This window comes from Carassius carassius, chromosome 10 (genome assembly GCF_963082965.1).
Source record: "Carassius carassius chromosome 10, fCarCar2.1, whole genome shotgun sequence".
NCBI classification, from domain to species: domain Eukaryota; kingdom Metazoa; phylum Chordata; class Actinopteri; order Cypriniformes; family Cyprinidae; genus Carassius; species Carassius carassius.
Genome location: NC_081764.1, coordinates 27,536,082 through 27,824,439, shown reverse-complemented (window position 1 = coordinate 27,824,439; position 288,358 = coordinate 27,536,082). Strand labels below are relative to the sequence as shown.

At 37.8% G+C, this 288,358-nt stretch overlaps 11 protein-coding genes across 18 annotated transcripts in view; 4 read left to right on the top strand and 7 right to left on the bottom strand.

Moving 5' to 3' along the window:
- The window catches only part of LOC132152059 (plakophilin-4-like), a 35,769-nt gene extending 25,438 nt beyond the window's left edge, over positions 1–10,331 (bottom strand). For both annotated transcript variants that reach the window (XM_059560711.1, XM_059560712.1), the window contains exons 1-3: positions 9,890–10,331; positions 5,600–5,727; positions 3,539–3,651 (exon numbers count right to left, since the gene is read on the bottom strand). In XM_059560711.1, coding sequence (XP_059416694.1) covers positions 3,539–3,651; positions 5,600–5,722 — 236 coding nt within the window. In that variant the 5' untranslated portion in view covers positions 5,723–5,727; positions 9,890–10,331. The remainder of the gene's footprint in view (positions 1–3,538; positions 3,652–5,599; positions 5,728–9,889) is intronic.
- A 1,726-nt stretch (positions 10,332–12,057) lies between these two features.
- On the bottom strand, positions 12,058–17,285 carry LOC132152058 (uncharacterized protein C7orf57-like). 2 transcript variants are annotated; one of them, XM_059560710.1, is made up of 8 exons: positions 17,162–17,285; positions 16,631–16,705; positions 16,303–16,479; positions 15,800–15,893; positions 13,622–13,733; positions 12,447–12,529; positions 12,226–12,326; positions 12,058–12,123 (listed from the first exon to the last, which is right to left on the bottom strand). In XM_059560710.1, the coding sequence occupies exons 2-8, from the start codon at positions 16,665–16,667 to the stop codon at positions 12,071–12,073; spliced, it is 657 nt and encodes a 218-aa protein (XP_059416693.1). In that variant the 5' UTR covers positions 16,668–16,705; positions 17,162–17,285; the 3' UTR covers positions 12,058–12,070. The 2 variants fall into 2 exon arrangements, with proteins under 2 accessions (XP_059416693.1, XP_059416692.1); XM_059560709.1 differs by having other exon boundaries at positions 17,124–17,277.
- A 1,071-nt stretch (positions 17,286–18,356) lies between these two features.
- Positions 18,357–20,974, top strand: LOC132151355 (cytohesin-interacting protein-like). Its single transcript, XM_059559450.1, has 8 exons — positions 18,357–18,511; positions 18,688–18,728; positions 18,830–18,884; positions 19,035–19,137; positions 19,228–19,318; positions 19,799–19,865; positions 20,094–20,160; positions 20,892–20,974. Exons 1-8 carry the CDS (start codon positions 18,374–18,376, stop codon positions 20,972–20,974), a joined length of 645 nt encoding a protein of 214 aa, XP_059415433.1. The 5' UTR covers positions 18,357–18,373.
- A 25,378-nt stretch (positions 20,975–46,352) lies between these two features.
- LOC132152056 (glycerol-3-phosphate dehydrogenase, mitochondrial-like) lies at positions 46,353–72,869 on the bottom strand. 2 transcript variants are annotated; one of them, XM_059560706.1, is made up of 17 exons: positions 72,723–72,869; positions 70,821–70,925; positions 68,113–68,284; positions 67,644–67,768; positions 67,035–67,132; positions 66,070–66,233; positions 63,323–63,487; positions 62,686–62,830; positions 62,378–62,571; positions 58,282–58,416; positions 57,453–57,628; positions 56,346–56,477; positions 50,393–50,551; positions 48,553–48,665; positions 48,394–48,472; positions 47,426–47,524; positions 46,353–46,541 (listed from the first exon to the last, which is right to left on the bottom strand). In XM_059560706.1, exons 2-17 carry the CDS (start codon positions 70,917–70,919, stop codon positions 46,416–46,418), a joined length of 2,181 nt encoding a protein of 726 aa, XP_059416689.1. In that variant the 5' UTR covers positions 70,920–70,925; positions 72,723–72,869; the 3' UTR covers positions 46,353–46,415. The 2 variants fall into 2 exon arrangements, with proteins under 2 accessions (XP_059416689.1, XP_059416690.1); XM_059560707.1 differs by lacking the exons at positions 70,821–70,925; positions 72,723–72,869 and adding an exon at positions 69,590–69,677.
- A 1,021-nt stretch (positions 72,870–73,890) lies between these two features.
- LOC132152057 (nuclear receptor subfamily 4 group A member 2-like) lies at positions 73,891–77,926 on the top strand. The gene is made up of 8 exons (XM_059560708.1): positions 73,891–74,346; positions 74,661–74,756; positions 75,006–75,865; positions 76,490–76,619; positions 76,729–76,892; positions 77,032–77,234; positions 77,325–77,503; positions 77,587–77,926. The coding sequence occupies exons 3-8, from the start codon at positions 75,008–75,010 to the stop codon at positions 77,820–77,822; spliced, it is 1,770 nt and encodes a 589-aa protein (XP_059416691.1). The 5' UTR covers positions 73,891–74,346; positions 74,661–74,756; positions 75,006–75,007; the 3' UTR covers positions 77,823–77,926.
- Positions 77,927–90,551: 12,625 nt separating this feature from the next.
- LOC132152055 (serine/threonine-protein kinase 24-like) lies at positions 90,552–109,729 on the top strand. The gene is made up of 11 exons (XM_059560705.1): positions 90,552–91,229; positions 95,244–95,474; positions 103,650–103,706; positions 103,852–103,960; positions 104,976–105,133; positions 105,344–105,529; positions 105,738–105,883; positions 106,822–106,939; positions 107,027–107,089; positions 108,045–108,190; positions 108,896–109,729. Exons 1-11 carry the CDS (start codon positions 91,188–91,190, stop codon positions 108,933–108,935), a joined length of 1,296 nt encoding a protein of 431 aa, XP_059416688.1. The 5' UTR covers positions 90,552–91,187; the 3' UTR covers positions 108,936–109,729.
- Positions 109,730–110,461: 732 nt separating this feature from the next.
- On the bottom strand, positions 110,462–117,982 carry LOC132152050 (solute carrier family 15 member 1-like). Its single transcript, XM_059560700.1, has 23 exons — positions 117,688–117,982; positions 117,455–117,492; positions 117,114–117,198; positions 116,848–116,989; positions 115,971–116,090; positions 115,727–115,826; positions 115,201–115,291; positions 115,002–115,085; positions 114,822–114,904; positions 114,413–114,499; positions 114,231–114,320; positions 114,071–114,115; positions 113,836–113,868; positions 113,608–113,696; positions 113,438–113,519; positions 113,086–113,205; positions 112,738–112,869; positions 112,539–112,585; positions 112,321–112,428; positions 112,102–112,216; positions 111,258–111,395; positions 111,064–111,171; positions 110,462–110,949 (listed from the first exon to the last, which is right to left on the bottom strand). Exons 1-23 carry the CDS (start codon positions 117,692–117,694, stop codon positions 110,725–110,727), a joined length of 2,169 nt encoding a protein of 722 aa, XP_059416683.1. The 5' UTR covers positions 117,695–117,982; the 3' UTR covers positions 110,462–110,724.
- Positions 117,983–119,879: 1,897 nt separating this feature from the next.
- On the bottom strand, positions 119,880–242,434 carry LOC132152054 (dedicator of cytokinesis protein 9-like). The gene is made up of 53 exons (XM_059560703.1): positions 241,969–242,434; positions 180,043–180,159; positions 177,922–178,011; positions 172,843–172,925; positions 171,145–171,214; positions 169,776–169,871; positions 168,603–168,737; positions 161,775–161,949; positions 160,546–160,601; positions 159,599–159,673; positions 159,368–159,508; positions 159,009–159,215; positions 158,120–158,242; positions 157,701–157,783; positions 157,490–157,612; positions 156,683–156,762; positions 156,336–156,526; positions 156,071–156,136; positions 155,784–155,876; positions 155,028–155,139; positions 154,686–154,804; positions 153,333–153,419; positions 153,154–153,246; positions 152,934–153,049; positions 152,770–152,839; positions 152,532–152,657; positions 152,371–152,442; positions 151,871–152,017; positions 151,614–151,697; positions 148,879–148,990; positions 147,974–148,152; positions 147,092–147,166; positions 146,859–146,970; positions 146,614–146,732; positions 139,862–139,976; positions 139,720–139,786; positions 139,539–139,586; positions 135,060–135,196; positions 134,493–134,599; positions 134,262–134,399; positions 132,576–132,758; positions 132,182–132,295; positions 131,555–131,770; positions 131,260–131,317; positions 130,473–130,579; positions 128,604–128,726; positions 128,377–128,490; positions 126,163–126,309; positions 124,796–125,006; positions 123,343–123,533; positions 121,494–121,594; positions 121,263–121,401; positions 119,880–120,273 (listed from the first exon to the last, which is right to left on the bottom strand). The coding sequence occupies exons 1-53, from the start codon at positions 242,083–242,085 to the stop codon at positions 120,148–120,150; spliced, it is 6,186 nt and encodes a 2,061-aa protein (XP_059416686.1). The 5' UTR covers positions 242,086–242,434; the 3' UTR covers positions 119,880–120,147.
- A 687-nt stretch (positions 242,435–243,121) lies between these two features.
- On the bottom strand, positions 243,122–276,678 carry LOC132152049 (bone morphogenetic protein receptor type-2-like). Of its 2 annotated transcripts, none has more exons than XM_059560699.1 (13): positions 275,866–276,678; positions 257,026–257,181; positions 256,768–256,944; positions 255,024–255,131; positions 254,829–254,920; positions 254,089–254,316; positions 253,189–253,303; positions 251,704–251,864; positions 251,430–251,577; positions 251,200–251,336; positions 250,926–251,095; positions 248,975–250,182; positions 243,122–245,063 (listed from the first exon to the last, which is right to left on the bottom strand). In XM_059560699.1, exons 1-13 carry the CDS (start codon positions 275,939–275,941, stop codon positions 244,807–244,809), a joined length of 3,033 nt encoding a protein of 1,010 aa, XP_059416682.1. In that variant the 5' UTR covers positions 275,942–276,678; the 3' UTR covers positions 243,122–244,806. The 2 variants fall into 2 exon arrangements, with proteins under 2 accessions (XP_059416682.1, XP_059416681.1); XM_059560698.1 differs by having other exon boundaries at positions 243,122–245,066; positions 275,866–276,676.
- An 824-nt stretch (positions 276,679–277,502) lies between these two features.
- On the top strand, positions 277,503–285,479 carry LOC132152053 (protein FAM117B-like). Its single transcript, XM_059560702.1, has 8 exons — positions 277,503–277,941; positions 278,989–279,141; positions 279,606–279,689; positions 279,780–279,890; positions 281,613–281,756; positions 283,315–283,540; positions 283,625–283,745; positions 284,897–285,479. Exons 2-8 carry the CDS (start codon positions 279,121–279,123, stop codon positions 285,183–285,185), a joined length of 996 nt encoding a protein of 331 aa, XP_059416685.1. The 5' UTR covers positions 277,503–277,941; positions 278,989–279,120; the 3' UTR covers positions 285,186–285,479.
- Positions 285,480–287,525: 2,046 nt separating this feature from the next.
- The window catches only part of LOC132152048 (islet cell autoantigen 1-like protein), an 11,978-nt gene continuing 11,145 nt past the window's right edge, over positions 287,526–288,358 (bottom strand). For all 4 annotated transcript variants that reach the window (XR_009436465.1, XR_009436467.1, XR_009436468.1 and 1 more), the window contains one exon: positions 287,526–288,358. This exon is cut by the window's right edge and continues 204 nt beyond it. The gene's annotated coding sequence lies outside the window, so the exon portion shown is untranslated.

Genomic DNA, 288,358 nt, shown 5'->3' with positions numbered 1-288,358 from the left:
GAGACGAGTGGGAACAGTTCTTGCTGGAGCCATGTATTCCACCAGATGAGGATCCCATTCAGTGGTGAAACCAAAACACGAAGCGCTTCACAAAACGTGTTCGCTTAGCACACCGTTATTTGTGAGTCCCGCCAACGTCTGTGTCGTCAGAGCGCGTTTTCTCCACGGCCGGCCTTATTGTTAACAGAATAAGGAGCCGACTTTCCCCCGATCATGTTTACATGCCCGTATTTCTTAACAAGAACATTTGAAACAATAGAAAAAAAGCAAAAAAGATTTGCTGACAGTTTAAAAGTTAAGTGTAAGCTACATTCTGTACAATAGCCTAATTGCTGCAGGCTGCTTTACGTTTTTTCTTTGTTCACTTTTTTTTTTTTTGCTTTTAATCTGTACTTTTGTTTGTTTGCACGCATTGTTAAAAGTTTTCAGCTACAAAACACGATGTGTAATGTTCAAGCTTATTGTAAGCTTGTTCAAAATGACGAAAACAAATGTTGCTGAAAAATAACGTCTGACTCATTAAACTTAATTTAAATAAACGAATATTCGAATATTCGTTTTTTGTGAGCTCAAATATTCGAATGTGATATTTGTGGAAAACGCCCATCCCTACTTTCCCTTACTGTACCGAAAATGAACCGAACCGTGACTTTAAAACCGAGGTACTGTACGTACCGAACCGTGATTTTTGCGTACCGTTACACCCCTAGTAGCTACAGAAGCAAAGCCAATGAGTGTAAGGATTCTTTTGGACGTTTGCTTAAACACCACGGATCACATCATTTCAACATAGCAAAATAAAGCGAGCTGGGTGACCCATGTCATGCATAATTAAAACACTTTGAATAGAAAACTATTATGAGTACTGTCTTCATCTCTTGTGAATCTACACCATGACAAAAACTTATGAATTTATTTCTTAATCTGTAAAACTTTTTTAAATTGGCACCAATTATTGAACTCACCCTTAGGCCATCCAAGATGTAGATGAGTTTGTTTCTTCATCACAACAGATTTGAAGAAATGGATCCTCTGCAGTGAATGGGTGGCGTCAGAATGAGAGTACAAACAGCTGTTTCAGAACTCTCATTCTGATGGCACCCATGTTCTGCAGAGGATCCTTTGGTGAGCAAGTGATGTACTGCTAAATTTCTCCAAATCTGTACCAATCAGTTTGCATTAACAACAGCATTAACAAGATTTGAAAAGATGAAGAACTCATCTATAGTACATCTTGGATGGCATGAGAGTGAATACATTTTCAGCATATTAATACAATTAGTTCTAAACTACATATGTAAAGTATAAAGAAAAAGTAAAAACAATGAACTAACTTTTATTTTCCTGCATACAACATTTGGACAATAAATAAATAGCGAATTAAAATAAATGTACTGTTGTTTTGTTGATGTGTTCGTTTGTGAATCACTGTGTACTGTGCAAGTCTAAAAGTTGGCATTAGCTATTTCTATTTCTAGTTATTTTTCACACATTTAAGAGAAACACAAATGGCATTTGTAGAATGACCCATCTCATCTTCCAATAAGTCAATGAAAAGCAAAAAGATCTGTTCCATTTGTCCAGCATTAGCAAACCATTACCAGTGAACATCAATCATATTGTTACAGTCTACTGACCGTCACGTTCATCTCTCTGACACAGATTTTTTAAATCCTGTTCGGTTAATGACAAGAAATTAAAATACTTGTGCATTTGTAGGAACTGAAGAAGAGAGAAATGGCAGGATATGTGGTATTGAGAGTTCAGGTTGAATAAATGACAGAATGTAGACAGCACTGTCTTAAAACAGCAGACGAGTGTCCGCTAATGCCTGCCTAAAAGCGACACTGACTGCAACAGGAGGGGTCAAAGGACACCGGCCATCAGTGTACAGCGGGGACAGCAAGAATGCCACAAAAAGAAAGGTTAAAGGTAATGGGTTGCAGGGCGCATGGTAGCAAGAATGCACACATAGACCTTCTTCAAACAAAAGAAAAAAAATGTCCTGTATACTGCGGCAAAATAGCACAAGCCATTTTCCCATCCAGCACCACGTCGTTTAATTAGCAGATGTATTTGCGCCCATTTGAGCGCCCATGGGCGTGCTGGTCTAAAAAAGAGGTGTGTTCAGGCGCATTGCTGGCGCAATGGTATTTTAAGGAGCTGAAAATAGACTGTGCCATAGACCAACCTGGTCTAAAGTCTAAAGTCAATGGACGTTTACTTTGCTTATTACACACACAAACATGCCAAATATTAAAAACATAAAGATTACAGTGTAAAAGCCTATTACTACTTATAATGATGAATGAAATTGGTGAATTAATTGAACAATCGTGCCAATACACACACATATATATTTACTGACTCATCGTGCTAAATTTTTGGGGATTCCTGCTTGTCCCGTAGATGATTGGTTTCTTCGCTTGAGAAGCCTTCAGCTTTTCCGCCCAATAAATTCTGCCATGTAAATAGCGATCTGCCATGGCACGAGCTCATCTCGCTCTTAAAGGGAATGGAAGATGAACGTTACGCCCATTATTTATTAAGAGAATAGGGACAACCCATCCCAAAAATGCGCCCCGGTGCAGGGACTGTTTTTCCGTCGTTAAAATAGCAAAAGTGGATTTGGACACGCCCTGAGTGCACCTGCGTCGTGCGCTTTACACTTTGCGTTTAGATTGTTAAAATAGGGCCCACAGACACAGAGAGTTCAATGTGGCAAAGCAAGAGCTGGCGAAAAACTATACTTCAGTTTAACCAGATTGAAAATAAATCTTTCTGAAGTGATGGCTGAAGCAAACATCTCTGATTTATCAAGAGCACTCTTTCCATGACACTCATTAAACGAGAAACTTTCACAATACCCTAAAGCTTGAATGTGTTTATTGTAAATTGACAAACACCCACTTTCCAAAAAGTAATTATTCAGTGAGGAAAGAGAGACAACTGTTTGCACTTCACTGCACACTTGTCCTTCATACTGACACACACCATGAGAAACACAGAACAACGAGTATGTACACAGACTACATCTAGTGTACAGTTAAATGTGTTTCAAATGTAGGCAGGGGCGTGAGAATGATCCATTTAGGGGTTTAAATGCATAGTTGCCATGTATACATTCATATGAGATTCGTTTGAAGGCTTACAATAATATAAAAGTGCAATAATTAAGCCTCCTCCTAAAACTTCATTGTGAAAATCATGTAACAATGTATATTTTTTAGTTTTTCATTTGATTTTGTTATTTTATTAATGCATTATTCAAATATAATATAAAGTGAGTACATGACAAAAAATTTCATTTTGTTTCAAGTACTGCCACTGCCAACTATAAAATCGCTAAAAAAACACATCAGCAACAGTGATCAAATATTTACAATCATGCACATGTTTTTAGAGGAAAAACATACTGAGCAGGCCTCATGGTAATAACTAGAAAGCAGTACAGATGTTCTTCTCATAAATACAATCTGCCATCATTTACTCCAAACTTGTATGACAAAACAAGCAAAAACCCATGTCATGCTCTTACCTGTCACTCACAGCACCTGGAGACTCCGCCCCCAACCTGCATCGCTCCAGCTGATTGGCCACAATCTGTCTCTCTTCTTCAAGTTCTCTGGTGAGTCGTTCAAACTGAAGCTCCTTCAAAAAAGACAGGAGGGACAAAAGTGTCGCCATCACTACCTTCTATCATCAAAAACATATCCATAATCTGAAGGCAGTACACACATCATACCCGTTTCCAGTTACAACATTAATTTAGCTTTAGAATCCATTGTCTTTAAATCCCGTCTCTTCTCAGCTTCCATCATGTCTCACTGCTTTTTGCTTCTGAATTTGTGGCCTCCTCCCCCCCCACTCTTGACTCTCTGTGTGTGTGAAATGCATGTGTGTTTGTTTATATGTGTGTGTGTGTGTGTGTGTGTGGAAGGCGAGAAGGCTGAACTGTTGGCCTGCCTCTCTGTGATAGAGACAGACTCGTTGATGCAGCTGCCCTTAAAGGAGACACACTCTCTCACACACATATAAACAGCTCACATTGCTGTTGTATTGACTATAGTGTTCTGAGGAGAAAAAATACCACTGTTGTGTCACTGCATATTTTCATGATTGCTTGCCATTGTTAGACTGCAACGAAACGATTCTGGAGCATTGTATATGCTCTGAAATAGATATTATATTCTGAAAGTATTGCAGGTTTCAAGCCGACAAGCACTATAAAAGGTTGCAATTAATGTAGCCAATGAAAAGAAAGAGTATTGAGTGTAATTCTCCAGGCGAGATAAGTCAGGCAATGGCTATCTGCCTTGTGCCATGCTGTGAGCTACCAGCTGTACCAGGACTCTTCTATTCAACCTATTGTTCAGAGTGACAATACTTGCCTATGTCCTGATTCTGTCCAAGAGGAGTACAAAAAAAACGATAAGACTTGACCACACAAATCACTGCAATCACACACACACACACCATGCAATGAAATCCATGCTGCATTTTCTGGTGTCCTAGTGAAACATGTTAAGCCTGGTAATGGGATAATCAGTTATATTTTAACAGAGACTCATAGCATTAATGAATGCTATCAGCATTAACCAGATTTGTAATGATTAAGCTAACGGTTCAATTAGTAATTTTCATGACACTGAACTGTGAAACAGATTAGAAGGACGGCGCATCAGACCTTATGTGAGAAACGTTAGAAAACATGTAAACAAGAATTCAGTTCCTAAAAATGTGCCTTGTAAAAAAATAGAAAAATAAATATATATATAGAAATAAAATGTAATTAAATATTCACTAGACTGAAAACTAGACTTTATCAGCTTGCCTGATGTGAGGAAATAGGTAAATAATAATCTTGTTTCTAAACAAAATGGTAATAAAATAAAATACACAATAAAAACACAATAAAAATAACAACATCAGTTTGTAATAAAATAAAATTGGTAACTTTATAAAAAACCAGCATCAAATTCAGTGTAAACCTACACTAAATAAGAGTCTTTGTTTAAACAAATTGTCTGATAAAATAAAATGATATATGAAAATGAATATGATAAAAACACTTAAATTAATGTAAAATATAACAAAATAAGTAACTTGGTCAAATCTAGCTCATAAATTCCATGAAAACTGGTTAATTAGAATCTTGTTCTTAAACAAATTGGCTGGAAAGATAATAATAATAATAATAATAATAACACTACATTTGTAATGAAGATGGATAAATAACTTGGAAAACCTAGACTTTATCAGCTCTTAAATTCAAACCTGATGTGAAGAAACAGGTAAATATGAATCTTGTTTTTAAACAAAAATGTTAATGAAATAATAAAAAATGTAATTAACCCACACTGTACACAAACTGATGAAACGAGGTTATCAGCTCTAAAATTCAATGTAGACCAGATATTTGTGTCCTCAAAGCCAGCTTTCCCCACCCAAGAATTAATAATGCAAATATGACTTTTGACTAATGAGCAGAAGGTTGACTTAATACATCTACAGTCTGTGGCCACTCATATTTGAGTGACTATTCAGATTACAGCTACCCTACAGCCAGACACTGGCAGACGGAAACAGTGCGGCATACCTGCTCTTTAACAGAGGCCAGCAGGTTGGTGGTGGTGGCATCATTCATGTTGTTGTTGTTGGATCTTCCTTCACCCCTCAGCACCTCCCTTTCCTCCACAGGGCTTTGCCTTGGAGTAGGCATTCCCCCTGCACACAGGAACACAAAACACACAGCTATTATCATTTATATGCAGTGGCACTGATACACTCTTGCTTACTAAATACAGTCCAATATAACTCAATGTCCTACTAATTATTTAGATAATAAAAAAACCATAATGTTTCCATTTTTCAAGCCATAGTTGTTGGGTTTACTGGTCAATCATGATGGGTTTTAATGGTCGATGCTGATATTGATGTTACACACTAGTGTCATTCATAAGTTTGGGGTCAGTGAGAATTATTTGTGTTTATTTATTTTTTAATTTTATTTAATTTTACTGTTCAGAAAAGACACATACATTTATTTTAAAATGACAACTAAGACTTTTATAATGCTACAAAATATTTTACAAAAAAAAAAAATCCTTACAAAATGGATCATGATTTCCACAACAAAATCAGACAGAAACAGTTATCAACATTTGCAAACAAGCATGATATTAGAACGATTTTTAATGATTACGTGAAATTGAAGACTGGAGTAATGCCTGCTGAAAATTCAGCTTTTTCACATCACAGGAAAAACCCTAGAACGATTAAACTGACAAGATATTGATTGACTAATTTGCCCAGCTGATATATAAGTGAGTGACTTCCTTAAAGTCAACTTAAAACAGTAATCGGTACCCATTTTACTTGTATAGTGTGACAGGACTTGAAGTTATCAAGTTATCTTTTTATTAACTGTATCTTGAAAAGCAGGCAACCACTTTTAAGGAGGCTTTTTGACTGGAGGTCAAGTTCATCCTCAAGAGCATCCTGACATATCATCATTTACTATTTGATGGAATATTGGACAGGGAAACATTTTTTCTTTGTAATAATGTGAACTGCTGAATCGTGCACAAGGACCAGCAACATGTATAAAGCAAGCAAACAGGGAAACTTTTCATTTCATATTGATGGTGTACAAAAAAACTGCATGGAAATCTCTGTCCTGTTCACTTTTATTAGAATGGCAAAGAAAGCCTGGAGTTCTTGGCAGCATTATGGCAGGGCAACAAGGGATATATTCCAACGTGTGTTCCAGCATCCCAGCATGCAACAGCATGACAAGACAACCTGTTCCAAATACCCTCCCCCAGCTGACAGCAAAAAATAGTATTATTAACAGATGTACTCTTTTCCTCATCCTGGATGGCTATAATGCCTTTAAGATAAAAAGAATAGCATATTCTTCAGCTTTGTCTAGCTGTATTTTTGAAGTGATTTTGATGAGCGGAATTTTGATAGGATGTTCTGCACAGCTTAGACTAGATGGAATGAGATTATATAATGAAAGATTAGAGGAACAAAATTATATATTTCAAAATTGACTAGTCGACTAATCGGTTTTATGGGATCTCTGGTTTCAGTTCACCTGACCCCGATCATATGTGCACATGGTGTAAGATGCTCAAAAAACAATATGCGTGCTTTCGGTCTTAAAGTGAAAGCAGATTAAATAAACCTGCTGCTGTCAAAGAAATAAACAATCTCTCACTGCTCTTGACTGAATAACTTTTGCAACTTTAAAAATTAATCTATATTTAATTCATACAGTGACGACTATGCAGTGTTATTTTACATAAAATTATAACATTTCTGTACCTAAAAACAGTCTGAAATGAACTGTTTATTTCATTTGTGTCTTTGTTCTACTATATTAAATTTTCTGCTATTGCTTGTAATTTTTATACATTAATGTATTATTCTAGTTCTTGTTGTTTCCTGTTGAGGATTTACACTATTTTACACATTGCACATTTAAACACAGAAGTGTGAAAGACGTTCTTGCTGTTGTCATGTCATATCATTACTGATCTCATGTGTTACTTAATTTATTTATTAATTTTTTTTAACTGTAGGCCTATTTTTTTGTTGTGAATGTCCCAATTGAGGTACAGGAAGGTGAAGTTTCAGATGAATGTTCATGTTATATATTCTGGTTGCATTTGTGAGTTATCAAAAATGTATATGGTTGTTTAAAATAGTACATAATATCTGTGACGGAGTAGAGCGTAGTCTTGAGGCTTATTCTTAGCTTGTGTGCCTGCCACCTGAAATTTGCAATGAACAAATTTGACTACACCAGAGTACACTAGGTGGCTCTTACTAGACTGTTGTTGAAAGAACTGGCTCAAAATTCATGAATTAATAAACCTATAGGCTGAGATTTTTGGTTAAGTCTGACTCAATGGTCATGGTCTGCCCACGTGTCCTGCACACAAGTCAGTTCATGTGAGATTTTGTTACCATGTACACGTCATCATGCAACAAAAAAGCCTGAGCTCCTGGACCGTTTGCCTGAGGCTGTGGATTACTGGTAATAATGATATAAATAACATTCAGTTCCTTGCACAGATTGATTGTTTCACTTCATTTATCATCAGGGGTCGTAAGTATTAATTTTGTGTTTCCTATTAAGACTTTTTGACTCTTAAAGTGATGGAACCTGCTGACTTGCATATTATGAATAACCAAGGACCATGATTTCAGCTAAAAATCATCTTTAGCGTTCTGTGAAGAAAGAAAGCTTAAGAGTGAGTAAATGAACAGAAAATGTTCTATGAATTATTAGAATTAACTAGTGAATAAAAAGTAATAAAAAGCTATTTGCTTTAACACATATGCTTTATTTGACTGTTTCAGTATAACAATTACTAAGTTGCTAGAAATACATAAGGGTGACGTACTTGAGTGATGACGTAAAAAAAATAACAAAAAAAAAACCTTGGAACCATTTTGTTTTAACGGGTTCGATGAATGAACCATCCAAGAGAACCGGTTCACGGAAAAGTGAACACACACAAAAACACACACATCCATACATAATCCAATGATTTAAAGCTTATAAACTTCATAAATGGCAGTAGCCCACTGTGCTGGCATTTACAAGAATAAAATCCAAAATCCACTTTAGAAGTCTTTAAAATCCCCACCCACCTTCACACTGGATTTACCAGGAGTCTGCTGTCAGTCAGAGCACCGGGTTTATATACAGAAGAGATGAGAGGAGGGGAACAAGCAAACCATCCTATTAACCATGATGACCAAGAAACAGTAATAATTTGTTACTTATTGGAGTCATCTGACATTGTGTACCACCACGACTTGCATCTGTCAGAGAGATCATTCTTTCACTTCTAATGAATAGCGGAACTCTGTTATTTCAAATGCACATGTACACACAAAAGTCCCTGGGATGCTTTTCAGACCACATAACATGGCAATGCAGTGTAAAGACAGCTCGGTCTCTGGGGAACACGTCTTACTGCATCACGATGCATTGTCCCTGCAATCTTTACATACTGTAATTGTGGACTGCTCATAGCAAATCACCGCACAGCAGCAATTACATGGTGCACAGCAGCAAACCTGCATTCAATCTAAACTCTGGTCAATATGATGAGGCAGCTGAAACTGCAACCACACTGCCATTACAGTCCAAACAGATGCAGACTTCTTCTACATTCTGTCGAGCTTGTATTATAAGAGCAGGAGCTGAGAGCAAGTACATAGAGGGATGCTCAATTATGTATAAAGAAAAGTGTCTAAAAGATGGTCCAGCCAGCCTGAGTCCCAGTGACAGCATCTATCAATCGTAATGGAGACCAGCCTACTTCACAGGCTGTGGGATACTGGACTGTAGGATGGCATAACACATGCCATCCAGGATTCTAATTAATCCAACTAACTAATGCAACATGCAATGTATTGCCCATGTTAGAAGATGATGAACAGATGGATGAAATGCGCCATACAGGGACTGATGATGGACTTGAGATGATGATGGGAGGTGTACGTCGATTAGAGGTGGAAGCGACACTACACCTGCTCAAGTTATTCAGCTTCATGTATTAAACAAGGCCATTAGTTCAATTACGTAAGCATAACTATAGTACAAATGAATATTTTCTGCACAGTTAAGCACTGAAATGAAGAAAGGCAAGATTGAATGAGATTTAAAGCAGGCGTCGAAAAGCAAACCGCTTCTTGTGCACTGACCACAGCGTCTATTGCAGCTCAGTTCTGAAATTATATTAAGGAGAGATGCACGAGATCTTGCCGATAAATGACAAGCAGCGATGAATTCCCGCCGCCAGCGCGCGCCAGATGTTAGCAACGCTTCATTGGAGCTGCGTGAAATCACCAGTAACGTACTTACCGCAAAACCGCCGAAATGCAAATTATTCGCGGAGACCGATAAATCCATTTGTAAGAAAATAACTGGATGACATTCTTTCCGAAGGTGTTTTCACGCGATGAACGGGCGGCTCTGACTGGGTCTCGCGCGCTTCCATGGGCAAGAGGGTCAGAGCGCGTGACGTAGACGCCCCACATAGAGAGAAGCTGTTTCAGGGCATTTAAAAATGTGTTGCCATGTAGTCGAACAGGACTTGATTCAAAAATATGGAGTTCCCATCGAAGTACGTGAAAAATACGGTCACAGAGCGAAAACAACAGCCCTTAAATGGTCACACGAATGACCATCTGCTTGTAGTGCGCATAAACGTCCACAAATTGGTTAATTTAATTTGCTTGAAATATTTGTTTAGTCTTCTTTGGGTCGGATTTAAAAGTATCTGGGTTCACCAAAGTCCACATAACTTTGGGGAAGACTAGCCGGCGCATCATGAATATTTTGTGTGATAATAAAAACACGATTTTCTAAAAACCTTTTTCGAAGCAAACATTAGCTAACAATGCCATCGTGTGGATAAAAGGGCATCTCCCATTGGGAGTGATCTAACTGCTTCTGTCAGATGATAAAACCATTTACTGCCCGATCAAATTATTATATTATATTATATAAAGATTTATCTGTATAAAATATCTTTATCTGGCCTTGCATTTAGTTTATTTTATTAATAGAAATGGCAGTCCAGAAAAAAAAGACATAATTCCCACACATTACGTAATAACAGAGGTGCTGGGTAAGCATAAAACCCGTTCTGCCATATAGAGCACCAAAGCTTTTTTGAGCTTAGTTCAGGACTCCTTCTGCTTTACACATCAGGTGTTTGGACCTCATCTTTTAACTTAAAGGAGAGCCTCTTCTCATGTTCTGCCAACTAGTCACACACACAGAGTCTTGGACCTGTTCGAAGCCAAAAGACCAGTTACAAGTCCAATTTTCAGGGCTGTTATGAGAACCTGTGGGTATTCAAAATAATTACCAAAAATGCCAAAAGGTTATATAGAAACAGTATTGTACTGTATTGCAGTACAACCTTTTCAGCTTCTAAGAATGCAGATGTATTTAGGACGCATTTAGCAGATGTTGATGTGACCTGCAGCAGACTAATTGCAGAGCCTAAAATTGAAATCCCCAAGTCAAGGGAAATATTATGTTTGAGTAGGACTGTCATCAGTAACTCTCCAGTGCTGGGTCGACTCGACCTGGGACTGAACCTGAAGCCTTTATAGTTTGATTATCACCACTTCAGCTTGTTTTAATTTTTAAAATGAAACATCTTGAGGTTAGACCTGTTTCTCATCCGCTCTGGACTCTGGTTTCTTCTTAAGGAGAGTTATACTTCACTTATTATCTTATTTAAAACATACTACTGGGGTCCGTTTCAGGGGTCAGAAAGATTTTTGTATTTTTGATTGACTATTATATCCTCTTATTATCTTTTCATTATTATTTAGCATTAAAATGTTTGCCTCTTTTTGATAATTTTGTACACTTTTTTTTTTTTTTGATTAGCATTTTTGATTGAAGAAACAATTGAAAATCTGTAAAGATAACCATGCATTCAACCTTTGAAACAATGACTAAAACAAAGTATTTTATGCACATGCAAATTTATTCAGTTATCATTAATAGATGTGAACTGACAGCAAGTGTAAACATTGTTTTCAGAAGGAAGAAACATTCAAATTAAACAGCATAGAACACCAAAAACAACTGAATCTATTATTATTTACGATCACATCAATACTAACAACAGACATTCACAATCGCGAACTCCCCGAACCCCCTTCCGGTTCTCAAATCCCTACCAATGGCATCTGCGTCATTCATTTTATGGTAACCTTCTTGTGTGCTCATCATGCACTCAACTAGCTAACTACTGGGCCATAAGAACACCCCCAAAGTGTTCAAACCAGATACTTACAGACATGGAGTGTGTAATAAAGAGTTTGCAGCTTACACATTTTGTCATATCCACTGACAATGTGAGGCGAGAAACAGCTGGTTTTCACTTTACAAATATCCTTTCCTTCTAGGGGTACAGATATCTAAATGTGTTTTTGCATAAAGCAGATAGCGGGTGACTGATGCAGAGGACCTAGTGGATACGAGAGAACAACAATTCATGAAGAAGGGGGGACATCATCTTTATTCCAGTTCATCCTCTGGTGCAATGGTGCTGGTCTGCTCAGAGGTAATGCCTAAAATATCAAACGCAAACAAGTTAGTTTTGCAATTATATAAATGCAATGCAAAAATAAAACCAATCATGATGTTATACTAAAAAAAACAGAAAGTCTCACTTGAAGCATCATCATCGAGAGATTTATTCTCTTCCTCAACATAACCAAAACTTAAAAGTTTGGACATGTTCACTGGAGCTACCGCCTTCTTATCATGGGAACTGTAGAAACAATTATCAAATACTTACATATACTGAAAACATTTCAAGAGTTTAATTATGTTTTTTTATTGTGGATCTGGAAAAAAAATTTAGAGGCTAAAAATTTAAAAAGAAACATACATCTTCTTGAACTTGTTGGCTTCTGCAATTTCGTTTTGGCTTAGGGAGAGTTTCTGCATCTCCGATGTTGCATGGCTGCCATCCTGTATAAGGAAATATGATGTTTGATCATTTTAGGAGTAAACTAAATTATTCACAGTTTCATATAATGGTATGAAATGCTACTAACGAAACCTTCTATGCATGTGATTAATTCAAAATTCACAATCGATAATTCCATTCAGCAATAAAAAAGGAAATTGGCAAACGCATAGGGACAAAACATCATTCATAAAAAGAAAGATGAGAAGCATGAAGGCAGAATAATAAATGACTAATAATGCAATAAGATGATTCAATTTCCTGTTTTAACAATGAACATGATAGGACATGAAGTGAGAACCACAGATCTAATGTTACACAGCCATAGCAACAGTCATTTGAGTCAGCGTTCTAAAAGAACCAGTTCCTTATAGTTCAAATATGACAAACTGGTTTGTACATTTGAAAGTCTTTGTTCACTAACATTAGTACTTTAAGGTATCTGCTTTCATAGTATGCAACCCTAACTTAACTACAACAAATTATTTTAAATTGTAGAGTATTTTGTCTTTACAACTAAACTGTCAAACTAAGCTGTGCATACATCTTTAATAATAATAATTCAACAGCTATACAAGACCTTACAATCAAACACAAAAAAGAACTGAACTTAAGTAGGGGAGATAATGAAACACAAACCTGAACATAAAGATGAAATCAAATCAGTAACCATGACAACAAGGATTGGAAAACAGTGCAAAACAGAGTCCATGCGGTATGACATAAATAGCCATGCAGCAAACAATTTTATCAAATGTGTACACCTAAAAAGTCCCAATGAAAACACAGAAGATGTCTTGCTAAATTATATTTAATACTATATGTTGTCCTATGAGAGAACATGGTTTGACATATCTTTATGTCAACCAGTCAAAAAAAAAGAAAGAAAGAAAAAGCAGAATCACAATGATGGAAAACAAAAGCGACAGCATGCAGCTTGGAGTTTTTTCTCAAATTATTCAAATGAAGAAGATTTCTTCACTATTATGGTTTTGTAGGTACATGGCAAAAAAAGGCAACTTAAAGACTGTTTGTAATATGATGGCAGGAGGAAGTATGGGAGGTTTAAGAATGGTCTGTGCTAATCCAGTCACCTTTTTACCAGAATCCCAGGCTGAACAGTTATCAGTTCCAAATGGGGCCTCCAGGTGTTGTAAGACCCCTTTAGACTTGCTGATTCCATCAGGGGTAGTAGCATTACTTCCGCTGTAAGCATAAGATCACATTATTGAACCCCAGTTTCACACCACCACAGCGGATGGATGGGGCACACCCCTTTGTCTCAACACAACCCTATAATTTTACTGAGAGAAGAATATAAGTCCTCCATGTCACCCTATATGGACCATGTTGAACTGCCTGAATATGCCATGCTAGATTTAGAAAGTCTTAAAAGAATATGAAAAAAATAAATAAATAAAAATCTACTATCCTAAATCATCCAAGCCTTGTAGATGAGTTTGTTTCTTCAGAGATTTGGAGAAATTTAGCGTTATATCACTTGCTCGCCAATGGATCCTTGAAGTGAATGGGTGCCATCAGAATGAGAGTTCAAACACAATAATACACAAGTAATCCACACGACTACAGTTCATCAATTAAACGATTAGCTCACTTCCACAATAAAAAAAAATCCTGATAATTTACTTACCCCATGTCATCCAAGATGTTCATGTCTTTCTGATAAAGAAATTAAGGTTTTTGAGGAAAATATTCCAGGATTTTTCCCCATATAGTGGACCTCAATCGGACCGCATGAGTTGAAGGTCCAAATTGCAGTTTCAATGCAGCTTCAAAGGCCTCTACACGATCCCAGCCTAGGAAACGATCTGTCATTTTCAAAAAAAAAAAAAATACAAATTTCTATACTTTTTACCACAATTGCTTGTCTTGCACTAGCTCCGCGATGCACATCTGCAAATTCAATTTCACACATTACGTAATCAAGTTGGAAAGGTCACACGAGGTTAGATCTTCATCTGTGTATTTCAAAGAAGATAGTGTAGGGTGAAAAACTCCATCTCATTTTCACCTCCAATCATCCGACATCGTTGTTTACCTTTTTTTGTAAAGGGCATTTGACTTTCCCATAGATTCCCCACATAAAAATGCCCAACTTTACAGCAGACAAAAATGTGATTACAGTCTGGTACAAAAAGTGGTATTGGTCTATATCTAATATCTGCCCTTCATGATAACTGTGAGGGGATGAATTTTTTTATAACACATCCGTTTAAATTATATTAAGCTTTAAGGTTCTGCATAATTAAGGGCGTGGACACTTGAGTGACAGGTGGATTGCCGCTGCTGTGCCACTTCTTTGCTCATTTTCCATTATCTGGGTGTGACGCGCTGGCAAGATGGCGACGGTCGACTCCGCCCACTTTAGGCTTCAAAAAAGCACTCTTCAAATACCTACGGGTGACATCACAGACACTACTTTGTGACTGAAGAAAGAAAGACATGAACATCTTAGATGACATGGGGGGTTTTTCTGGAAGTGAACTAATCCTTTAATATCTTGTTAAGAGAAAAGCTGTGTTTTTAATTCATTACAAATCCATCATTAGGAAGTTTTAACTTTAAACCCGTGCTTTTAGCCAAAAAAAGCAAAAAAAAAAAGTCTATAATCCTTATTAACACTTTCTTAAAGGAAAAATTACACACCCTGTTGTCCTCTCACATCAAAATCTGTTTTGAACTGTTTTTGCTTGTAAATGGAGCACGAGCTGTGCATATTTCTCTCCTGATTTAGAAGAGATGACTTTTTTAATTGGATAAAGCAACAGTAATGGACAGAGGACTCCGTTTGAAATGTAAAACATCTGAATGATTAATTTATTTATTAAAAACATACAGCTTTTTGCTTCACGAGATGTTGATGGACTGGTGTTGTGTGGATTACTGTGATGTTTTTATCAGCTGTTTGAACTCTCATTCTGACGGCACCCATTCACTGCAGAGGATCCATTGCTGAACAAGTTATGTAATTCAAAATTTCTGCAAATCTGTTCTGATGAACAAACACTCAAATACAACTTGGATAGCCTGAGGATGAGTAAATTTTCGTTTTTGGGTGAACAATTCCTTAAAATACCTAAACTAATTGACACATTCATAATGCCTCGTAGCCAAACAATTTGTACTGAATTGAGATATCTTCTAATCTATCTATGATCGTTCTTTAAATCAAAATGTTGTATTTCCAAGGCTTTTGGCTCCATTCATTATTTCTGTACAAAACAACTCCATGTCGGCTGACAAATTCTCACCTCTCTTGATCATCAGCTGTGTCAGAGAACCAACTAGCGGGTTTGTAGCAACAGTAAGATTTAGTTTCCACAGGGTCATCATGCCTCAACAAACCTATGTCAGAATTGAAAGATAATCATGGGTGTGTTTAAAAGGAATCAAATCTACTGTGGTTATTTTAACTATTCCTTTAAAATGTTTTATTGTTTATCAGTTAGCTTGCGAGTCAACTTGGTCACCTAGTAACAAAAGCAGCATCAGGATCCCAAGCATCATCTACAAGCTGATTTTATGTTTTGTAATCCAGTTTTGTGTAAAAATGCCCTTGCCCTAACTATTGGTCATTTTATTTAACAATAAGTCATTAAATACTGTGCACAGTTTAGGTAAGGTTTTGAGATAATTTCTCACAATCACTTGCAGTAATAGTAAATATATACTTCACTTTAACATATTGTAAATATTGGCAAAGTTGAAGATAAAAATGAAAATAATACATTCTATGCAAGTGTGACACAATTACCCTTCTGTCCTCCTTGTTTTGCAAGTTTAACATAATCCGAGTCGGAGGCCTGAATTCCTACACGTCTTCCTTTCGTTTTTTCTTCAGGAGTGATGTCGGCAGATGCAGATAAGCCCGGAATCTGTGACGAGGGCCCAGCAGCTCCATTTGAACTAGCAATGTTAGCTGTCCTAACACCTACAATCAAATTATAATACTTGTACTGTCATTTGCCTTAATCAGAAATGCTTTTGGAAAACACCATTCATGTATTATGTGACAGCAATGTAGGCATAAATTGATGTGCAAAAAAGATTCAGCATAATGGTTTTCCCAGAAGGGCCGTTACCAGGTTTTGTTCGTCGATAATTAGGTTCGGCAGCCATGACTGGGTGTCTTAGTGGTCAGTGATGGTTTGATAGCGCTGAAATTGCAGAAAGAGAAAGTTGTACCAAATAGAAGGTCAGTCGAACAGTTTGCCTTTTTAATGCGTCCTTAAAAATCCAGTTAAACCGCGAATTGCTGTTAGTTTCAGCTCGACAGGCGTGTATAGAGCTAACTTAGCAAAGCTAATACATGCTGCCATTACTGATTACGTTTTAAAACACTGTGGTTATATTAGCTATTTCTCTCAAGATGTTTCTTTTTTTTATCATTTAGCTCGCGAGCAAACCCGGTCGCCTAGTAACAAAAGCAGCATCAGGACCACAAGCATCATCTGTACAAGACACGCCGATTATCAGCGCACATTTTAAAAAATAGAATCACAGCCTTTAAGGATAAAAAAAAACCCTGAGTTGGGAGCAAAATTAAGATAATAAATTACATAGTTGGTGACATACCAGAGGCTACAAAAGGATGTGGAAGAGACAAAGCCTACGTCGTGTTAATCAGCGCGCAGAAGGGGCAAGGGGGGACGCCTAGATGCTTCTTCTTCTTCTTCTTCATCAGAGAGAGCTGCGAACTGAACCGGGAGACGCCTTGCCTGCCACCTACTGGATAGAAAACAATCTTCAAGAAGCGGGGAAACACACCTCCTCCACACGGGGCGAGGACACACTTTTTTTTATACAGTCACACATGTTTCAGGGGATGGGCCTAAATAAAGCAGGGCATACATAGCCTTTCTATGGGGCAAAGTGTAGCATATGAAACCTACATGTCAAATTGCCAACAGAAAATAAAGCATGAAGGTTCAATACCCATTCTCCTTAAAGTTAATTTTATATTGTAATAATACTTATTAAAATTAAAAATTTAACTGTTAACATTTGTATCCGAGCCAGCACAAATAACAATGAACAGTTGCATTTTTACTAACTAACCTTAACACTGTATGATGTTTCTCCCCACAGTCTACATCATGTCTTTACTTAAGTCTGATAAACACAAGAATTCTCCTATGTGTAGCATCATATTGTGATATGATGAAAAAAAAAAACATTATTATGACACAAACTTTATATTTGGCTTTTTATTTATTTATTTATTTATTTTGAAGGAAGTTTAAATCTGTGGCTGTGAATTCATTAGTTCAGTTGAATTAATATGTTTATGTTTAAATCTGTTGTTCAGCTTGATCAGTTTTTTTATTACTATTTTAATGCATGAAGACATTTAGACCAATTTTTAGCCTGTTTGAAGGCAGTTTAAAGCAGATTTCATGAATTCATGATTTAAGCTAAATAAAGTTGTAAGTTAGCCTGTTCATGATAGTCGCTATGGATAAAAGCGTCTGCTAAATGCATAAATTTAAATAGGCTATAGGAGGCATTTTCTGCTTGTAAATATATCAATTATAAACTAGGCTAAATAATAAAATGAATAAATTGAAAAGTACATTAACAACTTCATCCTGAGAATAGTGAACACAAAATATATGCGATCCATAGCCTATTAATCTAGATCTAGTTTTTGTTGTTGTTTTAGAGGCGAGTTTAAGCACCTCTGACAGACTTACAGTAAAATCTAAAGTTTGTGAAGCCCAGGGGACTTTACTGTGGTCACATGTCATGACATCCGTTCAGAGGCGTGTGTAAAAGGCGGAGGAGCAACGTTCTCAGCAGCAGAGATGTCAGCATACACTCTGAAGATGACAGCATCTCTTCAATACATAAGAAAACTGCTGGGGAAAAGCAGCTGTGCGACAAGCAACCTGTTGAACACTGGACACAAAACACAGAAGAACACTAATGATCATAAAACAATCAGGAACAAAGTTAAAAGAAATGTAAGTGACTAGTAATTTAGTTTTAAGTTTAAGTTTATTTCTGACATTTCTTTGTTATGCTGGATGTTGGATAAGATTTGATATTTCTAGTATTTGATATCTAATATCTATATAAACAATATAATAACCTAGTGACTTATTTTTATGATTAACAAAATGGACTGTTATTTTTATAGGTTGTGCAATCCCAAGACAAAACGACAGAGCAGTATATAAGGTAAAAAAAAAAAAAAGTTACTGATTTTAATTATAAGTTCGTCGACTCACATATGCAACATTAGAGTTGGTCTGACTCTGTGTATCTTGCTTGGTTAACAGGAAAAGTGTTGTTTTAAGAAGGAAAGAAAATGAAACTTTTGGGTTTGACATCCAGGTAACCACCCTCTCTCTCTTCTCATACTCTCCTTATAATTTTCTCTCTATTCATTCAAGCATTATGCGGCTGTCTAAAGGCTTATTATCTGTCAGGGGGTAATTGAATTTTGGATGATGAATTGATTGGGTCTTTACTCCCTATCCACAGAAAGGCAGTGTTGAGAGAAGCATCAGTGCTGAGCAGGATTTGGGCTCATGTGTGTGTTGGGTGAAGGAGGACAGTCTTGCAGAGAGTAGTGGGTTATTGACAGGTGAGTTATCAAGACACCTGCTCATTTCTGTCAAGCACCAGTGTCATTCACACTTTCTCATTATTCAAATCTCTTCGCCTCTCACCTCAGGTGATGTTATTATAACAGTCAACAGTGTGTGCATTGCTGGATCCACTCTTCAGCAGATCAACGATCTGGTTCAAAAATCCTCCATCTTAATGTAAGTACAAACACAGTTACATTTTTGATATGTTAAAATGTTTATAAACATCAATATACAGTTAAACACTAGTCTAAAGGGAAAATAATGTAAGATGCTGCATTGTTTCACTGAATTATTTTACATTATGCTGTGTAAAAATATTTGTGAATTACCAGTTAAAATCGACATATTTACATTATTACTATTATTATAAATAAATATACTTTAATTCAGTTTTTTATCATTTTCAAACAAGAAAAATGTAATCTGTTTATTTATGGTTAAAAATATGTTTACAGAAGTTGTGTCTTGTGTGTGAAGCATCACATTTCATTATATTGTATTGACACTTTTTTATTGTACTGCACTATTTTTTACAATAGTACACAATACTAGCCTATACAAATATTGTCTTAGCAAAGTAGTTTTATTGTTATTAAGCTCTGTGAATCAGTCAAAACCCTGCCTAACCCTATATTTCTCGTGTGTTGACTGAAGGTTGGAGGTTATCAGAGGTGCTACAGAAAAGCAGAGGCAATTGCTTCGGAAGCTTTATCTCCTGCAGGTGATTTTCTTCAAAATATTGAAAACTTCTTAATAACATCCGTCCTATTTTATACCATAATAATGCATTTTTATACTGTCTTGCTTAACTTGTGCATCAGTAGTTATTTACGGTAATGTTATTGTATTGGGTAACTGTGCGAATTGTGAACAAAACAGATTTCCTCATTGTTAACCGGGTTTTTTTTCTTTCTCTGTGTTTCCCCCTCACCTTTACACCACACTACAGCAACAGTTTACAGAGAAATGCGAAGAGCTTCAGACACTCATCACAGAGGAAATGCGTCTGACAGGAGGTGTGTGTTCATGTGTGAGAGTAAGACAGAGAGATGTGGTTATAAACTACCACAATAGAAACACATAAAACATTTCCCATAAAGCCACACTTTGACCTCATGATGTCAACAAGAGCATATGTGTGTGTGTGTGTGTGTGTGTGTGGGCGTCATGTGTGCTTACATGGAGAAATTCGGCTTTTACGGGAAGATACTTTACTGACAATTCTTGATACTGCTCTGATATGAAACTTTAGCACAAATACCATCTAAAAATGTTTTGTCAGTTCATGTAAAATGTGTCTTGACAGCAATTGGACTGGTTTATTCAAGCAGAATGTATACTCTGTGGTGCCTTAAAAGAACAATCTTTGGTTCCCCATTTTTCGGTAGTGTGAAGAAAATTTTAATAATCTAAAGGATCTTTTATGCCATGGAAAGGTTCCATGGATGTTTAAGGTCCTCCATGGAACCTTATGACAATAAAGAACCTTTATTTTTTTAAGAGTATGCATCAACAGAAATGTTTAAGGGATCTTACAGAACTTACAGGAATTACATATGTTAAAAAGTATTACGTAGAATAGCATAATACTTTATAATGAATAATAATTTGTGATAAATAGTAGAAAAATAGCTCTAATAAATATTTTCAGTTGAACAATTGTTATTCATTTTAGTTATCTACTATTATGTCCCCACAAACACTTTAGTGCAAGTAAATTTAAATCAATCTGTTTCCCTGTTTTCAGGTGCCATTGAAAACATCCAGAAGTCTTATACCCTTCCTACAGGATCTTCTGCTTCCACTTTCAGTACAATCAAACAGACCTAATCAAGGTTGTGGGGGTTTCTAGCTAGTGCATTAGACTAGGGTTGAAACTAAGCTCTGTGATCAAGTAGACTGGGTACTCCTGTGCTCCTGAATCATTTTAAAGTTAAAACATACCCTGGCCATATGGTCAAGGAGACCCAATAAGAGACAGGATCATTTTTCTGTATTTCTAAAATCAGTGTTACATCATGTTTTGAATTAGTGAATGAAAAGCTAAATATTGATGTACAGTATAAGATTTAACTATTTATTTCAATCATACTGCATTTGTGTTATCTGTACTGTATTTGTGTATTTTGCACTATTAAGCAATCATTTTTATTGTCATTTTATTTAATTTTATCTAATATATTTTGTCTACATGTGTTTTGTGTATTTATATACAAAGTGCACTAATATTTATTCATTTTCATATTTATATAATGCTTCTTTAATAAACTTTTATAACAAATGATGTTTTGCTGCTGTTTCTCACAGTACACTTAATCTTGCTGAATGTGGTTTGCATAAGTTGATTTGTCTGCTGTTTACATAGGTTTCCCAGATATCATCTCAGTCAGTGGTAAAACACCAGATGCATTTCTCATTCACCACACCGATCTTAAGCATGGCAGGAAATGACACGTCATTTATTGTACATCCCGTATCAGAAACACACCCAGTCATTCTCATCACTTTTATAAGACTTGATTGACAGTAAATTTGATCCGTCATTCTGCGTACGACCCCTCGGACACCTAATTTTTATTTTTTCTTAAAAGTAGAATATCTTTAAAGTAAGTGTTGAATGGTGAGCATACAAAGATCAACCAAACTGATGTAAACCCAAGTAAGATTTTGCTAATTTCTTAGATAACCCACAGAATTTTTATAGATTTTATAGATTTTTATAGACAGTTTAAATTGACTAAATGCAGTATACTTAAAACTTAACTGTGCCACTTTTCGAAACACTTAAGTATGAACTTATATATTTTATGTCATTTCATAATTACTTCTGATTTATTGAAATATGGTAAAAGTGTATTGCTGAATGTACCAACAAGCATTTATAGTAAAACAAAATACTTACATTTAATGGCATTTCTATTAAAACGTGTTTGTTATGTATTCAAATATTTGTAATTAATGAAAATGTATTACTTTAAATGTCATTATAATTAAGTACTTTACATGTGGATTCATGTCTTATTAGTCAAGACATTAAAGTAAGTGTGCTCTTTAAAGCAAAACCAAAGATCATTTTGCTTTATTAATGTGCACTTTTTAAAAGGGCACTTTACTGTGTTGAGAAACATGAAAATGTTGTTCTCTATTTAAGTACATTAATGTTGCCTTTTATTTCAATAACATAATTTGAACTGCAAGCACAGTTTTTAAAACATATTTTTAGGATTTAATGTGCACTACAAGAGTACATTCAGTACAATTACCTGTAAGCACACTTCTTTTTCATGAGGGAACAGTGAAAAAAAAAGAAAATTGAATTGACTCAAAATAGAGAGTGCCAGTTTTTGAATTGAATATCCATTGAACCCATTAATCCCACAATCCCATGTTCACTCCCAGAATTAGAACCCAAACCACACTGTTCTCCAAACAATGGGGGTAAAATTCTCATCAACTTTGCCACTGGGAATGAGAGTGAGGCTGTGTCACCCAATGCCAGTAGATTCCACCGAGTCGTGAAGGAAGGGACACAGACACAGCTAAGAGACTACTTCTGAGCATCCTTCTCCTTCAAGGTTTGCTATCCTTCCCAAACCACAGGAACCGGAGTCAGACCTTCTGACAGAGTGCCAGAGAGCCGACACGAACAAAGTAAGACACATTACTGAGTCAGTACAATGAGGTTTTAGAGTTTGCGCCCTGGTGGTTGGTTTCTGTGTTTGTACTAACAATGCAAATCTCCTCCATAGACTGGTCACATTAACTTTTCACATTCAGGTGGTTTGGTTTACTTTTCAATGTGCATGAGTCGTTTTATGTTGAGGAAAATCTAATTTTGGTAAGAAAATGTACATAACCATAAAGAGGACAGCAATGATACCTTCAAAAACTAATTTGAAAGATCTCTAGACTGTCAATTTACTTGGACAGATATTCTCACTTTTCTGTATTTATGAAACAGTATGGCTCAATTGGTCATTTCTTACATGTTACATATGGCCTCTCATTGTTGAAACATACAGGAAGAGTTGTGCACTTGCTGTTCTCATTCCAGCAGTTGGTCGCATTGTTTAGTTAACTCAAATTAAAATTCCTCAAAACAACTTTGCATCTTTTGCCAAGTCTCATCCTATCCTTTTGAGGATTTACAAAAAGTAATTTCCTCATTTGGATATGACAAACCATTGTGTTGATCAGAGGCATAGACATTGACTGTCATCTGAATACTATATCATATATTTATTTTTTTTAATTATCATTTAAATACAGAAACCAATTATTAGAGTGATTCTTGTCCACTTGGTTTGAACATCTGTTGGTTTTGGGGTAAATGGACTGGAACTCAAACTGAAGAACTGTATCTCTTTTACTTTATAAATTTACAACAACTGCTGCAATCACAGGACAGGAAGTGACATCAATGGAGCAGAACGTCAAGGGCATATTGGAAACTGAGAAACAGCAAATGAACGGTCAAACAGAAGAAGCACCCCAAAAGACTAGCACACCTGAAGAGCCGGCTAATGTAAGTGAGAAGAATTCAGATAAAGAGGATCAAGAAATGAGTGAGAACAATGCGGAAAAGAATGAAGAAGAAATAAGTATGAATAATGGAGATCAGAATGCAAAGGAAGAAGCGGATGAATTGGCTGATGGTTTCCAGTCTTCGGTCGAGATGTCAATCCGGCAGTTTGAGAAGGATGAAAACAACCGCCCTATTAGCAGGTACAACACTGTCAGCTACAGGAAGATTAAGAGAGGAAACACAAAGCAGAGAATAGATGAGTTTGAGTCCATGCTGGATGTATAACAGTGATGAATGTTATCAGAGACCAGAGACACATACTGTATGTAAGAACTGAGGGCCGTCATCATGTATGTTTTCATGTGGATCCTTCAAAAGTATGTGGTTGTCAAACTTTTTCATAGTTAAAAGGCATGAACAGTATTTTGTCACAGCTTAATTTCAGCTTATATCACATTTTAGTAGAAATCAGTAGTTGTAGAAATCACATTTTGTAGAAAGCATTCAGAAAACAGGTTTTAAATAACCCATCATCTGGCAGCGAGCCGTAAAAACAACATGTATTTGTCTACAAATGAGATTTTTCATTCATGAATGCTCCTTCAAATAACACGCAGTCATGCAGTCTGCAGTCTGATCTCTACTTGCCAAATCAGCATTAATGAATTACTGGAAGACCTCACAGTTACAGTAAGCACACAGTATGAAGGGCATCATTGTATTCCTGTATATTATTGTATAATTTTATTCTAATGTAAAGCTAGCAGCTTTCTAATGTTGATTATGATTATGGTTTCATAGCTTTGTAAGACATGCTCACAAGTTTTAAAATACAACAATAGACATAATAGTTGGCAGTTTATTATTTCCATTTTCAGATTTGTATATGGAATACATGCATATATGCATACTGTGTTTATATTTAAGGTTATATTTAAGGTTTAAAAAACAACAACAATAGACATTTAGTTAAATTTATGTAGGCTACTATTGTAGATTTTAGTAGTCCTATTTTCAGTTAGCTTTTATTTTTCTTCTTATTTTTGGTCTTTGTTTTAAATTTAGCTTAAGTTTTAGTCATTTTATTATGTGCTTTTGTCATTTTTATTACTTTTAGTTGATTTCAAATTTTACTATTTACTTGTTATTATAGCACTTGTATATCATTGCTCTTTTGTTGCTTCCAATTGTCTTCATTTGGATAAAAGCGTCTGCTACATGACAAAATGTTAATGTTAATATCTTTGGACAATTAGTAGTTTTCATTGTTTTCTATAATGACATAATGTTACTTGATATCTACCACACTAGAAACTGTATTCATGTAATCTGTTCAAGTTTTTCTTTTTCTCTGGCTGCACATTTTTTTTTTTTCATTTGTTGAAGATGAATAAAATCTGTGTAATAATTGGTTTAAAACTGTCTGTATATATCTTTGCATTTATAAGCAAAACATCTGAATGTTTTCATAATATAATATAATATAATATAATATAATATAATATAATATAATATAATATAATATAATATAATATAATATAATATAATATAATATAAAATAATATAATATAATATAATATAAAATAATATAATATAATATAATATAATATAATATAATATAATATAATATAATATAATATAATATAATATAATATAATATAATATAATATAATATTTTCCTTACCACTAGATGGCAACATTGTTTTGTCTTGGTATAAAAGATTAGCGTGACCTGACTCTTGTGAACTTTCACAAACGACATTCCTGTTAATGTGTAACAACGTCTTCATTTGAATTTTGAACATTATCCGTGATCACGTGTACTTTTCTAAGCAAGATCCTGACTGTTATGTGTTCTGTTATGTGACAGCCCTTTATAAACCAATCTAATATACAACCATAATATAACGACAACTTGGATAATAAAATCAAACTTCACCCAGCTCAATTAACAAGAAGAAGGAAGACCAACAAATTGTTTACCGTTGTTTTACTAATAATTTTTTATGTGGCATCCTATGTATGTATAATCAATGTAATGAGATATTTACTGCAGTAATTAGTTTAATTTGGGTGTTTATGACCCAGGGGACTCTTTTATTTATGTCTCTGTGTTTTTCTAGCCCGTCTCTAATGGCTCATTGGGAGTCTGTGTGGGTTAGGGGTTGTTTCCTCTGTTAGCTCTATAAATGCCTGAACTTTACATTACAAATCTCACTAATTGCTTTTTATTTGAAGGCAGTTTATGAATATCAGTTCCATTCCTCCAGCCACATTACCTGCTGCTGGCTGATTGTAATGTACCACAGGTTACTTTAATGTTTTCATAATTCTGCTGGAGGTTTTCTTAGGTAAAACGTGACAGGGCTTTTGGCCTGGCTTGTTTAAGTCAGGTCCAGGCCTCATTTGAATGGTGACAAATGTCACGCTGCCATGGCAATGGGAGGTTTGTGACTTTTGTGGTGCACCATCCCTGGGCTGGGGGTCGGAAGGGACTTCCTGTGCAACACACGTCCCCCATGGTTTAGGCTCGTAATTGACCTTTCCTGACTGAGCGGTGCGGCTTTTCATTTTCCCTTTCTCCATCTCTTTTCGGCTGTTTCCTCTTTCTTTCTGGTTTTGTCGCTCTCACTCTTTCTGTCTCCCCAGAAAGCAGGTTGCATCACGATGGGCTGAAATGCCACGACTGGCCCGGGGCTTTTACGCATCTCTTTCTGACTTCCTCTGTCCATCCTTGCCTGTTTTTGGCATGTTTATGGAGCAAGGACCATGTACTTGTCTGGAACATGTCTCTCATGGGTTGCAACTTTTGAAGTATGAAGTCTCTATTACAATCAAATGTTTGAACACTGAACCCACACTGAAGTGTGTACATTTTATTGAATTATATATTAAATTATATATTAATATATATATATTTTTTTTTTTTATGTAACTTTTTATGTAACTTTTTAATTCAGCTGGTTGCCAAGGCCAATTTTTGGTTAGTTTGTCTTGAAGTAAAATATAACTAAAATAACCAAATCTAAATAAAATAAAATTAATAAATAAAAAAAATATTTTTTTTTCATTTAAAACTATTACAAATGATAGAAACTAAATTACTAAAACATTAAAACAGAAAATATTAAAATATTAATTAAAAATATTATCAAAATCAATCATGGTATATCAATGATACTAAAATAACACTGATATAAGGGGTCAATGGAAAAGCCAAGAGAACAAAACATAGCTTCAAAAAGGTAGTAGTAGTAATAATAATAATAATAATAATAATAATAATAATAAATAAATATTGTTAATTATTGTTTCATGCTGCTTTCTAAAGAATAGTCAGAATTCACATTTGTGAAATTAATCCCAAAATCATTTTATTATTTTCAGGTTTATACATATAACAGTATACTCCAATGGTGGGTAAATAAAAAGATGAACTATATTAATAGAAATAATTTATTTATTTATTTTTCCACTGTATGGGCTTTTATAAATTAAAATATCTGGGGGTCTTTGTGTTTTAAGTGTCTAAAAAGCCACTTTATGACTGTTTGTATAACTTGTATAACAATTTTTGTGAAAGTACAGTAAATCCCAGCTCTGTATTTTATTTGCAAATGAATCCACAGATGCTGACATGTTCCTTCTAACAGATCTGTGGACGATGTACAGAATAAATGATGATTTGGGAGCGAGAGGTCGCCTCGGAAATGTGAGTCACCCGTCAGTGTTTGTGTGCTGGGAGAGCGGCCCACTGAGCCCTGACTCCACGGCAGACATTCATGAAGCCCCCTCATGCCCATGATCGCTCCACAATGACAGCTTTGTAAAGGATGGAAGAGAGCTGCTGCGGAAAATATTCAAGACACAGAGAGAAAGAGAGAGACAATGAGAGAAAAAGAGGAGCTATCAAAGTGTTTCGTTCACAAAGCCTGCGAGTGTTCCAGCTCCACTGAAAACTTTCAGTCGTTCAGTTGAGAGACAAATAGAAAGCTTGCGTTTTGTGGTAAACATGGGGTGGGGTCAGGAGGGGTCACTTTTCTTTGTGCATTCAGTGGGTGGGTGTGATGTCTTACTGGAGGCCTGTTCCGCTGTCCATTCTCTCTTCAGGTCAGCTCCAGAGACCAGTGGCGTCACAGTGGCTCACAACGGACATGCCATGACAGAACACACAGGAACTGATGACGTCTCACATCATTTAGGGGGAATTCTGAGTTAAATAGCTTCTGAAAATCTAATTTCTTTGGGGTGGCGTTGTTTCCTGCACAAAAATCCAATAATTACCAATGGTAACAAAACCAACCCAGTTCCAAAAGACTCCAAAATGCCATCTTGAAATTCACATACTTGTCATGGGCTAATAAAATATGATTTTAAAAATAAATTACAATTCTGTTTAATTTAAATTATTAGTAACTGTGGTATTATATTAAAATAGTAATAAAATATTGTTTTTGTTTTATTATTATTATTATTATAAAGAAGCAAAAACAGAATCAGATAGACCGACATAGATAGATAGATAGATAGATAGATAGATAGATAGATAGATAGACTCCATGCAATCATAAACTCTCATGAGCTAAAAAAATCAAATTTAAAAATGATAATAAATAATATTTTAATAATAATTTTTATTATAAATAAGAATATTTTAACATTTGTATAATATATTTTGTGGATAAAAATTTGTAATATGAATTATTATTATTATTAATATTTTACACAAAACATTAAATACAATCATATTAGCTAACAAATACATACATGCATAGTGCCTTTATCATAAAGTGCTTTTAAAGAATGGATTTGTCTATTATATAATTTTGCTAATTATTGCATATGCATGGAATGAAAAAAAGAGAGAGAGACATACGTACATATAAAGAGAGAGAGAGCAGGGGGAAGGGAATTCGAAAGGGTGACCCCAGGATAGTGGAGGTCACAAGAGGTTTTCCTGGTGAGTGGTCCTTTGGGGTCTCTTTAAGCTTTGAGTGACAGGCATCCATTGTGATGGCTGTGAACCACTGCACTTCTTATCACCAAACCGGGGAGGGTCTGAAGAGATGGCCGCCTGCAATGCATAGAATAAGTATGGCTTTCCACCACAGCTGACCACAGAGTCCAGGAGGAAGGGGTTGAGCGGAGAGGAAGTGTGATTGTACTGAACACACAATGCACAGGTGCTTGATAACTGCTCTGAGAAGACACAGACAGTGGACGGCCTGACGTGGGGGTGGGAAAGAGTTTATGCAGGGACCAAGTCGGGTTTCCCAAAGGACGGCATTTTAATTTCTAATTCGTTAATCTCCTCTGTGCAGCCATCCTGCTTTGTGGAAAATTAAGACCAGTATAAGATTCACCTGATTAGCTCAAGTCAAGGTCGCAAGGTATGAAATCAGAGATATACTAAGGTGCCTCATTTTCAGTTTAGAGCGAGAACAGGCTAAATGTTCCACAAAAACATTCAAATCTAAAATCAGCTGCATGAGGGAAGTGGCAGAATAAACATAATACTGTTTTAATGAAACTGTAAAAAAAAAAAAAAAAAAGCAGGAAGGTAACTTTATGATAGGTTTAGAGTTATGCAGTGTTGGGCAAGAAACTCAAAAATGTAGCTAGCTAAGCTACACGCTACTCTTTAGATCTTTTTCATGTTTGATATATAAATCAGTATAACAGTATATTTCAATTTTTTGTAATGCCTATTAATTGAACTGATAAAGATAAACCATTTCCTTTCATCAAGTCAAAGTCAAACACTTTTAACAGGAGTACAGTATAAATCAGTGTGTGTGTGTTTGTTTGTGCACACCCAATTCGGTTGTGTGTTTTTAAAAAGGCTGTATCCAAATATCCATATTTTCCTACTCTAGACACATAACTGTGAAAAGTCATTATTCATAGTACAGTAGGAAAAAGTTCCTGGAGGACCTGCTACTTCCTACTGCATCCCGTGGAGACTTTACCATGAGGCCATGGGTCTGTGAATGGCAGTGAAACACATCTGACACGGGTAGGTCACATGACAAAGACAAGACATTCATACTATTCATTGCTTTCATACTACATTCATACACACATTAATACTATAACAGACATTTTTAATGATTGCAAAGTACTCATAAGAAGTATTTACTCAGAGAGTATGCGATTTTGGACTCAACCAGACTTGATTCATAATAACAGCATGACCAATTCATTGAAAACAGCAGATTCAAAAGAGTTGTTCATTCCCAAATCTGACGCCTTTTTTTTTCATCTTAGCTGACAGAATATTTTACACACATTTTTTTTTGCTGAAATGTTGTCGAACAAAATGCAACATTGTAGTGTTTCACAACACTACCCAGCTACTTAAAATAAAAGCGTATACCAATGCATTAAGAAAGTCCTTTTTCATAATCTGATTTAGAATGATCTAATCTGTCTCTGAATCTGGCTCTGAATGGACACATTAACAGCCATTAATTAAGATCAGTAAATAATTGAATATAAGTAAGTATTTTCACACCAAATATTACAATTGGTGTGAACAGTAAATGGAAAGTTCCTATCGTACTAGAAAAATCAAAGTGTGTTGCTCAATGCTTTTTGTGATGTATTGTTCCCAAGTTCACAGATTCTCTCTCTCTCTCTCTCACACACACACACACACACACACACACAGAATGTGGTGGTTATATACTTACACCTTTGTGGGTGTACAAAAATTCCTATTTGGGATAGAAATCAAGACAATATTTCATATTCCCACTGCTGTCTGAGGGACTGTAGAGTATTATGATCTGTCTGCCTGGAGGCAGAGAAGTAGTCAGGGAAAAAAGTGACAAAAGAGATGCTAAAACACAGAGAGCCTACTGTTTATAGTCACTTTCCCCACACACACACATAATGAGAGAGAAACAAACAAAACAAGAGAGACTAGGGAGACAGACAAAAGAATCAGCTCAAGGAATGGTGGGAAATGTATTCTGCCAAAAAGTTGAAGTATGGGAATAGTGATTTCTTATGTTCTGAAAGAAAGAAGCAGATATTATAATGCTGTGAGATGGGAAAGAGGCCCACTTCACTTCAGTGGTCCTGCTACTGCGGGATTCAGTGTTTCCTTATTCATCCACACTTTCTATGTAACTTCTCTGTTCTCTCTTCCCAGACAATGCAACCTCCCATCACAAAAGCAATCTGATCATCATCAGATCAAGAGTTAATCATTATTTCATAATTTTGGCTGATGGGAGAACCTGACGAGTGATCCGGTTCAGGCTTACAGATGACTCTGAGTTGATTGAACTGTACTTCAATGGTCAATGTTCCGCTCTTAAGATAAATCCCGCCATTCCCTCAGCATCATTCCTCTCACATTCTCTAATTAGTTTTCATTGTGCTAGAAGAAGATGGATTATCACCTAATATCTCCTCTCAAAAATTACAATATAATTTAAACATGTCTCTGGCTTTGACAAAGAGAAAAAGTTAATGTGAGACCAAGATGAAACTGTTTATTGGGCTGTCAGTATTTTGTCAATTGTTCTTACAATAATAATAATCAACTAAATTTACCCAATATATTGGGTGCATTTATTTTATTTTATTTTACTACATTACATTACAACATTAAAACCACATTGAAAGAATTAGGAGTGACTAGAGAGATATTGTGTATGAGCATCTGAAAACAAAATGTAAGGTTCTTTTTAATGGATATAATGAATGGGAACATGCAGAAAAACATGAACATGAAAAAACATAATATACTTTATGTTTAACTGATTTTAAGATTAGTGTACTAATGAAGACTTGCACCCATCAAACACAAGCTCAGGCCCTGACCATGGTTAGTAACACAGTGTCTGCTGCTCTGGGTCAGTGGGGGGCTTCATCTCTTCAGCAGTCTCAGCGGGGTCCTAATGGGATTTGCCACTTTTTGGCACTGCAGACTTTTAGAAAAATAAGACTCCTGAAACACACGCATACACACACACACACACACACACACACACACACACACACACACACACACGTATATATATATATATATATATATATATATATATATAATATATATATATTATTTTCTGTTAATATTATTTGTTTCAGTAAGTTTTTATATATATAAACAAACAGACATGTGTATATATATATATATATAGATATATATATATATATATATATATAATAGATATCAGATAATTAAATAATTAAATACAAAAAAATGTTTAGTTCACAGATTAGTTTTAAGAGTAACAAATCAAATTTTTATAATGAATTTTCATAGTTTAAGATTGAAAATCTGGGACAATGTTAAGACAATAACCTATAAATAAAAGGCATTTAAGAAGTAGATGATAAAAATATATAAATTATAAAAGTATGATTAAATGTTTCCAAGACCCTCAACATTTTATATTTCTTTCTTTTCTTTTTTTTTGCTTTATATGTATATTTATTTAGATATTTTTTTCTATTGAACTTTTTTAAAGGAGCACATCCAACAAATCTTTCACCTCCATATTTATTGCTGCTACCATACAAAGGAATATAATCCTAAGTTTTATTCATAACGTTTTCCTTCTGAAATCTTCTGTGCACTAGACTCCTTCCTCGATTGTCAGTTTTTAGGGGAATGTTTGTTTGCGCTGCCTGTGAGTGTAGAGGATGTGGTATTTACCATATTTACACACAACAGCACTCATCTACTTGGGCCTCTGGGTGGAATTTAAACCCCTCAGTCCTTCAGTATTAAATCGTCCTCTGTCCTTCATGAAGGACCTGAGGGACAGACCCACCCTGGACCTCTCATTTCTCTGTAATTTTCCTCTTAATTACTTCTTATACATGCCTGTTTGTAATATCCACCTTGTTCCTTTTGCAGTTTGTTAAAAAAAGACCCTCGATTCAGCCTGTTACGCTATTAGGATTTCTTGCACCACATAAGACTATATAATACCAAGATGATTATTTAACCAAATGTCTTAACCTAAAAGTCTTCTCTTCACATGATATTTATCCAGATGCCTTCATAATAGCTCATCCCTTTCGTAAAAGATCATTGCATGACTCATTAATCATCCTTAGGAAACAAAAGCCAGTTATTGTCATGAACAGTGTGGTCAGAATTGTTACAGCAGAAGTCTGAACTCTGAGGAAGCTTACATTTTTAATGAGCCATGAACATGTGAAGAGATGTGTGTGGTGTGAGGATTTTGGTTTTAAAGGAGCTGTTTACAAAGGCTTGATAAAAACCCTTCAGCCAGCACGTTTGGAGCTGGCAAGAGAAAACAGGTGGAATAAGTCTGTTAAATGTGTGTATTTGCAGGTTGCTATGGCAGCTCCAGCTCTTTTTTGCTCGTAATTTTATATAAAGGCACAGCCTAACAATTCTGGACTGAGGGGTAATCACTAACCGAATGAATGAACAAACGAATAAATGAACAAATAATGGGTATAGGTTTTTGTTCAGAGGCTGTCATAGGCTGTTTAATTAAAATATTGTATTATTATTGAATGTATTACAGTATTGTAATGCATGCATACTGTATGTGCTGGGAAAATTAATAGAATTGTATTATTATTTATCATTTAGAAATTTGTTATAATTTATTATTTATAAAATAAAAACAATTAAATGCCTCTTGATATCATTTCTTTTGCATTAGTTTTGATATTTATTGATTAGCCGCAATCATTGCAGAATCACAGTCTTCATTTACCAAAGTTGTCAGTCATAATTAATTTATTGCAAGTCTCTAGTGAAAAGAAAATTGTCAGTGCTAATAAATATTATTTTATTCTCCATCATATTTAAATTTTCTTTCAAATCACTTTGACAGTACCACATAGATGATTCAATGTGTGTGTGTGTGTGTGCACTCTTTAATTGGCCTTATGGGGGAGGTGATCTAGGACAGAGATCAGGTTAATGAGGATGTTAATATAAACGTAATGGACATTTCTCACAGAAAACAATGTCCTGCTGTTCTGAACATGAAAATCAAGGCTTTGTGGGATTGCAGACACATCAATTAGTGGATTTTGAAACTGTACTTCGTCACACAATAAAAACGTGTCAATCATTTTCAGCAGTTTGGCAGGACATTTCAGTGATTTAATATATGTTTATTCATAAATGTTGTATAATTTTCTTTTGTAAAATCTAAAAGGCATGCTGCATGTCTTTAAACATATAAAGTAACAAAAAAAGAAAAGAAAGCATAGAGCCATTAACAAGTGTGCTCAAGAGCTATTATCACATGGATGAGAGATCTATTAGCAAGTGCTTGTTTGTGTAGATGCAGCTTTTAATTTGAAAATGAAGACTGCAGCAGTTTTAGATGGAAATGCATCAGACAGGGAAAGAGAGAGAACAAGAGAGAGAGAGAACCTGTTGTTTTTCATGCATGCTATTTATAATCAATTATCAATTATCATTCGAATCAGAATTTTAACAATGAATATTCATGGGATTACGTGGCAGCGTGGCTGTGTAAAATGATTCTTTGTGCTCACAGCACTGCGTTCTTATTGTTGGACGTTTAGCCTTTTGCAGTACACCAAGGAAATGTGCTCTGTAAGTGATAGTGACTTAGCACTCTTTCCTCCTAATCAGCCCCCAGCTCACCTCTTCCTACCAGGATATAATCCTAAAAAGCCCACCCACAAATCCCCTCTATAAAACCTAATTAAATCATGCTAATGCCCATATTCCCTGGATATGACTGGCTTGGCAGATTTGAAACCAGCCAATTATGGGGTTAATCACACCCTTGGTAATAAAGTTTCCCTCTCTCCTATACATTTGAAATGAAGCCAGAATCCTGAATTGGAGAGAAGAAGAGACAGAGAGAGAAAGAGAGAGAGAGAGAGAGAGAGAGAGAGAGAGAGAGAGAGAAGCGATATTACATGGTCTGATTTGTACATTCACATAACCACCATTGCTATTGAGATTGTCACAACACCCCAAGATTTTTCATAGGTTGATAGGTAAATTAATACATTCCACTTCTCATTCCTGAATTTGCAGTTAGACCCATGGTTGAATGTGTCCAAAATATTACATATGCAGCATTTGAAAGAAGAAAAAGAGACAAAACTGTCTTGATTGGAAATCATGGGTTCAGGCCACAAATGATTGCTGCATCAAAGCATTTCTAATACTATGTATTTATTCTTATTGTAACATAGATATTCCGACAGATGCCTATCCAAATTTTGGGAAGGACTTTTTTTCTCCTCATCTTTTCATATCTCTGTCCTTTGAGTGATTGGAGCATGTATGACAAGTACAATGGCTGTTACCCTCCTCATCACACACACACACACACACACACACACACACACACACACACACACACACACACACACACACACACACACACACATGACAGATCCACTCACAGAAAGTGACAGATTGATATCTTCTAAGAGCTTCTGATCTAAAGATGTCACTTACAACCTTAAAAAGAACAAGAAAAGTGACAGATGTTAATATATATGTATATATATATATATATATATATATTTTTTTTTTTCTCTGAAATATAAGATCTGTTTCTCAGAACAGACTCTGAAAGACATGAAAGTCTGGTTCCTGCAGATGTGAGCTGATTGGATGTGATACTCTCAGCTTGAAGTCTTGTTTGTTTGAAGTCTGGCACAACAGTGAGAGAAAGACAAGTAGAATGGTGAGGGGGTTCTCTTCTTTATTGCAGACCCTAATGAGAGCTACCCTATTTAATTAATTCATTCTGACCAAATCAATTAAGTAGTGGGTTAAGTAGGGGTGGTTTTTCTCAAAGCTATTCCCTGTGTAAAGGGAAACAAACACAAACAGGAGAATGAGCCGGATGCTTATTATTGTGCATGCATCATATCACCAGACCCTGCATTCCCTGCTGACTGTGGCTAATTCTAATTAAGACTAATGAAAGTCTCATTTATGAGAAAGCCTGAGACAGGTATGCAAACATTCAGGGTGGCTATGGCTCGCATGATAATGACCTCAGAACCACTTGTTAATTTAAGACCTGCCTCCTTAGCAATTAGGGCTCCCTGACACACCACAACTCTGTGTGTGCGTGTGTCTGGGTGACTAGATTATGCCTGAGATCTTTATTCTGTTCCCCAGTCAAACACCTAAAATCCTAATGATCCAACTGAGAAACACACTATATTTGAAATTTGATCTCTCTCTCTCTCTCTCTCTCTCTCTCTCTCACACACACACACACACACACACTTTGTATAATCTTATAATGCCATATGTAGATAAGAACCACTCTTTGTGCATTAAGAAAAGAAATATATCCGTAATACAATGGAAAAATTTGATATTGTTGCAAGTGTTTTTGCACTGTTTTTTTTACGTCATGTAATTGTGCAGCCCATGTATGACAGGCCGTTTTAACATTTAAAACTTTGTTTTGACTATCCATAAATATAATTTCGGATAGTCACATTTGTAATTCTAGATATCTATATTGCAATTATGACTCGTCGTAATTGGAATTAAGATATCTACACTGTGATTATGACTAGTCATAATATGCATTGAAGATATCTACATTGCTATTACGACTAGTCATAATCTTCCATTGAAAAATATTTTCGGATATCTTCAATTGAGTTTTGATGAGTCGTAATTCCAATTCAAGATATCTTTTAATATGATTTGCCTAGTCAAAATTCTAATTAGAGATATCTGAAATTACAATTCCATCGTGGTACTCTCATTATTTTTGTTTTCTTTGCGTACAAAAAATATTCTTGTAGATTTGTAACATTACTGTTGAACTACTGATTACACATGGACTGGTTTAATGATTTAATGATGAGTTACATTGTTATCTATGCAGGGTCAGAAAGCTCTCGGATTTCATAAAAAATATCTTAATTAGTGTTCCGAAGATGAACTAAGGTCGGGGTTTGGAACAACATGATGGTTAATAGCAGTAATTGATAACATAATTTATTTTTTAGGTGAACTATTTCTTTAAGTCACTTTTGCCAGCCTACCTGATATGCTTGTTGACTCAAAAGAGCACATTTTAATAGAAAATCTGTCTTCAGATGCCTTACCCATGTTCCTGAAATTATAACTAAATAAATAAATAAATAATCAATAAAAAAAACTACAGTAATCAAATAAATAGTTTGTTGTACTGCAGCCATTATATATATTCTTGATTTTTTTTAAATTGCATCCCATAAATGAGGAAATTATGGACTTTATAAGTTATTACTTTTATCACATGCTTGTTTTGTCATCATTTCCTCTTTATTTTGTACACAGGTGGTTTGTCAGTGGCTTTGCACTGGTGTTGTTTTCAGACCCAGGTGAATTGCATTAATATCAGAGGAGCTGGCGATATAAAAGACCTTCTAATTTATAAGTTGTAGTCTGAAATCTGCTCCCTCAAGTCTCTGACTATCTCCAATCTGTTCTTGTAATAAAACACACACACACAGCTATACATCTTCTAGTTTCACAGTCTTATGATTATTATAATCACACATATGATTATGAGTATCTTCTCAGTGTCATCATATTCTTTAGTGAACTCCTCATTACACCTTTTCTTATCCTCTCACAACCTTGCCACAACACAGGGCACCGGGTCGCATGTCAGCCAGATTTATACCAGATTATTTTCCACAATTAATGGCTGTTTGGGCTGGAGGGGTCAGCGAAAGTAGACAACCCCCGCAAAGCTATGGCAAACACTGAAAATTAGGAGCAGAGGATTTTAACGCTGTCATTCATATCTCCAGATGACCTTTAGTGAGGCTTTGTTTCTTCTCCTCTGTTTGCAGGAACTGGAGGAAAAGGTCTAATTGGTTTTCATCCCCTTTTTTAAGATTGGAAAGTGCTGTCAGCAGGGTCAGTTAGTGTCATCGTAGGTAGACAACATGCAGGACTTTTCTCATTGTCACTGAGTGGTGATGATGATGACCAATATACATGTGTCCCGTCCTGGAATTACTAAACTGGGAACAAAGTCTATTTGAGGCTATTATTTGCATATTAACATGATGGGGTTTAAGGGCCTAGACAAAGTTAATCAGGTTCATGTCAATTAGGTTTTTAAAAGGTTACAAAGGTTTGAAAACATATTAAAAAAAGAGATGAAAGATGTTGTTTATATGAATGTGTGTTTAATCTGTATGTATACTACCAGTCAGAAGTTTATATAGTAATAATTAATCACTAATTAATAAATTTTTAATGTTTATTGTTAAAGCATCTTATACTCACCAAGGCTGCATTTAAAAAAAAAAAATTATAAAATACAGTAAAAAAATAGTGTAAATATTTTTAGAATTTAAATGAACTCTTTTATATTGGAATATATTCTAAAATATTTATCCTATTATATCTGATGGCAAAGCAGAATTTTCAGTATAGCCATTAATAATTTAAAAAAAAACTTCAACAAGGATGCATCAAACTGCTCAAAAGCAAAAGTGACAGTAGAGACATTTTCAATGTTACAAAAGATTTCATGTTCAATTAAGTGATCAGATCCTTTGAACTTTCTATTAATCAAAGAATCCTGAAAAAATATACATATTAATAAAAATATTAAGCAGCAAAAACTGTTTTTTTTTAAATTGATGTTATTAAGAACCATTATATATAACTGAGCAAAAAAATAAATGATTATTATGTATAAAATGAACATATTAGAATGATTCTGAAGGATCATGTGACACTAAAGACTGGAGTAATGATGCTGCAAATTGAGCTTTGACATCACATGAATCAACGACATTGATATAAAAAAAAAATCAAGCATTTAAAAAAAATCACAATTATTCCAAACTTTAGACCAGTAGTTTATTAGTAAAGACTGACATTTGTGTTTGTGTTGTATGTGCATATCAGTGCATTGGAGTAAGGTGTGTGTGTGTCAGCAGCACTGTATGCAGTGTGGGGGTGTTGCAGACAGGGAGGTGTGCCTGGCTATTGGGATTGCTGACAATTGACCTTTAGTGCAGTCAGTGTGCTTTCAGCTGCATACAAAGAAATGGCATGACTACACACTGTCTCTGCTCAGGATGCCAAAGCCTCAGTGATCGTGTGAATGTGTATGTGGATGTGTTTGTGTGTGTGCGTGTGTGTGTGTGTGTGTAAGAGAGAGAGAGAGAGAGAGAGAGAGAGAGAGGCTAGGTCAGGAAATGATTGGGTAACCAAAGAATATGTTATTTCAGAAATCAAAAGTGTTTAAACAGTTAAATTAATACTTTAAATTGCATTAAAAAACGTCAAATTATACTCATACAAAATGGAATGTGCATTGAGAATTGGTAGAATTTCCAGAAGCTCTCAAAACGCACCACACCGGGTTTGATGTCAATGATGAGAAACCATTGCTTCTTGCATTTTAACATAAATTGATTTGTTTTTAATATTATTTACTACTTTTAAGCACAAAATTAAATTTAAGAGCGATGGCTGGAGATTACACATGATATACATTTCAGTCTGTTCATATATACAAAGCTATTATATAGCTTCAAAAGACTTTGTTAGTCATATGGACTACATTTATTGTAACATTGTGGTGCTTGACACTACATACTTTTTTTTATGAAAAAGATCAGTTTAAAGCCATCCTGCACAATATCCTCCTTTTGTATTTTAAAAGTTTAAACACAATGTGAGGGTGAATGGATGAATTTAATTTGTTGAATTTAATTAAAGTTTAACAAGTTTTGAAAGACGTCGCTTATTCTTACCAAGGCTGCATTTATTTGAGCAAAAATAGTGATATTGTAAAGGATTATTTTTAAGTTATACATTTCAAGCATATCTTTTAAAATGTAATTCATGGAAAGCTCAGCAGCCATTACTGCAGTTTTTAGTGTCACATGATCCTTCAGAAATCATTCTAATATGCTGATTTGATGCTTAGGAAACACTTCATTATTATCAGTGTTCAACAATGCTGCTTAATAAAACAGGGATACTTTTTTTCAGGATCAAAAGAACAGCATATATTTGAAACATAACTTTTGCAGAATTATAAATGTCTTTACTACTTTCTTTTTAGCAATTTAATGTCCTTGCCATTTCAGTGCGACACCTTAAATATTAAATAATATTTTCCTCACAATTCTAAAAAAAAGTTACAAATTTGTATTTACATATTAATAATATGAATGTTCTATTCTGTTAAATATTTGAAAACATCTTTAATTGACCCCATCAGAAATGTCACTGTTAGTTTGTCAGCATAATATTTTCTCTACGTTTATTGGATATATAATATAAAACTGTATCTACATTGTAAGGGATTAATCTTTTCTCTCTCTCCGTCCAGTGTCACATATACGTGGGTCTGAAGACTGTCTGACTCATCAGCCTCAAACCAATAGAGACACATATCTATTCACACTGCAACAAAAACACAACAGAGATCTTGCATTGATAGCAGAGCAACACAAAGATATCTCTAGCAAAATCTTGGAAAGACTTGCAAATTCCTCCACATCCCACAACACTTTGTTTCATTGCTGTGCATCACCTCGTTGGCATGCCGACACAGGGAATCCTCCAGTCACTGCCAGTAACAGAGCTCCTCCACAGACACACTGTCAGTAAAATAGAGGACACATGGAACCGATAGCTTCTGGGCTTAAAATTAACATGTTGACACTGCAATTCCAGTGTTTGGGACAGCTTTTCTAAATGTCCATGAATCTATCAAGTATCATTATCATATTGTTGGTAAAAAATGTAATTCATTTTTTACTTTAAAAAAAATATATTATATATATATATAATATTTTTTTTATATATATATATACGTATGTATGTATCGAGCGCCAACCTCCCGCTCTCTCTCGTGAGGCCAATAAGGAAGTGACTAAAACTGCAATTCATCGACTGGCCGCTTGAGGCTGGCTGCAAAAGGGGGTCAGTTCCATAGACTCCCCATGTTAAAATGCCCAACTTTACAGCAGGAAAAAACATGTTTACAGCCTGATTCAAAAAATTATTTTGGTCTAAATAGCTAATTTTGCCCTTCATGACAACTGTGAGGGGGGTGAATTTTTTTTATAACTCATCCGTTTAAATTATATTAAGACTTGAAGTTCTGTATAATTAAGGGCGTAGCCACTTGAGTGACAGGTGGATTGCCGCTGCTGACACTGCCGTCGTGCTAGGTGGGTGTGGCTACAGCAACTAGCTGCCGCCTTTTTGCCCATTTTTGATTGGCCGGGAGAGTCGCGCGGTGACGCGCTGCCAAGATGGCGACGGCCCGCTCTACACACAACCGAGCAACTTGCATTTGGACCCAGTCCTCTTGTTCCTTCCTCTTCCTTTTCTGTGCCATCCTTGGACTGGGGGACTGAAGCGATGTCTGGGGGGACTGAAGCGAGCGCTGTCTGGGGGGACTGAAGCGAGCGATGTCTGGGGGGACGGTGGACATGCTAGTTGGTCGTTATTGGCTGAAGGTCTCACAACAGCCGAACCATTGGAGTTTGAGCTTGAATCGCTCCCATCCTGCGATTATGAAAGAAATAGCAAATAGTGTAAGTTAGTCTTTTATATATAAAAGCTGATGCATCCAGTGTTAATTCACAGATAAACAGAGCTATGAATACTGCATATTCCTACATTGCAAATGCTACGTTGTTGCGTTTGTATTATCTGCAAGCCCAATATAATTACAATCTATTACATATAATATAAATACAATATAATTAAAACCCATTACACATGCTTTTTGTTTCCCAGGTATATTATTTTTGCACTAATCAATAACGTTACGGCGTGGTAGCCTTGCTAGTTAAGTTAGCTAACCTAAAACCAACAGAGGTTCATAAAGGACGTGCATTATTTACCTTATCGTCAAAGTTTGACTCCGTAAGCCGGTGTTTCACATGAGGTGCCAGCCAAGACAGGAATAAATAAAACGCTGGGACTTTTTTCCCTCCTGGATCCCCGCTCCTTGTGGCGAGCTTTTTACGGAGGCGAACGTACTTGTCTCGACAGTTCTTCCATCTCTTCATACAATCCGCTACATCCAAACCGACGTTGGAGGAAATCTCTCTCCACGAATTCGCTGCCATCTGGCAGTCTTTGTATCTGCAGAAGACGAGTTATACAGATGGCTGTATTTCCGCACTTCTTCAACTAATCGCTCGGTCACTTGGTCCATTTCCATTTTCTTCACTGAACTTCTGAAGTTAAAAATGGCGGGCGGTGCAGAAGAACACGCCGGAAATGCGATGCTACCAAGCCGACCAATCACAGATCTTGCGGTCCGCGTCGCCGCGACGCGTAGTTACATTTTTGAGGAGGTGCGCGTCAGGGTACGGCGAAGAGTACGACGTATGGTACGCGTCAATGCGTATGCTACGCCGTACCTTCTACGCGCACCCGACGCAGAAGTATAAATTGGCCTTTAGGCTTCAAAAACACACTTCAGGAGTCTACGGGTGACGTCGCGGACACTACGTCCATGTTTTTATACAGTCTATGGTATATATATATATATATATATATATATATATATATATATATATATATATATATATATATATATATATACGTATGTATGTATGTATATATATATACAGTGTTGGGGAGTAACTAGTTACATGTAACGGCGTTACGTAATTTAATTACAAAATAAATGTAACAGTAATCAGTTACAGTTACTAAAAAAAAATGAGTAATTAAATTACAGTTACTTATGAAAATTGTAACGATTACAAAGAGGATTACATTTGAATATTTACACACATCCACATACAGTTTATTTCTTTCCCAAATTGCACTAAGACATATGGCCCATAATCTCCGAGACGCGGAAAACACATTTGTAGAATCGAGTAATAAAAATGGAATTCAGCCTATAACGCGGACGCAATATGCCACATTTTGGACGAATAAATCAAAAGTAGGTCAGTACACTTGAATCAAAACCCGATATGGACAGATGTCTGTGAATATTAAGCCGCAAAAAGACTGAATATGAATCCTGCACGTTCTGCGTGTCTGTGGAAATCAGGCGCTGACTGGACATCGGGAGAACCGGGACTATTCCCGGTGGCCTGGCAGACGATTTGGCCTTCTACTTTAATATTGTTATTGTATAATTGCAGGCCGAATATACTAAAGCTATTATTTCCGAATCCGCCATTCGATAATTAAATTTCTAATAAATCATGAATCGGTTAGTCGTGACTGGCAATGGTTGGGCTCGCGCCTCGCGCGCTCTCCGCGCCTCCGCCGAACGGTTTGGATCAGACTCCGAGTAATCAATGCGAGAGAGAGAGACCCGAGTGAACTGTGTAAGCGCACAGCTGGAGCCGAGAAGCGACACTTCTGTTCAGGGTTTCAGGTGCAGGTCAGTTTCATCTGTAAATATGCTAATGTAGTTTTGTCTTTGTTTACTTAGTCAAGCAGCAGCACATTGCTCGCAATCACTCAAAATACTGTATAAACGACGTCATTATTATCTTTTGTAATGTTACAGTAGTAATTTAGCAGACAAATCATCATATTTTATCATAGGTTTAGGGGCAGCTAGTGGATACAAAAACACAACCCTTAGGAAAATTAATATAGCCTATGGTATGGCACTAACCGTGGTTTAACTATGGAATTTGTAGTAAAAATAAATACAAGTGGTAATTCATTTGCCAAAAAAACAAAATTGCACTTACAAAACATGGTAAAAGTCAAATAAAAATCTTCAGTATTAAAGTCATGAGAGAGATGGATGGATAATGGAAGTGAAGGTGCAGTTCAGGAGAAAACTCTTAATTACGTTGCATGTCCCCAACCTAAGGATTCAAATCTTTTTGATGTCAGGTCCAAAAAAAAATAGGGCTGTCCATGTTTCAGAATGGGTTGTGGGTGTATGAGTGTGAGATTTCCCAGCCTATTTTTTTCCCAGTCCGCCCCTCATGGAAATTAATCTCTAGAACAGTCACTTCATGAGCATTTTTTACTTATTTTGAGAAACTATCATCATATCATATACAAAGAGACAGCAGTGTTTCAAAAAGACACCAATGTTTCAGGAGTTTAGTACACAAAATAGGACACATGCTTATTAGATAACCGTATTTGAGTTGATATATGCTTTTATTTTTTTATTAACTATTTTTCCCCAAACCATTTTTAGATGCAGTTAGATGCCTGTAGTTATGCAAAGATTTGGTTTCAAAAACAGTATCTATAAACTATTTCTTTTGATTTTAAATCTGCTTTGAACTGCAGATCAATCTCTAAGTAAAAGGCAGTACTAAAGTCTGATTGTGTGGTGGATGTGTTCAAATGTGATCATCTTAATTCAAGTGATGAAGGATGGTGAAAGTCTGACAGTATTGAGCACTACTGTAAGGTTAAACCTGCATGGTGTAAAATGGTTGAAGATGATTAACAGTTGCAAATTAACATTCATTAAAAATTTATAAAAGTAATCAAAATGTACTCAAAAGTAATTAGTTACATTACTTTATTAAAGTAATTTAAAAAGTTACACTACTATTACATTTTAAATAGGGTAACTTGTAATCTGTAACCTATTACATTTCCAAAGTAACCTTCCCAACACTGTATATATATATATATATATATATACACACACACACATATATGTATATATATACATATATACACACATATATGTATGCACCCTCAGATTCCAGATTTTCAAACAGTTTTATCTCGGCCAAATATTGCCCTATCCTAATAAACCATACAATGGAAAGCTTATTTTTTCAGCTTTCAGATAATGTTAAAAAAAAATTGACCCTTATGACTTGTTTTGTGGTCCAGGGTCACAAATGTCAATGTATTTTGATGAGAGAGGACAACAGGAGATGGACTTCTTTACTAAAGGAAGTGTTATTGTGGATTATGGACTCTTTCACAGCAGATGATCCATAGGTGAGCAAGTGATGTAATGCAAAATTTCTCAAAATCTTTTGGATGGCCTGAAGTTAAGTCAGTTTTTTAGCAGATTTTAATATTTAAACTATTCCTTTAATGTTATTTTATTATGAAGCTTCAGTCTTTAGTTTAACTCTGGCCCACCTATAACCTTAAAGGGATAGTGCAGCCAAAAATAAAAATTCTGTCATCAATTACTCACCCTCATGCGGTTCCAAACCTGTATGCACAAGAGAAGATATTTTGAAGAATGTCGGGAGGGGACATCACAAGTTTCAACTAGCACAAAAGTTATGTGAGTATAACAATGACAGTCACTCACAAAATAAAGGCACGTCCAAACAATGCAGATTGCAACCAGACATATTTAATTACAGAATTGTGTTTCTCAGGCTTTGATTTATTATACTTTTTTTTCCAATTAGGATCAAGCTGAAATTACATCCTGTCAGGGCAAACATTAAATTAGTTGAACTGCTTCTGTTCTCCATCTTTTTCAAACCTGTCAATCAACACTGATCCTCTAAGATCTATGCCAATCTCTGTGGTCTTTTTTAGCTTAAAAAAACCCCAAATATATCATGATATCCCTAACAAGGTCATTGCATGATAATAACAAACCAAAACAGATTATGAATTCTGAGCAATCTCATTGTACAAAACACATTTCTCTTAAATCATCAAGGTTTAAGTATCCTTAAAGTTAAACCACAAAAATAAGTAGTCAAGTAAAAGATTACACTCTTTTAGTGTGTCTAACTGTGCATTTCGACATGCAAAGTTCATTAAGTGTCTTTTTAAAAAGTTAAAGTTCACCCAAAAATTAAAACTGTAGAACATAAAAGAAGACATTTAAAGACATATTTCAGTGCTTCTTTTCAGTTTTCCATATGATGGAAGTCAATGGTAACTAAAACTAGTTTGATTGCCACCATTCTTTAAAATATCTTCTTTTAAGATCTGCAGAAAATAGTAAGTCATAGAAAGTTTGGAACTAGATGAGGGTGAGTAAATGACAGAATTGTAATTTTGGGGTGAACTATCCCTTTAAGAAGCAAGGCACATTAAGTACATTCCCTGCAAAGCTCTACATAAAAATGTACAGTTATAATATTCCCTTATTATTTCATGACAAATGGATAATCAATTACTTTTACAGGCAAGACTTTATAGGAAACATATTAAAGTGGAGTTCCAATTGTTCATGAATTTGAATAAGGTATAAAATGTTCAACATTCAAACAAGAGCCCTTACATTTCATTATAATATAACTGATCTGTTTACAGTAATACAACTTTATACTTAATCACATCACATTAATTAAAAACAAGACAGTGTGAGGGAAATGATAGGTTTTAAATACATTTGAAATGATTAAGACAAAAACACATTACTGTAGTTCAGAACAGTTACAATTAAGCAGTATGCAGTGCAGTGTAAATCTGTGAAATTCATATATAGTGCATTATTTATCTCAGAAGACACCAGGAGCCCTTAAATCTCAACTCATTGTGTTCAGCAGCAAATAATCTACATTAAAAAAATGGCACAACAGAAAGCTCACTGGATAAAGCTGCTCAGAGAATCAATATATTCATGCTTACCAGGTCACACAACATGGCACTGCATGCATTAGATAAACAATAAAGATTTTTCCTTTAAATTAATGTAAATAAGCATGCTAAAACAAAACAAAAAAAGATTGTAGTCAAAGGCAGCCAGTTGGTTGGGTGAGTTAATGACTTGAGAGGATGTGCTTGTGACTTTTTGCTGTTTATCCAACTTTGTGGTGAGAGCCGTTGTCTGGTGGATGTTTTGGTTAGTTGGGAACTCAAACACCGCCTCCACTGCGGTCAACTGAGACAGGTCCTCTCAGATCCAAGCCCTCCTCGGCCGTCTTCATCAAGATAGCCAGACGACTGTCAGAGATTTGGCCTCTCTGGACCGCACACATGAGCTGAACCAATCAGAGAGCAAAACAAATGCATAATCACTACCTAGCTTAATAGTTACAGCCACATTACTTTGCATGCTTTAGGATTAAGAGGCTTAAATTACTTAACTTAAAATTACCAAGGACAATATTTATTTTCTGATACGAAATACACTACCACTCAAAAGTTTGAGATCGGTAAGATCTTATGCACACCAAGGATGAATTTATTTGTTCAAAAATATAATAAAAAACATTAATATTGTGAAATATTATTGCAATAAAAAGTTTTTGTATTTTAATATATTTTAAAATGCAATTTATTTCTATGGTGGTAAAGCTGAATTTTCATTAGCCATTAGGCCTACTACAGTCTTTAGTGTCACATGGTCCTTCAGAAATCATTCTAAAAGGCTGATTTGATCGTATGCATCGTGCATTCTATGATGAACAGAAAGATCAAAAGAACAGTGTTCTGTCACTTTTGATCAATTTTTTTTTTTCAAAAAACTAAAAATGGACCCAAACTTTTTCATCAAATGTAATCTTGACCCACTACTTTGCTGTACTTACATGACTGGAACTAGCTGTCCAAAGACATTACCAATATGGCCTCGAGTGAGCTGACCTGACTTCAACGGACTTTAGTTAAAGCCTGGGCTAGTTATTTAAAGGTGGTTTTAAATGTATATGGTAATCTAGGTTCAGTCTGACATTTCAGAGCGATTAATCACTGTGAACCAGTCGGCTTGTGACAAAACATGGATGTAGTGACATGAAGATAACAAGCACTTTTAATTTTGAGGTTTTCACACGTACAACTACAAATCCGACATGAAACCAGAGCGACAACCAAGACAGCCTGTAGTCTATAAATAGCTATTTTTACAGGTTCTAAGGGTTCATACCTGTAAGAACTCATCCAGTTCCACCTGTCCGTTTTTGTTGAGGTCCACCTCTTTGAGGATCTCATGGAGGGCATTCTCATCTATATGAATGCTGAGTTTCTGAAAAAACACAAATCAGCGACAGAATCAGTATCTTAGAGACATTAGACTGAGGCTTAACAAAAATGTTAAGGACTGCATATAAACCAAAGATAATGAGAGCTGAGAGAATGACAGTTAATAAGCAATTCACGAGGGGAATTATTAAAATCTTATTCTTTGGTAATAAATACAAACACATACTTCAATCTTGTGAAACTGCTGCTATCTGTTCTGCACATCACTCAAATTGAAAACAAATTGTGGTCAAGACTATTTTCAGCACCCCAGAATGCGCTTACACCTATACATTTGCATTTTTGTTTTTATATTTAAAACCATTTTTGATATTATGATTGTTTGACAAATGACGATTGTTTTGAAGAATGTTGGTAACCAAACAGTTAACAGTAGCCACTGACTTCCTTAGCATTCCCTTTACCATAAACATTCTTCAAAATATCTTCTTTTGGGATCAGCAGAAGAAAGAAACTCATACAGGTTTGGAACAACATGAGGGTGAGTGCACAATGACAGTATTTTCATTTTTGGGTGAACTATTCCTTTTAAGTACAAGGTCATCTTGCAGTTTAATCCCATACCTTGTGACAATCCAAAAGTAATGAAAATGAATTAAAATGAAGTAACATAAAAAAAAAATCCCCTAATCTCTTCAATGCCAACTTCACCTAACCTGATGAACTACATGTAAGACATTTTACATGATGTTAGTGCAAGAAATCTTCACTAACATTATGGACTCCAGGGGAAAAAAAGGGTTGTAATGGCTGCTTAGAACAAATAGTAATAGTATATTTTGGCAATCTCAAATATTAAGAAAGTTCAGTTGTAATTGTAAGAGACTGTAACTGTATGAGATTATAACTCACCTCTAGGACTTGCTGGACATCCACTGTTGTGATAAAGCCTTTACTCTCCTTATCAAATTTGTAAAAGCGCTTCTTATACCTGTCAATCATAATAATGACAATATTAGAAGAGTCAGAGATACAGGATCTTGTATACACTCACACACACTCATCCTGTACCTCGCTATCTCTTGAGCTGTGAGTGAGATCTCTGTTTTCTTGCAGAGCTGCTCAGAGCGAGCTTTATAACCCATCTCCAGGTGCAGGAACTTCTTTGCTGCCTCCAGCTCTTCCTACACACACACGCACACACACACAGCCACACACAGACTGAATAACTTTCCAAAGGTTAGAAACAAGTGAATAAAATGAATCTTTGATAAAATATTTTTTTTTTCTGATCATAACAGCAGCACATTTCAGCAAAGAGGATTTTGTAAACCTATTAAAGTATAATGCATGCTTTGCTAGCTATATTGGACCCAACAGTAAGCACACAGTTTGTGTAAAAGTGTTGTTTCTCATTTCTTTTCTGAAGAAGGCATTTACATAGAAGTCTTCATGGCACAGAAATAAATAAATAAATACTGGTCAAATAAAGAAAAGTTACAGGTATTTTATCCTAAAGAAAAAAAAACCTTTATTCTAAACAGGCTGCCACATATATTCACATTAAACTGTAAAAAGAAAAAGAAAGAAAAAAAATTATGTTTTTCATTTTGTTGAAGGCATTTACATGAAAGTCATTAAGCAATAAATAAATAAATAAAACAATCTAATTGTAAGAGTCAGATAGAAGGTGAAATACGGTCATATAAAAGTAAATTATTTCCTGAAAAGCCGACCCTTTAAAAAAACAAAAATCTATTTTTTTCTATATTCTACTAAAAAAATCTGCCAAATGTCTCATAAGTCTAACAAAAAAAATAAAAAATTGGGTTTGCGTTAAGTTGTTGTATTATTACATGTCTGAAGAAGGTATTTACATAGAAGTATTAAAGGTACAGCAATAAAAAACATTATTTGATTGATTAATTAATTAATTGAAATAAATTACATTTAAGAGGTCAGACAGAATGTGAAATCGAGTCATATAAAAGTAAATTGTTTTTCTTTTCCTCAGGGGGATATTTATGCTAAAAATCTCATTAAAACTCTAAATATAAAAAAATTGTAAATAAAACAAATATTATTTGAGCATGTTTTATTAGAAAATACCAGTAATAGCTACCAGTAGATGCTGATATACATCATGTTTGAAGCAGTAAAAACAATTCAAATTCAGCCAAAGTTCAAAAGGTGTTTCATGCACAGGATGAGAATTCTGTGTTGCCTTGCAGAGAGCTGTGATATACCTGCACTGGATCAAGGTTCCCAGCAGAGCATTGTGTCTGTGTGTGGTGGGTGTGGTGGACCTGCATTGTGAGCAGATCTGAGTTCTGAACTCATGGGAACTGAACAGTTTCAAAGCTGCACAGTAATCTGTGCTATTATTAGTGCCTCTGTTTATCAGACAGGAAACCAACAACCATCGTGCAAAAGCTGGATTAGCTCTATCACCCCTTTACAAATGCACTACACACATACTTTCAAACACTTGTGCATGTAAAGACGTAATAGCCATAGTCATTAAGAGGTGTTGTGCCGGGCGTTCATTGCACAATTGAATTGTGATCTTATCCTGAAGTGGAGACTCCTTGTTAAAAAAAAAAACAATTTAAGGGTCACACTAACAATAGCTGAGGCCTATTATTAGCAGTTAACCTGGCTGAGACCTTTAGCTTTAGATCAGTCAAAAAAAACTACTGTGTTCAGGGCAAGGGGAGCAGGTTTGCACAACTAATAAATTCAATTAATCAAGTATTGCCAACAAAATGTTTGCTTACATTTGAATTCATATGCATGCTAAAATTTGAATTTAAAGTGTATTCTGCTTTCAATTTAATTAAATAAATCACAGACACACACAACACTGTAAGTCTGTATTCTAAAGAAATATATTACGTGATATATGACATACGTTCTTTTTTTGCTCAGTCCACTGAAGTTCTTTGCCCATGATGTCAACGATACGTGGCAGAGCCTCGTCCGCAGCCTGGACGTTCAGAAAGCCCAGCCGAGTTCGGCGAGCAATCACATCGATGGCTGTACACGCATATTCCTTTATAGCATACTGCACCTAAATCCAGACAGAAAATATCACTTTCATTTTAATTTAACATTAAAATTTAATAAAAACTGTTTTGAAACAATCAGACATCCTTGTATTTTTGGGCTGACTAAATGACCTGGAATATTTTCAAACATCAAGATTAGCATTCAACCCAACAGTGAATCTTACTTATTTTAAATGCTGACAGAGTTATAGCATTTGACCCTTAGCTAAGCTCCACCTTTCAAGAAGCAATGTGATTTTCAGTAAAATGTGTTCATGGACTGTAATGAAGTGTAACATTGTAAAGAGTCTGTTCTAAGTACTAGCTTATTTCTAAAAACTTTGTAGACTTATCTTCAGAATCAAAATGGAGTCAACGGTCAAGCTTAATTTGAAAGCGATCGGAACAGATAATATTGGTGTAAATGAACAGAACTGTTTCACAATGCATTCACTATGTGTGCGTGAACTGTGTAGTGTTACTCTTACTTTCATCTCTACAAACAAATTGAATCAAATATTAAATAAAACAACAAAGAATTTACTTCTCAATATAAATTCAAATATTTGGTATAGGGGAAATATACTGTAAACCACGTGTCAGTATAACTGACCTGGGAATGACGTTTTACCATATTTCTGTACAATTTATGCAAAATTACATTGAAACCATCCAAGCACCTCCATAGATCCTCGAGTCATGTTGGATTTAAAGGGGTCATATGATGCTTTTTTACATTTTAAACACATTATTTTGTGTATTTGGTGTAACAGAATATGTTGACATGTTTTAATGTTCAAGAAACACATTTTTAAAATACTGTACATTATTGTAGGTCTTGTATGCCCCGCCTCTCTCAAACGTGTCGTTTTCCATAAAGAAAGTCCCTCTTTCTGACAAGCGCAGTCTGCTCTGATTGGCCAACGGACCCAGTGATTTGTGATTGGCCGAACACTCCAAGAACTCATTGGAAATGTAATCCCCCTTTCCATAATCGCGAGCTTCATCTTTCAAAATAAATGTAAAGACAGTTTATAATGTCCTTAGTTTTACCAAGCCCAAAAGAGGAACAGAGTGGTGTGACAGAAACAGTAATGAAGCTCGTATGTGTTTGCAGTGCACAAGCCACGGACGGTTAAGACAGCTGACTCCACTGTGTGACCCTCTCTCTCTCTTTCTCTCACACACGCGCGCATGCGCACACACACACACACACACACACATAGGGGGGCATGGCAGAGTTTTAACTTTGATAAAGAATATCTCTTTGGATTTGAGACTTTAGTCTTTGCAACTTTACTGATCTTCTTCATGCTCCAAGAGTTTGTAACACTCCAAAGAGAAAGAAAAAATTGAAATTGCATCATATGTCCCCTTTAAGATCATATTTAGGAGTTTAGCGCATATAAACGCCACCACAGTGTCACAATTATGAATGGGAAATTCCTTTGTTTTTGCGTCCTGAGTTTCTGAGTTCACAAAGTGTCAGATAAAACAAATGGCGGGCACAATGTATACTTGCGTCTTTACAGTAGTAGACAGAAATTGTGTTAAAATGTACACATTTTTTTGTTTAAAATAAAATTAGCTTAGTTGCATGTACAAAATCTGACAGTATTATACATTTTTGATCATATATATTTCAATTCCATTTACAGCAATAGATTTACGATATATATTTTTCATAATTTTGTTGAAGCAGTGTAAAAAAAAAGAGCTTTGCTGTATTTTTGTAGAAAAGGTGCATCGCTATCGTTCTCCAACCAAAGTGATTTGAACACGCATAACATCACGGTTAATACTTTCCAACATGTTACTACTGACTTCCCAGGATGACTTGAATGCACCATTACAGAGTAAAAGCTTGTCTAAGAAAATGGCTGACATCAAAAGTTGCTAATGGTCAGTAATTTTTAAAGGGTCATGAAACCCCGGACTACTTTTTCTGAGATTTTAGCAGAGGTGTTTGTGTTGCACATCATAGAAGACAATGTTAGCATTCGATAGTTCTAACTGTTGGAGAAAACTGGTTAATTTAAAGCTTTTTAAGTGGGTTTGAAACAGACATGTGTCGACATCACAATTTGTGACGTGGCAATGGACTATAGTACACTAATGATAATGCGTCTATTAAATTATTCATGAGACTGTGTGTTGTTATCCTATGAGAATATACTTTGCTTAATTATTCACAACAGCATTTGTTAATGTGCTATCTGTGACGATCGCGACCCAGTAAGACACAGGGAGAGAGAGATCCAATTGCAGATATGTTTATTGGGGTAATCCAAATCGTGGTCAAAAACAAGCCAGGGTCAAAACCAGAATGTAGTCCAAAAACAAACAAACAAAGAACAGGAAAGGAAACGGAATGGGAACTCGGAATACGTGGAAACTCGGAGGACGAGAAGACAGGATCACGAAAGGAAAGGACTCCATCCAGACAACAGGAAAGGACTGGTAAATATAGGGAGGCTAATGACAATTAAGTGAAGGCACCTGGTGCAATTAGCAGGGGTGCAATTACTGTGATGAAGGGACAAGTCTAGTGGGAATTGTAGTGCCTACGGTGAAGTGCCTAAGGGGAAGTGAGCCCACTAGTGGACACCCAGGGAAACAGAGACTAGACAGCGTGACATTACCCCCTCCTCCACGGAGCAGCTGCCAGATGGGTTCCAGATAAAATGGGGAAACAGAAACAAGAGGACCAGGTAAAATGGGGGAACAGAGACAAGAGGACCAGGTAAAATGGGGAAACACAGACAAGAGAACCAGGTAAAATGGGGAAACAGAGACAAGAAGTGCAAACACAAAAACAAGAAGCCCAGAAGGGAGGTGGACCGGCGGAGGATCAGGGGGAGGGACGGAGGGCCAGGTCCTTAGAGGGGAACAGAAAGAAAGACAAAGACAAGAAACCCAGGAGGGAGGTTGACCGGCGGAGGATCAGGGGGAGGGACGGAGGGCCAGGTCCATAGGTGGAAAACAGACAGAAGAACAAAAACAAAACAACCACAAAACACAAGTCCAGGAAGGACCTAACGTGAAGCCCACCAGGGCGGAGCAGAAGTTCACCACATCCGTGTGGTCGAGACAGAAGCCCACCAGGGCGGAGCAGAAGACCACCACATCCGTGTGGTCGAGACAGAAGCCCACCAGGGTGGCGCAGAAGACCACCACCTCCGTGTGGTCGAGACAGAAGCCCAACAGGGCAGAGCAGATGACCACCACATCCGTGTGGTTGAGACAGAAGCCCCCCAGGGCGGCGCAGAAGACCACCACATCCGTGCGGTCGAGACAGAAGCCCCCCAGGGCAGAGCAGAAGACCACCACATCCGTGTGGTCGAAACAGAAGCCCCCCAGGGCGGAGCAGAAGACCACCACATCCGTGTGGTCGGATTAACAGGAGAGCAAGTCTGGTTAGGCAAGTCTGAAACAGAGAACATGAACAAGTTAAGGGTAGCCTCCGTGGCCACGACAGGATCAGTCGAGTGCTCAGAGAGTTCGGCTGATACGTGATGAGGCTCTGGAAGTTCCGCAGAGGTGAGGAGAGATTCTGGTAGTTCAGCCGAGACGAGGAGAGGCTCTAGTAGTTCAGCAGAGATGTGGAGAGGCTCTGGTAGTTCAGCAGAGGCGTGGAAAGGCTTTGTTAGTCCAGCAGAGACGTGGGGAGGCTCTGGTAGTTCCACAGAGACGTGGAGAGACTCTGGTAATCCCATGGTGTTTAGACTGGATTCCAGAAGATCAATGCTGACTTGACTCTGCTCATGAAGATCATTGGTGGCCTAACTCTGCTCATTAAGATCATTGGTGACTTGCATTTGTTAATGAAGATCATTGGTGACTTGCATTTGTTCATTAAGATCAATGGTGACTTGCCTTTGCCCATGAAGATAGTCGGTGACTTGACCTTGCCCATGAAGAACACTGGTGACTTGACCTTGCCCATGAAGAACACTGGTGACTTGACCTTGCTCATGAAGAACACTGGTGACTTGACCTTGCCCATGAAGATCATTGGTGACTTGCCTTTGTCCATGAATTTCACCGGTGACTAGTCCTGACTCTGGAAGGTCAACGGTGACTAGTCCTGACTCTGGAAGGTCATCGGTGACTAACCCTGACTCTGGAGGGTCCACGAGCACCTGACTCCACTCTGGAGAGTCCACAGGAACCTGACTCGACTCTGGAGGGTCCACGGGAACCTGACTCGACTCTGGAGGGTCCACGGGAACCTGACTCGACTCTGGAGGGTCCACGGGAACCTGACTCGACTCTGGAGGGTCCACGGGAAACTGACTCGACTCTGGAGGGTCCACGGGAAACTGACTCCACTCTGGAAGGTCAGCGGGAACCTGACTCCACTCTTGGGCAGTGGCGATGGGCTGGTGGCCATCTTGGACAGTAGTGCTGGGCTGGCGGCCATCTTGTGCTGTGGCGCTGGGCTGGCGGCCATCTTGGGCAGTGGCGCTGGTCTGACGACCACCTTGTGCTGTGACGCTGGGCTGGCAGACATCTTGTGCAGTGGCGCTGGGCTGACGGCCATCCCACCGGAAGAGCCAGGAGTGGCTGGGGCATCCCACGGAAGCCGATGCTGCAAGTAGCACACGAATTCCCAGACCCCAAATGTGTCCAACTGAGCCATTTCTCTTTGAGGAACCGGGTCATCCAGCCCGGTATTAAAATAGTCCTTTAGGGCCGCATCATTATATCCCATGCCCTCGGCCAGGGACCAGAACACCTGTGCCATGGCACTCACCTCATTGCCCTCTTGGCGGAGGGTGGTCAACTTTAAATACTTTGCCCTCCGCTCCACCATACTGGCTGGGGAATGGGAAACATCAAAAGACATACCGCTGGATCTAGTCTTGATGGAGTCCTTCTGTGACGATCGTGACCCAGTAAGACACAGGGAGAGAGAGAGATCCAATTGCAGATATGTTTATTGGGGTAATCCAAATCGTGGTCAAAAACAAGCCAGGGTCAAAACCAGGTAGTCCAAAAACAAACAAACAAAGAACAGGAAAGGAAACGGAACGGGAACTCGGAATACGAGGAAACTCGGAGGACAAGAAGACAGGATCACGAAAGGAAAGGACTCCATCCAGACAACAGGAAAGGACTGGTAAATATAGGGAGGCTAATGACAATTAAGTGAAGGCACCTGGTGCAATTAGCAGGAGTGCAATTACTGTGATGAAGGGACAAGTCTAGTGGGAATTGTAGTGCCTACGGTGAAGTGCCTTAGGGGAAGTGAGCCCACTAGTGGACACCCAGGGAAACAGAGACTAGACAGCATGACACTATCACAGAGCTTCAGACTGTGAGACCGCGTACATTATCTGTAAGAAACATTTATGGATCGAAGGAGAGTGTTTGTTTTTGCTATGTAATATAGTTAGGCACAAACGCAATTCATTCACTTAGTTTTTACAGCTCTGTGACACAACCTGTCAAAAGGCTTATATAAACACAGAAGAATAAGTTCTCAGAAGTGCAACAGTGCGTATATATATATATATATATATATATATATATATATATATATATATACGATGCAGAGTGCAAATGGCTGTGCATTAATTTGTTTTTAACTCAATGAGAGCGAAATGAAAATGTCTGAAACCGAAGCTGTCTGTGCTGTCTGTTTCCCTCCTTTGCTCCGCTGCGCACCACGCCCACTTTTTTTAATCATTTTTTTTAAACTGTGGTGAGAACTAACTAGTGCTGAAACAGGGGTTTCGTGACGCTTTAAAGGCGGGGCTTAACAAATAGTCAACTGCAGGTTAATTGTAATTATTATAATTTCAGAGTGCTTACCTCACTCTCTATGTAGGGAAACTCAGACACAAGGCGTTTACCCACTATAGGCCATCTCTTGCCTGTCACCTTGGCCATTTTGGCCACTTCAAATGATCTTCCTCCATAGGTGGCTGCCAGGTGCTGAGCAACCTGTGGGTTCACAAAATTTAAATGTTATTCCTTATGGCTGTAACCATTATTAAAAGGAACACGCCACTATTTTTGAAAATAGGCTCATTTACCTACTACCCTAGAGTTAAACAGTTGAGTTTTACCGTTTTCGAATCCATTCAGCCGATCTCCGGGTCTGGTGGTAGCACTTTTAGCTTAGCTTAGCATAGATCATTGAATCTGATTAGACCATTAGAGTTTTAATATTTTTCCTATTCAAAACTTGATTCTTCTGTAGTTACAGGAGGCAAAGTGTTATTACCCAGTGCCTGAAAACAATAATATCATTACACTTGCTGCAAGTTTTGAATATGAAAAACATTGAAACTCTTTGGTCATTTTTAAGCGAGATGCTAATGGTCTAATCAGATTCAATGATCTATGCTAAGCTAAGCTAAAAGTGCTACCACCAGACCTGGAGATTGGCTGAATGGATTAAAAAACAGTAAAACTCAACTGTTTAACTCTAGGGGAGTTGGAAAATGAGCATATTTTAACAAATAGTGCCATGTTCTTTTAACTAGACTGTGGATTTAACTTTATTTCCCTATACAGCAAACCCAATGTAACCAAAGCTAGATTTTAAACATTCACTTAGGCTGTGAAATGTTTAAAGATGTTTTCTTTACTAGCTTATGAACACCTTTGCTTCATTAAGTGTTCAGGCAAATAAAATGGCCCCTTTTACCACGATTCAAACTCTTCTTTTAGATCTCTCACCAAAGGTCAAGTGCTGTCAAAAATATCTGCATACTGACCTTTTTAACTATGCTGGCAAAACAACATCCATGGTAGCGCTAGGGCTCCATCAAGCTCTCACACTTCCAAACAAGGGTTTGCCAGACTTTCTCTCCCCCACAGAATCATGGGGGACTGAAGCGTTATGGAGCAGCTGAATCTGCTCCAAAGAGCTCTGACCGACAGAATGCTAAGTAGTTGGGCTTCAAAACCCACCTCGTTTTCCAAGCCGTAGTCTTGAACCAAGCGAATGTACAGGGTGGGGGTCCAGTCCTTCCCACCATCCAGCATCAGACCGACCGTCCTGCTGGGACCAGCTGAGAGGTTATGAGACTTTATGGCTGCGTCAAGGGTCTCCTCAGCCATAGAACGATAGGTTGTCCACTTCCCACCTAGAGTAGACAAATGCTGTGAAAACTTTATACATCCTTAGTGGAACAATTATCAGTAACCCAGTTCCTCATAAAAAAAAAAAAGATTTAATTTGTAATATTTTTACTTATTTTGTTTTATTATAATTTATTAATCATTCTTTAATTATCATTTTTAAAAATTATAATTATGTTCACAAGTTAATAATTACCGGTTAGTATGTTTTTTTGTTGTTGCTGTTGTTTTTTAATAAATTAATACTCATATTCAGCAAGGATGCATTAAGAGATGCAAAAAACTACATGGAATAAATACTGTGCTTTTGAAAGTTCATTGTTTGCATAAAAATATTAAGCAGAACAACTGTCTTCAACATTGATAAGAAGCATGGCCGCACCATTTGGCCAAAGAATGCCTTTTATATTTTATAGTGTAAAATTACTTCACTTTTAAAAGTAGATATTCGTATCCTATATGTAGATATTTTCCCCAATATATATATATATTTACAGAAAAAGAGGAATTTATATTTGTATTGTATTTTTTTTTTCTTACAATAGTTACAAACATGTACACACTGTAAAAAAATCACCACTTAATGAAAGAAAGAAAAAAATATATTCATCAGAAAATTATATATATATATATATATATATGGCACAATGGCACTGACCAGCGATGGTGACGAGTCCGCTGTCGCTGATGTTGACGATGTGGTTTCGACAGATGGACTGTGTGTCTTTGGAGTTGGGGTCAGTGACCAGCGGACGAATGCCACTCCAGGCCGCCAGGACATCCCCTCGTCGCACTGAGAACCAAAGAAACCAGAGACGCTGACAATCTCTGACAGCTTATGTGTGTGTGGCGAGTATCTGATTGACAGGACTACAATAGGCTACACTATTGTATTTGTGCAGTCAGTGTCCATAAATCTGGAATTGCTTTGTTACTTAATGTTACAAAGTGTTACTAGAACAGCATGTACGAGTCCAGAGTCAATTTCCCTTTTGTGGTGACATCTCAAACATAAATTATTAAGAGGGAGCTGTGTATCGATCGGCTGTACACCTGCCACTGTAATATGCAGGTTGATATTTCTGAATGGGGGGGTGGGGCAGAGACAGCACTCTCATTATCAAAGGGCATCTCTGAAACATTTATGACAAGGCTAGAGAGCTTAGCCGACAGAAGACTGGGGAGACCAATAACACACACACACACACACACACACACACACACACACACACACACCTTGAGTCTAAATGAACCTCAGCAGTAGACCGCTGGTAAGTAATCAAACTCTCAAGGGAAGAATTCAGTCTATTTCCAAGCTGTGGAATGCACTTGAAGTTCTCAAAGAATCACAATCACCATACCTAGACATTCTCAATATCAGCAACCATATTGGTATAGGCCAATATTTATTATTATTATTATTTTTTTTTTTTTCATTTTTAAAACTACCGTTATTGGTCAGTTAGGCTGAGAATGGAAGATAATAATTTTTATTTTTGCATAAAATTTTTCTTTCTTCATTCAGGTCTTAGCAATATATATGAGGAGAGGTCCCGGTGATTTTTTAATTTTAACGAATCAAAATTAAAGTTATTTAAATTAAGCCAAGTGACTGACTAAATGTAATATAGTTTGTCGCAGCTCCTCAGGACAAAAACTCTGACATGAATGAGATATATGTATATTTGCAGGAAAGATTTTATAGATTTTATAGTTCTGTAATTTTCCTGGGAGAGCTACAGCAGAATTTGAGATAGAAATATATATTTAAAAGTAAAAAATCTAAATAAAAATATAAAAAACAGATATGCAAATCATATCTCTTTCCATGCTATATACTATATACAAAAATTTAGAATAGTCTGTCGGTATCTTTCTAGAGAGCTTTATTCACTGCGTTGCGTTGCGGACCCGCCTATACTAACACGCTCTTTAAATGACAAAGAAAAAACATTGCGCCAGACTTTAGACCAGGTTTGAGTTGGTCTATGGCGCAGTCTATTTTCAGCTCCTTAAAATACCATTGCATTAGCAATGCGTCTGAACACACCTCCTTTTTTAGACCAGCACGTCCATGGGCGCAAAATTGGGCGCAAATGCATTTGCTAATTAAACGATGTAGCGCTGGACGGGAAAATGCGAACAGTGCCGGACTGAAACTAGCAAACACTTATTAATTTGATAAAAACTCACTGACACGGTCAAGATCCATCAGTTGAGCTACAAGACAAGAGTGGATGTGAGTATGCATTATTTATTTTTATAAAACAATATAATGAATTTAGGTCTTTTTTATTTTTTATTCTGGACTGGAGATATAGTGTCAGTGCTTAAATTTTGAAAATTTATAGAGTTATATCAGCCATTATATCAGTAATCAATAACATAAAATGATCAAATCAACTAAAAATTCTATATTGACATTTTCAGAATTATGTTTTGTTTTTAGTACATCCCTCCTTAAAACAGGTGATTGATCAAATTAGGATCAATGTAAAAACATTCTGAATGCGGAAAAACTAAGAAAGTCTCTGTTCATCTCATGCAATTTCTCTCTCACACAATATCTCTTCTTGAGGGACAAACAACAAGATCTTGCCCCTACACTGTCATTGTGACAAATCTCCCACAGCCAAATCCCTTTAGCTGCCTTCACTAGAGCCGAGTCCAGTCCAGCCTCAACTCTCCATCTAGGCAAGGTCTCTTTGTCATTCCTCTGTCGCTCAATCCATCCTTATTCTCCCTGATCTGCGTTATTCACACTCTGTCCTAGGTCAACTGTGTCGTTTTTGTTGCTCATTCATGCCCTGGACAAAGCTGAAGACACCCAGACACACGGCAGCCGTCACATTGTGGTTTATGGTAATAATAGACAGCTGGATGACTTTCTACAGAAAGACACATGCAGTGCTGAATGAAATAACGAGACTCAACAAACTCTTAATGATTTGCCCAACAATCAGAGAAAGAAGGAAGCATTTTGTGTGAGGGAAAATTAGTTATAAAGCTAATCAATCAAGCAATAAAGCCAGCATCCACGGTGCTTTGAACAATTAGAGGGCTGCGCTTAAAATTCAATACCTCGGCTTTCAGAAGAAAAGATGCTTGGAATAGTTATAAGTCCTAACTAGTAGTTACTAGACTCAACACAACAGTGCTGTCTGTTTGTTCATTAACATCCATGCAGTATTTAGAGGCCTCTAGATGCTGTTCTTCAGATTTTTTAGTCTGTGACACTGAAGACTGAAGCAATGGCTGCTGAAAATTCATCTTTGCCATCATGGGAATAATTAATATTTTTAAATATATTAAGATGCTTTAAATACATAAAATTTAATTAAACACATTAAATACATAAGTTATTTTCAATTGTAATAATATTTTTATAATATTTAAATTTTTTTATTATATCAAATAAATGCAGCACTGATAATCATAAGAGCCTTCTTTCAAAAACATTAAAAAAATAAAATAAAATAAAAAAATACGTACAGACCTGAAACTTTTTGAAAAATAAGGCATATATAAATTTGGTCAGTTCAGTTGAGTCACACTTTCTGCAAACTCTTTACTTAAAAAAAAATCACTAGAATCACTAGAATGGGGGACTAGAATCCCTAGTGACACCGGAAAGAACTATACAGTGCAACCAGTGTAATTCAAACAATTCCTGAATAAAGGAATGAGTCGGTTCTTTTTAGTTAATCCAAACAGTACAACAGAACCAGTATAATAGAAACTTAAAGGGAAAGCTCACCCAAAAATGAAAATTCTGTCAATAATTTGGATCTTCATCCATCTTTCAAACACTAATTAAGATATTTCTGATGAAATCCGAGAGCTCTCTGACCCTCCATAGACAGCAAGGTAACTACCACAGTCAAGGCACAGAAACATAGTAAGATTATTGTTAAAATGGTCCATGAAACATCTGTGGTTCAACCGTAATTTTAAAAAGCTACTAGAATACTTTTTGTGCACTAAGAAATCAAATTTAATGACTTTATTATGGTGGTAGATGGTAACTCGGGGGAGAAGAATTGTTGAATATTGTTGAAAGTATTGTTGAAAGTTTTTGTTTGCGCACAAAAAGTATTATCATAGCTTCATAAAATAACGGTTGAACCACTGATGTCACATGGACCATTTTGTCGATGTTCTTAGTACCTTTCTGGGCCTTGCGGTCTATGGAGAGTCAGAAAGCTCTCAGATTTCATCAGAAATATCTTAATTTATGTTCCGAAGATAAACGAATATCTTATGGATTTGGCACAACATGAGGGTGAGTAATTAATGACAGAATTTTCTTTTTTGGGTGAACTATCCTTTTAATGGCAATCATTCCCAACTCTAATGGTAATACAGGTACATAATGTTATAAATAACATTCAGTTTCTTGCACAGACCGATTGTTTTGCTTCATAATATTGCTAGAAGTCACTGGTATTAATTCTGTGTTGCCTGATATGCTTTTTTGACTCTCAAAGTGACGCCAGCATTTTATGATTTACCAAGCCTTGGTAAGCATATGAGACTTCTTTCAAAAACATTTAAAGATTTTTTTAAGTTCTAAAAGAAAATAAAAATGTCTTATTTCGCCTAGGGCACCAACTGACCCAGGACTCTAGGTGTGTAGAATCAATGTGTACTACTGCTTTTTAAAAAAGCTTTCAGTTTTCCCTTTGCTCTAGGTGTAGCAACATATAACTTTAAAAAAACATTCAATAGAAAATGCATAGATGGGGTAATATTACCTTCCATGTCAGGGCTGAGATAATTTCGTACTTCGCTCAGGATAAAGTTTATGTCATCTTCCACAGGGATTGGATGGGCGGTGACTTCAGTGGGCGTATCTGTTGTGCCGGCGATAGTCATCTTCTCCCAGGGCAGGAAGAATATGACACGGCCATCACTGGTGGCAGGGTCCAACAGCCCCATGTTGTCTGGGCTATAATTGGTAGGAAGAGTACACATATGTTATCTCTCTATTCACTGTTAAAACCATAAAATTATACTTGAGATAAAAAAAGGTACAATTTGATTGCAGGATTCAGGTAAGTACCTGTAATATCCAGGGATAACAATGTGCACCCCTGCACTAGGCTGGCAGATGTTGGCAGTTTTCTGGCTGTCCATTTTGCGCAGTGAGTCAGTGAAGGGGCCGGTAGCGTTAATGACACATTTGGCATGAATGTCAAACTCCTGCCCTGTGAACGGCAGTGTGAGGTGTTACACTAACTCAGCTGACGCAGCTGACTGGGGTCATTTGCTGAGGAAGGAAGACCAATCTCTTCATAAAAGGACTCTAAGCTAAAATTTTAAAGGAGTTACTGAAAGGTGATAAGTTGCTGGGTTGTGGGAAAATTAAAATTTAAAAGAAAGCAAAGATTTAAGAAATAGTCTTTACATAGAATTTATATTAAGCAAATCGATTTTTGTATAAAAAAAAATCTGGTTATTTCAATGGAAATCCACGCAATTGGAATTACATACAAGGGCGAAGGATTTGCTTACATTTCACATTTTAAGTTGATCACAGATTCACTGCGTTGACCAACAGAAAGCTGACTTCTGTGTGAGCTGTCATTTCATGAGGGTTCATGGCATTTTTTCTCTCAAAAGTTAATTTGAAATGTCAGTTTTCTGGTACTAAAACATTTCATTTAGTTCATTTAGTTTTCGGTCTGGGCATATCTCACCTGTAATAATGTCATGGCAGTGCGCTCCACAAACTTTCTCTTGGCCTGATTTTGGGTCTGGTTTCTTTAGCAGATGAACCACCTCGGTGTAGTTAGCAATAGCAGCACCATGGCGGGCCGCTGTAAGACTGATGGCCAGGTTCATCCGGGCGTCATTGTGTTGCCCTGAAAAGAGGCAATACACATATATGAAGCAAATAAACACAAATGAGACATACCATAGAAATATTTTTAAATAAAGCTAGAACTAGAATCTACTGTAACTAAAAATACTATAATATAACCCTTACAGAAAACGGTCTTTTTTTTTTATTTTTTACATTATTTACTTCATTTTTATATAGTTTTTAAAAATTTTAACATTTCCAAAAGGAGGTTTTTGGGGATTTCATCAGATTTAGCTCACTTCTGGGTACAATTTCATACCCAAAATATGTTAAGTAGGTACAAAATGTTTTTCTGTACTTGCCAGAGGCCAGTGCACCCAGTTAAGATTCACTTTATGATTGCAGTGTTTTGACGGTGTTCAATATTGTTATAGGGCCTTTTAAGGCATTTAAACTATTTCAGACACATTTGAAACATGAATTACAGGAAACCTTGATGCCAACGCGATATCACTCTATTAGGGCAACTAAAGAGCCACTAGATTTAAAAAAAGCCTCTGTGTTCTAGGTCTGTGTTCTCGATGCTAAAGAACCAGAGGGATAGGTAACCCATGTAAGCATGTCTAATGCTAACACGTGCTCAGGGCAACTCCACCAGACAATAAAATAATAACACAGGCAGGAAGCCTGTTTAAAGGGCACACTTCTCAAAGAATAATGTGCAGTGAAGGCACCAGCATGCTTTGTTAGAGATCCCATGAACCTGGGTTTGCCTCAGTGCTCATGGCTCTGCACTTAAATCACGATACAGGGAAAATATCCACGTAGAGAAGGACAATACACACATATACATGTTGGAATATTGTTAATATCATTTAAGAGGACAAATCACAGCTCACACGGAAAGCTGTGTCCCGCAGCAGTAGACAAGAAACGCTTGGCTGAGCTTGAATGTTTATTAGAGTACAGCTTGCAGGTATGGCCAAAAGAGCAGGGCTTTTGTGCTGCAAGCCAAATTCTAATGAAATAAAGAAACCGCGACATTACAAATGACTGAAAACGCAGATAAGGGAGTTTTAACGTCAGATTAGATTAATAAAAAAGACCTACAGAAAGAATGAATGACATATCATAGCGGAGGAGGGATGTGATGGGCGGCCGTGCATGTGGATGAGATAGTGATAGAAAGAAAGGGAGAGAGGACTCAAGGAGGATGAGGGACAGGAAAAGAAGAAGCGAGAGAATGAGAGTACGAGTAGAGGAAAAAGAGAGAGAGAGGGAGAGAAATAGAGGGAGGCAAATAGCGACAGGCAGGCTGCGATCTCCAGCGGAGAAGGTCAGATTCGGAAATGTCACGGCCGTGATTGTTCCAGATTGAATAATTGGAGAGAAAAGCCGGCTGACAACCCAGGGGAAGGAGGGATGGGGTTTTGGGGGGGCGTACGTGGGGAGAAGAACGGATAAAACCTCAAAACTGTCATTACAATCGCCGGTTTCGATTCTCCACACACATACATACGCAAATGAAGATGCTTTTTAACGCAGTCACTGGCAGCACGTGAACACGGCGAGGCAGGAAACAGAGCATCCAGACCAGTCTCTTTGCCTCTGTTTCTCCCACAGATGGACGCGATGTGACAGATCGCTGCTCAGATAGCCGCCGCGCTCCCCCTGAATATAAGCTGCCCGCACGTCCTGCGAGGGACTGTGTGTATCAACGCAGGCCAAATGTAGTTTGACAGCAAGCACTGGAAGGCAGGATTGGGGGCGGGGCCTGTGCTGCCATGGACAGGACCTTGAATAAAGGGGACATATTCTGCACACCCAGACTAACCAGGAACATATGGAAGTTTTGCCTGGTGGCAGCCTCGGGCGGCACAGGGCACAGACGATCTAAGAGAGACATGGGCATAAATGAAAATAGCTATGATGTTTTAATGATAAAAAAATTTGACACACGATTTTGTTCTTATTTAAAGAAAAATTATATCTCTGCCTCTTTTCTCCCTATAGCACAGGCTTGGCAAAGGCATTACTCGTAAGGATTTTTACTGTTTTAAAGTTCCTCTGAATTAAGGGTGCAAATCTAAGGGTTGACAGCAGTTCGTTTTCTGGATGCGATGACACCAGTTAAATGGCACTGTGGCCACGTAACGACTGTTGTATTTACACACACACAAACACACATACATATATCAAAAGACAACCAAGACATTTATAATCTTATAGTCTTCTTTTGAACTTCGTATTCATCAAAGAATCCTGAAATATAAGTATCACAGTTCCCACAAAAATATTATGCAGCACAACCATTTTCAAAATTGATATCAAGAAATGTTGCATGTCACTCAGCTGCTAAAAATTCAGCTTTGCCATCACAAGAATAAATTACATTTGCAAATACAGTAAAATAATGAAATGGAATGATATTTCAAATATTCAGATAATATTCATCCTGACCCCAAATATTTGAACGTATATATAATATAAAATTACTTTCGTAATTCATTCATTTTAAGCATTTTAAATTGATTACAGGCCAAACGAAATGATAAAAACCAAATGTGCATAGTATCCCCTCAGCTCTGAAGATTTCCAGGTCATACGCAAGACTGAAATTATAGATAGACTACGACTCACCATCATAGTAGACAATGGCTCCCACAAGTTTGTCTTTCTTCAGCATTGGGAAGAGCTCCAGTGCTTTGCTCTTGCTCAGGATGTAGCTGCTCTTCAGACACTGTGATCCGGCAACCAGGTCGTACATTTTAATGCCAGCCCAGTAATACGGCAGCTGCCACCACCTGTGTAAAACATCATTTTTAGTAACAGTAACACACTATCAATGTCTGTGAATTCAGCAAATGTACTGACAGCACAATCTGTATTAAAAGATACAAACAAGGATATTTTGAGTAACCTGCTGGGAATAAAACAAAAACCTTAATGCTGGTTTGCTGGACTTCATTGTCTCCCAGCCTTATCTGTTTGCTGGTTAGCCTATACAGGTGAGCAGGTTAAGTTTAGTTTAGGCTTTTTTTTCCTGCAGGTTATATTACTAATTAAAATAGATATATTCCCCATGAGCAGAATTGGATTTGTCCAAGTACCACTAAGTCATCTAACACCTTGTGATTTATTTGTTTTAAGTTTAAAAAAAAAATCTGACAGGCAGATGATGTAATCTTGAGGTTTCTCATTTCTGTGACCCTTTCACACTTCTCCGGCTGCTTTAAATATCAGAGCAAGGCATAAATGCCACGAGTAATTAATAATGATGATGGTAAAGACAGGAAGATCCTTTTAAAACCCAGAATGACAAGGGGCAGAGACTGAAGAGGCGAGAGGTTCATCCGAACCCCACCTGGTGCAAGTGTCCCTATGAAAGGTTCAATGCCATTTCTGTGGATTTAAATACAAAACTGTCTTTTATGAATCTAGGAAGCCTCCAGTGTTTCTCTTTAACTTTGATCTTTCTAAACCCCATATTTCCATTCTTTTTTATTTATTTTTCCCTTTCAATGAGCAGTGTTTTCATTGTCTGACATGTAAATTAGTGAACAGAGTAGTAGTAAGTAGTAATTAGATAAAACTGGGTTTCTTACTTGTAAACAGGAAGCATTATGGGTAAAGGTGCAGACAGGTGGGGAGCGATGTTCAGCAGATTGGCACGTTCATGAAGGGCCTCTTTCACCATCATGTACTAAGAAAGTAGAAATAAATCTGTTAAGCATGTCATTTACGTTCTAAAACAAAACATGAACATGTCTACTCTACAACTCTACTCATAGAAAATTCTAATCTTTGAATTATCTCCATCTGGGGGCTTTTGCCAGCAAATACTGATATATGCAATTTATAAAAAATTCAATACTTAATCATATTTTAAATATGCATTTTAAAAATAACATTGAGTTGGCCAACAACCAATCTTGAATGCAGTCGCCTGAGTTCAAAATTTTACAGTCCTGCTATTTCCAATTATAATTTACAGTATCATTTGTGTATTTACTTACTGAAACAGTTGATGATCAAGCTATTGTAAGTTTCGGTTATTCAGCCTCCACACTGATTTCTCAGATCTGCACTATCCTCCTAAATGTTTGTGGTTTTCTCTGTCTGTCTGATGTGTTCAAAATGTCACAGCAGTGGCATAAGCGACCGTGCAATCCTTCTAAATATTAGGGGCAAATAGGGAAAAATGAGGCCTTCACCTGCTCATAATCTAGTTTCATGATGGCTTTCTGTAGATAGCGGACTCCGCCGTGAATGAGCTTGGTGCTTCTGCTGCTGGTGCCTGATGAAAAATCGTTTCGTTCTACCAGGGCGGTCTTCAGATCTGGGTGAGGGGGCAGAAAGACAGGTAAGGCACGAATTGAACAATGCACTGGCATTTCAAGACCTTATGGTGCCAAATATTTAGACTGCAGCTGCTGTCATTTACATATGGCTTTCTCCACTATCTGTAATATCACAACATGTTTATTGCATCCAGGCACATTCTGCCATGGCCTTCAGAGATGAATACAACTTCTAATATGAATACAAAGAAAGAAACAAAAGAAAGAAAATTCAAAACAAACTAAATGAACACTAAAATGTGTACAAGGCAAATCAAAACTGACCTGCACAGTAAGCAAATTCTAAAATCAATAAAAATCACAAAACTTAAAAAGTACATACTCCGCGTGACAGCGTCTAAGGCACATCCTGAGCCCGTGGCTCCGCCGCCCACCACCAAAACATCAAACTCCTCTGTGTTTCGTAGTGTGGAAAGTTGCTCCTCTCTTGTTGGGAGAGCATCTTTAAATGGCACATTTAGCTCACCCTGCGCTTCAACATATGCTAGCCGAGCCTAAACAAATCCAGCAGGTGCAAAGCAGAAGAAAATGTGGTTAAAGAAATAACAATACCCTTTATGCTCTTTAAAGATGCAATCCAGAATTTACATTTCAGAAGCATTACTTTACAACTGCATGTTAAATCCCAATTCTAAGATGTCCTATATTGTTATGCCAGTTGTCATTGCTAAATCTACATCCAAACATTAGGCGTTTTCTGGATTGATCTTTAAAATATTAATAGTAATAATGATAATAATTAGATGTAAATTAAAACACATTAATTTAGATAAATTTAGATAAAAAGGCAAGTCAATATGTCTAGAAAACTACCAGAAAAACACAGAACATGCATTTTCATAATAATCACTCCAGACCAAAATGACATGAATATTTTAATGAAACATTATGTTAGTCAGCATGCCAAGACATAGGAATTAAACAGAATGCATAATCTCAAATGTTGGGTTATCAAAATTCTAATTCATTTAGTTCTAGTTTCCAGTTCTAGTTTATTTAAAAAAATTATAATAATAACAAAAATTATCATTCATGACACAGTCACTCCTTATGGCAACTTGCACTGTGACCTTTCATATTATATATATGTGATATTTTATACATAAGCTCGATATAACTTTACGTATTTAAACTCCCCAAATCAACTGTGCTTTTCAATAAATCCTCTTATCATTAACAGTGTATCTAAAGTCTATTATAACGTCAAACAGAGAGACTGACAGTTTGAAATAGTGAATGAACAGCTGCCAATCTATCGGTCACATGGAGGCAAAAAGTTGCAAAATTCTAATTAAGAGAAAACAAGCCTGGGCAAAGCTACGTGTCGAGCGTTTTAGCCATAATGAAACATTTTATTCATTTTTTTCGTTAGCATTTGGCCTAAATGATTACATCAATCTGCCCCCAAAAGCCCATAGGGTCCATTAGACTTGCAAATGACCAAATGAGCCCAGACATTTGCAATTTAGACAGTAATAGCATGTAAAAACAAGATTCAGTAATTAGTGTCAGACATATTTCAAACATCCGCACACTATTAAGAGAGTTTGTCCTGCAATCAGGACAAGTGCATGACGGAAACAGAGAATTTCATGCAAATATGCAATTGGCCACCCCAGAGTGATACTTCAGCCGGTGTGTAACAGTGCCCTTGCCACAGAAAAGACAAAACACACAGACACACACACACACGCTCACCAAATTAACATTACAATCCCAAAGATTAGCATCTGCCACATGCATGACTGCAAGCAATTTTTGAAAGAATATTCATTCTTTCTCTTTTGACTTTTGCTTACCCATTTAGGCTGCATTGAGACGACATGAGGGATAAACAAACAGATAAATGGAGAAACATCAGAACAAAAGTTTGTGTCAGTGAAACACTTAACATGGGAGGCAAATGTGATGTGACGTGGAAGTGATCTGATTTACTGCTGCAGTACATCAAATGAAGTCTTGCCAGAGTGTTCATATTGGTAACAAAATCTCTTTACATTTGAAGACGGTTTGAAAAAATATTCAAACTCAAGATCATCTTTACCTTTTTTTTTTTTTTTTGACAGATTAATCGTGTAGTGACAATCTCCGTGGCAATCATGTCCTTGAAAGTGCCTAATTCTCTCACTCCCTGGAGTTTCAATGGGATTGGAACAGTTGAGATGCAAGATAATGGACAAAATGGGCTTGGGAAGATTTAAATAAATGATGAGAGAGAAAATCAGGACTCCCATTGCTCTTCAAGGGTCTGTCTTTTTTTTCTTCATTTGTTTCAGAAAGCCTTGTTGATTGTCTTAATCTACTTGACCTTCCGTTATTTGGTATAGCATCTAAACAGACGAAACCCCTGGGGATCTTACTAGTTTAAATACGGACAGAACATGATGTGTGACACACTCCCTGATGGCGTGAATGGGGATCAGATTGTTCTTGATTACATATTCACGAGAGATCCTTAAAATAATGTGTGTATCATTGTTCAAGTGTAATCTCCCTTTAGCAAACAAAACCTCATTGTAATGCGGTGGTCTACCCTAGAGAGAGAACGGGGAAAATTTGGAGACTTGAGATAGTACCGAAAGGTACAAATGAGATTTGCTAGGTCTAACCTTGATGAGATTTTGTAGCACTCATTCAAGAAATATGTCCCATATGATGACCACATGAAAACATGAATCAAACTTTAAGAATTATAAACAGGGAATTGTTATAAATAGCTATAAATTGATCGTAGCTTTAAGATACAAAATACAGGACCTGAGTACTATGTGAGATGAATACGGCTGTACCTTTAAGGTTGTATAACACATAGGGGACATTCCTGAGTCAGGAAAAGACATGCTGTACAGATGGGTGTGAACAGCTGCATTCTACCCAAAGTGTATTCTGCACTTTAACCTGTAGGAGTCACTGTATGGATGTGCAACGTGAAAACAAAATTCTCTGTATGTGTCAAAAGAGTTGGCCAAAACTTTATATTTAGACCGAATAAGGTAGAGCAAAAACATTGATGGCATTTTAAATCAATACCTGATTCTTCCTGTAATCAAAGAACTGTGACAGGCCGAAGGCTGTTGCTACAGCTCCGCCCCCTATTAGGGTTCCTTTCACTGCCTTTCTGAAAGCCATTGATTCCTGAAACATTAAAAAGTTAGGGTTAGGGTGCTAAGGATTTAACACAATGATGTCATTGTGTACAGTGCTTATATGAGTGGAAACGACTAGCTCTTTTTTTTTTTTTTGAAGTTCATTCTGTTTCATAATTGCCTGTATTATAAAGTCCTCTTTTCTGATGTCTTGAAATTAAACTTGGTAACACCCTTGCCTTGCCTTTATTTTAAGGTATTCTTGTTACACGATATATGTACTTACTATTAAAATAATTATGTATGCATAATTACATGCAAGTAACCCTAAGACAAACCCTAATCCTAACCCTAAGCATATAGTAAGTACATGTAGTTCATTAATATTACTCAGTACTTACATGTATAATTACAGTGTATAGATACCTTAAAATAAAGTGTACCTTTAAACTCAGTTAACTAAAATGAGCAATTCTCAAAAAAATATTTATCTATACATACACACATATATACCTATATATATATATATATATATATATATATATATATATATATATATATATACATATATATAAATTGTAAAAGAAGAGGGAAATATAGGCTATAAGAATAAAACTTAAGGAACAAATCCAATACATCTCAAGTTGACTTTATGAAAAAAATCTGAATTTAAAAAGCATTTTCTGGTAATTATAAGGAAAAAAATAATAAAAACCCGGTCCTCTGACCTCCATCAGGCATAAACCCTCATGTACCGTGTATGCCATTTGCAAGTATAGACAGTTCATGGGATTTATTATTTTTTATTTTTATTTTTATGTTGGACCTGTTTTCTTGATGTTTATCCTACTCACCTATGGATTACCTACAGGTGTGTAAGGGTAATTGTTGATTGATTGATTGTAATTATAAGGGAAATACGTTTCTATAAATGACAGTCATACAGAGAAAAAAAAACATTACTTCCCTTTCACTCCTATCACATTCCTTGACCTTAGCATGGTTTAATTAAACAAACCTGTAACACTTGTTCACAACTCACCATTGTTTTGTGTTAAAATGAAACAAAACTGTCATATGTCCCGTAGTTGTGTAAACAACTACTTTATGAATCTTAAAACTCACAATCCCTGGTGAAGTTCAAAGTAAAGCTATAATCAATCTCGACCTAATTTTCTGGGTAGGGATGCAAGTCATTTCACTACATGATACTAGAGGAAGTAAATGAGTCATTCTTACTACACTGTTAGAACTCACGCCTGTCCCACGTGGTCCGTTTTTATGGCCAACATGTGTGTGTGTGTGTTTGAGAGAGAGAGAGAGAGAGAGAGAGGGAGAGAATGTCTGAGAGTGATCTTACAGGGTTATTATTTGACCAGTTATTGTACGAAAATGAGACTCCTAAACTGGAGTATGAACATGTATAGTAATTCAGGCTAAAGTCAATTACATATTACATCTTTAAGATTAAAAAAAACAAAAAACAAAAAACAGACCAGAACAGTTCCCTTTATGCTCAGTTCTTAAAAGACCACAGTGATGATAAATACAGACTCATATGGTGTAGGCTACCCGCTGCATCACATGAAAACTATTGATGACAACAAATCAAATCACCGATCGAGCTCGTGACAAAACATCGTGCGATAACATAAAGCAAAGCCCACGGCTGTGAATTTAATTCATGATGAAGTGATTTCTATATCAAGTATTTCAAGAATTCTGCCACTAAGGGCTGGAGCAACAGTGTCTGACTCGCATCCAAGAATAGATCGGACAGCTCGAAGATCGACGTCAAATAATAGCTACAGCAAATAATATGACCAGACCGTCGGTTTTTACTTACTGGTTCTGGCGATGGTGACGATGATATCTAAAAAGGAAAATCATGGAGAGTGAAGGTACCAACTGGGTGATTTTACAATGTTACTTATTCAGGAATCCAGGAAGTACAATGACAGGAAGCATTTGACAGACAGGTGGATGGACAAATCAGTACAGAGGATTCACAGCTCTTATCCAATCATTGTTAGGAAGGCGTGTCCAGGTTTTGTAAGACCATTCTTTATGAGGGACGGAGTACAAACACACATACGACACTGTTTAACTCTCAGTGAAACAGTATAATTGAACAAATGGATTTGGAACACATGTATAGCTAACATTAGTTTAGACGAGGATTTTTATCCGAGAGCAATTTATTACTTAGTTGTTTACAGCTAATTTATTTTATTATGAAATGTCAAAGAGTAGCTTGACTGAGGCACTAGGCTATGCATACTGCATGCACTTTAGAATGTTTAAAAGAAAATAGTGATCCTTTGCAAGGTACTTTATCGTGTCAGTTGCACAGGTGAGACTTCCAGCCTAATAAGTTCAGCGGGACCGCATCAAGTGTCATGGAGCTGAGAGCTGCTGACGTAACGATGACGCAGCTCGCTTCATTCCAAACAAAGTTGCCTCTGTTACAGCGGGATTCCCTTCTCACAATGGAAGCCCTTCACCGCTCAGAGAGCAGTGGAATCAGATGAAACACATCCTAATCTATTGAAATTTTCCCTAAGCATGCATAATGCAGGTAGAAAGAGATATGGCGTCACTATACTGAACAGCCCTGCATCAATGTTATAAAGCGAAATTTTAGTGTAGCCTATTGCTATATTTTTTTCTTTAATATATTTTTTATTTAATTTTTAACCCTTTAATAATAATTATTTTTTCACCTTTTTGTTTGTTTTTATTTAATTCCTAATTTGCGGTATTCCTTTCTTTAAATTTAAATTAAATTTTTGCATTAAGCAGACGCTTTTATCCAAAGCGACAGTGCATCCAGGCTAACAGTTTTTACCCAACATGTGTTCCCTGGGAATCGAACCCACAACCTTGCACTGCAAACGCAACCACTTGAGCATCTGGAAAAAAAATATAATCAGCATTTATCGCTGCATTTATTTATGAATGAATAAAACAGACCATAATGTGTTTGATTTGTTATGCCTATGCTGACTGGCGAGTCCCCAAAATAGTGACAGAAATTCAGTTCATTGCTTCAAATCAGTGAGATCTTATCTCCTGTATGTAGGTGGTTTCTATATTTGGAAATGGTTTTGCGCGACAGATTAGGCTATGTGTAGGAAATTCAACTCATTTGACCCAGTGTACAGTCCCTCATAAGCAAACGCGCCGACGATTGAATTGCGCGCAGGGCGCAATGAGGGCGCTGAAGAACAGTCTCTCTGTCCAGCGAACAGCTCGCGTCAAGGGTTCTGACGTCACGCCCTTTTAGCACGTGGGTTGTGGCATTCAGAGTTCCCATAAACAAAGGCACATTGCACTCGGGCTCCAGTCTTCCCGTGCAGCCGAAGGAGTAAGGTGCGCAAAGACATTGGCTCTACATGCAGACGGAATTTCTATCAACAGGAACAGCTACATGGATACATAATTTGAAACTCTTTTATAAGCGATTTGAGGTATGTAACAGTAACTGTATAAAGGACATTCTATTTAATAATTAAAACTGCTTTTGATAACTGCATTTGTGGGAAGATTGTAAAGCAATACTTCTACTACAAATACACGACCGTTTCTTAACTTTTGCCTTTATTTTTAGTTTTTTAAAAATACAAATTTTATTCTTGTCAACACCTTAACATAGGCTACATTTTTAAAGTAAAGTTGAAGTCATCTAAGTGCCTTGATGTTACAAAAATATATCAAGTAACTCGCACTGACATGCTTGTATATGAAGATCTTTTCACTAATGATAAAAACGTTTCTTTCACAGAAAATCAAACGAACGGAGAGACACGCTCTGACATCTGCCCCTGTTACTGACTTCAGAGATTGTTCCACGAGAGATAAAAGTAGCAGGTGTGCGGAGGTAAACTGAAGCAGGCCAGGGAAATGTATGTCAGAAAGTTAGCATACATTCTTTCCGATGGAAACACAGAACGTTAACTGTGGAAATAAAGGGGGGATTATTTATAAAAAAAATTGTATTAATAAAGAATAAAGCATATTTTATGTTGCATATAAATAGACACTTATTTCCAAAAGTGTAAAAATATAAAACAAATATTAAGCACCCTGTCAGAGAAAGCCATTACAGTTCAGTTCTCTAACACTGCAGCCATGCCCTGCGTCCAGGCTCAGTATGGGACATCACCTCCAGGAGCCAGCCCTGCATCTCAGAGTTACAGCTACAGCACCACTGGAGAGTACAACTGCGACTTCCTAACACCGGAGTTTGTCAAGTTTAGCATGGACCTGACTAATGCAGAAATAGCTGTCACTTCCTCGCTCCCCAGTTTCAGCACCTTTGTGGACACTTACAGTTCCAGCTACGACGTAAAGCCCCCCTGTCTGTACCAAATGTCCCACTCTGGGGATCAGCTGTCCATCAAGGTGGAGGAGATACCCGCACACAGCTACCATCAGCAGCAGCATCATCATCAGCCCCACCAGGCTGAGGAGAGCCAACCCCATACTGGACCCATATACTATAAACCATCCTCCCCAAACATCTCCCAATCACCCAATTTCCCGGCGCCTCCACACCACACGTGGGAAGACAGCGGACCCCTTCACAGTTTTCATCAGAACTACCTGGCTACTTCACACATGATAGACCAGCAGCGTAAAAACGCAATGTCTAGGTTGCTCTCGTTCAAGCAGTCTCCCGTGGACACGCCGATGTCAAGCTGTCAGATGCGCTTTGATGGATCTCTGCACGTGTCCATGGGCCCGGACACCCCGGGTGCGCATCGTGCGCTGGACAATTTTGCTTTACCGGGACCCCCAAGGAGACAGCACGCTGTGGGTTTATCCCATTCGCTTAACATCGGACACCCTTTACTGGAAAGCCCGGTGTGCTCACCCCCGGCTAGAGGATCTCCATCCAGTGAGGGTTTGTGTGCTGTGTGCGGGGACAACGCAGCTTGCCAGCACTATGGGGTGCGCACTTGCGAGGGGTGCAAAGGATTCTTCAAGGTACACTTTTAAATCACTAAATCTTTTGTCCAAAGTAGACATATTAGAGGCGTAATCCCACTGGGGTAAATTATCATAGTTGATGGTAGGTCCGAAACTTTGACCTTTTGGTTACCAGCCCAACTAGAGATTTGAACAAGAAAAAGCAAGGTTTAGAACTGATCTAAAATAGGCTATGCTTAATTAGGCTTATCTCAGTTGTATTGATTTGAACCAATATGCACGGGACACCTCCGTTCATCTCTGCCACCATTACTTTCGTCTAGAATTAAATTGGTTTGTGCTGAGAGTCCTATCGCGCCTAACCGAGCGTACCGGAACTCCCAGTGGTGACATTAAGACAGCTCTTTATGTCACCATCGTGATAGAATAATCTCGCTAATCTGACAAGAGGGGTCGCGGAGAGAGCGCCGGGGGACCCCAAATTATGGCTGCCCACGGATCTGTATTTACCGAATGCCTGCTCTGTTCGGCCCTTGAATGTATTACACAGCTTTGGGCTGGAGTGCAGGATTTGAGTGTCCTATTCCATTGTAACTTCAGACTGTGATTGCAGTTCAAGTTGTCCACGCGAGTGGAGTAGATTTACACGCAATTAATCCGCTATGTGCTGTTTCTTTCTAGCGCACGGTGCAGAAAAACGCCAAATATGTTTGCCTGGCAAACAAAAACTGTCCCGTGGATAAAAGACGGCGAAATCGATGCCAGTATTGCCGATTTCAAAAGTGCCTGGTCGTAGGGATGGTAAAGGAAGGTAATGCCAAGCACTTTTTCGGGTTTATTCACATCTGATGCACGTGTTATCACAGAGATGTGGTCTAATGTTGTAGTGCAATTTATATAACCAAAATATATTTTTACAGTTGTGAGAACAGCCAGTTTAAAAGGACGAAGAGGTCGCCTCCCCTCCAAACCTAAAAGCCCTCAGGACATTCCAGTCTCTATGACACACGTCAGCCTCCTGAACGCCCTGGTGAGAGCGCACATAGACTCCAACCCTTCTATGGCCAGACTGGACTACTCTAAAGTAAGCATCAAACATAGTGTAAAACGTTAAGCTTTAATGAATGAAGTATTTTTTTAACAACTCGTCAACATTCACAGTGAAGTTCAGAAGTGATAAGTTTACTTTACATAAAAATTATAAAAGTTGTGTTGAATTCTAGTTTCAGGCGAGTCCAGAGTATCATCGTGGAGGAGACGAATCTCTGCACATTCAGCAGTTCTACGATCTTCTCACTGCTTCAATGAGCATCATTCGCGGATGGGCCGAAAAAATCCCCGGATTTACTGACCTGCCCAAATGCGACCAAGAACTGCTTTTCGAGTCAGCCTTCCTTGAACTTTTTGTGCTGCGTCTGGCTTACAGGTAAGCAGTCCTCTGAACAGACTGGCTGTTTTTTTTTTTAACGGATCTACATTTCGAAAGGCAAATAATCACTTTAACAATTTCTTTCAGATCTAACGTGACAGAGGACAAACTTATTTTTTGCAATGGAGTGGTTTTACACAAACTGCAGTGCGTGCGAGGCTTTGGGGAGTGGATCGACTCTATCGTCGAGTTTTCTTCCAACCTTCAGAACATGAGTTTAGACGTCTCTGCCTTCTCCTGCATAGCTGCTCTCACCATAGTTACAGGTAAGACATGTCTGACCTTTTCCAAGTGATGCACATAATATACAGCGTGCTTCACCTCTAACGACTGTTCCCCATCTCCATAGAGAGACACGGACTAAGAGAGCTCAAGAAAACAGAGGACCTTCAAAACAAGCTCATAAACTGTCTGAAGGATCAGGTGTCCTGCAGTGGAGAGTTGTCTAAACTGTTGGAGAAGCTGCCGGAGGTGCGCGCGCTGTGCACGCAGGGACTGCAGCGCATCTTTTACTTGAAGCTGGAGGATTTGGTTCCCACGCCTGCGATCATTGACAAACTCTTTCACGATAGCTTACCGTTCTGAAAACAACCGAGCAGACTCTTACAACCGTCACGATTTCTTCATGTGGCGGACTTGAACTGATATTGCCGGATGATATTTTTATTTTATTTTTTAAGCTTGAAGCACGGCTGACGATTTCTTCATGTGGCGGACTTGAACTGATATTGCCGGATGATATTTTTATTTGATTTTTTAAGCTTGAAGCACGGCTGCCTGCAGGGGACAAAAGCGAACAGCCATGTTCGAGACAACCGCGGAGGAAATAATATCAGTAGAATATTCAAAACATTGAGAATGAAAATACTGTGGAGAGAAAAGGACTATCTTGTGCCTGTTTAAACTGTATTCAGTCAAATACTGAGAAAAACTCGGTGTGGTGGAAATGTATTTGTATTGTTACGCGTCATATTGTTTGTTACCTGCAAAACATTTATATACAACTTCTCATGTGTCATGCAAGATATAGCCTAATGATTTAAGGGATCAAAATCATTTTGACAAGTTAATTTAACCACTAGCCAATTAAATCATTCTGCATTAAGTAGGCTATAGCTAGAGATTGTGAACGAGTGAACAGAAGGATTTTTAAAACTCTATCTGCAACATTTTTAGATTTCAAAATGGATAAAAGCATTTAGAGCACGTTTTTGTGTTTATGGTATCATTAGTGAATTTTATTGTTATGACTCGCTTTTTTTACAGTTCAGAAAGTATGCATGTAATTCGATTTGAGCTATTAACATTCTCCAGCACTTTGTATTAATTTCATATTGAAATAATGTCCGAGGTTTACGAGCAACTGGTGTAAAATTCTTAACATTATCCTTATATATTTCAGATCATTGTTTTCTATGATATTATGGTTTTTGCACTGCATTCTATGTTAAGCTTCTCTCATAGTGTATTGCTGAATAAACAAAACTATTATATATTTTCTCTTGTTTTTTTTTTGTTTTTTTGTCAATATGATTTACTTGTGTTCTGTTCATTTTTCGAACTTGCTTACGAAAGCTTTTGAAAGTTTTTTCATTCTAGTAAATTAGTATTTCATAGCCTAAACCATGTCATTAACTCCTGAAAAAAAGCATCTTTTCGATGGCAACATTGGTAGGCGCCTTTCTTCAAAATAGATTTACGATTTATAGAGGACTAAAAGGAGGAATGTATTGCGAAAAAATGCTGTTATAAAAGTACATTTCCGATCGATCTTGTTGAAATTATTTCGAAGTCATCCGTTAAATCTGCTGGAAACCTTTTCCTTAGTTAATTCTCCTATGCTGATGTTTAATACAATCGCCATTCTCCCCAAATTACCACGACGATTTGCAGAGCAAGCAAGCCTCATCTCTGTGAAATGACAGTAACTGTGTTATCGTTTTACAGCAGTTCCGTCTCTCAGTGTAGCCTGAACTTTTCAAAAGGTCATATCTTTTTATTGAACAGATGAAATAACAAAACACAATCAGGATGCAACAGCCTGTGAAACATTTCAAGTGAGAGTGGAGACACACAGGTAGCTACTTCAAGTCGTTACGATTTGTTCTACAACACCAGAACATTCAATGCAGAAAAAATAGAAGGATATGCAAAAATCCAGATTTGAAGAATCAATATTTACACAAATGACGCAAATATGGATTTTAAGATGAAGTACAGCAAAGAAAAATGAAGATATAGGCCTAAAATGGATCAATTTAATGAGTATAACGGTTTGTCTTTTTTGGTAAAGATCATTAAGTGAATAAGTCTCTGCCCTCTTTCTGTGCTCTCTCTTATTATTTGGGTGATAAAAATACAGATGAAATCACTTGAGTCATTAAAGATTGCTCTGTTTTGTCCTGGCATTCAATTTAACCACTGAATGTGTTTTGCAGAATTTTTTATTTAATTCTAAGGCAGCCCATATGTCCCAGATTTCAGTTTGTTAAATGAAGGATTGCCATTCCTTGAACAGTATTTGTTTCAAGATTAGATTTCTTCCCTCTGAAAAAAAAATATGATTTAATTATGGGACAAAAAAAGAAAGAAAAAAAGAATCAATAGTTTTGTCTACTGCTTAATTTATAGATGTATTTGGAGATGGCTGAAAAACAGTTTAATCAGATTTTTGAGTAAAAATGTATCTCTAGCATCAAATGGTTTCATGCTATAGAATGCAATTAACATGGCAGATATAATTCTCTAGCTCTAAATGTAATTTTGAGATGCGATAGCCTTCAAAAGGATTGTAAGAATAATCGCATCTGTGCGTGGATAGATGGTTCAAATGCAATAATGGTTCAAATGTTTAGTTATGAATGCATTAACATTTTCTCAATCTTAGTCATTAAACGTTCCTGCAGTTTAGGTGTTTGTCTCCAGGTGACAGGTCTCTGTCCAACGATATGATCCAGTAACCCCCCCGTCAGCACCTCTCTGAGGCTAGAAATATAAAATATTGATTTATGTTTGGTAGAAAGGCCTTATAAAAATGATCACATACACGAAAGGGATTCATGAGCCCCAGGTCAAAGACATCCTGTTTCTCAATGCTTTGGACCATCACTGACTGTGAAATGTTAAAATAAAGAAATCAATATTATCTGAGAAATGTCAAATTTATTATAATTATGAGGGTGAAGGACTGGCAAAATGTTCCTATGGGAGCTGGCCTGAAAGGAGGGGTTTACAGACCCTCCTCTGAATCCAGCCTGTGTGTGTGTGTGTGTGTGTGTGTGTGTGTGTGTGTGTGTGTGTGTGTGTGTGTTGAGTGGAGCCATGCACTATAGACAATGGATTTGTCATGTTGATACTTTACATGTGTGTGGATGTGCGTCTGAATGAGAAACACATACTCTTTCTTGATTAGCATATAGCCATTAAACCTGCTGAAAATAATTAAGAAAGTAATATTAACTTGGATTAGGAAGCAGGAACCTTCTCAATGTCAAGCCAAACTATCATGTAAGTTTGTGCTGACAATACTGAGATTTGTTCTTGTCGCTTCCTTGATATTTTCCAGATGAACACGACTCCGACTGTAATCTCAATTAACGACAAAATGGTCAAACAACTGTGGCAAAATGTGCACAATCTAGTGCGAGACCACAGTGCCTATATTTCTCAGAGGAGTCTCTGTGGTCTAAACATGCAGATGGCCGGTCTGGAATCAAAGAAGGACCAAGGGACATGCCATTTGCTCTGAGCCTAGACCAACACACTGACACTTTGTTCAGTTATGTGTTTTGTGTGGTCTTTATTAATAATTCATTTATGGTTAATAGCATTACAGAGAATTATATGATTCAAAACTACAGCAGACCACTAAAACGGCAATAAAACCAGATTTTATTGAATATATATATATATATATATATATATATATATATATTTTTTTTTTTTTTTTTTTTCAATTAACCTACCCATAAATGCTAGAAAACTCTTAATCCCACAAATGTAAATAAATTAAACATGAAGAGCAATTACAACCCGAATTCCGGAAAAGTTGGGACGTTTTTTAAATTTTAATAAAATGAAAACTAAAAGACTTTCAAATCACATGAGCCAATATTTTATTCACAATAGAACATAGATAACATAGCAAATGTTTAAACTGAGAAAGTTTACAATTTTATGCACAAAATGAGCTCATTTCAATTTTGATTTCTGCTACAGGTCTCAAAATAGTTGGGACGGGGCATGTTTACCATGGTGTAGCATCTCCTTTTCTTTTCAAAACAGTTTGAAGACATCTGGGCATTGAGGCTATGAGTTGCCGGAGTTTTGCTGTTGGAATTTGGTCCCATTCTTGCCTTATATAGATTTCCAGCTGCTGAAGAGTTCGTGGTCGTCTTTGACGTATTTTTCGTTTAATGATGCGCCAAATGTTCTCTATAGGTGAAAGATCTGGACTGCAGGCAGGCCAGGTTAGCACCCGGACTCTTCTACGACGAAGCCATGCTGTTGTTATAGCTGCAGTATGTGGTTTTGCATTGTCCTGCTGAAATAAACAAGGCCTTCCCTGAAATAGACGTTGTTTGGAGGGAAGCATATGTTGCTCTAAAACCTTTATATACCTTTCAGCATTCACAGAGCCTTCCAAAACATGCAAGCTGCCCATACCGTATGCACTTATGCACCCCCATTCCATCAGAGATGCTGGCTTTTGAACTGAACGCTAATAACATGCTGGAAGGTCTCCCTCCTCTTTAGCCCGGAGGACACGGCGTCCGTGATTTCCAACAAGAATGTCAAATTTGGACTCGTCTGACCATAAAACACTATTCCACTTTGAAATAGTCCATTTTAAATGAGCCTTGGCCCACAGGACACGACGGCGCTTCTGGACCATGTTAACATATGGCTTCCTTTTTGCATGATAGAGCTTTAGTTGGCATCTGCTGATGGCACGGCGGATTGTGTTTACCGACAGTGGTTTCTGAAAGTATTCCTGGGCCCATTTAGTAATGTCATTGACACAATCATGCCGATGAGTGATGCAGTGTCGTCTGAGAGCCCGAAGACCACGGGCATCCAATAAAGGTCTCCGGCCTTGTCCCTTACGCACAGAGATTTCTCCAGTTTCTCTGAATCTTTTGATGATGTTATGCACTGTAGATGATGAGATTTGCAAAGCCTTTGCAATTTGACGTTGAGGAACATTGTTTTTAAAGTTTTCCAAAAAATTTTTACGCAGTCTTTCACAGATTGGAGAGCCTCTGCCCATCTTTACTTCTGAGAGACTCTGCTTCTCTAAGACAAAGCTTTTATAGCTAATCATGTTACAGACCTGATATCAATTAACTTAATTAATCACTAGATGTTCTCCCAGCTGAATCTTTTCAAAACTGCTTGCTTTTTTAGCCATTTGTTGCCCCCGTGCCAACTTTTTTGAGACCTGTAGCAGGCATTAAATTTTAAATGAGCTAATTAAGTGGATAAAAGTGTAAAATTTCTCAGTTTAAACATTTGCTACGTTATCTATGTTCTATTGTGAATAAAATATTGGCTCATGTGATTTGAAATTCCTTTAGTTTTCATTTTATTAAAATTTAAAAAACGTCCCAACTTTTCCGGAATTCGGGTTGTAAGAAGAAACGTCACATTTGCAAACACCTTACACATTGTTTCATTCTCCTAGCTGAATTTTCCTGTTTTCCACAATACTATGCATGCCATGCCTTTACAGATAGTCATTTGCATGTGACCTTTAATTTAAATGTCTGGAAAGATTGAACGGCAGAGGGTTGCTATTATTTGAGGAAAGGGACTCTAGGCCAACATCCTCTATCCCTCCTCCCTTTCAGAAGTCTGATAAAAAAATTCATTGATTAAAGCATCTTTGTCACCATTAGAGATATTTTAGGTTATATTCACTAATTATTTTCATTAAGGACAGAGACATGGTAGATCATATTATAATAAACAAGTAAATGCAAATTATAACAAATGTACAAAACTTTTTGTTTTTATGACCCTTATAACTATACCCCTAATGTACAACAAAATCTAAAAGTTGCATCTTTGTATCTTTTTTCCCTAAATGGTATTGGTCTGTGTATTAGTATCTTAAAGGTACATATATTATACATTTTACTGCCCCAGTAACAGTTTTGTATCTTTTTTCTGATTGTATAAATTACCTACACACATAAATAAAAGCTGAATTTAATGCTAAAATTAACTTCACTGTTGAGAAAAAGAGGATGATAAACCCTGAAGGGCTGAGCTGTCTTCCACAACTATTATGTTATTTATAGATAACTGAGTCTTTGCCATTTACACCCATAAACAGGAGATAAGACACACACACACACACACACACACACATTAGTCCTCCACCCAATATTTCTCATCATCAGAAGCAAATGAAAGATTATTGATTCTGTCATCATTTACTCCTGTCGTTGTAAACCTGTATGCATTTCTTTCTTCTGCAGAGTATATTTTGAAGAACATCAATATTTTTAGAAAAATAAACTGAAGAAACTGAGGAAGAAAAGTCTATAGGGGGTGACATTTTTGGGTGAACTATCCATTTAAAATGAGCAAATAAGCCATCTTTTATATCTATTGTCTCCGTGCCTCTCTGGCAGAATGACCACATCCATTTCTTCATCCATTAATCTGCATTTTGAATGGCACTGTCAATCAAACTGTAGCCCCACCCACGTCCCCATCATCAGACTTACAGAGCCTCCCTCCACCTCAACACCACCTCCTCCATCCATCCTGTGATTTATGTCATGGGGGTTGGCGAGTGTGCGATCACCATGGATACATACAAATGAAATATGACAGAGTGGATGCTGTTAATTACTCTAAAAGAAATTAAATGGAGGGGAATCAAGCTTTGAAATGTGAGTGGAATTTAAGTAGTCACGCTCTGTAATAAGGTCATCTTCCATAATAGATCAGTCTCGCTGCATTAAATAAACAGTTGACCCTTGAGGATGAGAGACAGAAAGAGAGACACCACCATGAACACAGTCATCTAAACAAAGTTGATTTGTCTACATTCCCATGATGCCACTGACAACCTTTTAATAGATGCTGCCACATGAATGGGAAACTTGTCTTAAACACAGTAAATGACGTTTTTTTTTACGATTTAGACTTCTTTTAAAGTAAACTTTAATTTGACATTATTACAAAGTTCACTTTTTTAAAGTGTGTTTAAAGAACTTAATTCTGTCAAGAAACATAATGTAGTCATACAAGTGTATTCTCTTTAAATAAACACTTAAGTGGCCTTTTATTTTGCTATTATATGATCTGCAAGTACAGTATTTTAATAACATAATTTTAAGATATAAAGTACACAACACTTTCAATACAATTAAGCACACTTTTTTTCCCTCAAGGGACACGATAGCCCTGATGTTTTGTGATTTCACCCATCAGCTAGCCTAAGACTAGGATCAAATGTATTCAATCTCATGGGACAATTGAATCCCACCTGGAGTTGAGCAATGAGACCACAAAATTCACTGTGTGAAATCATAGTTTGTTAGAAAGTAACTTTTTTGTCTTTTTGCTTTTTCCTCTAATTCAACTCTGAGGTAGCTCTGCAAACCATACAAATAAGTTTATCCAAATAAGATTCTATTATAAATATTCAAAGATAAGATGGTGCACGATATGCTGCATGTAAATTACTATGAATGTTTTGGAAATCAATAGACCTTAATAACGGAATCATTGAACAACACAGACGGACTTTGTAAGAGGCACAGTGGGATTCTGTTCCCGGCCAAAAGACCATCAGAATACCCCACAGAGACTATACATCCACACCTGCCTGGCCATTAACCCGTTCAATTAGTTTCCACCAGAGGGTTCTGCTAATTATCTTAATTGCATCTTTAATGATGTGAGTCCTTTAAAACAATGAAAGTATCTCTTCTAGAGCAATCAAAATGCAATAGGCTATTAACCTGAGTGAAGCAATAAATGCGACACTGACAAAGATTTAAGAAGCATACTATCATTAGCTAAGTCAATATTGTTAAGCAACAGACATTTGCATTACATTATGATTATTTAAAGTAGGAAGTTGTGTAATGTGCTCAATGTGTTTTTTACTATGGATCTCCAGACCAGTATATATTACATATTTAGTTATTATTTGAGTAAATAGTTATTATTGGGGCAGTTTTAATTAAATTTATAGTTAATACTAATATTATCCAAAAAGTGTTTGCTGTTTCATGACATCACAATAAGCCCCCACTACACATAACTTTCCAAACTATATTTTAAATCAAAGTGACACCCATGTTTTATAGCCTTTTTAATTACAGTCTTTGTGAAGTGCAAGGGTATAGCTGAATGTGAGAAATACTAGGATAAAGGTAGGGTGATAACCTACATCTGACCCTCATATATTCTTTGACCCAATTTGACATATCCCTTCCTTTTACAGCTACTTTTTCTTTCTCTGCCCTGGATGATTTATTATTATTATTATTATTTTTAAGGTTAATTATATATCAGTTTTCCAATGCAGTGTAACAATCTCTTTGCATAATCCCATCTCTCTATAAAAAGACAAGTTATAATCAGAAACAGATATATTCTCCATCAAAAACACAGTTTGGTGTGTGCACCAGCAAGATAACATTGATAAATATTTTCATTTTGTTTGATCACAACCAGAAATTTCAGATTATTACTGGAATATGAACAACTATAAAGAATAGTAATGCATGTATAGAAAGGATTGAAAGAGTAAAGATCCAGACCTAAGAACAACTCATCAATGCTGTGTGCAAGAACAGTATACTGACAAAAAAGGTGATAACAAAGTCAATAATCCTGGCAGATGTGCTCATATGCACTAGCTATCTAAAACAAATTTATTTCATCCACACACCTGTGATGCTTGTATTTATGCTGAACTGTGCTTCATCCTGCTTCATTGTAATGGAAAGTCTCATAGAATTAGAGCAAACACAGTTTCACACTGTCTCTCGAATAAGACATGGACCACTGGGGATCTGAGCCTCTGTTTACCTGTGCTGTGTTAGGTCATTACCCCCCCCCCCCCCCCCCCACATCAGTATTCAGAAAGTGATGCTCAGATTATGGACAATGTGACCTGATTCGATTTAGAGAAACACACATAACATAGCGACACTTGCAAATTATGACCATCTTATAAACATCTTTTGTAGGGAAAGCATTGAACTACAGGCATGATTTTCTTAACTTTGAATGGAGACACCCAGCAATCAAAATTTGCTCAGTTCTGTTTTCAGTGTCAAAAAATAAAAAATAAAATGATAAAGCACTCTACAAATGGTGATTGAGCTCTTGCCAAAAGGTTGTTAAGGATTCATTGAACATGATCGATTGGATTCATTAATGACACATGAAGACACACCAGATCAATCTAAATGGTAAACTGGCATCATTGTAATCATTTTGCAGCTTAGTGCTCATAAAGCCTATTAATTTGTGCTCAGGAATGATCATATATCATTTAATGAAGATAGTATGCAGCTTTCACGTGACATAAACCATCAGTCACTGTTCAACACGATTTGTGGACAGGAACCCATTAACATGGCAAAAAGTTAATTAATCTTATGAAATCAAAATCAGAGATTTGTAGCTTTTAGTCCATGTCTATAAGACTTGCAGCCATATGCTTGTATACCTATAAATTCTTCGTTTTACTATACTTTTTTAGCATGTATGTCTTTCTTTTGTTGATCAGGTGGATGTGAATTTTTCAGTGAAGTTGCCAAAAATGCCATATATCTTATATTCGAAGACTACGAAATGAGTCTTCAGTAGGCAAACTCTTTTGAATTGCGGAATAAATCACTTTCTGGGAAACCACCTTCATCTAAGTATCAAATTTTCTTTATAGCCTGGTCATTCTGAGAGCCTCTCCATGGAGATCGGACTGACACTCATGGCCAATACGGTTCCCGGTGACAATAACTGTTTTTAAAAACTTGGACTTTGAAACCTTGGACTTTTTAAGTATCTTAGTTGTATTAGAGGTTATTATAGGACATCCAACAAAGAAAGTGTATACAAATTTTTCAAAAGTTTGCGGAGTTATAGGGTTTGTCAGTTGTAGTGCCCCCTATTGGCAGAGTTGTACTTATTCTTGGACATTGTGTTCAGTATATATGTGTCAACTTGTAAAAATAGCCATCAAGTGTCCAATTAATTAACATATATCTTCCCAGTTCTTCAACATGCTTTGTAGAAATGGATATGCATAAGATCAACTGATTCTGGGGAGTCCTGAAAGAACACTTGCAAGCTTGGACAATCAAATTCAAGGACCAAAACTAACCATTGTACAACATGAAATATGATATAATTAGATTACATGCCTATGGCGCAATTTGTGTACTATAATTGGCTAAATAGTACACTGCAGTAAAGCAGAACTACATTACCCAGTAGGCATTTTCTGACTATTTGTACTGGTGTAGTCCAGGATGGTGGAAGGCCCAGTGCAGTGTGGTTGGTTATTCAGATTAAACTGTATCACCCATAGGGGGTTGCTGTGAGAGCTTAATTAAGTTGTATGGCACTGGCAATGATGAATGCCTCTTAACATGAGCATGCTAAGACACCGGTACCGCTGCCCTTTAGCTGTGCAGCTTCTGTTGAGCAAAATACCACCATAGCATCCATAATTGTGTCTCCCAATTCCCTTCACCTTGATGCACAACCATAATTTGATGAACAATGCCACATTGTTTTGAGTCAGAGATTCTGGTCTTTTCCAGGGTCTCTTGTCCATTTTCTCCTGTTTAGAGCATTACAGTGCAACACGACTATAATCGGCGGGATCTTTCTGGATCATTGGTGCTTTTGGTGTTTCCTAGCATCGGTCTATTCATCACCATCGCAGGCCTTTTCTGCTCTGTGTCTTCCTTCATCACTGCAGCTAATTAAAGAGCTCGGAGGTCTGCTACTGTTTCCACTGCCTTGTATTACCATTAATTACAATGACATCTCAGATCCTCGGCATAGCAGCACAGTGATTCATGGCGCAGTGCGTCTTAGTAAGAGACTTATCTTGCACACTCACACATACTCCTGTATACATATGCATGGATGCACTCACACATACACACACAAACATAATAAATTAGGCTCTACTGAAGTGTGATGGCTCACAATGCAACACCATAGATCAATTAAGCATGCAAAGAACGGGGAGGCTAATCTCTGAGTATGAGTTGGATTTTCTGCCTCTTATAATGGAAAAACACCATATTTTGAAATTATACAAACAAATAAGGCTGTAATTGAATAGTATTTTTAGTTAATTAAAGTATTAATTTAAAAAAATAGAGTATTTTTAATTAAATTCTGTGGAATTGTGTAACAGCACAACAAATCTCAGTATACAAAATATTATATTGCACCAAAAATATTATTCTATAAAAAATATATTTTCTAATTATATGAATTTTTATTTTGATGTATTTGTCTGATTTTAAAGAGCAACATCCTAGTATGTCTTCATTGTAATTGTTCTAGGGAAGTGTACACCTCAAGTTGCCTTTCTAAAATAGAATTAACTTCTGATACCCATTCTGTTGTCTGTGATGCCTGGGAATGAGTCTGAAATTGAACTGTATAGATGTCCCTAATCGAATAGAGACATGATCAGGCTAAATGCAGGGGGTGAATCCTATGGGTGCGTGGCAGAGAGAGAAATTGAGGAAAAGATAGAGGGCAATAGAAGCATTTTGCTAAGGCCCACGAGTAGATAAGCTGCGCCCAGGGAATTGGTCTGTAAACATTGTCAGTGATTGACACGACACCCCAGTTTGTGGGAAACTTTACATTTTATTATCGGCCTGTAAACTTGCATTTTACAGATCCACATGCTGCTTTAGAGGTGCGTGTGAGAGGTATACAGGTTGAGGGTGGTGCACTTGAAGCCTGTTTTGATCGGTCCTCACTAAATATCCACCCAATTTTCACAGGTCTGGGTGAGCTTTGAAGAAAATTGAGCAGATTTGCGATGAAGAGCCCCTCTGGAGGAATTTGAGAGTGTTTGAGGATTAGGAGGTTTTTATTCTCAGCATAAGGACTGGCTGAAGAAGTATCGGATGCCTCAGGAGGTGAAGCTCAGTCGAGCTCTCCAGTAAATAAAGATTCTGAAGATAGAGAGTTGAACTGATAAGCTTATGGACTTGGACAAAGTGAGCAGGCATACAGTTCAACTTTTATGCAAAAGAAAAATATTATTCTGAAGGGGGGGGGGGGGGTGCTCTCAGGTTTTAATCCAAAATCAATCAAATAATTGAAATGTAAAATATCAAAGGGTGTGTTTACGAGTGTGGCGTAAAAAAAACAAAACAAAACAAAAAAACTTTATGACTTAAATGGTTTTATAGTTCATGTCTGTATGAGCTCAAAATAATCACAGTAATATGTGCAGAGATGGGGAATCGATTTGAAAAATAAACCACCGTCGACATCTGGTGGTAATCAAGATTGTTGCAGTTTAAAGTGCTTGTTCCTCTTTCGTCGAAAGGTGTCGCTGTTTCGCAATGTGAAATAATGCGAAATTGCTTTTTTTATTACAGAAAAATATTCTAACTGTGCGGAATCAGTGGAGATCTTTTTTTAATAATGTTAAATAATGTGAATTTAATTGTAATATACAAACTATTCAAATAATATATTTAAAAATTAGCATACTGAAGGAAAATTAAAGAGTAACGTTAAACGCTTTAGTTTATTACTACTAGTAACTTGTTTATTGACATGCATAGTACTAGCATATTGGATGTTTAGTACTTAAAAAGCATTCTGCATGACCATATTTTAGATGCCTTAAACCTACCCATACCTAACTTAACAACTACCTAACTAACTATTAATAGCAGCAGATTAAAAGTTTACTGAGGTAAACGTCGTATTAATAGAGAGAATGTGTCCCTAAACTACAGTGTGACCAAGGAAAGTAAATTAAATGTCACAATCAAATAGATTTACATTAATAGTAGTAGAGATACGAGAAGTTGACCCACCTGACAAAATATGGTGAAGCAAAAAAGAAGAAAAAGAATAACTTAAATACAGCGCTGAAGGCCGATTGCATGTAGCCTGGGAAAACCCAGACCACTTCCGGCGAATTTCAATTCTCTCTACAGAATAACTCAGTTTCAACTGAAAAGGGTCTGGTTTTAACCAGGCTAGATTGCATGCACTCTTTGCCATATGATTAGAAACTCCTCCCCTTTCCTGCGGGGGCGGGATCTGACGCGTCCGGATCCGCCCTGATGTCCCGATGACAGCACGGACAAGATGGCGGCCAGCTGGGAAGTGAAGTGAGGATGTCAACATAATTTCTTCAGCTCAAACAAGACAGGATTTTCACCACCCACCCCCTCGACCAATTCGCTATATAGTTCATGTTCCGTGCATCTGTTTTAGGATCCAAAACCGGGGCATTTTTACGCAAACGTGCGCATGTTTTTGCGCTATGTTTTGGAAATCCGTTTGCGCAAAGATGACCATCAACTCTTGACGAGCAATCTGGCCTGCTTGAACCTCCAAAACCCACTCCAGGAGTCATCAAAAAGAGCGTCTCAACATCCGATCGCACGATACACCGACTGAAACTCTGCGATCGGTCCGATCGACGCTGTTCTGACGGGGGTTCGCGGTGATTTCCGCGAGGAAGAGCAGCGGTTCTCATTAAAGCTGCGGAAGTGGAGGAGAGGTTTTCACACCAGTCATCTTTCACATGCACTTTCTGTCCTCCCGTGGATGCTCTTCGCTCAATTATCCAGCTGTAAAATACCTGAGACCGCCTTAAAACTCGGGCAAACGGGTCCCGGTGGTGCATCGGCTGTATTTTGTCCGGAAACAGTGTTTTTTTTTTTTGCCAGTTTTAGTGTTTAAAGTGACGCCATGGCTCATTCTCCAGTGCAGGGCAGTCTGCCTGGGATGCAGGTAAAGAAACTCACAGCATCGTTTATAAATTTGTATATGTATTGTGTAATGTTCCTCCCTTTCAGAAGCATAAGAGTTTTTACTCTCTGATAAAGTTGCAGAAGATCTGTTTGACTCCCTCCCTTATAAATAATGGTAAACATAAACGTGTTCTGCAGTATGTGTGTTTTTTTTTAATCAATAAGTTCGTTTTATTGTTCTATACATGCAGGACCCATCATGTATGAAGTAGGACAGTTCCAATGAAGAACCCTTTTCAGGGTCAATCTATTAAAATGTTCGTGTTCTTGCCCTCTAGAGAGCTTTAGTACCACGGTAACCTTTCTGGGACATCCTTTATGAACCATGATCATGTATGAAGGGGGACAGTCGCAGTGAAGAACCATTCTGTTCTTTAAAACACAAAGATCCAAGAAAGAATGGAAAATGTGAAGTTGAAGGGTAGAGGCAAAAGGAAAGAGGGTAATGAGGGATGGAGAGATGTCTCCGGAGAGTGGCCATCATAACTGGGTCACTTGGTTGGGTCTCTGTTCATGCTGGGCCATATGACTGGTTTGTGCTCAATCTGGCAATCTGCCATCCCAAGTAGCTGAAATGGCTTATCGTTCCTTTAGGTTGAATATGCAGGAAGCCATTGTTGGCCGAGAACCTCCATCTTGAAAGGAGGCCATTAAAACCAAAGAGCATCCATGTGATAAGAGGAAAACCGGAATTATGTAGGAGGTCACAGATTTCCACAGGGAGGGCTACTGTTCACCCGTTCTGAGAGCATAGTGATGGAATAAGGGCTCATTCTCTTGTATTTCCTTATGGGTCACAGAGGAATTGTGGTGGGCATCCATTAGGAACATTTCTGAAGCCTGGATGCTCTTTCACCTGGCTGTAACACACCTCATATGGACCGGCCTCAGAGTTTCCAGCTCCCTAAAACACAACCACAGATAGGAGCCAAGGGATGACATGGCCTTTGAAAAGAATTTGTTGGCTGTTACACCTGTCAGTGTGCATCGGGATCAGGATTAGAGATCAGCTGGGAGTGTGGGCGAGCAATCAGCATTAGGACTGAATCAGGGAGCAAAGCCTTCATCATCTCTGTGATGGGATGGGCCGATGACAGCTAATGAATCTCTGAGGGATGCATTATAGGGCTTCTCTGTGGGTGCGTGCGCTTTGAGGAAAGATGTGCGAAAATCATCTGTGTCTGAGAAAATCGATTTGTGTGTGTTCATAGGATAGCATCACTAGTTGACAGAGCGCAGACTGGCAGTTGATCATTTATCGCAGTGAATACTGTTCACTGGCCTCTTTTTTTCCCTCTTTCATAAAGGCTTTTGTCATCTTTTGAGTATATTTGCTTTAGGGCTGCACGATAAATCGCGTGCTTGTCAGTGAACAATGGCTCTGTGTAGTAAACGCTTCTCCATGTGAAAGCGCACAGGTTATAGTGATTTACCGCTGATTACAGAACCGGCATTACTGATAAGATGCGCATTAAATAGCGCATGCGATTTATCGCGCAGCCCTGAATTGCTTGTGCTGCAGTCGGTTGATTTGTGTTGTTTAAAGCAGTGGTCCTCAGCTGAGTTTGTTTAGGGAGGTTCAAACGCTTTAGGAAAAAATGCAACTACCAGCATAGAAAAGAAAGGGTTATAATTGTTTAAGTCAAAGCCCAATCAAAATCTGTGACATTTTGTTGTAAATTTCCTTGGTAGAATCTAGCCAAATTAGACGGATGTAAACATAGACAGGTTGTTTGATACATGAAAATATATATTTAAAAAAAAAATATATATATATATATATATATACTCATCAAGGTTGAATTTATCTAATCAAAATACAGTAAGTAACTTGGTTAAATATTACTACAATTAAGATAACTGTAATTATTAATGTTGGAAACACTTGTGATGTGCACTTAATTTTTTTTTGGAAACAGTGATGTTTTATATTTTTTGAAGAATTCTTTCTAGATTTCAAAAGCACAGCATTTAACTGATATCAGAAGCTTTTGTTACATTATGAATATACTGTCACTTTTGATCAATTTTGATATGCCCTTGCTGAATAAAAATATTAATCTCTTTCCAAAAAAAAAAAAAAAATCTTACTGACCCCAAATTTTGGAACAATACTGTTAATTTATTGAATATGGGTTTAATAATAACCATAGAAATTCAAGAAACTTAATTATCAGTTTTCCTATCCAGCTTAAGTTTTGTTGATAATTTAGCATTTTACTCTGTTAGCGTTCCACTGTACACAGTGTTTTTGAAAAAACTCTTAAAAAACTTAAAAAAAAAAGCTAAACGTCACATATCTTTGTAATGCAGAGATTCTTGATTCGAATGAAGCAAACTATTTTTAGATAAAATCAACACAGCAGGTACAATCAGTGTCTTTGTCAGACCGCCAACAAGGCGTCATGCTGTGATCCCATTGTGTTTTCCAGCTATTGTCATCTGCAGGCATCTTTAAAAAAAAAAAAAAAAAAAATGTATGCGCAGTTTTTTTTTTTTTTTTAGTTATTCAATACCACTAAGAATTCCAGTGATTCTGATGTTTGTTCCGTTTAGAAACAGTGTCACCTTTCAAAAGAGACCAAAACCATGCATATACTCCAAATGGTTCAAGAACAGAATGCTTTAGGTATGCCTTTTTCTTAGGCTGATTTTACAGGAATGCTATTGGGTCAATGAAAATACTTCTGATTTGAATACTACTAAGTGTTTGTTTTAAGGACATGTATGTTAAACAGTATTTGATACTTTTTTGGGTTGAAATACAAAAGTTGAGAAGCACTTGAATAAATGAAACCAGTGCTGTTTGTATAAAATGAAATGGAAAATGCATTTTTAATCACTTTAAACCTTTGCTAGAGCTGATCAGCTCTTTCAGCCTTATATCAAAGCCAAGGTATTCCTAAACAGATTTCCATTTATTCACGGTACCCTGAGGTATGAGGCGTCAGAATAATGTCCTTTAGGCTGCTGTCTTTCATCTTGTATCTTTGGTGCACTAATGCTGTGGATGATCAGCTCTGTTGTCATCCATTTAACTGGATTTTACACTTTCATTAGGTCCCGTGAAATCCTGCCTGCATGTACCTCCCGCAGCGCCTCTGAAATTGCACTGGACAAGCTGTTCTGTTGTTGTGTTCGGCATCAGTATGACTCTGCGTTCAGTAGGTTTAGCGTTTATGCTACCAAAAGAGATTTGGAGGATTTTAAGGTCGTGAATTTTTGCGTGCTCAGAGGATGTACACGGCAGCAGTTCCAGATTGTCTTCAATTCTGGACACACTGACGGTTAGTCTAGCATGGTTTGTTTTGCTTTGTTTGAATGATGGTTATGAAGTGGCTGGGATGTTTTGGACTTGTTTTGGAGGCTTGTGTTAAAGTTAGAGCAGTCTGAGGTTTACAGGTTTCCTCGGTTAGTTCTCTTTTTCTCTTTTTATTATTTGAGTGTATTGCAGTTTAACCACCATGGACTCTGCAACAAACTACCACATGCTAATAATGTTGACGCTGTTTGTATCGCTCTCTGGGTTTCCTTTTAGAAGGCCTAAGGGGTCTGCAATATTCAGGGTCATTGCTGAGAACTCTGGGAACTTTGGTCCCAACCAGATGTGCTTCAGTTCTCAAATATACTCAGGACTTGCTTCAGTAGCACTTCAGAGAACTTCTAGTCAAACCAAATGCTGGATTATAAAAGCCTGTTTTAAGATTGTTCAGAATTATCATTGCAGTATGTTTAACCCAAATCCATTTCAGTGATACATTGAGGTCATTTTAAGTATTGATCAACTTGTTACTTTAGCTTAGAAAACTCTTCCCGCCTTTAAAATATAGAAACTTTTATGCAGTGTTGAGCACAAGGCTCTTTTCTGTATGGAATTCTTACCTTAAAATGTCACATCATGCAATTTAACAGTACTACATGAATTCATAAATTGTTTAATCTGCTTAAATCTGAATAGGGACCTATACTGACTTGTCTTTGTTCTTCATTGCAGAATTTAAAAGCAGATCCTGAGGAGTTGTTCACCAAGCTGGAGAGAATTGGTAAGGGCTCTTTCGGAGAAGTGTTTAAGGGCATCGACAATCGCACGCAGAAAGTTGTGGCCATCAAGATCATCGATCTGGAAGAGGCTGAAGATGAGATCGAAGACATTCAGCAGGAAATCACAGTGTTAAGCCAGTGCGACAGTCCATTTGTCACCAAATACTACGGTTCCTACCTAAAGGTGAGTGGCTGGCATATGCAAAAAAAGTCATGCTTTATAACCTCAGGGATGTGAGTCTTGACAGCTGCTTTTCCACTGTTGAGCCAGGGCTAACAATTAACCGTTAGGGTTGTGACTGTAAGGAAATTTTCCCACCGGTTAATCGACATGTGACAACACCAGTAACAATGGTATCACCATGGAGGCGGGGCGTTCCATCTTTTTCTAGCTTTCCTTCGCTTTTAAATAACTTGTAAGAACAGCGTGCACATTTTACTTTCACTTTCACATATAGCAGCAATTCAGCATAAAACAATTGTTCATTCGACTTTTCACGCTTTCCTTTGCTTTTAAATAGCTTAAAGGTGCCCTGCGCATTTTACTTTCCCAATACTCTACCTAACTGCAGTTCAGCGTCAATTGCTCGAATGCAACAACAAAATACAACGTCAAACTCACTTTAGCCTATATATAAAACATATAACTTTTATTAACAAAACAAGTAAAAATACACCATGCTATAGGGCAGGCTATGCCTGTTTTAAAATAACAAATAACTTACATAGTTTAAATAGGTATTCAAAACTTGGAAATAAATGAACATGTATAATATATAACCAAATAAATAAGAAACGTAGAGCATTTGTTAGCAAACAGAGTAAGATAGCTTGGAGGCACGTCATACACCTTGATGTCAAAAAAAAATCAATAAATGACACAAGTTTTAAATAAAGTAAAAATCAGCAAACAATGTGGAAGCAATTAAATAAGAATCAAAGTTTTAAAGGTCCCATGATATGGATTATTTCCTTTTCTTTAAATGCTTTTTAATGTTTCCTTAGGTGTACTTATATTGTTAGTATGATTTTTACATTTAAAATTTAGAAATAAAAAGCATTTTTTATATCCCTCTGGCTTGAATGCTCTGTTTGAAGGGGCGTGTCTGCTGTGAGACTCCGAGTAAACGACAACTGTTGTGATTGGCTGACATCTTTGCATTTGAAATGCGTATTACATGTGGACCCCTCTCAAATATATATATATATACTACAGCTGTCGAGATTAACGAATCGTGGATTTGTTGATTTATATAATTATTTTTTCGATCTTTTCCCATCACATGAAAGGCTGCAGTGATGAGTATTGAATAGACAGAGTCTGTTTATCGCGTGAATGCAGTGATCTCGTCATTATTGCAACACGTTTTCTCTCACAAAATGCTTTCACCACAACTAACAGCAAACACATGAATACAGTAAGAGCTCCGTTGTGCAGCATAACAGCGTCATTCATTGTAACGGCAGTTTAGGCAAGTGTGCAGATATACTCGCGATGTGTGAGAGCTCCAAAAAAAAAGAGAGCGTTCTTTGATCGCTCTCTGTAGTTAAATCACAATTTAAATAACAGATTTGTTTCATGCTACTAAGAGAAACAACGTGAAGTTGATCGTTTAGTCACTGGCTTGATTCACTGATGCATAAACAGTATTAAACGATTTAGAAAGAAAGTCTGTGTGAACTTGAATGGTTAGCTGCACATCAGAAATCACTGATCACAGATCAGGCATTAATGAACACTGTTACTCACTGTTTGTGCCGGTGCTGTCGAATCCATATCATAAAAGTCTGTTTGTAATGCTTTTGCTGACATTGCGACTGAATTATATGTAAATATTTGGGCGGGCAAAGTAGAGAAAGGGGAGGTAACATTTCTCTTTACAACGTCACAAAGAGGAGATTCCAGATCAGCCCGTTTGAGCTTCCATTTTCTCAAAGGCAGAGAAAGATAGCAAAATCTCGATTTACACCGATTAAAATTTTTAGAAACTTGGGGACCACATACATGCTAGGGGAAGTCATATTAATGTTAAAAAACCTCAGAAAGTGAAATTTTCATGTCATAGGACCTTTAAAAAAAACTTTCAAAATCACCTTAGATAAACGGCAAAAGTCAACAGGCTTTTCAGAATCCAAAATGTTGCCAAACAGGTGCTTTTGCATTTAGTTTCGAAACTAAATCATCTGCCATCGTCTTGTCTGCGGTGCTGCGGTGGGGCAAGTGTTGTAACTGGTGTTGAAGCTGAACACCGGTATCACCATCAACACTGTGTATCGCGGCAAGCCTATTAGCCGCGCTGGGCCAATAGCCTTGCACCTCAAGCCGTGAGGCCAAAAACCCTAAGCTGCGTTTCCTCTGTTGGACCAGCGTTACTCTAAAACCCGTCCTCCCTGAAGCAAACATCACACAAGCCCACCATTTCACCAGTGACTACCAGAACTAACTATATCGACTAATTATTAAGACATTTTAGCTCACAGACAGAACATCGTAGTTATATGAGTTACACGGAATATGTGAAATTTATGACACATGCTGATCCAGATCCAGGATCAATCAAAGACACATGAAGGAGACCGAACTAATATGAAACCAAATAAATGCATGATTACAATCCTATATGATTTGTACTTCAAGTGGTGTCTGGTATTTTCATAAGCATAACATATATTTATAAGGGCAATATATAGTACTCCGGACCCCAAAGAGTATCAGTTTACTCAAAAAAGAACGTTCTTTATTATTTTACACATCCGCTCTTTCCAAAATGTTTGTTCAACTTTGAAACATGCTGATATTTTTTATGAAATCTGAGAGATTTTGGCCCCTCTGCTGAGAGTCCATTACACCGAAAAAATTGATGCATCAAAAGATTCATAAAAAGATTGTAAAAGAAGTCCATATGAATCAAGTGGTTTAATCTAAGTCTTACAAAGAGACACAATCATATTATGTGATAAACAAATGTAATTTAGGCTTTTATTCACATATAAACATTGATCAGTGGATATGTGTAGAGTACATCAAATATGGTAAACAGAATCTCAAAAGTGCTTGTCTGACATATAATAACCACTGAGGTTTTTTCTCGCATTTCACGCAAGCACTTTGGAGCTTCCACAAGAACCATTGAGGTTTGTTTTTGTGCATCAAGCAAGTACGGTAAAGCTGCTGTTTAGCATTTATGATGTGGGTTTGATATTGGTTTGAAATGACAGGAAGGTGAGTAATTGATTTCATTTTTGGGGGAACTCTTCAGCTTTTACCTCTGATTTCAAAGCCTCAATACTCCAGCTTATAAGAAAACACTGTTCCCTCATCCTCAAGTAGTCATTTTAATCTTCCAATTTGGTACTGAAGAAAGCTTGTTTGTTAACTCACCACAGTTGAAAACAGTTGTGCTACTTAATGAAGTATGGAGTTGGCAACACAAAGGCTTTTTTTCTTTTGCTGAAGTGATGCCAGTACATTGACATTTCTATAGTCCAATTTTGGCTTCAAAGAAATAGCTTCCTCTAGAAGCTCATCAGTCTGTTGTTCTTTTGAGAGATGAAGGCTATTCCATCTGTGAGTGAGTGTACAATACCATCTTGAATCAAGACAGCATACTGGATTTAAACAGGACAGAGAGAAGGGGACGTCCCAGATGCATGCCAGAAAGAAGACATCAGAGTTTGAGAAACAGACACCCCTCAGGTCCTCAACTAGCAGCTTTGTTCAATAGTGTATGCCAAACAGCGGATTCATCAGAAACTTGAAGAGAAGACTGGGTTGTGGGCCCTTTAAGTTGAAAGAAAAAGAAAAAAATTCATCTGTAGTTGGCAAATATGAAAAAATGGTAGAATGGCCAACTTACGACTGGACAGTAAATTATTAGACGGGTGTTATTGATGACTGAAACTAGGTTTGATGTAATGAGAACAATTTGATAGTAATATTTACAAGGAGTGCCAATCAAAGCCATGCGAAGTGCTACAGAAGGTCAGTTTATTAAGAAACTAGTTCTGCCCATCTGTCATTGTTCACTCAAGTATCCTCCATTTGCAGTTTGAAGAATAGAGAATTTATTTAAAATAGAAATAGTTTTTTGTGACATTATTTTTACTGAAAATTCCTGACTTTAAGTGATCCTGGAGACCTTGATTAGTTGGTTCAGGTGTGTTTGATAGGGCTGTGCAAAAAAATCTAATGCGATTTTCATGCGCATCTCATCAGTAAAGACGCTCCTGTAATTAGAAGTATATCTCCAGCAAGTTTTATCGGGGAACCTCCTGAAAACGCGACTGGGACCATGTACTACTACTAGTTAACAAATTAAAGCTATATTTGGAGATTGATGTGCAGTGTTTTGTGGTTCATGTTTTGTTCCATGCTAGTTGGCTAAATCAGGGAGATATGGTTCCTGTATTGCATAGGCCTACATTAATGTGTGATAGCACCTTTTGGCAAGATTTGTAAAGTAAAGCTGTTTGAGAGTAAAAATAATCACACCTCATTTCGCTTTGTTTTTCAGTTGAAGTAGAATTCAGACAGATCAATATGACTTGAGCTCACACTAATGACCTTAGTTATTACTATTTGGCACGCCGTCAGGCAGCATGTTCAGTCCACTTCCCACTGTGAAAAAAGTGTAAAACTAGCATGTGTGGGTGTTCTTTATATCAGCCTTGAAACCATTTCAGCCTTTCTGTCTCACGCTCTTTCCTCCTCGACCATAGTATGCGCCAAATGTTCATAATCTTTGATGCCCCATTTAGAGCTGTGATTCTCAACATTAAACTTAAGCTAAAATATCCTGTGTCATAAATGAAAGCTGAAAATGTGGGTGTTCACTTAATGCTCAAGTTAAAAGGGACCATAGTGAAGTGTTGTAATGTCACTTTTCTTTTTATTGTGCGTTTAAAGCTTCTAGCCAGAAAGAGAAGCACAGACAGCAGCTGTAATTTCAGCCTGGGGGAATATTCAATATGTATTTTTGGAAGAGAAACACATCCCGTAGCATCACTTATTGCTTTGAAGATCTGTAATAATGAACAGGAAGTGAAATAACTGGTTTGAGTAGAGAGCATGTTATGTTTTTTTTTTTTTTTAGATTTTAAACTAGGTTTATTTTCCTGCCTGTGCAAAGCTCAATGTTAATTAACTCTTGCAGTGTTTGCTAATCCATTGCTAAGTTGTTCCAGGTGATTTAGGATCTTGCCAAGGTATCCTGGATGGTTGTTTAGATGTTTTGTGTAGTTTCTAGGTGGATATTTACTCTCCCATGTCAAAAGAGCTCCCCTTCAAGTTCCTGTAGCTTACACTGCTGGAGGAATACGATTATTTTTATTACAGATTCTTTCCCCCTCAGTTTTTCCTTCCATACCTTATTAAATTCGTCAACAAACAAAATCGATTAATTGTTTGTTTTCAGTATTGTAGCAATGTATGGGGCACAGCTCACACAGGAGTCACTTTCAAATCAAGCAGCTTTCTGTTGCTCAATGTAGCAGATTTGTGTCACCAACTTGAACCTGTTGTAAAATCTGCTGTTACTGGATTTTAATTACGGGGCAGTTGTAGCCTTATGGTTAGAGAGTCAGACTTTTAACCAGAAGGTTGCGGGTTTGAGTCTCAGGTCTGGCAGGAGTTGTCGGTGGGCAGAGTGAATGACCAGTACTCTCTTCCACTCTCAATACCACAATTAAGGTAAGACCCTTGAGCAAGGCACCGAACCCACAACTGCTCCTTTGGCGCTGCAGCAATATGGCTGGCCACTGTAGCTTGTGTGTGTGTGTGTGTTCACTGCTGTGTGTGTGCACTTGGATGGGTTAAAGGCAGAGTGCAAATTCCGAGTATGGGTCACCATACTTGGCCACACGTCACTTCACTTTCACTTTCACTCAAATTTGCAGCACTTTATGATTGCCTTCCTTAACAACTGATTCTGTAGATTCAGATAGATTGCATAGATTCCAATCGAAGTGACTGGATTTTGATAACTGAAATTTACAGCAAATTAAATTAACTGCTTGTTTAAACGGCAATATAGTTGTTGGCAGATTATGAGTTGCTTCCATTATCAGCTCGCATACCGCTCGCCTACATTGGAAATAACAAACTTGAGCGTGGAAAAGACGCAATATGTGAACGGCCCATAAGAACTGCGGTCTTCTAAAGTACTTCAAATATGCCGTGGAGAATCACAGAAAGTGACCGAATTCAAGAACATTGTTGTGGCATCTCCAAGCAACGAATAAACACAGCTAACTTGGAGAATGCAGTGGGTTTTCAGCTACAAAACACGATGTGTAATGTTCAAGCTTATTGTGTGTAAGCTTGTTCAAAATGACGGAAACAATAAATATTACTGAAAAATAATTTAATATAATGAATTGAATTGAATATGAATAATTTAAATAAATGAATATTCGAATATTCGTTTTTTTGTGAGCTCAAATATTCGAATGTGCTATTTGCGGGAAACGCCCATCCCTAGTTTGGATCAGAAGGAAGGCAATGCAAAGACTGTTTTTCCACATCTTGGCAGTGTCATCTTGACAGTGTCTTGTTTTCTTTGGAGCCATCTTTATCGTTTGGTTTCTGCATAGACCTGCGTTTGTTTCTCTTGTTATTTACACTGCATGCAGGAATCAGTGTGCAGGGCTAAACAGGCAGTGATGTAGAAGCAGGAGTTGATGATCTTCTGCGGAGGCGGGGTTTAGCCACACTATTACATCATAAAGTGGCACATTCCACAACCTGCTGTTTTGGCAGATTGGCTTCAGTAGAAGCTGTTTTTAGGCCCAGTTTATACTAGTGCGTTTTTTTGTTTTTAAACTGCATTTTAAAATGAAAGTGATCATCGTTTACACTGGCATTTTCACTGTGTTTCAGAAACGTTCTCAATCCACACTACAGAACTGAAAATGAATGTCACATGACAATTCATGCAGGTACAACCATAGATATGTAGATGCCCCATTCGACTGTGTCAAGCACGTAGACGCGTCCACCATATTTTAACGGTCAATTTGACATAATCCACAATAATAATCAATGAATATTCGAAGTTGCCACAATCCTGCACAGCCGATGGTTGTAAAAACCTCCAGGATTTAAATTTCCGAAGAAATGGGACAAACTTTCACAGGTGAGAATGTGTTGGTTTGTGTTTTTGAATGTATTAACTCAATATTACCAGCTTTCAAACATTGGTAACTTATGTTACTGTTATAGTGAATGACATCAAGTTGACCTTTTGAATACAGCGGAAGGCTTGCATTTAGCGGCCCATAGTAACAGTCGCTTATGAGGCATCTATATATATACATATCTATGAGTACAACAATGTGCAGGATTTTATTGTTTACACTGTCGTCAAGGATACCCAGAGCAAATATGGGCAGCCACGCCGCCAGAGTTTGGGGTCTGTACCATTTTTTTAAGTCTCTGGTTCAAAAACGCCAGGGAAGTGTAAACGACAGGCATAACCGTTGAGCAAAAGTTAAGAATTTTAAAATGAAAACGCAGTAGTGTAAACGTAACCTTAGACTAACGAGAAAGTTTTGAAGTTCTGAAACTCACAGGATGTTTTTATTTTACAATGACTGCTCTTATCCGTCAAAATATCAAGGGAATTTTGATTTCTCAGTTCAGGACCCCTTTAATGCAATATCTGTGTTTCAGATTGTGCAAATAGACAGTCTACAGGCTTGTTCCAGTCTGGATATTCTCAATAGTAAATCTTTTGTTATAAGATTGTGATATTATATTTTGGGAAGATCGCCCACACCTAGTGTGAGATATTCACCAAAGTTTAAAAATTAGGTTTAGGGGTCGGAGCATAAACCAAAAAGAAAAATATCAAATGGAAATTTGTGCATCTTAGTTTTGGCATGACTTGCCAGTACTGCTGTGTGCAGTAGACCATAAATGAATTATTTCAGGTACAAAAGTGAGAGAGAGAGAGAGAGAGAGAGAGAGAGAGAGAGACAAAGCATTCCGCACAGAAAGATGAAAGAGCACACAGAACTTTGTAGCTGCGCTGCGGTGAACCATTAGGTGCAATAAATAAATCGTTCAGCTGTAAGAGGCTCTCAGCGTGCTTCTTCATTTTCAATTTCTTCACACACACAGATGCTCACTTTCTCTCACTCTTAGTGGGAGGTATGTAACCCAGTTTTCACTCTTCCCTCTCTCTCAGATTAGCTAATCCCAAATTAAAGGCGATTTTAGGATTACTCTTTTGGTCATTTGCCCTCTCACTAGAAAATGCCCCGACTCATCTGGAAAAGTAGTTGTTGTTTATTTGTGAGTCGATGGATTTTTCTTACCCTTTGACACCCAGTTCTTCTACATCTCTTCCTCTTGCTGTAGGACACAAAGTTATGGATCATCATGGAGTATTTAGGTGGTGGATCTGCCCTGGATTTGGTATGATGCAAGACGATTTTAGAAATATTTACGTTTGTGTGTGTGTGTGTGTAAACACAAACTTTAATTTTGGATGCAATTAATTGATTTGTTTTTTGTTGTTGTGATGGGCTTGGGCTTGTGTTTGATCATTGTTCTCTTTCAGCTGGAGCCTGGTGCTTTAGATGAAACACAGATCGCCACCATCCTGAGAGAGATCTTGAAAGGCCTGGAGTATCTACACTCTGAGAAGAAGATCCACAGAGACATCAAAGGTATGGATGGTAGATTCAAGGTCATCTTGTCCACCATCTTATGCATATTGAACACAAAAATGTTCAGATCTCCTTTGCAGCTTTCTGGAGTCAGGGTGTGCACTGTTTTCATCTGTCCACCGAGATGCAAAGTTTCATTTACAAAGTACCAGGCTTCTACATTGAACACTTCTGAGAAGGTTCTGTTTGGGTTTACAACATATATAAAATAACTATTAGCAGTTAGAATTATTAGCAAGTATGCATTATCAATTGTACAGCTGCATTTTCATGGAAACAGTCTGTTATTACTATTTTGTTTATGTACAAAAATTGCTGAGCAACTTTCTGTTTTTTGTCACTGTGAAGAAAGTAAAAATGTATGTAAATGTCTTTTTTTTTTTTTTGCGCAATAGTGTTTATCAAATAACACTAAATACAAGAGTACAGAGACAGGAGACCCAGTTCTGGATTCTTCCTCTGCTATTCACTTTTGTTTAACAAAATACAAAATACTCACAGTGTGATGGAAAAGATTAGAACACACACGGTCGGTCAGAACAGCAGTTCATTCAAATTAAAATTTAACTCACCAAATAAACAGGTCTTTGTTTTTTTCAGTCAGTTAAATGGGTGAAGTACATGTATAGATCTGAGATTGTCAAACCTTTTGATGGCCATTCATATACTTATCATAAATTATTAAGATGACAAAGTTAAATAAATGTTTCATTGTACTAAAGCAGGTTGGTAAAAAAAATGGATTTATTTGCACATATAGTAAGATACTAGCTATTAAGTTGACAACATAATTCATATTTTAGACATTATTGGTATAAAATGTTTAAACTTATAAAGGCACTAAAAATGCATTATGTGAAATATTATTATTATCATTTATTATTTGATCTTTTTTCATGGACCACCAGTGCACCTTTGGGCCCTCCAGGGTTTCCAGATCCCAGATTGAACCATAATGTATATTCATACACTCTTAACTAAACTTTCCGTCCATCACCTTTTTTGTTCCTTTCAGCTGCAAATGTATTATTGTCAGAGCAAGGGGAGGTGAAGCTGGCAGATTTCGGTGTGGCCGGTCAGCTCACAGACACGCAGATCAAGCGGAACACATTTGTGGGCACACCCTTCTGGATGGCCCCAGAGGTCATCAAACAATCTGCCTATGACTCAAAGGTGAGGGTCACTGTAGACACGCCAATGAAAGTCCATCATTGCACCAGATGTCTGGCTCTGGATTTGGTGTTGATTGGAATTACTTGTCAGTTTTTCCATATGATTCATTTAGATGAGTGATGACTGTTCCACTTCCACATGACCTGGCATGAAGACATTGTCCGTTCACATCGGTTAATTTATTTAATTTTTTTTTGCTTTTCTTGCCAGGCTGATATTTGGTCTTTGGGCATCACGGCGATTGAGCTGGCTAAAGGAGAGCCACCCCACTCTGATCTGCACCCCATGAAGGTCCTGTTCCTCATTCCAAAGAACAACCCCCCTACACTGGAGGGCAGCTACTGCAAACCTCTGAAAGAGTTTGTCGAGGCCTGTCTAAACAAAGAGCCCAGTTTTGTGAGTATGCTCATAGGGGATTCCCAGAGGTCATTTCCTCTGATCCTTCTGGCAGAACAGTTTATTCTATTGCTGCTAGTCAGGTCATGATCTTTATATGGTTATTAAGGAATGTTCTATAATTGCACCTGCATCAAATAACAACACTGAGGTTTTGTATCAAAGGACCCATCTCACACTTTCTTACATCTTTCTGTCTTTCTCTCAGAGACCGACAGCAAAAGAGTTGTTGAAACACAAGCTCATCGTGCGCTATGCGAAGAAAACCTCCTATCTGACAGAGCTCATCGACAAATACAAGCGCTGGAAGGCCGAAAAGTCCCGGAAGGAGTCCAGCTCCGATGAATCTGACTCGTACGCAACTCAAAACACAAAGCTTTTCATATATATATTAAAGGAATAGTCCACCAAAAAAAATTATAATTTTGTCATCATGCATTTCTTTCTTATGTGAAACATGCAATGATATTTTGGAGAACCCTGGATCACATTTACCTCTACTGTATGGATGAAAAACACTGAGACATTTCTTTTATGTTCCTCAAGATAAAGTCACGCAGTTTTGGAATGACATGAGAATGAGTAAATAATGACAGAATGTTTATTTTCAACTGGTTTCAACCCTGGGTTAAAGGGTTAGTTCACCCAAAAATTAAAATTAGGCCATAAATTACTTACCCTCAAGTCATCCTCGGTGTATGTGACTTTCTTCTTTCAGGTGAATCCAGTCGGAGTTATATAAAAAACATTATTTGATCTTTCAAGCTGTTTAATACCATTCAGTGGGCGTTGCAGTGCATAAGTCCAAAAGAAGCTAAATAAAAAGCACCCATCCATAATAAAAAGTGTCTCACAGTTCCGGGGGGTGAACAAAATCCTCCTGTAGTGAGGATAAGCCAACATACAGTGCAAAATTTTGAAGCTTTACTACCTAGTAAAGTTTAGCAGTTACAAGTATGAACTGTGTGAAATGTGGAAGATCTAAGAACATAATCAAGGATGACTTTACTCCAGGGTTAAAGAGTTAACAACAAGAGTTGACAGCTTTCATAATACAGCCATTTGATCGAAAGTGGTTACTCACAAGCTGCTCCGTTAACTAGTCAAGCGACTTAAATAACTATCTCTAACATCATCTAGATTGCACAATCAGTAGTTTTCTGCCCTGCTGGTTTTTGGCCCTCTCCTAAAATCTTCTGCATTTCTCATGCATGCCATTTCATTTTTCCTTTTTCTTTTATCTGTTTAAAATTAATCCCTTCTTTTTTGTCTTGCGTCTTTGTTCCACTCAGAGAACCGGATGGCCAGGCGTCTGGTGGGAATGACTTTGGCAGTGACGACTGGATCTTCACCATTCGAGAGAAAGACCCCAAAAAGCTGCAGAACGGAGCCAGTCCAACAGAAGAGAAAGTAGGTGACTGAGCTCAAGGCCACAGCTGACTGTTGTGGTGCATAACAGTCTCTTTCATCACTGTGTGATGTTTTCTGCTTCCACAGGAGCCTATCAAGAGGCCTCTGTCCCAGAGTCTGTCCACTGTCATCACTCCAGTCTTAACTGAGGTAAGACATACTAGTCACCGGCAGAGTTGATTCAATGCCAAAATCAGAAATGCATTTATGTTTAAATGCTGGTTTGTATTTGTATTTGCCAGCAGTGAGGGTGCATATTGTCTGTGGTTGCACTGGTCCAACCCTAATTGGGTTTTAAAATGTTTTTGGACCCCTAAATTGTTTTTTTTCCCTTAAGGTCCCGTTTCCGTGTTTCACCAAGGTCTGCTCACTGTAGGATTTCTGGCTTCGACACTGGTATAGAAACGATATCAGTATGAAGATTAAAAGTAGCCCTTGAATGCTTTATTATATCTTAAAAGCATCTTTTAAAGGCAACCGTCACTCCCTCAGGCCTCTTACTAATCAGTATGGAACAATGCGGTATTTGAGGCGGAGAGCGGAAAATTGAGGGATGCTGGGAAAAAAAGCCCAAGGACAAGTGACTTTGCACTAATTTGCTCCACCCTCTTCTTCATTCAAGGACAAATCCTCTCATGCTCTTCATGAAAGTGCAGTGCTCTGTAGTCTAGATTCTTGACTCCACAAGAAGATTGTTTTTAGAGTTCCTGATATATATATATATATATATATATATATATATATATATATATTATTGGATTAATAGTCTTGTAATATTTTAAAGACACACAAGTAAACCATGTCTTTGCACAAACACACGATTTATCAAATCATATTATCCGTCAAATGATTGTAAATTCCAAAATAAAAAAGAAATGTTTTTGGTTTAGTTTGACCTTCCTGCCTTGTGATATATACTGTTATTGTGAAATAAAATTACTTTAGGCAACACAACTGGGCAAGTGCCCCAAGTTGTTAAAAGTAAGGCTGCAGGTTATTGACTTCTATCTGTGTCACTACCAGATTACTCCAAGGAGACTGTCTCTTTAATAAGTGTGCTTTGGATAGAGGCATCAGCTGCATGTTAAATTCTGTGTGTCTGCAGCTGAAGGAAGGGGCAGGAGATGCTGCAGCAACGACAGTAAAGCCTGAAGTTCTGGAGCAGCTCGGGGAGGCCATTTTTCTCGCTGAAGAGGCATATCCAGGGATCTCAGATGTCATGGTCACCCAACTTATTCAAAGGCTACAACAGTAAGGACTGCATGATTCAGTTCCCCTTCACTGGCACAGTTCTCCCTTGAATCATCACTGAACTATGCTCAACCTGGTTGAAATAGAAAGTGACTTTCCAGTTGGAGTAATTTTGGTGTAATTACATATCACAATGATGTGTGCCTACTCTAGTGACCAATTTAAACCTAAATTTCTTTAACAAATAGAAGTTTAAGTGAAGGTGAATACGAAATGAGAGAAAGTACACTACCATTCATAATATTTTTTACTTTTTTCTTTTGAAGTTTCTGACTATTTAAAACTTATATTTTATTATATATTCCTTTATAGGCAAAGCTACATTTTAAGCTGCCATTACTCCAGTCTCATAATTATTGTTATCAGTGATGAAAACTTTATGCTGCTTTAATAGTTTTATAGAAACCATGATACATTTTCAGGATCCCTTGATGATTTGAACATTTATAAGAAAACAGCATTTCTTTGAAATATCAATCTTTTGTTAAAAATAAAAAGACTGTCACTTTTGATCAGTTTAGTGCATCCTTGCTGAATAAAATGATTTATAAAAAAAATAAAATAAATTGGGTTGTTTTCAGCAACATACAAGCCAGTACTTGCTTTAATGTAACGGTCAGAAATGATTTCTCTAGAAGAAATAAAACATCTACTGGTAGCTTCTTTCATGCACAGATTCCTTAGCTTTCATTTTCTTCCATGCAGGTTCTCTAGAGGAAGAAAATCATCATCATCGCACCAGTGATTATTCCATTAGCCTGTCTGTCTCCCATCGGTCCCGCCCCCCGGCATCAGCGAATCCTGACACCAGCAGACTCTGTGACGTCTACCCTGGAGGACCAACTGTCCTTCACTAGCTTATCAAGAGAACTTCTCAAACTCCTCAAGCTTCCCCTAGTTTCACTTTTCTTTTCTAATCTCCTGGAACACTCTTTGGAGTGTGAGTGGATGTGCTTGTGTGTATGCGTAATAGCGTGTTTGTAATGAAGACTGCTTAAGCAATGGACAAAATGTAGATGTAACTCATTTGGCTAAGCACAGAGTAAGATGGAGGCAGGTCGTTTTGAATTATCGCAACCGAGCTTTTGGAAGAATGCATTAAGTGAATGCCATCACAGGGCGAGGAGACCGGCCCATCGCCGTCTCCTCAACCCTTAACGAAATACAAGATAGTGTGCATGACTCTGAACAAAATGCATGTGTGAAGACGGATGTCTGTCGGAGTGTGCGCGCATCCAAGCCCTGGTGAAGGAGATTGCAGTTCTCGCGCTGAAATCTCAGGTAATCTGCGACAAGCAGACCAGTCATCCAGGAAGACAGAGGGCGCTATGTTTGGATTTGTGTACAGATCTGTGTAGATAGTCTCAATTTTACAGACCTTTAAAAGAGATGATGGATTTTTGCTAATGAATCACTGTGTACAGATGGCCAAGAGCTTCTGTAGATATTGTTAGAAACAAAGGTAAATATTTAAAAATCGAGCCTCTGAAATGCCTTGCCTTTTTATGAAATGTAAAAAAAAAAAAACATTGTGGGGTGGGGGGGATGGGTGCTCTGTTAATTTTAATAAAAAATGTAAGGGTTTTACTCAAGGTTTGAGATCCTACCATCTTCTCCATTATTAATTTCAAAATAATCATTATTAATGACAAAATATTTTCATTCTGAGGCATAAATATATATATTTTATTGAAGCACTTCATCAAAAGTTGATTTATTCATAGCTTATTGGACCCAATGTTGTTTAAAATCCACATACAATGTTATGTTGGGAATTTTTTTTTTTAAATACATTGAAGAAAATACTGCATTCTAATGCTCATAGTTGTATGCCAGTTATCTGGTTCACATAGTAACCCCTTCAAATAATGCATTTATAGTTGCTAAAACTATGGTCAAAATTAATTACTTCAAAGAAAACTTTACAATACTTTGTCTTACCCATTACTTGGTGTAGATGAATGGCTATTAATACAAATTATTTAGAGGCACTTTAGAAAGTTTTCTGAAAGATCCACTTCACAATTACACAAACAGGACTGTGCTGCTTGAAGTACAAGAGGGAAATAGCATTCAAAATCGATTTAATAGCAGTGTGATGATGTACTTCCACTCTTTAGTTTCCATTTAAACTGGTTTTTCATTATAATGGTAAATTGCATTTTCCATAAAAGAGCGTCACTTGCTCTTTTTTTTTATTCACTTATCTATTTATTGATATTAACACTTATAAATAACCCCCCCCCCCCCACACACACACACACAAAAAGCACCAACGCACAGCCACTTTAATGCTGATCTTAACCATATATGCTCTTTGAAACTACCAAACCTTCTGCCCATGATTGTCAGCCCAAAACACACCATTCGATCTCAAGTAGAATTGGCTTTTCTTGGGCTGATCTTTGCTACTGCATAATAAATCCCAAGCCCAGCTTTGATAAAAAAGAATGGTGAATCAGTTCTTCAGTCAATAGGAAAGGGAACACCAGCACTTTCAAACCACAGATCAAGAGAAAAAAGAAGCAATGTATCTAGATCTTCGTTTGCTTGACGTCCATGCTATTTATCTCGTTGTTTACGTATGCCAAATTGTCTTTCGTCATCATTTCAAGCCCTTTCTTCTTATCTTCTGGCTTGAGCTCCATAAATTTAGCCTCAATTTCCGCCGGGTCAATGTAGGTGTAGAAGTAAGCCATGACCGCAAAGACGATACTGACGGCCACCAGGAGACACGCGAACAGCACGTATTCTGCCCACTACAGTGATACATACACACAGATGAGCTCGTACCAATGTGGATACCAACTGTAAGTGACATTTGAATAGGATTTGGTAAAAAAAAAAAAAAAAGAGCAGTTCCAGTGGTATACCTGATCTGGAAGTGAGCCTGCCTCAGCCACAATGAGCACGATGATATTTCCCACTGCAACAGTCAACAGCCAACCAGCTTGGAGGACTGACTTCATATTGCTTGGTGCCTAAAAGATAAGACATTATGAGACAATTTAAATAAAGGGTTAATTCGAATTTTTCTGAATGTCACGTTCCAGAGAGCACACCATACCTGTGAATAGGAGAAGTCCAGGCCGGTGACAGAGAAGACCACTTCTCCGCAGGTCATCATAAAGTACTGTATAATCTGCCAGGCCATGTGGATGCCGTTCGGTTCAATATCCTGTATTGCTTTGATGTGCTCTGTACACTGCACACACATTCAGACAGAATTCAACTTTTGAGAAGGGTAACAAACCAAACCATTGCTAGATTGACTAGAAATGATTTAAACACAACTCATTTCGTGGTCTCAAAAGATCCAAGACTCCAGGATACATTTATCCAAAAATGTAAAAAAATAAAAATATATATATATATAAATATATATATATATATATATATATTTGACTTTAGTTTACCTCTTGCCTGTTTAAATTAAGTCTAATTAAGTCATCCTGCAGCCATCTCATACATTTGCTGAGGCCCCCTAGTGGGCCCCTGCATGACAACTAATGGTTTAAATGGATAGTTCAACCGAAATGAAAATTATTTTCATATACTTAACCTCATATCAAATCAAACCTATATAACATACTTTCTTCTTAGGAACACAAGTGATGATATAAAAAAAAAAAAAATAATTTTAAAAAATAATCTATTTTTAGCTCCATACAATGAGAGTCAGTGGTATCCAGTGTTGTTCTGGACACAGATGACTTCCATTCTATGGCTCAAAATAGTTGAAACATTTAAATATATTCTTTTGAGTTCTGCAGATGGAATTAAGTGCATACAGGTTTGGAAAAAAATCATGGGGCAAGTAAAAGATGAGCATATAGGATGATCTATTTCTAGTTCTAACTATTCCTAATAGTGTTGTTACTATTATCTGTGACTGTAAGAACAAGACTTACAGATTCTCCAAAAGTAAAGGTGCTTGGGATCAGGACTGTGTAGGAGCTTCCGAAGCCCAGCTGCAGGATGTAGTGGCACGTCTGTCCTTCTTCGTTCACAATAGAAAAATTAGCTCTGGGAAGGGAGATATCAGATCAGTGTAGAAAAGCATGTATTTTCATCATTTATCATGTAGATGTATAGCTATATCTATATGTAATACAAAACAAAACACATACTTGCCGTGGGTCACAATGAGGTAGTCTGATGCTTGTAAGTGAGCGATGGAACCCAGATGATCAGACTTTATGGAGAAGTTCAGATGAGAACTAAAGCCATTCACAAACCTACAACATATATTTTATATTAATGAATTTGAATATGCATTTTATTTTCAAAACATATCTTTCAATAGAATTTGAAAGGAATATTAAAAAAAGTTCAGAAATGCACTAACCTGATCGCATTCATGCCTTGATTGGGCTTCTCAGTTATGTCGTTGAGCTGTAAATGAAACAAATCATCAGAAAATTCACACTCAATGTTACAGTTATGTATTCTCATGACATTAATGTTACCAAAATAATTGGCACATTTATTTAAGATATTGAATTAAATACCAAGATTGTAAAAAATAATAATAATGTAGCACTCACAATATTTTGCATTCCGTTAGCATTTATCAAAACTGTTTGCCTTGTTTCCTTCCGGAACAAATCTGTAAAGTTTCTTCCTCCAACAGAGACCATCACATTCATAGTGTCCAGTGTCATATAATTATTAGAGGACTGGGGGAGCAAAACAACATCAAAGAATTAGTGAGATAATTACGAAAAGTTTACATACAGCACATGTGGATAATGTTTCCTCAACTACAAGTATGTTGATGTCCCAGGGATCGATTCCTATTCTTAAATTAATATATTTCAAGTTATTTTCCATTAATTCTGTTTGTCCAACAAAAACAGTTTGATTAAGTTTGATGTGCCATTGTGCAAACTTACATCAAAACTAGGAACAACAAACGGTTCTTGCCCCTCCACTATAACAGGCACTGATGTGTTCTCCAAGTTCAGGAACTTAACCTGGGTTTGAGAGCTTGATGGGAAGTTGGGGACTGTTTGCTGTTGGATTAAAAGACATGTCAGAAACTTACTATTGATTTTCTTTGCTGAAAATGTACAGTAGTATATCAAATGCATTGTGATGATTATTATACCAGAAAGCTAAGGGCATAAATTAAGCCAATAAGCATGCTGTACCAATAACAACCTTCAATCTAAATAAAGCATCAGGTTTTGTTTCTTAGACATCATTGCAATGAATCTGCTAGACTGGAAGGTATCTGTTACTCACGTCAATTTGAATCTGCAAAAGAGCAGCAGCCACAAATGCTAACGCGGCCAGCACCATACCAACAGTCATCCTCCGCAGGGGCCTGGAAATCACCACACACACAAAATCACAGTCAAATAAAGTGTCTCATAATAACAAAGACAATTTAATAAAAGTTATCCAGTGCTTACGTGAAGTTTAGACCACACTTCTTGATAAGTGGATACACTGCAGAGTCCATTATCGGCACCATTATCACAATCAGTATAGGGTTCACAATCTGCACCAGAACACAAATAATGAGCACACATTCACTATATGTACACTTCAATGTACAATCAAAGATTGTCCTGATCATTTCATATCCTGGTAAACATAGTAAACCACAAAACAAACTGTTTAGCATAAATCAGTCTCACCTGCATCTGATCTGGCTGAATTATAAACGCTCCCTATGATGAGAGAAAGAAAGAAGGAATATAGCATATAAAATATGACAACATAATTGTACTGATATATATATATATATATATATATATATATATATATATATATATATATATATATATATATATATATATATATATATATATATATGCATTTTGTAGTTTTCTGTAAAAAAGCTGAAAATGCATGTTTTGTTTTTTTACTTACAAAGTTACCATCCATAGTAGTGGCCTGAAGAGTCCAACGGGAGCCCTGGAAAGACAACAAAACTCTAATTTAACATCAAGCCAAAAAACAGACGAGTGTTTGTGCAAGATTGTATATTTGATTATGGCCTCGTGTAGCATCATTGAGTTTTTACACTGACCTGCTGGTCAAACAAGGCCCAGAACATTGGCAGAGGGATATAGAGGAACAGAACCTTCAACACCATCTTCACCTGAGCAATCAGGAGTTTCTGTAAAAAGACAGAGTCTGTGTGAACTTCTTACAGCACTGAAGACTTAATTGGTGCATGCTGTGTAGATTTTTTTACTTTATGTAACATACATCATATTTCTCTTCTGCCCAGTCCATCCAGTGCTCTCTCTTGGGGTATTGCTTACTGCGGTGATTGAAACGGTTACTAACTGCAAACTGTAGTAGAGAAAAGACAGGGATCATGCATTTAGACTTTCCCACATGACTTGATGTTATCCTAGCAGGCACCTTGATCTCAATTCAATGTCAAACATTAGTCAAGACTTGATCAAGATGCTGTGACATCATTTTAAATTTAGTTTTGATGTCTTTTCAACATCAGTGGCATATTAGAATTACATATGATTACTGATTATTTATCAAATATGCAAGTTACACTATCTTTTAATGGAAAGTGAACTGTAAATGAAGAGTCTCATTTTATGTCTCCATTTTTCCACAAACGTAATATGATTTATTTAGTTTTTGGTGCTCTTACTCCAATGCAATTTATGACTTGCAGCAGGATGTTGCCTTTAGGGGATTCCATAATGTACATGCTGTGGCCTGCAATGAACACAACTGCAGAGAGAAGTATAACCTCAGTCGATCAAGTGGTCATAAAAGGTATTGCACATGTCAAAATAAATACAAGTAGACCAAAGCTGCCTTAACTTACTGAGGGCAACCACCATGAGAGCTGCAGGGACCCCAAAAGCCAGCGGGAAACAACTTTGTTTTGAATAGATACCACACTCTTGAGCTGAACAAACGTAACAAATACACACAAAGACAAGACCATAAGTGTACTTACCAATCTACCATGCATTTAACAACAAATGTGAAAAATGCTATTCGTATGGTAACAAAATACACACCTCTCAGGATGGGTGTGATGAGAGTGGAGAGAAGACTGCCAGCGTTAATGGACAGATAAAATATGGAAAAGAAAGTACTTCTTTGTTTTTCCTAAAAAAAAAACAATTCTTACTTTAATTTATATACACTACCATTCAAACGTTTGCTGCTTAATATTTTAGCAGTTTGCACTAGCTGAAAGCTTGAAAATTTGTATACAAAAAACAAATACTAATGTTACAATGCTGACATATAATAGATACATTAACATTCCTCACATTGTGACATTCAGCCTAGAACATGCACATTTCACACTTTGACCACTGGCCTTTAGACTTCATATCCAGGTGGCAGTGGTGGAGGAGGTGACAAATCACTTTGTGTTAATCTCAAACACTCAATATCAGAGACTTAACCTTGAGCTGATAACAGCTGATTTACACACACTAAAATGTGCTGACGTGTTTGGATTAAGTTCATCTTCTTTAATAGGATGTGTGTTTAAATGAGTGTGTGTGTGTGTGTGTGTGTGTATAAGGGTCTTGCCTGATGTTCTTCAAACTGATCTCCTCCAAACGCTGCCACACAGGGTTTAATACCTCCAGTTCCCAAAGCAATGAGGATGAGTCCCAGCATGGACATAGCACTGAAATAAAAGAGAGGGAATTTAAATTCACACCAAATAATAAATGATAATGAGCATGCTTCTTTTAATTCAGAAGGTTATTTGGGTAATGTTTACGATAATATAAAAATGTAATGATATAGCAGATCCTAAGCGATCACTCACGTATGGAATGTCATGTTGTCAGGTGTACCATCTTTGTTGGTATCTGTGATGTCGTGTATGGCACTGATTGCCATGATCACCTGGCCAATGGTGTACACTATAGACAGATACACGATAGTCCTGGGGAAAGTGGAGAATGGAGGTAATGTTTATACCCACATCAATTCTAGTAGAAATAAATTAATAATCTAATGTTAATCTAATAAAGTATTTTGACGGTGTACTGGGGTCCGGTGACCACCATGAGGCCACAAGGGGGTGTTAGGGGTCCAAGTAAATTTTCAGGGACCAATATTTATTGTGAAGAGAGAAAATTTAGTTATTATTAATCATCTTCCATTTATGATGCTTTATCTAGATATTTTAATAATTGTTTTAAAAAAACTGTGAATAACTGAATTTAAAAAAAAAATAATAATTATTGATTTACCTCAAAATGGGTTTTAAAATATGCATACTACCCTATAAAATTTTGGAGTCTGAAAATGTTTTAATGTTTTGAAATAAAGTTGCCTATGCTAATTTATGTGATAAAAAATACAGTAAATAATATTGTAAAGATGGTTGCAATTTAAAATAACTGCTTTAAATAAATGTAATTTATTCCGGTTATGTCAAAGCGGAATTTTCAGCAGCCATTACTCCCTCCAATCTTCAGTTTTACATATTCTATTCTAATATGCTGATTTGCTGCTCAAGAAACATTATTATCAAAGCACTATGGTTCCTTTTTTTGAAAGGTTTTGATATTGTAGGAAAGGGTACCATCATAGTTAGGGATCCTTAGAATCAAAAAATGTGAAATTCACTGACTTTACAGTATTCCTAGTATGGTTAGTATGGTAGAATGTTATATTTTCCAAGTCCTAAAACTCACTTGAACTTGCCCAGCCATGAGTCTGCAATGATGGCCCCCAGGATAGGTGTTAGGTAGCACAGAGCCACGAACGTGTGGTAGATGGTTGTGGACAAATCATTGTCCCAACCGATAAAATACTTGAAGTACAGCACAAGCACCGCTGCAAAACAGAGATAGGAGATACACAGCATAAGATGAGTGGAAAGAGAAAAGAGACTACGCTGTGTGAAATTATATAAAAGTTCACATTATTTCATTTGTGTACAGTATGTGTTTGGTCTCACCTTTCATGCCATAGTAGGAGAATCGCTCACAGAACTCATTCACCACAATGAAAAATATACTGATAGGATATCCCAAGCAACTTGGCTACAACAAAAAAACAAAAACAAATCACAGCTCAATTAAAATATTTTAATTAATATATATTTAAAGTTATTTAATAATAACATGTACTTTTATTAGAATTCTATATTTTCGTATTTACTATTAAAAAACACTGCTTAAATGTGTTGACATGAATTGTACAATAACTTATTACATTTAATCAAATAAAAATACTGATTCTGTAAAAAAGTAATTCTGTGAGTTACTAGCATTACTGATCAGATTTTAAAAGTCTTACCCTATTCTTGGTCTTCTTTGTATTTCTCTCCTCGTTGTCTGCAAAAATGAAATGCCATTAAAAAATCTCTAATATGGATTCAGTTTGAACTTACTAAATGCTATTTCAAATGTCTTCACACTATATTTATGGACAGAGTGTTCATTGCCATTTAAGCAAAGAATACACACATTCAATCTATAGGTACAAACCAAAAGTTAACATAGATGATTATTATTATAAGGTTTACTCACCTGCCATGATGACTGCTTTGACTGAGGCTGCCTTCTAGTCCTCTTGTTAAGAATATCCTTTAGTTTAGAGATGCAGACTCACACTCACTAACACACACACTGTCTGGGACAGGCAAAGCTGTACTCTGAAGGAGACAGGTAACAGGGTTTTATAGACTCTGAACAATAAAATGTACCCTTGGCCAACCCCACTGGTTTAAAATGAGATTGACGTAGATGTTAATGGCAGTATTTGTGGCTGTGTGTGTGTGTGTTTGAGTGGGAGGAGGCAAATGAGGAGCAGTTTAGTTATTTATGGTTGTCTTATCAATTTATACAGAAAATAAAACGATATGAACATTTGGCCTTTGTAATAAGATAAGGCAAGTTAATAAGTAATTCATATACTATTTATTTCATTCCAAATAATAAATACAATAAAATATATAGAACAGTGCAAACTGTCATTGTTTTCCTATGCACATAAAAAAATCAAAATCAAAAAGCAAATCAATTTATTCTTATATTTGTCCTTGAAAGTTTTTAAAAACTATTTCAAGTCACTTAAGTACAGTTTTCTGGTAGGGTAGATAAAATCCTACAAAATCTTTAAATATGAATTATGTTGAATGGTAGATGGAGGATGAATTAATATAATAAATAATTAACTCATGGAGCTGAAAATGCTGTCTGAAAGAATGTAGATTAGATATGCTAGATAATCCTGGCACTTCAAAACATTGCCAACGCATCATATGACTCTCCTAAATAACCCTAATAATGCAATTTATTTCCCTGGTACAACCCCATGACACAAACAAATGCAGCAAATGAGTGAATAAATATATATATATATATATATATACACACACACACACACACACACATTATAAGATTTACTGACTGTGAAGTCCAAGGTATGTGAACAACACTTTCACAGAGCACATCTTCAACTTTTATACAAGGTTAAAATGGCTTACTTAGGATGAAAAGCTGAAGATAACATGGACTTGAAGTTAGTAGAGGTGTAATTCACTGGACGAGAGAGGTAAACAAACTGCCCTCATCCAAACAGAGATGTTTCTGCAATACAATGGCGACAGTGCAGTGGTGGAGGGGGGCAGGGGCAGAACGCCGAGAGCAAGTGTGTGTGTAGATTGAGAGCAAGTCAGCAGGTTTCATTCAGAACGTACTTTAAAAACAAAATTGAATTTATACTGCTTCAATATGGTATATTTCTTCTAAACCATATATAGCGTATATATAGGGTGCATTAAAAGTGGCAGCAATCAGATAAGAGAGAATAATTGATGGGCGGTATGTTTTTGCAATCGGGCTAAAGGCCTCATAATCTGGTGTAATTTGAAAAAAGTATGGTAGGGCATAGATTATACATTAAAAAGACCATAAATATTATATAGACGAGAAAACTAAATCAGATTTCACAGACATTTATAAGGATCTTGTTTTTATAAATAATAAAGTTCACAATAGTAGAGATAAAGTCTGTTTAAGGGAAGCAACTGATAAGAACGAAAACCACATGAAAACTGATGTAAGATAATACATTTTATTCAGAGGTTTTAGGGACATTAATATATTTCTGGAACAGATTCTATTAAATAAAAATACCCCCCATATCTAACCCCCGATATAAAACAATTTACATTTAAACAAACCTAAATGGTTATAAAAATCCTTGTGTTTATCTCTTTTGTCCATATATATTTATATTTCACATCTAGCCTTCTCACTTTGGCAAGAGATCTTCAGGAACCAAAACAGGACAAAGAAAGAGAATTATTGCACTCCGCTAAAAAGAAACGGCTAATTGTTTCTTGGCTTAGAAACAAAAAACAAAAAAACACAAAACAAAACAAAACAAAAACGAGGGGAAAAAATTTTAGAAATTAAAGTGTGGGCTAAAAAGCTTGAGTGGCTCAGGTGATCATGGGTATTTTGTACAGTAAATCTCAAACTTCCTGCAACACTAAAGCACAGTTATATTCTCTTCAATACAACTCAATGGACAGCAGCTGCCTCAGACACAGGAAGTGATGTCACAGCCTCTCTATCAGAACAGAGCAGCAAAAAACATACAGAATTGGGGAATACAATTGCATTATAATTGAGGAATGTGAAAGTAAAAAGGCAGATTTTTCAAGGTGTTTTGGTTATGAAAGAAATAAAAGCGCTAGTCTCCACAGAAAACACCTGTGAACAGGGAGTTGATGAGAGAAGAACAAGCGTTCCCTCTTTCAATTACACAAGTCACATGGGAATAGTATCTGGACATTCCAAAGACCGGACACACCTTCTCTATCCCAGAGTCCTGGATGCTGATTGATGAATGATTCATTCAGGAGTGTCGGACAATGAAATTCCATTTTTTACTTGTTCTTTCGCTTTTGATGCTTTTCAGGCTGTCTGGCCGTCTCTCTGGCTCGGGCAGGGTCAGAGGTTTAAGGCCAGGGGTGAGAGTCACACAGTGGAGGCAGAGCTAGGCATGCCATGCAGGGTGGTGCTGCTGGGCATGCCACTGATGACACTGAAAATATGCAGCGAATCTGAAAGAGAGCTCTTGGTTCTGCCTTCCACAGTGGAGATCTGATAAAGAGGAAGAGTGCAGAGTGAGAAAGAAAAGATCAAACTGACTCTTAAATTGTACTTTATTGTTTTGAATGTATGATAAATTGTATGCATTATTACCATCCGATCTACAGAGGCCAGCACAACAGAAAGAGAGAATGAGAATCATGAATATTAAACATGAAACAAACTTGAACCAAACACCTACAAGTGTATATACACTGGCGACCAAAAAATTTGAATTACAATTTTTGCATGTTTTTGAAAGAAGTCTCTTATGTTCACGAAGGCTGCATTTATTTGATAAAAAATATTAAAAACAGTAATATTATGAAATATTACAGTTTAAAGTAACAGTGTATTATTATTATGTGAATGTATTTTAAAATGTAATTTATTCTTAAATTCTCATAAACTGATTTGGTGCTCAAGAAGCATTTTTTATTTTAATCAACGATGAAAATTGTTTTTGTTGCTTAATATTTTTATGGAAACCATGACACATTACTATTTTTTTTTCCATTAAAAAACAAATAAATAATAATATAGAATGACAATAAAGACATTTGTAATGTTACCAAAAAAAAAAAATCGATTTAAAAAATGCTGTTGGTGAACTGTCAAAGAATCCTGAAAAACAGTTTCCACAAAAAGATGAAATATTAGGCAGAAAAAACTTTTCAACATTGGTAATAATAAGAACTATTATTAATAATTCGGCACTAAATCAGGATATTAGGACTATTTCTGAAGGATGTAATGGCTGCTGAAAATGTAGCTTTGTCATCACAGGAATAAATTACATTTTAAAATACACTCAAATGAAAAACAGTTATCTGTCACTGTTTTTACTATATTTTTAATTCAGTAAATGCAGCCTGTGTGAGACGACTTTTAAAGGCATTTAAAAATGTTAATTATTCCAATCTTTTGCCAAAATAGACTACTGTTTTTTGTAATGTTTCTACTGGCATAAGGAAACAAGATGTGCCACTGTGTATGGTTACCTGTTCATGCATGATGTGTGAAAGCTCTCTGGCCAGATCTTTGTAACTGGCTTTCATCTCATCATGATATTCCTGTTGGTCCTCCTTAATCAGCCTTTCATTCACAGCTAGAGCCTGTCCACATGCCTCAACAAACTGCCTGCATACAAAAACACCATATACACACACAGAATAAGAAAGCAGGCGCAGATGAATAGATTTTGGAAAGCATTTCAAATGGTGTTTAAATACCTGAAGACCTCTTTAAGCTGTTTGACTTTGTTATCTGGATATTTTTTGGCGAAGGCATCATCAAGGAAAGCTCTGGCATATGCAAGTGGCCCAGCATTGACCTGAAGAGAAAGAAGTATTTTGGGGAAAAAGTCATTTACAATCATTTTGTGTGATATAATGGCAAAAGTGTATTTGGGGGGAAGGTTTGTTGTTCTTCTGAGAGTGAAATGGCTTTAAAAGTCTTTAAAATGTAAAATACAAGGAAGAAAGAAACTAAATTACATCTTAACTGAAATTTAAACATGTCAAACTTGGCGTGAATGTGTGTGTGATTCAATGGAGTTGCTTTGTTTCAATACCTAGTGGGGCACTTTATTGTCTGCTCTCTATTGACAGTGATTTTATTGTTAGATGTCATCAAGTGGTTGTATTATTAATCTATAGAATCACTATTTTTAAATATAGTATATGTAAGTATAGTTTTTTACAATTATATAGTATCGTTTCAAAGTTTGGGGTTTAATAGATTTACAAGAATACAGTAAAAATAGTTATATTGTGAAATATTATTACAATTCAAAATAGATGATTTCTATTTGAATTAGTGCTGTCAAACTATTAATCTTTATTAATCACATCCAAAATAAATATTTTTGTTTACATACTGTAATATATGCATGTGTATGGTGTATTTTTATGTATATATAAATACACATACATGCATGTATATATTTTTAAAAATGTTTTGTTTATGTATAAAATATTTATATTTATAGATCGTAAAAAAATTATATATATATAATTTTTTTTTAAATAAATATACATGTATGTTTGTGTATTTATATATACATAATAAATACACACAGTACACACATATATATGTTAAAGTATGTAAACAACTTTTATTTACAAAAACTTTTATTTTGGATAAGATTAATGGTGATTAAACATTCAACAGAACTAATTTGAATATATTTTAAAATGTAATTTATTGTTGTGATGGCAAAGTTTAATTTTCAGCAGCCATCACTCCAGTCGTCAGTGTCACATGATCCTTAGGAAATCAGTCCAATACACTGATTTGGTGTCCAGAAATAATTTTGTATTATTAACAATCATTTTTTGTTGAAACCATGGTACATTTTATCTCAGGATTCTTTGATTAATTGAAGAATAAAAAAACAACAATAGATTCAAAAGAAACTTTTTAAAATTAAATCACGAGTGTCTTTACTCTTATCCATGCATAATATAAAGCATTCTTTCAAAAAGAAAAGAAAATCTTACTGACCCCAAACATTTGAATGTATTGCAAGTTTTTTTAAGTAGCTCTAGAAAATCTGATAAAAAATAGGATGTTTTCCTGGTAAAAAATAAAATGTCACCATGGATCAGTTTTCATGCCACTTGATTTATTTTATTTTATCCTTTAATTATTTTCAACCTTAAAATATTATATTATATAATGATTTTATAAACATACAAAGCATTTAGAAATATTGAATGAAATATTAATTATAACGGAACATTTTGATTGAAATAAACTTTTCTATTGATAATTTTAAGTACTGAATACAATTTCTTTATAATTAACATTTTTCAGAACTTTCTCACAACAGATCTTGTGTCAATATCAATTAATTTTTTCATTAAGCTCATTGGAGTGCATTCTGGGATTAAATGGGATGTTGCTTTGCCTGAACAAAACCTAAACACAGAATAACTTTTTTATTGTTAACATTGCTTGTTTTTTGTCAAGGGCTCTACATCATGATGCCTAAAATGTTGGCTAGGTTGCTTTTGTAACAGACCAATGAAGAGTTTATATGTGTCTCACACTCACACACACACACACACACACACACACCTGTACACTAATGCTTCCCTGCAGCTTAAGTTGCAGGTGGATCATGTCAACTTCACTGGTTGCACAGAGGGCTCTGAGTTCTGCCACCTTCCCGCTCATCTCATCTATGGCCACCTCGATGGGACTAAGGTCTGTGTGGTGCTGATACATCACTGCTATTCGCTTCTTTACATATGGGAAACAGTGTGTAGCTGAAACAGAGAAATTGGAAAAGAAAGAGCACATAGACATTAAGCGAATGCAGTACTACGTTTCGAGAAGGAGTGGCAATAGAAGAACAAACACATTAGGGTCCCAGCTGAAATCTACTCATGTCTGTAAAGTAATCAGGATTTATATTGCGTGCAGATGGCACACCTCGAAACTGTGAAAAGTGGTTTATTTAGAACACACTCTCTAAGAAGGTCATTCTGCCTCAGTGGCCAGATCTGATCTGAAAGTTTATCAGACGATGAAGATCAGTGTTCAACTTTGAAATTTCCTGGTTTCTTTTATAACACTAAACAACACTTAACTTGAGATAAAGACTTTGATTAATTGTTTTTGAAAAGATCATGGTGTACAGTGTTAATACAGGAAGTACTCACTTAAATGTGATCATTAAAGATTAGTGTTCAGAGAATAGCTGGGTAAATAAATGTATTATACCATATAGAGGCCATATAGAGGCCTTTTTCTTTGAAAAATAAATTGACAAAAAATTATAGTAAAGAATAAAGCTATTCATCACTACTGAGATTTGATTGCTAATATAAGCACCAAAATTAATTTCAACAGGGATATAAAAAGGAATGATTCTGAACACCACTCCAGCATATTAGAATAATTTCTGAAGGATCATGTGACACTGAAGGCTGGATTACTGAGTGTTTCAAAGAAATAAATAATTTTTTTATATAATAAAATAGAAAACAGTTGTTTTACATTTTAAAAATATATATAACATTATATGTGAATCCTGAATATAAATATATATACACACACACACATCTGAAAATAATGAATACATACAGTATCGTGGCTCAAAGAGCTTTCAAATCAAATTTGGAGAAAAAAAATTCCAGTTTCCAACTTTAAATAGTGTGTTTTAAAATTAATTATGAAAATATATTATCAGGCTTGCCTGCCTAATAAAACATTAAACTCTTTGCTAAACCATGTTAATTCTTACTGATCTGGTTGCAGTTTCTTTTTCAGATGTACTGTACTTGCTGTCACTGTACTTTTAGCATGGCTGAGCACGGTTAGCTAACCATGCTAAAATGGAAATGCAGCTGGAACTATTTCTCACCATGATCAGAACCGTTCGGCCAGATGGCAAAAAATGACATGAAGGTTTTATTGTAAACGAGGTTTTGTGGTCTAAAAACAGAAATCTACATGTTCACTTCTTTTGTTATATGTATTCTTTGTATTCACAACAGTAACTGTGATAGTGATAGTGATCACTCACTGGTGAGCACCGTCCTTCGTTTACACTGTTCCTCGACCCCGCCGTGCCTCTTCCCTGACTCTGTGAATGGCGTCTCAAACACAAAACGGCGAATGTTGTGGCTTCTCTCAAAGTCAGTTTTCCTCTCTTCCAGCTCCTTTTCCTCTAGATACGGTGTCACGTGTGTCACCTGGATGTAGGCAAACTTTGCCTCCAGATCTTTAGGGTTCACCTGAGACAGATGAGATGTGATATACAACAGTGGGAGGAGACCAGTAAAATGCTGATAAAACATGAATAAACAGAATTCTTGTCTGTAAGTGCACTGGGGTCAAGGTGTGACTGGAAAATCCACATATCAGGAGGTCTGTTGTCAAAACTGATCGCATCTATGGTGTAATACTCTTCTTGTAAGTGTATGTGTGTGTGTGTTTGTGTATGCACTGTAAAACTTATTCTAGGATCAAGTAGATAATCATGATACATCTTTTCTATAATTCTATTTAAGATATACTCCAACAAGCATAGCAGGTGACCTGGATTCATTTTTAGTGCAAATAAACATACACTTAAATTTAACAGCAAAAAAGTACTTAATATGCTAACATAATTTGATTGGTTGCCAGTTTCATTTACACTGAAATTAAACACTGTTGCCTTGTAATGTCATGATGAGTTTGTTCCATACAAAATTTATGAAGTTGTTTAACTTGTTGTTATTAATATATTCTATATGTTGTATTTCATGCATTTTTGTCTGACGAGTGTTTGCGTGATGAGCATTCGTCACATCACATGGTGCTATTGTCAACAAGCACTTTGCTCTCTATGACATAAGCATTTGTCATAGAAATGTACATTGGATAAGGGGTTTTCAAATATTTAAAGGGAACTGACTCTCAAATATGTCATATTTTGCTTTAGTTTTTAAGAACTTTTCTGCATGAATGGATACAACACAACTGTACTGAACAACTTGTTGCATTTTTTTTTTTTACTTGGGTGATAACAACTTGACAATGTAAGCCATTCAAAAATGTGTCCTTCATTTTTAAAGCGATTCTCTACAAAAAAAATTACATTCATTCTTTGGCATTCAAATGGCAAAGAATTTTGGGATGCAATAAACATTTGGGCCGACTGACTTCAATTGTACGAGATTAGTAATTTGTAATTAGTAATGTATTTCTCAAAAGTAAGCAGTTTTAAAACAACAAGAGGTTGAGTAAATGATGACCACTTTTTTATAACTATCACTTTAAGTTCTATAAACAACTAATTTAAAGTGTACATGTGTGTAAGTGTAATCTGTGCACGTGTGTTCAGATTATACATGATTGTCTGGGCTTTTTACCTAGTCATAGAATACTGATGAAATATTTTCTCACCCTTCCAGAGTCCTGGATCATTTTGACATTCTCTTTGCCAAATTTGTCTGAGTAAAGTTTGAGGAGACGCTGGGAAATCTCTGAGAGAGGAGTGAATTTTGGTTCTTTATAGATATATTCCTTTCCATCCTCATCTTCAAAGAAACCCTGAAACAAACAACATTTCAATCACAATTTGTGTGAAATATTAATACGCTGTTAGTGTTGTTAATGTACAGCCAACAAAATCTGGTTTCAATCCCATATTCAACAAACCTCAACATCATACAGGTGGAAATGAAGAGTTATGGCTGATAAACACACTTTGATATTTAAATTGTCTTAAAAACCTCCAACATATTCAGGATTTCAAAGTAAACTTAACACACCATGGCAGAGCTCAGATTATCAATATCTTGTCTCCTGCAAATCATAGAATTCACGTTTATCTATATTTAATCAGTGATATATTTTATTCTCTGTAGTCCAACATAGACACTTTTGTGACATCAGCACTTGAGCAGCACACAAAGCTTTCACTGTGTTTTTGTTGAAACAGCTCAAACCATAAAATCTCATGGTTTCTGTGAGGTTAATGTGCACAGCGTATAGCAAAAGAGCTTTCTAAGTGTTGGCTAGCTCATTTTTTATGGTCCAACCCCATTTAAAAATGGCTTCCACAGTAAACAAAGAGTCAGAGTGCTGTCTATATCAAATCGGATGAGGAAATGACAGGATGTACAGATGAGAGGATGTATGCATTTAAAGATTCATGTAGGATGCGAGCAGCACACAGAAAAAATGCTCTTTCTAATCCAAAGGCATTATGCAAGCAGACAAACAAGCAGTTGTTTAGTGAGACTATTATGGTAAAAACAAAACTTGCCTGAGAATGAGTAAGAAACCACAAACACACACAGACAGCTCACAACAACACTTACCGCAGCCTTAGGAAAGAAAAGAGAGCAGAAAAGATTGATTAACCGAGACCCACAATGCTTTACACATGCTTTAAACAAGACTTTGGCTATCATGCAGAGTATATTATCATGCATACAGGAACGTCTCCTCTCCAGTATTAAAGAGGTCACATCATATATTTTAATTATACAATTGTAATTTTAATGTGTGTGATTTTAACAAGTTTGTTTTCTGCCTAAAGCATTCAAAATTAGTTCTTTGGTTACCATTTTTCACCTTCTCTATAAAACCTATCTTGTGTGAACACCAAAAGCGAAGCGAATATTTGCACTGCATTACTCGCGGGATGTTTATTGTCACTTGTGCGAATAAAAACATTACGTGTGCTCTCTTATTGACGTGTCAATAATCTCTTTGCTGATTTGCTGTCTGTCACATGGGTCGTTGTATAAACACACACAAAGATGAAGATGAAGGCAAATAGGTAATATTTAATAAATCCAATGATGATGATTCAGCTGTTCGAACGAATCAATTGAATGAATGATTCTGCTGGCGGATTTAGTTTAATTTTGAATACAGAAATATTAAATTATTTAAATAGATGAATTTATATGCTAAAAATTCAACTAAATCCACCAGCAGGTGGCGGCAAGTCACAGATTTTATCACTGAATCATTCATTCGATTGATTCATTCAAACAGCTGAATCATTCAGGAACAGTAACTGTCTTTATGAACTGATGGAAACACAAAGAGTCCAGACAAATGTGATTGCGACAGCATTATGCAAACTTCCCGCTCAAGTTGAAATTTTGCAACTTGCATGAAATACGCGATTGAGAAAAATATTGCGTGTTCACGGCAATCGCATTGCCCATTGTGAATTCTCGTCTATTGGCATCTTTGCATATGTAATCTGCTTAAGCAAATCATATAATTCACTTTTGGTGTGCTTAAAGAAGACTGTTTCGGGGCAAGTTTACTGATAAACAAATAAGCATTCTTCATGTATAAATGTGGACTCTTATATAATTTTGTGGTGTTTTGATTTTTTTTCTACAGACATCCAATAGTTTCAGCTCCATTTCAATAGATGGTCCCATAGGTCATAATTTTTGGACAGAGGAGGAAGTTTTGAAAAAATAAAAGTCAAAGTATGTTTTCATAATACACCAAAACTTTTCTCAGCTTGATACCTCATGATTTTACCTCTTTAAAATAAAATACAGTTATTTTGTTGCTCAATCTTCAGTCAAAACTGTCTGTGTTAGCTAGACTAGTTGAAACCACTGCACCACCTCATTGTCTTACCTGGCCAAAAAATGCCACTCTGAAGAAGGTCCCTAGAAGCCTCTTTCCAGAATGCATCACTTCCATCACTTTAGTGTAAGCCCGATGTAATGTGTCATACAGGTGGGCCAGTTTCTAGACAAAAGCACAAAAAATACATTCATACTGTCCAAATATTGTACATACTGTATTTCTGGCAAATGTAAATGCTGAATTTCCAATGACACATAAAACGTATGTGTGTGCACCTCAAAGTCTCTGCGTTGTTCATAAATTGGAATTATGAGTTTGTAGATATCTGAAATAAGTTCATAACGCTCAGCTTTCCATAAGCCATCAGCACAAGCTTCCAACAACTCCATCAGCACCTCCTGCAGATATACATGCATATGTAATTACATAGATTAATGTGCAATACTGCATTTCAACATTAATGCATTAATCCAGATACAGCAAACTTATCTTCTCTTAACAAGCTTTGCTACAGACAAAACTGCTGTTCTAACTGGACAAAGTCCAACAGCAGAGATGATCTATTATCACAAGTGTAAGCACTGAACAACATGTAAATGTTACACAAAGAGTTCATTAAACATGCAAACTGATTACTGGTATTCATTATCTCATTATCTGGACTTCCTTTACTAACACACCCACTGGAAAGGGGCAATTGATACTGATTAGATAAGAAATCTTAGAACATTTTCTACCATGGATTATTACTGATGTTATAAAAGAGAGTTTTGAATTCATTCCAGTGCTGATGCAGAAAGAGTGGCAGGATTAAGAGGCTGTGCACAATGTTTGTGGCTATATATTAGGGCTGTAAATCTTTGGGTAGACAGCGTTTCGATTCGATTTACGATTTATAGGTGAAATTTAGAATGGTTCAGTTCAATTCGATTCAATTCAATTCAATTTTGGATTCTTTAAGTGCATTCACAGGATTATTTAAATGTTTCCCCTAAATTCTTTAAATGCTTAGTTAGGGGGCAAATTACACAGCAGCCGTTATGGATAGAGAACCATAGGTAAGAGAAAGAAAAGAAATAACACTTTTGTCCATTGTTGGATGATGGTGTAATGGTGCTTTTGTATGACATGGCATATGTAAATATTTATGTAAGCCAAGATTTAAAAAAAATAGCTTTAAAATATTATGTATAGGTTAACATTTTGGGTGTAGCCCAAACAACTAGGGGCGTAGCTATCATTTCAGAAGTGACAGAAATGTCAAATACAATAATTTTATGTATTATTACAATTGTTCAAAGGAATTATTTTCTTATCTATTACATTGAATTTGCTATAAGAAAATTAAATAAACTGCTGGACAATAATAAAATTTTTTTTCATAATGTCAATTTTATGATTGTTTTATATCCTACAAACAATTATTTACATTTTCGGCACAGAATAAGGTAGAAAATAAAATGTATAGTTTCTGAACTGTAATAAATGATATGTTAATTAGCACTGCATCATTTATAAATGTTATTTATTTATTGTGTTTATTGTTTCAGTTCATTCTGATTTTTAATCAGATTAGCTGCAGATATAGCCTGGCATGTCTTAAGTTCTATAAACGCGAGACCACTTCTCTTTCAGGGCGAAAACGTATTCATCTTATTTTCATAAAATAAAATGCTTTAGTATTTAACTTTTCCTCTCTGTCAGCAAGTGATGATTCTGAAAGGAAACGCTCCTCGATGTCTGTTTGCTAAAGCAACGAATGCTACTTTCATGCATCTGATTATCAGATAAATCTTGCGCTCTTATTTTAAGGTTGTCGTAAATGCTGTGGTTATTTTAACAGTTTCCTTTGTACATTTGGTTCAACAACATTGTTTTATTTATCATTCAATGGAACTGTGCATAGGCTATGCTTTAGACACTTACATTTCTGCTCCATCTATGCAATAAGTACGCAGCTTTCGACTGCTCAGGTAATGTCGTCGGTAAGATGCCGAGAGCCATTGAAAAACTACAGAAAAGTAAAACTACTTCACTTTAGCATTACTGGCCACGTCAGGGTTTGTAATCGATGCATCGATAAAACGAGTGAATCGTTACACCTCTCTATATATAAATGTGATCAGGAGCAAGCTGGTCTGAACCTCATTGAAGTGAACGTCCTGCATGCCCACATCCTCCATCATGGCTGCCTCCTCATCAATGTTGGGTGTGATCACACAAAATGCTGAGCAGCCCTGCCGGAACATTCCTGCCAAGGAGAAGGAATAGTAAGCAGAACAGGTGAAAGCAGGTTCAATAAACTCCAAAACCTTTTTTTTATTTTTTTTATCAGGCATTTGGACACTGGTATGAAGGGAAACTGTGAATGTGAATGTGTTTTTGTGCATACAAGATTTTCTTGACCCTGCATTAATAGTGCTCTTATCACAAATAGAGATTACCTCCTATAAAAGAAATACACAAAGAACTCCCGATTGCAAAATACAGATGAACCTTGAACCAGATGGCTTTATAAATCTGTCTCTGTCTCTGTGTGTGCGTGCATTCAAGCATGGAAAGAAAATTTTAAAGTAACTTTCATCTCAATACTAGAAAAATAATCTAAATTATCAAAGCTTTCAATACACATTTGATGAGCCAGCCAAAAAAAAGCTTTTTTTAAAGATTTATTACATTGACCAAACTTCATATTCATATATGATGAACTGTATCTCATGCATTGTTACTTCTGTTTTTAATGCTTGCTTTTACAAGCCATATTTGTTCAAAATGTAAAGTTCTTTAGATAAATAGATCACAAACTGTGTTCAATAATGCACATATCTACTCTAGGGGGCATATTTTGCCTATTGATTTAAAAAAAGTTAATTTCTGACACCAAACTACATTGCAAACTATATTTACTGTGCCTCCTAGTGGACTCCTCACCTTTCCTCTTCAGGTACTCAGCCACAAGAGCTGCCACATGCACGTAACACATCACTGCCTATAGAAAAAAAAAGCCCTTGATGAAGTCATTGATGTAATGTTATCCACCATTGTTTTACTATATCAGACAAACTGATGCTGAATAAATAGTTAAACTCAAATACTGAGTGAAAAAAGTTTAAAATATAAGTAACAGGATGAGTTTAGCCTAATTCAGTTAATTAAGTTTATTTAGTTTTAGTTTTAGTTTTAAGGACCCCTTAATTTATTAGTTAGCATAACATGGCCAGCTTGCCTCAGACAGATCTCCATTCTTCACATGGATTTTGGCCATACTATCCAGCCAGGTTTTGCGCAGCTCAGGGGTGCTGGTGTAGGATTTGGCCAGGCTGTACTGAAGGTCCACCAGCATCTCTGGGTCTTTTTCATGTTCCTTCATCTGCTCAGTGGCCATCAGTACCGTGCGGATCCGCTTGGTCAGGTCCTTCACATCTGAGGGGAAAGCAGTGTGCTAGAAGAACAGGAAGAGAGAGTGCAGGATAGGTCAACAGTCAATTGTGATTTGAATATGAAAAGCTGGTGATCTACTTGAATTTATAATTTTCAATGTTACTCTGACATCCATACTTAACATTTATGTTCTTAATATATGCTTTCTTAAGGCTAGAATAAACTACATGACTTTTGCCCCAGTTTTCTGTGTGGAGCTGATATTGCAGTCATGGCCAGTGTTTTGATTCTGGGCACTCAGGTTTGAACAAATTCATAGAAAATCACCTATGATTTCAGAGGATAAAGTCTGTAAGTGATAATGCTTAATAATTTGTTCAGAAATTAAAAGTTGTGTAGGGTATTCCAGCAGCCTAAAGTATAATAATATGTATTTTGTATATAGTGTATAAATGAAAATTTCTAATTTTACCTTTACAGTTTTATCACTGTTAGCACAATTATTAATGATGGACAGTGACTGCTGGAACCGTGTCCCTCCAATCCCAATGACAGCAGCAATCAGCTGACTCACGGCAATCACCACCTGAGAAAAAAATGTTTCAAACAAATCGCTAGGTATTTCAGCCAGACTGTGTTTTCACAATTTCACAGATTGTGTTTTTTAGGTAAAAAAGGGCCAGTAAGGATTGCAAAAGGGCTCTCTAGATCAGTGGTTCTCAACCAAGAGGCCTGGGACCCACTAGGAGGTCTCATCAAACTTCCACGGGGGCAACAAGATGACTTAAAATTATATTAAAAAAATATGTGATGGACACTTTTGGCGTTTATTTGACCCCCCCATTACCCTCTTATCCCTCTCTTGCCTGCAAGTGTGTGCGGACAAAGGACTTCCTGCCATTGTACTCAAAGTTGCTCTTCATGAGGAAATAGAGCAGGTGGGCGGCATCACTGCGTATGGAGTTCAGCTTGGAATTACAGCACTTCAGGATCTCATAGCACAAGCAAGCACACATATCAGCCCGTCCATCAAAAAATGTACAGGGAAACTGAGAAAGACAGAAAAAGACATGGAGAGTTGGATGAACAACATAATTATGTGTTCATCATGTCTACACTTATTTTGGACATTTAATTACCCAATTATTTGATCTCAAAACTTAATTCAGTGGCGGGAAGCATAAATTCACTGATATTTTGATGAATATAGCCACCTGCTTCCACAGTATTTCAGACATCCCAAGTCTCCGGGAAGTTCCGGGAGTCTCCCGCTTATTGAAAGCGGCTCCCTGAGACCCGCAAATTAGTTAAAATCTCCCGGAATCTAGACCGAGCGAGCAAAAGCGCGCATGCGAAACAGATACCGTATTTCAAACCGTGTAGCGCACGCACGGCAGAGAGGGAGAGGGAGTGAGAGACCTTGCGAGTGTGTGCTAATGTGCGTGCATGCGAAGCGCATGTAAGACAGAGAGCATCCTGATTGGCCTGTTTCTGCAAATCAACCAATCAATTGTCAGTGTGGGCGGGCTTTTATCTCTTCTCCCGAACAAAATTGATCAGTTATGTCTATCTAGAAACAGGAGCACCATGGCAGAGGGAGAGTGCCACAAAACAAAAAAAGTATAAGACACATTTCACGGCAGACTACACGAAAGTGTACCCCTGTCTTATAGGTGTCAAACATAATGACAGTCTTGCTCAAGCATTGCCCATGGCGGGTTATATGATTGCAAAAGGCATGTTGAGGTGAGTTGACAAGTTTCATTTCATCTGCATATTATTCAGGCTACTTGCCAAGGCTACATGAAAACAACCAACTCCTTAGACCTGTTTAAAGTTGCAATGGAAAATAAATAAAAGCAGTTTACATAAATTGTATAGGCAGATTATATAAATAAGTAATCTACATATTTAAACATAATTAACAAATAATTACATAGGCCTATAGCTTATAGAAATGATATTTTATGCTTTTATATCTGTTAGGGACCACAACATGTTAGGGAGGCTAAGCGCAGGGAAGGCTGCTCCAATATATCTCAGTTCTCCCATTCAGCAAAGTGTCACTGAGAAGGTGACTACAGCTGAGATGTATTTCCTTCTTGGGGGGGGTGGGGGGGGGGGTACCTCCCTGAAATGACTTTTTGCAGGTTGGGATGTCTGGTATTTTTTTCCTACTATGGAAGTCAATTGCTACCAGCAACTGTCTGGATACCAAAAATCTTCAATATATATATTTTTTGTGTTCAACAGAAGAAAGAATCTCATAAAGGGTTGGAACAACTTAAGGGTAAGTAAATGATGGCAGAATTTTCATTTTTGGGTGAACTAAGGCGCTGGTTAGAAAATATATCAGAAGATATTGTACTTTGCTAACTATTTTGCTTGTTTGATTCCTAAATAATACAATTTTCTATCTGTAAACTGTCTGATTTCGGTGCATTATTTGTGGTCTCGGTATGTTCCGAATGTCTTTGTATTGAAAAGAGTCTTTTTGAGGATTTTCTCCTTTCATATCCCATGAATCCACAGTGAAGGTGGCTTGAAAATACCTTGAAAATGAAGGTACGCAGGGAGGTGAAGACCTGCTTCAGTGCTGTCTCTGACTGGGGGATCTGAAGGAAACAGAGGTGCACCTGGAAAACCTTCTTCATCAGTGGGTTATGACCCAAATCTGCACACAGCTGAGTCTGTAGATATAAGGTTTAATATGAGAGTGCTCCAAGAAGGAACTGAACTTTGACTTGTACTAATAAAAACACACTTCCACTTGTTGTCTTTACCTTAAAGCCCATAATGAAAACACTGAGTGTGTCCAGCACAGTCAAGCACACCTCCGTTGAGACGTTAGCCTCCAGGAGACACGTGTCAGCATCACCATGGCAATACGCTGGAGGAGAAAGAGGAAAAGAAAGATCATATCATTTAATAACTATAATGAACAGAAGTGTAATAAGCTGCTTTGGCCTCTCAGTATTACTCTCTCTAGTTGGACTACATCAGTGGTTCTCAAGCCTTGTTCTGGAAGACTTAGAGAATTTCAGAACCAGGATTACAAAATCACCGGACTACAACACTTAATTCATTCTGGACTGAAGATGTGCCAAACCAGTGCAAAGGATGACACATAGAATATGCATAACACTATGTTTTTTGGTCCCCTTGAAACCCAAGAAGCTCTTACCAGTTAGTCTACAAAGATCCCAAGAACAAATTCAGACTGAAACATACACACACAGTGAAACTTTCATGATTGTCTAAGCACAACAAATTCTTCTAAATGTTCATCTTAGAGAGGTTGTGAAGGATGAGCACTAATCAAGAAATGAGTGTGTGTTAATGTGTCTTACTGTGGTTGAAAGTGTGTGCGTTCTCCAGGCTGCCCAGCTGGTGTAAGCGTGTGTGCATGATGCTCCCTCTTTTACAAGAAACAGGAAGAGTCAACGACTTCCTGTCTGGAGACATAAACCCCACCCCATCCTGGCTTCTGAGGGAAAACAAACCTTTATTAGAGGTCTGGCGAGCTGTCAATCATATACATACAGTATAAAAATGCAAATATGTAGGTGTCATGTAATAGATCTTATGATGTCTGCTTCTAATGTTATTTTAAACTTCATTCCACCCTCTCTAACGATTGCCTTTTGTTCTTGCTGTATTTTTTCAAAATTTGGGGTTCATAATTTAAAACTGTTTATATTTAAAATATTTTAAAATGTAATTAATTTAAATGATGGCAAAGCTAAACTTTCAGCAGCCATTACTCCAGTCCTCAGTGTCACATAATCAGTGTTGGGCAGTAACGCGTTATTAATAACTTTGACAGTAACTAATACTGTAACGCATTACTTTTTAAATAAATTAACTCCGTTACCATTACCATATGGTGCATTGTCTGTTACTTTTTTTAATTAATTAATTTTGGCTGAAGTGCAGCCTACAGCCTAACCTGTTTACAGCAGCGACGCATAGTAGGATTGGTGGATGCCAACCACTGTAAACACGAAGACACACTGTGGGCGTGTTTCCGTTGATTCAAGTATGTGCGGCAGTCATGGTGAGTCAAGGCGAGAGCAACACGAGTTTCTCAAAGTGCAAATATGCTCATTATTTCACTTTAGTTGAGCATGAAGACAAAAACCTTTTAACCAAATGTAAGCTGTGTCTTTCTGGTTCGAATGTCCTATCCTATCCCACGAATTTCCAATTCGTGCGCTCAGATTTTGTAAACTGTACCCTCGGATTTGTAAACTGTACTCACAGATTCATGCAGCCAGCTCCTACGTGTTAACATACAGTTTTAATGAATATTATTATGTGGAATGGGTCTACAGCAATGTGTCTTAAGTGATTCTCTATCATACAGAGAAACGTGAACTGTGGGAGAAAAAAAATAAATCCGTGGCAACGGTTTTGCAACCCATTCCCTCAGTTTATAAAACGTAGCCTACTCACGAATTCATAAACTGTTCCCTCGGTTTAACAAATAGTGCCCACGGATTAACAAACCGTGATCACGAATTTCCCATCCGTGCACTCAGATATTGTAAACCGTACCCACAAATTCATAATCCGTGCGCACGCTTTCACAATCCGTTCCCTCGGATTTGTAAACCATACTCACGTATTCATGCAGCTAAGCTGCTACGTGTTAACATACAGTTTTATTGAATATTATTATGTGGAACAGGCCTAAAGTAAAGTGATTCTCTATCAAGTGTAGTACGAGGTGGAATACAACGATTTAGAAAGATGTGCATCAAAATCTTGTTCAATTTGTGATAATCTTAACACTTGATTATTATTGTAAAATAAACCGGGCATTGTGACTGACTCTGGAGTAATTTGTTCCTCTTTTGTAAGTCGTTTTGGATAAAAGCTTTGTATGCATAACCTGTATAATAATATATAATAATGATAAAAATAAAGTAATTTTTATAATTTTAATTTATAGGCTAAATAAACAAGACAGTAAAAATGTGTGTCATAAAATAATTCATGAATTAATCTATTTTTAAATAACCTTTGATAGTTTTGGAGATGCTTGTGTACTATTCTTTGTTAACATGAAGACTTATTTTTGTGATTTTAAGCTCCAACGTCCCATCACATTCAGGCAGCTCATTAGCATGATAACATAGATAAAAATTTTAAACAGCATATATATATATATATATATATATATATATATATATAAATGCCACCCAATATATATATATATATATATATATATATATATATATATATATATATATATATATATATATATATATATATATATATATATATATATATATAGTGGATTCGAACCCGGGTCTCTCACACCAAGTGCATTTGTCTTATCCACTGCGCCATATGGGGTGGTGATGACGCAGTGGATAAGACAAATGCACTTGGTGTGAGAGACCCGGGTTCGAATCGAATCCATTTTTGGATAAAAGTGTCAGATAAATGTATATATATATATATATTTTTTTTTTTTTATGCATATAATTTATGGTTGTCAATAATAGCAGTTTTTTGCTGCTGAGTTTTTGCGAAATTGATTTTGAATAATTCAGATTGCTTTCATTTATTTATTTGTTATTTATTGTTGATATTCATACTTAAGCTGTGAAAGGAACATTTTTATGGGCTCAACAGCTTTTATAATGCAGAAGCCACTTTAGTTTTTGATTCTGAATATATTATTCAGCTTGTTTTGTTATTTATTTCAGAAATCATTGTGATATACAGTTTTCAATTTGTGCTGGTCTGACTTAAATAAAATAATGTTTAAAAATTATTTTCTGTTTAAGTCAGTTTTCTGTTTGTATAGACCATAAACGCATAAAAGGGCAATAATGAGAACATTAAAGAACATTCTTTAAAAAAAGTAACTAAAAAGTTACTTTTAACAGTAATGCATTACTTTTTGGTGTAAGTAATCAACAAAGTAACTGAGTTACTTTTTGAATTAAGTAACTAGTAACTGTAACTAGTTACTATTTCTTAGTAACTAGCACAACACTGCACATAATACTGTACTTAATAAATCTTCAGAAATCTGATTTGGAGCTTAAGTAACATTTCTTTTTATTATCAAAATAGTTAAAAACAGTTGTGCTGCTTAATATTTTTGAATGGTAGTGTACCCTTAGAACTTCTTTGAACATGAAATGAGTAACTTGATTTATCACAATATGACCTCATTTAAACACCTGCATTCACTATGGATGACTTCTGCTCTATTTCTGACACTGTATTTGTCCTTACATCATATTATATAAATGATAAGCCACAAATTTGCAGCTGTATTATAGCTCATAAACCAATAAGATGTTGCAGATGGTTTATAGAAGGTGTTAATACAGTGCATTAGATGTTGGCATCCATTAGTCATGTGACTGGATATCCACTGGACAAAGAGCAGGATATGTGCACACTGGGGTGAGCATACTATTGTACTTCATATGTTGAATGGACACTTGCAGGTGATAAATATCTAACTGGGATACCACAACACCTTCTGCTCTTAGACTATTGAGAAAGCATGAATGTGGAAATGTCTCAGCACACATACACACAGAGCAGTGAGTTAGTTGAATGAATTAGCATGCTGTTAGTGAAGGCCACTCAAAATCACACAGCAGCTCTTACCCTGCTCAGAGGTGCCAGGATGCTACAGTATCACTGACTAACTGAACCCTCGCCAGCATTTCAGCCAATAAAACATATACACAAATAAAGGAGTAGCATCATTCAACACAGTGTAGGATTTGATGCTGTGTATGCATGTATGTGTGAGTGCATGTTAAGGCAAAAGAGAGACAGTAGATATGAGATAGCAGTGGTGATCTTGAGCTTGTGTGTGTATGTCTGGTTTTACAGATAAGAACTGGTAAAATCATTTGTAATAAAATTAGAACAAGTGCTATCAACTGATTAAAACCATGCAAGTGAATTCATCCCTCATGACGTCCAGATAATTTATTTTTTAAATAAATGAACTTATAATTAATAAAATGGAATCACATTTATCAATACATTTTACTGATCATTACTAATTATTACCACCAAATGAGTATAATTCAAATATATTTGGCTAAACTGTAGTGGCAGACAAATACATTTTTAAATAGACACTGGAAAAAAGTGACTTTACATGTAAATATATATTTCTTTGTCTTTTTTCCATGTCACTAATCTTAAATCTAGACCTGGCCTGAATGAATGAATTCTTAAAAATGTAAAGTACCTTATTTGCATGATTGTATTTACATGTAATATTTCAAAGCATCACAAAACAAGCAATAACAAGAAAATCTACAACAAAACAATAAATAACAATAAAACATTATTAAAAAATATTATTAAGTATTAAAATAAGGCATCAGTGAATAAATACATATAAATAATATATATATATGTATAAGATATTTTGAAGATTGCTGGTATTCAAACAGTTGGTCAATGCCATTGACTTCCATAGTGGTTTTTTTCCCTATCAGCAAACTTCAAAATATCTTCTTTTATGTTCAACATAAGAAAGCAACTCATACAGGTTTGGAACGACATGTGGGTGAGTAAACGATGACAGTATTTTCATTTTTGGGTAAACTATCCCTTTAATAGCCTTAATGTTCCCTGATTTTCCAAAAAAAATAAATTGAAAGTCCTAATTAGGATAATTATTGTTTTCTTATGTTTTTGCATAAATATCCTGTTTAACATAAATATGATTAATTTATGGTCCTATATTTCCCACAAAAATATATAAGTACAATTTAGCAACAAAAATTCTTAGACTTCTAAGAATTCTTAGACTATTAGGAGCAAAATATTTTTACCTGGCAATGAATCTCTTCCCCATATACCTGAACTGATGCAGACACACTCTGTGCATGAGAGAGAGAGAGAGACAGAGAGAGAGAGAGAGAGAGAGAGAGAGAAACAAGCGCTCAGTATTAAGTAACAGGACCTCAGTACTCTGATGCTCTGATGTGATTAGTACCAGTCTAGATGACTTACTCTACTAAAGTGAAAAAGTCCATCAGCTCAGAGGTTGTGGCTTTGTTCCAGTATGTAAATAAGGCATCTGGAAAAAGAATCAAAAGTGAGCACATTCATGAGAAAAGGCACAATGACCTTGAAAATTAGTCATGTGTCTTACCTTCAGACATGCTCTTTAAAACATGGAGGAAACACATGAGAAGGTTTTTGATTTCTTCTCTGTCTAGCTTATCACAGCGCAGCATAGAGCTACCCAGAGCGGAGGCTGATTGGGTCTATCGTACACACACACACACACACACACACACACACACACACACACACACACACACACACACACAAGCATAAAGTATATAATGGAAGACATATCAAAATATCACATCATTGCACACAGCGAGGCCATCAGAAGCTTCACTGCCCATCCCTAAATGACTTTAAATGAGCAAAAAACACTCCACCCCATGCAGAAAGCTGGAAAAATACAATATGAGAAAGACATGCAACACCCACACAATGTCTAAAGCACACACACTCCCCAGATTGGGACACTCTAGGGTTGCTCTACTTGTATGGTGTCAGTTATTCGGTTAGGGTCGTTTTCGTCAAGGGTGGGGCTTGAAAGCAGTGAGAAATCCATTGTGACACGTTTGGATGCCCGGCTGAGAGGGGCAGAGTCCTCTGGTTCAAAGGGGAGGGGCAACACGGTGAGGGTGTGTCTACGTGTAAACCTCTCTTTCGGCTAAGAGGTCAGAGGTCAAGAGTAAGAGGGGAGAATAAGAGGTAGGAATAATTAAGGGAAACTTATTATCAACAGCTACATGTCATATGGCGGTTTCACACTGCAAGCAAGAGCGGCGCGTGAGAAGTGCATATTTTTTTCGCGTGCATGTTAATCGATGTGTGCATTCACACCGGCAGCAGGAGCAGCATGTGAACGTCAAGCAGGAGTGTCGTGTAAGCAGCAGTGAAGAGGGGATTTCTGTGCGAGTCTATTTTTGCTGCACTGCTGACGCTCAATTAAAGTGACAGCACAAAATAAACATGATTTCACACAAAACATGCTAAAAACAGAATAAGCATGTTTAGTCTGTTTTAACATGAATTGGAGTATGTCAGGAAAGAAAATTAAGAATAAAAAATATGTATAGAAGATATGGGCTACCCATTTTAACTTGTTTTTAATTTTTAATTGCCATAAACAAATTATAACTTAAAACATTTTCCCAAACTCACAATGAGCAATTAATCTTGCTCAGGATCTTAAGTTACAATGGAGTATATACATAAGAAATTCATTATTCATTCATTATTGACAGCTTCTGTAAATATTGTATTCTGTATACATGTTCACTTACGATCGACTTTTATTTATTTTCAGTTCATCAGTTACAGAAACTGAGCTGTATACACAATAAATGCACATGAGACATACTGACATCTTCAACATTCTTAATAAAAATAATAATAATAAAAATATTATAAACGCTCAATGTGTTCACCTCGGTTAGAAACACACCTTTTAATTTTTTTTCATTAATCTCTATGAACAAATGATGACTTAAACATAATATTCTCACTTAACAATTAACTTAAATATAATTAATAATTATATTGCTTCAGGTCTTCAGTTACAAAAACGGACAAGGCACAAAAGACAAACAAAGGACACAAGACAACACAGACACAAAACAATCGTATAAATCATATTGACAACTTCTAAGAAAAAATTAAGATTTAAATTAAGATTGGCTAGAAACGTCTCGGTTACGTATGGTAACCCTCGAACCCTGAAGGAGGGAATGGAGACGCCACGTCGGTGACTGATGAATATGGGATATCGCTTCGATAGACCAATCTACTTCGAGTGTAAACTAAACGAGCCAATGCACACTGGCATGCAATTATTGCATCCAGCTGCCACTGATCACTGCGTGAGTATAAGAAGGCAGCAGGTGCAATGCATTCCAGTTTTTCGCTGAGGAGCCGAGCCGGGGACCCGGCAGCTCAGCGGCGGTACAGCAACCATGGCGACGGGACGTGGCGTCTCCGTTCCCTCCTTCAGGGAACGAGGGCTACCATACATAACCGAGACGTTCCCTTTCAGTCGGTCACTCTCGACGCCATGTCGGTGACCGACGAATATGGGATCCCTATCAAAGCACCATGGGTGCTGCCCCTTCCAGTGCCCTGTGCGAGCCGCCTGCGCCCCTATTAGGTGTAGGCCGAGGCTCAGAACAAGTAGCTAAACTCACCATTGTCAAAACACTACCTCACTGGGTGAGATTGGATAACACTGGGAAAACGTACCCGGTCCGCTTGGAACCGGGACGCTGCGGAAGCCCCATCCTTCCGGAAGGAGGTCTCGGAGGCAAATACACATATAGCATCCATTTAGGAGTATACAGAGAAATTAGGTGATTAAAAACCCTCTTGGGAAGGCAGAAGTCTGCCGGGGAAACACGGGCTCTAAGGCTATACCGTGGACTATACACATACGAGTACCGCTTAGGTCTCAATATGGAACCCACCCTTCCATGGTTCTCACGGATACATCATGAAGGCCTGGCGCCGGACGTTCCGCCGTGTCCAGCTACTTAGGGTGATGGAGGATCTCAACAGGGTCTACAGTACGGACACTCTGGAGCAGTTTAAGCAATCCGACACTAACCGGGGCCTCTCAGTGCCACTACCCGTTTGAGGTGAGAACACAGGAGGATACCGGCTCTACACGAAGGCTATAGAACTTAGCGAACGTGTTAGGGGTCACCCAGCCAGCAGCTCTACAAATATCTGTCAGCGAGGCGCCACGAGCCAGCGTCCAGGAGGATGCAACACTTCTAGTTGACTGAGCTCGCAACCTGAACGGACAGGGCACATCCTGAGCCTGATAAGCCAGGGTTATGGCATCCACAATCCAGTGGGCCATCCTCTGCTTAGAGACGGCACTCCCCTTCTGCCGGCCTCCGTAACAGACAAAGAGCTGGTCTGAGGTCCTGAAGTTTTGTGTCCGGTCTACGTAGCACCTTAATGCTCGGACGGGACAAAGCAAAGCCAGGGCTGGGTCTGCCTCCTCCAGGGGTAGCGCTTGCAGGTTCACCCCTTGGTCTTTGAAGGGTGTAGTGGGAACCTTGGGCACGTAGCCAGGCCGGGGCCTCAGGATTACCTGGGAGTCAGCCGGCCCGAACTCTAGGCACGAATCGTTGACCGAAAATGCATGCAGGTTCCCTACCCTCTCAGTGCAAGCAGGAGCAGAGTTTTCAATGATAGAAACTTTAGCTCAACTGAATGCAAAGGCTCGAATGGGCCCCTCTGTAGTGATTTAAGCACTAGAGACAGGTCCCAAGAGGGTATACCGGGGGGCCGGGATGGATTTAACCTCCTGGCCCCTCTAAGGAACCTGACGATGAGGTCATGCTTACCCAAAGACTTCCCATTCACGAGGTCATGGTACGCAGCAATAGCAGCAACCTTGACTTTGAGGGTGGAGGGAGACAGTCTTCGCTCCAGCCCTTGCTGCAGAAAGGACAGCATGACCGCAATCGGGCATCTTCGGGGGTCTTCTCGGTGAGAAGAACACCACTCGACGAACAGGTTCCACTTCAAGGCGTAAGTGTGTCTCGTAGACGGTGCTCTTGCCGAAGTGATGGTGTTCGCTACCTCTTGAGGTAGGTCACCTAGAACCTCCAGGGACCAGACATGGAGTTTCCAAAGGTCTGGACGCGGGTGCCAAATGGTGCCCCATCTCTGAGTCAGTAGATTCTTCGTCAGAGGAATTGGCCAAGGAGGGTCTGTCGCAAGGAGCACTAGTTCGGGGAACCAGGTCCGCGTGGGCCAATACGGCGCTACTAGCAAGACTTGCTCCTCGTCCTCCTGGACTTTGCACATTGTCTGTGCAGAAGGCTCACTGGGGGAAACGCATACTTGCGTAGGTCCCGCGGCCAGTTGTGTGCCAGTACGTCCATGCCGAGAGTTCCCTTGGTCAAGGAGTAGAACAACTGGCAGTGAGAGGTCTCTGGAGAAGCAGACAGGTCTACCTGAGCGGCTCTGAACTGCCTCCAAATCAGCTGGACTGTCAGGCGATGGAGTCGCCATTCTCCCGGGAGCATTGCTCGAGACAGCTCGTCGGCTGTACGACTGAGCAGGCCTGGAATGTGAACAGCACGAAGTGACCTCAGAACCTTCTGTCTTCAAACGAGGAGGTGGCGGGCGAGTTGCGACAAGCGACGAGAGCGCAGACCACCTTGTCGGTTGATGTACGCAACAGTCGCAGTGTTGTCCATTCAGACCAGCACATGCTTGCCTCGTAAGAGACCTTTGAGACGGTTCAAGGCAAGGAGCGCTGCTAACAACTCTAGGCAATTGATGTGCCACTGCAGCTGCGGGCCCGTCCAAACCCCTGAGACTGCATGCCCGTTATACGTGGCCCCCCAGCCAGTGGTGGAGGCATCTGTGTAAACCACAGCATGCCTGGAGATCTGCTCTAGGGGCACCCCTGTCCAGAGAAATGCAAGATCTGACCACGGAATGCCCAACAGGCACCCAACAGGCACCGGCAGGTTTTCTGGCAGTAAAAGGTGCTGTCCACGACTTGGTGAGCTCATCATGCACTTCCGGAAAGAAAGACACTGGGGTGGGGCGCTGAGAACCACCATGCCACCCCGAGAAACCAATCATCCAGCAGCGAGGGTTCGGGTGGGGGATTCCACTCGAGCCCTACCCTCTCGGCGGCCCGGGAAAGCATAGCTGCCTCTTCGGGATCCGATGCTGAGATCGGCATCTGGCCGGGGGGAGTCCCACTGGTAGCGGAGCCTGGTTCACAGCTCCGAGATGGTCATATTCCCGCAGTGAGAACATGACTCATCCACGAAAGCCACCTCAGCGTGCTCGACGCCCAGACACATGAGGCAGCGATCGTGACCATCACCCGTTGCCAGGTAACGACCGCACCCAGAAACGCACGGGTGAAACGGCATCCTTATAAGGACGATCCGTCGTCTTTACAAAGACGCACCCGTGAAGCTCTTTTAGAGAAATTTGCTCTTTAGCAAATGCTCTTTTAGTGCTGAGGCGCACAAGGGAATTGGCTGCTTGCAACACGACAGGGGTAGTGCAGCCTGAAGTGTGCAAACCACTCGACACAGGAACGACCACCGCTGAAGTGCCGTCTCGCCAACACACGAAGCTTCCGAGAGCGTGCTGAACTCGTAGTTCACAGCAGACACAGTTGAGCAGAGTGATACTAACGCTCGGCTCCGAAGCGAATGCATTGCACCTGCTGCCTTCTTATACTCACGCAGTGATCAGCGGCAGCTGGATGCAATGATTGCATGCCAATGTGAAATTGGCTCGTTTAGTTTACACTCGAAGTAGATTGGTCTATCGAAGTGATATCCCATATTCGTCGGTCACCGACCTGGCGTCGAGAGTGACAGACTGAAAGGGAATGCATATACTACATAAATACATGTTGACATTCTTAGCCTAACGATTAAATCCAACAAATCATTCACATTTCTCATGATCAGTTACAAAAACGGAGCTAAATCACAAGTAATTTACATAAAGAATATTGACAGCTTCTATAAGAAATGGACATGGAGATTATGGACACACACTGAGCTATAACTTGGTTAATAGCGCATATCTGGGTAAGTGCCTATTAGTAAGAGTATGTATTATAAAAAATAAAATACAACATATAAAAAATAAAAAACGTATAAACAGCAAATTTTATATTGGAGTAGGCAATGACTGAAACGACATGATGAGCAGTTTTTGTTGTTTACCATTTACACACAAATCTCTGTATTAACAAACTTTTAAGACTTTAAAACATTCAAGTTTACAACTGACCATCCTCTAAAAACTAATTTATAGTTGTCTTTGTAAAGAAATATGTAGCTTTGGAGCCGCTGCTGTGACGCTGTAGTCACGCTCATGCGCTGCTCTGGCACCGCTCACGCTTGTAGTGTGAAACAGGTGTTACTGTAAATACAGCTGAATAACAGAGGCTCAGTTAAGGCAGTGATGGTACCATTGTCTCCTTATTATAATTCAATATATTTAACTTTTTTAGTAAGTAATACAAAAAAGTTGAAGCATTAACCCAGGAACCTTTTAAAGATTACATTTGCCAGTTTGTCTGTATTTATTCCTTATAGATACATAAACATTTTAATGGGTTATATTGAACAAAGTTAACCTACATTTTGCTTTTGCTAAACCAAAAGTTTAAATGTTTCTCTTACATCAAGCCTAACATTTCATTAGAAATGAAAAAAAATATAAAAATATATATACTGTGTGATATATTAAAAAGCAAAACTTAGACAATAACTTATATATTCAAGTGATAAATATATGAATAATAAAGCACAGAAATTCGAACCCTCCAAAACTCTGATCGGCATAATGTATGAGTTTTTTTTTCAGTTAAGGTTACTTAAGAAAAATAACTATTGGTATTTTGGGGATTATCAATTTATAGTAGTAAATTATTTTAATAATTTACTACTGAAAACACCAATGTCTGTTATTTCTTTCTGAGATGTTAAAAAAAAATTCAGGCACTATTTCCTAGAAATGACAGAGGGAGTGGGAAATGTAGCAAAATAAATGTTTCATGACCTCACATGTTCATGTAATGTATTAGACTTGTGGAAAAGTGAATACATCACAGCTCCAGTTAAAGAGCAAATTACTCCCTGAGCACATGTGGAGGAGGAAGGAACTCCCCCTGAACATTTAATACCTCCATTCAACATTCATTATAAAAGAAAAAGTCAATTCAAATTTAATTGTTTAAAGTTCTTTTCACAATACAAATTGTGAAAGCTGGAGATTCTATTTAAACAAGGCATATAAGAGATTATTTTGGACCTGATGGACACCATCACTGTTATTCTACTTCACCTTATCGAGAGAGCTGGTCTTCTCAGGGATGCTGTTTCCCGAGTCTGTGCTGACCAGAGAGCCTCGAGAGTCAGCGTGGTGCACAGAGCCAATGTTAGGCGTAGAGGTGTGAGGAGAGGCTACACACAGAATAAACTTCATTCATATAATGAAATCATTCACAGAAATATCTCCTGATATTCTCACTTATGCTAGAAGTTGAAAGGCCTGAGTTGCTGGTAGGTGTTGAGTTGCTCATCACTCACCAGTTCCTGAGATGACCCCAAATACATCTTTATGAAGGCTGTTGTCAAGGTTACCAACAGGCTTTTGGGTTGTTACTATAGAGATGCTGGCAAGATGTTCATCTCGCCCATTCTGAAAAGAAATGTTGTGAATAATAGACAGTAACAAGTTGTGAATAATAGACTGATGAGAAAGAGAAAAAGTACACGAGATGATTCACCTGACAGGAGTTAAAATTAGACGTGTCTCTTACATTTAATCTGTGAACGTTCTCCTGCAGCAACCCAAACAAGGGTAGATAGAGTGTCGCCAACCTGGCCTGCTGACTCTGTGCACACATCCACAGATATTTACCGGTTTAAATTAAAGTCTGTTTAATTGAATTCACCTTATGGCAATTTTGAATTAGTTTTTGAATAGGCAATTGGCATACAAGTACAGCCCATATTAGGTACTGTATCACAGTTTCCCCAATGATATTAAGCAGAACAACCATTTTCAACATTGATAATAATACATGTTTTATGAGCATCAGATCGACATATTAAGAGTTATTTCTGAACGTTCATGTGACACTGAAGACTGAAGAATGGACTACTGAAAATTCAGCTTTGGCATCACAGGAATAAATTACATTTTAGAATGTATAAAAATAGAAAACAGTTATTTTAAATTCCAATAATATACCAGAATATAAATAAATGCAGCCTTGGTGATCATAAGAGATTTCATTCAAACACATTAAAAAAAACTTTTGATTGATAAGATATAGTTAAATCAGAAGTAAAATAAGCCCGTAAAGCTCAAATCTTGTTTAAAACTGCATTTCTCAGACTAATTGTGCATGTACATTATAAAGTAAAAAATTTAAAACAGCCAGTGCCTCTATTAAAATGTTTATTGGCTCATTTAACTGAATGGCAGAGCTTCCACACTGCTTGTTATGGTTTCATGTTTCCACCCACTGTACTATATATCACTTAAATCCACACTGTACTGTACTATATATCACTTTAATACATACTTATTTGTTTAGCCACTGCAAGTTGCTAAGGCAGTTACAAAATTAAGAAAACCCTTAGTGCATACCCCCTTAATTTTATAACAGTTATTTTTGTTGCAACTGGGCACTGACCTTTAAGGCATAGCGATCGTCAAATGTGTGTTTGATCATCAGACTCTTGAGAACCTGAATGGCGATCTGATGGACTTCCCCAAACTCCTGAAGAGCCCCACACACCTCCCTCAATAACAAACCCACTAGAAAGTGGTTCCTGCAGAAATCATCCGTCAATGAATAGTCCAACTGTAGATCTATGAGGACACAGAGAAAAGAAAGAAAGAGAAAGACATCACACCACAAACACTGAATGCAACCACCAGCTTATTTAAAACTGCATGTGTTTGACAGTTTCAGCTCAAATATCCTGTTTCAGCTCAAATATCCTTTTTATTATCTTATAATAAAACAGAAAAGCAATGATTTGAAATTGTGCACTTTCACTGATACAGCAAATGACAATAAACACACATACACAAGATGATTTCACAGAAAGACTTAACAGCCAGTTCATGGACAGTTATTACAAAACAAAGGTTTTAAACTCCCAATCAAACATCTAGAATGAATTAGCTTATATTGCACATCAACATATGTAAGACAGAATGAAGTACATCCATTCCACATCAGGAATGAAACCATCATGGCAGTTATGACACTGAAGAGAGACATGGACTGTGTCATTAAGATTAAACACATGAATACTGTTCAGTGCCTGGCAAGCAGGACTGCTCACCTACTCTTCTGGCATGAGTTTTCTTAATGTGACACAGAAAAGCTAGCAAACACAGATAAAGAAGAAACAGTGGAAAGGCACAGCAGAAAAGCAACAGGTACAGAATGCTCAAAGGTCGGAAGCCACAAAGAAAGGAAAGCATCTAATTCTCCTGGTGAACAACTTAACCTTTCAAGAGAGACACAAGACAATTTCTTAGACCATTTCAATAACAGTGTGCCGTAGAATACTGCTGTATGTTTACCTTGAAACCTCTGAATGCGGCCCTTCCCAAAAGGCATGGGCAGATTGAGGGGGACGTAGTGTTCATGATTGCACACCACCCGCAGAAACTCAAACTTAAACTCATACAGTGTCTGCAAGACACAAAGAGACACAATATTATATTATATTATATTATATTATATTAATTATATTATATTATATTATATTATATTATATTATAATATTATATTATATTATATTATATTATATTATATTATATTATATTATATTATATTATATTATATTATATTATATTATATTTTGAAAAAAAGTTATAATTTCACTCAACAATGATCTTTACTTCAAATAAATGCTTTTGAACTTTCTATTCATTAATATAAAAACATATCATGGCTTTCACACAAATATTAAGCTGAGCAACTGTTGATAATCAACCCTGATAATTATAATGATCACCAAATCAGCATTTTTAAACGATTTCTGAAGAATCATGTGACTCAGAAGACTGGGGAAATGACTACTGAAAATTCTGTGTTGCTTGCCTCCATAATATATTAAAATAGAAAACAGTTATTTTAAATTGTAATAGTATTTTAAATATTACTATTTTAATATATTTTTGATTTAAAAAATGTATCCTTGTGTAAGAGATTTCTTTCAAAAACTTAAAAAAAAATCTTACAGACCCCAAACCTCTTATTATATTATATAATATTATTAGGGATGTAACGATTCACTCAACTCACGATTCGATTCGATAATTTTCACAAAATTATATTTAAGACAAATTATTAATTAAATGTGTCCTTTTATTATTGCTTGGACAAAATGTTTTACATTTCTTTGTGAAATTGATATATAACTATAATAATATACTAATATAGCACTTGCATATTATTGCTCTTTTGATGGTTTTGATTGCTTCTATTGTCCTCATTTGTAAGTCGCTTTGGATAAAATCATCTGCTAAATGACAAAAATTAAATAGAATGGAAATGTAAATAATAAAACTAAATTGAAATTTTAAAACAAGCCTTAAATCAAATAAATAACACAAATAAAATAAATCTCTTCATATAAACAAAATAAGACTTTGTCTGTGCTGTTTCCATTTAAAATTAGAGACAACCCCTGCATTTTAATCATGATCCAAACAAAGATGCTGCCTACGTGCAATATGAGCAGTTTTACACTTAAATTAGATTGTAATTGTATAGAAATTAGATTAATTTAGATTTTTTAAAGCAAAATTGAATGGTTTGACTTCATAATGCACATAAAAATATCTGCATGAAACAGCAGACGAGCTGAATAAGATGCAAATTCACTCTCTGCCAGCAGATGGCGCTTAAATAGTTTCCTTGGTTTCTGCTGTAAACAAAGCAGTGCTACACTTATGAACTTTAATATGCATTATACAGAGGCAAGATGAAAAGAAAAAATACCATCTAATTTTTTTAAAAGACAGTAAGTTTCCCTCAGACATGCATTGATATAAACTCCTACCCGTAACTGAATCGCAATTTGTTTAGCATCTCAACCAATTTGAATTGTCACATATTTAAATTTAAAAACATTTCAACCGGCTCGCGGTTAATCGTTACATCCCTATTATATTATATTATATTACATTATATAATATAATATTATACTATATTATATTATAGCTAACACTATTATAAATATATAATAATAACTTTCATTAATAAATCATTAACAAGCATTATATAATGCTTAACAGATCATTAGTTAATATACATTCAAATAGCTAGATATATGCAATAATGTGCTTGTCAGTGTTTACTAATAAACTTATTAAACATTACCTAATGATTATCAGATCATATTCATGTAAATGAAAATACTTACAAATTTCATTAAACTTTTAGTTCATATGACCATGTACTTTTTGTGTTTCAAGCATTTAGCAAAACTTAACTAACCATCTTTACACAAACATTGTTACAGTAGCTAAAAGTCCATTTAGAAATGATGAATAGTCTCAACTTTAGATTGGGTACTGCAAAAACAAGAGTAAGTGATTGGTAAAGATGACTAAAGAGGGTGAATTCAGGTCATTCGGACACTTTTTGCCCTAATCGTTTTGAGATTATTTTTGCTCATAAAAGTACTAATGTTGAGTAAATGTTTATACAAATTTACAAATGTTGAATAATTTCTACTTTAGATTGGGTACTGAAAAAACATGAACAAATAATTAATAAATGATTTGTTAAGGTGTAAATACTAGTGTAAAGACCAAATATATGACCTTTACAGACTGTGATTACGAGTTCATGAATAATATATTAACATGAATAATTTGTGAATTGCTTAAAATGAAAAATTACGGTATTTTTTCCACAACATTTGTAAATATTAAATAATTTGTAGATTTTTTAAAAGTGTATGATCATATAAAAATGTATGACATTTGTAAACATTATCCAATGACCCATTAAGCATTATATAATGTCTGTTAATGATTTATTAATGACGCTTTAATCATTGTAAATCATATGTCAAAAGTGCATGATCATATGAATTGAAAGTTTTGCAAGCATTTTAATTTACAATGCAATAATGATCTGTTAATCATTAGGCAATGTTTAATCAATTTATTAGTAAACATCAACAAGCACATAATCTCATATTTTTAGCTATGTGAATATATATTAACTAATGATCTGTTAAGCATTATATAATGTTTGTTAATTATTTATTAATGAAAGTTATTATAAAGTGTTACCGTACCTTGGGATCTCCAGTTACAAAACAGGAGATGTAGTTGTTTATCTGCTTGAAGACAAATCCTCGATCCATAAAGGTAAAACAGCGCTGTAGGACAGTAAGTGAGAAGATACTGTTATTAAATGAATTAAAATCGTCATAAATGTTACAAGCCTTCAAATACAACTCTCAGGAACTCGGATGTCTCACTGAGACCTCTTTGCAGATAAAACGCTCAAATATCGGTCAGAGTTTCTGTGTATAAAATCAACTGGTTACACCTTTATGAAGACGGCCAGGCTATGGTTGGCATTGCGGGCAGCATCCAGATTGTCCTTATACTTCTGGGTGATGTGGGGCATCAGCATGTTCACCAGTGTCTCCACAGCATGGTGGAATGAAGCTGTGAATCGCTGGTTCCTGGACAACTACGGTACAGACACAACACAGCTAAGACAATTAATAAATGGAACATGGTAAACTATTAAATACGGCAAAAACCACTGTAAACTGTTTCCAAAGTCCACAGTTATTGCAGTTACCTTTACTATGGTAATACCTTAATACAGGGTCTCTTTCAAGAGAGTGAGAAGCTTTCAGAATCTTTTTTATTTTTTATTTATTTAATTTTCATTGTTAATAACAGTGAAGGCAAATACCAAGTTTTCAGTTTTAACCAGGATATTTTGACAAAAACTATGGTTAACACAGTAAATTTTTGGGAACGTGAAGGTACATTTTTAGTAAAGGAGAGCTTACTGAGGCATATAATTGTGTGTACCTTGACCTTGCCACTTTCCATCAGGTACTGTGCCATTGACTTCACAAGAGCTTCAAAAAAATACCACGAATACTGAAACACACGATTATACATTTAAACCACGGACAAATAAAACTCATAACAAACTTGTTGAGATTTAAGAGTTTTAAAACATAAACTACCTTGAGAAGCTTGTTGCTGGTTAGGAAGTCGGTTGAAGGCTTTAAAATGGATGTCATGGCCTTGGCCAGTTCCTCGTGCACTGTCTTACTGTTATTGGTTGAATAGGACTCTGTTTTAAACACATACTGGAATAACAGGAAGAAAATCATGTAACCAAGATTTACTTTAGAAAGTGCAAAAAAGTATGTCACTGTACATTGCAATTAATATGATTCAATGTTTCAGAACTTGATTTACCTTCACATAAGACCTCAAGTAGTGTTCTAGACCCTCTTCATGGCACTGAGCAACAATGTGGACCATGACCCTGTAGGGGACACAAACAGATAACAAGAGGGTATGTGAGACAGCAAGAGAAAGACCACATATTCTGATTTTTTGGGCAACTCCTATTCTCTCACCTGGTGGTGTTTACAGCCACATCCTCATTACTGGTGCTGGTCAGAATATGAACCAGCTGGTTTAAAATAGTCGACAGGAAGTTGATCATAACATGACCTTCCATGGCATGAAGACTCTGTGGATTTATGGGTAATTTTATTTTGGTTTTGTCATTTAACCCACCATAATAAGAATAATTAATGCAGAACAATCCTGCATTTCTAACTTCTCTATGCTCACCTTCAGGTATTTGACGAGCTCACCCTCAGTTGGACAGGTGGCACCAGACTGCATACTCTGGAAATGATGAAAAAAATTGTGCAGGTGCTGATCCTGAGGAGGTGAAAAGACATGCTTAAATTAGATAAATATGGAACATATATATATATGTGTGTGTGTGTGTGTGTGTGTAGTCATACCTGAGTGTAGATGGTAGAGACCAGATGTGTAGACACTTTGAAAAGAGGACGCCCTCCATCCACCCACTTTATCTCAGGACTAGAGTGCTGCAAACACAACACCCATAAAGAAATAAAAACAGTTATACAGTTAAAACAGTTTATTTTGATTATACTGAAAAATCATAAACTGAAATATCTATTTAATGTATTTCTCATATACAGCAATGAGATTAAATGAAGGGAAAACAGAGACTTTTGCTGAATTTGTGCCATGTGTTATAAAGCCATGACTTCTCATATTTCCTAATTTAATTTTCTTGAGAAAAGAGCCAACTAATCTTTTGTATTTGTGTATGTCTTAATGTGTCTCAAAAGGGATCCCAAGAAAGTCAGAGATTTCAGTATAAACACAAAAAGATTTCTCGTTAAATTAAAAAGACCTCCTGATCTGATCTGTACAGCTCTTTATCCTCCTGATAATAATAGTAATTTTTTTCTAGTTTTATTTCAATAATGACAAGTCTCTGAATAGTTTCAGCATGTTATGGATATGAAAATGCATTGGTTATAGCGGACTCGACCTGGTAAAGGTTTTGATTCTGGTGCAGTTGCAGTGCAAGTAGACAGACTCACTGCTGTGAGCATGTCAGATACTGGATGTTGCTACTTCATGAATAGCCATACATAAATCCTGTAGCAGATCTAGACAGGTGGAGCTGGGAGAGGTGGAAGGTTTTAGAGGAACTTTATAGTGTGCTGCAAGACCAGCTTACAATGAACACTGCACCAGATAATTTAAAATGTTGAGCAAACAGTCTAATTGCCTGCAGAATCAGCAGAGGCAAATCAGAATCAGAATCAGAATCAGAAATCAGAAAGAGCTTTATTGCCAAGTATGCTTGCGCATACAAGGAATTTGTTTTAGTGACATAAGCTTCCAGTAAACAGAGACAACAAAAAAAAAAAAAAAAAAAAAAAATCAGCTGCATAGTGATAAACAATGTGGCTGCTAGCAGATTGCATATCATGACTGAACTAAAACTAGTCATTTATGGAATTTAAGGAAAAATATCTCTGACAAAGTTGATTCATCAATGTAACATAACTTAGAGACCAAAATAGTCTCCAGTTTTATTAAAGAGCACAACTTCCTGTGTAAAACTGGTAGTATGCAATTCGATCCACTCAGACAAAAGATCAATAATAAATAGACGTAGAAATTCACAAAGTTTATCCAAATAGCAAATAAGACGACACAAAGGCTCAATTGCTATACAAAGAACAGGCACAGGTTCACATTTGGTCAGCAAATGGTTGAAATTTTTGCCAAGAAGGGCAAGTTTTTGTTATGACTGTCCATAGTGGGTTTACCTTGCTTACACCCTCCTGGCAGCTGAGGTAACCATTTGGTAGGTTGAACGCCACAGAGATGTGTTGCTCACTCATAACAACACGACCATCTTTAAGCAGAGGAAGCCAGGCAGAGCCGACTGACAGAGAAACAGACAGACAATGAGAGTATAGTTCGTGTTAGAGAAAACATTCAGCACATCCAAAAAACATTTCATGCGACTGGCTGATTGGTATGCCTCTCTGATAATGCTGCAGAAATTTTAAGGATTCAAAGAAAAAGAAAAAAAAGAAGAAACAAGTTCCTGGAGCTCTACACCATTCCTCAAAATATTAACACTGTCAGTGACCAACATGCTGTACCTGGGGTCTCCACTATGTCCCGCTTTTTCGTGCTGCTGTCACAGCTGATGTGGTAAAAAGTGAAGAGCAGGTGATGCTTTTCATTAAGTTGTGTGGGCAACTCAATTTTTATCTGCAGTACACAAACATACATACAATATGATTTAAAGAAAAAAAAATATTATAAGAACACTCTGAAACATGATATATTCAATATCTACACAACAAACATGGGATCAGGAAGGACATAATCATGAATAATAAAAAGATATAAATGTAAACACAGATTATGTACATTTAAAAAAAAACAATGATCAACTTTCTCATATTTGGATACCTTAACCCACTACTATCATTACATTAAGGATATTCAGAAAATGATTCAATTTTGTATATGTATAAAAATTCCCATCCAAATATTACTATATTAAAATATTAACTATATTGTTTCTATTATTATTATTATTATTATTATTATTATTATCAATATATCACAACAATTTGAGTGAAAAGTTGAAATAAAAATGTTACTTAAAATTTAGAATTTTGCAGTATTTTGTTTGTCCTCCATTGGCTCTACTGACATCAGTACTCAAGTTATTTTTGCAAAGTTTGTGCAAAGCCTACTGATAACATCATAACATTTCTGTTTACACTTTTTACTAAATCCTACAACAGTTTTTCAATATGGTCTCAAATTTTTGGACCACACTCTATACAGCATATTATTTCCTGCTTGGCACCCTATAAAATAAATATTGGCGCCCCATTCATCACCTCATCATAAAACTCTGGATTCTGCTGGTGGTGCAGAACTGCTGCATAGGCATGTTTGGTGAAGAGAGTACCTCCTGGACGACCATAGATACACTATACATAACAGGGACGCACAAACAGAGCACATTTTTTTTTAAGTTATTGGCATTTATAACTTTATTTCAACAGGACAATGCAAGCAAGGACAGAAAACAGTGGGAGAAGAGAGATGAGAACAGGCTCAAGATAAAACCTTGAGAATTTATTGTGTATCAAGTCATAATAAAGGTCTTGGGGCAGCCTTGTACCTCCAGTGGTTGGGCATCCTCTTCATCTGACTCCCTGAATTCCACACATACTGCGATGTTCCTTGCCTGAGTCGCGTAAGATAAAGACAGAACATGAGCCAAAAAACTGCTTACTATCGAACCCCTAAGTGCATGTTTTATGAGTGACGGATGTGAGCCTTCATTACACTGACCATCTCATATGTCAATAGATTTGGCTTGAGGGCACTAATTTTGCAAGAAAATTGAAAAAGCAAGAAGCTTTCAGCTAATAATGCTAGTGTACCTTGGCAAAAGACTTCTGGTTGTCATATTTGAGGTGTTTGGGATAGACGTAGAGATGATTGCTGTAGGTGGTGAAAGGCTGAGAGCACTTGGCCATACAGGGAATAAACTCCTCCACCTCCAACAGAACACCAGTGCTTGGCCCATTACTCTCAAAAGGCCTCACTGGGATGTAGGATGGAGTGACACAATCTAGCCAATGGTGAGAAAATCAGAGTTCAAGTGATCAATTAATTGCACACAAGGAAGGCACAGAATTTCTGGAAATTAGGGTTGAAAACATTATGAAAATATCAGAAAGACATACATTATGTTAGGGTTACATTAACAAATATTTTGAAGACTTACTAGCCACATCAGGAGGCACATTATCAATGGTCACATCCAGGTTACCCAAGATGATGGGTAGTTTAGCCATCTTCTCAGGTCTGTGGATACCGTTTAGACAAATACACTAGCGGTCAAATATTTCTTTATTTTTGTGTCATCTCTTAAGCTCACCAAGGCTGCATTTATTTGATCAAAACTACAGTAAAAATCATAATATTGTAAAATATTGTTATGATTTAAAAGACTCTATTTTAATATATTTTAACATTTAATTTATTCATGTGATGGCAAAGCTGAATTTTCAGCAGCCATTACTCCAGTTTCACATTATCCTTTAGACATCTTTGTAATATGTTGATATGATGTAATATGCTGATATGATGCTTATTATTATCATTAATGTTACAAAATATTTATTTGAAATAAATGCTGTTCTTTTGAACTTTGTATTCATCAAATGTATAATTTAAAATATATTCAAATACACAATAGTTCTTTCACAATACAACTATTTCATGTATTTTTAGGGAGCTTTTTCATAGACCACTTTCAAAAACATTTAAACATCCTAATTATTCTAGTGTACAGTACATTTACTGTATATTCGAAGCTCATATATCTGTAGGAGGCCTTAAAAAAGTGCCCCTCTGAGAGGTACTACAAAACACATTCCTAACAATGGGACCATCCACAGCTCCAAAAACACTACAGAAGAAAATATTTCCATTTAAAATCCATTTTTTCAATATACTGAATCTACTGTATTGTAAAAGGGACAGGAATCTCTAGTGTAGACAAGTCCGATGACATGAGGTGAATACTGACTTCCTAAAATCCGCCAGCAGTTTGAAAAGATCCTCTTCTGAGAGTTTATTACTGTCTTGCCGGTACAGCGCAGAGAACCGAGCGCTTTTATCCAAAGTCCCTGAGGCATCTTTAAACACAGTCCTATGGAAAAGAACAAAAAGATTAAATATTGTGTTTGACACTACACACAGAGAGAAGAACAAAACCTTTCCAGGCTGTTTTGGCTCACCGGGCTGCCCATGCGAAAGGCATCCTGTATTGGCCCAGTCTGCTGCAGGCCATCTTGGCATTCTTCAAAACCTTCTGAGCAACCTGTGAAGCAAAACACACATATTGTTCCCCACAACCTCTCCAGAGACATTTTATTAACATTTAGCTGGGCAGAGAGCATGTTCCTGGCAGCCATGCAGAGGTTTTGGATGGTATCATTGTGTAGTTTTAGGCAGGATATTGTGGGATGTGGTAGAATTGTTTAAAAGTTTATGGCCTAAGCCCTGATAATCCTTATCCTTATCCTTGTAATAACCACTTATTGTTTTGATTGACAGTGTGTATTTGGTTCTTGTGTTTTGTTTGGTATATGAGTGTGTATATGTGTGGGTCAGCTGTTTTGTTTCTGTATGTGTGTAGTTGTGTTAGGTTCATTGCCTTGTTGGAGTCGGAGCTCTTCATGTAGGGCTCAGCGCAGTGAGTAATGCCTCCCTGCAGAACTTTCTCGATTCGAGCAACCAGGAAGATGTCAGGGTGAGGACACGTCACAGAGAAGACACCCTGAAACACAAATGAGCACAGAGCCTTCTCTTACTGAAAAGATTGTGTATTTCAGTTATGCATCCTTTTTCCAAAAGAGGATGTCCCCAAAGGGAGGTTAGATATAGATAACTTCTGGGACAAATTGTATCCTTCCATCCATCCATCCATCCATCCATCCATACATCCATCCGTGTATCTACAGTATAGTGTTGGGCAATATGGTCATTTTTGAAATCGTCATATCTTCAGCCCTTGAGATCGAAAATACACAATATTATCGTGCATGGGTTGGGCAAGAGAGAGACTCTCTGTTTTTGTCCTAGCATAACTTTTTGGTGTTTTAAACCATGCAGGTGCGCGAGAGAGAGCCAATGGAATCACCAATAATCGAAAAAATATACTTTCAAACTGATAAATATACTGATAAACCAACGTTAAATATAAAAATACTGTATTTAAAACAGCTAGTTCATATATAGTCGGACGCAACTGTCATATCGTGCATCCTGTGACAAATTTGTCGCATCTGCGCACGGAAGTTATCAGTCTAAATGTTCTGCAAATACACAATACTATTGTCTATCGACACAACCCTACTACAGTATCCATCCTCCATCCATACATCCATCTGTAGTATCCGTCCATCCACCCATCCATCCATCTACAGTATCCATCCAATCCATCCATCCAATCCATCCCTCCATCCATTTATCCATAGTATACTGTATATTTATACATCCATCCATCCAACTGCCTCTGAAAATTGATTGTTCGGTCCTCTTACTTTTTTGGGGTACTGCAGCATCCCCTCCAGCAGTTCACTAAGCAGTGTTTCTTGGTGAGGTGTGTCCACCCCTCCGTTTATCTGCATGCTGGGTGGTGGGATCATGGATCGGACCAGCGGGTGGTTTAGATCGACATGAAAGTCTGCAGATATTTTTCGGCTGTTCTGCACATCAAACAGTGAAAGCACCAGGAAGAAGGGCTCCACCTGAAGAAAACAGTTAAGCTGTATCGAATCTGTACCAGAAGTATGGGTTGAGCTACAAGTTGACACGTTGGACCAATTCAACAAACAGAGGAATGTTTGCAAGCACCCCACAATGTTTGCAAGGAACCACTGTGATTGTGTGTGAAGCTTACGTTAGTAGTAGGACCCTCCTCGTTCTCTGCTACACAGCTCTGAAGGTTGAAGGACAGATCATTGCAGCTCACCAAAACTCTCTTCCCAAACTTCTCCTCAAACTGCTTCACATCAGGTTCGATGCCAGACAAATCGAGTCTCTACAGGCCAAAACATACACACATAGCATAAAACCAGCAGCTCACCTTGTGATTTAATGGATTTTTTATTTTAATAGAGCTGTGGCTCACCTGTGTGTCAGGGTCCAGAGTGAAGAGTTTCAGACGAGTTTCAGTCCTCATCTTGGACTCAATGTCTCTTGCACTCTGGAAAGCAAAAACAGGATGCCAATCACTAATTACAGAAGCTGATTGTGTTTCCTGTTCCGTCATATTGCGTGACAAAAATCTACTATAAAAATACTATTTTGTCTTGGCTTCCAGTGTAATATGTAAAAATTAATGTACATGAGAGATAAAATAACAAGATAACAGAAATTTGTTTCAGAGAATATATCTGAAAAATTTATTTTCTACTCTATTGACAGTCTTTTAAGATTTTTAAATGAGTAATTATTAAACAGTAGGAAGACAAGAAATATTTCTTTTGTAAATTTGTAACTTAATTTTCAATTACACAATTATTGGTTGTCTATTTTTACAGTGTTACTTCTGAAGTAAATGCATCACATTTTATGAAAGTTTAGATATTTTACAGCAAAACAAAACAAAAGAAATGCTATAAAGAATTCAAGATCATTAAAGTGAGATATATAAAGGGATGTGAGAGAAAATATTCTGAGTTTAGAGAGAAAAGGCGCCTAGATGATTGATTCCAGGGAGGAGAGAGACGGCAGACAGGAGAATAAAGAGCGAGATAGAGATGAGATGTGTGTGTGTCTATGTTCCAAAGTGTGGGTGGTTCATTGTGGAATGGTTGGAAAACATCAGACGAGAGGACTAAGGGTGTGTGGAAAAACTGTTGATGTGTAGAGAAAGGGCAGACAGTGAGGACGCCAGCATTGAGATCATTCTACAGTCAAGACAGAAGGCAAAAACCAGTATTCACTTTCACACACACACACACACACACACACACACACACACACACACACACACACACAAACTGTAGATGATTGTTTGTATAACCAGCTAATCAGGAGATCATGTGTCTATATGTGAGTATTTGTTCACAATACCTGAAAACTGTCCTGAAAATTCCCCGGTGAGATGTCTGTCTTGCCCAGCTCATCGTCTGTGTGAGAGAAAACACACTTGCTGTACTGAAACTCTCAAAACCAGAAAACAAACTCATTAGTCCTATTGTATATAAATCAACATGTAGTGACTAGGAGAACTGTCAGATAACAGTGTCAAATCATAACAACAAACACAAAAATGTGGCTGCTCAAATATTAAAGCTGTCAAACAAAATTTTTGTGATTAAAAAGTGAGTGGATGTTGTGAGTGGATGTAGGAGTTTCCCAGAGTTTACAGCAATACAGTTTCTAAGGTGTTTTGAGTGGTTTTAAACATTAATACCTGTATATGTGGTTATTAGTGTTTTGGTTAGTTGCTAGGGTGTTGCAAGAGTATTGTGGGTAGTTACTAGGGTGTTACTTTGAAGTTTCTTAGGTATTCCAAATAATAAAAAAAGTGGTTGCTAGGATGATGATACTGGTTTCTAAGATGTTGATGGTTGCTAGGGTGTTAGGGGTGGTCACTAAGGATTATGTAGTTTCTTTTTTAAACATGTTAATATTAAAACATATTAAACATGTTAATTTGTTCAATATGTGGTTTCTAGGGTCATCTCCTCAGCATGATTTGAGGTCTCTTTGATGTCCATAGAATAAACATTGCGAGACAAGTTAGGCGCCAAAGTTTAATTCTTAGGGTCAGAAGTTTGTTCAGATCCCAGACCCTAAGTATGACTAATAGCAACAGCCATGCTCACTTTAGCAAGCTCCTCTAGTAATTAGTTATATTTGGTTGAGCACTTTGATTGGCCGACAGGTGTTTATTGTTTTATTCGAGGCGAGAAGAAATGTACTGTCCTTTGAAACTCATCAAATGTAAATAAAGACTCCCAACCTCCACTCCTGTGTGAAATTCAAAGGGTTTAAGAGGTGTTAAGTGTTACTGTTTGTGTATGGCTATGTGGACGTCAGTTCAGGAGTGTTGGCTAGTATATGGATCTATCTATTAAAAGACGTTAGAAGTGTGGGTGGTCTCTTCTAAGAGCACATACACATGTATGAGACATGACCACACCAGTTGACTCTGTAATTACATGTCTGAATACTCAAACTGTGTCAACAATCTTTTATTATCATATAGTAATGTATCAATGCATGTCAGCGAACATATATTAAATCAATACACACATATGTGAACTGCAAACACTCTTACTAGCCCAAACACACACCATCGTGTATTTCTCCATTCCTCCTCTCCTGCATGACGAGTTCAAAGCTGCTGTGGAGGATTTTGTTGAGGGTGTTAATCCAGTCATCCATCTCTCCTTCACTGTCTGCAGCCAGAAGATAAGTGCTTTTATCCTGCATCTTCAGCTCAAATGCAAAACGACGCACCTTACTGTTCTGCACACAGACACAACAGAGTAAGAGGGGCATTCCAAATCATGCCACTTGTACTCAATAGCATAGCTCATATCATTTACCGTTGTAAGAATTTGATTAGAATATTTCTTAGTTTATTGAAATTGGACTTTTGATTGGTATCTTGACAAGTTTAAGACATTGTTGATCTCAGATCTCTTATAAAACTTACTGGAGTATTAGTGAGGTTTTTTTTTGAAGAAGAAAATTCTGAGAAAGAATAGATTCTGAGAAGTAAAATCTTTACTTGATCTCCATTTTTTTTCTTACCTATGGGAATGTGAGAGTACCTAAGACTTTGGAATGATTTTACACTTGATTAATTTATGATGAATTTATACCAGAAATGGAAATTATATCCATCCTGCAGCAGGAGCTGAAAGCCATTTATTCCTAGACATCTGCTGAGGAATATCTGGCTGCTTTGCATGGGCACCTGTTGAAATGCTTAGGATTTGGATCTAGAAATAACTGTTACTCTTTCTATTTTGTCTGAAATGTGGAAAACAGACAAAAAAAAACATATGTTGAAAACAGACAAAACAGGTTGTGCATACCAAAGGAGTACTTTATTGGCCTGGTGAATCGAGGAATGCGATCACATTTGCGCACACACTGAGCACACCACAGGAGAAAATGGAAATAATTGACCCAGGGAGAAATCATGCTTGAATTAGCCCAGACTTCATCTTTTCCCATGATGAACTGCCTTTTTGCATTATTGACACACTATTTTCCGATTTAATACTGTTCAGCTGCTTAGTCACAATCTGTATTGTTAAAAGCGCTATATACGTAAATAAAGGTGACTTGACTTGGTCTCTCGCCCGTTTTTATCTTTTTCTTTTTCTTGCAACCCTGAGCAGCCTCATCTGAGGAACTGGTTATCCAAACACTGATATCCCCTTTTGGTCGAGACAAAGGAAGGGACTCGTGAGGATGTTATTAGAGATCAGAACTCATGCTATAATTTGCTTTGTGTTGCAGTAAATACACAAAACAAAGCATTTATTCTTCTGGCGCCCTTTTGAACTTTAAAGGAATGTTCTGGGTTCAATACAAGTTAAGCTCCATCGATAAAAGTATAATGCTAACTTGGTTTGATCCCTCAGTTTAAAAACTACAGTCAATTACAGCAGAATAAGCTATAATATAAGTAAACAGACTGATACGTAAACATAAATATCATTTTTGTTACACACTGAATACATTTGTACACATCTGATTATCATAATTTTACAAAAAAAAAAGTTTTTACAAACATTTTAATACTATTTATTTATTTAGAAATATTTATTATTAGTATAAGTTTATTATGAGTTGTACCACATGACATTGTAAAACCTTAACAAACCTTAAAAATGTCAAATTATATATTTTAAGACTTTGACACAGATATGACACAGGTATTATGAGGGGTCTGCTTGAATATTTCATGTTTTTTATGCAGGAATTTAAAGAAAAAAATTGCTATACATATTTTTAAGATAAAATAAAAGATTATAAAGCATGTCATATAGTTTTCTTTTCAGACATTTCTTGAGGAAAGGCTTTTTTCTTTCTTTATGAGATGAGGACAGTAATATAAAGCCTTTTATGTTTTACTTTATGCTTCCATCGAAATACATTTTCCGCACACTACTCAAGTCCGCATCATTACAGAAAAATACAAAGTACAAAAAATGCATGTTTCGATGCAAACTTAGTAATGTGCAGAATCAACTGTATATTTATGTAACTGTATTTTAGGTATATGTGGTATTATATGTATTTAATTTAGAAATTAAAAACATGTTCATAATAGAACAGGTCTATTTTTTTATCCAAAATTAAAAAAAAATTATTACATAATATATGCGTGTGTACTGTGTATATTTATTATGTAGCTATAAATGCACACACATACATGTATATATTTAAGAAAAATATTGTTTTGTTTATACATTTTATATATATACTGTGTGTATATATATATATATATATATATATATATATATATATACATATATATATATATTAGGGCTGCATGATTAATCGCATGTGATTGTCAGTAAAGCCAGTTCCCTTTTAGTCGGTCACATTCGTCGTTACGAATGGGATCTCGCCCGAGAGCCCAATCACCTTCGAGTGGTACAAAACGAGCCAATGGTACACAAAGTACCTTGGTAAGCGGAATTTGCATCGCGAGCTCCACCCCGCAGAGCGGGTATATAAGGAGCAGCGCAAGCAACTCGCATTCAATTCACGGGTCGATTTGCGTTTTTTTAAAGATGTCATTTCGCCCGTGTGTTTCTGGGTGCGGTCGATACATCGCTCCTCGTGACGGCCACAATCGCTGTGTCACATGTCTGGGCTTCCAGCACGCTGAGACTGCGTTTGTGGATGGCTCATGTTCTCATTGCGGGGACATGACCATCTCGGCGTTGAGATCGAGACTTGATTACCTTAAAAGGTATAGAGTCCCCTCTGCCACACCCCGTTCTAGCTCCTCTTCTCGTAAGAGGGCTACTTCGGCTGGTGGCCAGGGTGATCTGAGGGTTACTGTGTGGGCTTCCCCGACGAGCCAACCTCCTCGGGCCACACCCCCCTCACATACGCCACAGCCGGTTGAGTTTCAGGATGAGTTTGCTGGACCCTCTCAGGCTCCTGACATCTCATTCGGGGCTCGCGAAGAGGACCGTATGTCCATCGCCGCATCACAAGGCGGGCTTGAGTCCACGGGAGATGAGGATTCGGCTGCGTGGCCTCCCTCGGGAGTGCCAGCGTTGTGCTTTCCCGGGCAGCAGAGAGCATCGGGCTTGAGTGGAATCCTCCGCCCTGTCCAGAGCACTCGAGGCTGGATGAATTGTTCCTGGGGGCTGCTCATGCGGATTGCCAGCACCCCTCTCTGGTTCCTTTCTTCCCGGAAGTGCACCAGGAAGTAACCAGTTCATGGAAGGCACCTTTAACTGCCCGAAATCGTTCTGGTACTTCCTCCGCCTTCACTGTCCTCGATGGCGGGGCGGCCAAGGGGTATGCTGGGATTCCCCCGGTGGAGCGTTCTGTTGCGATGCAACTGTGTCCACAGAGCGCCTCCACTTGGCGTGGTGGTCCCATGCTGCTCTCCAAGGCCTGTAAGTTCTCATCCACACTTGTGGCCAAGGCTTACAGAGCTGCGGGTCAGGCTGCTTCTGCCCTGCATGCCATGGCCTCACCTCAGGTCTATCAAGCCAAGCAGCACGAGGGCAGTGCTGACCCAGGGGTTTTGCAGTAAGCTCTCACTGCTACCGACCTCGCTTTCCGGGCGACGAAGGTCACTGCGCGCTCCTTGGGTCAGGTGATGTCCACTTTGGTGGTCCAGGAGCGCCACCTATGGCTGAACCTGGCAGACATGAGGGAGTCTGATCGGGCTCAGCTCCTCAACTCCCCGGTCTCCCAGGATGGCCTCTTCGGCGACGCGGTAGAGAGCTGCCCCACTGTGGGTGCGCCAGAGCTCCCCAGGCCTTCCCGCTGGCTCATCCGGACGCTCAGGCTCGGCTACGCGATTCAGTTCGCCCGGCGTCCCCCCAGGTTTCGGGGTGTCCGCGCGATGATGGTGGGCAAAGATGCCCCTGTCATACGCGCGGAGGTCACGACCCTACTGGCAAAGGGCGCGATAGAGCCGGTCCCTCCAGCCGACATGAAGTCCAGCTTTTACAGCCCTTACTTCATAGTACCCAAGAAGACAGGTGGGTTACGGCCAATCCTGGACTTGCGTGCCTTGAACCGAGCTCTGCACAGACTCCCATTCAAGATGTTAATACCCAAGCGCATTTTTGAATGCATTCGTCTGATGGATTGGTTTGCAGCGATCTACCTGAAGGACGCGTACTTTCATGTCTCCATTCTTCCTCGACACAGACCATTTCTTCAGTTTGCTTTTGAGGGGCAGGCATATCAGTACAAGGTTCTCCCATTCGGGTTGGCCCTGTCTCCCCGCGTCTTTACGAAGGTCGCAGAGGGAGCCCTGGCTCCTCTCAGGGAACAAGGTGTCCATATCCTCAACTACCTCGACGACTGGCTGATCCTAGTTCACTCTCGAGAGCGGTTGTGCGAACACAGGGATCTGGTGCTCAGACACCTCGCCCGACTTGGTCTTCAGGTCAACTGGGAAAAGAGCAAGCTCTCCCCTGTGCAGAGGATCTCTTTTCTCGGTATGGAAATAGACTCGGTCGCCATGTTCGCTCGGCTTACGAACGAGCGCGCGCAGTCACTGCTGAATTGCCTGAGACAATTTGAGGGCAAGAGAGCAGTTTCCACAGAAACTGTTTCAGAGGCTCCTGGGGCATATGGCGTCCGCGGCGGCGGTCATACCGCTCGGGTTACTCCATATGAGACCGCTTCAGCACTGTACTCGAGTCCCGAGATGGGCATGGCAACAGGGAACGCTCCGAGGGACCATCACTCCGGCCTGCCGCCAAAACTTCACCCCATGGTTGGACCCCTCGTTTCTACAGGCCGGCGTGCCCCTAGAACCAGTGTCCAGACATGTTGTTGTGTCAACAGATGCCTCTGCCACGGGCTGGCGTGCCATGTGCAACGGGCATGCTGCGTCGGGCTCCTGGACAGGACCCCGACTTCAGTGGCATGTCAATTGCCTCGAGTTGCTAGCAGTTCGGCTTGCTCTGCATCGCCTCAGGGCCCTGCTGAAGGACAAGCACGTTCTGGTATGTACGGACAACACTGCGACCGTAGCGTACATCAACCGTCAAGGTGGTCTACGCTCCCGCCGCATGTTGCAACTCGCTCGCCATCATCCCTTTTGTGGAGTCACAAGCATCAGAGGTCGCTTCGTGCCATACACATTCTGGGCAGGCTCAATCATGCAGCCGACGAGCTCTCACGGCAGCAGTCTCACCCTGGGGAATGGAGACTCCACCCCCAGTCAGTTTAGCTGATTCGGGAACGATTCGTAGACGCTCAGGTAGACCTGTTTGCCTCTCCAGAAAATTCCCACTGGCAGTTGTTTTACTCCCTGACCGAGGGCACTCTCGGCACAGACGCCCTGGCACACAGCTGGCCGCTGGGCCTGCACAAGTATGCGTTTCCCCCCAGTGAGCCTTCTTGCACAGACGTCGTGCAAGATCAGGGAGGATGAGGAGCAGGTCCTCATGGTTGCGCCTTTTTGGCCCGGCCGGACCTGGTTCCCCGAACTTGTACTTCTCGCGACAGTCCCTCCCTGGCCAATTCCTCTGAGGAAGGACCTTCTTTCTCAGAGACGGGGCACCCTCTGGCACCCACGTCCCGATCTGTGGAACCTACATGTGTGGGTTCTGGAGGGGTCACGAAAGGTTTAGGTACCTTGCCACCTCAGGTCGTAGCTACCATCACTTCAGCTAGAGCCGTGTCCACCAGACACGTCTATGATTTGAAGTGGAACCTCTTCGTCACTTGGTGTTCTTCACGGCGTGAGGACCCCTGGAAATGTCCGATCGGGTCAGTGCTTTCCTTTCTTCAGGAGGGGTTGGAACGAAGGCTGTCTCCTTCCACCCTAAAGGTCTATGTGGCCGCCATTTCGGCTCACCATGACCCTGTTGAAGGTAAGTCTCTTGGGAGGCACGATCTGATCATCAGGTTCCTGAGAGGAGCAAGGAGGCTCAATCTGCCTCGCCCTCAGCAAGTCCCCTCTTGGGACCTCGCAGTGGTTCTATCGGCACTGCAGAGGGCTTCCTTCGAACCCTTGCTCTCAGTAGAGCTAAAGTTTTTATCTTTGAAAACTGCGCTCCTGACAGCTTTGGCTTCAGTGAAGAGGGTCGGGGACCTGCATGCATTTTCAGTTGACGAAGCATGCCTGGAATTTGGGCTGGCTAACTCTCACGTTATCTTGAGACCCCGGCCTGGGTACATGCCCAAAGTTCCCACCACTCCTTTTAGGGATCAGGTGGTGAACTTGCAAGCGCTGCCCCTGGAGTAGGCAGACCCAGCCCTGGCGCTGCTCTGTCCAGTACGTGCGCTCCGCACCTACGTGGGCAAAACTCAGTGCCTTAGGACCTCAGACCAGCTCTTTGTCTGTTACGGAGGCCAGCTGTTCCACTGAACGGCCGGGTCACTGGCTCGGCTCCTCAGCGAAGACTTGAATGAGAGTTGCTCGCGCTGCTCCTTATATACCCGCTCTGCGGGGCGAAGCTCGCGATGCAAATTCCGCAGACCAAGTTACTTTGTGTACCATTGGCTCGTTTTGTACCACTCGAAGGTGATTGGGCTCTCGGGCGAGATCCCATTTGTAATGTCTCCGTTCCCTCCTTCAGGGAACGAGGGTTACATACGTAACCAAGACGTTCTGTGATTATCAGTAAATGTCCATCCCCTGCTTTCAAATTGAGCGGCACTTAATATACAGATTTGTAGTTCGCTGACAAACTACGCAATTTCACATTCATAACCGCATGCGATTCATCTGCGATTATGATGCGGTATTGCGTAGCTTGTCAGCGAACTACGGCTTTGTGTAGTAAGTGCTGCTCCATTTGAAAGCAGGTGATGGATATTTAGTACTAATCATAGAACCAGCTTTACTGATGAGACACGCATGACAATTGCATGCGATTAATCGTGCAGCCCTATTATATATATATTGTATTTTTTAATCATAGATGGATTCTTATACTGGTTGTTACCTGGATGACACCCATGCAGGAGTCCAAGAAGATGGTTCCCTTAGGTTCTTTAGATATTTTCTCATCTTTGTAGAAGTTCAGGTTGTATGATCCATCTCCTAGCTGGGTCAAATAGAAATACCTTCTCTTAAAAGACTAAAGGGAAAAAAAGAGAGAACGCAAAGATCGTTACATGAAAATAGCAGATGTAAACACTCTATGTTTGGATGTTAAACAAGTCAGTGTTTTAAAAATAACATCCAGTGGAATGGGATCATGGGAAAATAAATTAGTGAGAACTTGAAGTTGGTTAGGCCCAACTTCCTGTCTGTGGCATGTTGAGCACAAATCTGCTTCTGAAAGCAGGACTAAGGGTCAGAGCTTGCTCTGCTCTGTCCATGACTGAAAATAACCAGCTAAACACAAAGCTATGCAGGATCTGCGCCCCGTGTCATGTCAATGACATCAACACATGATTCTATGGCTATGTGCAGTATACATACCATGTAAGATATGAAAATCTCATGTATGCGTCATCCAAAAATGACAAGTCTGTCTTCATTTACTCACCTTCAGTTTCAAACCTGTATGAGTTTCTTTCTTCTGTTGAACAAAAAAGTATATATTTTTAAGAATGTTGAAGTTTAAGGTAGCCATTGACTTCCACTGCATTTTTTCCCCCATATTTTGAAAGTCTGGTAATGGCTTCTGTCAGCATTCTTCAAAACATCTTTTCTACTGTGTGTTTAACACAAGAAAGAAACTCATACCTGGTTGGAACAACTTGAGGTAAATTATGATAGAACTGACATTTTTGGGTAGACTATCCATTTAATGAATTAAATCAGTGATGCTTTATAGCTTAAAAGTTTAAAATAGTAGTACTTTTTTTGTTTCATATCAGAAGACAGTTTCATCAACTGGGGTCATATGAATTAAGATTGTTTAATTTGTGTGTGTTTGAGAGGTGAGTAAATGATGAGAGAATCTCATTCATTCATGCATTGTGGTGGCAACAAAATAGTTTACTCCTTTTAGAGATGTTTATCTTTGCTTAATGTGTTGTATTTTGTATTTTTTTATAAACAGTGTACTATTCAGTATGCTAGTGTTTTATTCTGAACATAGTGATCATCTTAATCACAAATCCATCATCATTAAATCAAAAAAGGGATTGTGTAATGGCTAACTCACCCTCATTGTAACACTGATGGCACTGTTCATGTTTGCTTTATACAGCCAGCCATGTTTGGACACGCCCCCTCTTTGAGAGCCCAATGAGGCGGCATCCTTTAGGAACCAGAGAGGAACAAACACACATAAGAACACATAGGTGCAATCATAAACCCACACACTGAGACATCATCTGTTTCTTCAAGTCTGAACAAAAACACATTGATATCTAATGCAGTTTCCCACATTAGAGCCTCTGGACGCCCTCCTTCTTGTTTCAACATGAAGTCCATTTTCACCTGACCCCCTCAATTATTCATTTTCTCCCTCATCCCTACAGGGAACAGCCTTCAAACTGTACAAACAAACTCTATCTTTGAGTGACTGCTCAGACAGAACAGCAGACATGGAGCTGGAATTCTGGAAATGTAGGTGAAACCCAGTAAGGGAATCAGATAGCCCAGAGACAGGCGAGTCCTGTGTCTACTCTTTCTCTAAGGCTAATGTAATCCCAGAGGCTCTGCACAAACGCATTACTAATAAGCTGTAAATTCCTTATTATTTATTTATTTGGCTTATCGGCCAGTGAGAACAGAGAGAAGGGGAGCAAGAAAAATCACGTGTTGTAATAGTCCGATGAAGTATGGTGCATGTACGTAGATATTGTGAATAATAGCATTTCCTTTGCCTGTCACCATACGAAGGAAACTGGTAGAGTAAAGAAATAATAGCACATGAGTAACTTGCGCTCTTTCATATGTTCATCAAACAAATGTCTAGACATTAATGTATAATGACACTAATCACTAATTACAGTGACAGTGATGCATTATGAATCATATAAATATCTCCACTCATATAAATGGCATATCACTCATCATTTGTCTTATGTTCTTCAATGACACTGTTGTCTCTTTAGTTAACAAGTACATTTAGAAAAAAAACATAGAGACAAAATTGTTTGCCAAGCTACAACATTGTCAACAAATATATTAAAATAGCTATTTTTGCTATCATAATTTTAAACATAATTCTGCTTTTTAAATAAAACTTCTCAGCTCTTTCAGGATAAGTCTTCTGACTCTTAATATAACAATAATTCCATCATAATAATAATTTATATTTACAGTATATAATATATTTTTTTCATATTTTTATAGATTTAAAGTGTAAAAAACACTGTAATGTAGAAGTCTCCAGTTGTTTAATTTTTTTAATTAAAAGATTAAGTAAGCATGATAAAAAGTTCCCAAGACAGTTTTAATATTATCTTTATACAACAAAAGAAAAAAGCTTAAATCTGTTAGTCTGACTTAAAATCAACCCCTGCTACATAAGTGTTTTTTTTTTCAGTGAAAACAGTTAGGAATTATGGCCAATCGCCCCTTACCTCCTCCTTATCTGCATCCTCGTCCACCTCAAATACATGACTAGCTAGTTTGTCTGGCTGAGGAACTTTACTATAAAAGAACAAAATACAAAAAAACAAAGACAGTTAGACGTTTACAATTTTTTGCCTGTGCAAAAGTCAACGTTACAATGCTAGAGTACTGAGGGTGGTTGCCAGAGTGTTGCTAACATTTTCTAAGGTGTTCTGAGTGGTTTATAGTGTGTGGCTAAGTGGTTTTTAGGCAAATCTCAACAAGCTAAATGATCATCCATGTTTGTAGCACATATGTATAACAATTCATGTCTAACAAAAAGGTTCAGCAAGTATTACTCAAGGACACCGATGTTCTTATCACTCACACAGCTGATGCAAAACACAAACAAGTGTGCAGATGTGCATTTGTGAGTGTTTGACTACTGTATGTGTGTTCAAGGAAACTGCATTAGTGGAACTATCATGAATGATGGTCGGATCTTAATGTTGCTCATGATGACGATGACAGTGAACCTTCACGTACACAGCACAAATGATCTCTGTCTCCTCAATCACCATCATCCCTCCTGATTCCTCTGCGACCTTTAGCAAATGCCAGACACTGGCTGTCTCCTGATCTCCACAATGTGATTTGCCAGTTATTGACCGCTAAGACATCATTTCTCCATCAGTTAGCTGAGACAGGAAGTGACATCATTGGACAACAGACACTTGTCTGGGTTGCTGCCTTGTTCTAAAACAGGTGGAGTATTTACGTGCTGAATGACAAAAGCGAGAGGAAGAGAAAGCAAAAGAGACGAGGAAATAGGAAAAGGGCTGCTGATGGGTTGTTGTTGTGTGAAGAAAGGCACATTTCCCAATGTAGCTCTAAACGAGACCTTGCTGTCAACACTGGGGCAGGACAGGATGAGGACACTGATAAAATTAGTGAGTAAAATAGCATCTCTCTCTTTCACACACGCACACACACTCAAACACACTGTAGGCAAACAATGACTTCTGGGATTTACAGTATTCCAATACCTAGTGAGCTGCCTTGCTGTCTTCTGCTTTCTAGTAGAAGTAGAAATTAAAACTAAAATAAAATGTGTGTATATATATATATATATATTGTATTAAATTATCCTGCTTCCAAAACTTAACGGCTAAACAGAAGAATTACCACCAATTATTTAAAAAAAATCAAATATTGGCCTATTTATCTACATCACAATATGCCAGTCAACCACTAGTCATATGATATCACACTAAATTAAATAACTAATTTTAAATATTTATTACATATTCAAAGACTTGTTAAAATTATATTAATGTATATTTGCTAAAGGTTGAAGTTATGAGAAAGTATTACAAATAATAGAAAGGGAAAGGCTATTAAAAAATACTTTCTATTTACTTTCTTTATTTAACATTTCTGTTTAATAATCTATTAGCACTGTCCAAATAAATAGCACTAGCCCAAAAAAAACAAAAAAACAACAACCTGGAGTTGTCAAATTAACAGCCTGCTTCAGATACTTGTTGGCCAAACAGAAAAAAAAACAGCATATGACAACAATGAAAAAAAAGACAAATATTGGCCAACACATCGGTCAACCACTTGTGATATAGCTGGACTTAAAATAACTTCAAATAGCTATCTTTGCCTCATTCCATCATTTTTCTCTGTATTTCGATCATTTTAAGCAGTCTTGTGGGCCTTACTTTGGAAGATGGCGGAAGTCTCCAGAATAATCTTCATACTTGTAGTTCACCACATGCCAGTCAGAGTTGTAGGTCCTGATGCACTGTAAAATAGAATAAAATGAAAAAAATCTAACAATTCTGTCCTCTCTCTACTGTCATATGGAAAGCACATTAACACATATGCCAGCATGCACACACACACACACACACACACAAAAAAGGACCCAAAATCCCGAAAAGGCTAATACACTTCCAGTAAACTAGTAAGTATCATGTCTTCCAAAGCAATCTGTGACCACAGCTTTTAAAAAAAGAATATTTCCTCTGGCACTGGCTGTATTCCTGTGCTAATCACTGTTAAAGCTGCAGTGTTGTGCCTGAACGCGTTCATTGAACGATAGTTCATGAACTCGTTCATATTTTGGGCGAACGTGAACTGAACGTGCTGTATTAATGCCTGATGAACGTTACGGTGAGCTCGTTTATTCTGGTGTCTGTGAACGGCACGCTCTCTCAGGTTAACTTCGTTCAATAGGGTGCCAGATTTCTATAGAGCCTTCCAGGCGAAAATCCGGCTAAAACACACCGTAAACGGGTCTTAATATGTAGCGGAAAAACACCCAATCTGGCAACACCAGCCACCAGTGTCTTTTTTTTATTTCATTTTTTTCATTATTAAATACCAGCCACCAGTGTCGCACCGCCGTCCGCCGCATGTGTGACGCGTCATCAAAAAAAAAAAAACAGCAAACGACAGCAGCATGTAGCAAGAAGGCGTATATGATCATTTAAAATAATTTTATGATGTTTATGGCAAGGTCGGTGAGAATGGGAGACAAAGCATTAAAGCAACAATGGGGAAATGCTGTCCCCTCAATGCTAATGTAAACCCTGGTTGGATAAGGATTCAAAATTGGATATGAAGATGAAATCTGACGCATAGCTTCATTGTTAAAACTGATAAAATAATTGCTGTCTGTGATTCTATATGGGCTGTGGCAATAATTTTGAAAAATAATAGCTCGCAGCAACGTATGGAAAAAAAGAACTATGAACTAGTTCATTTTTGGAACTGTGAACTTTAGTTCAAAATTTTGTAGTTTGAACTATGAACTGAACTAGTTCATTTTAAAATTTGTGAATTGAACTTTGAACTAGTTCATGTAGAAAGTGAACTTTCCCAACACTGTAAAGCTGTCACCACACTGCACCACAAACAGACACTAATATATCTTCTGGGCATTACATTAAAGCAGATTCAGTTCTATTTGCTTTGTTGGCAAGGCAAGCATTCAGTCCTCAGCAATTCTTAAAGGGATCAGATGAAACTAAAAGCCTCGAAAACCCAAAACAGCTTTCTCACTCTCATTTTAAATCCAATTAATGGAGAGAAAGAGGAAGGGAGCGAGAGAGTAGATGAGTTGACAAAGTAAATTTAAGACCATTCTGAACTAAACATTCAAGTGTTTATTCTGAACTGTCTTTGTACTCCTCTGTTACTTAGAATTTTCCTTTGTGGTAAAATAGAAATACAGACAAAAATCTCTGTTTTAAAGGTTTATTGAACCATCTAATGTAGAAAAAGTTGACATTGAATAAATAAACCAAATATATAATAAAGTCAATGTTTAGGCCAACTTACATTACATATTAAATATTAAAAAGTTTTGAGAGGAGGATCACACCAGCACGCTGCTGAGCATATCACTAATCTCCCATAATCCATTTCACTTGAATAATTTAAGATAAATGGGGATTTGCACATGAAATATTTATTATTCTGAATAAAAATACATTTTGAATACGTTTTATTAAAAGAAGTTATGTTTTATGGTAAGTCACCATTAGTATAGTTTCTACAAATTGTTTGGGGACATAGATAAATCTTAATAACCTAAATAATAAATCTAACTAATGTAACTAATGTTTCATTAAATTGGTACAACAGTTTTTTATGTTTTACTTAATTTGAGTAAAAGTGAAAAAAGTCCTGGGCCCATATTCATTAAGATTCTAAGAATCCTCTCAGAAAACTCTTAATTTAGCTTAAAAACCTTTACATAGGAGTCTTAGCTTAAGAGCGATTTGGGACCTATCTGAGAGCAACTCTGAGTAAGGAAAAGACAAAAACTTTCATCTTAGTGAGGAGGCGGGGTTGACCCCGTTGCTAAGTATGAAGACTGTGATTGGTTGGTTGTCCAAGAAGGAAAAAAAGAGTGATTTTAAGTATAGGGTCTAACTCTCACTTTGAATTTACATGCGTAATTTTTCCTATTTGACCGTTCTCTCTCTCTCTCTCTCTCTCTCTCTCTCACACACACACACACACACACACACACACACACACACACACACACACAAACACACACACACACATTATATGTGTGTATATAAATCCTTTTTTTATTTACCATGCTTTTAATTTCCTATAAGGTATTTGATTGGCTTAGAATGATAAAAATTGTTCCACTCTTTCCAATTACAGTGATTGCTGTCCTATTTAAGTGGCGGTTTGAATGTTGGTTTTAATGTATCAAACATGGAATCAAAACCAAGAAGGACAAGAAAGCCAAACTGGACAGAGAAACAGTGTTTACTGTTAGCCCAGTTAGTGGATGAACACAAGGCCATTCTTAAAGGAAAATTCGGGCCGGGTGTCACAGCAAGGGACAAGAAGCAGACATGGGAGCATAGAGCACAAACTATTAACAGTTCATTCCCCCTGCTTGTGCACACCTATAAGCCTGCTATATTCATAAATGCAGTTTTTTTGCAAGGTGGGAATGTCCAGTGGAAACTAAATGAACTGCGACACAATAAGATGTTCTGAAAGTGCTGTAATTGTTTGTGTGATCACTCTGCTTACAGAAGGTTGTGACAGACCCAAATCATCACTATTATTGCATTGTTGCGTTTTTCCAGTTGCCAAATATCGTAATGTAGTGATTACTTTAATTTCTGATGCTATGGCATTTCTGCGCTGTGTCGGAGATGTTAGCACGTCTCTAATAAGATCAGTCACAAACATGATCCCTGCACGATCTAATCTATAGCATCTTATTAACTCACTGTCATCCATTGTCTGCAACACATTTCTTCTGCCTCTTAATATTTCTGCCATTTTCTCCTCTGCTAAAGAAACTCTTAAGCCTCTTAAAAGTACTTGTCTGTGCTCCTAACAAGTTTGACCTTAAGACCTCTTTTAAGGGTTAAGATGCTTTCTGAATTGCTTTTTTCTTTACTAGGATTTTTTCTTTAATTTTAAGAGTAAAAGCCCACATTTCTAAGGATTTTCTTAGAATTTTGTCACTAGGAGCTACTTTTTGCATTAAGATTCTTTATGAATACGGGCCCTGAAGCTGGTTACCTAAAAGTTTTGAGATTTTTTGTTTTCAGTGTAGGATGTTTTTTGCCCCTTTTATCTCGGGTTTGGCAAATCTGAGGTCTCATTTATGTCCACAGTACAAAGAGTAATGGAGGGTATGTTTAATAAACAGACGACCCCTAAACATGAAAAATAGTAATACTGATTCTTGACTAAACATTTGTTATTTTGAAGTTTTTCCCCCCAATACTAAAACAAAAATCATTTAGACAACTAAACCAACAACACTGATGACTTAAGACATTATAAAAAAAAAACTGAAAATAAATAAAGTTCTTGAGCAGCTCATCTGGTTTGCATTCCCTTGTGGATCAGATTTAATTACAACTCTTGTAGTTGTAGATCATGACAAATGTTTACTCAGTGATTCAACTGAACATATTTTATGTCAGACAACATTGTTTGCAAGTTTAACAGAACAATCCTTCAGAATGCGTGTTGTTCTGTGCACACAACTAACGGTCCAGGCAGATGTTTTGATCTGTGAAAAGCTGGAAAACTGCCTGGCTCTGGCCCAGCTGTCCTTCATGATGTCATTGAGCTCTTTAGCGAGAGGAAGTATCGTTTTAAGCTCTCTGCTGCTACGCCCAATGCCGTGATATCCACACAACCCTAGCCTGACCTAGACCTCACACACACGTATGGTTTATTCTAATGCAAATGCACATACAGTAGAATTACTGGAGAAATAGCATAAATGAAGAACTTCTAGGAACCTGTTTTGACCTATTGACAATTCCTGTTTGTTCTATACATTTCTTTAGTTGCATCTAAGATCTTATTCCTTCAAATATGATCAATGATAGTCTGTAGTAAAACTTTTGTCTATTTGTTTATTTGAGGGCTTAAATTGTAATCCTGTTTAATCAGGAACTAAATGCACTGAAACCCTAGTGAAAGCTTGAAATAATTTTTTTTTGAGTATTATACAGTATATGATACATCAGGCTTTTATGTGCCATAAAACACCTGAGTTGCTTCAGTGCAGAAAGTATTCATCTTGAAAAATTACTAACAATATACAATTATTCTTACATTTACTTTATAAAATTAAGTAAAAATTTCATGAAAAAAAGACATGTGTATCACATCCTGAAGGTAGACATTTCTGAAAGAGATGTGAAAGAGATGATAATTTAAAGGCCTTTGCATATTATAATATAGGCTTTATTCTTATAAGAACAAACACGTCTCATTTTAATGTAAATAATGCATAATATTAGGCTTAGATTGCACCTTGTTTACAAAATTCAGCACTATTTGCACAAACACAAATGACTATGCACTATTACCACCTGCAGAATGCAAGATATTTCCGTGCATTTTCTGATCTAACAGCAGTAATTCATCAAATGATGATCAAATGCTTGAGAAGAGACATGCATCGAGTGCATTTTTAAGAGATGATTCATGTGCTTAGACTGCAGTGACTGGGTGATGCAGTACAGTCTCAGTAGAGTGTGTCAGATTGTGGTATTCCACTGCATCCTCTCAGATCTATTAAATTGTGGAATGCAAATACAGTAGCAGCATGCAAACAGCATTAGACTAGGCACCAAAATTACTGGGTGTGTTTGCAACCTGATTTGCATAATTCCTTTAATGAAACGTATGCTAACACAATACAGACAACTTGTGCAAATCTATCAGCTCACTATCAGTGAGTGAATGAACTCTGATCCATATGTTGATAGTATATGTTGAGGTCTTACCTCCTGGACAAGCAGGCTGCTGGCTCTCTTTTCTGCCCCATCTGGTACTGAAGAGTAAAGAGTTCTGCCCTGACGCTTCAAAGTAGAGATCTACACAGATACATGTAGACATTTTTCAGATACTAGATAAAGATGAGCACATGAACATGCAAAAAAAAAGTCGGTGTAAATCTTGACATTTTTTGTAGAAATTTGGAAAAAAGTGAAATGACTATGTTATTTAATTAAAGTGCATTTTTGTATTGGTCTAATTGGAAATCATAGTTTCCAGTTTTGTCCATTTTATGTAAATCCATATGACACTCCATAAAATTAAAAGAATCCATTTTAATTAAATAGTATTTTAGTATCAAAATTACTATTTAAATAGTACCAGAGTGATGGTGTGCAGGCTAGCTTTACTGCAGAAATTATTGTGTGTTTTATTTCTGGTATATTTTGAATACAAAACAAAAAATAGGATGCATAAAAAATAAAAACAGACAAACATTAAGGTCTTTTGAAGTTATATTTATTTTTAGTTCATAAAGTAATTTAAACATTGAATAACAAAAAATTTTTAAAATTCTACACTTACATTATAGTTAATTTAGCTTTTTTAATGGCGAAATTAAATAGTAAAAAAAAAAAGTATTATATTGACCTACATTATGTAAAAATTTTGGCTTATGTCAAAAAAAAAAAGATTAAGTATGTCCTTTATAATAATTAATCCTTTTACTTTGTATTAATATTTTTTTTCTTTAGGACCAAATTTTTTTTTTTTTTAATATTATATACAAATTTAGGATTTGAACCAAACTAACGACTAGGGGTTATGGTCATGTCTCTGGCTTTATCATTACAGAGGTTCAGATGTGTCTTTCTAGGACATGTTGTCTCAATCTGCATTCAAACTCCAGCACACCTGATGTGAAACCAACACTGAATATGAAGCTAAAATGGCCATCGCTGTATAGCCCTTTTTACATGAAATGCTGCACTCACTTTAACCAGCTTGTGCTCTTGTAAAATCTCAAATAAGCAAACTATGCTGTTAAAATAATCTTTGTGAACTCATCCCTAACAAGTCTGAGGCATTATGCTCTGAAGTCAGTTTACAAGCCTCGACTGGATTGGGCATGACTCTATACACTGCTGAAGCTTTGTATGAGAACCTGTGTGTGTGTGTACTATTTGTAAAGCTACTTTACTACAGGTGTATTTTTTTTACATCTAAAATACATTACAGTAATTAATATTTTTTGTGTAATGTATAAAATACAATACTTACCATTTTGTTTTGTTTATAATGATCACCTAAAAGAAAATGACTAAAAAACATATTAAATTATGTTTTAATAAAATGCTAAAATGCTGAGATGTTTGTCCAAGTGTTAGGTTTAGGTTTTAGGTAGAATGTGACCACATACAGTACAGTATAAGTCATATGTATATACACATAAATGGAGTGCAGTCTTCGTAATACTATTAAGACTAACAAGATTTTTTTTATTTGAGATTCAGAATTTTATTTAAAATTGACATTTTTACAATCATAGATTTAGAATTTATAATTATATTTATTCAATTTTAATTTTAATTTCCTAACACTTATCCTAAAATTGAATTGTCTGGTTTCATTTAACTGGGCTGTTGTTTGCAGAACACTGTTTTTTTGTTCCTCATGAACAAGGCCCATAACAATGATCTCTTGCATAAACACCATTTTCTAAAGGAAAACAAGTACATGTTTCCATTCAGAGAAGCAGCTTGAGAAATCACCTGAGACGGTATTACTGTAATGTTATTTGAGGGTTGTTAAACACAGAAAGAAAAGTGATGTACAGTATGACTAGTGACCAGGAGGAAGAAGCAAACTCAGGACACACCACTGAGAGACAGTGAAAACTAACATTCACACAGGTTACTCAGCCTCTGAATCATGCTGAAAAATAACACTGTTGAGGAAATCACAGCATGAATTCAGATAAGTAGAGAACAAAAAATACTAACAGAACTGAAAGTGTACATGAGCCTCTAGCAGGGAAAAATAGATGACAGAACAATGAAGGAATGGATACTGACGGGAGAGCAGATAATCTGAGAGCTGGATGTGTACAGATAAACAGATGTTCTTACCTGAAAGTCATCAATAGGAAACTGCAGCATGTCTCTGAGGACATCACTTAGTATTTGAGTTTTCCTCTGGACAAGTACGCTCTCATAGTCCAACGGCTCGATCACTTTTGGTTTGAACTGGAGACAAATACACACACACACACACACACACACAAACACAAACACAAACAAGTTCAACAGAAGTAAACCAGTAGAACAAATCAAATGTTCATGATTTCAAATACACAAAAGAAAATCAGAAATTAAAATAGACCATGAATGGTCATCAGTTAGAAAAGCTCATGGAAGGGTTTGCTTTTGTTTTTGTTAAGTGACCGAGGATCCTCTGGTGTGTTATCAAAAGCATTGTTATGAATTCAGTCAGGATATTAAGGGGCGTCATATACTTTATGTTTTCCCCCTGAGGTACAGTATACTTTTAATTTACTGTGTTTTAAAGAGGAGGCGAGATAGGCAATGTCTAAAAAATCCATCCATCTTTTTATTCTTTAAAGAGCTTCTACTTGGTCGAAGGAAAATTAGAAAAAATGATCAACAGATTAAAATCCAAACCCAGAGAGGGTGCATCCGAAACTAGTAGGTGCTACATATGGTTTGAAATGTACTTTGCAACTGTTAAACAATATCTTCTATATACATGTAGTGTGAATATGTTTATGAAACATTTTTCAGACATACTACTTCTGCCATGTGGTCATATTCAGAATTCCAGTGTGTATCACCGATTTGCACAGAAAGAAACTTTCCTTCTTTTTACTCCTAGTTCTTTTGCTATTAAGAATAGTACATCTACAGTACTTTATTTCTCCTTATTACCCCACTGTGATGTTAAAGTCTAAATGTGGCCAGTCATTGTGCTCTGATGTCAGAATTTTCAGACCAGGCCATTTATCTATCTTAGTTTTTGGGGACTGTGAAAAACACCGGAGATCTGAATGTTATAGTATCAATTCAACGTACAATGAATGACCTTTGGTATGTCAAAGGATCAAGAAAAATTTGATTTATCATTATATGGTATCATTTGTCAGGTAACATCCTCTGCATTATCTTTAACATATTATACTTTAGTCATATACTGAATAAATGTGGTACAAACTTTTAAAATACAATATAGTTTACAGGAGCCAAAGACAAACACAAATGACTTTGAGCCCAGTTACTCTGCTCTGCTCTGTTCTGTTTGTTAGTGAGTGCGATAGAAGTGAAGGCATAAGAGAGTTGTGAATGAGTATTGTGTTGAACTGTACCAGGCACGTCACACTGCTTCCCATAATCCATGCTATGATTGGCTATGGTCAGCACCAACAAGCCTACATCATCCAATAAAGAAAGGAAAAAAGGTCTCTATTACAATGTCCATTGTGACATCATTGCTTTATGGGGACACACAGCACTGAGCGGCAAGCCTCAGCAACTAACTGGCTAAGATATCATGAAAAAGATGGTAACCTATTGGGAGAAATATTTCCTGTCCAACACACACACAGACACACACTTTCATAAAGCTGTTTGCCACAACCATCTCTGAAATGTGCTCAGACAATCAAGTGCACATAAAAAACACAATATGTCTTTGATTTATAATTTGTCTGTGTAAATACAATGATGACAATCTCTGGTTTAATATATTCATGTGCAAACAATGTGCTGAAAAAAATGACAAAATGTGCCAATACAGAAAGAAATGACAGTCAGGATAAGAAAAACAATAAACTGTAAAATTTTCAAGAATTCTTTAACAGATTTAGAGAAATTCATCATTACATCACTTGCTAACCAATAGATCTTCTACAGTGAATGGGTGCCTTCAGAATGAGAGTCCAAACAGTTGATAAAAACATCACAATATTGGTTTAGAACTGTTCTGTGCATATGTCTCTCCTGTTTCACTCAAATTTTACCTGAAAACAACAGTCTGATGCTAGAAACCTTCTAGAACGTTGAACTCTCTTTCTAACAACACTCATTCAATGCAGAAGATCCAATGGTGTGCAAGTGATGTAATGCTACATTTCTAAAAATTTGCCAGATGAAGAACAAACTTTTGGGTGAACTACTCCTTTAATGTGTGCAGTTAGAAGTCAGAGAATACCGTTTGAACTGACATTTCTCGTTGAATTCATCCAAAACAAATTTATCTGACCTATTGCACATAAAATTTAATACCGACCTACATTTATTAATACTCTAATTGTATGTTAGCAACTCTCAGGTGAATCTGTTTTTTATATTTTTATATATACTAAAAGTATAACAAATCTCCATTAAGTCTTTATAAAAAACTTTGTGGGGTTTAAACTAGTGAGTGTGTGTGTGTGTGTGTGTGTGTGTGTGTGTGTGTGTGTGTGTGTGTGTGTGTGTGTGTGTGTGTGTGTGTGTGTGTGCTCTTGTTTTTGTGACATATCAGGACACAACTCTGTATAATGACATGGGTATGACACAGGTATTACAAGGAGAGGGTGACTATAACCCATGTCCCCATTTTTCAAAATGCTTATAAATCATACAGAATGAGTTTTTTTGAGAAAGTAAAAATGCACAGTTGCCTGTGAGGGATAGGGTTAGGTGTAGGGTTGGTGTAGGGCCATAGAATATACAGTTTGTACAGTATAAAAACCATTACGCCTATGGGATGTCCCCACTTTTCACAAAAACAAACATTTGTGTGTGTGTGTGTGTATGTGTGTGTGTGCAGGCCCGGATTGGCTAATCGGGAGCACCGGGAAAATTCCCGGTGGGCTGGTATGTTTTTTTGGCTGCTAGGGCCGTTGTTGTCATAGCACTGGGTTGAAATATATATATATATATTATTATTATTAGTAGTAGTATTATTTTACCGCAGCCCCACTCTTTTTATTTATTATTTTAACACCGTCCCACTATTTTTATTTAATATTTTCTCGCAGAGTGCAGCCTGCAAGATAATGATGACGTGATTATCTGTTGACTCCCTGGCCCCGCCCCCAACACGTCACCTTGCAAGTTGCTGAAAATAAAAAAAAAGTGAGATAAAAAAATGGATAACAGAAAGCGCAAATGTGGCACTGAAAAGTCCAGAATAAATAAGAAGAAAGCTTTGGAAACTGACGCGGTCAAATGTTCTAAGCTGAGCACATTCTTCCTTAAAAAAACAAACGGAGACGACGAGGCCGGTAAGTTAGCTAACGTTAAGGTAGTTAGGAGCAGTTCAAGATGCTAGCGACATTGCAAAACAACGTTGTTTGCAAACCACCGCTCATGTATCAAACTTTTTCTTGTAGCTCTTCAGCAGCAGCCGCCTCTAGTCCAGTTTGCTGCTAACAGTAAAGAGCAAGGCCCAGTAACATTACCAAGCTCCAGTCATGAGCCCAACACACCAGAATGGGCAGGTAGGATTGTCATTCAGAAGAACTAATAGTAATGAAGAGCCCTGCTCAATGAAAAATGCCCTGAGATAATTAATGATACCTGATGATTCAGCAATACATTAATGAAACTGAGATGATACTGACGTTAGAAAGTGCAATACATTTATTTTAATCTTTATTTTTTATTTTGTTTTATATATTTGTTTTTATTAGATTTTTTTTCTTTATTCCAATGTTTGGATATTTATGAATACTAAATCTTAAAGAAAAGAGATTCTTACACTATCCTGTTATTTACTGTTCTAATAAATCTTCACTGTGAAGCAAAACTTAGGCTATTGTTTTTGCAATGAATTGGAAATGATGTTTCTAAAAATACAATGAATTACAAGGCTGTAGGGAATTATATTCTGAGGTTTTAATTACATTATTTTAATATAGTCAGTTGTGAACTAAAGTGGGCCGGTCTAAGGCATGAAACTCCAGGGCTGAAAAGGAGTCCCAATCCTGCCCTGTGTGTGTGTGTGTGTGTGTGTGTGTGTGTGTGTGTGTGTGTGTGGAGAAACTATTGCTGACAATCCACTCGTTCCGTGCACTGACATTGAGAAATGTGCTCTGGTGTTACACTGTTACATTAACAGTCTTACATTTACGTTCTTGAGTAATTTCATGTATGGCACATTACAGAAGACCAATAAACATCACATATCAATTTACCAGGTCTGTTCTACAACTACAGGTCTACTCACCATCTCTATTCAGGTGAACATTCCTCACATATTTGAATTTAACTAGGACACTCTAAATGATGACACATGTTCCAAACATACATGGATACAGGCAAAAAATTATGAATTGTCATATTTCCTTCTTTCAGAAGTGTTCTAGTCTTTTAGATTACAAAATAATCAATATTTTGGCAACATAAGCAGGCAACGTTCCAGCCTGAATTCCAGCCACTAGACTGAAATGCAATTCCCACAGGTCACTCAACATAGCCAACACAAACAGCTAGTAATGAATATAATATGATACTAATTAGGAACTTGCCAATGTTAGGCACAGTCATTTAAACACTTGCACACACACACACATGTATGTGCAGCATTTGGAAGACACTGATGCTTCTGGCACACACTAATTTGCACACACACATACATACACACATGCCATGTGTTTATGTGTGCAGGACTGCAGAAATGTGTTGTGTCGAATGTCAAGCTGGAACTGCAAAAGAAGAGGAGGGGAAAGGGATTCTTATTAAACTGTCTCCCTCCCTTCAGGCCAAGGGATGATCTTAAGGTAGGAGCAGACAGCCCTTGCTGTTTAATTGGGCTGTAAATCCTTGTACTCTTGCTCCGATTTTCTTTGTTTACATTATTATTGTACTACTTTTTGCATTTTATTAAAAAAAAAATACTACAGGAAAATAAAAATACTTTAGTATTTTGCGTTTTATTCAATGTGTTTATTTGTAACTGTGAAATTTACGAGCAATTTCTGAGTGAAAATTGTTTCTAAACCAAATTGTTTCTACAAATTTATTGTATTGTTGACTTTTTTTTTTCAGAACTATGGGAGATACTAACCAACTGTAAAACAAATGTGGACAAAAGTATGTAGTCATTATACAATCTCTTTTACAGCAATGAGAATTTGAAGGGAAAATGTGCTTATTTGAAAATAATTAAAAATATATGTTACAGTGCCAATCATTGTAAATCTGACTTAAATTTCCATTTAAATCATAATGTTTTTTTTTTTTTAGGTTAAATGTGACCTGAAACTACTGCGGGATTCGTATAAGATTATATAGCACAGTATAGATCCACGTAATATACTAATATTGTATAGTACATCAGTATAGCTTTAAGCCAGAGGTACTAGACCTTAGATGTTCTCTGTGCTTTAAATTTTCACATATGAGACTTACCCTTATGGGCACTGCTGTTTCCCTCTCTACCTCCATCTCCCCCAGACTCCTGCCCTGCTGAGCTGTTTCATATACTGCATCCTTACGGGCGGCTCGTCCAGCCCTTCCCTGCATGATCCACAACTCACTCACTCCTGAAGGACCAAGAGCTAAAGCCTCAAATCAACATAAGTCACAGAATAAAAAGCCAGGCTAAGTCTCGCTCAGGATTATGAGGTACTTGAGGCTATGCACACCCAGGGGTATTCTTCATTCTATGCTTCTCTCCCCCTGGCTGAGTCTCTCTTTCTGTTCTTCCACTCTTCTCTGTTTCTGAACTTTACCATGTGGAGTTCTCAAGAGTGTTTTTTCTCAGTTCAGTCCCTCCCTCGCTCTCTCTCACTCTATGAGAAGCAGGGACCACTCCTTCACACAGCTGTTCTAGTATGGGGGAGTGTCTGTGTGTATGTGTGTTTGTCCATGTCCACTATTGTGTTATGTCACGCTCATCTGTCTTCCCTCAGCGCTGAAACAGATATCTTAACTATCTGTTTCATCTGCCAGAGAACAACACCCAAAGCCCACGAGTGAACATAGAACAGGACAATAAAGAGACAAAATCCTTCTTTTTATGGAATGACACGGCAAGTTGAAAAAGTTTCACAAAAGTAACTGCAGGTATTAGTCATATTAAATATGAAGGAAGATGAATTCAATATAGCCAAATGAAACTAGGTAAGACAAAGAGAAAGTTTGAAAAAGTTTTCTGTAGATGTTTTCAAGACCATGAAACCATCTGTTTTCCCTATGTTGATGTGTTTTCTATTTAAAAAAGTTCTGAAACAATACATCAAATGGCTTTCTCTCTTTACAGACACAAACAGGCTAAAGTTCTGTCACAGAAAAGTTAAGCATAACAATTCCTAACTGGGATTAAATAAAAACTTAAACCAACACTGTCTTCACCAGGTGCGCGACCACTATCATGTAGTGCTGCAGCTCAATAGTTTGACACAAAGTGAAAGTTCTGAATCTATTTGTCTTGTTGTCAGAAGTAGCACAAGTGTGTGGTGTATGTCAGAAATAAAACGGGGCATCAGTTTACTATCGCATCCAGTGTAGACAGTTTTACTTATCATAACAGACTCTAATTGCTTTTGTTGTGTCATGCCACAGTATAAATATGGTGTAAAACTAAAATCAAAATTACTTAAATCGAAAAAGTAAAACTTACAAAACAATTAAATAAAAATGACAAAAGCACATTAAAAAATTATTAAAAGTTAAACTAAAATTAAAATGAACATGGGGAAAGACATTTTTAATCTAGAGAGCTTTTTGTGTGGAAAAAAAACTGTAGTCCAATATGAGCTATCAATAGCATATAAGGACAGAAATCGACTAAAAGCCACAAAAACACATTTTTATCTTAATCTGTGTGAAACCACCAAAATATCACCCTGCATTCATCTTTAACTCCATACAGAGATCTTTCTTAAGAAAAATAAATAGTCTCATATTATAAACCACTCGTTTCCTTCAAAGTTCATTCACACAGCAGGATAACACACACAATTACAGATCTGCTTATCTGCACCACTCCAGCACTCTGGTGTCCTCGGGAAATGTCAGGCGACAGTCCAACATGGTGTATGATTGACATCCATTCATATTCAGACACTCAGAGAGTAGCATGTGTACACAAACACACAAACACACAAACACACACACACACACACACACACACACATACACACACTTCCTGTAGTAACCTCTCTGGGATCAAAGGTCGCCCTTAGGAAGGGCAAGATAGCAGACAATAGTCTACACAAAGAAAGCAATTTTAATCAATATTTCAATGATATTCTTTTTCATGATTTTCTGAATTTGCTGTCACAACTCTAAAGTTTTCTAGATTATTGCAAGGATTACAACAATTGTTTTGTTTGGTTTTTAATGTGTTCTAAATAGTTGTTAAAGTGTTCCGAGATAGCATCTTGTTGCTTAAAAAAAGCCAATGCCAAAGTCCCTGACAATATGATCCCTTGATATCACTAAGATTCCTTATCCGGATTATTTATGAGGAAATTTATGGGATTATTTTATCCATTTTACTGGGAAACATGCAAAAAACTTGTCAAAACTTTACAGCAGAAAAACTTTTTCAAGAGAACGCAAAAGTTCTCTAGAACGCAACAAATGCAATGTTTCTTAGGGAAACTCCAAAGTTTTGGTAATGAAAAAAAAAAATGATGGGGAGGAAAAATTATATTTCAATGCATCTTCTTTAAGTGCATTTTATCTTGTGTGTGCTTTTCACAGGCTTTATAATCCAGGTGTATTTTGTAAAGATCTATGCAAATAGATAATCTTATGTGTGTGAGTTTCTGTTTTAATGAGCCTGTTCCATTGCACAACAGCAGCTATTTTTACAGAAATAAAGTGAACAAAAATCAAATACACTTTTTCAGTTTTTGCATTGTAGGTATGTTTTCTAAGGTTAGATTAATATATTTAATAAATTTAATTAATACAATTAATAAAATTAAGAAGAATAATTTTAGACAATTATCCAAGAAGTTCGGTACAAACAGTAAACAATTAGGCCTACTAGAGAAAGTTTATGTCAGAGCGGGAAATGAGCGAGAATTAGTTTACGGCAAGCGTGAGCAGAATATTATTGGAGCACTTGCTTGGGCAGTTAGAGCGACTGAGTAGAGTGCACGTCCATAGAGCGGAAAACGTAGCGGAGCTTCACACAGCTCCTCTCACATGCTCTGGTTAGCGTTCACTTGCAAACTTTCTCCACAAAATGCAATTTCTTTGCGAACTCTCCATTACACTTTGCCTCATTTACAAATTCGATGCTTTGATTCGAGGAGCCTGATTCGACTACCAATCTCACAATCGAATATAAGTGTGTGAATAAATCCAACCACCCCTACAGATTTTATGTTTCACTTTCCATAATCCATGACTGACAGAGGAGCATTTTGGCGGCAGGGATTTAAAACTTTAACAAGACTCAAACTGAGACTGGATTTTTTCTCGATCGGGTAGGGTATAAGTGATTTCAAAACATTTCAGCCGGTGTATATAGTGTATATCGTGGATATATTATTTACCTGATATAAGATGCATTTGGTTGAGTCAAGCGATTCATTGTAATACTATGGTGATTATCTCTTCAGCACAACAATACAGAATATAAATAACTATGACTGGGACTGTCATGCACATACCATTATAATGAGAACACCATTATAATAAAACACTGTGCATTTTTAGAGTTTAGCTGCCATGTTTCTGCACATTGTTGCGTGAAGAATGCGTCCACAAAATGAGTTCATTCAGAGCCACGCAGACACGTTGATGTGCATTCGGGCCCTTTTTGCAGATAGCCCATAAGTCCTAATATTAACGTTATGTTGTATAAATAACGAATCATATTCTATATGAAATAATAAGTTTAATCCCATTGATTAAAAACCTGCTATCAAATGTGTCACTCTATGGTCATCTTCAGTGTGTACAGCTCAAAACAAAAATGCATAACATTAATAACTACTGTCATATAGGCTAACGTTATAATATTGTTAGTGATCTTTTAATCAAAACATAAAACATTATTTATCCCGTTTGTATCTGCGAGGCATTCGCTACACATTTTCCCTTTTTGTTGAGATCAGTAATTATGGCTGTCGAATGTCTGACTTGACTCAATGTATTTTGCCCTGCCACCAAACACATGAAGCAACTATCAGTAAGAAAATCCTTAGTTGGGGACATCGCTGAATTTCTCTGAACAAACAGAGTATAATGTGATTCAGGATTGCATTAAAATAATCACTTGTTCTGACACTGGACCCTTCTGAAGGCTTTACAGATACAAACATGCTGTTTAAACTGCACGCTACAAAGTGAACCTCCCTTTATTCTTCCATTTGTCCTGTTGTTGGGAGTAGCTCAAGTGCTTGGAGTACATCAGAAATTTAATGGCACTCTGTATACTGTATATCCAGTGTAGACAGTGTCATTGATTATAATAGATTATATCTACTTTTGACTTGAAGCTTGCATCTGGTGTAGACAGGTTTCACTGGTCCAATAATGTAAAACTTCAGTAATTTTTCAGTAAAGTTTTAGTAATGGCATCTCTCTGAACATTTTAGTATGGAAATGGATATGGCAGTCTTATGTATTCAGTCTTGGCAGAATAAATCTGCTACACTGCTGCTGCTGTTTGTTATTGCTGTTGCTGCTGCAGAACAAGTATGGTGACTTGCTACTGCCAATACATCCACAGACAAGCTGATTTGAGCATGTAAGACATACTTACATTACATGAAATTATCCATAGCAGATCCATTAGAGTGGAGCTGGGGGAGGTGAAGGGTTTCTGATGGTGTGCTGCAGACTTGCTCACAGCAAACACAAATCCAAACAAAATTGTAATCACATTAAAGACCTATCAGCATATTACATCAGAGTTTTATGACTGAAATATATATTAATTGATGTCTAGCTCTGGAGGCAGCCACATGCAAATGAATGTTGTTAGTTGTGTTAGTTTTTTTTTCTGCAGCTTCAGGAGCATCTAAATCGGGGGACTTTTTTCAAGGTTCATTTCATGGCTTTTAAAGGCTTTGAAATGGTAAGAGTTGGGGTCACTGATTTTTAGGTGTTTCCAAAATTTGATGGCTCGTTTCTCAATGTGCATTTTGGAGCCTATTGGCCTAATTCTGCCCTGCATGCATTGTTCGTAGTATTCCTCTGTAATCTGAGGATACTCTTACAGAACTCCATATGCAGGGCTTCATTCTGATTTTTGTCTCATTTTTTAAAATTCATTCATTTATGAGAGGACCCCACACTTCACCGCCATATAATGCAATAGGTTCTATGACTGATTGGAATATTTTGAGCCAGGTTCGAATTGGTATTTCAATTTGGATATATTTTTTGATGGCATAAAAGGCCCTTCTTGCTTTCTCTTTCAGTTCATTCACAGCCAAATTTAGTTTACCAGTTGCACATATCTTCAGTCCAAGGTATGTGTAGTTTGAGGCATTTAAAATTTTGGTCATACCAAGGGTGAAGTTATGTCTCTTTCCCTGAACTCTGGGTCTTTTCTGGGATGTTATTGTTGTTGTCTATGAACAACTACAAACACATGAAACGCATCAATGACCTACACACATACATATGCACTCTGTCCCCCACACCCTTGAGCTATGACATAAGCTTGAGTAAATTGCATAATCACACTTTGATGCCATAAATTGGGACGATTCTCAAAGGGGGTCAGAACAGGGAGCCAGGGTGGGGACCACTGACAGAAAAAAAAAAATACATCCAGAAAGCACCTACCTCACTGTATACACCCATCCACAATGGGAGATTCACGGCTAGGCCTGAACTTTAGTGGTGATGTGGAGAACAGCACATTATGTAGAGATAAGCTGAGCACATCTGATTGAAAGCATGTGTGATAAATGATCCTAGCAGAGAGAGGCTCACACAACTATTGTACATAATCTGCTGTGGAAAAGCAGATTATGTTTTGCGTCAGCTCGCGCTGTTCTTCTTAAGTAAATTCCTCATTGCAGGACTTCTTCCAAAAACTATGAAAATTAGACAAATCTTGATTTTTTTAAATCTATTTTTTTGTATCTAGATGAGGGTGTTTGAGCACAGGTTACTGTATATAATTAGCTCAGATACGGGAAAGACTGTACCTCTTTAGTTTCATATGGATTACATAATCAGAGAATATTCATTTTCGATTTGAATTAGTTCATTTAAAAGTAGACACAAGCTTGTTATAGACATATTTCTCATGTCTCTGTGTCAAATATTCGCTGAGTTTGTGATGTGTAGAAAGTTGCTCACGGAGACCTAGACGGCAGAAAGTGCACCCTGTTTGTTTAGTTTATTTTGCAAAAGCACAATGTTTTGTTGTTATTGTCAGTGTACAAAAATAGAAGTAGGCCCTTTTTACACTTGATTGATTTTAGTCTTATCTGTATCTGAGTATTTAAGGTTTCTCTGTGAATCAGGAAAAACAGAAAGTGAATACGCTGGAACGCAAAGGATTAAAGATGCTGCATTCAATTTTTAGACAATCTTTAGACAGCAAATATAGATTTCAAATTGTTGATTTTAGAACTGTTGAAATTATTTACTGTATGTAAAACAAGTACTTTATAAGTAACTGTAATTAAATTACCTAAAAATAACATGTTCCTTTTTTTGGACATTTTGTCGAAAAATATTCGATATTCATGATAGTTTCTAATTTTAAATCATCGTCAAAATTATTCCGATATTATTGCTAATAATCAATATATCGCCTGTCGGGTCTCGGGGCTAATACCCTGCCTTTTTGGTGTGTGTATGTATTTGTGTGTGTTTGGATGGTTTGACAGCTCACCGCGTCTGCCTGTTTGTGTTTTCCCCGCCTCCCTTGTTTCCCCGTTGTTAACCTTAATTGCTCGCCACCTGTTCTCTATGTTCTTCTAATTTTTTCCCCTTTATTATTCCCTGTGTTTCTCTGTCTATTGTCAGACTGTTGTTACTCGTACCAATAGCTCCGATCTTCTAGCTGCTCTTTGTACTCACCTTGTCGTGTCTTGTCCTCAGGCTCCAGTGTGTTTAGCTGATTTCTCTGCCCCTTGTTCTTACAAGCCCAGAGCTCCTAGTAGCTTCCAGCTGTCATCCCTCCGGTCTCGGCGGTTATACGTACTACTGTGGAACATTACTCATCTGCTTTGATTCATCTGCTTCTCATCCTCTCACTACGAGTGAAACCTGACTCATCTTCTCTGCCTCCTCTGCTTAAATAAAGCCTCGAGTTTACCCGCATCTAAATCCAGCCTGCTTTCTCCTGACAGAACAGTCTGACCAGATTATGGATTCAGCGGGATCTGATCCTCTTCGCTCGGCTCTTGTTCAACAGGGAGTTTTGTTAGGGCAGCATGCCACCCAGCTCAACACCACCACGCAGGATGTGGACGCTCTTAGTGCCCAAATCTCCGAACTCCTCACACGGGTGGATGGCCTTCAGCGAGAGGCAACGAGCCAGGGGTCCGTTCTTCACACCGGTATGTCCCACGATTCCGAACCCCATGCCAACAATCCGCCGGTCTACGATGGCGATCCTAACGCCTGTCAACCGTTTCTCTCCCAATGCTCGCTGGTGTTTTCTCTGCAGCCCCGGTGTTACGCAATTGAAGAGACCAAAGGGGCTCTTTCATGGGGTATCGAGCAGCGAGTTGAGGAGGCCGGTCGAGGGGTGCAGGTGCCGGGAGAGTGCCCGACGGGCAGGTTGCCGGTGCCGGCTGCGCTGCGCTCTGAGGTCCTTGAGTGGGGTCACGCATCCAGGTTAGTCTGCCATCCAGGTATTCGGAGAACATTGTCTGCCATTCGACAGCACTTCTGGTGGCCTACTATGGCCGCAGATGTTAGACAGTTTGTGTTGTGTTGGCCTGCCCCACATGTGCCCAAAGTAAGCCTGTCAATCGCCCTCCTGATGGTCTACTGAATCCTCTCCCTATCCCTTCCCGTCCTTGGTCACACATTGCCCTTGATTTCGTCTCTGGGCTTCCTCCGTCGAAGGGTAACACTGTAGTTCTCACGGTGGTGGATCGCTTTTCCAAAGCGGTTCATTTTATCCCCCTGCCCATACTGCCTTCCGCCCAGGAGACCGCCCAACTGGTGGTGGATCATGTCTTCTGTCTCCACGGGTTACCGGTGGATGTGGTTTCAGATAGGGGTCCCTAGTTCGTCTCCCGGTTCTAGAGGGAATTTTGTAGACAGATTGGGGCCTCTGCAAGTCTGTCTTCAGGTTTTCATCCCCAGACCAATGGGCAGTGTGAGCGGGCCAACCAGGATCTAGGAAGAATGCTCCGCTGTCTAGCATCCAACAATCCGAGTTCCTGGTGCCAGCAGCTCTCCTGGGCAGAATACGCTCATAACACCCTTCCTGTGGCCGCGTCAGGTATGTCCCCTTTTGAGTGTGCTGTTGGTTATAATCCACCTCTGTTCCTGTCACAGGAACCCGACGCAGCGGTTCCATCCGCCCTGGCTTTCGTCCAGCGCTGCCGTCGCACCTGGGAGAAAGTCAGGAGGATTTTGATCCAAACCTCTGGCAGAACCAAGACTGCAGCTGATCGTCGCCGGTCCTCTCCTCCTGCCTATGTGTGTGGTCTGTGGGTTTGGCTTTCTACCAAGGATCTGCCTCTCCGGGCACCTTCTCGTAAGCTGGCACCCAGATTCATTGGGCCATTTTGCATCACCAAGGTGGTTAGTCCGGTGGCGATCAGGCTCAAGCTCCTTCCTACTCTTGGTCGGGTTCACCCGGTGTTTCATGTTTCCAGGGTCAAGCCTGTGTTCTCTTCCCCCCTTAATCCTGCTTGTAGTCGCCCCCCCCCCCACCCCCTCGTCTTGTGGATGGATCTCCTACCTATACGGTTAAGAGATTACTCGATGAGCGGCGCCGCGGCAGGGGGTTTCAGTATCTTGTGGACTGGGAGGGGTATGGTCCAGAGGAGAGGTGTTGGGTGCCGTCCCGGGACATTCTGGACCGCTTGTTGATTGAGGACTTTCGGCGGCATCGAGGTAGGCCCCTTCCTAGAGCGCCAGGTGACGCTCCTGGGAGGGGGGGGTACTGTCGGGTCTCGGGGCTAATCACCTGCCTTTTTGGTGTATGTATTTGTGTGTGTTTGGATGGTTTGACAGCTCACCGCGTCTGCCTGTTTGTGTTTTCCCAGCCTCCCTTGTTTCCCCGTTGTTAACCTTAATTGCTCGCCACCTGTTCTCTATGTTCTTCTTATTTTTTCCCCTTTATTATTCCCTGTGTTTCTCTGTTTATTGTCAGACTGTTGTTACTCGTACCAATAGCTCCGATCTTTTAGCTGCTCTTTGTACTCCCCTTGTCGTGTCTTGCCCTCAGGCTCCAGTGTGTTTAGCTGATTTCTCTGCCCCTTGTTCTTACAAGCCCAGAGCTCCTAGTAGCTTCCAGCTGTCATCCCTCCGGTCTCTGCGGTTATACGTACTACTGTGGAACATTACTCATCTGCTTTGACTCTTCTGTTTCTCATCCTCTCACTACGAGTGAAACCTGTGAAACGTGACTCATCTTCTCTGCCTCCTCTGCTTAAATAAAGCCTTGAGTTTACCCGCATCTGAATCCAGCCTGCTTTCTCCTGACATCGCCCAGCCCTACTGGCTAATGGCCACTGCTTCATCCCTCCAGATTGCTTTAGGATGGACTCCAATGCTTAACCTTTAATCATTATATTACTTGACAATTTATTATTAAACAATTTAATTATTGTATATTTTTTTCATGCATACATATGCATTTGTGCACACTACTGTTTAAAAGTTTGGGGTCAGTAGGATTTTTTTAATTATTATTTAGCAAATTTGCCTTTAATTGATCAGAACGTTATAGTATAGACATATTTATATTTCAAATACATTTTTTTTTCTTTTTCTTTCTATTCATCAAATATTCTTGAAAAAGTCCTGTGTCACAGTTTCCACAAAAATATTAAGCAGCACAACTGTTTTAGACTGACAACTATAAGAAATGCTTCTTGAGCAGTGTAGCATCTATCTACTATACTTTACTATAGTATACAGTTCCTTGGGCTCTATTTTCCAAAAAGTAGCTCTGGAATACTATGTATGACAAATAATATATTTTATGATATTGCCTGACTTGACGATGAGCCGTGGTGATCAATTTTTAACCAGTCAAGTATATATACATACATACATACATATATATATATATATATATATATATATATAACCTTACATACTTTATAACCATGACACGACTTTCAGAGAGATACATAATAAATAAGCCTACAGGCACACTTCCACACACACCCACACACACTTGAAGAAACGTTCCGTTCAGCAAACCGCTACTTCAGAGAGTGCTGAGTAATACTGTCAGAGGAAAGCCCTTAACTCTGTACACAAATCATGAGGTATATATGTATAAAAAAAACAATTATATGATGTCTAAAGCACAACTTAGGGCAATTAAAATTACCAAAAGCAACACACACACACATAGTACCGATGATGCAGCTGTTGGTGGTGTGATTGCCAGTGATTCTCTGCGGCTGAATGTGTCTTCTTCCTCCTCTGCCTCTTCAGCCTCCAGCTCTGGTTTACACACATATCCACAGTTCCTGTGCAACACATGCCACAGTCCCTGAAACAAGATCACACTTGCAGTGCAACCCATTGCAAACGTTCCCAGGAACATACACACACTTCTGTGAGCAGAACAGATTTGACCTCTTCAGCTTGCTTTCCAAAGTCTGCTAAAAGCCACGTGTCCAAAGCTCAGTTGGAACAAACCCAGCTCTCAGATATCCAGCCCAAGCACAAATCTTTCCATCCTGAGACACATCACTCCATCATTCGCCCTGAACAAGGATTAGAGCGGAAAGGAAATGAGGAAGCTTCCTCCCCAAAGGATGACAGCAGACTGACTTCATCCAGTAAAATGAGGGAGATTCAAAGTTTCCTGCTTCCGATAAGTGTGCTTTTATCTAAAACTGCTCTGGGGATGCTATGATGACAAGTTCCTCAGGAGAAAAGTGCTCCAGTGGATCTAAGACCTGAGGGAGAGGAAAGCTGAGGATTTACGTTAGAGACTGAGGGAGTGAGTGACGAGCTGCTTCTGGAATCAGTGCTGGGCGTTGACTTCTCTGCTGCCTGGAGATGCTGATCTATTTCTCTCTCTCTCTTTCTGTATCACACTCCCGTGCCATGCTCACTCTGTGCTTCCTCTACAGCACCCTCCCCTCCGTCTCATCCTCCTTATAGTCTCCTTTTGTTTCCTGACCCATATCTAGCAGCACAGCATCATTTGAGCATTCATTCATGCTCTAACTATAGCACACACTCACAAACATAAGCGCATACAGTAAGAGCATCCTTTTATTTATTTAATATGTCATGAAAAATAGCTAAAACTACTTAACACTAGAAAACTACTAATCTTTTGTTTAAGATAGATATCAATAACAATTAATTTAACATTCTATGTGTCTGAGAATTGGCATACAGACATTTTTATTATATACTTTATTATTTTAATTATATTAAATTATTATTTTATTTATAAACATTTATCTTTCATCTTATTATTTTAAATCTTTAATTATTTTAAATCCTTAATTATTTTATTTCTGTTTTTTTGCACATTAATAAACTAAATAATCAAAACATGCATTGAATAGAATTACTAAAATAATTTTACCATTGGCACAGTGAACAAACTGTGATGTAGCGCTGCAACAACTAATATTGATAATAATGGATAATGAAAATAATCAGCAATGCATATTATTAATTGTTGATTAATCTGAGAGAAATTATCTGCCAGTCAAGTCACTTTACAGTACTGAAAAAAGCTTTTTTTTTTTTTTGGACAAAACACATTTGGAAAATACAGTAGGACAAAATGCAAATCAAAATTTGCTCCATTAAACTTCTCAGACTTCTCTGAAGGAGCTATGGCAAACAAATTGAGCACAAAACATCCTACTAAAATATACATTTTAGAGCATTACACACAGTATGCATTTTATTGGAAATTAAATGTATGCTTTAATTTCTACAAATAACAAAAGCAATTGTATTTATGAAAGCATTAACAGTAAAAGTACTACTGTAACATGATATAAATGTAATTACATTTAGATGAGTGAACATATGTGTTTAGTCTGTGTAGTGGGCCATTTTCTTGTATGTAATGTTTTATATTTAATATTTAGAAATTTGAATATGAGTAAAACTGGTTATCAGGATATCAAACACACATTAAGGCCATAACTAAAGACTTCAATAGCTGAAAGTCCAGAACAGCCCCTTCTGTCAGTATGTGTTAATATTTTAATGGCCACTGACACAGTCACCTACTTTAGAGTAAATGACTCAGACATATCAGGGATGACATGCTGCAAGGACCTGAAGAATGGGGGTGACGTTTGTGGCCAAATATAAGCGTATCTGTCTCAATGTATCTCACACATGTCATCAAAGTACAAAATGTGTGTCAACCATATCTAACTGTAAATCTAAGCATATGCAGCAAATAAATAAATTATATATATATATATATATATATATATATATTAATAAACTGTATATCTCTCAGGATCATGGACTGTCTTTGTAATGTTTTGCCTGTTTCTGTTCCCTTATTTGGTCATGTTCCTGTCCTCATTTCGTAAATTAGTTTGATTATGTCCCATTGATGTCACCCGTATTCCCCTGATTGCCCTATGTGTATAGGTCCTAGTCTGTTCAGCTTGTCTTGGTTGGGTCTACCAGTGATATATGTGTGTCAATCTCCTGTTCCCTGTGTTGGAGTTACCCTCTGTGTTGGAAACTATTATAGTCTCTTTCGATTATCCACGGCTTTTTATTTTCGTAGTGTTTCCTATTGTGTCTATGGATTCCTTCCTTCACCCAGAATTTCTCCGGCTGCTGGAGCAGGGAGAACGCTCTCTCGAGGACCATACAAGACTGATCCGGCTGTTAACTAGCACCACCAGCTACCCTGACAAAGTGCTCTGCTCATTCTATGATGCAAGCTTGAACACCACACCGCCGTCCGAGGATGGTCTTCGAGAGGATTTCATTGCATTCATGAAGTGGAATCTGGTGAGAAACGGATCGCAATTCTGCCCCGTGGATGATCTCGTCAGATCCACACCAGACCCAGTGCCTAGCCTCGCGGTGCAGAGCATCAGCCCAAGCCCACCTCTGACGGAGAGCCAGAGCCCACTGCAACTGATGAGGCATCACCCGAAAGAGCAACAGAGATGAGGATTGCCACGTAGCCCCCCACGAGGGAGCGAGCCGAAGACGTTGTGAGCACAGAGAGGAGCTCTGACCCCTGTATTGCGGCTTAGGGTGAGTTGTGTATGGCACGGCGAAAGTGCCAAACCGAAGAGGAGAGGGCCCCAGTCCAGAGCGCACTCCAGTGCCCGCTCCTCAAAAGTGCCCTCAAGTGTCTGCTCGTCCATAGTGCCATTCTATTGCTGTGTTCAGGCTACAGGGGGCCCCCTATCCAGAAATTAGCCCTGAATCCCAGGAGGCTCACAAATGCCCGCCCTCCCACCCGCTCCTGTCTCCACCGCTTTCTTCAGGCAGCCCAGCTCCTCCAGCTGCGCATATTCCCTTCGGCTCTGTCAGGCTCCTTCATCTCTTTGGCTCCTTCTCAGTTGTTACGGCTCTGCTGTGGATCTCAAGATCTCTGCCTCCGCCTTGGTTACCAGAGCCCTTGGCTCCACCCTGGCTTGTTAGCTCTCCATTACCACCTCGGGCTCCTCCACCAGTCAGTGGCCATTCCTCCTCCATGGCTCCTCCCCTCCGTCGGCTCCACCATGGGTCAACATTATGGCTGTGGCCTGGGTCCAGCTGGGCTCCTCCTGCTCCAAGCCTCTTCTCTCTCCTCCCTGGATCCTCCCTCCATCATCTCCTCCCTGGACTCTGTCTGCTGGCCCCCTCCTGGATATCCAATCTTCTCCTGAGCCTTCTCCCAAGTTTCCACCAATCCCTCCGTTGTTTCTATGGTGCGAGAACACACCTTCCGGGAGGGGGCGTAGTGTCAGGATCATGGACTGTCTGTGTCATGTTTTGCCCCTGTTTCTGTTCCTTTATTTGGTCATGTTCCTGTCCTCGTTTTGTAAATTAGTTTGATTTATTTTTCATTGTCACCTGTGTTTCCCTGATTGCCCAGTTTATAAGTCCAAGTCTGTTCAGCTTGTCTCGGTTGGGTCTACCAGTGATGTACATGCGTCAACCTCCGGATCCCTGTGTTAGAAACTAAAGTCTCTTTTGATTATCCACAGCTCTGTGTTCCTTCCAGCAGCGTAACGTGACAATATCTTGTTTGTGTAAGTGCTCGTCTGTGTTAAGACTTAACCCTGCTCCCAATCACCAGACATTAGTTTGGCATTACATTTAGAGCAGATTTATCAAAGCCTGCAGCTCATGCCTCAGTAGTGGTACAGTGATTGGTGCTGGTCAAGGGCCTCCACCAATCAGATGTCTTTTATTTATTTATTTATTTATTTTTATTCCTACACAACTTCACAAATTCAAATATTAGTCACAGAAACACCCCTTGATGTCATCATTTGTACTACTCCGTGTTGTGAGTTGGTTTGAATTATGTATTTGGAATCTTCAGTTACTTAAAATGACTGACTTCTATTGCATTCGAGAAAAACAAACAAAACAAAGTCAGGTTGAGTAGAACAAGTTATGCCAAGACTACTAATTTTTACACAAGATGATTCCAAGGCCAGTTTAGTGGATGCTAAAATAAAATAAACTACTACTTTTTGGGACCACTGTAAATTTGCCCCACTCAGAAAACTCCTTTAAGAAACCTCGAATACAAACTGCTTTTGAGAACATAAAAATGACTATTACAATGTGGGGTTAACCTTCTTTACAAGGGCCTCTTTTGATCAAAGAGAATACTAAGCCTAATGAACACAAAGAAAAGGACATTTTCAATACAGACACATCACTGCTCAGCTTCAAACGCTCTATCCTGCTCTCTCTCACACACAAAAACACACACACACACACACATTCATGACAGCATATCAGACAAAGAGAAAATCAAAAGCATGCATACTTTGATAACTTTTTACCTTTCAGTCTCTCACACAAAAAAATATTTAAAAAAAAATATTCATTAAGATTGTGATTCATTAAAATAAAAACAATGATTAACACACCTTTTTTTATTTAGGGATAATACAGGGATTATATATATATATATATATATATATATATATATATATATATATATATATATATATATATATATATATATTGCTTTAAAAAAGGCAAATGTAACTACTGTCTGACATTTTTGTTTTTATATTCCAGCAAATCCACGTGAAAACTTTCAAAACCAAAAATGTAAGAGCCTGTAGTGATCCTAGCTAAGTAATGCATACTTTGCCAGAAACATACTTTATGCAAGTATGCAAAGAGTGTTTTGTCATTGGGTGTACTTGCATTCTATTATTAGCTTTTAGTAACACAAGATTGGCTTCTCACATTGCTAAATGTAAAAAATTTTGGCATGCAATTCACAAACGAACACAAGTGTGCAGTGGTCAAGTGCTCACATAATTTTGTTAAATGGATCGTTTACCCCAAAATTTTAATTCTGCCATCATTTACTCACCCTCAAGTTGTTCCAAACCTGTATGAGTTTCTTTCTCCTGTTGGACACAAAATAAGATATTCTGAAGAATGTTGTCAACCAAGTGGTTGTTGGTAGCTATTGACTCCCACAGTATTTTATTTTATTATTATTATTATTATTGGCTACCAGCAACTGTTTGGTTGCCAAAATCTGGTATCCAGGTTTGGAAAACATGACAAAATTTTTATTTGGGTGAATAAGTGTATTTATGGTCTTCAAAGGAAACTCTCATCATTTACTTGCTGTTGCTATTCCAGATACAACACATGACTCTTTGTTGTTTAAAAGGGCACAAACAAAGATTTTTACAAAAATAATCCATCTATGTGTGTCCAAGTGAATGGGTGTCCAAACGTTGATGTTCTAAAAATAACATGATAAACAACAGGTGTGTGTAAATAATAATAATAAGCAGAAGAAGAATATTTGTTTAACTAGAACTTATTTAACTAGAAACCGGCAACCTGTTATACTCGTGTTTATGAAAGGGTCGAGTTCACGACTGACATAAATGTAAGTGAATTGAGAAACACAACCTAGGTGTGTTGTGAATAGTGTCACAGGAAAGCAAGAAGTGTCACAGGAAGTCAAATGCATCTAGACATTTTCTTACACAAATTCCTCGCATTAACTTCAGAAGGCTTTTATTAAACCCCCAAAACTGGTACTGCAATCACTATAAAAATACTGTAGAGCGGTGTATCCCCTCCCCCTTCCCCCTGACTCGAGGTTGCCAGATAAGCTGCAGGATTCAGCAGAAACGTAGGCTGCTTCAATGAGCTTCCAATGGCAAGTGACGAACAGACGTACACAGTAAGTTCTTTTTCTGTTAATTATGATTATGCTTCATGAGAGATAATTTTGATAAGTAATTATGTATTTAAAAAATTTACTAATTGTCATTAGTTAACTATAATAGTAAAGATTTATGCTCGTATGTGACGGTATAATCGTAAAGATGTATGCTCGTATGTGACAGTATAATTGTAAAGATGTATGCACGTATGTGACAGTATAATCGTAAAGATGTATGCTCGTATGTGACAGTATAATCGTAAAGATGTATGCTCGTATGTGACAGTATAATCGTAAAGATGTATGCTCGTATGTGACAGTATAATCGTAAAGATTTATGCTCGTATGTGACAGTATAATCGTAAAGATGTATGCTCGTACGTGACAGACAGAACGGTAGCTGTTAGTCTAACTTGTAACGTTATGTATCTGTCATCAGTTCCATCAGAAAATATTGTAAATATTAGTAATGGTCATACAGGTCAACTTGCAGCATGTGTAACTTAGTCCACGATATATGTGAAGAACAAATGACGAATCATTTTTACTGAGGTAACATTAGGCTACTGTCTCAATTAGGTTTCAAATTGCCATAATGGGCGTACTAATGTTGTTTTCCTCAGCGTCTCAGCATAATGACAGAGAAACGGGCTCCTATAATGCATTGCTAATGTTAGCATACGTCCATGTGAGCTAACGTTATGTTACTTTGCACAAACATGCATAACTTTGTTCGACTGTCATGAATATATGAAATGTCCATTGACATCAAGTACAAGTTAGCCAAGCATAGATGAATCTTACCTGTCCAGGAGAAAATAAGCAACGTTGGCGTCTGTGTTCAAATTCTTCTCCGTTTTCAGCCGTCTCCATCTTTCAAAAGCATCTCCAATACAAATTCTGGTTTTAATTTGGACTTTGTCACGATGAATTTCTGAATTATAACGAGGTCTTTTTGATTTAGTAACATTAGACATTTTTATCCGACTGGAGTTAGGGTAGGTTACAGCAAAGCTGGCAACACGGATCCCGAAACACTACTGACTTCGTGATTGGTAGATAGGTGGAGGGAGGCGCGTCAGGCCAAAACACAAAATGACAACATCAACATCAGTTGAGGGCTGCAAGTCCACTTTTTAAATGACAATATCCTGTTGTCAGTGATATAAGTATTTGAAATGAACATGATTTCTTAATGTCTAGTGACACATCAGGGCCATTTTATGATTAATTGAAACAGATTTCTTACATACAGCTCCTTTAATATAACTCATGGGGTAATTTCATTTTTGGGTGAACTATCCCTTTAATGTTAGATTTGAATAGAGGCTAATTTAAATTAATACTAATTTCTATTTATTAAAATTCAGACCAAAGAAAAAGTGGCCAAAGAAGACTTATCAAAGAATATAATAACAACAAACAGTACACTAGGTGGCCTCATCTAACTTGGCCAGCATGCAACCCCCCAGAACACGCTGGTAACCATCTAGCAATGTCCTGACAACCACCTACAACACTATCATTTGTGGCAGATAGTTGTACATGGTAAAACACTATTAACATTTTATTCACAAAATGTAAACATCTTGTTAATCTAATTTAACATTCATAAGAGCAATACAATTGACACACAACTATAATATAAAACTGGCAAAGAGAAACCTCATGAGATGAAAAATGGAAAGTGAACAAAATTTTTTTAAGTTTGCAGCATTAGTTTTTCACATGTTTTTACATTATGTTTTTAAACTCCATTAATTACCGAGTGAGCTGTTCTGCTTTCATGTCCAGTCTGCTCATATGAAAGTCTATTTCTAATATTTGTTACTTGGAGCCTTTTTGCTTCATTTTTGCTCCTTGAGGGCAAATTTTGTGCATATTGTTTTGGTTTGCTTCTGGATTTCATTTCTGAGCTGGACCAGGTCATAGGGTTACTGACATCAGAGGCCTGGTGGTCCAGGTGACTCAAGAGCACTGGACATTATTATGAGGCTAAAACTCACTCTTTTTAACACACGCGCGCACACACACACACACACACTCAAGAGACAAAGCACACAACGTTGCTAAAAACAAATCTATTTAAAGGGATAGTTCATTTTCAAATTAAATTTTGGTATGTTTTAGGTTACCTCAAGGACATCCAAGATGTAGGTTTCTCTGTTTCCTCAGTATTTCCCATTTTGATATTTTTAGGTCCAACCGTTCTTGTCTGTGACTCACATAATGGATGTCTATGGTCACCACCTCAAAGAGCATGCACAGAGGACTCAAAATTAAACAATTCCCCATCATAAGTACACATTGATGATCTAAGACACGAAACAAGCGGTTTGTGTAAGAAAACGAACAGTATTTATATCTTTTTTACCTTTTGTACACAACCACGTCCAACTGATCTGAGTTCGCGAGTGCTTCCTGATGTGACGTGCGTGCGCGCTCTGGCTTTAGTCTGCGCAAGCGCGGAAAGCCCCGGATGTGATGTCTCGTGCATGAACATCACTCATTGTTTACCACACACTACGCTTTCAATCTGCACTGTCTGAAATATAATGCAGTAATTGTAATAAATTAATGTTTATAATGCACCCTATAATCGTTGCGTTTATAATAAAAATACAACACATTACTCACTCTATTGACAGCGTGCCATTGGGTCCCTCTGGCATTGGACGTCGCCTCCAGTTTATACGTGGCAAACTAAACACAACATGCAAAACGTGCTGCGTCTCAACAGCGGAGAAAAATCAGGATCTTCAGTCAGGCAGGCGTGTGATGTGATACTGTCAATGTCCTTGTCGTCATCTTGTTGTTGTTCCATTCGTGACAACATATGCTCTCCACTTTTGTTGGCATCTCACAACACTTGCTACTAAAACACCACCAATTTTGAAGAGATCTCTGTCTCTGAGGCTTGAAGACGTGCTGCTGCAGCGGATCGCTCCTGAGTACTTGGTCTGTGTATTCTGTTTCAAATAAATATGGTTGTGAAAAAAATTCAACGTTGTCTATGGATATATTGAAATCGTCTTCCATTGCAATTTCCTCTAAGTCTAAATATGTTTAGATCTTCACAGTGAAAGGTAATACTTCCGAAATCTGTGTAAACCATAGGCAGTAAGTGTAAACAATGAGTGATGTACACGCGCGAGAGATCGCTCCCGGCACTTTCCGCGCTTGCGCAGACTAAAGCCAGAGCGCGCACGCACGTCACATCAGGAAGCACTCGCGAACTCAGATTAGTTGGACGTGGTTATGTACAAGAGGTAAAAACGATATAAATACTGTTCGTTTTCTTATACAATCCGCTCGTTTCGTGTCTTAGGTCATCAATGTGTACTTACGATGGGGAATTATTTAATTTTGACTCCTCTGTGCATGTTCTTTGAGGTGGTGACCATAGACCTCCATTATATGAGTCACAGACAAGAACGGTTGGACCTAAAAATATCAAAATGGGAAATACTGAGGAAACAGAGAAACCTACATCTTGGATGTCCTTGAGGTAAGCTAAAACATACCAAAATTTAATTTGAAAATGAACTATCCCTTTAACAGTGTATGCACATATGGAAATAATTGGTGTAGGAAAAAAATGTGAAAATTCGCTTGCAACTTGAATAATTAAACAGCAGGTGTTTCATGGGAGAGAAAATTAGAGAGTCAGAAAAGGGTATAGAGAGAGAAAAAAGGAGAAAAGGGAACAGAATGTTAAAAGTGTGTTAATGGTTAGAAAGCTGAGGAACATCAGCATACTATTAGCTCAGATCATTTCTTTTCAGACAGTGAATATTTAGAAAACATCATATGTGCCATGATTGGGCTCTTCTGCCATCTACAGGCACAACATAAACTGCTTGAATAAAATATGCTGCTATGTATTGTTATACCAGCAGATCAGTTGTTTCTGTATCACTCAGGCAGTTAATCTCGGATTTATATTCATCGTTGTCATTGATTTTCAGGACATGCATGCTTTTTATTTAAAGTTAAAATACTTTCATATCCCAGTTAGCATCAGCCAGGTTCCCTTGACTAAAACAAAATAAGATTTTTCCAATGGCTTTTGGATCATTGCAGAAAGTAAGCTCTACTGCTAAAAAAAAGTTGATAATATTCATGAATGAACACTAGCTTTATGAATTTTGAAGCCTAAACACAATTATCAAAATAAAAAACTATAGGCTATAAACAAACTTCACCAAGATCACAAATTCAACATCACCAACATTAAGCTTCAGAGTAAATAATATTTTCCCTAAAAGATTTGAGTAAGAATTGTTTGCTTAAAAAAAGTTTGATTATAAACACAACAAGTCTGTGAAAGTGAACTTGTGAGAAGATGAGTATACCTGTTCAGAGTGATTATGTTTATAACATTTTTCAACACAAATAAAAGCTTTAAAATAAATAAGAATGAAGTATTTTATATTGTAGAATAAAATGTGGAAATGAGCTTGTGTTAACCACAGAATTTAGGCATTTGACCAAAACCCATTTAAAAAACTCAGTATGATGGAAGTGGAGGTGCTAAAATGCTAACTTCTTTCTGGGTTTTGGCCTCCAAAAGTACATAATCTCTGCAAATATGGCAGATTTAGGAATTGAATATGGCAGATTTAGTAATTGAATATGGCAGATTTAGGAACTGAAGTCTTACCTTTCAGTTACAATATGAAATAAGCGTTTGAGGGTGTTTATGCATTAGCCGGATCATTCTAAAAATGTTAAGCCCAGTTTGAGCAAAAAGCAGCATTTATGTATATGAAGAATATATGTACATATGTATGTGAAGAACATTCTAACCGGAGCTACTTCTCCAAGTTTATGTCTATGGTGAATCTTGCAGGTATGTGTTACTCTGCATCTGTGACGACCCAAACAGGCTAAAATAGTCCAAAAATCACTTATCATAAATGTGCCGTAGTGATTTGGGATAAAACAAAAGGCAGTTTGGTAGACTAATTTATAATGTAATCGCTTATTATATACATTTTGCTAATTTTGAACACAGAAAAAGTTACATAGTGTTGCTTTAAAAGCAAATTTGCTAATTCTAGCATTAATGATGCAGAAATTACACATTACACACAGCTTTAATGCCCACTTTAGTTCACATACAGTGCAGAATATATAGCCCTGTGTACTATGAGGTTACAGCAGGACAAAGAGAGGTTCTCACACGGCTGGAGTTTCGCTTAAGTTTGGCGGCCACAGGCTCTGGCCTTGCTCACACATCACGCATTGTTCTTAATGTGGAAATGTAGCAAGCAGAGACCAGACCATCTCTGAACTTACACTATGTAGAATGTGTGGACTGGACAGGAGAAATAATGAAGATCTGACTTCTAATGGCCAGAAATAGCACACAATATGCTAATTAGGAGAACACATTTTTTCCAGCTCAGATTTATTAGTCATAAGTCATTTATTAGTCTGGGGGTGGTTCTTTAAAAACCAAGTTTCAATTTGCCTATTCTCTGATCATTATAATGCAGATATAGTATGCTCTTGATATAGTAGTATATGTTGCACTAAAATATTTCCAAAATCTTGTGGCTCTTTTGTCCCTTTGGCTAGGACACATTGCATTTTTAAAATATTCCACTGCACATAAACCAATTACATATAATGTAACAAACCACAAACATCAGCAAAATATGTTCTTCGCACATGCGAACATCTGTATAATCCCCCAAAACCAAAAATGTAAAAGTTTAAAAGTTTATATACAGTATAGATATATATACAACAACATAAAATCTTCATTATGTGTGAAGATTCATTATGTTTGAAGATTTAAAAAATAATTACTGTGTGATACAGCAGTGAGGATTGCTGTGGCAGAAGATTATTATTTATTTGCAATAAATGCAAAGGCTGGAGGCATTACTTCATGGACCTATAATTTATTGATGGGAAAAACTACACTCAGATTTCAGATTATGAAAATACAAATGCATGCATTAGAGTAACAAAGGAAAATGGAAACCTCATTTTTTTTCTCGATGTAAAATGACTGATACATTTTAAAATGTATATAAATGCATATAGAAACAGACAGTTCCCAGGCACTGATACTGTTATTGACAAAAACTGATCTTTACCATTGATAAAACAATATAGTCTGATTTTGTCAGTGAATCAGGTGACCCTGTGTGAACTGCATGCTAATCTCACATTTGAGATTATTTTTATAATGTAAGAGGAAAAGTGATGATATATCATTAATGTATTAGATGGCAAATTGAGTTTTAATTTAAGTTTGATTAATTCTGTCAATGGCTCTAAATCCCTAAAAAGCTATCAGTCTTGTCAGCACTGATACAATTATGTGATAGGGGTATTTTTTTTCTTGAACAAAGAGACCTTCATTTAAAAAATGGAAATTCATACATGCTGGGAGATTTTCAGACACCCGGAGCAGTGGGCAGCCATGTGCTGTGGCACCCATGGAGCAGTTGGAGGTTTGGTGCCTCACTCAAGTGTCTCACCTCATTCGTGGTATTGAGGGTGAAACAAAGGACTGGTCATTCATTCCCCTCACCAACAATCCCTGGGGGTATCGAAACTCAAAACCACAACCTTTTGGGTTACAAGTCTGACTCGTTAACCATTACTAAACTGCCCCGCAGTATTTGAACCTGGAACTCCCAGGTCTAGAACTGACAGTTCTCACAGGTGTGTAGCATATTAGTATTAGGACATACTACAAGTTGGCACTGTCCTTTAACCTGTACTCTTTATGACATCGTCAATGACATAGTGTTTTTCTCACAGAACAATACAGATAATATGTTTTTTTTTTTTTTTACAGACTGATGCAGTGCACAACTTAGATTTAATGGCTGAACTTGCCAAAGTTAGTGAGGTTTGTATAATTAAATATGCGTTAGATATTTAAAAAAATGCTTAAATGTCATAACTGCATGTTTGCCAAATGCTGACAGTATAGGACTATTATACAGCTTTATCTATTATTATTAGACAGGACTGTTAAAATAAAACAGAAACTAATATAGAGAGAGAGATGGAGAAGTTGAGCTTCAAAATGCACGAGCAAATGTGAGTCTCTGCTCTGGTGCAGTGCTTCCCATCTGAAGTCCTGCCAAATAGAAAAACCTAGAGGCTAAAAATTAAAAAATGACAAAAATCCACTTGTACTTACTAACAACAGCTGAACCACAGAGAACAACTGTCTACTTGCAAAGTGTCCACTGGTGCACACTTCAGGAGCTCAGCTGATGCAGTAATCCATGTATTGTCTGCTTGTTTGAATACTATGCTTGTATTATATGCAACCTTCTACTCATGTGACATAAGTTTTTTTTTTTTTTTCATACTGTGTGTACACATATTGGGTTGAAGAAAAAAAAGCCTCAAGATAACCTTATTTACAACCTTATCTCTGCTTCCCTCTTGCTGATCTCCCTTTCATCTGTCCAACCTCACTCTTTTCTTCTCAAATAGAAGAAAATCAGATGGAAAAAGAGGAAATAATAAAGCATATGTTGGTGAATGCTCTAGAAAAAATCTGTTGGAGCAAGAATTACAGCTTGGGTGAGAACAGTTTCTCGTTTTTGTGTCTAATATGATTAGTAATATTTGGTGTGACGTCATAGAGTGAAACTTAAATGAAAAGATGAAGATAAACGAATAAAATGAGAGATGTTCATTTAAGAGAGGCAGAATCATTCAGTCAGTGAGCCCAGTCTGACCCACTAGCTGGTTTGCTTAATCTGACAACACATATACTGTACAAATATAGGGCACCAGTTTGAGAGATAATCTACTCCTTTAATCATGGGAAATCCTTTTCACAACAGGCCAGCATTGACACAGGGACGATCCATTAGAGGAGGGTTTCAGACCTGCTCTCCTCTGCAAACATGTATGAAATTTAATTTTCACTCCTAAGATGCAGTACTTCATAATTTAATCAAATGCCTCATTGCGCTTATTCTTAATAATGAAACACTATTCTCAACTTATATCCCATAATCATAATTTAGAGTGAATCTAAATATTCAATAAGAAAAAAATAGATGTCATTCATTGCAAAAAGTGGACATTACATAACAAAATGGAGCCAGGATAGGGGGAGGGTTAAAAAAGTAAGAGGGATTTATGACATCAGCCAAAAAAGATTATGAAGACAGATCTTTCTTATTTGGAATAGGCCTACTTGCTGTGCATCAATGAATCAGACATATGCACACAAAACTAAACCAGGTCAATTTTTAGTTCATGTTCACTTTAATACTACAAATATTTATTAATGAGCTAATGATAGATCTTTCCCAGTTACTATAGCCTTGCATGGTACATGTACATAGAGCATCATGGGAAATGGCTGTTAATATTTAAAGAATACTAAAACTTGGGTTGTTTTAATGACTATGTTGGCAAAGAACAAGCAGTTCCCAATGATGCCAGAAGACTCTGCACTCATAAAAAGAAAATAATTGTATGTATAACACAGAAGCTAGTCAGTCATTGAAAGAACAACAGTAGCAGTCCATACACCACTGCAGTACACTGGACCCCTGGGAATGAAGCAGAATACTAATCAGTAGAGAACCGACCTTTGAGCTCACTTTATAAACTTTTGACAGTATTAAGTTCAATACTTAAGTACCAAACTTAAACATAGGCAAGGTTTAGCTATGAACCTGTACACAGAGGTGGACAAAGTACACAACTTCATTACTTGAGTGAAAGTACAGATACTACTGATCAAATACTACTCCACTAAAAGGGAAAGTTGTAAAGACAGGTCTTTACTTAAGTAAAAGTACGAAAGTACATGCTTTTAAAAGTACTTAAGTATAAAATGTAAATTGTTTTATTGTCACATTGTGGTTTACTTTGCCACTAATGCTAAGTCTTATGTCTTATGTGTCAAGTCTTTGTGCCCTCCAGAAGTTTGCGCTCTGCAAGTGAACGACGCCTTGCGGTGCCATCCCAAAGAAGTTCAAAATCACTCTCACGGTCCTTCTCCTGGACTGCGCCCAGCTGGTGGAATGACCTCCCAATCTCAATTCGTACAGCTGAGTCTTTACTCATCTTCAAGAAACATCTAAAGACTCATCTTTTTCGCCAGCACTTAACCAAATAATACTAGCACTTTTCCTTCTTTTCTTGTCTTTTTTTATTTCACGAGTTCACCCTTACATCTAATCTGAAAGCGAATAGTAGGCATATTTTGGCGTGCTGTCCTGGGGGAGGGGTCCGGGCCTGGAGCATAGCCCGAACCCAAATAACTCCCCCATCCCTAATTTGGGATAAATAGATTAGAAGTGAGGAGTTGGGGTGGAGGAGGGATGCCGAAAAACTGTAGTGGGACAGGAGGTAGGAAGACTGGATATATATATGCTTGTGTGCTACTTAAGATGAAATATCTAGGTAGCCGTGATAACGGCTTTTGTGTGCAGGCAAGCGGGCACTCGTGCAGGCTTGCGCATTGCAGAAGACGCTGAGACAGTCACAATTCTTGGAACTGCAACAGCGGCGCGCTTGGGTGAGAGCTCGGCCGCAGCGGAACTCATACACCGGCGCTTTCCTAGCAGTGCTAGGATGTCTTCGGGGCTTCCGGCTTCACCGTAATCCTCTGCCGCGGCTCCCGCGGCGCAGGGCGACGGCTGGAAGAGTGAGAACAGGGTCCCGAGCTGCGTTGCTGACGCTGTCGCGATGACGCAGCTGGAGGCGGTGGGCGTGACTGAGAGCTTTGTGGGGCCGGTCTAGCGCGGCTCGCTGCAGAACCGGAGCGCTTTGGCAAGAAGTGCTTGAACACCTGTGACGCTTTCTAATCCTCGGCGAATCTCTCCACAAACTCGTTGACAGACGATCCGAAAAGGCCAGCAGGAGTCAGCGGCGCGTCGAGGAACGGAGCGCGCTCAGACTCTGCGATGTCGGAAAGCGTCAGCCACAAATGCCTCTCAGCCACCGTAGCGGAAGCCATAACCCGTCCCATGGCCTGTGCAGCGGACTTAGTAGTGCGGAGGGAGAGATCCGAAGCACTCCTCAGATCCGCGAGACAGATCGCTTCAGGTCCCATCTCATCCAGCTTGCGGAGGAGATCGCCCTGGAAAATCTGCAGCGTGGCCATGGTGTGCAACGCAGACGCAGCCTGTCCAGCAGCAGAGAAGATCCGTGCGAGCAGCGATGACGTCATGCGGCAGGCTTTCGATGGCAACGCCGCCTTAGTCCGCCGTCCAGCAGAGGGCGGGCAATGGTGCGCTGCTATAGCCTGTTCCACCGGCGGATGTGACAGGTAGCCTCTGTTCTTAGCATCGTCCAGTGTGGAGAATGCTGGTGAAACAGAAGAACGAACTCTCACCGAGAATGGAGCGTTCCAAGCTTTCGCCACTTCTTCGTGAAGCTCAGGAAGAAAAGGGGCGTGCTTTGAGCTGGGAGAAAAACTCTCATCCGGGAGAAAGCTACCATCCAGCCGGGAACGAGAAGGGGGCGCTGGTGCAGACCACTCGAGGCCGAGGCTCCCCGCGGCCAGCATGAGCACTCGCATCAGCTCCTTATCGATATCAGCCCGTCTGCTGGGCCTCTAAGCAGAAGGCGCGAGATCCACGGAGCTCGCCCAACCCTCACTGCCCGAAGCTAGCAGAGAGCACGTGTCCTCTTCCTCCGACGCGGCCCTGAGCTCCACTTCCTCGGAGGACGCGGCGGCAGACAGCGGGCGCTGACCATCGGGAAGCGATGCAGGGGAGGCCGGTGAAGTGGAGGGAACCGGCGAGCTCGGTAGAGCTGGAGGCGGTTCCGGCAGACGCTGAGAGCGGCGCTTTTTACGGCGCTGCGGCGCAGCGGAGGATGCAGGCTTCGAGAAGAACGCCCGGCGAGTCCTCAGAGTCACCATAGGCATTAGCTCGCAGTGAGGGCAGCCGCCGTCAGCGAGCGCGAGCTCTGCATGGTCCTCACCCAGGCAGGAGACACAGATGACGTGACGATCTCCTTCGCTGAGCGGGGCTCTGCACGAGCCGCATGAGGGCATCTTTAAAAAGACGCAGCTCTTTTATGAGTGTGTTTCGCAGGGCGAACACACACAAGGATATATAAAGGATATAGGCGGCGGAGAGCGCAGCAGGAACGGCAGTGGAAGGCGGCGAAGGCCAGCAGCTTCAGAATGGCTCGTCCCGCTGAGATGCCTATCAGACGGCGCTTGCTTCCTCCGTGATCCAGCGATGCGTGAGCTTCGCTGAAGAGATGAAAAATCAGGTGAGTCAGCCTTTTCGAGCTCCTTTTATAGGGTTGGGCCACACCCGTTTCGGCGGGAAGTGGCGTGATGGGCGCGAAGCGTCCTTATTGGTCTGATATTGCATCAGCCTGCGCTCGATAGGCAGTGCACTTGCTGCAGAGCAGCCAATGAGCGAGCGAGCCGTCTCGCCTATGGCTGTGTACTGCTGCAAATGCGCTTTACAAAAATTCAAAATTAAGGATAATTTTTTGCTTCAGTATTTCGTGAAAAGAGACTTTTCCCGTAGCGTCTTAGCTAAGACGCAGTACGAGAGAACTCTCGTAAGAGAACTGTGATTTTACAGCAAATACCATAGTTAAACTACTAACTATAGTAAAAACATGGTTAATTTTTCAAAGAGCTTTAATGGGTTAACACATACACATGTGAGTTCACACAGAATAAATACTATACATTTTCTTTGTCATGTAGATCAAGGTGAAAGTAATTTTTATTGACTGTATGCCGATCATTACCCTTTATGATATTTGATCGTAGAACACACAGATGATCACACCACACTATAAATTTGTGCCTTTTCCATCTTTTGTTATCTTATTTGCCTTTTTAGAGCATGTAGTGCAGTAGTGTCCCAAGGTTGCCAAATTTGCATAAAAAAACAGCCAAACATCCATTCAAAACTAAGCGGAAAACTACAGGCTTAGAAATACTGTAAGACTTGGCAACATTGGAAGGTCCTGGCAAATCGCAGGCCATATTTTCACAGAAAAAAAAGGGTTCTGAATCTGAAAATGCACACACTAGAAAAACTGCTACAACTTCCTACTTGGGGACCTTGATATAAATGTAGCGGAGTAAAAAGTATGATATTTGTCTTTCAAATGTAGTGAAGCTGAAGTAGCAAGTTTCCAGAAAAAAATTATACGCAAGTACAGATACTCAAAAAGTGTACTTAAAGGGTTAGTTCACCCGAGAATGAAAATTCGTCCATCTTCTACTCACCCTCATAGCATCCTAGGTGTATGTGACTTTCTTCTTTCAGAATAATCCAATCAGAGTTATATTAAATATTGTCCTTGCTCTTCCAAGCCTTTCAATGGGGTAAGCGGGTGTTTGTTGTCAACGGTTCAGAATATGTGAAATAAAGTGTCTGTAATAAAACGTCCCTCACACGGCTCCGGGGGGTGAATAAAGTCCCCTTGAATTTTCATTCTTGGGTGAACTAACCCTTTAAGTACTTTACTCAAGTAAATGTACTTCATTACTTTCCACCTCTGCCTGTACAGTGGGTCAGTCAGGAAGCTTCTTTACAAACAAAAAGCTATGTAGAAATACAGATTTGCACAACCAAATAAACACATATATTCATGTTTATTCATTCTTATGTAAAGCAAATCAACCAAGCACTTCTTACCAGACGTTTGATAGCATTGTGTGCAGAATAGAGGATATCAAATTGCCCAATTATTGTCAGGCCTGATGCACAGAGGATTACAGATTGGCACATTTATGTAGCTCAAACAGTAGATCATGATGCTTGCAACAACAAGGTCATGTGTTTTATTCCCAGGGAATGCTTGAATTTAAAGAAGTCTTAATTAACGTAAGTCTGGGAGATAAGAGGGGAACATAGTCCTGGGGTCAGTGATGAAGGGAGGACCACTTGGAAGCTTTATTTATTCCAATTGTGATAAAGGAAGTGTTCTTTTCTTTGGTACAACGACTGGTTGTGGAGTTCTATTTTGATTGACATAGATTTCAATAAGGTTCCTTACACTTGTGGCAGCAATGGGATTAATGAAATCTGGTTGAACTATTTTATAGTTTAGTGTCTGTCAAAATGTCAGAGCCACAATCAGAAGGGGCGAGTGGTTCTAATACTGTGCCTATAATAGATATGGAACTTCCGGGCAGTTGAATGCTGATCTTCGTCTTCGTCTTTATGCCCGAAATTTTTACGGGTACAGGGTGTGAGTGGTCAGATTGGACTGACCAGTTTGAAATGGCTGTGGGAATTAATGGGGGGGGGCGATGAATTAAAATGTAAATTTATGTCCCTGTTGTTTCAGGTCGGGCGCAAGATATTTATTGCAGTTTGCCTGAGGAGGCTCGGCGGAATTTTAATCAGTTAAAGGCAGCCATTTGTAAATGCTTAGAGCCATGTGAAAGCACTGATTGGAATGAGGTGACTTGTTCCTCACATAAGAGGCAGGCGACTAAAACTGTGCGTGAGTTTGGTAACGCTTTGAGACGTTTAATCTTCAAAGTGTATCATTCTGAAGACAGTACCACTAGAGATTTACTGGCCCGAAACCATTTTATTGCACATATAGGTAGTGCTGATACGCGTATTAATTTGCGTAGTGTTAAGCCAGCCACTTTGGAGGGGGCGATTAATTTGGCATCCGAATTGAAATTATTTAGAGATCTGGAATGTAGTGTCGCTCCCCCAAATGTAAATATTGACATAATTGTGAACTGTACCTCAGCTTCCTTATTGGGTGTTTCTCTCTTGACTTTTGTGGATGCTCTTCACCCCACGGCTGGGTCCTGCAAACTGGGGGAGAGGGAAGTGTTTTAACTTATTCTTGTGTTGGTGTGTGGATGAAAGAATAAATAGGGTGGGTGTGTGAAGGGCGATCGATTTAAGAGGTGGAGTCAAGGAGAATGGGAATGGATTAACACGCCTTAATTATGTGTGCAGTGTAGTTAGGTGTGATGTTTTCAACAGGGGGCACCACTGTATTAATGTACTGAATTTGAAGACTCACTGTGTGTGCGTGTGTGTGTGTGTGTGTGTGTGTGTAGATGAACTGACGTGGGGGATTGTCCCTTGCCTTTTTCTTCTGTCCTCATACTTGCACCTGTGCCTTTTTTTAGCTTTATTTATTCCAATTATAATAAAGGAAGTTTTCTTTTCATTGGTACAACGGCTGGTTGTGGAGTTCTATTTTGACGGACATAGATTTCAATAAGGTTCATTACAGTACATTCTTAGGAAGTAATGCAATATAGCATGGGTCGGCAACCTACGGCACGCATGCCAACAGTGGCACACAGAGCGATAATCACTGGCACGCGAGCAATAGGGAAAACTGCATACTGACGTACATTTTGAGGTAATAACTTCTCATAGTCACACAGCCTGTTATGAGCTATAAATCCTAATAAAGGGTTAGTTCACTCAAAAATCTAAATTATGTCATTAATGACTCACCCTCATGTCGTTCCAAACCCGTGAGACCTCCGTTCATCCTCGGAACACAGTTTAAGATATTTTAGATTTAGTCCGAGAGCTCTCAGTCCCTCCATTGAAACTGTGTGCACGGTATACTGTCCATGTCCAGAAAGGTAAGAAAAACATCATCAAAGTAGTCCATGTGACATCAGAGGGTCAGTTAGAATTTTTTGAAGCATCGAAAATACATTTTGTTCCAAAAATAGCAAAAACTACGACTTTATTCAGTATTGTCTTCTCTTCCGGGTCTGTTGTGAGATTTCAAAACACTGCAGTTTAGTGATCTAGTGATCTTTAGTGATTTGTTCAGTTTTGCGAACAAATCATTCGATGTAACCGGATCTTCTTGAACCAGTTCACCAAATCGAACTGAATCGTTTAAAACGGTTCGCGTCTCCAATAGGGTTGTGCCGATAGACGATAGTATCGTGTATCGACGATAGTCAGAGATATCAATATAAGATGATATTATGCTCATTCTCCTATTAATGTATTAAATAATAATAACTATTATTATTTAGATTTTTATTAGGCGGCCTATTATAATTCGGCTATCAAACTGCCCAGCTATTTCACTTCAGCACCGCATTTCACACACAAACACACACACACATACAGCATGCGCAAATGAAGATTAGAGCCTGTAGTCGCTGAAAAATTTTAAACGCTTTGACTCGCATAACTCGTTAAATCCATCAAATGAAAGAGATAGAAAATGAGGAGTTGGTGTCCCACACTTTTAATGACTGCTACACGGCAACGCGCTCTCCTCAAACATGAGAGATTAACTCTTTCTTGGCGTTACAAATAAAGTAAAGACAAAATAATAACAAGGCTACATGAGAACCACTATGGATGATAAATTCGCTCTGCTGCCTGTTATTATTTTCATGCACACCACACTATAATGAGATGCATGCAAAATAAATAGTTTTGGCCGTTACAAAGTCTCCGTCCTCATTTCATTGCACTTTAACAAGTAATCTGAACGGCCTATATATGTGCAATATTTTAAAGCCCTCACTATCTGAGTTTAATGCCACAGTTATGTTAGAATGAGTCTCCTTCTTGTTTATGTGAAAAAACAAGTAAAACTTTAAAACACCAAATAGTTATGATTTAACAAGAACAAAGAGTCTCTCTCTTGCTCCATCCATGCACGATAATTATCGTGTATCGTCGATCTCACGGGCTGACGATATGACGATCTGAAAAATGGCCATATCACCCAACACTAGTCTCCAATAAGCATTAATCCACAAATAACTTAAGCTGTTAACTTTTTTAATGTGGCTGACACTCCCTCTGAGTTCAAACAAACCAATATCCCGGAGTAATTAATTTACTCAAACAGTACACTGACTGAACTGCTGTGAAGAGAGAACTGAAGATGAACACCGAGTCGAGCCAGATAATGAACGAAAGATTGACTCGTTCTTGAGTCAAGAACCGTTTCTGTCAGACGCGTTCGATTCGAGAACCGAGGAGCTGATGATACTGCGCATGTGTGATTCAGCGTGAAGCAGAATGACACACAGAGCATCTGAACCGAACTGTTTTTTTTGGTGATTGATTCTGAACTGATTCTGTGCTAATGTTATGAGCGCGGGTAAACCGAAGGCTTGAATCAAGGGCAATCATCGCAAATGACGTCATTATTTCGAGCACAAAAGAACCGGTGAACCGTTTTTTTCAACCTGTTTATTGAATCGAACTGTCTGAAAGAAGTACTGGTGATCCGAAAACCGATGCAACTGGTTCTTGACTCGAGAACGAGTCAATCTTTCATTCATTATCTGGCTCGGCTCGGTGTTCATCCTCAGTTCTCTCTTCACAGCAGTTCAGTCAGTGTACTGTTTGAGTACATTAATTACTCCGGGATATTGGTTTATTTTAACTCAGAGGGAGTGTCAGCCACATTAAAAAAGACAACAGCTTAAGTCATTTGTGGATTAATGCTTATTGGAGACATGAACCGTTTAAAACGATTCAGTTCGATTTGGTGAACTGGTTCAAAAAGATCCGGTTACATCGAATGATTAGTTCGCGAACCGGATATCACAAACTGCTTGGTTTTGAACTCTCCCACAACAGACACGGAAGAGAAGACAATGCTGAATAAAGTCGTAGTTTTTGCTATTTTTGGACCAAAATGTCTTTTCAATGCTTCAAAAAATTCTAACTGACCCTCTGATGTCACATGTACTACTTTGATGATGTTTTTATTACCTTTCTGGACATGGACAGTAGAACGTACACACAGTTTCAATGGAGGGACTGAGAGCTTTGGACTAAATCTAAAATATCTTAAACCAGTGGTCTCCAACATGGTGCCCGCGGGCACCTGGTAGCCCGCGTGGAGTCTCTGAGTCGCCCGCCGAGCACGTTCTATAAATAGCCTGAATTGTAATCTTTCATTTTTTTTTTTTATGATAATGTTATAAAATGAGAAAATAACTATTGGTGACATTTCATATACCATTAAAACATAATAAAATAATTCAATAATTTAAAATATTTAGAATCTGCACGTCTCTCTATCTCTCTCTCTCTGCGTCTCGTGCGCGTGCACCTCTCTCTCTCTCTCTCTCTCCCTCTCGCTCTTCGTCTCGCGAGCGCGCACCTCTCTGTCTCTCTGTCTCTCTCTCTCTCTCTCTCGCTCGCTCTGCGTCTTGTGCGCGCACCTCTCTTGTTCTCTCTGCTTATCGCGCGGCAGAGGAGCAGCATTTTAATTTAGTTAAACACAGATATTATGTATCTTTTCTAATTTTACATGTAAGTATGTAAAGTATATCATTCAGTCACTATTTCATATTTATGCCGTTGTTCTTTCTCCCTTTCCCCCCGTGATTTTGTCTATATCGCGAATATAAGACGACCCCCCATTTTTTAGGACAAAAAAACTTGTCTTATATTCGGGTATATACGGTAATTATATATTCAATAGTCATAATATTTAACAATATTACTGTTTGTTGTTGTATTTTTCAAAACTTGAAACTGTGTGTGTGTGTGTGTGTGTGTGTGTGTGTGTGTGCCTATATCAAACAAGTAGCCCTCAAGACTATTTTATCCCTTTAGGGAGCCCTCACTCACAAAAAGGTTGGAGACCCCTGTCTTGCAGAGAGAGAGAGAGATTGAAAGAAGTTCCTATAATGGAGAATTCAATCTTTCAGCAGTAGTTCCATTCCCTCACTTTCAGTGTGGACGTCAGACAAATTTCCATAATAAAAAACAGGCTTGATAGATTTTCCAGTGGTGTGGGGAGTGTGGATCTGGGAATCTCACTAAAAAAAGAATGGCCTCCATGACTTCACCAAAGCACAGCAATATACACAGAGACATCACAAATTCATCTGAAGAAGAGAAGTGTCTGGAAGAGACATTTTCCAGAGCTTTCTTCTTCAGTTGTTAATTATGTAATTCGTGGCAGCTGTAAAATTATAGGTACTGCCATGGAAACAAGCCTCGAGCTCTATGACAATGACTATGTGGCGGCAGAGATATGAGTTTGTCAGCCTTTATGACTTAATGCAAGTTTGGGAAACTAAGCATTATTAGTCTATACCAAAACTGCATCCTTTTACCTTTTAGGAGCACAGTGTACCCAGACATTTTAACACAAGTATACAGGCAGTCAAGCTGAACACCATCAACATCACTCTGGACCAATTACACAGTATAAGCTTGACCTGCTGTTTGCCGTTTACAGCAGTGGCAGGATGTAATGAGGCAATGATGTTCTCTCTGATGAGCTGCTCTCTGACGTTTGCTGTATCCTGGTTCCGCTGTAAATTAAGTTAGTACAGCCGAGCATCTCAGCAGAACCATCAGCGGTGTTAAAAAAACCCACTGGCAGTTTGCACTGAGTATCTTGCAGCAGAGATTTTACAATTGTAATAAAAATACAATTCTGAATAAACTTTTTTTTCAAATTCCATGATTAAACCACAAAAGGAACAACTGTCCCTACTTACATCAGAGAACATCAAGTGATAATAATAATGAAGCAAAGTCTTTTCATCTTTCCATGCAAAATAGTAAATTAATAAAGTGTGTCTGCAAGAGGATAGTGACCTTTTTCTGTTTTTTTTTTTTGTTCTTCTTCCTAATGGATTTATTTAACAAGCAATTTTTTATTAAATTAAAGGAATAGCTCACTTACAAATGAAAATTCTGTCATCGTTTATTAACCAAAAGAACATAAATACATAACATAAAAAGTCAGCGGTTTGCTGACCAAGATATTACTGTGCTTCATTGGCCAGCCAACTCACCTGACCTAAACCTCACAGAGAATCTATGGGGTATTGTGAAGAGGAAGATAAATAACATCTGACAAACAATACAGAGGAGCTGAAGGCCATTATCAAAGCAACCTCAAGCCTCTACATTGCGAGTAAATCACTCTCCGTCAAGCGATCTGTGATATTTTTCAGTTCATCTCAATGGATGCACAGCGTACCTGTGTTTGACATACCGTAAACTCTACTGTAAAGGCGCACCACTCGCCGTCACCGAAAGCAGAGAGAGCGAGAGAGTCTTACATACATGCGGGATTGACGCACTACATGTAAACAATGTAAATTGAGTTCCTACAATTTATTTCAACTTTAAGAATTGTCTGGTTTTCCAGTAGTGGGCAGAGCTAATGCACAAACGACAATCTCATTGGCTGGTGCTCACCTATTATTGTCACTGTTTTAATTTCAGCAAATCAATTCGAGCAAACGCACACATCCTGATTAATATTTATGAATCCAGTAGCTTGCTAATCCTTAGTGCATTTTATACTGCGCTTATTAGTAGACTTTGTGTTATTATTATCAGGGTGCGATTTGCCGGGGGGGATTGGGGGGATTTCCCCACCTCTGGTCTATGCATTCCTGCCTCTGCTGAATTAATATTTTATTATTAATTTAAATAACAAAAAATAAAGAACTTTTACATGATTGTGACGAGTGGGGCCGAGGGATGTGGGAACACGAGCTAGGCCGGTGGATTGATTGGGAAATCAGCGACACCTGCGACCCACCACCAGTGTCGAGTCCCACATACGAGATGGAAGGATATAAAACTGGAGCGATGACAGTGAAGGACGAGAGAGGACCAGGCCTGGGCTTTATTTTAGGTTTTGGTTTTATTTTGTGCGCATCAGTCGTCCGTGAGGGGCTGGTGCGCTGTTTTGTGTTTATTTTGATCATTAAAGTTTTCCGTTGATTGTCCGCCATGGACGCTCGAGGCGGTGGGCTGGAGTGAGTTGCCGGGGACGGGCGGCGGAGGAGTGTCGTGCCGTACGCCGAGGGCCGTCCAGTGCCACCACCAGGCACCGCGGAGGAGATCACCCAGCTGCTGGAGGGCCGAGCAGCAGTGCGTCGGGGAACCGGAATTTATTTTTAATTTTTTCTCTCTCCCCTCTCTCGTCTCTGTCGCTCCTCCTTCCATCTCCTTTTCTCTCGCCTCGTCTGTCCTACCCCCAGGTTCCCGCAGGTCCCCATGAGCGGTCCCCCCGGAGGGAGGGGGGGGGGGGGGGGAGTAGAGCGCAGTCTCGAGGGTACCCCCCGGCCTGCGAGGGGCGATTGGGGTATGTGACGAGTGGGGCGGGGCCTGGTCCTCTCTCGTCCTTCACTGTCGTCGCTCCAGTTTTATATCCTTCCATCTCCTATGTGGGACTCGAGACCGGTGGTGGGTTGCAGGTGTCACTGATTTCCCAAGCAATCCACCGGCCTCGCTCGTGTTCCCACATCCCTCGGCCCCGCCCCACTCGTCACAATGATATTCTAATTTTTTGAGATGCACCTGTATATTTTGCAGAACTTCCCCTACATTTTCCATAAATGAAGAGAAAATGGAAACCGTGCTCTCAGGCCAGAAATTACCATAAAAGTACCATAAAATTTGTGAAGATGAACTTAAAACTGCAGATGTAAATTTTCAATCATATACTTTACTTGAGTAATTATTTTTCAGCTGACTTTTTACTTCTATTTCTTACATTTTCACGCAAGTATCTGTACTTTCTACTCCTTACATTTTAAAAATAGGTTCGTTTCGGCTTGTTTTCATTTATCATCATTAAAAAAAATAATAATAATTAAAACTATCCAAATCGCGCCATCCGGATGGAGTGAATTTGATGTGGTTGGATGAGAAGTATAAACATATACCATTCCGACACCCTATAGCTTTCTACGCGATCCATCGCACCTGCACATGACACAAATCACATCACACTCCAGCAAGGACATAAACAGTTTTGGGTTCGTTTATGAAAAAAATATATTTCTTAAAAAAGAAGGGTTGGGTATGGAACCGGTATCCGATCGCCTCAGAGTCAGTCCCCTTAAATTTCATATGAGACCGGCATCAGACCGGTCTCCTCTCCGTCTTTCAGCGCACTCTTCAACCCGAAGACCGCGAGCGGAGCAGCGCATGCGCACTTAAACAAACAGAGGACACAAGGTGTGTGTTTATCGATAGATTGTTAGAATATCTGTATCTGTGCAGTTCTCTGTCATAAATACAGTTTACAAAAGGTCACGAGGGAGCCGGTTTCAAATCTACTGTAAAGTTTTCGCTCATCACACCACAGCTGTTTCCTCCAGCGAAAATCTAGCCCTTAACACATATGAAGGAACACATACTTTAATTACACTTATTTAAATATACTTAATCTAATCATACGTACTTTATACATACACTACTGTGCAAAAGTCTTAGGCACGTTATTATTTTCACTTAAAAGAATGGTGTTCGGCCAGTTATTTATATATTTTGCGGTAGTGTGTCAGTATAAAATATCAGTTTACATTTCCAAACATTCATTTTGCTGTTGTCAGACTGCTTGTGCATTCAAAATCGCACTAGATTTTAAATTAATGGCAAACTAATTCCTACTGACACACTACAGCAAAAGATATAAATAACTGGCTTAAAACCCCTTTTTGGGGTGAAAATACTAATGTGCCTAAGACCTTTGCACAGTACTGTATTTTAAAAACGACATTGTTGCTACTTTATAAAGAATGAGCATACAGTCATTCACAGAACAGATTAAAGACAGTGACAGACAGCACTCATCTTAACTAAATATCAGAGTGAGTGACAGAGATACAGTAGAAACATTATGTGTGGTTTTGTATTAAATAATGACCCAGATTGTGAAATACATTTATTAGCCTTAGATTAAGGGAAGCACAACTTGGGAAATGAGAGTATCCAAGGTGAAAGCTATGGATTTATTTTAAATATTTGTAATGTTCTTTAATATTATCCATAGTTTTTTATTTGTGGTTCTTTTTTTTTAAGTATCGGTTCATGTACCGTTTAGGCGCCGGTACCGTTTTAAATGTATCGAAAAGGCACTGGACCCTACTTATAAGTTATTATTTCTCACTGGCTCATTTACCAAATGGGTGCTTTCTCTTCGTCCTCCACAAATTAAGCTCCTGTAGGTAGCGAGACGTTTTAATAAATTATCGTTGGTGATTGACGGCGCGAATGACGATGATTTGATAAGTAGGCTATGCCAACTTTGTAACTCGTTCCCCCCTGAACACTGAACATAGCAGACGTATGTAGCGAATACAGGAAGCTATCAATCAAGAAGGTATCAGGATTGAGTTATTTTTCATTTTTAGTTTTTAATTAATCACTTGGATTAATCATTCATTTTGACAGCACTATAATGTTTATTGTAAATAGACAACCATACAAGGCTTATTGTTACTAAGCCTGCCCTGGGTACGCCAATGTTCTTGTCCATTGCCCTCGCAGATTCCTGCAACTAAGCTTGGATGTACATTTACATTCCATTAAAGGTTACTGATGACATGCCTCTGAAGTTTGACTTTTTGCACCATAACAATACTTATAGGCAACTAGTCATCATATCTAGTTCTTTAATGTATCTGCATTGTACTAAATTGTGTTCATTTTCAATGGGCATATATGCGGCTGAAAGAGGTAGCCTAGTGCATCCCAAATTTTTCAACATGAACATTTTAATATAACATTATAGTCATTATGGCCTATGGCCTTCAGAAAAATGTTTTTTTGAGGAGGGGTAGTGCACAATAGGCCCCTGTGGCGCGGCCTAAGCTTTTGTTCTTAATGGCATTTTTTTCTTTACATTACTTTTAGTTTTATACTTTAAGTAGTTTTTTAAACCAGCACTTTTACACTTTTACTTGAGTAAAAAGCTTGAGTTGATACTTCAACTTCTACAAAAGTGTTTTTAAACCCTAGTATCTATACTTCTACTTGAGTAATGAATGCCAATACTTTTGACACCATTGATGATTGATCATCGTTTAAATTAACAATCAATTAATCGATTAATTGCTAACCTTAGTTAACGCTGTCACCGGTATGACAGGATGTGCAAAAGCCACTAAAAAAAATAAAAAATGAATAAAATGCTAGTAGCAGGATTTTAAAATAAATAGATGCGATTATGAGCATTTGATAAAATTAAGAGAGCATGCCAGTTTGAGATCATTTTACTTAGTTGACTGTTTTCTATCTTGACATGGAGAACGCTGAAAGCACCTCTTTAAATGGTTTCCTGGTGCTCGTTGTTGTATTTTAAAACACAATTGCAATGTTTTCAACTGACATTATGGCATTTAAAATAAAATTATCCCAAACATAACTGTGGACCATGTGGCTGTGCTGCACAGTCAGAGAACCGCTTCCATCGCCGCTGCAGCAAAACACACCATTACTCACATCAAACATTTTTATGTGAATATTATAACCAGTACTTAATTTGATTCTGCTTGTTCCTGTTCCGGAAAATGGCAGATTTAGAATTTTTGCATTCCGGTAGGCCTGTTTGTTTTTATAAATCCGGCATTTACACTGCATTAGATCCTGACAGTCATGCGTGCGTGCATACGAGATGGAGCGAGCGCTGGTTTGGCTGGATTTATTTTAAGGTTATTGCTCACTTCTCATTTGGCACAAATCCAAATGTTTCCATATTCAAAATGTATCTGAATGTTAAACTATTATTTATAATGTAAACTAGGCTTGTACTTTACATTCATTCGCATATACCGTATTTTTCGGACTATAAGTCGCACCTGAGTATAAGTCGCATCAGTCCAAAAATACGTCATGATGAGGAAAAAACATATATAAGTTGCACTGGACTATAAGTCGCATTTATTTAGAACTAAGAACCAAGAGAAAACATTACCGTCTACAGCCGCGAGAGGGCGCTATATGTTTTCAGTAGTAGACTACAGGAGCACTGAGCAGCATAGAGTGCCCTCTCACAGCGGTAGACGGCAATGTTTTCTCTTAGTTCATTTCTCTTGGTTCATGTCAAATTAATTTTGATAAATAAGTCGCACCTGACTATAAGTCGCAGGACCAGCCAAACTATGAAAAAAGTGTGACTTATAGTCCGGAAAATATGGTAGATGGAAAATATCCTCTTCACATGATCAAAAACGTCCTTGGCATAACAGCAGAGTGGATCGGTATACTAACGTCTATTTAAACTGACCAGTGTAACCTTTTATATGTTTGGTTGACTGTACTTTATTTTGAAATAAAGTAAAGCAAACAAACAGAATGCGCGTTGTCAACCTTTTCATTCCATGAACTTATGGAGCACAACCACACTTTTGTTTTAAATCAGAAAAAAAATCCTAATTATTTAAGTCTTAAAATATTTCGCATATTTATTTATTTATTTTATTTTTTTAAGAAAACAAATTTTTATTTTTATTTTAGGCATATTACTTTTATAGGCTATACATTTTCCTTGAAGCATTCCATTTTGTCACAGGGCTTGAAAACCTGTGCCCAGTTAGTTCCATGCAGAAACTTGTAAATTATTCTTGTTGTGGCACCACTGTTTAGTGAGATCATTGAATGCTCTGGGAAAACGTCAGTGTCGGTCACAGCGTCTTTTAATTGTTGTTTTGAATCCAGCAATTATTTATTTACAAATTATAAACTGATTATGACAAGTGTAGTATAAAAGCTTTGTTTATCAGAGGAATAATAGGTTAGCTGGCAAATGTTACATCGAGACCATGCTTTTGGATGCCGTTCGAGCCCATAAGCCTACATTTATCCGACCTTGTTCTGGTTTGCTGGTTGGTCATGAATTTCCACAAAAAATTCCACAAATCCTTACAGTCTAACCCTCTAATTTCGCAGGTTCATTTGATAGTCTTTCACTTAATCACTGTTTTTGTATCTCTTACTGTTGTAAATGCGGTAGCCTAAGGGAAATGATTAAAATAAACTAAATTAAATAAACATGGACAGTTGCCACAAATTAATAAAAATAAGTCAAATTAATTAACAAGTTAGGATAGCCTTTCTGTCCTGTCATCGATTAATCATTGACATCCCTACTTGAAACCCATATAATAGTTTTGTTTAAAGTAGGGATGCATCCATCCGATATTTGGGATCAGTATCAGCTCCGATACTGCCATTCTCCGCGGATCGGGTATCAGTCAGAAGTAGTGCTGCAACGACGTGTCGACGTCATCGATTATGCGTCACACTGTTTACATCTCGCGTAATGACATACTGGGAATGGAGAAAGTTGCATTCTATCACAAAAACAGAGACCACTGTTATCAAAAGTATGGGAATACTTCAAACAGAGGCCAAATAAAATGGACATTTGTTCCCTTTGAAAAACAGATATGGTGTACCTGTCAGGATCCTGCCCTGACAACCTTGTTTGTACTGTCTTTGTTCAATGTGTCTTTGTTTATTTTGTGCCTGAGCACATGGTTGTGTCTCTTGTGTCTGCCATGTGCTCCTCTTGTCCCTCCTCCTTGTTTTCCCGGTTCACGCCCCCTTGTTTAGTCCTCATTAGTCAGAATGTTGTCACCTGTTCCTCATGTCGCTGTATGCTTCTTATTGTGCTCTCTTTCCTCTTGTAGTTGCCGATTCGTTTTTGGCTGCATGTTTGCCTAACGTGTGTTTTGCAGATTCAAGTTTTTCTTGTCAAAATCTAGTTTTTGCTTTTTGGACTTTCCTGTTGAGCCTCCAAGTTGAGTTCTCCAAGAGCTATTTTTTCCCTAGGTCTTCTCTTTTAGTTCCTTTTTAGTTTAAACTTATTTTCACCTATTATCCATGAGTATCCTTCTAGTCTTTTGCTAGATTCAAGTCTCTAGTCTAGTTTAGTTTGTTTCCCTCAGCATTTACTTGTAAGGGCCTAACCTTTTATTTATTTGTGTTTTCCCCTAGTTTCTTGGTATTTATTTATTTATTTATTTATTTATTTACTTATTTACTTTTTCCCTGTTTTTGGGAAGGAATTTCTTGTTCCCTGTATTGTTTGTGTTGTCTAGTGTGCTGGTTGTTTTGTCCAGTCATGTGTTGTCTCTATCTGTTGTGTTCTCCCCCTCCAGCCCTGCCTGGCCGTCTGTGGTTCCCTGATCACTGGTTCCCTCACCCATGCAGCTGTATCGGTTCTTGCAAATGATCTTCAAGCTGCAATTCTCTGCTCCTTTGTGTCTCGCCTGGTCATCTACATTCTGTCTGGTCTTGCCAACTCCCAGCAGCGGTCCTAGCTGCTGCCTCCCTATGCTGGTTCCAGTGGTCACCCTCAGCTATCCGGTCATTGCCCCAATATCCCCTCCTGTTGGACTTTCACTGTTGTATGCCCTACCCTACTGTCTGGACTGTTTAAGCCACTCCCTCCTTTTGTGCTCTGTCTATTTTGTCAATAGACATCCCTTGTTCATTCTGCATCTGGGTCCTCTCCCTCAGTAACCCTGACAGAACGAACCGGCCGAGTCAGGACCCAGCAGAATGAGTCTCAAGATCCTACCCCCTGCAAATGCTCAGGAGAGACTGGCCCGCCAGCAAGGCCTGGATGCACTTCGGCAGCAGGGGCAAGAGGTGAGGGCCTTTGCCCAATTCTTTTGAACCAATTCCAGAGTCCATTCCAGTAGCCCCGGAGGGCAGTCCAGAACCTATTCCGGAGTCCATTCCAGAGGTCCTGGAGGGCAGTTTATCAGCCTCTGAGTCCGTTCAAGAGTCAGCTTCTGAGTCTCTTCCTTTGGCCCAGGAGGGCATTTCGACAGTCCCCACAAACCTTCCACAGTCGCCTTTGGACCCTGGTCCAGAGAACCCTAATCTCTTTGAGGCCATTCCAGAACCCCTTGCTAGTCATGTCTTGCCAACCAAGAATACCCGGAAATCCACCCAGAATGCCCAGTCCAGTTGGCAACCCTTGCCTGTGAGAGGTCTTCCTGTTAGGAGAGGTGCCACCAGCTATGCCCCCACCTTTGCAGAGTGGGATAGACAAGGTTTCCCCAAGCCGGCAGCACCCTGGCCTTTCACTAACCATTTCCCTGGAACATTTTCCACCCCTCCCAGCCCACCCCCTGTCTTCCCTGATAGGTCTGGATTTCCAAGGTTTTCATCCCATCCAGCCCCCCAGTCAGTACCGTCTTGGCCCCCTACCATGCCTGTGCCCCCTTTCACTCCTCCACCCAGAGTGGACGCCTGGAGGCGTCCTTTGGAGGGGGGTTACTGTCAGGATCCTGCCCTGACAACCTTGTCTGTACTGTCTTTGTTCAATGTGTCTTTGTTTATTTTGTGCCTGAGCACATGGTTGTGTCTCTTGTGTCTGCCACGTGCTCCTCTTGTCCCTCCTCCTTGTTTTCCCGGTTCACGCCCCCTTGTTTAGTCCTCATTAGTCAGAGTGTTGTCACCTGTTCCTCATGTCGCTGTATGCTTCTTATTGTGCTCTCTTTCCTCTTGTAGTTGCCGGTTCGTTTTTGGCTGCATGTTTGCCTAACGTGTGTTTGCAGTTTCAAGTTTTTCTTGTCAAAATCTAGTTTATGCTTTTAGGACTTTCCTGTTGAGTTCTCCAAGAGCTATTTTTCCCCTAGGTCTTCTCTTTTAGTTCCTTTTTAGTTTAAGCTTATTTTCACCTATTATCCATGAGTACCCTTCTAGTCTTTTGCTAGATTCAAGTCTCTAGTTTAGTTTGTTTCCCTCAGCATTTACCTGTAAGGGCCTAACCTTTTATTTATTTGTGTTTTCCCCTAGTTTCTTGGTATTTATTTATTTATTTACTTTACTTATTTACTTTTTTCCCTGTTTTTAGGAAGGAATTTCTTGTTCCCTGTATTGTTTGTGTTGTCTAGTGTGCTGGTTGTTTTGTCCAGTCATGTGTTGTCTCTCTCTGTTGTGTTCTCCCTCTCCAGCCCTGCCTGGCCGTCTGTGGTTCCCTGATCACTGGTTCCCTCACCTTTCGGTTCTGGCAAGTGATCTTCAAGCTGCAATTCTCTGCTCCTTTGTGTCTCGCCTGGTCATCTACATTCTGTCTAGTCTTGCCAACTCTCAGCAGCGGTCCTAGCTGCTGCCTGCCTATGCTTCTTCCAGTGGTCACCCTCAGCTATCCGGTCGTTGCCCCAGTATCCCCTCTTGTTGGACTTTCACTGTTGTATGCCCTACTCTACTGTCTGGACTGTTCAAGCCACTCCCTCCTTTTGTGCTCTGTCTAGTTTGTCAATAAACATCCCTTGTTCATTCTGCATCTGGGTCCTCTCCCTCAGTAACCCTGACAGTACCACGGCAGCACAACTGCGATGCACAAGCACCTCAGAGGAAAATATCCTGGAACTCTCCGGTGTTATGGTTTAACTGGTTACTGTGTGATCTGGTGACCAACTTCCTGGTTCAGGTCTCTGCTGCAGATGTGATGTAACAACCGCAGCAGATTCCGCGATTTCTAAAAGTACAAACTAATGTGATATTATTAAGTGTCTGATAAACGCAGACTTGCTCATTGCATGATTCTGATATTCTTGTAAAGATTACAAGTTATTGGTATTATCACCCGTAGCGGCTGAAGTAAGGATAAAATAAAGTAAGTCTGTGTTGGTGTGGGTTTCGAACACACGTTAGGGGCCGTTCATATATTGCACCTAAAAATGCGTGGTAAACGCTAGTCGTACCACTTTATCCTTCTTTCCAAAGCACTCGGGCAGTTGCGCCCCTGGGATGTCTGCCGTTGCTAAACAACCATGACGTGCTCTCTCAATGAACACGCGGAAATTTCAGCAAAGGATAAATGTATTTGCAGCACAAAAAATCGCTTGCAGTAGCTCTGTTACTAAATTTATTTCAAAATGGCAATCCATATACAGCTATGATCAGCAGTTCCTTCATCTTAGCTGAGCTTTCAAAGTTGTTACAGGAAAGGATGAAACTGATTGGTTAGTTCTTGTCACATGACCCGCGGTGTGCTTGCGGCATTCTGAAAAGTTTTTTTAACTCGATGCGGTGCGGACGCGCCTGTTTTCGCGTGCGCATCGCTACTGCGTCGCTTCCATTATGAGCTCGCATACCGCATGCCTACATTGAAAATAACGAACTTGAGCGCGCAAAAGACGCGATATGTGAACGGCCCCTTAAAAGACAGCGCGCCGCGAGACAACAGTCACAGACCACCGAGCTACCGAGAATCAGCTCCAGATCTCTGGAAACCATGCTAAACCATAGCAGAACCCTGACTACATTTTATGGTTTGTGTTTCTAAAGAACATTTCATGACGTCTCAGACAACTGTAAATTTGTGGCTACTGTGGTTTAATTATAAGCGCTATCGTAAACTCATATTTACCATAGTAAAATAATTTTCTTTCCCTCTTCTGTTTGTATACTGTAAAAACTTTAACCACATTGGTTGAAAATGAATAAAGGTTGAAATTAGGGATGTGCACGGATAGTCGAACATTCAAATATTCGTTCTGCTGTAATTATTCTATAAATAAAAATGATATTCGAATTTCGCAAAAAAAAAAAAAAAAAAAAAGTTCACAATAAAACCTAATTTGGTCACTTTCTGTGATTCTCCACGGCATATTTGAAGGTGTATGCAAGCAAAAAATAATTAATGAATGATTAAGGGGCCTTTCACATATCGCGCCTAATAAGGCGGGGAAAAGGCTATGCGCTCCGCTTTCTCCTTCTTTCCAAAGCGCTCGGGCAGAAGCGCTCCTGAGGCGACGCGTTCTCTCCATGAAGACGCGGAAATTTCAGCAAAGGATAAATGGATTTGCAGCACAAAAAAAATCGCTTTCAGTAGCTCTGCTACTAAATTTATTTCAAAATGGCAATCCATATACAGCTATGATCAGCTGTTCCTTCATCTTGGCTGAGCTTTCAACGTTGTTACAGGAAAGGATGAAGCTGAATGTTTAGTTCTTGTCACATGACCCGCGGTTTGCTTGCGGCATTCTGAAAGCTTGAGATGTTTTTAACTCGATGCTGTGCGGACGCGCCTGGAAATAACGGGGCCGCGTCGCACCGCGTGCGCATCGCGACCGCGTCGCTTCCATTATGAGCGCGCATACCGCGCGCCTACATTGGAAATAACGAACTTAAGCATGCAAAAGACGCGATATGTGAACGCCCCCTAAGAACTGCGGTCTTCTACTTCAAATATGCCGTGGAGAATCACAGAAAGTGACCGAATTCAAGAACATTGTTGCAGCATCTCTCAAGCAACGAATAAACACAGCTAACTTGGAGAATGCAGTGAAAACTACTCTTCTCGCGTCTGTCCTAGACCCTCGGCACAAACATCTCAGGTTTCTCGATGAAAACATGAGAGAAGTAAGAAAAAAAAAACTTTTTTGAACATTATCGGATCATTTCCCTTGATGCGAGTGGTGCGGATGCAGCCGGCGTCACCAACGATGAAGAAGATGCAATGCCCACTCGTCGGAAAAGGCAGAGCCAGTTCTCCAGCGATGATTACAGAGAGTCCAGCCGAGACGAGTGGGAACAGTTCTTGCTGGAGCCATGTATTCCACCAGATGAGGATCCCATTCAGTGGTGAAACGAAAACACGAAGCGCTTCACAAAACGTATTCGCTTAGCACACCGTTATTTGTGAGTCCCGCCAACGTCTGTGCCGTCAGAGCGTGTTTTCTCCGCGGCTGGCCTTATTGTTAACAGACTAAGGAGCCGACTTTCCTCCGATCATGTTTACATGCCCGTATTTCTTAACAAGAACATTTGAAACAATAGAAAAAAAGCAAAAAAGATTTGCTGACAGTTTAAAAGTTAAGTGTAAGCTACATTCTGTACAATAGCCTAATTGCTGCAGGCTGCTTTACGTTTTTTCTTTGTTCACTTTTTTTTTTTTTTGCTTTTAATCTGTACTTTTGTTTGTTTGCACGCATTGTTAAAGGTTTTCAGCTACAAAACACGATGTGTAATGTTCAAGCTTATTGTAAGCTTGTTCAAAATGACGAAAACAAATGTTGCTGAAAAATAACGTCTGACTCATTAAACTTAATTTAAATAAACGAATATTCGAATATTCGTTTTTTGTGAGCTCAAATATTCGAATCTGATTTTTGTGGAAAACGCCCATCCCTAGTTGAAATATTATATTAGAAGTTATACTTTTATTTTTTTGTAAAGTTATCCAAAGGATTCATTAGCTAATCAAAAAAAGAACATTAGATTATTTATTGTAATAAAAATAATCGTTAGAGTAGTCGACTAATCGAAAAAAATAATCATTAGATTAGTCGACAGAAAAAATAATCGTTAGTTGCAGCTCTAGTCAGAAGAGACCAATCCAAATCCGATATTGTGCGTATACTATTCTGTGTGTTATTGTTGACCCCCCCACGAAAGGCACAAAAACATTATAAAGCACCAAAACATTTTCGTGGACATATTTCAAGTGTTCTGAAGCTGTTACATAGTTCCATGTGAGGTACAGATTAATATTGAAGTCATTGCATTCAAGTTCACATAAACTGTTCTTTCCACTACATCTGTCAACCTCCATTCAGCAATCAAACTGGTTTAAAATTGTTCAAAGCAAAGGCTAATTAAACTAACGCACAAATGTAATACATTACATATAAATATCTCTTCCCTTTGTACTAGTGATGTACGGTTCGCGAACGAATCGTTTGATTTAACCGGTTCTTCTTAGTGAACCGGTTGAACCAGTTCACCAAATTGGACTGACTCGTTTGAACCGGTTTGCATCTCCAGTAAGCATTAATCCACAAATTACTTAAATTATTTACATTTTTTAACGTGGCTAACACTCCCTCTAAGTCAAAATAAACCAATATCCCATAGTAATTCGTTTACTCAAACAGTACACTGACTTAACTGCTGTGAAGAGAGAACTGAAGAAAAACACGAGCCGAGCATCTTGTGTGTTGTACTAACTGTTCTATGTGGACTCGGATGACTGCGCAGCCTGCACACTGTAAATCCGTGTTATCTCAAGCTCATCATTCTGCGCAGAGGATGCGGATCCGTGACGCTCTATATTGGCGCCTTTATCATTATAATACTTTTCTGTGCAAAGATTATTAATTGGTCTTTCTTGTTCTGTCCTATCCATGATATGTTGCTGCCTTTATTACTGTGCTATACATAAAAGAAACGTCTTATAGATTACTATATAAATGTTTTTTCATGAATGTATTTTACAACAATACAAAGAGCAATGTGTATATTTTATCAGATTTTAGACTTATTCACTTTTATTTGTAAATAAAATATTTCACTAGATTTTATTAAATTATTGTGCAACCGTGATTTTTCTAGAATCTAGAGTATCTTTTGCTGCTGAATTATCCACTAACCTAGTTTATAATAGTATTTTTGACATAGATTATGATTATATATTTTTTCATTTGTTATTTTTCATTAAAATTAAGTTGTGTATATGTAGTAGATTGTGTTTAACATGTAAAAGAGTGATGATCAGGTCAACACAGAGAAGTATAGAAATTCTGAATTTAAAAAAAAAACTGCGCTGGTATCGGATTGGATCAGTTTCGGCAGATACTCAGAAATATTGGTATTGGATCAGATCGGTCCCGAAAAAATGGTATCGTTGCATCCCTGGTTTAAAGGAACAGAGCTTAAAAAGCCCTGCAAATAACATGCCATGAATTAAGAATATGTTCCCACAACTTTTTAATTAATGGACATATTTTATTCATTTTTTTCCCTTGTTTTAGTTCAATTGTGGCCAAATTGTCATAATTTGATCCCTTGTATTAATTTAGGTAAACCGTGGCCACGACCACAAGTAATTTGTTCAAGTATTTAATTATATTGATACAAATGATTAATACAAGTGAACAAATTAATAAATGACTGAAACTTAAAATTTGGATTGCGCACAGTTATAAGACACTCAACTAAAGCATTCAGCATCAATGATGAAATGAGATTTGAAAATTATGGCTGATTATCATTTAGCTAACTTGATGGCTTAAATTTTGGTGTGTTCCTCCCACAAAGGGACTACATGCTTTTATTATACTTTAAGGATGCTTATTTTCAATTATTGAAGCTTGACAGCATTCATCTTCTTTAACTGCCATTGTTTAGCAAAGTTCTTTTCTTTTAAAAAAAATAATTTTTGAGTGAACTATTCATTTAAACCTAAGCAGTTTGGTACAATTGTTATATCACAACACTAACAAAAGAGCTTCTTTATAAATGTATTGCATTCCAGAACAGCCAGTGTCTAAAAATGCAATCTAACTTCCCATTACTCAGCATTCTATGACTTTCAGCTCAGCATTCATACAATCCTGGCAATGTGTAGATCACGTGACTGCTGGATTCTCAGTGTCCTTTAACAATCCCACAGGACAAAGTGCGTTTAAAAATAGAACAGACACCCAAGCTGCTTTCATCCATAATAAATGGCAGTGGATATCCAGTCAGCAGGCCTCACCTGCTCCCTACACACACACACACACATCAGTTACAAAGCCACAAATGCACTAATGAGCCCAGGCACCTACATTTTACACACATTTAGAATTAAAATTCTCAATTAAACAGCAAGTGAAAAGTATTTCACTGTTATAGCATTGTTACAGACCACATAGTATTAAATGGACCTCAGATTCTAAGTAAAATACAAAATACGATACAGTACTTTTCGTGACAATAAATTACAATTTACTCTCCTATTGGTGATTATTCAGTAACTTGATCTGTAATAATGAGAGTTCAATCTAACGTATGCTGTCCACAAGCAGGGCCAGTAGCAGTCCATCTGGGAGGGTAACAGACACCACGAGCAGGGCCTTTGATATGTGTTACAGGACACAGATGCATACACATACACAAACATCATGAAAGATATAGACACGGACAGCTATGTGATTGCCACTGTGAATGAACTGCACTAGCTTACTGAAACGTATGTCGGAGGAGGACGTAGGCCATTATTTAAAACGTAACACTCATATTGATCCAAATGTTCATTCATGCCCCTGTAGGCCTACGCCTATCATCATTTAGCTGATCTCACAACAGCTACAGTGAACAAAGGAAATAAGGAGTGATCGGTCACACAATCTATCATCAAAACCTATTGTGTGAAAACCAAAAACCTATCGTGGGACCGGACATGTCATGCTTTTTACAACAGGGTTTGAGTAAGTGTATATATATATGAGCTTGTAAGAACTAATCAGTCTCTGAAGCTTTGAATTAAAGGGATAATTAAAGGAATAGTTCACCCAAAAATTAAACTTCTGTCATTAATTACTCACCCTCATCTCTTTAATCTGTATAGTGTGAGTATGTGTTTGTAGGACAGTCAGTGACATATAAGCATCCATGATAAAGAAAAGGAAAAATCATAGGAATAAAATATTTTCAAAAATTAATAAGCAATTACAGAGATTTATTTTATTTTATTTTTTTCCTGAGAAATTGTAATAAATGATTAAGCCAAACTACACTAGCATTCAAAAGTATGAGCTCAGTATAATACTTTTATTCTGGAGAGATGCATTAAATTGATCAAGAGTGACAGTTAAGACATTTACATTATTACAAAAAATGTCAATTTCAAATAAATCCTGTTCTTTTAAACTTTTTTATTAATTGTATCAAAATTTTTACAAAAACATTAAGCAGCACACTTTTTCCACTCTGATAATATCAAAAAATGTAAACATAAGAGAGTTATTTAAAAAAAATAATAATAATTACAGACCCCAAACTTTTTAATGTTTTTTTTTTATCATATTATATCTGGAAGGTTGTATCTCCTGACAATTTTTACTTCACAACCTCCCAAAAAATACATTTGAATTCAGAAATAAAAAACATTGAAGTGGTGCACTGTCTGTTGCAACATACAAACCCGATTCCAAAAAAGTTGGGACACTGTACAAATTGTGAGTAAAAAAGGAATGGAATAATTTACAAATCTCATAAACTTATATTTTATTCACAATAGAATATAGATAACATATCAAATGTTGAAAGTGAGACATTTTGAAATGTCATGCAAAATATTGGCCCATTTTGGATCTCATGAGAGCTACACATTCCAAAAAAGTTGGGACAGGTAGCAATAAGAGGCCGGAAAAGTTAAATGTACATATAAGGAACAGCTGGAGGACCAATTTACAACTTATTAGGTCAACTGGCAACATGACTGGGTATAAAAAGAGCCTCTTAGAGTGGCAGTGTCTCTCAGAAGTCAAGGGCAGAGGATCACCAATTCCCCCAATGCTACGGCGAAAAATAGTGGAGCAATATCAGAAAGGAGTTTCTCAGAGAAAAATTGCAAAGAGTTTGAAGTTATCATCATCTATAGTGCATAATATCATCCAAAGATTCAGAGAATCTGGAACAATCTCTGTGCGTAAGGGTCAAGGCCGGAAAACCATACTGGATGCCCGTGATCTTCAGGCCCTTGGACGGCACTGCATCACATACAGGAATGTTACTGTAATGGAAATCACAACATGGGCTCAGGAATACTTCCAGAAAACATTGTCGATGAACACAATCCACCGTGCCATTCGCCGTTGCCGGCTGAAAACTCTATAGGTCAAAAAAGAAGCCATATCTAAACATGATCCAGAAGCATGATCTTTCAGAGAAGACCTTGAATTTTCCAACATGACAATGTCAGACCACATACTGCACCAATTATAACATAATGGCTGCATAGAAGAAGGATCCGGGTACACACTCTTGCAGTTTAAATCTAGATTAAAGACCCATCTCTTTAACCTGGCATACACATAACATACTAATATGCTTTTATTATCCAAATCCGTTAAAGGATTTTTAGGCTGCATTAATTAGGTAAACCGGAACCGGAAACACTTCCAATAACAACCTATGTACTTGCTACATCATTAGAAGAATGGCATCTACGCTAATATTTGTCTGTTTCTCTCTTGTTCCGAGGTCACCGTGGCCACCAGATCCAGTCTGTGTCCAGATCAGAGGGTCACTGCAGTCACCCGGATCCAGTACGTATCCAGACCAGATGGTGGATCAGCACCTAGAAAGGACCTCTACATCCCTGAAAGACAGAGGAGACCAGGACAACTAGAGCCCCAGATACAGATCCCCTGTAAAGACCTTGTCTCAGAGGAGCACCAGGACAAGACCACAGGAAACAGATGATTCTTCTGCACAATCTGACTTTGCTGCAGCCTGGAATTGAACTACTGGTTTCGTCTGGTCAGAGGAGAACTGGCCCCCCAACTGAGCCTGGTTTCTCCCAAGGTTTTTTTCTCCATTCTGTCACCGATGGAGTTTCGGTTCCTTGCCGCTGTCGCCTCTGGCTTGCTTAGTTGGGGACACTTCATCTACAGCGATATCATTGACTTGATTGCAAATAAATGCACAGACACTATTTAACTGAACAGAGATGACATCACTGAATCCAATGATGAACTGCCTTTAACTATCATTTTTGCATTATTGACACTGTTTTCCTAATGAATGTTGTTCAGTTGCTTTGACGCAATGTATTTTGTTTAAAGCGCTATATAAATAAAGGTGACATTGACATTGACATTGACTGAAATGGCCAGCCTGCAGTCCAGATCTTTTACCCATAAAAAACATTTGGTGCATCATAAAGAGGAAGATGTGACAAAGAAGACCTAACACAGTTGAGCAACTAGAAGCCTGTATTAGATAAGAATGGGAGAACATTCCTATTCCTAAACTTGAGCAACTTGTCTCCTCAGTGCCCAGATGTTTGCAGACTGTTATAAAAAGAAGAGGGGATGCCACACAGTGGTAAACATGGCCTTGTCCCAACTTTTTTGAGATGTGTTGATGCCATGAAATTTTTAAATCAACTTCTTTTTCCCTTAAAATTATAAATTTTCTCAGTTTAAACATTTGATATGTCATCTATGTTTTATTCTGAATAAAATTTGAAACTTTCACCACATTGCATTCTGTTTTTATTCACAGTTTGTACAGTGTCCCAACTTTTTTGGAATCGGGTTTGTATGTTTTTTATGTATTTGAGTAACTTAGATTAAGAAAGACAAATTTAGCATCATGCCATTGTGAATATGATTATAGTTATGCATTTGTGCCTGTATAAAAATGTGCTCTTTGAATGTTCAAATTAAAACCATTCCAGGCCTCTTCTGTGCAGATCTGTTTGATCAAGTGACCTGTGAACATCAGAGGAGACAAATCCTTTTGGATTTAATTTTACGGCCTGATTTCCCATGAATCCTCTCTAAAGTTGTTTGAGTGACATATTAGGAATAATGATCAGATGGGTTTTCACTTGAACGAGAAAGCAAGGAAAAAAGGATCAGAAAGACACCAGAAAAATATGCCACGAAGCATGTTCTTTGGATTGAGAGATGAAATATGTGAAAACAAATTAGGAGCCACTGACCCAAGAAACTATGTGTGTGTGTGTATTAAATGTTTGTACACCATCTATTTATTTTCTGTCTTTAAACATGGGTGATAATCAAAGATGTCATTAAAATGTACAGCACTAAGTCACAAAGACAAACTTAATTGATGTCAAAAGGGTAAATCCAAAGTCTAATCACTGAACCATAAGTAACCACGGTAACACTAGCTGGACAGAAAAACACTGGTCTGATTTAAAACCTTGTGGGTAAACCCACAAATCTAGGGAACTGCCACTCTGTCTTCCAGTAGCAGGACATGGCTACATAGAGAGTTTATTTACTGCGGAAGTAGATATAACAGCATTTTAATGTACAATTGAAGGAGTTCCTCTGGTGTAACCCTTGGGCTTCATGCCTTGCTAATAATAGTCATAATGGTGACAGATTAAGCATGTAACCTCCAAATTTTTATTAGTGATGGTACAACAAATTTTTTTTCAAAAGGCCAAGAAAAACCACTAAAATTAAAACAATTCAGCATCACTTTAAAGCAATAGCTCATCATCAAAAAAGGAAAACTCTGTCATAATTTACTCATTCTCATGTCATTCCAAACCTGTATGACTTCTTTTGTGAAAAACATGCAAAAATATCCTGAAGAATCCAACCTGCTCTCTTCTATACAATGAAACTGAATAGGGACTTGGCTGTCAAGGTCTAAAATGGACAAAAACTACCATAAAAAAGTATTATAAAAGTAGTCCATCCAACTCATGGGCTAGGCAATATTCCAAGTCGTCTGAAGTCATACAACAACTTATAACTTAGGCTGTTTTTCACACCTGCAACAGCAAATTAGATTTATGCCACAGGTAAATATTTTCAGTGAGTAACTAATTCAGTCATGGCTTACTAAAAAAATTTCAATGTGAGGACCAGCATAGTACCAAACATCAGCACACAAAAATATAAGCAAAAGCTCAAGTAGATTTATTCTATCGAGGTCTCAAATAACATAGAATATAGTAATATAGTTATATGAGGTACTTTAATGGCAAATTAATGTTCAGTAAAGCTTCATTAATTTGAACTCCAGTAAAATATTAATATTAAAAAATATTAATATTTTTTTTTTAACTTACTTCAGCATCACATGATCCTCAAAGGGTTAGTTCACCCAAAAATGAAAATTAGCTAAAAAATTACTCACCTTGAAGTCATCCTAGGTGTATATGACTTTCTTCTTTCATACGAATCCAGTCTGAGTTATTTTAAAAAAAAATTTGATCTTTTTAAGCTGTTTGATGCCACTCACATAATGATGCATCGGTCCTATTGAAGTTTAATAAAAAGCGCATCCATTAAAAATAAGTGTCTCACACGTCTCCGGGGGGGTGAACAAAGGCCTCCTGTAGCGAATCAATGTCAAAATTCAAAATAAAAATATCAAAATTCAAAACGTAGTAATCAATTTAATCTAGCTTGCGCTCACTGTTGTAAAATGGAAGCAATTCCAGGGGAATGACATATGAGGTCAGCGTTGCGCATGCGCCGGTGAGTCTCGTGAAAACTAACTTTTGTTACCATGAGCAGAGGAAGCAAGTCTTCCTTACTTTAGCAAAGGAAAACCAGTCTACTCTTGGCTTATATCAAAATCCTCTGACATTCTTCTTTACAAATCCTCGTTTTGTACTCCTAATTAGTGACCGTTGTATCATTTTAAACTCTCCGCTGCGTTTCCGCATGCGTCACTTCTGAGCGGCGCATGCACAAAACTTACCTCATACGTCATCCTCCAAGAACTGTGAGCGCAAGTTTTAATGGATGTGCTTTTTATTAAAATTCTCAAGGACTGATGCAGTGCAACACCCGCTGAGTGGCATTAAACAGCTTGAAAGATCAGAGACTATTTTTAAAACAACTACAACTGGATTCCTCTGAAAGAAGAAAGTCATATACACCTAGGATGACTTCAGGGTGAGTAATTTATGGCTTAATTTTTATTTTTGGGTGAACTAACCCTTTAAAGGGGTCATATGGTGCGATTTCAGGATTTCCTTTCTCTTTGGAGTGTTACAAGCTGTTCATGAATAGATAAGATCCCTAAAGTTGCAAAGACTAAAGTTTCAAACCCAAAGAGATTTTCCTTATAAAAGTTAAGACTCGTCCACGCCCTCCTAAAACGCCTCGTTCAAACACGCCACCACATGTCTACATCACGATGTGGAAAGATTTGCATAACACCGCCCAAATGTTCACGCAAAGAAAGAAGGTGTAACTTTTTTTCTGGCTGTTGCCATTGGCACCATGTAGTGGAGATGCTGTTCCGTTGTTAAAGTGAAACTACTTTTTTTGTTCTTCCAAAAGAGGACACAACTAGAAATCAGTGGTTAAGTTGTATTTGCAACACTATTCCAGAACAATTCAACCCAAATATTCAGATGTGTGCAGCACATTTTATGGAGAACTGTTTGCTGATCCTGGGAGAGAAGACTATAATGCTGGCTGTTCACAGTCACAGTCTGTATGTATGTTTACATATGTAAAGGATTTGCCAATGATGATTCAAATGCGAGTTTTAAGCAGTGTAGAGTAGCGCTTTTGTTTGTCATTTCTCAGATCACAATTGCGACATGGTTTTATGTTTATGCAACGCAACGCATAAATAAACAGTATAAGTCATTATACTTTTGAACAGTAGTGTATATATATGTATATATTTATCATTTTGGAACTGTTTCTATTCAGCTTTAACTTTATGGAAAAATAAGAGCATCAACATTGAACTTAATTGCTCTTGTTTGCTTCACAGAGAAACAAAAGTAAAATGTGAATTTTTGGGTGAATTATTCATTTGAGTGCACAAAATTCCTTGAAATTTAAATGGTGTTCCTGTGTGCATTCAAGTGTTACTTTAGTAAGGCAACATCTGACTTATGGTGGAATCAGACAGCTCGATCATAGCTGTAGCCTATTAGTTCCAGATGGAACTTTCCTTTTTTACATAACAGGTAATGAATAAAGAGACAGCAGCCTCCTTCTGCTGTTCTGAAAGATGAAGTAATGTCATGTCAACTGTTAAGTAAGGCTGCTATAATCATTTCAGCTTAGAGCACAGCTGAATCCTTTCAGAAGCTTTTTCCATTTCTTCCCCAGTCCAATACAATCACAATTAAATGACAAGACATTGATGCAAAACTATTTTAAAGAGGTATGGTTGAAAAAAAAAAAAGATAATGGTGGCAATGATATCACAGGTGGCAGGTGCCCAAATTATGAGTCGTAAAACATTTGAGCCCTCACTGACATTATCTGATGCCCTGTTTTTACCTTTCTTTTTGAAGCTCCCATCTGAGCACGTTAATAGCCATGTCCTATATTTCTTATTTAGGTCATTATGTGAATAAATTACAGCGGCTGTAATAGAAAAGCACTACGACAATTAAAGTGGGACTTGAACCAAACGCAAACTTTTAGGATGTACTTCACTCACCACCAGTACAGAAGTGCGCACCACCTCAGAGACGCTCTGCCGTAACTCTGCGGCGGTTCCTGGCTTACCCAGACCGCGCGTGAACTTTCGTGTCTCGGGCTGAACCGAAGAGGCCATCGCACCTTGCTTGTTTTAAAAGACGAAGTCTATGAAAACATGTCTATGGAGATAAATTCACGCAGTCCTGAGAGGAAGTCCTCAGTTGGGACCTTTCCTTCCCAACGCTGAAAGTTGACGCATTCCCAGTTCCCACAGTAAACGACACCATGGAGATTGACAGGTCATCTGTCCTCTTCCAAGCTACATACTTCTGTGCTTGTTTTCGCAGCGTCGGATGGAAGCTGAGAAGTATAACGCGTTCCTGTAGCGCTGTTGCACTTAGTGAGCGACGGTTCCCCGGTATGTCGTCTCCGTGCCAGTTTCGCGCCGCCAGCGCGTGTCAGTGCGTGATGAAGCTCCCGCGCGAGCACCAACGCCTCCCTCAGAAACTCAGCAGAGCCAAGGAGGTAAATTGCTTCCAGTGTAAAAGCACGTCATATTGAACTGACGCGTGTTATTATTTGTTCTGTTGAAGCGCTATTATGCAATTTAAAACATTATTTAAAACGTTTTGTTGAACAGCAAAACAACAGGGAAATGATAGACAACACGAACAAGTTCTATGATGCTATGCACAATAAAATATAAAGTATTTTTAATTAACCACATGATAAATGTTTATAATACGCTATTTACTTACTTTTATGGACATAATGCATTAAAACACTATCATATCCACATGCATTAGTCTTAATTGTTCAGTCAATATAGTAAAGATGTATCCATAATCTCTGGGTTCAATTATTAACTATTATCAATTATTAATTATATTATTTTATAGTATTATAAAATATAATGAAAACATGTATGCAGGTTTCATAAAGTTTCACCAGTTGTTGCAGATAAATAAACTGCAATATGTGATGTTACACTTTAAATTTTACTTAAGTCTTCTGGTAAAAAACAAAACAAAAATTGCTTTAATAAAATTGCATGCTGGTCAAGGTTAGAATAACATGTTTAGTGCGCCGACTAGTGGTGATTCTCTCATAATGCAGTTCCAAATGCTGATGAATGAAGTATTTCATCACACTGTGAATAAACTGAGACTATGCAAATGCAAAGCATTATTTAATTTAAACAATACACTTTTACAGTCTGCACATTCTTATGCAAATCACAATTTTCAAAATGTCTCAGCAAGGGGTAATAAAACGATTGATCACGTCACTATGATTACAACGATTGTGTTAACAGGAGAATAACATCATACAAACACTCATTCACACATACATGCATAGAGACACACACACACATGCGTGTGCATAAACACACTAGGGTCACAGCCAAAAGTATCTTGTGCTCTTTAAGATGCATTCAAGGCATGCAACAGTCAGTTCAGGTAAGGACAATATGGGACTCTGTTTATATGATATTAATAACAGCATCCTATTCATTATCACTGACATGCCAGAGCAATTTAGTAACACAAGAAGGTTTGATTTCAAACCAGACCTGCTTGCTTCATGTCTTTGTGCATAGCATAAAATGCTGATGTTGTGTGCTGTGCTTTAAAAAAAGACTTTTCTCAGGTTTCTAACTGATTAAACCTTTGCCCTTTGTTGACTGCTTGTTCATCAAATGATTGGAACAGGTAAGTGCATATGAAGATGCACATCCCTATAGGAATAGATACAAACATGTAGCACAAAAACCATTCACACGACTAAAGACAAGACACAAAGCCACAGGAACAAACACACAGAGAACTGATCTTGTGCATGCATGCACACTCACTCACACATAGAAAAATAAGTACAGTAAATAACAAGTAGGTCCAAAGCATCATTAGACAGTTTAACAGGATCCAGAACAGTCAGTATACCAGACCGAGTGCAGATTTGTCTTGTGAGTAAAGCTTATCCAGAAAGCGAGAAGTGTAACTCCTGCATCTGATTAGATGCCTTGGTCTTTGTAGAGTCACACCATTTCTAAATATTATTTTGAATGTCTGATGCTGAATGATATATAGTGCCACCACAGTGAAATGTGTTTATGTAGTATATGTAGTTTTTTTGTTTTTTTTATAGTCTGTTGGCTTCTTTCAGAACTCAGAAAGGGAAGCCTGCTGTTATTTTGCACATACAACAGCACTTATTATAATATCAGATGCTGTGAACAATGTCTCATAAATCTCAAAGCTGCAGGAAACTGTGCTTGGGAAAATATTAGAGAATGTAAACATATTTTGCAGACATGCATGGGCAAAAATGAAAGCTTTGTAACCTAACAAATTAAATGATTAAAACTATTGTTAATGAGTTACCCTATAATCTTATCATAAGTTCAAGGTTTTTTTTATATATATATATATAATTTTAAAAATGTTACACTCTCAAAGAGCAATTAAATATTTTAGAGATTAAATGTTTCTAAGAATTAATATTGATTATATAAATTTAAGGAATTTGGGAATGTGATAATTAACTACATTTACACTGGTTAAATATTAGGGACCATTTCGAATGGTCAAAATAATTAACTTCAAGCAAAAGCAAAAAGTGCAACCGAAAAGCGGCTTACTTAAAAAAAGTAAAAAACATACAAAAATTTAACTAAAAGATGGCTGCATAGCTCTTTTCAATGTAAATCCACTAAGACACTTACTGTGCTTACAATTGGGGTTAAATTGAAGACATTTGTATGGTTCAATCTACACTTGTCTCCACAGCCTTCAGACTTTTTAGAGCTATAGAGCTTGATAAAAAAAATTCAAGATCAAAGTAAGGTAAAAAAAATTCAGAAGTCACAGTCACTGGGATCTGAGAAGCGATATCCTCCACGACTACCTAGATATACGGCAGAGGCTGATTTAGGTCTGCTGGTACCGGCCTGACCGGGCCCTCCATGACGTCTGTTGTTGTTGACTTCAGCATCCAGTGTATCCGTGGTGATAACCCAGCTGGCAGGACGCCACTTCTTCAGAGCGTAAGGCGTCTTTACTCGCTTCTTGATTTTATCTCCTGATCCCTCTGTCATGTCGTCAGCAGACTTGCCTCCTGTTGGTAAGCCAAAAAATTACAAAATTATCACATGTAATTTTAAAATGTAAAACAATAGGCCTCATTCCTGAAGCATCATAAAATTGGATCTATGTGTAAATTGTTACAAAACTGAATAGTTTTACAAACAATCTACAGAGCTCTTAAAGGGTAACTAAACCCCTGGTCAGAGCCTGACTCCACCCACTGGCAATATTTGAAAAATGCTGAAAAGTGGGCAGATCACAGCGGAGATAGTGGGGACGAACCGAGGTCGGGGCTGAGCGAGTGCGGCGTGAACCGGAGACCCGCAGTGACGGATTGATTGACAGCTGCTGTCAGAGTCGCTAAAATGGAGAGTGCGTTCATTTGGAGTAGAGGACTTTTCTCCCCCACCTTCACCTGAAGTGGAGGGTGTCGAGGTGTCTGTTCATATCAATTCGAGCAGCTGGCTCAAACTGCGGTTTTAACTCCCACACTGCGTCGCTTTTCAGCACGATCGGTGTGGAGAAGCCCATTTCCACCTCCATTGCGTTGGAGAAGTAATCCCATGTAAAACGCAGTTTGCACACTCCAGCTCTAGGCGGGAACTTGCGGTCTTCCAGGCCAAGTGCATGCAACCACTGGCGCCTAATTTTAAAGTCTGCTGGTAAACTATCCAGTCCAGCAGTGCTGTCGCAACCAGCAACACACCTCATAAATACAGATAAATCTACACTAACTTGAAGATCTAAATAACTATATAATTGCTATGCTAAATAGATGCTATAATAGTCTATCCTGGTCGTTTTCAATACTCGCAATTCCAACTCCTGACTCACTAACTAAGCTCACTAGAGTGATTTTGACGGAACAAGATGGTTTTATACTGCCAAGGGCAAGGGCGTGGTAGCTCGTACCAAGGGGCGTGGTGAGCTGGAAACTGCTTACGTCACCTGCCACCGCTTATGTCACTTGCCACCACAACATCCAATAGGAAAAATCAACTGCAGTAGCCACCGTTCAACCTGAAGAGGGCAGCACTCAGACGTTTTTACACCATATATTGTAGAATTATAACACTTTATACTCAAATCCCAAAAAAGTTACTTGAATCAATGAACAGCACTAATAAAGCACCATTCTTATAGATCATTAACTAAAAAAAGTTGGTTTAGGGTTTAGTTACTCTTTAAACAGAAATTTTGAATTTTCTTTAGAAATTAGCACAGAAGAAAAACATAAGCAGTATCTTAACCCAAAAATCTATTATCTTATTTTGCAACATGGAAGTAAGCTATTGTCTGTGAATGTGCGAGACTTCTAAGACTGTCAAACTGATTAATCGTGATTAATCGTATCCAAAATAAGTGAATGTTTTAATAAGTTAATGTTAATAAGTTAGTGTTTACATGATATTTATGCCCACTGTGTATATTTACATGTATATATAAATACACAAATATATATATATAATGTGACGAGTCAGCTGCCTCCTCCCTGGTTATCATCTGCACCCCGTCCTAAATCGCCGCCCTTCACCAGGCTCCCGACAGGAGTGGGTGTATGAGAGGAGGGGCGCTGGATGAGCCAGGGATGGCGGCGTGTGATGGGGCACACCTGGAGGAAATGGAGCCTCATCACCGCCGCTGTTTAAAAGCCCAATGCGCCTCTCCTCGTGAGACCGTCCTCTTCCCCGTGCATGCACACTGGTGTCCTCATGGGTCCAGGAAGGGTGCGTTGAGGGACTCCCGCGTCACTAGAGACGTGAGCTGCCGGACCTGCGGTCCGGACGAGAACCGCACCCGTTTACACGGCCGACGGGCCAGGATGCTGGGCCGCCCATCCCCTGCAAGCGACGAGAAGGATGCGCCCGTTAGAAGAAGCCGCCACCCCTCGCGCCCCGGACCGAAGAGGGGAGCGCGTGCGGCCGCCGGACTCCGCCCCTTACCTGCAAAGCCTTTAAATGGTCTCTCAGTCTAGTTCTGTAGGCTACACAATCATGGGAAAGACTGCTGACTTGACAGTTGTCCAAAAGACGGCCATTGGCACCTTACAAAAGGAGGGCAAGACACAAAAGGTCATTGCAAAAGAGGCTGGCTGTTCACAGAGCTCTGTGTCAAAGCACATTAATAGAGAGGCGAAGGGAGGAAATGATGTGGTAGAAAAAAAAGTACAAGCAATAGGGATAACCGCACCCTGGAGAGGATTGTGAAACAAAACCAATTCAAAAATGTGGGGGAGATTCACAAAGAGTGCACTGCAGCTGGAGTCAGTGCTTCAAGAACCGCTTTGCACAGACGTATGCAAGACATGGGTTTCAGCTGTCGTATTCCTTGTGTCAAGCCACTCTTGAACAACAGTGGACCAACAGAAGCATCTTGCTTCAAAAAGGACTGGACTATTTCTAAATGGTCCAAAGTTATGTTTTCTGATGAAAGTAAATTTTGCATTTCCTTTGGAAATCAGGGTCCCAGAGTCTGGAGGAAGAGAGGAGAGGCACACAATCCACGTTGATTGAGGTCCAGTGTGTAGTTTCCACAGTCAGTGATGGTTTGGGGTACCATGTCATCTGCTGGTATTGGTCCACTGTGTTTTCTGAGGTCCAAGGTCAACACAGCCGTATACCAGGAAGTTTTAGAGCACTTTATGCTTCCTGCTGCTGACCAACTTTATGGAGATGCAGATTTCATTTTCCAACAGGACTTGGCACCTGCACACAGTACCAAAGCTTCCAGTACCTGGTTTAAGGGCCATGGTATCCCTGTTCTTAATTGGCCAGAAAACTCACCTGACCTTAACCCGAAAGAAAATCTGTGGGGTATTGTGAAGAGGAAGATATGATATGCCAGACCCAAGAATGCAGAAGAGCTGAAGGCCACTATCAGAGCAACCTGGGCTCTCATAACACCTGAGCAGTGCCACAGACTGATCGACTCCATGCCATGCCGCATTGCTGCAGTAATTCAGGCAAAAGGAGCCCCAACTAAGTATTGAGTGCTGTACATGCTCATACTTTTCATTTTTATACTTTTTAGTTGGCCAAGATTTCTAAATATCCTTTCTTGGTATTGGTCTTAAGTTATATTCTACTTTTCTGAGATACTGAATTTGGGATTTTCCTAAGTTGTCAGTTATAATCATCAAAATTAAAAGAAATAAACATTTGTAATATATCAGTATGTGTGCTGTGCTTTAAGTGGGCCGAATCTATATGCACAAAGACAATACAACCTTTTTGTCCCCTTTTTGTTTTAAAGCTTGATGAAGAGAGCGCACGTTGCTGCAGCTGCGAGGAGGACAGTGATGCACGCGTACAGGAGTGATTGACAGTTCGCGGCACTGTGTACAAAAAATAAGTTTAAGCTCATTAGCGTTAGCGTTACAGAAAGGTCTGATTTACACACTGTTACAACAGTCATTGTTTTTTTTTTTTTACAATGACATTTGAGTTCATGATTTTAATGTTGTTGTTTCTTGTGGCAGACTAAAGAGTAATGACAGACGGTTGATCTTTGAATAAAAATGTGTTTAGTTAAGGTTTGAAATTCATTATCTTTTATTATAGGCTACGAAGTCTAATATCATAAGCCCCCCATCCCGTCACCCAAGAATAGATACTTTCGATACTCGCATCAGTATCGATATATCGATACTTCAGGATCGATTTGGCCATCCCTAGTTATAACGCAAGCATTACTGAACATGTACCGAGTAAAATAGTACTGAAAATTTATTAGTAAAGCCTTACACTACTGTGTTACAGCAAAAAGTAATATGTTACTGTAATGCATTACTTTTGTAATGCATTACTCCCAACACTGGTGGATACAGTGACAATTTAATTTAAACCACCGACATAAACACACCCCTTGAAAAAAACTCTTTAGTTCTGCAAAAAAGTACATATTTTGCATTCAAATTTAGTTTGGAGCACTGATACTCACCTAGTAATGGCAGTGTGGTGATGGACAAATCCAGTGAGTTGGGTCTCTCGGGTCTGCGCACACGGTTCTGTCTAAGCAGGGCCTCTCCATGTGTCTGAGCTTGGGTTTGGGCCTGTGGAGGAACCAAGGATGGGGTAGGACATGGGTCGGGCAGTGCAACAGGCTCCACGGTAGAAGCTGATGGAGCATCTCCTGTTGGACCAACACTCTCACTGTTCTCTCCCTCCTCTCCTCCACCCTCAGTGTCTCCCTCGCCATCTCCCTCGCCATTGTTGTTATTGCTGTTGTTGTTGTTTGCATTGTCTGGATGCGGCTCTCTTCTCAGAAGAGGTTCCTGCTCATCAGGGCTAGTGTTCAAGAGGCCGAAGTTCAGGTCCTCTGAACTCATGGCGCCCTTCCAACGGACATCAGCAGCATTGGCTTCACTTCCTGCTGACTCAGGTGCTGCTCCGGTTGCATAGTTACTCACTGCTGCCGCAGCATCATTGTTGGCAACGGTAATCGGCCTGGGCTCATGTGCCATGCTCACTGCATTGGCTTTAGCCACACCCATCTCGACTTTTTTCAGATTAGACTTTCCAAGTTTCCCAAACTTCATCCGCAGTGATGAAGACGACAAGGTAGATGTTTTCCCACAAGGCTTAGCATTGAGACTTAAGCTACTTGGCCTCTTAGGGACATTCTGCTGCTTAGGTAGGATGGTTACAGGGGTGTCAACATGCCGACCAGAACCCTGAGATCCTGAAACCTCAGAAGCCATCTTCATGAGGGGGTAGAACAGGCCATGTGAGGTTGCTGTTTCTGGAGAGCAGAACTGTTTCTGTGAATGTTCCATCAGGCTCTCATCGGAGCTCTCCCTCAAGTTCCTCTGGACTTCACTTGGGTCAAGTTTTGGTATCTCCAGGTCTTCTCGGGTCAGCTGAGCACAGAGAGGGCCACTGTTGCCCACTGGTGGAGGCTGTGAGGACTCTGAAATTGGAGTGTGGGAGGAGCTTTCTGTGCTAGACTGTCGTGATTGGGCCTGCTGCCACTCGTAGTTGATGCAGTTCCTGTTCTTCTCTGCAGGGTTAGACCCTTCCACTGAGGGTGGGTCCACTGAGGTGTCATTGTGGAGGGGTTTATCAGCAACATTGTGGCCTTCAGTGTTTGTAGATGAGTGTTCAAGGAAAGAACCCACTTTAGGGGTCTGCTTTCCTGTAGAGATGTTCCTGGAAAATTTTAGTTAAAGTAAGAATCACATAAAATAAAAGCAAACATTGACTTATGCACATGATTTGTGACAGTTTGTGCTTATTGATTATTAATTATCTAGAGTTCTATAGACTGGGATTAACTGGGGATGTGCAGTTTAGTGTTAAACATAATAGTCTGGATTATATTATTGATTATTAATTACCTGTGGTTGAATTCATTGGTTGAATACAATGTTGAAGTAAAGATATGATTGTTTTTGGATTCCCATTAGTTATGCAGTGAGTACCGGTTATTTGTTGCCTGTGGTTGTAGAGTGCAGTAATAAGTTTGTTCAATCAGCGATTACTGATTATCTGCAGTTTTACATTGAGTGGTCAGTGATTACTGGTTATTGATTACCTTTGAATGTACAGTGAGTGGTCAGTAATTACTAATTACTGATTCACTGTTATTGGTCAGTGATTTTAATTGCCTGTGATTAAATGGTGAGTTGTTAGTGATTATTGTTAACTTCTGGTTGTACAGTGAGTGGTCAATGATAACTGGTTATTGTCACCTGTGGTTTTACAGTAATTATTGGTTATATATTACCTGTGGTTATACAGTGAGGGTCAGTAATTATTGGTTACTTATTACCTGAAGTTATACAGTGAGTGGTGAGCAATTATTTGTAGTTGATCATTTTCTGGTTATACACTGAGTGGTCAGTGATTATTGATTGCCTGTGGTTATACAGTAAATAATGGTTATTGATTACCTGTGGTTAAACAGTGCAGTGCTAGGGCTGAGAGCAGGACTGACAGATTTTTCCCTGTCCCAGATAAGGAGCAATTCAGCAAGTCTCTCCTCTGCACACTGAGCCGTCAGTCGGGCTTCAGCATCCTGATCCCAGCAGTCTTCTATTGTCTCTTTTAGAGAGTGCACCGTCTGCACATAAACACAGACATATACATCAACATCAACACATATTTTTTTAGTCCACTAAGAGTTGATATGCTGCATTTGTGTGTGTTCACATCTTAATTTCTCACCAGGCTATTCTCTTTCCAGGCCTCTGGGAATTTGGGTCTTTCTTTTTCTCGAGACACAAATGCCTGCATGTCTTCTATGGTAGGGTGATTGCCCAACTCTGCCTGAAATGCCATCTGAAACGCTGGAACTGTTTCACCTGGTGGGACAGAAGATTTTTACTGAGAACAAACTTAGAGTAGATGTGACATGGATGGATCTGCACGTGTGTACATGTGTGTGTGTGTGGTACCTGGGAAAAGGTCCACACACCGCATGAAGGTCTCCCAGTAAAGCAGGCCCAGTGCATAAACATCAACTTGTTTCAGCGCAGACTCACAATCCTTCAGATTCACTGCCCCTTCTAGCACTTCTGGAGCCATGTATCGCACTGTACCCACCTATTGAGTGAGGTGAAGAGGTATAACATATGATTAGTCTGAGGTAGTATTTTCTTAATCACCGGTCTGGTTTAGATTTTGCTAGGTTGGATCAGAATGGACCATTCTAAATTGCTGTTTGCTGACCTCACTGATGGCACTGTTGTCCTCTTCTCCGTGCCCAGGAGGTCTCTTTCCCGTCATAATCATGGAAAGTCCAAAATCACTGATCACACATGAGCCATCTGTCTTCACCAGCACATTCCTACTGTTCAGATCCCGGTGGGACACAGCTGGTTTATACACATCTAACAATGAGAAGTAGAAAGGGTAGGAAAGGGAGAGATGGAAGGGAAAGGAGTGGGATGAGAGGAGAAGGGGAGAAAATTACATGAGAGTGAATCGCAATATAAGAATTGCCACTAGAGAGCACTAGGACCCACTTGTGTCTCAAGAAATAAGCTGTTATAGGAATTTTACCAATCTAAGTGATGCGGTTATGCACAAATGCTTAAAACACTTTGAGTGGGTTATGTTAGTTTTCTCTGTTTTATAAAAACAATATGATAAAAGACACTGAAATATATCATATAAATTAAATAAATAATGACTATTTTATTAAATATGTTTATAATTCAGTTTATATTTATTTTTTATCAGTAAATAATTACATTTATTGATAATAATGATGACCATGATCTATTTCTCTGCCAAGTAATATAGCTTTTAATAATGCTGTATATGAGAGTTTATATGTTTGTCCAGATTCTGTGAGTTTAAAGCAGGATATATCAGTATATATCAGGATGTCTGCACTGAAGACTCCTTCTTTCTTTAGTCTCTCTTTCTTTCACAGTCTTTATGCCTTTGATTTCCATGCATTTTTCTGACACTAAATAAAATCTGAACACTTTTAGAGCCTTTCAGACTGAAACAAAGACAATGAAAACTAAAAAAAGCATTGAGAATTACGCCCCATCACTGCCTTCCTGCTTTCTCAGACTGAGGCTATAAATAAAGTGCACACACCCACTATCACATCCATACTCCATACTTAAAATCTAAAGTATTTTAAATAGTTGATAACTTTTGTCTGTTTTAGAGCTTGACAGCCTGAGGTCCAGTTCATGCTACTGCTGTACTTAATTGATCACAAATACAGTAAAAACTGTATAACTGTATAAAATCATTACAATTTAAAATAATTGTTTTATATTTTAATATATTTGAAATTTAGTTTTTTTCTTGTAATTTTTAGCAACCATTACTCTGGTCTTCAGTTTTGTATGATCCTTCAGAAATCATACTAATATGCTGATTTGATGCATAAGAATTATTATTATCAATATTAAAAATAGTTGTGCTACCTAATATTTTTGTATAAACTGATTTTTTTTCTGGATTTGTTTTATTTGATTTTCAATTCAAATCTTTTGTAACATTATAAATGTCTTTCCTTTTGATAAAGCCTAGATTTTGAACAGTACTTTATAATTATTTTATGAAAGAGATTGGCCACTATATTCATCAGCATTCTGCTTTTGTACTTCACAGAGGAAAGAAAATAGTACAGGTTTGGATGGAACGACAAGTGTGTGAAATATGAATTTATTCGTTATTTTTGTGTCTCACCCCCTCTCTGTATTTCTGTGTGCAGGTACGCCAACCCTCTGGTGACAGACAGAGCCAAACGACAGCAGCTTAGCCAGTCCACAGTCCGCCCGCTCAGATACGTGCACAGAGAGCCCTGGGAAGACAGAGGAAGTACTCTATTCAGAGGAAATAATTTACAAAGTACAGGGAGGAACGCACAGGAAAGACGGGGGGGGGGGGGGGGGTGGGGGGAGAAGTGAGGGAGGATGAGATTAAAGTGCAGAGCAAGAAAGAAAAGCGGCGGTATATCTCAAAATTAGCACAATTAATGCACTCCTGCCATACCTCAGGGCTACCTTAGGGATGTCTTCTGTCGCCATGGCAACCTGGCTTGAGGTTAGCCCACAGGAAGTACAGGCTGAAAGCCCACGGTTATGAATAATTGAAAACTTCTCAGCTCAGTCAATAATCTCTCTCTTCCTCCATTACATCGAGAGAGTGTGTTGTGGGTGTGAGTATGCAGCGAGAGGTAAAATGAGGATATTCTGCTCAATTGTAATCTTTTCCTGGTTCCATAAGTGCAAAAACAACAGAATAGGAGGATGAAAAAAGACGTAGAGGAAAACTGCAGGAAGAGAGTAAGCGAGTTTTGGGTGATATCAAAAGATATCGCATTACACTTGTGAGATGCTGTTACCACAAGATCAAGAATGACATCAGATCCCTTGGGTCTCTAAATATAGCCACAAAATAAATGTGTGCAACTGCAATTTTGGAGCTGTGATGTAGAGAAGAAACAATGTGAGAAAAACAAAAAACAAGAACAGACTAAATGGCTGAGAGGAAAAGATTGAGCAATCTGGAATGAGACTAGAGTATTTGCTTTTGGCACTTTTAAGGCGGCTGGTTTGGGTTCCTCAGTATTCCTGCGATACTCACATGCGGGTAAAACTCCAGCAAGAGGAGAAACTCTGTCCGGCCTTCTGTACCGACACGTTCCTCGCTCTCTAAGAAGCGCGCTACATTCTCATGATCCAGGAGGAGGCAATAAATCATACGCTCATTAGTAAACTGCTGCCGGTTAGCAGAAACGAAAACTTTCACTGCCACAGATCGGCCATCAAGCAAGCCATGATACACTGTTCCATAACGGCCCCGGCCAATCAGCTGTGAGGAACAGAAAGAGCAATAACACATGAGAATAGTAAAAAAACATTATAAAAAAAGAACATTATAAATATAAAGTATATATATATATATATATATATATATATTGTTTAAATCGTTGGTGTCTGTAAGAATTTTTTATGATTTTAGAAGTCTCTTGACTTGATACTGTAAAACATTTATATTATAAAACATTATTACAAATTTAAAATGGCAGTTTTCTATTTGAATATAATTTAAAATGTCATTTATTCCAGTGTTGATCCTCCAGAAATCATTCTAATATGCTGATTTGGTGCTGACAAATAATTTCTTATTGTCGCTGTTGAAAACGGCTGTGCTGCTTAATATTTTTGTGTAAAATCATGCATTTTTTCAGAATTCTTTGATGAATAGACGTTCAAAAGAACAGCATTCATTTAAAATAGATTTCACTATTTTTTACTATTTTATTTGCTTAAAAAGGGGCGGAAAAAATAATCAAGCAGTTACTGGTGTCTGTGATTGGTTACCTCCAGCAGTACTAGGTTGTCCAAATCCAGAGAAGGAGGGGAAAGTGCAGTCTCCAGAATATCCAAGGTATGCAGAGAGTGTTTACCACGTCCTGGAATACACACAGGTATATAAATCCACATGCACATAGGGAATTTCATCATCAGGATTGAATCATACATTTAAAGCATTATAACATCACTTTGGCAACGCACCTCTTAGCATGCGGTAGCTGAAAAAAAGCAGAATGACGAGGAAAGCAACCATGGACACAGTTGCTAAGGCGACAACTATGACTTCCTCTCTGTAAAGTTGGCGGGAATCTTGAAGGATTCAAGGACAAAATGTTAACTCATGAACCAGAAAGTGAAATAGAATGAATAAACAGATTGCCAATATAACAATAATGTGATATTAATTAACCTTAAAAAATTAAATTATATTAATTATTATAAATAAAATAAATAATTTAATTACAAATATTTAACCAAATTTACTGAGTCATTCCGGCCCAATTTAAAGGGTTCATATGATGCGATTCACGAGTTCACACTTACATAAAGTACAATTGAGGGGTAAAGTTTAATGCATATTTGGTGTGCTGAGAGAGGGCTCCGAGCTCGGAGTTCGGCCCGAACCAAGAGTACTCCCCCCTATGTAAATGTTTTAGGACTAGAAGTGTGGAGAAGGGGTGGTGGGGGGATGCTGCAAGGCTGTCAAATGAATAGAGGTGAGACTGCTGTATATATACCTCTTACCATTGATTGCTGAGTGCTCTCCACTTGTGTTAATTATCTGAACGTGCTCCTCCCGAACTTTGTTAATAAAACCTCATTTTTTCATTTCTCTTTGGAGTGTTACAAGCTCTCTGTGCATAAAGAAGATCTGTAAAATTTCAAATCCAAAGAGATATTCTTTATCAAAGTTAAGACTTTGTGCACTCATTCAAACATGCCCCCACATGTCTAAGTCACTATGTGGAAATATTTACATAATGCCACCCAAATGTTCACGCAAAGAAAGAAAGCGTGGTTTCAGTGACCGCAATTAGTGTTGAAGCAGCCATGTCAGGGAGATGCTGTATGCTTCTAGGCAAAAGCAAAAGCACTTTATTTGGCCTTCTGAAAGTTGATGCATTTAGGAATCTTTAAGATTACTTACAACAGAACAGCAACGCATTTAATGGACGACTGTTTCATAAACCTAGGAGAGGAGGTAATTCTGACTTTGCTACGACAATCTGGCGCTTCTGAATCTGAATCAGCTACTCTAAGTATGTTTTGTTATTAGTATTTGCTATAGACCATTCAAATGCACAGTTTTACATGTCGTATGTGTGTGTGTGTCGGTGTGTGTATGTGTGCACGCGCGCATGTGTGACAGAGAGAGAGGGACAGGGTGACACAGTGGAGTCGGCTGTCTTAACCGTCCATGGCTTGTGTACTGCAAACACATACGAGCTTCATCACTGTGTCTGTCACACCACTCTGTTCAACTTTTGGGCTTGAACTGATGGAAAAACTAAGGAAATTATTAACTGTCCTTACATTTTTTTTTTAAAGATGAAGCTTGCGATTATGGAAAGTGGTGTAATATTTCCAACGAGTGCTTTGTGGTGTTCGGCCAATCACAATGCACTGGGTCAGTTGGCCAATCAGAGCAGACTGCGCTTTTTTGTAGAAAAGTACGCGTTTGAGAGAGGTGGGGCATAGAGGACCTACAATAATGTACTACAATAAAGTATTTGAAAAAATTATGTTTTTTGACATTAAAACATGTCAACATATTCTGTTACACCAAATACACAAAATAATGATCTTTAAAAAAGCATCATATGACTCCTTTAACCTGTCTTTCATTTGTACCTCTGTTACTACTAACACATCTTTCACTCAAACTCATTAGTTTGCATTTGCTGACCACTATCTGTTTGTCTATGAACCCCACACACACACTCACGTAGAGGCTGTGCGGTGGTCGGCGAAGGAGTTGGGAAGTCCTCAGTGAAGTTCAGGTTGCACATGTCTTTGTTGCAGCAGCAGAATCGAAAACTTCCATTCTGGGCCACCGACGGTTGGTTGGTCACCACGCAGTGGTCATAGCACTCCTGATGGACAGCCAAATTTGTCCAGCAACCTGTTTTAAATGGAGGAAATACAGTTAAGACTGACTGTAAAGTTCTTTGAGTGTGTGTATGTATGGAATGTGTCTATATACCTTGCTTCTCTAGCAGAATTTTGTTCTTCTTTTTTAACCAGAGTCCAAAGCAGTGACCTCCATGATTACAGCGAATGGTGGAGTTTTCACGAAAGACTTGCCCATCTCCTTGTGTATCTTCCAAGTATGCACACACCCTCTGCTCACTCTGTGCAGCTAAAAAGTCAGAAAATTAAGAGTCAAAATGAGAACGAATGACACAAAATAAGACAAACTCAGCATTATATAAGAATTAGAAAATAGAATGTTAGAATTATTAACTAGTAGGTATTGCAAAATGTAAGTCCTGTAAATATTTTAAAATATATTTGTAATGTTTTTATAATATAAAAAATTAGCAGAAGATCTGAATAGATGAGCCTTGTTCAAAGCAAACATATTCACAAAGTTAAATTACACAGCTCTCTCTGGTTCTCTCTTAGGCTGGCCACAATAAAAGTGTTCCTGTAGTAGTGTTCCTATAGCTCAATTGGTAGAGCACTGCGCTGTCAAGCGCAAGGTTGGGGGTTTGAATCCCCGGGAACACATGATAGGTAAAAATTGATAGCCTGAATGCACTGTAAGTCGCTTTGGATAAAAGTGTCTGCTAAATGCATAAATATAATAGAAAAGGCCACTCTAATATATGCAGTTTTATCACACAGCACAATGCCACAGATGTCTCAAGTTTTGAAGGAGCGTGGAATTGGCACGCTGACTGCAGGAATGTCCACTAGAGCTGTTGCCCATGAATTGAATGTTCATTTCTCTACCATAAACCATCTCCAAAGGTGTTTCAGAGAATTTTGCAGTACATCCAACCGGCCTCACAACCTCAGACCACGTGTAACCACACCAGCCCAGGACCTCAACAACCAGCATCTTTCACCTCCAAGATTGTCTGAGACCTGCCACCCAGACAGCTACTGCAACAATCGGTTTGCATAACCAAAGAATTTCTGCACAAACTGTCAGAAATCATCTCAGGGAAGCTCATCTGCATGCTCGTCATCCTCATTGGGGTCTCCAACTGATTGCAGTTCGTCATCGTAGCTGACTTAAGTGGGCAAATGCTCACATTCGATGGTGTCTGGAACTTTGGAGAGGTGTTCTCTTCACGGATGAATCCCGGTTATCGTGACGAGATCCTGATGCCCACTGTTGTGCCATTCATCCACGACCATCACCTCATGTTGCAGCATGATAATGCACGACCCCATGCTGCAAGGATTTGTACACAGTTCCTGGAAGCTGAAAACATCACTGTTCTTGCATGGCCAGCATGTCACCCATTGAGCATGTTTGGGATGCTCTGGATTGGTGTATGAGACAGTGTGTTCCAGTTCCTGCCAATAACCAGCAACTTCGCACAGCCATTGAAGGGGAGTGGACCAACATTCCACAGGCCACAATCAACAACCTGATAAACTCTATGTGAAGGAAATGTGTTGCACTGCGTGAGGCAAATGTTGGTCACACCAGATACTGACTGGTGTTCAATCGGATTTAAATCTTAAGATTGATTTGGGCAATCTAAGACTTTACATTGAGTTCCAGACAGCGCTTTTCAGCTCGATCAGCTGACGTGCTATCGAGCCGACAAAGCTCTCGTCGCGGGAGGAAAAACCCACGGTGGCGGGCTTTGTGTTTACATCAATGATGCATGGTGCCGCGATGCTGTTGCAGTCTGCAAAAACTGCTCACCCCTGGTGGAGTTTATGATTATTAAGTGCCGGCCGTTCTATCTGCTGAGGGAATATACTGCCATACTGCTTGTTGCTGTTTACATTCCTCCGAACTCCAAAAGCAGCAACAGGAACAATGCACTAAATAAACTGTACCAGCACATCAGTGAGCAGCAGACAGCCCACCCTGATGCTTTTCTCATCATAGCTGGGGATTTCAACCATGCAGACTTAAAGAGTGTGTTTCCAAAAATACACCAACACATTAACTTTCCAACACGAGTAATAACATTTTAGACTTGTTTACACCACACAGAGAGGAGCCTACAAAGCCTACAAACCTGTGACAGCAACATCTCTCTGCTGAACGAGCTGAACACCTTCTTCGCTCGCTTTAAAAAACAAAACAGCACCACTGGACAGAAGACTCCACCTCCTTCCGGTGACCAGGTGATGACACTGACCCCAGACAGCATGAGGAGATCCTTCAGCAGGATCAATGCACGCAAAGCTCCGGGTCCTGACAACATCCCTGGGCGTGTACTGAGATACTGTGCCGCAGAACTCACTGAGGTCTTCACGGACATTTTCAATATCTCACTTAGTCAGGCTGTTGTTCCCACATGTTTCAAAGCTCCCACCATCATTCCAGTCCCGAAGAAGCCATCTCCATCCTGCTTCAATGACTACCATCCTGTTGCACTTACTCCCATCCACATGAAGTGCTTTGAACGGCTAGTCATGCACCACATCAAGTCTGCCCTCTCCCCCTCCCTGGACCCCTCCCTGGACCCCTTCCAGTTTGCATACCGGTCCAACCGCTCGACTGATGATGCCATCACTACTGCCGTCCACTCAGCACTCACACATCTAGAGAAAAAGGACTCATACGTAAGAATGCTGTTCATAGACTTCAGTTCAGCATTCAACACAATCATCCCTCAACAGCTCATTTACAAACTGGTCCAGCTGGGGCTCAACACTTCGTTGTGCAACTGGCTGTTGGACTTTCTGACTGGAAGACCTCAGGCAGTACGGGTCGGCAGTAACACATCCAGCATCAACACACTGAACACTGGGGCTCCCCAAGGATGTGTGTTGAGACCCCTCCTCTTCACTTTGATGACCCATGACTGCACACCATTACACAACTCCAACCTCTTCATTAAGTTTGCGGATGACACGACTGTGGTGGGTCTCATTAGCAACAAAGATGAAACAAACTACAGGAGCGAGTTGAGCAGCCTGGCCGGGTGGTGCAGTGACAACAATCTCTCTCTGAATGTGGAGAAGACGAATGAGATTGTTGTTGACTCCAGGAGAGCACACACTCAGCATGCTCCTCTGACCATCAATGGTGCGACTGTGGAGAGAGTGAGCAGCACCGAGTTCGTGGGTGTGCACATCACAGAGGACCTCTCCTGGACTGACAACACCGCAGCATTGGCCAAGAAATCACAGCAGCATCTCTAATTCCTCCGCTAACTGAGAAGAGCCAGAGCCCCGCCCCCCATCATGTGCACCTTCTACAGAGGCACCATCGAGAGAATCCTGACTAGCTGCATCACTGTTTGGTATCGCGCCTGCAATGCGTCCTGCCGGAAGACTCTGCAACGCATAGTGAGAGCAGCTGAGAAGATCATTGGTGTCTCTCTCCCCTTCCTCTAGGACATTTATGGAACCCGTCTCACCTGCAAAGCCCTCTGCATTGCAGGTGATCCCACTCACCCGTCACACAGATTCCTCAGTCTGCTGCCATCAGGGAGGAGACTTCGGAGTCTCCAGGCCAGGACCAGCAGACTGAAGGACAGCTTCATCCATCAGGCTGTCAGACAGCTGAACTCACTCCCGAACTTGCCCATCTTCCATCTTTTGCCCCAGGCACCACAGAACTATGAACACCCCCCACCCGATCCCACATCCCCAGGTCCTTCCAGCCCCCCACCCGCTAACATACGTTGGCATGCACCAGTCACTTTGTGCAGCATCTGCTCACTACCTCATTCAGCATGGAACTGACGTCATTCTACCACCTCATCAGTCAGTTTAAATAAAATAACTGCTCTTGAGCCCTTTGTCACTTTAATCAGACTGAATAAGGTTTTTTTTTATCTTTTTATCTGCACTGTTTGTTCACTTGTCTGGTTTACACTCTATCTTCCATGTGCCTTGTGCTGCTTTATTTAACTTTATTTTTATTTTTATTATATGTCTTTTTTACATGCCCTTATTGTATAGTTGTATCTTAAAGCAGACTTGACTTGACTTGACATTTCTTTGCCCTGATAAAGTCCTTGACTGAACTGGCAGCGTGTATTGGGTAATCGTCCTGATCTAATATGAAGTTCTAATATCAAATATGAAGTTCTTTCTAATGAGTTTGGTGGAATTTTCATGAATATTGGTAGCCAATATGTTTTTGTACCCTTCTAAATTTATTCTGCTACTGCCATCATACATTAAGTCATCATTAAAATTAAGAGGTCCTGTTCTAGAGACAACCATGCATGCATATACCATGACACCACCTCCACCGAGCTTTACAGATGAGGTTGTATGCTTAGGATCATTTGCAGTTCGCTTTTTTCTCCACACATTTGCTTTCCAATCACTTAGATGAAGGTTAACCTTTGTCTCATCGGTCCATCAACTAAGTTCCAAAACTCAACTGGCTCACATTTGTGAAGAATCTTGCTTTTCTATTTTTGGTGCTGATCAGAGGTTTGCATCTTGCTGTGTAGCTTCTGTAATTCAGTGTGTCAAATTCTCCTGCAGACTGTGGATTGACAGAGCATCACCCCAGCTTTCTGGATGTTATTGGTGATTTTTCAGACATGTATTTTTGGATTCATTTTCACAGCTTTTATGATTTGTCTGTCATCAGCTACTGTAGTTTTTCTCAGCCGATCAGGTCGTCGTTGGTTGCTGATGTCGCCGGTAGTTTCCAAACTCTTGATTTCTCTGTGCCCTTTGTTTTTTCTATAGTTCTAATTTACTTCCTCTTTTCTTTTAGCATCCAAATTGCTTGCTTTTCTTTCAGAGTCGGCTTCCTCGTCGTCATCCTTGTTTGTTTGTGTCATTGTTGAATGCAAGACTTAGAATGCAAAAGCAATGGATATAACTGATAAGACACATTCTCTGCTTTTAATATGTGAAGAATTAATGCAACAAGACACAGCTGAACACAGCTAAAGAAAGATCTGTGAGGCAACTGTTCCAATACTTATGCTCACATCAGATAGGGAGATGAAACTATAAAAGTGCTGATCTTCTTACACATCTTTGTGTTGAATCACTATATATATCAAAAATTATATCTGGTGTCTGAATAATTTTTGGTTTGACTGTTAAAACTACAAAGTAATTCAGTCAAGAGCAGTGAGTGATTTTCATTTTCATTTTCTTGGATTAACATTACAGCAGCTAGTAGCTAAATTAGGCGCGGTCACTTTAAGAGACGATGAACGCATCCAAAATAATACACATCCCATTTTTTTCCTCAACTGTTTACTTTCACTTAAGAAATAACTGACAGTTTTTACGACCATAATTTCCAAGGTGGATATTTTGACATATTTTGTATGTATTTGTTGGCATAAGAGCAAAAATAAGCAAATTCGATGTTCCAAGTGTTTTGAGACGCCTTTCTCTGCGTGAGCCCTGAACACCAGAACACCGCGAGTACTGAATTGGGCTCTTTCACATCTTTTTGTTTGTTCGAACTGCGATTTGTATTTGTTCGTTCAGTTGCAGGAGGGACTTCGAGGAGAACTTCACAGAAGAGAGCTCGGTTCAGTGTCGCTGTCCATGACACACGGATCTCTCTCTCGTGCGCACCGAACACAGCATGCGAGTAACCAGCTACTCTGTTCAGCTTTTCCGCGTCTTGTGTTTGAATGCTTTAATGTTTAAATCGACAAGCGGTAAGGCTTAAAAACACGTGAAAAAGATAAGCTTTCGTGACGATGCGCAACAGTGGCCCGTCAACTGTCCTGAGCATCTTTTTAGGCTGGCCTCAGCCAGTCGGTTATATAAAATATCAAGGTGAAAGTCATCATAGCTTGCTTAGTATAGACCCAGCTCCCAACCCAACTTTGAGAATAGATTAACGGCGATATTTTTTTATACACCACTAATATATATATATATATATATATATATATATATATAGTACAGACCAAAAGTTTGGAAACATTAAACATTACATATTTTTAATGTTTTTGAAAGAAGTTTCTTCTGCTCATCAAGCCTGCATTTATTTGATCAAAAATACAGAAAAAACAGTTATATTGTGAAATATTATTACAACTTAAAATAATAGTTTTCTATTTGAATATACTACATATATCATCTACTTGAATATAAAAATAATTTATTCCTGTGATGCAAAGCTGAATTTTCAGCATCATTACTCCAGCCTTCAGTGTCACATGTAACATCCAGTCAGTGTTGGGGAGTAACTAGTTACATGTAACGGCGTTACGTAATTTAATTACAAAATAAATGTAACTGTAATCAGTTACAGTTACTAAGAAAAAGTGAGTAATTAAATTACAGTTACTTATGAAATTTTTAAAGATTACAAAGGGGATTACATATGAATATTTCACACATCCACATACAGATTTAAATGATTTCTTCTGAGACACACGGCCCTATAATTTCCGCGATGCAGAAACATAGTCTGGTTCGTAGAATCCAGTCATAAAAATGGGATTGCTATTGCCTAACGCGGACAGAATATGCCACATTTTGGACAAATAAATCAAAAGTAGGTCAGTACACTTGAATCAAAGCATGGACTAGTGTCTATGAATATTAAGCCGCAAAAGACATTATGAATCCTGCACGTTCTGCATGTCTGTGGAGAACAGGCGCGGACCGGACATCGGGAGAACCAGGACAATTCCCGGTGGCCTGGCAGACGATTTGTCCCGCTATTTTAATATTATTATTGTATAATTGCCTGCCGAATGTACTGTACTAAATCGATCATTTCCGAATCCTCCATTCGATAATTACATCTCTAATAATTCATGGATCGGTTAGTTGTGACTGGGAATGGTTGGTCGCGTGCGCTCTCCGCGCCTCCGCCGAACGGTTTGGATCAGACTCAGAGTAATCAATCCAAGAGAGAGAGACCGGAGTGGACTGTAGCGCACAGCTGGAGCAGAGAAGCAAAACTACTTTTCAGGGTTTGCAGTGCAGACCAGTTTCATCTGTAAAGATGCTATTGTAGTTTTGTATTTGTTCACTTAGTCAAGGAGCAACAGCACATTGATCACACTCACTCAAAATACTGCATAAACGACATCATTATTATCTATTGTAATGTTACAGTAGTAATTAAGATGAAAAATAATGAGATTTTATTATAGGTTTAGGGGAAGCTATGACAGACAACTACACAACCCTTACGAAAATTTATGTCTTAATATTTTGCTATAAATCCAGAGACAAAGGTTACTATTGCCACAAAGCACACAATACACCATGCCACAAATTAAAAATTATCTTACAAATGTATTTATTTAAAAACAAATACAAATGGTAATCCATTTGCAAATAAATAAAACAAGGTTAATGTACTTTTATATAATAAAAGCATGGTAAATTTGTGTAAGGGAAAAACATGACTCATGAATTAGGATTTTTCTATAAATATATTGAAGTGATGCACTCATTTTGACATGTAGGCAATTTAGAAATTATAGTTTTGTTAAATCTTGAGTATTAAAGTCATGAGAGAGATGGATAACAGGGCAAAATAAAGAGACTGAAATGCAGAACTAAAGTCTGATTGTGTGGTGGATGTTCAAATTTGATCATCTTAATTCAAGTGATGAAGGATGGTGAAAGTCTGACAGTATTGAGCTCTACTTTAAGGTTAAACCTGCATAGTGTAAATGTTGACTAACGGTTGCAAATAAACATTTATTAGAGATTTTTAAAAGTAATCAAAAAGTAATCAAAAGTAATCAGTTACATTACTTTAATAAAGTAATTGAAAAAGTTACACTACTATTACATTTTAAATAGGGTAACTTGTAATCTGTAACCTATTACATTTCCAAAGTAACCTTCCCAACACTGCATCCAGTCTATCACATGATCATTTAGAAATCATTCTAATATTCTGATTTATTATGAGTGTTGGAAACAGTTCTGCTGTCTAATATATTAGATGAATAAAAGGTTAAAAAGAACTGCATTTATTCAAAAAAAAAAAAAATTCTAATAATATATATTCTAATAATATATTTTCTTTACTATCACTTTTTATCAATTTAACACATCCTTGCTGAATAAAAGTATTGATTTTATTTAAAAAAAAGAAAGAAAAAAAAATTACTGACCCCAAATTACTGACCAGTAGTGTATATTGTTATTACAAAATATTTATATTTTAAAAACATAGCATCTTTTTTTTTTTTTTTTTTTTTACTTTTTATTCATCAAAGTATCCTAAAAAAGTATCACATGTTCTGAAAAAATATTAAGCAGCAGAACTGTTTCCAGCTTTGATCATGAATCATCATATTAGAATGATTTCTAAAGGATCATGTGATAATGATGCTAAAAATTCAGCTTTGCATCACAGAAATAAATGATAATTTAAAGTATAATAAATTTAAAAACAATTATTTTAAATTGTAATAATATTTCACAATATTACATTTTTTTCTGTATTTTTGATCAAATAAATGCAGGCTTGATGAGCAGAAGAAACTTCTTTCAAAAACATTAAAAATAGTAATTTTCCAAACTTTTGGTCTGTACTGTATATATATATATATATATATATATATATATATATATATATATATATATATATACACACACACACACACACACACACACACACATGTATATATATATATATATATATATATATATATATATGTGTGTGTGTGTGTGTGTGTGTGTGTGTGTTTGCTGGAGTCAAGATATGATATAAAGATGAATATGAAACAAAACTATATGTATATATGATGGATTGCACCCCAGCAGAGTCGGAGCGGAGCTGCTCTCTGACAACATCTCCAGGACACTTCGCTCCATGTGACTAGTAAGACAATTCTCAAATAACTATTATGAAGACTTTTGTTCCCCCCGCTTAAATGATAAAAGTACTTGCGCTGTACAATCTATTAAGACTGTGTCTGTTCCCTGAATAGTGAGGTCAAAATATAAATTTAATGTAGGATCTAGAAAAAATCTTATCGTGATTAAACCAGAAACATGTAAAGTAAATGTTTGTAAAGTAAATGAACAAAAACAATCTTTAAAGTTCGGGCTCATAAATATTAGATCACTCACACCCAAAGCAGTTATTGTAAATGAAATGATCACAGATAATAGTTTTGATGTACTCTGCTTGACTGAAACCTGGCTAAAACCAAATGATTATTTTGGTCTAAACGAGTCGACTCCACCCAACTACTGTTATAAGCATGAGCCTCGTAAGACTGGTCGTGGCGGAGGTGTTGCAACAATATATAGTGATATTCTCAATGTTACCCAGGAAACGGGATACAGGTTTAACTCATTCAAAATACTTCTGCTTAATGTTACACTGTCAGACATACAAAAGAAATCTAATGTATCTCTTGCTCTGGCTACTGTGTATAGACCACCAGGGCCGTATACAAAATTCCTAAAAGAATTTGCAGATTTCCTCTCAGACCTTCTGGTTACAGTTGATAAGGCGCTTATCATGGGAGATTTTAATTTTCACGTTGATAATACAAATGATGCATTAGGACTTGCGTTTACTGACCTAATAAACTCTTTTGGAGTCAAGCAAAATGTCACCAGGCCCACTCATCGTTTTAATCATACACTAGATTTAATTATATTGCATGGAATCGATCTTACTGCTATAGATATCGTACCTCAATGTGATGATGTTACAGACAATTTCCTTGTATCGTGCATGCTGCATATCACTGATATTAACTACCGTATTTTCCGGACTATAAGTCGCACTTTTTTTCATAGTTTGGCTGGTCCTGCGACTTATAGTCAGGTGCGACTTATTTATCCAAATTAATTTGACATGAACCGAGAGAAATTAACCAAGAGAAAACATTACCGTCTACAGCCGCCAGAGGGCGCTCTATGATCCTCAGTGCTCCTGTAGTCTACTCTGAAAACATAGAGCGCCCTCTCGCATCTGTAGACGGTAATGTTTTCTCTTGGTTATTGGTTCTAAATAAATGCGACTTATAGTCCAGTGCGACTTATATATGTTTTTTTCCCTCATCATGACGTATTTTTGGACTGATGCGACTTATACTCAGGTGCGACTTATAGTCCGAAAAATACGGTATATGTCTCAGCGTTACCGTCTGGGCAGAACTATTGTTCCAGTCACCAAAGACAGATTTGCAAATAACCTGCCTGATCTATCTCAACTGCTATTTGTACCCAAAAATACACATGAATTAGACGAAATGACTGACAACATGGGCACTATTTTCTCTAATACATTAGAAGCTGTTGCCCCCATCAAATTGAAAAAGGTTAGAGAAAAACGTACTGTGCCATGGTATAACAGTAATACTCACTCTCTCAAGAAAGTAACTCATAGTCTTGAACGCAAATGGAGAAAAACGAACTTGGAAGTTTTTAGAATTGCGTGGAAAAACAGTATGTCCAGCTATAGACAGGCTCTAAAAACTGCTAGGGCAGAGCATATCCACAAACTCATAGAAAATAACCAAAACATTCCAAGGTTTTTATTTAGCACAGTGGCTAAATTAACAAATTACCAGACACCACCTGATTCAAATATTCCACCAATGTTAAATAGTAATGACTTTATGAATTTCTTCACTGATAAAATAGATAACATTAGAAATACAATAGCGAATGTAGATTCAACAGCGTCTAACACTTCAGTTTCATCCATCGCACAGAAAGATAAACTGCAGTGCTTTACAAATATAGGACAGGAAGAGCTAAATAAACTTATCACTGTATCTAAACCAACAACATGTTTATTAGATCCTGTACCCACTCAATTTCTGAAAGAGTTGTTACCTGTAGCCGAAGAACCGCTTCTCCATATTATTAAACCATTCAAGCTGGTGGTTATTAAGCCTCTTATTAAGAAACCAAAACTAGATCCTAGTGAACTGGCAAATTATAGGCCTATTTCAAATCTTCCATTTATGTCTAAAATTTTAGAAAAAGTTGTGTCTGCTCAATTGAGCACCTTCCTGCACAAAAATGATCTGTATGAAGAATTTCAGATTTCAGGCCCCACCATAGCACAGAAACTGCACTTGTTAAAATTACAAATGACCTGCTTCTTGCGTCAGATCAAGGCTGCATCTCATTTCTAGTTTTACTTGATCTTAGTGCTGTGTTCAACACCATAGATCATGACATACTCATAGATCGATTACAAAACTATACAGGTATTCAAGGACAGGCTCTAAGATGGTTTAGATCCTACCTGTCCGATCGCTACCATTTTGTTTACTTAGATGGGGAGTCATCTAATTTATCATCAGTAAAATATGGAGTGCCACAAGGATCCGTCCTAGGTTCCCTTCTATTTTCAATATACATGTTGCCCCTTGGTAATATTATTAGAAAATACGGAATTAGCTTCCACTGTTATGCTGATGATACTCAGCTATATATCTCAACGAGACCAGATGAAACCTCTAAATTATCTAAGCTAACAGAGTGTGTTAAAAAATTAAAAGATTGGATGACCAATAATTTTCTCCAATTAAATTCAGATAAGACAGAGATATTAATTATTGGACCAAAAAACACTACACAGAATCTTGTAGATTACAATCATCAACTAGACGGATGTACTGTTACTTCTTCTACAGTCAAAAATCTGGGTGTTATATTAGACAGCAACTTGTCTTTTGAAAATCAGATTTCCCATGTTACAAAAACTGCATTCTTCCATCTTAGAAACATTGCCAAGCTACGAAACATGTTGTCTGTTTCTGATGCAGAAAAGCTAGTTCATGCATTCATGACCTCAAGACTGGACTATTGTAATGCACTTCTAGGTGGTTGTCCTGCTTCTTTAATAAACAAGCTACAGGTAGTCCAAAATGCAGCAGCTAGAGTCCTACAAGGTCAAGAAAATATGATCATATTACCCCAATTTTACAGTCTCTGCACTGGCTACCTATTAAGTTCCATATCCGTTACAAATTATCATTACTTACCTATAAGGCCCTAAATGGTTTAGCTCCTGCATACCTAACTAGCCTTCTACCATGCTACAATACATCATGCTCCCTAAGGTCACAAAACGCTGGACTTTTGGTAGTTCCTAGGATAGCAAAGTCCACTAAAGGAGGTAGAGCTTTTTCACATTTGGCTCCCAAACTCTGGAATAGCCTTCCTGATAATGTTCGGGGTTCAGACACACTCTCTGTTTAAATCTAGATTAAAAACGCATCTCTTTCGCCAAGCATTTGAATAATGTATCTTAAATTGTGAGTATAGTTGTATCTGATCAAATGTGCATTCTTATTCTTTAGCTTGGGTTAAACTAATTTATTTACTTTGTTGGAACAGCAGCTATGCTAATGATGTCTCTATTTGTTTCTATGTTTTGCCACGGGATTTACACAAGCTCCAGTCTGGATCCAGAACACCTGAGAAGAGATGATGCTGACCCTCAGAGGACCCCAGATGATGCTAACCCTGAATCAACAACAGAACTAACAAATATTGCTACAAGTCTAACTGCATCATATAATAATTATTAATAATATTAATAATGTTCATCATCTGGCTGACTACGACTTGTATAAAGTTTTCTACAAATCCTGTCATACGTGCACAAACTGACAGTCACCACTTATAAGCTATTACTAAATATTGTAGAAACATAATTTTCTGTAAAGTTGCTTTGTAACGATTTGTATTGTAAAAAGCGCTATACAAATAAACTTGAATTGAATTGAATTGAATATACACACATTATGTGTTACTTTCTTTTGTTTAGGGTTAGGATTTCTACATAAGGTCTATTAAGACCTGCCTAACTACATGATGTATTCTGCCGGTCTGGATCTGAAGGGGATCTCAGTACCATCTAGCCAGTAGCAGAGAGGAAAAATCAGGGAATGAATGTAACCGGTGTTCTTCTGTGGCCAACTGGCCATCAGTTGTTTTGAGAAAGCAATATCTTGGCCAGACAGGCTTTGTGAGAAGCAAACCTCCCAAGACATTATATTGTGCAGGTGATGCATGATAATAGTTTTTTCTTAAGGGCTGTAGATTGAAGACACTATCAGCGATGAATGCAGATGACGCTTTGGGAGATTACGGCCAAGGTCATCATTAGCTATGATGTCCATAGAGGCATGCTTCACTCCCCTACGCTCTCTTCTCTGCTCATGGTCTGCTTGTGGAGGAGGATGTGAATGTTCTCTGATAACAACACAACTGAGCAGTTACCCAGGGGCCTCTGTATTCTCCTAACCCTGAGAATGCATGCAAAGACACACACAAACACGTCACAGCTCAGCTACATTATGTCAGCAGACACATGCTCAGGGATATACAAATTTTTCAGGTATAATTAATGTATTTCTACACTAAATGCACACACAGTAAGTATACAAATGAACAGTTGTAATTTTACTGTCTTGAAAGTCAAAGGTCACATTTTGTCCACAAATATTGAGTTGTCTGTTTAAACTTTGTTTAATTTTTTGGCAATTTTACATCAAATGTGGGAATTCTCCTGCATTAAAATCATGAACCGTGAAATACATTCCAAAATCAACAATACGAACTTGGACTAATATGGATTGATTGAGATCTTTTTACTTTTTCAGTGTTAATAAATAAAATTAAGTATATAATTGTCGCAACCACAGTTTTGCTTCCTTTTTTTTGTACCTTTTTTCTGTGAGTGTACAGGTTTGGAATAACTTCTAGCATATGGGAGTCTTACTCTTGGATACAAAAAAAATATCAAAATATTCTAAATGTCCTGCAGTGTAACAACAGTGTCCTGTGGTGTGACATTATTTGATTCACAGAAAAGTGTTCAAAACACTCTATTTAAGCACTTTTCTTATTATTACTGTATTGTACAACCCCATTTGTCATGTTGGCTAAATACATAAATGTAAATGTATTTTAATTACTGTACCAGTAGTTTTCAACGACTACAGTTGAACGATTACAAAATACAAATTTGTCTTAAAAAGAACTTACAGTGTCTAAAACATTTTCCCTTATACATAATATACATATATATCTTAAAATATTGATGCTTTAAAAATAATGTCCAGATGTACAAAGAATCATTTATAATGTACATGCACATTACTCTGTGAAGCTAAAAGATCAGTTTCCACTATAGAATCAGCCAATGGCGGTTTCTGACACTGGCTGACACATCAACCTAATGAGCTCTTAGCCAATGGGAAGCTCTGACACAGGCTGATATATATCGGGATAATGAATGTGGTCTGTTCATCCCTCTCAGTACTCAAGTGACAAGCACACTGAGGAGGACGAGACTGTGTAAACTGTATTTGTATCCATGAAGATGAATGTTTCTGACAGGGTGAGTAGGGAAAAACGGACTTGCTGCAGCAGGAAAAAAAAAAAGAGTAATATATAAATTACACCTTATATTTTTTTTCACGGTCGCATCAAATTAAATACAAGAACTTTTGCTGTCCTATAACTGAGCTCCATGACAGCATTTTACTGCCTTCTCATCAAAAGGCTGCCAAATATTATTAAATTATAACTCCAGCAACCTGATACCCCTGCAATCTAGTTTATAAAGCACTTCAGCAGCACAACAGCAAACAAAATCCAACTCAGTGAAGTGGATAATTTATGACTCTCCACTTCTAACAGCACTACAAAGCACAGCAATGTGCTCACAACCTACATACTGGTTCACATCTAATGCTTCCAGCCAAAAAACCCTCCCTAGCCTATCCTCCAATCTGTCCATCCAGCCATACTTTCACCCAGCTGCTCAGCTAAACCATTTGAGTACATTAAAATACTCACAAGATTAGGAATATTTGTTTCCGTGAGAAAGAAAGAGTGAGTCAGATGTGAATAAGAGTCATTATGAATCAATATGAACTGAGCAAATGGTTTAGCACTAGTTCACCCAAAAATGAAAATATTGTCAACATTTAGTCATTCAAATGTAAAATGAAAAATGGCACCATAAATTAAATTAGTCCTTGCAACTCAAGTGATATATTCCAAAAAGAGTAACACTACAGTCAGTCTGTTGTTCGTTATCTGGCTCGGCTCGGTGTTCATCTTCAGTTCTCTCCACAGCAGTTCAGTCAGTGTACTGTTTGAGTACATGAATTACTCTGGGATATTGGTTTGTTTTAACTCAGAGGGAGTGTCAACCACATTAAAAAAGTTAAAAGCTTAAGTAATTTGTGGATTAATGCGTATTGGAGATGCGAATCGTTTAAAACGATTCAGTTCAATTTGGTGAACTGGTTCAAAAAGATCTGGTTACATTGAATGATTTGTTCGCGAACCGGATATCACAAACTGCTTTGTTTTGAAATCTCACAACAGACACGGAAGAGAAGACAATGCTAAATAAAGTCGTAGTTTTTGCTATTTTTGGACCAAAATGTATTTTCAATGCTTCAAAAAATTCTAACTGTCCCTCTGATGTCACATGTACTACTTTGATGATGTTTTTCTTACCTTTCTGGATATAGACAGTATACCGTACACACAGCTTCAATGGAGGGACTGAGAGCTCTTGGACTAAATCTAAAATATCTTAAACTGTGTTCCAAAGATAAACGGAGGTCTTACGGGTTTGGAACAACATGAGGATAAGTTATTAATGACATAATTTTGCTATTTGGGTGAACTAACCCTTTAAGCTCATTTGAAAAATGTGCCTTTGGAAGCATTTCTGCAAAATGATATTATATTGCTTTTCTCACATTCTGCGAAGTGAACTGTCCAGTGAGTGGCACTAAAAGTGCATTAGGTTGTTGAACAAATCGTTCCGGTTCAGAAATTAAATGTGAAGTGAGTTGCAGTAACAGGTTAACATTCGTTTTTGAAAAAAACGTACCACCTAAACTACACCTAACCATTAGTTAGTCAAAAGCTAATGTGAGATAAAAATAAAAATGCATTTGCTGAAGCAATCATGCTATTTTAGTTTGCTTCTGCAAGTTTTTGAGCTCTCTTATCATGACTCATGTTTCACAAGAGTTATATTTAAATGCAAATCAAGCAAGTTTATTTACTACATCAGAAATACAAATGGAGCGTGTTATGTGATGTAAACTGTATTAGTTTATAAATCATGCACTATGGTAAACGTGACACGTAGTATTGGGCAACTGCATGAAAACAAGTCTGCCTCTAGTTTTCATTTCAGCTGGAAATTGCATTGAATGTGCAAGTAACATTTCTTTTTTGTTTTATCTTTTTGCTAAAATGTAACATTAATGTATTTTTTAAAAATGAGGTAGAGAGAGATTTTTCTGGTCCTATTTTGATTTTTATATTTGCATTACTTTTTTCATCTAACGCTTGCTTAATCTTTAAAAACATAAATAATTTAATAACACGGGTAGACGTAATCTTCAGCAAATCTCACAATAAATATATTTTTTCATACTGTATTATAATATTCTGATGCCTACATTCATAACATTTAACATGTAAAATGGTTGATTTTAGCTTTAAATTTTTAATTTTGTCAAAAGTATAGAACTGAATCTCTGCCATTTTTCAATGATCAACCATACAGTACCTTGAAAATAATTTGAATTTAGATTTTTATATTTCATTTTGAATACCCTACTTTCACTTTTTTTTCTTATACAAAGTTGGCTTCAGAAGACTTGGAATACAGTGCACAAATCTTATGGACTACATTGAAAACCCTATTATGAAGCGCTCAGTGTTAACTTTTAAGTCTGAGATCCACTTACAAATACAAGAACAGATTGGAAATTAAAAAAAAAACAGGAATTGGATTCTTTTTCCACTAGGTTCACTTTTAGCTATAAATAATATACAGACAGGCCAATAATCTGTTTGACTGATCATCCACTTTCCATTGCAAAAAAAAGAAAATCAAATGAATTTTCACAGTGTGAATGCCCCAAACTTTAAATCTTTAAAGAACAACTTTTGTGCATTCTAAAAAGCAAAGCTCTCCGTGTTCACTTTATCTTGAGATCTGAGTCCAATTTCAAGGCCAGGAACAGAATGAAAAGGAGCTGTCTTTTTGGGGGGTGGGGTGGGGGGGGTTCTCTACTGAGTTCACTACTGAGTCCACTTGACGCACAAAAACACTCATAATTGTTTCACTGATCAACTTTTCTATGCAAAACTTCTATATTCTGTCAAAGATCGCTCTATTTCACGGAAAAATAAATAGATAACGTGGTTGGAATGAGATGTGGCTGAGTAAATGATCACAAATTGTTCATTTTGGAATGAAATGCTTTCAATCTTGGTATGTAAACAAAGCATTTTCACAGATAAACCACCCTTATCAACATACTACAGAAAGAACAGAACAAATCAGAGCTACACAACTGAAAGGACACTGTCAGTGCTTCTCAAGTCATGGAGTCAAATGCACAACCATTTCTATGCCATCATGACACTTACTGTCCTGCTGGGGATTTATGATTTCTTATGTGGATATAAAAACACACACGTTCACAAAACAACAAGAAAAGGCCAAACAATCCCACACTATGGAATGCAGTGATTATTTCAGGAAGCACACAAAATTACTGTCACACACAAACGTAGAGGAAAGAAGAGGAAATTGCATGCACACACATACTGTTTCAGCTTATTTAAATGCTTGTTTTGAGTAAAGTCTTTCTGAGGCCTCCGCCTCTCTGGTTGAGATACTGTGGAATAGTCTCAGACTGGTTGAAGGGCAAACTATTAAAAACAAAATTAAAATAGAGGCAGACAAATAATACATTCTCTATTTTTTCCACTTTACTATTTAATCGATTCTTTAATTTTGGGACAACTAATAAATGGCTTCTCTACAGAATATTGCCTAATACTACACAACAGGAGCCAATGGTTTTCATAGGCGATTTCATTTATTATTTCAACATGCTGTTTGCATAATATTTACATTATAGTTACATAAAGCTAAATTATTATTGCGATTCAAATATTTTTGAATATATTTATTTAGATTTTAGATTTTTAAGTCAGTGGTTTTCATGATCTAGTATTTACATATATTTTACATTTCAGAATTATTTCAATTGTGAAAACATTTTTTAATAGTCTTAGTTAATGATAACAACTCTGCTTAGTTTTATAATTCCAATAATCATTTTGCTATCAATGTGTCACTGTATTGTTCTATATATTGGTTGTAAAAACAATAGCACTAAAGTAACTAGAAATCTGAGGCTGGCTTGAATCTGAAGTGGACATAGGCAAGCTTTAAGCGTTCTTGAGTGGTGTACTGTCCTCAGATATCTGTCCGAGCAGATATTTGGCTCTGGTTCCAGCCCGGATGGTCAGACTGCGGGGTTAGTCGTGGAGAAGGCCAATCTGCAAGCCCTAATGTGCCTATTTAAGCATCAAACCGCAAGATGAGAAATTACATTTCATGCTTGTCTTAACAGCTAATCAGTGTTTAGCCTTTTTCTCCCCACATGAACCATGATCAGGGTCAGCTCTTCTCTTATCTGTGTGATGCTCAGTAGCTCTACTGCAGCTCAGGGGCTGATGCCAGAGAGAGAGCGCGCGCACACACACACACACACACACACACATAAAAGGGAGCTATATATTTAAATAGACATATAAACACAGATAAAGACACAGTTGTTTATATATACACAACCACACACACTATGACACAGACAGTGCTGATCTCTTTACTCACACACACCTACTCACTCACTTGGTTACTTATCCACAAATACAAAACACACACACAGGTATTGATTGAAGAGTTCCTGATGGATGTGGGTGGCAGGAAATTCACCATAAAACTGGCAAGACGCAAACAAACCTACAATGTACAATTAATTTCGCCTTCACTTTGAGAAGACATTGAGAGATTTGGAAACTAGGGTGTGGAACAACAATTATACAGTAATTCTATGATATTTACTGCCATTCTTTCTATTGATCTGTTAACTATTAGCCTACTTACCAGCCACAGGACCCAGAAGAACCACCATAGCAATCAGTCCAACGTCAAGAATTGTTATTCTGCCTTTAACTGCCATGTTTTTTTCTTTTCTCCTCCTCTTCAAAGACAATATATTCTGATTTATTCTCAGTTACTTGTATAGCTCCCTAGGCTTCAGACTGCATCAGGCAAGAATATTTAATGCTTTGGAGAGTCCAGCATCACACTTTTTCTTTTTTTCAAAACAGCATCAAAAGCAAGCTGTTCGTTTGAGAATGGCAATGAAATAGTATGAAACTATCTTAAAGGTCTTGCATTAACCTTCATTGCTTTTATTTCCTCCACCAGAAAGCATCAACTGTAACCAACTGATGACTGTGAAATCTGTCTAACTTACTGAGTGTCTAATGTAACAAACCAAATTAACAAATCACATCAAACTTTGTTTTCCCCTTTGTTCCAAAGCACGCGCCCCATACATCTGCCTAATCAGAGTTTAGCGCAGTTATATGGGACATCCCGAGACCGCAAGTGTCCTCGATGGTAACACACAGTTTGTGGTACAGGGTAACATCCATTTCGTGTCTCCCGACTGTTAAAATGTCCATTTGTCGTCATATTCCTAGCGTTCGTTATCTTTTGAGCTTCGTTTCGGGAATTTTCTCTGCTGCCATGATCCAGTGAGCTGGGAAACTGTACGTTTTGCGATTTTCGTCCGTACTTCAAACAAGGGGAACGGCACCAGAAGACAGGCCGGGACCGCACAGCACACCAGACCGCGACTGGAAACGCCTCGTCCTCGGATTGTCTCTGGATCCGACTGTTCGATGTGGGGCCGGTTTATAAGAGAAAGGAGGTGAAGCGCCCTCATGCGGCAGACTGGTAAAATGACAATAAATATTATGAAGACACTAAAGACAAAAAAGCCAGGCTGATGAATTAACACTGCTCGTAGAGCACAGCTGTTTTTTTAAAAGCAGTTTTAAAATTACCTGAACAACCAATTTACATATAACATAATAACGTATAATTTACAAATGTCTAAATTCTAATTTAAATGCCTATCATTTAGTAAAAATCTTTATATTATAAAAATTATATATATATTATAAGAATTATATATATATATATATATATATATATATATATATATATATATATATATATATGTGTGTGTGTGTATTATATATATATATATATATAAAATACCTTATTTTACTAATGAATAATAAATTATACATTATTTAAATTATACATTATTTAAATTATACGTAATTAATCAACTAAACATATATTGACACTAACAGTATGTTATATATAAACTCATATTTTTTGTTATATTTATATTTTATTATATATTTATTATATTTTAATATTATGCATGTAGCTCATGTGTGCGTGCTTTCAAATTTTCACAAAGAATAATAGTATGCTAGCCTACTATTTTATAACAGATGTTTAACACCGATGGGTATCAGTTGAAAAGCTATTTAATTATACATAAAAATACATAAGTATTATACATTGTGTATTGTACCTGTGACTTTTGATATTTTTATAGCGTGATTGAGTCCATCTCTGGTCGTGGACCTGCAGCACATCAGCAGCATGAGGGAAAAACAGCCCCACGCGCCTCAGCAACAGTAACGTAGTCCGGTGTGCGCGGGCACGGAACCACTGAGACTGAGGGAGCGCGCAACTCTACCAGTCCAGCTGTCCTCTGAGGGGAACCCTTACCGCCCCTCCCCAAAAGACATGTCTGCAACCGCGAAAAACACAGAATTTTGAGTCATTTATCCTTCAGGCGACGAGGACTTGCTCATAAATTCACTCGCTTCGATATTACAGCTCTGGTATCACCATTATCACACAGCGACAGCCCATCGATTACCGGCAGCACAGCAACGCCCATAGCAACGGCACTGCGCATCCTCATTCTGTTTCTTTGACCCAGCAACACCGGCCACCCTCCACCATCACCAACCTGTTTTTCAACGACCTTCTAAACGCTGGATCCATATCACACCGTTGTGTTTTTCTTTTTATCGCAAAGGACCATGGACGCGCCGAGTGCGGTTATTCTCTCATCAGTCAAAGGTGCGTAATGTTACCCGTATGATACACCATGCGCTTATATTTATCAATGCATTACATACTATTGTTCTATTGTGGGTGCTGTTTGTGCACGCAGAATAATTTCATTCTTGAAACTGTTGTGGATTATGAATAATGTGACCAGTGTGATCTATATAGCATTGTCACAGACCGAGATGCACGCGGTTCATCGTCTTGTTTTCGTTATTTTTGAGCGCGGGGCGCGGTGCTGCAGAATCTGGATGCGACTCTGCGTCTGTTTCGATCATTTAGTCCATATGTAAAACAATTAGAAATTAAGGTTTTTTTCATATGTACCTATATAATGTTTTGGATATTTTATTTTAATTACGAATCATTTCACTAAATATTTTATTTAATTGATACATGTGTTCAGTTTGGTCTTGCAGCGTGGTCTGCATTGCATTAACATTGTACCTTATCTAAATGGATTGCTATGGCAAAAACGATGGCTGAAAATAGGCTTTAGGGGGCACTATGTGGGTAAACAACATTACATTTTAAACAACAACCATTACAATCGCTCAGCCTTCAGTTGACTGTAGGCTCTATTACTATTTATATGACTATTTTTTCCATGAATGCATAAAAATCCATTTTACAGAATTTCAAACCAGTGCACAGATGGACTGTATTTCACAAAGTGACCTCAGTGATCTTGTGTTTTTGTTTGTTTATACATGGAAGGAACAAAGAAAGAGAGAAAAAGATATGGTGTGTAGGAAAGGATAAAGAGATTGCGGAGAATGAGGACAGAGGTTAATACAAAACAGAGGCACACATGATGGATTAAGAGATTATGAATAGAGGCCAAGAGATAATGATTGTTTTACTACAGGAGAGGAGGATAAATGCTATGCCAGCTGCTCAGCAGTTTTTGCTGTGGAAGAATCACAATAAAATATAAAAAAATTACAATCTAACCTTCACATTTTGATTGATAACATATATCAAATATCTATTTGTTGATGGAGTAATTAACAGGTCTATATATAAAATATCCTACTTTTTCCTCTCTTTTTACTTTAGTCACTCCTCATCCTGAAAGCCCTTCCTTCAGCTGAAACACTAAGGGATCCTCATCCCTTCAACTCACCTGTAAATTCTGGCCTATCAAGGACCTGGCAGCGGCACGGGAGTTCCGCCCACCATACCCTCTAAATGAGGGACAAGGCCACTCAGGTGAGACATTTATGCTGTTTATGCTATGCGTACATAACGTACGTACAATAAATGAACAAAATTATACCTTAAAGAGTGAAAGAGTAGACTGGTAGTTTATGAATTTCTATTTACACACACGCACATACATGTTTTTTTTATAAAAAAAAATTAACACAAGTACCCTGGGATAGTTTTCTGTTTGTTCATGTGTTATAGGGTGAAAAAAATGGCATAATTTTCCTTAGTATAAAAAATGCAATAATGCTAACAAAAAAAAATTCAATTATAGTTTATAGTTACTGTGATTATGCTGCAAAAAAAATGAAACAAATGTTCTCGAGACCATACAATAGCTTTGTGTAGGAAAAAAAAGAAAGAAATGTTCCCTTTCCTTGAGCCAATTTATGAATTAATCAGTCAATGCTTGAATTGTTTGGTCTAATCTCTGTTTTCCCTTATTCTCTCACTTTTCTCCTTGTCAGACCCCTAGGGCCTGGGTAGATGAGCGGAGGAGAGGTTCTCATAAGCGATCGGCTTCCTGTGGCAGCACTGACCAGCTGAAAGAGGTGAGACATCTAGAGCTGATCCAGTGTTCATCATCCTCCACATTTTTTAGGTACTATGCTATTCATCATCTCTGTTTTGACTTCTTTTAGATCGCAAAATTACGACAACAGCTCCAGCGGAGCAAACGCAGCAGCCGCCACCGCAGGGACAAAGACCGCAAGTCACCCTTTAATGGCAACCATGCCATCATCCAGTCACAGGTGAGCATCATCACATCCAAGCAGCCACCGTTTGTCCTTGTGTGTGAATAACAGGGTGCTTTTATGTAAGAATACCTCCATAACCTGGAGTAGTACATCTTGCAGAATTGAAGTAGGCCAGACGTCTGGAGGATTTAATAGCGCCCCACTTTGCTGCATATCTGTCCCAATTTTTAGGCTTCTCTGGCCCTTGGAAACCAGGGGACAGGATTGTCCCAAAGGATAGTGGCTGGTTTTAGAGTAGATTAGAAGTGGCCACTTGCAGTCTGCCTTCAGCAGCACAGCCTTTGGATGAATAAGTCAACACATTGTATTTCTATGCGTGTGCTTTTTTATAACAATTGTGCAATTAAATATACATGACACCTCAGCAGTGTACAACAACCTATCATGCAAATGAGCTCCCTGAGTAGAAAGCATTGTATTTTTGGTTCACTTGAAGGAATATTTCAAGGGGAAGTCGTGGCCTAATGGTTTGAGAGTCGGACTCGCAATTGAAAGGTTGTGAGTTCGAGTCTCGGGCCGGCAGGAATTGTGGGTGGGGGGAGTGCATGTACAGTGCTCTCTCCACCCTAAATACCACGACTTAGGTGCCCTTGAGCAAGGCATCGAACCCCCAACAGCATAAATGGCTGCCCACTGCTCCGGGTGTGTATTCACAATGTGTGTGTGTGTGTGTTCACTGCTGTGTGTGTGCACTTTGGATGGGTTAAATGCTGAGCATGAATTCATTTGTGCAGACTTAGTTGAGAATCAAGGTTGTGGTAAGGTATTTAAAATGGAAGTGAATGGAGACGATTTTTGTAGGACTTAAAAGTAGAAATGTGAAGATTATCATTTTATTTTTAAAAAAGCATTAAATGTGCATATTAACCATTGCTCAACTAATTTAAAAGGTGAAATAGGAATCTGCACGGTCAAGAATTTCACATAACGTGTGAGCAGTTTTTTTGTGCATTATTACACTATTGAAAATGGAAAATGTTTTTTTTGCAAGTGAAATTTCACTAATGTGACTGCACATTAGTTATTCTGTTAGAACTTGTTTGTTATTTTAGTTGTAAAATATATTTTACAGTTCTTTTAGGTTTGAGATTTTCTAGGCATCACATTTTCATTGTGACAAGGTAAAATGAAATAAAATGTAACATGGTTTTTGCTTTGACAAACCAAAGCGCTGTTTTTAGAACACCTTTTCATGCGTGAGATGCTGCAAAAGACACAAGATTCAAACGCAATGGTCAAACAAGTCCATCTCCATGCTCACGCAGAAAAACAATGGAAAAGAAGCGCAGTAGAATGGATAAACACATTCTTCATGAATGGGCCCTTAACGTGCATATATTTACTCGTTTCTGAGAAATGCGACAAACAGAGAAAGGAAAATAGGCAAAAGTTTGGCAATCCAAAACCATAGTGGAAAAGATCATGAGAGCGCACCATACTCAAAATAAGTACCCTCAAGCTCAGCGGTAATGGGCTCTTGATGGTAATGCTCTCGGTAGTCAGTGGTTTGTGTATAATGATGATGGAGATGTTTGGCAGTGGAGAGACTGTAGAGATTGTGTATGTGTGGGCTCAGTGTGTGTGGGAGTGGTTTTATAACAGGATTACACAGAAGGCTGGTTTCCCCTGCAGGGGCAATGTTTGTGTAATCAACACACATACCCATACACACATTTCTAAAGAAGCATTGTATCTTTTCCTCTTTTTCTCTCTCAGTCTCAGATGCCTCAAACCATCCTGATTCCCATCCCCATCTCAAAGTCCACACCTCCCAGATTTCGGAACAGCATAGAGGGGCTCAACCAGGAGATTGAACGCATCATCATACGGGACACGGTGGAACGAGATGAGATCATAGTAGTGAGTGCATCTCAACTATAACTATTTTTTCAACAACTATAGAGTAGGATTTCTGAAATGGAAACCAGGGACTTTACCTAGTTAAGTGGTCAAAATATATATGTATATCTATTAATAAATTTTTTTTATATACATTCATACAATGCATTTTTGTATGGTTTTTATTTTTATTTTGCGTGGGTTCCATATACTGTTATTATAATGAATCATTATGATGCTTGTGGGTCAAACCGGTTCTAATATAGTTGCATTATGAAAAATAGTAAATATAACAACTGCAATAGCAAACAGATCAAAACGGTATTATAACACAAATTATGACTTAAAAAACATTATAAAAATTAAACAAAATAGACATGAGAATATATGATAAATAAAACTATAGTTTTAACATTTTGTAATTGTATGTGATATTTTAATTTTCACTAAATGTATCGTAATTATGACTTTTTACATTATTTTTTTCATTATTTTCATTATCATTATTCTTTTACGTTATTTTATGGTTGTGCTTTTAAAAAAACAGATCTTTCATATCTCTAAAACTTTTTCAATTTAGGCTCATTTTGGGCACAAAGAATGTACATTTTCTAAATGTAATTGTTGCAAGTGTAATTGTTTGGTAGATATCTATCTATTATTTATTCATATCAAGGTGACATTATTCTACTCACCCTTCAACCATTGATCATTAAAAGGAAATTTAAAAATGCAAAAAATGATTAACAAATTACTACAACAGAGCATGAATTACCCAAAAGCTTGATTATTTCCGCAGCAATAATACAGACTTGTTAAATATCACTGTATTAATATATGTCTGTATTATGTAGCATACACTGCCTTAATCAAAAATCTTCATTAGCTGGAATATTGAGTGATATTATTTCAAATTGATGTCTGTAATTTTGATAGAAAATAATTATTATATTTACTTGCTTTACAAACAATCATTAAACACTGTTAATGAGTAGTGAAGTGAAAAAGGGAGAGAATTACATTTTAAAGCATCTATGTGAAAAAAAATAAATAACAGGAAATAAATTATTATTATTATTTTTTTTTTTTGGTGCATTCCAGTGTATTTTTCATGGGATATATCATACATCTAATCAGCAGTGCAGACCACAAATAAACAGTATATGTTGTTGTTTTTCTTCCTATAGCTATAGTGTAATACAAAGCATATAATAATCAGGACTAACTAAATGCAGCAGACTGAAAAGAGCTCCTGTCATGGATAAATTCATGTCGTACCACGTCACATTAAAATACTAACCATTATGTTATTCTTCTAGTGTGTAAAAAATAGAAAATGAAGAAAATGTGCATCTCATTCAGTCAGACTGATGGATATAGATTGTTTGTAGCACAACCTTTGATTTGTTACAGTCTTTTTGAACAGTACTTCTCCAAACCAGAAGAGCCTCCCATAATTTAGAAAAAAGGTGGATAGGGCTGTATAACAAAGCTTATCAGTGCACAGTCATCACTAATGTGATGTTTGGTGGAATCCCAAAAAATTGCTTAATTAAGTAAATGTGCGTATGTGTTTCAGCCACAGGACGCTCCTGATGGGCACCGTGCGCCCCCTCCCCTCCCCCAGCGCAGCAGCAGCACACGCAGTATTGACACACAGACGCCCTCCAGCGGCGCGCTCGGCAGTAACCGTAGCAACAGCAGCAGCCGGGCTGACTCTGTCTCGCCCTCGTACCTCAGCATCCTCAACGACACAGTCAGAAACAGCCCGCATGATGACACGCTCAGCGAGAGCAAAGAAAGAGGTCAGAAGCACACGCATCATCATCATGACACAATAACCTCAAATCTAATTATTTGAATCATAAATATTCCTTTTTCCGTCTTAGACCTGGGACCTTGGTCCCCTCTGCCCAAATATGCTTCCTCTCCAAAGCCCAACAACAGCTATATGTTTAAACGTGAGCCTCCGGAGGGCTGTGAGAGGGTTAAAGCTTTTGAAGAAATACAGTAAGTAACCGTTTTGTAGACATTTGGCTTGTCTGTTGACGTAAGGTCTTTTACCAATGAATAAAGTCTAAAATAGGGTTTGAAACTCTAAAATTAAATCAGTGTTGCTTTATTTTCAACACAGATTCAGGTGAAAATGAAGAAACAACTCAGCTGTTTTATTTTGTATTTATTAAACCTATTACCAAAATTAGTTTTGAATACAGTTCAAAAATTTGTGATTTTGTTATTTTAAAAAAATGGAAAAATCTGTCAAATAAAATAAATACACAGAAGAAATGAAATAAATTCAAATCAATTTAGAAATAAATTATATGTAAGAGAATGAGGTCAGTTTTATTGCTTCAGCCTGAATTAAGCTATAATTACAGTAATTATGGACTAGCAAGTTTGGAGTCAAATGTTTGTAGTCACCCCTAACATTTTCCATAAATTAAAAGCAAATATTTGTTTGATCATGTTTCTCAAAAAATTGTAACGTACTAAATCATAAATGTGAGATGAAAGTCAAAATGATGACATAATAAGGCATAAATATATAAAATCATAAGTGAAAAAAGTCAAGATAAGATTTTCAATTAGTCAACTTCTTAATTACGAGATTAGTCATAGTTGTGACAAAAAAAGTCTAAATTGTGATGAAAATGTTCAACTTTTTGTCATAATTGACTTTTATCTCAATATCTTATAATTAGGACTTTTTATCACGTTTTAATGTCATAATTTAGTTTTTATCTTCATTTAATTTTTATTTCATATTTATGACCTAGTATTTCGTAATTATGATTTATCAAAGCATGTTTTTTTTCTTACTGTATGTGGCTGAACGCTGTTACGGAGCTGAATGGTTGAGCTTGATGAATATAATCAATATTGCAATCTGTGTACAACAGACGTTTAAAGATTGAATAAAAGAACCACTGAGATGAGACCTGGAACTGAAAAAAGTCATGATATACCCACTTTTAGCCCATGCATGGAAAATATCCAGACTTGTTTATTTTGTAATAAAGGTTTCCTCACATAAAATAGAAATGTGGGGGATTTAACTTATTTATTAACTTATGCCAGGAACATTCATATGCTTATCAGTATGAAAGAAACATTCTCACGAAAGAGCCATGACCTGATCTTTCTATCTTTTGTTCCAGGCCAAGGCCTCTCCAGGAGATTCCTCCATATCTCTGCCCAGACAGAAACAAAGTGAACTTCATTCCCAAGAGCGGCTCTGCTTTCTGCCTGGTGAGCATCTTGAAGCCTCTGCTGTCCACCCAGGAGCGGAACTTCCGTAGCGGGGTGGGATTCTGCAGCATCTCCCCCTCCTTGGTGCCTCTGGGTGGGGTTGCGGTAAGGAGCCTGTCCCCCTCCATGGGTCCCATCCTGTCTCGTGGACGTCAGTCACCATGTCTCCCACGACATCTTGAGGAGCCAGAGGGTTAAAACTGAACAGAAGAACATTTTCCCCACACTCCTGTATCGTCTGATAGAGTCAGAGCTTTGTTAGGATTTTAAGAATAGGTTCTGGACAGCTCAGAGTGATATCAGTCTGAAACTAAAACATGAGCTTTTGTTTTGTTTTTATTTTATTTTATCTAAGGGTAATGGTATTACTTGTAAAATGATGATTGAAAGCAGGTTTTTCTAGGTGGTGTATGATGAAACAATTTTTAGTATTGCACTGCTTTTTACTTTCTCAACGATTTATTGTATTTTACCATAAAGCCTTTGAATTTTCTTATGTGTAGCTGCATCTTTTAATATACACAAAAGTTTGGAATAATTAGGATTTTTCTAATATTTTTGAAAGAAGTCTCTTATGCTCACCAATTGATCAAAAGTACAATACAAACAACAAGATTGGGAAATATTATTACAGTTTAAAATAAACATTTCCTGTTTTAATCTATTTTTAAATGTAATTTATTCCTGTGATGGCAAAGCTGAATTTTTCTGATAAAATACTGATTTGATGCTCTGGAAACATTTTTGATTTCTATCAACTGTTTTTGCTGCTTAATATTTTTGTGGAAATCGTTATGGATGACAGGTAAAAACAATTTTGTATTAATAATAATATTTTTATTTAGCAAGGATGCATTAAATGTATCAAAAGTGACATTTAACGAATTTATAATCGTATAAAAGAAGAAGAAAATTAATTGAATTCATCGAAAGATCCTGATAACTATTTATCATGATTTCCACCAAAATATTAAGCAAAAACTGTTACCAACATTGATAATATTTAGAAATCAGCATAATCAAATAATATCTAAACAATCATGCGACACTGAAGACACTGACATTGAAAACTTTTTTTAAACACATTAAAATGACTTTAAATGGTACTATTATTTCACAATATTACTGTTTTACTCTATTTTTAAGTGCAACAGTAAGCATAAGACACTGCTTTGAAAAACATTCAAAATCTTGATCGTGCCAAACTTTTGACCTGTAGTGTAAATGTGATTTGATTTACTGGAGAAATGGAGGTTTTAGGTTACAGTTTTGCTTACATTTAGTTTACATGCAGTTTGACTAGTGCTGGAGGAACCACCAGAAATCTTGTAGCAGATTTGAGGAGGACTGACAAACGTGCCTGACTCCCACCACTTGTCTTTAGGACCCCATTTGCTTACAGTCTTTTTTCTATCATCGTCTGACCCTACATCCCTTAAATGTATAGAGCCCTTCCCCATATACATAACCTGTATGTGCTTAATGTGATTTGCTGGTGAGAGGAGGTTTTGATGGTACACGAGCAGCCTGAACACAGATTAAGAGGAGACATCGATCAAATGTACTGGACAGTATTATGATTATGATGCACTTTTCAGCTTTGTTGCTAAATATAAAGATTGGTTCAAATGAAAGGAGTCATTACTGTAATTATAATAGCGTGAAGGAAAATCTGAATTTATTGGATATGAAAGAATAACAGCAAGAGAAAAGGGATGCAAATAATTTCAAAGAGGGAGGCATGGCTTTAGCTAATAGTGAACTGAAAATGTACTGATTTGAACTGTAGCATCTTTATACTGTGAAATATGCCATTAATCATACCGTAAATGTTCCTTTCTTCCAAAAAGAAAAAAAAAAGTTGAAAGAAAATGGGCAGTCCTGACAAAATGTATGTAATTGCCTTAATATTAAATTGAAATGGAGATGTGTTTGTAAATTAGACAGGTGCCTGTTTTGTTTATTTCATGAGAATAACCTCAAAATGGGTGAAACTGTTCGCTTGACAGGATAAAATTTAATTTAATGAATTTTTTTGCCATATGAGAACTCATTACATTGACCAATAATGAGAGAAATAACAAACAGAAACAGAATTCTACTCAAATTTATTTGCTCTCAGATGCAAGATCTCAATCCAGTTTCCTTCAATGAAATTGTACATCATTTAACAGAAACAAAAGGCAAAGTTGCATAAAATAAACAGTTGAAAGCAGCTGTGAATGGTGTGGTCGTGTATACATTCTTTTTCTTTTAAAGTAAAAAAAGACAAGTGATACAATAACATTTTAACATGTAGTTCCAAACACAACATTTCTCTAATACATGAAGTGACACTTCAAAATGTTAAACCACTCGAAGACAAAAAGATGCGCTCCATTGAATATGGAGTGAAATCCTGTGTGAACTGTACAGACTCTTCCGTTAGACAAAGTGATTCAGACCAACGAACATATCTATGTTTATAACAGACAACATACATTCTAGAACAATCCGAGATTGGACTCGGAGACAGTTTAGTGCATTTCTTCAATGGAAAAAATAATTTCATAGTCACTCACAAATGAGTCCAAACATGATAATCTGGGGAAAAAAAACTAAACGTTTTCAAAAGCAGGATAATTATGTAATTCTGTACTAATGGTGACATATGAAATAAAACCACACACAAAAACACGTTCACAAACACATTCCAGTGTTTTGCATCACCGTGTGACAGTGAAGATCATTTGGGAGAAGTTATTTCTCTGAGTGAGAGCCTTTCAGCATTTTTTGCACTAAAACAAAATCATCTTCGATTAGTTTCATTAAAATGTGACGACCTCATTCCAACCAAACTAATGGCACAACACACGACTTGCATATGTAGTTTACAGTAACACTTTTATTATATTGATAAATTATTTCATTTGTTTTATCGTTTAGGGTTAAACTAATCCAGTGAAAGAGACTCCAAAAATATTTTTTGTTATTTACAAGCACACATTTTGGGTATCAGTCTTGATTAAAAATACAGTCTATAATCTATAATAGATGTTATAAATCTGTAACCCCGTTTCTGGACTTTAAAACTCCCCTGTTGTACAAAGCATACAGATACACACACACACATACCCAGGTTTATTTCTATTTTTGGTCCTAGGCAAAACAGCCCCCCCCCCACCACACACACACACACACACATATGAGATGGGCAAACTCTCACCTTCACATCCCTTTAAACATGTGCACTTTAGAAAGTAACAGATACTTTACTCTCAGGGAACAACACTATGGTGATACAGAGAAGAAGTCTTCAATATTTTACCCTTCAGTGTCCTGACCTAATGAACATACAGTAAGTTCACACACACAATGAAAGAATAGAGAAA

Bases quoted from the DNA above. Each gene is read 5' to 3' on its own strand.
- LOC132152053 (XM_059560702.1), top strand. From the start codon at position 279,121: ATGAGGGACAAGGCCACTCAG. The intron at 281,757-283,314 runs GTGAGTGCATCT...TATGTGTTTCAG, and splicing joins AACGAGATGAGATCATAGTA to CCACAGGACGCTCCTGATGG. The intron at 283,541-283,624 runs GTCAGAAGCACA...TTTCCGTCTTAG, and splicing joins CAGCGAGAGCAAAGAAAGAG to ACCTGGGACCTTGGTCCCCT.
- LOC132152049 (XM_059560698.1), bottom strand. From the start codon at position 275,941: ATGGCAGTTAAAGGCAGAATAACAATTCTTGACGTTGGACTGATTGCT. The intron at 251,096-251,199 runs GTGAGAAATTAA...GTTTATGTGCAG, and splicing joins CCTGGAAAGAGAATAGCCTG to ACGGTGCACTCTCTAAAAGA. The intron at 250,183-250,925 runs GTAATCAATAAC...AAAATTTTCCAG, and splicing joins ACTGCACTGTTTAACCACAG to GAACATCTCTACAGGAAAGC.
- LOC132152057 (XM_059560708.1), top strand. From the start codon at position 75,008: ATGCCCTGCGTCCAGGCTCAGTATGGGACATCACCTCCAGGAGCCAGC. The intron at 76,893-77,031 runs GTAAGCATCAAA...GTTGAATTCTAG, and splicing joins CCAGACTGGACTACTCTAAA to TTTCAGGCGAGTCCAGAGTA. The intron at 77,504-77,586 runs GTAAGACATGTC...CCATCTCCATAG, and splicing joins TGCTCTCACCATAGTTACAG to AGAGACACGGACTAAGAGAG.
- LOC132152058 (XM_059560710.1), bottom strand. From the start codon at position 16,667: ATGGCTGCCGAACCTAATTATCGACGAACAAAACCTG. The intron at 16,480-16,630 runs GTAACGGCCCTT...ATTTGATTGTAG, and splicing joins TTATCGACGAACAAAACCTG to GTGTTAGGACAGCTAACATT. The intron at 12,124-12,225 runs GTGAGACTTTCT...TTGATATTTTAG, and splicing joins TCTCGATGATGATGCTTCAA to GCATTACCTCTGAGCAGACC.
- LOC132152054 (XM_059560703.1), bottom strand. From the start codon at position 242,085: ATGGCCTCTTCGGTTCAGCCCGAGACACGAAAGTTCACGCGCGGTCTG. The intron at 147,167-147,973 runs GTCAGTGCCCAG...ATGTGTGCACAG, and splicing joins ACGATCGCTATGCCTTAAAG to AGTCAGCAGGCCAGGTTGGC. The intron at 131,771-132,181 runs GTAAAATTAGAA...CTGTTCTTCTAG, and splicing joins ACAGTGATAAAACTGTAAAG to CACACTGCTTTCCCCTCAGA.
- LOC132152055 (XM_059560705.1), top strand. From the start codon at position 91,188: ATGGCTCATTCTCCAGTGCAGGGCAGTCTGCCTGGGATGCAG. The intron at 103,707-103,851 runs GTATGATGCAAG...GTTCTCTTTCAG, and splicing joins GTGGATCTGCCCTGGATTTG to CTGGAGCCTGGTGCTTTAGA. The intron at 103,961-104,975 runs GTATGGATGGTA...TGTTCCTTTCAG, and splicing joins GATCCACAGAGACATCAAAG to CTGCAAATGTATTATTGTCA.
- LOC132152050 (XM_059560700.1), bottom strand. The intron at 114,116-114,230 runs GTCAGTGTAAAA...TTGTCTTTCCAG, and splicing joins GGGCCTTGTTTGACCAGCAG to GGCTCCCGTTGGACTCTTCA. The intron at 111,172-111,257 runs GTATGGTGTGCT...CTTATCTTTTAG, and splicing joins TGGACTTCTCCTATTCACAG to GCACCAAGCAATATGAAGTC.
- LOC132152056 (XM_059560706.1), bottom strand. From the start codon at position 70,919: ATGGCTTTCAGAAAGGCAGTGAAAGGAACCCTAATAGGGGGCGGAGCT. The intron at 67,133-67,643 runs GTGAAGGCCTCA...CTACTTTCTTAG, and splicing joins TGAAACTAGATTATGAGCAG to TACATGATGGTGAAAGAGGC. The intron at 57,629-58,281 runs GTCAGTGCCATT...TGTCTACTCTAG, and splicing joins CGGACTCGTCACCATCGCTG to GTGGGAAGTGGACAACCTAT.
- LOC132151355 (XM_059559450.1), top strand. From the start codon at position 18,374: ATGACAGCATCTCTTCAATACATAAGAAAACTGCTGGGGAAAAGCAGC. The intron at 18,885-19,034 runs GTAACCACCCTC...CCCTATCCACAG, and splicing joins CTTTTGGGTTTGACATCCAG to AAAGGCAGTGTTGAGAGAAG. The intron at 19,138-19,227 runs GTGAGTTATCAA...CTCTCACCTCAG, and splicing joins GAGTAGTGGGTTATTGACAG to GTGATGTTATTATAACAGTC.